Raw genomic sequence first — 247,183 nt, forward strand, 5'->3', positions numbered from 1 at the left:
AATTCATTTTATAATAAGAGCACTGGGATGCACTTTATTAATCATTCTGTCTAACAACCTGCACTCCACAGTTTCGGTTTGATTTGATTCAATCCTGTCTTTCTGCAAAATATATGGCTGAGTGGGTCGGATAATGTATGGCTTAATTTAGAGTTGTATGGGTTTGAATTACCATTTTCATAATGTGCTGTGCATTAATGTGTTGCATCATTTATACAGAAAAATGTGCAAGGTTTCAAACCTCTCCAGGAGGCAAAAGTCACCTAAAGGGAACGCGGAGTGACAGAAAAAAGGCCTTTTCAAGCCCAGCTGGGGCTGGGAGGACACCGGTGGGTGTCGGGCATGGGGACAGCAGGGTTGGGGCCGTGCCGGTGGCTCCTTTCCCCGTGGCACAGCAGCACCTTTTCCAGCTCACCCCGAGCTGCCGGGGACCTCCAGCACTTGACTCGCCGGTGACCCCGGTGCCGGCGCTCGCCGCAGTCGCGCCCGCCGTCACTCACCCCGCGCTGCGAGGAAAAAGCTCTGATTATCCAAATACAGTCATTAAAGGGGAAATGTGTTTTTAGGACTGTCAGAGTGATTAATGAGGGTTAGCAATCCTTGCAAATGCACTTGTTTAGTCTAACTGGCAGCCTCTCCTCTCCTATTGATTTATCGTGGCAGTTGCCGGGGCCGCGGTGTGTGTGGAGGGAGCGGGGCCGTGCCGGGGCTGCCGGAGCAGGGAGCACTGCGAGGGGCCCGGCCGAGCGGCACGGCACGGCACGGCACGCTCCGCTGTGCCGGAGGCAGCCGAACAAAGGCAACATTATACCTTGTGCCGGGAAGGAATGAGTCGGACGCACACGCCGAGCCGCTCCGCGGGCCTTATAAATATCCCCGTCTGTAAAGCCCGAAGCCCAGCTGACCACAGCCCGCCCAATAAATACGTGAATGAAAGAGCCAGGCCCTATTTTTGCTTGCTGTTTTCCTTCCTCTCCTGCACACAAACCCCCCGGTGTCTTTTAGGTGATGCAGAGGTGGCTGCCCACAGACGTACAAGGCGTTTCAGAGTCCAGAGCGTCGTCGAGGGCCAGAGCAGCGCCCGCCAAGGGGTCAGGTCGGGATGCAGAGGCACAGCCCGGAGCAGAGCCACGGTGGGTGGATGAGAAGTTTATGGGCTGCATAAAGCGGCTTTTCTTTCCACGTGAGCACTGGTGGAAGCCCCGGAGAATATGGGCTCTGTGTTCGTCCTCACAGCCAGAGTGGTCTGGATGTCTCCTGTCCCCCTGCCAGCGTCCCTGCACCCAGCCCGGGATCGGGGGTTTGCCCGGGGAGACACTTTGTGCTGCGTGAGCTGAGAGCCAACCCAGAGGGACAGACCCGTGCTCGGAGATGGCAGCGGAGTCCCTGCACTGGAGCTGTGCTGGAGCCCCACGGGAAGGGAGCAGCTGGAGCAGCCGGCGGCGGTGGCACGGAGTGGATGGGGCAGCACCGGCACACAGAGCTGCCCCCCTGGTCAGCACCGTGAGCCCGGCACTGCCCTGGCCTGTGGTTTGCCCAAGCAGTGGGGCAGCACAAGTGACGAGAGGCCTTGGAGGAGGCGAGTGGAAAGGAGCAAAGATCTCGAGGTGTTCAGGGAGCCCCCCAAGCCAGAAGAGCGTGGGCAAGCGCCTGGGACACTGTGGTGGCCAGGAATGCCACGGGTGGGAGTGGACTTTCCTCTGGCTCTGGATAATGACTGAAGAACTGCTGCTGCCACTGCCCTGGCTGTGAATCAGTGCATGGAGCAAACCCTCCAGCGGCACCAGCACCAGCTTCCAGCAGCAATACACCGACATCTTCCTCACCTGAGCAGGACACCCGACCGTGGCTGGTCACTGGAAAGTACACAGCAGGACCCGTGGCCATGGCTCCCCTCTCCTGCAGTGTCTGAGCAGTGTGACAATCCAACACGGGCACGGGGCAGGCGACAAACACCCCAGTCCTGAGGCTGAGCCCCGTGTGGGGCCATGGCTGTTCCCTGCAGAGCACAGCCCTCCCTGCACAGATTGACACCGGTGTCTGTGAGTGATCCTGCTCGTTCCTGCAGTTCCTGGTTAATAGTTATCCCTCTGTTTATTATCCTGGTGAATAACTGGAGAGTGGTAATTCCATGCATGCAAACATTTCTTCGACTGAACCTCGCTGGAGAGCGCTGGGGGAGGTGCTCAGCTGACAGCTCCATGTGCAGAGAGTGTTCCTGGAGCCCGAGTCACAATAACAAACAGATTTACACAGACCGTGGTGCTTCGTAAAGGTGTTTATGGAAACCTCACAGAGCGGCTTTGCCGTGGCTTCATCCCACCTTCCAGCAGGAGACGGATGACCCCTCCAGTGTGGCAAAACCCAGAAGCATACAAAGGACATGCAGCACCCCGGGCATCTGGTGGCTTTGGGGGCTTTATAGACCCCTCCTGCAGTGGAGCAGAGAACCAAAATGGCCTTTTTTTTGTCCCCCACATCTACAAAGGGTGGCTCCCCGGCGACACCTGGGGCTGTGCTGGTGCCCACCACAGCAGCTCCTGGATCTCCACCGGTGCCTCCATGAGAGAGGGAGATGCTTCTGCACCAAAGAAAAAGGACTGGAAGGAGCCTGGTGTCCTGGTACCACCTCTCCGTGACCAGCTCCTGCAGAAGGAGTGGCTGGGGGGCTCCAAGAGTGAAGGACGGGAGAGAGATGGGGACTGACTGATGTTCTGGATCTTTCTTGCTGAACCCTCACCGTCTTCTCTGCACTTCTGCTCTGCTGGGGAGGGAGGAGAGGGAGAGTAAAGCACCCAAAAGATTTGCTGTGTGTTTCTCTCCTGGATGAGAAGGATGGGGCTGCTCATCACCCCCACCAGGAGCCCCGGTCCCCTGGGCAGAGCTCCCTTAAAAGTGACTCCTTGTTTCTGCTGGAGCAGGGGTTTTGTTCCTCTTCCCTTCACAGACTTGGTAACAACCGGCAGGCTGGAACGGGATGGTGGCCAGGTCCTCCTCCGAGGTGGGAAGAGCTGTGTTCTGTGGAAAATGGAAAAGGAGTCGAAAGCCCTTCATTCCCTTTGGGGTTCCTGCAGTCTCTCGGGCTCTGGTTGAGTTTTGTACTGGGAACAGCTGGGATGGGGCTGGTTGGGTGCACGCCGTGTCCCCTCCTCTGGCTGCAGAAATGTGCTCTGTCCCCATTGCTGCCTTGATAATTCCCAAACTTTTCCGGGTTTTCTGCTCCAGTGTGGCACAGGCATAGGAATCCTGCAGCACTGGTGGAGCCGGCGCCTGCAGCCCCCGGGCTGGCTCTGGACCCCTGTGGGCCAAGGAACCAGGGTCAAAAAGCCAGGAGGAGCCCTGGGGCAGGCTCAGGGGGCTCCTCCCCAGGGAGCACCCCCAGGGAGCACCAGGCTCTGGCAGCCAGTGTCCAGCCACCCACTTTAGGGGTGCCCCGGTGCGTGGCAGACCCCAAGCCCTCCTGGCCACGGGGGAACCTTTTGGGGCACTGGGGGTCTATTGTGCAGGTTTGGGGTCTGGCTCTGGGCTGTTGGGGAGCGAGAGGGGTGTTTTCTCTGTGCCAGGGGTGCCGCTGGCATCCCGGGGTGCCCCTGCTCATCCCTCTGCCCGTGCCCTTCTCCCGCCGCCCGGGAGCGGCCCTTTCATCTCCCGGGTGGGTACAAATGGAGCTGTCAGCTGCGATCAGCCCCACGATATGACAGGTTGCGGGGCCGGGGCCCCTCGAACAGAGCAGCCTTGTCTGTCAGAGCCGCCTGACACTCCCCATAATGGCCAGATGGATGAGACTCTGAAAGTAGGGCCCCGGCGCGTTTTCAACTCTATTTTGGGTGAAAACACTTCTTGAAAGATCTTGAAAGGAGCTGGCAGTTTAGTAGTTCAAATGATTAATGAGCACTGGCTCTGCCGGGTGGATTTCTCGCGCCGTGCCAGCAGCTGGGCTGCTCCAGCGGGCCAAGACACGCCACGCTCCCCCCGCGCCCCCCGGGCCCCCCCCGAGCCCCCCCTGGTTTTCCCGGAAATGACACCAACGCGACAGGCCCTGCATATGGAAAAAGTTAAATATAAATTACTGCTGAAAGAGGCCTCGCTGAGCGGAGTTAGTTAAAGATGTTTATGGATTCAGAAACACGGGCCTGCATATGTATTTAGGGATGACAAATGTGATTCAATAAGTCAGGAATTTCTCCGTGGGCTGAGGCAGGACCCGCGCGGCGCGGGCGCTGCTCTGGGCTCTCCGGCTCAGCGCCATAAATCCTGCAGACAGGCTCCTTGTTCCTTCCCGGGCAGCTCAGGATTGATTTTCATTTTTTCCCCCCCGGATCAGACCGAGTCGCTGCATCTCCTGCACTTGGGACACGACAGCTCTGCTCTGTGCCTGGACCCTCCATGGGTGTCCCCCAGGGCGGCTCTGGAGGACTTGGGAAAACTCACTGGATGCTCTGTGTGGGTCACTGGGGACTGTGCCATCCATGCCACCACCAGTGCCAGGCACATCCCTGTCCCCGAGCTCTCCTGTCCCCGAGCTCTCCCGTCCCCCTGCAGAGCCACAGACCCTTCAGGACTGTCAGTGGATGATTAATGACCAACAACTCCAGATTGCTGATTTGGGTGTTTGACCCAGTGTTCAGTGAGTTCAACCCTAATTCTGCAGCACCTTCCCGTGGGTACCTGGGGAGGGGTCTCATGGAGCCTGGGGGGCACCCACGTGTCCCCCACCCAAACTGCCCTGTGTTCCCACTGCTCTTTGGTGTCTCGCTTGGGGTGCACAACAAACTGGAGCAAGACACCCCTAAACTAAACTCCAGCTGCTGGGTTGGGGGCCAGGCAGGGATGCCAAGCCCATGGCAGGGATGCTGGATCCAGGGATGCTCGACTTGATGTGACCATCAAACCTGCAGTGATGGGCAGTGCAGGAACCACCCCCTCGGCTCCCCCCATCCCACACCTCCTCACAGGGAAGGGCCTTTCAGGGGGTCAGCACCCGGCCAGGCCTTGGACCCACAGCCACATTCCTTTGTCCTGATTTTATTCGTTAGCAGCGTTTGGCCTGGACACGGAGACAGCTAATGAGGGACGGAGTTTATTGCAGTTTGATTTTTCTGTTAAAACAATACAATAAAATAAATGCACTTGGAAATCTGGTCTGTGTTTGTACATAGGAGATTTATGGCTCTGGAGGCTTCCAGAGAGGCGCAGCCTTTCATTCCCTTCCTTATTGGAACAGATCATGTTGCAGAGTTTAAAGGGCTCTGGAGTTGTGATTTATTTGAAGGGAGAAATGAGGGAAATCCAACTATCTGTTCCCTGGCTCAGATCATCCAGTAACTCCTGGCCAAGGGGACGGATCTGCACCTCCTCCATGGATTTTTTTATTTTTTTCCCTCCTGTTGCTTACATTATCCCACTCTAAATATATCACCGAGCCAGGGCTGAGTCCTGACCTGGGCTTCAGCACCTCGCCGAGGCTTCCCCAGCCCTTCCCGGAATCCCACAAATAAATTTCCCTCCTGGAGCCCTGTCCGAGCTCCTCTGCTGACAGGACAGGACCTGCACGGGGCCGGCCCTGCCTTGATCCAGAGCAGAGTCCAAGGCAGGGATCTTGGGTTTATCTCTGGGATCAGGTGATAACTCCGTGTCACTGGTCCCTGCTTCCTCCCAGGGGAGCCCTTTCCCCTCCCTCGCTGCTCTCCCGGGCAGAGGAGAGCACTGCAGCTTGGATCCAGGTGGGGATTTGTGCCTGGAAGCCTTTTCCATGAATCCCCTAACCCGTCAGCCCCTGCCTTGTTTCTCTGACTCAGCAGGATGATGCTGCAGTTCCCACAGCCGAGTGGGACCAGGATCCAGGCCGGGGCTGCTGCAGCCACTTCACTCCCATTCTCACAGAGGAAAAGTGTGTTTTTCCCTTCTCTGAGGTTTCCTGCTCCCCGGGGATGAAGCACCTGGGTGGCTGTTGTGGGGACAACCCGTGCTGCCCTGGTGCACCCCAGCCCATCCCAGTCATACCGGTGGCTGCCACCAGCAGGAGCAAGGTAAGATCGTTCCCTGAGCCCACACCAGCCTTTTTTTTGAAGCATTTGGTGCTTGCAGGCCAGAGCTCCCTGTGTTCTGGTGCAACTCCCGCTTCTCCTCGGTGCCAGGTACCTCTAGGACACTTGGAAAAGACCAGTTGGGGTCCCACCATCACTGTCCACCCCTTGCTGTGCTGTGTTGGGATGCCCGTGGGAGGAGAATTCCTTTCTCTGTCGTGACCATCTCACCGTGGAACAGGGAAGGATGGACTGAGATTTCCAGCCCGGGGGGGACCTGACTCTGAGGGCTGCTCTCCTCCTCCTGTCCCAGCATCATCCCAGCTCCATCCCAGCTCCTCCAGCCCATGTTTTTGGCAGGGTATTCTCTCCCCTCTGCACACAGACGGTCTCTGTTTGCCATTAGCCTCCCCCTCTCTGCCCTCGGAGCTGATCCCAGCGCTAATTCTCACGCATGTTTCGGGTAAATCTACTTTCTTCCCCGGGATGAATTGTGGTTTCCAAGTGCCATTAATCATTTCCCTTTAGAAAACAGCGTCGGGGGGCTGGAAACACATTGCTCCTTTATTTACTGGGGGATGACCTGGCAGGCTGGCACAGGGCCACGGGGCCGGCGCCTGCGGGACAACGTGGGGTGTGGAGTGAAGCCTCGGGGTGAGCTCCCCTCTGCTGTGCCAGGAGTTGGCTCCCACCAGGGTCACCTCCCTGAGGACAAACCCCCCGGCCCTGAGGCTTGGGGGTGAGCAGGAGCCAGTGGAGCAAGAGGATGGTGATGGAGAGGAAAACCTGGCAAAATGCCACGATTTCAACCCTTTCCCAAGCACCTCTTCCCAGAGGGGTCATTCCCTGGGAGATTTTTTGCCCCCTGGTCGAGGGCAGGAATGTCTCCCTGCTCTCTGCCTGCCCCACGCGCCCCTTGCAATGCCTGGGACGTGGAATCAGGACCCTCAGCTCATCGCCTGTGGAGGGTTCAGGTGGGTCCTGAGGCAGAGGATCCCCCTCGTGCCCCGCTGGTGGTGAGGAAGGGGCACGGCCAGCACATGTGAGCTGTTCCCTCCTCGCCAGGTCGGACTGTCAGGGGATGATTAATGGCCAACGCCACAGAACTCCCTGGATTGCCAAGTGCTGCATTGTTAGTGCTGACACGGAACGAGCCCGGACAGACTTGAACACAATCCTGACCCGCAATCGGCAAATAACGTTGGATGGACGGAATTTGTGAAGTGGTTCCCCCACACAGCCCCTCTCCCACCCCCTTCCCTCCCAGAGCTGGGGCAGAGTGGGAAGGGGCCTGGCCAAGTGCTCTGCACCCTCCAGCTCCAGCTCCTTCCAGGGATTTCCCTTCCCGGGCTCCACTGCTCCTTTGGGTTTCAGCGAGGAAGGAGAAGCTGGGATGGGGATGGAGATGGTTTGGGATGGGATAGGGAAGGGGATGGGGATGAGATGGGATGGGAAAGGAGATGGAGACAGGGGCGTGGGGTTGGGGATGGGATGGTGATAGGGATGGGGATGGGATGGAAATCATGAGGTCAGGAGTGGGGATGAGGATGGGATGGAAACGGAGATGAACAGGAGCGGGGATGGGGTGGCACTGGCGAGGCAGAGCTTTCCACCCCACGGCTCCGGCTGTGCACGGAGGTAACCTTAAACGCCAAGGAGGAACGGCGGGGACAGAGTTTTTCCAGCCCTATTCCCAGCTGTCAGGCAGTGATTAATGGCCAACAGCCTCGGAATTGCCTTTATTGCCAGCCCGGCATTGTTACTCGTGACAGCTAATGAGGGCGGACAGACTTTACACAGCGCTTTGCGCCGGCCCCGACGGGGCGGCCCCGCGGGGTCCGGAGCCCGAGCCGGGCGGGGGGACCCTCCTCACAGCTCAGCAGGGCCCGAACCTGGCATGTCCCGCCCCCCATATCCCATCCCGGGTCCATCCCCCGCAGCCCTGGGACTGTGGGCACCCAGAGACCCTCAAACTCCGCAGAACACCCCACACCCCCAGGGATACTTTTACAGGGATGGGGCAGGGATGAAGAAGTTTTTGAGTACCGGAGAGAAATGGGTGCAATAAACCATTTATTCCTACATAAAAAGCCCGTGCTGTTAAAATCCCGGGCCCTGAGGCACAGACACAACTGAATGTTCCTGGCCCCGGGTCCAGCAGTAATGATTTTTTTTTGGCCTTTATTTTTTTTTTTTTTTAGGATTATTACAAATAATATTTACCTTTGTGCTGGTTCACATCTTGATGCTGTTAAACACATGGCCGCAGCTGGTTTCCCGTTCAGGGGAGTGATACAGCTCTGGTATTATGAAGCAAAACCTCTCCTGCAAGCCAGAACACCCCACATTTAAAAATCTATTACTTTTCAATATTCCATGGATGTGTTTTGCTCCAGCTCACAGCAATTTCCTAGTTTACCCTTATTAAACCGAGAGGGGCTGAGTGGAGGCTCGTGATTTATGAAACACATACTAGATTCATTAAAACCTTTAAAGATTTAATACATTTTATCAAGGCCTTAAATCTGGGCAAACGCCTTTAAAAAAACACCAGCTACGGGGTGTTTTTCATCCCCAGCGCCCCTTTCGCGCTTGTTTAAGAGCCGTAAAATTCAGATTGACAAATTCCATCCCTTATCCCTAAACAGGCGCTGAACCCTCCACTGTATAACCCCAGAGATCCACCAAGCTCGAAGATCAAATTATTCCTCCTTTATTGGTGTTTTTTACACGTCTTTTTTTTTTTTTTTTTTTTTTTTAATACCGGAGAACAACCAGTATTTTTTTTTTTAACAGTTACACGTTTTGAATTTGAACAATTTGGGAAAAAAAAATTATAGTTTGAACAGCAGTTTCTTCTTTGCTCTCCATTGGAGCTGGATCTGGGGGTGCAGGGAGTGTAGAGTTTTGGGGGTGCGAGGAGTGTGGAGTTTTGGGGGTGCTGGTGGTGCGGAGTTTTAGGGGCGTGGGGGGTTTGGGCAATACGGAATTTTGGGGCGTGCGAGGGGCGGTCCCGACGCGCGGGCGGGGGTGGGTCTCGAACCCGCGGCCTCCGGCTCTTGCTCCGCCGCTCCTCCATCGCCCCCTGGCGGCGACACCGCGGGCGGCGGCGGCACCGGCTGTCGCGCGGTGATGACGCAACTGGCGCGCCGCCGGTGCCGGTGCCGGGCATGGCCCAGCTCGGCGCCATCGCCGCGCTCGCCCTCGGGGTCGCGGCCGCCGCGCTGCTCTCGGCCGTGCACAAGATCGACGAGGGGCACATCGGCGTCTACTACCGGTGAGGCGGCCCCCCCTCCCCGCTCCGCCCCGCCGCGCGCCGGGAGAACCGGGTTTCTCCCGCTCACGCCTCTCTCTCTCTCTCTCTGCTCCCTCCTCCCGTCTCGTTCTCTCGCAGCGGCGGCGCGTTGCTGACCTCCACCAGCGGGCCCGGCTTCCACCTCATGCTGCCCTTCATCACGTCCTACAAGTCAGTGCAGGTGCTGCTGGGTCCGGGGGAGCCCCGGGGGTCGGGCGGGGCCGGGCGGTGCCCGGTACCGGGGGGAGGCGGCTCTCGGGGCGGCCCCGCTGAGCCCCGAGCGAGGGGCCGAGCGCCGCGGGTCCAGCTCTGTCTCGGGAGGCTCCCCCGGGGGAGACCCGTGGACAGCGGGATTTGCGCCGGGAAAATCCCTCCCTTTAAGCCTCTTTTCCTTCAATCCCCCCCCTCCAGACCACGCTGCAGACGGACGAGGTGAAAAATGTCCCGTGTGGCACCAGGTGAGATGTTCAGCTCTTCCTCCATCCTGGCTGGAAACTCTGGGTCCTTCCCCTTTTCCGCACTGGTTACTCCAGGGCTTTAAGATTGTTCTCAGGGGCTGGATTTCCCCCCCACAGCCACCAAACTGGGAGTACTGGGAGGCTCTGTAAGGTCGATGAGCCCACCCAAGGCCATGTCTGTGTCACCGTCCCTGGGGGAGTTTTGGGGTGGTGCTGGGGGGGTGTTGGGTTGCTGAGCAGGCTGGGGTGGGCTCTGAGGGGTGTTGGGGTGCTGAGCGGGGCTGGGGTGTGTTCTGGGGGGTGTCGGGGTGCTGAGCAGGGCTGGGGTGGGCTCTGAGGGGTGTCGGGGTGTAGAGCAGGCTGGGGTGGGCTCTGGGGGGTGTTGGGGTGCTGAGCAGGGCTGGGGTGGGTTCTGAGGGGTGTCGGGGTGCTGAGCAGGGCTGGGGTGGGCTCTGGGGGGTGTCGGGGTGCTGAGCAGGCTGAGTGTCCCACACTCAGCCCACTGGAGGGGATTTCTCCCCCCTTGAAGCCACTCAGCCCCCAGTAAGTGTCATCCCCCCTTTCTCTCCCTTGGCAGCGGGGGAGTGATGATTTATTTCGACAGGATCGAGGTGGTGAATTTCCTCATCCAGAGCGCGGGTGAGTCCCGAGTTCTGCACCCCCTGACACGCCCTGGGGGGGTTGTGCTGCACTGAGAGGAGGTCAGGAGGTCGTGGTTGGGTTTGGTTTGGAGCCAGGCTGTACCACAGGCGTGCCCCGGGCACCTTGAGCTCCCGGGTGTCACCCCTGGCTTGGCTGTCCTGGGAATGTCGTGTGTTGGTTATTTCTTACTTTTATTACCTGTGTTATCCCGCCCCCCCCGAGCTTTGGGCAGCACTAGAAGTGATGGGAGTAACCCATCAGGCGTGCTGGGGGGAGCAAAGGCTCCTCTGGAGCCCAGGAAGAACAACCTGTACGGCCTTTTTCCCAAATCCTTTGATTTTTAACGTGCTGGTGGTGTGCTGGAAGTGCCTGGCTCAGTGGGGGCTGCTGGGATCTCTGTTCCATGGCATGTGCAGGACACTGTTCCCAGTGTGCAGGGGTCACACAGGGAGGGCTGGGGGTGGTTCAAACCCTTCTGTTCACAAGGGCAGGGGATGGATATTGGTGAAGGTGTCACAAAATAAACCAACGTGCCCTGACCAGAGGGGGTGTGTGGGAGGGTGTCCCTCATTTCACACCTGCTCTGGGACTGGGCCCCAGGGTTTTCCCTGAGGGTGCTCAGCCTCCTTCCCTTCCTTCCCCCGGGGTGTCTCCTCTCCCAGTGTACGACATCGTGAAGAACTACACAGCTGACTATGACAAGGCTCTCATCTTCAACAAGATCCACCACGAGCTGAACCAGTTCTGCAGTGTCCACACGCTGCAGGAGGTGTACATCGAGCTGTTTGGTGAGCTGCCCCCGGCCTTTCCCGTGGGACTGCTGGTTCCAGGGGTTCTTCCACGGGCTGTTGGTGCAGAACCCCCAACTGATGAGCTTTTATCCATTAATCCCGTGTTTGCTCTGTTTGGAATCAGGGTTGTTAAGCAGCTGCCATCGTTTATCCCTGTTATCTTTTGGAGCTGAGTGCTTCAATATGTTGTAACAATAAACTCCAGCCCCAGCCCTGCCAGTAGCAGAGGGCTTTAGGGAAGGGAGTGGGAATTCTGTGGCATTCTCTGGGTGTGTAGCAGCTGTGATGGGTTGAATCAGTCACAGGATTTGCTAATCCAAATGGAAAAGCCAGTCTGTGGCTCTTTGCTGTTACAGAAAGTCTGAGCAAGCACTTCCTGGCCTGAGGGTTTGATGAGCTTTGGGTCATGCCCGTGGCTGCAGTGCCCATAAACCAGGAGCGTTGGCAGGGGCCTGCTGACCTTCCCAACGGGAAATCCGGCAGCACAGGGAGACACATGGCAGGAGAGGCTGAGGAAGAGTTGTGGTTTCTTGCTAGAACTAGTCCAGTGGCTGCCAGTGCTGAGTGTTTTCTTTCTGGCTCTGGACTGACAGGAAATCCAGCCTTTCAGCACTGGCAGTGCTGCCTGCGGGCACTGAGCTGCTGGGAACGCTTTGGGAGCCCAAGGGGACGGGATTTGTGCCCGAGAGAACACGGGGTGTTTGCAAACTCCTGTTCTCTGTTCAGACTGGGCTCTCCAAGGAGCCTGGCTTCCCACTTCCTGCACAAGCTGCAGACCTGGGGCTGGGATCCCCCCAGTTCCTGCTGGGCGGGTTCCTGGCCCGTGGAGGCTCCAGATGTCGGCAGCTGCTGACGACAACTGCTTGAAATGGGCTCAAAGCACCCGGTCTGCACAGGAGGAACTTGTACAAACTCCCCTGTAGCTCTTGGTCCGGGCTGGCTGGGTCTGGCTCAGGGCTCTGCACTGGGGCACAGCCCCTCTCGGGCGGCCTCTCATCATCCTCTGCCCCCACAGCTGCCAGCAGGTGCAGGGAACTGATAACAGCTGCTTCCAAAACTCCTGGCTGGACTTCATTAGGAGCCCGAGTTCCAGATAGGAAACTGGGACCAAAGCAAACAATCCAGGAGTGTGATGTGATCCCTTCTCAAGGCTGTTGCAGATTTCTTCCCTTTGCACTTCCCAGCAGGCCCCAACTGGAAGCTCTGCCCTCCTTGGAGCTTTCATCAGAGCAGGGTTTTGGGTTGTGTTTCCTTTTGAAATCCTCAGCTCTGCTGGAGTTCTGGGACTCCTTGAGCCAAAGAGACATTACTGATGATTTTTGCAGCCTGTTAAAGTAACTGATGCAGCCATTTCCCATTCCTGCCTTTCCATTTGCCTTGTGTCATGCTGGCACAGGTGCAAGCTGAAATCAGTCAGGATTTAGCTGGACCATGTTACTTCAGGATCCAGTTGGGAAGATCAGTGGGGGAGGGGGTTAGAGTACAGATTCTTTACCATAAAGATGCCACTTCTGGCTCAGGGAGATTCCAAACTGCAGGTTATGGGAACTGGAGAGTTTCCTTTCATGCCTGCAATGTTCCTGTGGTCTTTCCCAAGTGTTGGTGCTGGTGTTGGAGATACTGGGAGAGCTGGGAACCTGCCTCAGGGTCAGCCCAGCACTTCTACATCCAACTTACATTTGTAGTTTCCAGGAATAAGAAACGTGAGCCATCCCAGCTCACTCTGGGTGCTAACAGCAAACTGCCTTGGGGGTGTTTCATTACCTTTTCTTTTTTTCCTCCTTTAGATCAGATTGATGAAAACCTTAAACTGGCCTTGCAGCAAGACCTAACCACGATGGCCCCTGGATTAATTATACAGGTAATCAGGATTTGACTGAGATATCAAAGGTGCAGCTCCTGAGGTGGGGTAAGGGCTAAAAGGAAACAGGAAACTGAAACTTTTTAAAAAAGTGCTTTACAGCACAGATTTCATTTCACTCCAGTGGGAGCAGTGTCCTTCCAATCCCCCACACAGCTTCTAGTGTTGCTCTGGGTGCTGGTTTGCCCAGGTTACCACCTCCTGTCACATCAGGAGATCCCCCAGCCCCGTTTCTGTGTGGGTTTGGGGCCTGGTGACAGTTTGTGCAGCTCTGTGTGGCAGAACACACCCACAGTGTGTGTGTCCCCCCCCCTTGTCCCCCACAGCCCCGGGGGCCGCTCGGCTTTTGGTTGCTGGCTGCTTGCCCGAGTTTTCCTCGCTCTCTCTCTGCAGGCAGTTCGAGTTACAAAGCCAAACATCCCTGAAACAATCCGGAGGAATTACGAGCTCATGTAAGTGCCTCGGACTCTGCACCTCTGTGTTCCCAAAAGGAGCCAGTCGGGCAGATCAGCGGTGCCCTCGGCCTCGTGCCACCCGTGGGGAGGGGCTGGAGAGGTGCAGTGGGGCTGGAGAGGTGCAGTGCTGAGCACTGCAGGGGCTGGCAGGTCCCTGCTGGGGGAGGAGGGCTTTCTCCAGCTGGAACCCTTGAGCCCAGGAATGATTTGCCCCTGGGCTCCTTCCCCCTGGCACTGGCCCCGTGTGGTGGGTGAGGGGCAGGTGGATGGATTTCACCACTAATCCTCTTGTTTGACTGGGATGGAGAAACTGTTGATTCAACAGGCTGAAGACTTGCAAAGCTTTGAAATAACTTTCTTTAATAGCACTTGACAGTGCTGATCCCTTTTCAATGCCCTGAGCCAGCTGCCTCCTCCTGCCCTTGGTCATTCAGGCATGCCTGTGTTCCCTGAGCCCGCTGCCAACAGCATGTGTAGGGCAGAATGAGACCCCTCTCATCCATTCTGCTTCCCTAGCATTTCATGTGACCTTTTGGGACTGTGGTAAGTCCTGTGTGGTATGGTCATGGTAGGAGAGTCCCAAATCAGCCTGTGTGTTCTGTTGCCATAAATACAGCAGGACGTGTTGAGAGGCTTGTTCTCAATTCCAGTGTCTGTTCCCTGACTGTGAGCAGGAACAGGGTATTTTATTTATGATCACACTTTTCAAACTCATTCACGTGAGTAAAACCAGTAAGATAGAAAAGGATTTAGTGTGTAAAATGCACCCCTGGAAGGGTTCAGAACACATGTGGATGCAGCACTTGGGGACATGGTTCAGTGGTGGACATGGACACAGTGGTGAACATGGAAGGAAGGGTGAGCCAGCTGGGGCTGTGGGGGGAATCCCCACACCAGTGAGCTCATGTTTTTAACTGGTTTCTCCTGCTCACCAGGGAGAGTGAGAAGACGAAGCTGCTGATTGCGGCGCAGAAGCAGAAGGTGGTGGAGAAGGAGGCAGAGACAGAGAGGAAGAAAGCCCTCATCGGTCTGTGTGGCTGGGCTGGGAGGCTGGGACACGGGGCTGGCTGTGGGGGCAGGCAGCAAAGGGTCCCCAGACTCCAGAGGGGGATGCACCTTGTTCAATTTGGGGTCATCTCTGACCTGAAACTCTCCCAGAGAGACTCAGGACTTTGCACGTGGGTTCCAGCTTTGCCTTCTGAGGGCTGGAAATTCTTCCCAGTATTTATTTCCACCTGAAGTGGGTGATGATTGAGGACTTTCCCGGGTGAGGCTGCTTCTGACATTCAGTAGATGGTGTGATGACAGTGTGGGTGTGTTCCTGTTTTCATTTCAGAGGCAGAAAAGATTGCACAAGTTGCTGAAATAACTTATGGACAGAAAGTGATGGAAAAGGAAACGGAGAAGCGAATTTCGGAGATTGAAGGTGAGGGGGGGCTGAGCTTCCCAGGCAGTAAATCCTGAAGCAGCTTGCCAAGGAACCAAGGAGTTCTTGAAGTCTGTATTGACTGTGTTCTTCAATCCAGGCTGACATTCACAGGGGCGAAGTTTCTGAGCAGAGGCAGGAATAGGAACGTTTCTCTGCAGACTGTGCTTCTTGAAACTCCCTCTCTCAGGTGCTCTTTCTAGGAGGTTGTGCTCTTAGGTTAAGGAGATGTTCCCCACCCACCTCATACAATGCAGAGCAGGACAGACAACTCCTTTTGGTCAAAAGAGAGGAAGCTGTGAGCCAAACCATCCAGTTGTTTACATGATTTTTTAAGTGTAGCAGCTCTCCCTGCTAGGGGAGGTAAAAAAATGGTTTATCCAGCTGTGCAGCTCCCAAATCCAGACTGGCCTGTTGCATTTGTGTGGCTCCATGTCCTAGGAGGAATGTGAAGAGATGAGCAGGACTACACTAACCTTAGCCTGGACGTGGTGGCCTGGTATCCCATCAGTCATGGGTAGGTGTGAAGTCAGAGGGGAAAAGGAGTGCAGTACAGAAAGGGGAAGTGTTCCTTTCCTTAAATGGCTCTGCTAGGAGTCAGGAATTTCGGTATCCCACAGGTTCAGAGCCTTTGAGCAGTTGTTGATACAGCAGAGGAAAGCTCTGCAGCAATCTGTCTGAGGGGCAGAGCCTGTAAAGGTTAAAATCCCCTGCTCTGCGTGCCAGAACCTTCATCTCCGCATCCCACACCAAATCCCATCTGGGAATCGCATCCACAGGCACAGACCTCATCTGCAGAGAGTCTGCTGGGCTGTTCCAGGCTGTTCCTGGAGTCCTGGGCAAAGGCTGTGGGTAAATCCCACGTCTGCAGGGGAACAGTTGCTGCGTTTCAGCACGAGAGTCAGTCCTGGCTCGAGAAGAAAGAGCGAGCTGGGCCCACGTGATGGGGATAATCAAACCCTGCTGTCTGTGAAATGCTTTGAGCTCTGCAGTTGAGATGCAATTTACTCACTTAATGCTCTCGTCCTGCAGCCATTTAGCTGGAAACTGAGCTCCCATTTTGTTCCCTCTTCCCCTCGTTGTATCCCGTGCAGTTCAGATGTGGCACTGGCCACTTTATCTTAAAGGTTTCCAGCTGCAAACGGTGCTAACGTGGCTGGAAATAAAAAATCTGACTCAGAGCTTGTGTTTGCTTCCAGATGCTGCATTTCTTGCACGGGAGAAGGCGAGGGCTGATGCTGAGTGCTACACTGCCATGAAGGTGGCTGAGGCCAACAAGGTACTGTGGTTTCCTCTGTGGTGCCTCAGCATCAGGCTGCAGGGGAATACTCAGCACTAGAGCAGTCAGTGATTATTGTCTTAAGCCAAGAAACAAAACAAAGCCATCTCCTCTCAGCAAAGTTTCCACCTGACTGAAGCATTTAGATCCTTATTTGCAAGTTCGTTTTCTTCTCTGGACAGATAAATATGTCAGGATGTCTGAAATCTCTGCTCTGCCAGATGCTAAGGGGGCCTGGCTATCTCTGTAGATGGAATATCAGTTTCAGTTGTGATGAGAAATGTGGATTATTCCAGTCTCAAGCTGGCAGGCAGTTGGAGCAGGGAGATCTCTGGGGTGACAGGCAGGGGTAGAGTAAATCACAGTTCAGGGAAAGAACAAATGGAGCTGGTCTCAGACACCCTGGCAGAGCCTTGGTACTGCAAAAGAAAAAAAAAAAAAAAAAAACAACAGAACAAAAACCCCAACCTGGAAACAGGAAAATTACATGGATACAACTGCCAGGTGTGTTCCTGCCTACAACAAGTTCCCAGGATGTGCCAGCAGGAAGCATTTCTGTGAGGAGGACAGAGGGCTGGGGTGTTTGTGCACAAGTTTTGCCCCAGTTGTTCCATCCTCTGTGTTATAGTGTCGTTATCCTGGAAAAAAGTGAGCTCTGCTCACCCAAACACTCTTCCTGGAAAACAGCCAGGGATATTTTCCTTCCCAGTGGCTCACATTGCAAGGGTTGCAGTGAGGGATGTGCTCTCGGGCATCTCCATCACATCTGGGTTGAACATTTCCCCAGCTGCTCCCATCACTTCACTTTTCAATTTGCCATTTAGTCACTGGGATTTAGAGCTTCGCTCAGCCCTGCTGGCAGAGAACCTTCCCAGGGCACTGTGTTTGCCCTGTGGAGGGGCTGGGCACTCCTGGTAGGGCTGTGGAAAGGAGGTGCCTCGTGGTCTCCTGGCAGGAGTTTTCTTTTGCCCAAATCCGGGCTGTTGTGACCCGTTTTCTCTCCGTGCAGCTCAAGTTGACTCCCGAGTACTTGCAGCTGATGAAGTACAAGGCAATTGCAGCCAACAGCAAGATCTATTTTGGCAAAGATATTCCCAATATGTTCATGGACTCTGCAGGGAGCCAGACCAAATCTGCAGAGGGACTGGCAGAAGGAATCCAAGACGAGGATGGGACAGGAATCAGCGAGGACACAAAACTGCTTCATGGTGTCAACTGAGAAGAAAGATTTCTATTCGTTTTATATCAAAAAAAAACCCCCGTGAACTGGGAAGTTCCTTTTTGTTTTCCCCCTTTCCCGTGCTGAAAGAGATGAATCAGACTTAATCCTTTCGATCTTTTGTATGACAATTAGACACAAGGACTTTGGTAATTATGGGGTGGGTTTTCAGGTAACCTCTAAGCAGCCAACTCTAGGTGTGTCCTGTAGCTGCACCTCCCCTGCTCTTGGTCACAGCCAGGAGTCTGGAGAGGCTGAATGGGAACTTAATTTGAGATTGAAGTGATTCGTAGCAGTTGGAGGTAAAGCAATGCTGAGGTTTTGGAGGGAGGGGAATCGCTGCTGCGACTTGTTGTTTGTTTGTTTGTTTGTTTGTTTTTCTTATTGGAAATTCCAAGCACTCTGTTTCAACCCCCTTTCCAAACAAGGTGCTAGATCTGTACACTACACGTGGCTGCTCGAGGCCTGGGCAGTGGCAGGTTCTGCTGAGCCCACGTTCATCACAAGGGACAGAAGCTCAGCTGGAATCCTGCAGGTTCCCAGTGTTTTTTTGGGGGGGATCGAAGCCTTAGACCGCACGTCACGCAGGCAGTGACCCAAAGTCCTCGTTTTCTGCATCCTAACACTGCTTTGTTTTCCATTTGTCGTGTTTTTTGTAGCAGTTGGGCTGCTGGGTGAGGGTGTGGGCACAGGGGCAGTGTCCTGGAGGGCAGAGCTGGATGTGATTTTTCGGTGAAACCAGGCTGCAGGCATGGAAATTGTCACAGTCACAGTCAGAAAAACCAGGGAGGAAGGAATTTTTGTCTCAGGGAGCCTGACTTTGCAGAAAGCCTTGTAGGGGAGGAGCCGCTGGAGTGACCAGACGGTCGTTAACAGCTCATTATCTGCTCTGCAAGAGCAACTGGATCTCGGTGTTTTCAGAGTCTGACTAGAAAAAGGGCATTCGGGTGAGCTGAGATAAGCAGAACTGAGCTCCTGTGGGTTTGGGTCTGAATAGACCTTGTGGAAGGAAGATTTCATAGTAGCCAAGGGCACAAACTGTCATCCTGAAAGCTCCCAGGGCAGAGAGAAGCAGCTCTTGTCTGAACTGCCCGAAGTTGAATTCCCCTCTTTCTCTCAGAACAGTGCTAGAATGCACCTTCCACTTCAGAGAACCGAGGAATTCCTCACATCCCAGATGCGAGGAGGGAACAAGAGTTTTGTTTTCCACGTGCAAATTTCGAAGTTCAGGCCTAGAGAGAACATTTTTTTTTCTCTCCCTAATCCATCTGCACTTGGCAGCAGAGCCTGGTGGTTGATTGCTGATATGATTTGAGGCCAATATCCTCATCTGAGATGATGCCAGTGCTCATCAGAGACCAGCCTGTTGCGTTCACAGGCCGGTGCCCCAAATTCCTGCTCCCCAGCACCCCTGGCCTCACCCTTCAGTGTTTAAATCTGCAGCAGTCTGTGTAACAAGGCATCACACTAACAGAGTTCTGATGGATCTCAGCTGCTGGCTCCAGGGCTTTTACAGCAGTTCTCCCTTCCCTGTTGGGAGAGTGACTCTTGATACTTGAAAATGCAAAGTAGAAGCTGAGCGTTTCTGCTGGAGAATAGTCCCATATTCTTTGTATTTCTTGGAAAATAGGACCTAAGGGAAGTCCCATCTCCAGACCTACATCAGACCCACAGCACTCAAACAATTGCATCCCCAGGGGGGCTGCAGTATTCCTCACTCATAACTAGGTCTGTGCAGGGAGATTATAAACAGGGAATAGCAGAAACTTAGCAATGGGAAGGTAGTACCTGATCCCTTGAGGATGACTTTGTTTGGGATTGTTCTATGTTCATGCTTGAGGTTTCCATCAGCAACTAAAACCTCCTTTTACACAAGTATTTTTCACTAATGAAAGGACCCAACTAAGCCAAAGTGGTATTATAGTCATTTTTTAACGTATGACTTCACAGCAAGACAATAGTTTGGAATAAAGAGCTCTTAATGATTCTTTTAATTAAAACCATGACTGCTAAAGTATTAATGTAATTTAGTTAAATTGTGCTAAGAGTAAAAAATCAAAAGCAAAGTTGAGTGTATCAGTCTTGACAAGCCAAAATCCATTGTTGCATCTTCATTCACTCTTTGTAAAATGTCCTGAATTTTCCAGAGTGGATCTGTCATTCCATGTAAACCTTTATTCCCTCTGTCTCCTTAAAGGGGCATTTTGTCCTGTTTCCGTGATCTTGAGGTGAAGATCTGAATTTTAAACCCACTCCCTCACAAAGGAAACAGAGGTTTGTGGCACTGCTGCTACCTGGGAATGGCTACGGGAGGAGCATGGGAGTGCTCTTTGATCTTCTTATGTACTGAATTCAAAGCCTTTTTATTTTGGTATTTGCTATGACAATAAAATGGCCTTCGATTTTACTATCTTCAGTTTTCACACCAGGGTTTGTGGAGGAGCTTTAACGTGATGTGTAGGTGTATCTGCAGGGGGAGATTTTCCAGAGGAACATCGAGGCTGCCGGTGCTCTGGTGGGAGTGGGGAGCTGGGGGGTGCTGGGGGTCCATGCTGGTTCTCCCTCTCCAGGGAGGAGGAGGAAAGTGGAAGAAGGGGCAGAGGTGTCTGTGTCCAAGGAATCCCACAAGTGTCTGTCAGCCCCTGCTTTGCTAATGGAGCAGCAAACGCCTCGGATTTGGTAAAGTTTGCAGAAAATCCTTGTCATGTTTTGCTGGACAAAGGGCAGGAACCTTCTGGGTGTTTTTGCCCAGCTGTGTAAACACTGAATCTGCGGAGGGACAGTGGAGTTCTGCACATTAAGACAAATATTTGAGTTAATGGTTTCCAGCTGGCAGGCTCCCATTCCTTCCCTCTAAACCCGAGTTGCTGCGGGTAAAGCTGGGCATTGTCCCGGCGCCGCGGCCACTCCAGCTGCTCTGGGGCTCTGTGGCCCTGCTCCAAGTGCTCCCCAACACTCCCCACCCCTAAACTGGGCCTGCATGATAAGCCCTGTCACCTGCCCTTGTTTTTGGGGCTTTTTTCCTCCCGAAATAATTGAAATTCACTCCCTGGTGCTGCAGCTCTTCATGCAGGGGGAAGAACCCAGTTCTTTGGGGTGGACACAGAGGGTGGTGGGGCAGTGGAACCCAGGGTTTGGTCACGGCCCCGAGGTTGCCAGAGCTCAGGGAGCGTTTGGACAACGCTCTGAGGGACAGGGTGGGATTGTTGGGTGTCTGTGCAGGGCCAGGGGTTGGATCCATGACCCCTGGGGGTCCCTCCCAACTCACAGCCCCTCGCAGGGCATGAGGCCTGGGCAGGGACAGGTGGGGTGGGTGGCAGCGCTCGCTGCCGCCCCCATGGCGCGGGTATGGCTTGGATTTGTCACCGATTTTTGCCAAACCCAGTGAAAGGGGAGCGGGGGAGCCCCGACCGCCCCATCCCCGGTGTCCCCCCCGACCCGCGGGGGCCGCCATGGCGACCGCGACCTTCCCAACATGGCGCGGCGGGGCACTCCCATTGGCCGGCGTTGCGCGGTGGGGCGCTCCCATTGGCCGGCGTTGCGCGGTGGGGCGCTCCCATTGGCCGCGGTGCCTGGGCGGGGCGAAGGTGTGGCGGAAGTGGGCGCGGGGCGGGCGGGGATGTGGAGAGCGGGCATGGCCGCCGGGGACGGGCTGGGCCCGGCGCTCCGCGCCGTCACCGAGCAGCTGCAGCAGGCGGCGGCGCGGCGGCCGCAGGTGAGGGGACACCGGGGACACGGGGGGGACACCGCGGGGGGCCGCTGCCGCGGCGGCACGGCCTCCGTCACCGTAGGGACGGGCCCGCGCCATGGGGACAGGTCATGGGTCGTCGCCGTGGGGACGGAGCCGGACCGCCACCGGGAGGGGTCCTGGCGTGGGGACAGGGCCCGTGTCACCGCGGGGACATTCCCCAGTGCCATGGGGACAGGGCCCTGGTCGCCGTGGTGACATTCCCCCAGTGCCACAGGGACAGGTCCCACCGTAAGAACATTCCCCCACTGTCACAGGGACAGGTCTCACCACGGAGATGGGCACCTGAGCCCCCCAGCAAAGAAGACAGCACCCCACTATCACAACAGGCCTCCCTCCTGCTTGATCCACCCACACACACACATAGGGACAAACCTCCCGCCACCCCCCACCTCTCCTAGGGGTGTGTGGGGTGCCCTGAGCTGGGGGGGTTCCGGGCTGGGGGGTGCCCCGGTGTCCCCCCCTGAGCCCCGGTGGTCCCGCAGGGGCTCCCGGCCGTGCAGCCGCGGCTCGTGGCCGTCAGCAAGACGAAGCCGGCAGAGATGGTGATGGAGGCGTACGGGCACGGGCAGCGCAGCTTCGGGGAGAACTACGTGAGTTTGGGGGGGGCCACGGGGCTGGGAAAGGGACCACAGGGCTGGGAAAGGCCCTCGTGTTGAGGGCACAGAATCCCAGAATCATTGGGGTTGGAAAAGCCCTCCCAGAGCATCAAGTCCACCCTGTGCCCCATCCCCACCTTGTCCTCCAGCCCAGAGCACTGAGTGCCACGTCCAGTCCTTCCTGGGACACCTCCAAGGGTGAACACCTCCACCACCTCCCTGGGCAGCCCCTTCCAATGTTTAACAACCCTTTCCATGAAGAAATTCCTCCTGATGTCTCAGGGCAGCCCAGTTTGGGAGGCTTTGTGGGAGGGGGGCCAGGCTTGGTGACAGCGTCACCCCCTGGTCTCGTGTTTTTGGGGTCCTGTTGGTGCCAGGGACACACACCCCACAGACACTGATCTTACGTGTGCCGTGGGTTTAACGGGATTCTCCTGCATTCTCCCAGGTTCAGGAGTTGCTGGAAAAGGCATCAGACTCAAGAGTAAGTACTCAGTCCCCTTCATATTTTCTTCCTTGTATAGCTGTGTCCTGAGAGCTGTTCAGCCAAAGTCCTGGTTTTTGTTAGGAATTTCACTGGATCCTTGCCTTTGCAGATAAATGGTGGGTTATTCTTAGCTCTCTGCCCCGTTCCCCCTCCTGCCTTGCTGGCTCCAGAGGAGTCTGAGAATACGTGTGCCTTAGTCATGATTTGTCTGAACACTGCTGTGCCTTTTGTGCTTTCTGTAGGAGAGGCACAGTCCTTGTTTAAAAGAAATGTTAACACTCAGTTTGGGGAAAATATAATTTTATGACTGTTGCAAAAGAGCTCTGCCTTCCTCATTCCCATGGACAGCATTCCCTGCAGCCACAGCCCCTTCCCTCTCCAGGCTGTGCAGCAACCTCAGCACAACCACGAGTTGAGTCAACAAATGAAGAAATTGGGTGTCTGGTGTTTGTTTGTGGGCAAACTAAGCCCGAAGTGCTGCGTGGGGGAAGAGGGAATTGTCATTCCAACCTCACTGTTCTCTCTGCTTTCAGATTCTGTCGTCTTGTCCAGACATCAAGTGGCATTTTATTGGCCACCTGCAGAAAAACAATGTCAACAAGCTGATTGGTAAATCCTGCTTGATTCTGTGTGGGCTACAGTCTCTCAGTGTTCAGATATGTCAGGGGAGGTTTAGGCTGGATATTGGGAAAAGGTTCTCCCCAGAGAGGGGGAACTCCCCAACACCTGTTGTAGGGACAAACACTCCTGTGCCAGCAGAATTGCCTCAGCCTTTGTTTCCTCCCCAGCTGTCCCAAACCTGTTCATGTTGGAAACAGTGGATTCTGTGAAGCTGGCAGACAGAGTCAACAGCTCGTGGCAGAAAAAAGGGACATCCCAGAAGCTGAAGGTCATGGTGCAAGTTAACACGAGTGGGGAGGACAGTAAGTGGCCCTTTCTGATGATGTGCAGCACTTTCTGACTCCTGCTCAGAGAACCTGAGCGGGATGGGCTGGTTTGTGCTCTCAGAGTGTTTCTCTGGCAGGGCTGGGCACAGATCTCCCTGTTTTTTCCAGGTAAACATGGCCTTCCCCCTGGAGACACCACGGCTGCCGTGGAGCACGTGATCAACAAGTGCCCCAGCCTGGAATTTGTGGGGCTGATGACGATCGGCAGCATCGGGCACGACCTCAGCAAGGGCCCAAATCCTGACTTCCAGGTAAGATTTTCTAGGAGAAAATGTCACTGTGGGCTGGTCTCCTGTTACAGTTTGTCTGTCCCAGTGAAACCAGTCTGAGTCAGGTTATAAGATTGTAGAAACACCACGCTCAGAGCAGTGCAGAGCCCTCAGTACCAGTGTCAGTGCAGGTGGGAGGCTCCTTTCTGCAGAGCATTTCTCCCATCCCTCCTCTGAAGCTGCAGCCAGGATGTTGGCAGGGCTGCCTGTGCAGCAGTTGCTGTCCTGGAGCCTGTGGCCCAGGTGAGGTTTCAGTCAGCCTCCTCTGTGTTGTCAATAAATCTGGGAAGTCTCCAGGTGTTGTTACACCGCTTCAGTGGGAAATGTGGGAATTGCATTTCCTGTGTGAAGGAGACTTCAGAGACAGGCAGGAGTCGTGGTCTGTGGCACCCTGGAAGGGAGCTGGCGTGGCTGTCAGGTGTGTGAGCCTCTCCTCTTCCCCTCTCCCTGCAGATGCTGCTGTCCCTGCGGCAGGAGGTGTGTGAGAAGCTGAATCTCCCCGTGGAGAAGGTGGAGCTGAGCATGGGCATGTCCACGGACTTCCAGCATGCAGTGAGTGTGTTCCTCCTGCCGCCCTTTCCGTGGGGAGCAGGGGGACCTGCACCCCAAATTCCACCCAAACAGGCCTCTTGCATGGAGATCCCAACAGTGCTGTTCCATGAAAAACAGCTCTGCTGGTCCTGGGGTAGATTCCTGGGATCAAACCAACCCCTGGGTGGCGAGTGTGGGGGAAACTGTCCTTCTGTGACATGGTGAGAACTGAGGCTGGTCACAGGGGTGGTGGCACCCCTGCCCTGACCTCCTCCTCTCTGTCTCTTCCAGGTAGAGGTTGGATCCACAAACGTCAGGATTGGGAGCACTATCTTTGGAGAGCGGGATTATTCCAACAAAGCCGTCGGGGGCAAGGCCCCCGCTGGAAGTAAAGGCCAAACGGAGGCTGTGACAGTGCAGGGGCAGTAGGTGGAAAACAAAACCCCTCCAGAGGAGAGACCTCGCTGCTGGGAGACCTCACTATGCATTTTACCTCCCTCCATGTCGGCACCTGACCCTGGTGGTGAGGGGGAATTCCTCGGAGCAGAGGCCAGAAACGCCTCATAACCATCGTGATTTTAGAGCACCCCTAGAAACTGGAAATCTTTATAACCAACAGATGATAAGGAAGTTGGTGGCTGAAAGTGGCTGTGGTGTCTTGGCTCCTCAGGGTCATCCAGGACAGAGACCTTGGGGTGACTGGGTTGGGCAAACAAGTGTTTGTCAGGCTGGAGCTGCTGCCCAGTGAGGTGGGTGTGACCTGCAGCAGTGCCGGTGATTGTTGTCACTGAGGACTAAATTCTTCATTAAACAAGCTGTGATCTTGCCAGAAACCCATCAGTGTTTCCCCAAATAGGAGTTTTGGACGTGGGATGGTTATGTGGGAGCTGGGATAGGGCCTTGCTGTGACACTGGAGAGACCATGGCCATGGAAACAGGGCGAGTGCCAGGCACAGGGGGCTGTGAGGAGCTCAGCTGCCACCGGGAGTTCATGGGGTGATGTTTTGGCTGCACATCACAAGTGTGGGAGTGTCTTTTGGGCTCAATTCCGTTATTTTCAGGCTGACATTCACTTTTCCCATGGCTCCATGTCTGCCCAGATCTGGAATGCTTTCCCCCTTCCCTTCCTTTCCCCTCCTCTGTTGTTGGGAATTATTTTCATCCTGCCTAGTAGTTTTGACGCTGTTTCTTTGGTCAGAAGGGGACTTTTTCTGCCAGGTCCCTGCTCTGCCACCAGCTTGCTGTTGCTTTCCAAGGTGAGTCCCACCTCCTCTACACCTGTGAGAGGATAACATGCTTGGCTCAGGACAGCAGGGAGGTTTTCTTGGGAAAAGTACTTCAGAAAGGGAAGTATTATTGTCCCACTGCATTCTAGGTTCCTGAAAAAAATTCCTTTGGCCACTGAGAGAGCTGTGTCTTAACATCCTAAGTGCTGGTCCAGCCTTCCCTGCTCCTGGAAGAGGGAAGTGGGACTGGCACTGCAGTAACTTTCCTTCAGGTGTGAGCAGAAGCTCCTGTTGTCCTGTGCTGTTTGGCCAGTCTCACAACCTGTGTTGCAGCTGATTTTTGGGCTTTTGTGGCTGCTAAGAGGAGGAGGCCTCGGCTGCCAGCAGAAACATCCTCCCCAGGCTTTGCTCTGTGTGTGTGTGGTTAAATCTCGCTGTTGGTTTCACTCTCTAAACGCTGAATGTAAATGAAGAGTCACCTCCAACACCACCCTGTTGTAGCTCTGTGGTTTAGAAGCAACGTGGGGTCGGAGCCGCCCTCCCTGCGCTGCACCATGTGTGGTTTCATAGTCCAGTAATAAAAAGTGATGAGTTTTAATACCATCTGTGCCAACTCCAAAGCTATTAAAGATGTTATTTTTATGTTCCAGCGTGGTGAATAAATGGTCTGAGCCGGTCTTGGAGCTGTTTCCCCAGCCTGGAGCTGCTCTAGGAGCTGGGAGGAGGGTGGTTGAAAGGCAGCTGAGACAGAGCTGGCAAAGAAAGTGAAGTGATTTTTGATCTGAGGGGTCAAAACCGAGCTGGTCGGTGCCTCGAGCTGTCCCCGGAGCAGCCTCTGGGTGGCGGTGCTGTCGCGGTCACGCGGCCGGGACAGGTCAACGACGGGTCCCAAAATCACCTTGTTCCCACCTGATGGCCGGAGTGAGGTCCTTCCTCTTCCTCCTCCTCTCTCCTCCCGGAATTTCAGCACCGTGCCCTCACCGGGACCCTCGTGCTGGCAAATTCCTGCACAGGAAAAGCCTCTGGGGTATTTTACACCTGTTCTGTCTGAACCCCAGTCCAACGTGCAGGGGCTGCAGAGCCAGCCCAGCCCTGGCCCCGGTGGTTGGAGCCCGGGGGGGTTTGTTCACCCCTCACTGGTGGCCTTTCCCCACTGGCTGTGGCTCCAACACGGGCTGCACTGCCACAGTTTGTTTGGGCACAGGGCAGGGGTGGGCTTACACTGGGAATTCTCTTCTGGTGTGGCTCACCTCCCCTCTGGCTTTTCCTCTCTCAGGCATTTCGTGTATCTCATTTCCTGAGCTGGGACTGGGCTTTAGCCAAGCTTAAAGAAGTGGTGAATGGTTTAAACTGGGAGATGAGTGCACTGGGGTGGCTGTGGGGGAGAACAAGCCTTGTCCTGATGTCTTTGCCATGGAACTCTGGCTCGTCACTGTGGTATTTTAGGAGCAGACTGGCTCAGGAAAGTGTGTGGTCTTCTGGATTGCTGCTCAGCCTGCACCCTGCCTGCTGAAACCTTCAGCTCTGCTGGTGGCCTCCTGCACGAGGCTGTGGCACAACAGGGCCTCTTGGCGGCCCTGGGGCTGCTCCCTGCCACGGGACACCTCTCCCCTGCACTCAGGCTGGTCTGGCCCCTGCTCCTGTGGGGAGCAGGCTGGGTGCAGGGCTGGAAGAGCCGGTGCTGGGCTGTGACAAGGCACTGGAGAGGAGGGACAGCAGCAAGAGCATCTGCTTCTTCCCCTGCAGCTGCTTCTCTCACCCGTGAAGCTTCCAACTGACTTTTTCCTTCATGCCCGAGAGCTTTGCTGTGCTCCCCACATGTCCGAGCCTCCCCAGAGCCGGAGCAGCCCACGGGCACCTCCCGTTCCTCCTCGAGGAGCCCACCCGGAGCCCGAGGCAGGAGGGTGCGGAGCTGCGGGGTCGGTGACACCAAACACCTGCCCAGGGGAGCGGGCACAGACCACCCACTCCCTCCACGGAGGTCAGCCCGCAGATGGGAGCTGTTGGTCACTGGAGTGGAGCCAGCGGGCTGGAGATGAAAGGCTCCCCGGCCTCTTAATGAACCGCGCGGAGCCTCGGCCCCCACGGCCCGGCTCTATTTACATCCAGCAGAGCCCCCGGCAGGGCTGGGGCGGCAGCAGAGCTCAGGCCTCCCGTGCTCAGCACTGTCACTGTCAATATTTGCCTTGGAGGGACACGTCCAGCAGACAGGGGGGACTCCTCCTCCCCCGTGACTTCCAGCGGCCGGCGGCGCAGGCGCCGTCCCCTCTGGAGCGAAGGCATGGCCCCGGGATTCCCAGCACTCCCCTGAGGTGACCCTTGTGTCCACGCTGGGGTTTGGTCCCTCCAAGAGGGAAAACAAACCCGTGGATGATGCCGGGCAGAGTGATTTGCTGCTGCCTCTCCTTCCCTGGCTCCTGGGGGCTGCACTGGCCCCCCCATGGCCATCCTCATCCTCGGGGAAGCGCCGGTGGTGGAGCAGCAGAGGTCAGGAGCTGTGGGTCAGTGCCCTGCTGCTCCCGGGGGCTGTGGGCAGGTGGGAGTCTGGGGTGGCCGGGAGCAGTTCGGATCCGGGTCCAGGCGGATCCCGACGCAGCCCTTCAAAGTGGAAAGTGTGTTTATTTCTGGGATATCGGCTTTCCGGCAGGAAGGACGGCCACTGCCAAGGTTTTTATTGGATCCCAGTGAAAGGAATTAAGAGAGTCTCATGCTTGTTGTCTTTCCCTGGGCCTGCAGTACTTAAGGAGGCTTTTTACCTTTGAGTGGGAGCGAGGGACACGGGGATTTGGCATCTGGCACCGGCACGTCTGTGGTGATGGGGTTTCAAACGGGAGGCTTTGTCTCCTGGGCCAGAGGCATCAGGAGGGGTCGGGGCTGGGAAAGCACAGAGAGGGGCTTGGAAGCAGTTGAAAGAACCCAAACTCCATCAGGCTCGAAGCATGTGGGAAGTGTTGCTTGAGCTCCTCTCCTCGTAGCGAGGCTGGGGCCAGGTATTCCACACGTCCTAGTTTGGACAAGGTTCTCACTGTTCTTGCAGGGAATTTTAGTGGAGGTTGAGATTCTGAAGAAGGAGGGAAGCCCACTCTTGCTGAAAGCAGGGGGCACCTCTCACCGTTCGGGGGTTTGGGAGGGTTCCATGCTGTGCAGGAGGGTTCCATCCTGCTCGCAGGATCCCGGAGCGGATACTGGACACAAGTGGTTTCCTGTTGCTCTTCCAGCTTCAGCTGCAGGATCTGGGACCAGCATCCTGCAGCCCTGAGCGCGGGAGGGGGATTTCTGCGGGGAAAATTCTGCTCAGTGGAAAAAACGGAAAATAAAACCCATGAAGATGGAAAAAATGTGGGACACCTGATGGTCTTTTTTTATTAACAGTGTGACGCCGGTCTCCAGGGCTCTGAGGTTCTACACCTGACCCCCCGGGGCAGGGAGGGGGGGTCTGTAGAGGGTCTTACCCCCCACAGAAGAGCCCTTGGAGTCACAGTCCTTGTCCCTGCCTGGCTGGAGGCAGTGGATGCCTGGGCTGGGAGCTCTGCGGGCACCGGGCTGCTTGTGGTGCCAACCAAGAGCTCGTGTGGAACAGCCTGGAGTGTGAGCTGAGGGGAATCCCTGCTTCCCGACATCCACCAGCACAGCGAGCGGTATTTATTTGGAGAGAGGAGTAAATTTCTTTTCCCCTCCAGGAACGATTGATCCTGGAGAGAAACCGCATTCCCAGCACCATCTTGCCGTCCTTCCATGACCCTCTCCCTCCGCTCCCTGGCACGGGGTCCCGCACACTTCACTGCCGGCTTTTGATCCCTTTCGATTTGGCTCTGCAGTGAGCCGTGGCCTCGGAGAAGCCGAGCCCCGGGGGGACCAGAGGGCTGGGGGCAGGCAAGAGGCAGCGGGGACGTGGGAGAGGGGGGAGCGGGAAGGAAAATATTGAACTCAGTGTGAAAAGCAGTGAAGCAAACAGGGAACTTAAGGGGGAAGAGTGTTAAACGCGGAGCGGAGGCCAGGAGGGGATGGAGCAGTGTGACCACGGGGTGAACTGTGTGAGTTCGTGCAGGGGCTTCCTGCGCGCCGCGGGGTCCCGGGGTCCTGCAGGCAGAGAGAGCCCCCCGTGCGCAGGAGATCTGGCGGGGCCACGTGCGTGTCACCACCCTGGACGCGGCACCCTGTGCTCGCCACAGCCGGGATGCGCTCGCTGACCCGCGCAGGGCTCCAGCCGCCCCCGCCGCTGCCCGGGGCTCCAGCTCAGGCCCGGAGCGGGGGCAGCCGGAGCCCTCCAGGGGAGGTGCGGGTCCGTCGCTCCCGGACGGGGGTTCCATCCCCAGCCCGCGGGGGTCCCGCTCCGCTCCGTGCGGGTCCCCCCCGCTCCCGCACGGCCCGGGGGGGCCGAGCCGCTGCCCTCGGCGGGGCCGGGGCGGGCCGGGGCGGGCCGGGGGAGGTGCCAGGGCCGGCGGCGGAGCGCGGCGAGCGGCGGAGGCGGTGCCGCCGGAGCCGCCCCGGGGAGCGGGGCGGCGGCGGGCGCGGAGCCGGAGCCCGTTGCCGCGGCCCGGGGCCGGGGCCATGCGGGCGGCGGCGCTGGTGCTGCTGGCGGCGGCGCTGAGCGGCCCCGGGGCCGGGGCGCGGAGCTGCCCCGCGCTCAGCCTGGGCTGCAAGTGCTCGGCCGAGCGGGCCAAGGCGGGCGGCGGCCCCGGAGCGCCCCGGAGGAGGGTGGTCTGCAGCGGCGGGGGGCTCCCCGCTCCGCCCGAGCCGCGACTGCTGCCCGACGGCACCGTCACGCTGTGAGTACCGCGAGCGGGACCGCCCCGGGCATCCCCCCCTGCCCCGCGGCATCTCCCCCGGGCATCGCCCCCGCATCCACACGGGCATCTCCCTCTGGCCCCGCACTGCCCCGCACTGCCCCGGCCGGGCGCTGCTGCCCCGGGGCGCCCCGAGAGGGACGGGAGCCCACGCGTGGGTCGCGCTGAGCCCGCTCCGTGCTCCGCTCCGTGCGGGGGGGACCCCACATCGCCCCCGGCTCGGGGAGGTGCTGGCGGGACACGGGAGCCGGGGGGTGAAGCCCCGCGGGGTCCGGGAGCGCAATGAAGTTCCTTTTTTCTCTCGATAAGCGCCTCTGCACCAGCGAAAGCGTCGCTCGGTGCTGCGTAACGTGGTTTAAATCGCGTTAAAAGGAGTGTCGCGGCTCTGGACCCCGCTGTCCCCGCGGCGCGGGGCTGGTGTGGACGTGAGCTGGAAATCCAGGAAACGGGCTCCTTCTCCCGCTTCCCTCCGCGGCGTTTCTGAGTGCTGGGGAGGATGTTTTTGTTTGAAAGTGACTGTTCTCGCTGGAAATATTTACTGAGAAGCGACAAGGAGCGGTTAATGGGTTTGGAGTTTGTGCAAAGGGTCTAAAGCTGCTGCTCGGTCCCTAAAGGCTCCTCTTCCTCAGGCCCCCCTTGCCGGGGGTTGGGGTTCAGCCGGTGCTGGCAGCCGTGCGCTGCTCGCTGCAGGGTTTATTTATAACTCCGGAGGAGATGTTTGAATTAAAATCTGGATGGGAGGCTGGGCTGGCAGTGCTGCAGCTGAGGGGAACGTCGCCTTCACCCAGGGTGTCATCCAGTCAGGGTGGGCAGCCCACACCAGTGTGCCCGTGGTCGTGGCTCCCACTTTCCGCTCCTCGGGTGGGTTTGGTTGGACAGTGCTGAGGGTTGGGGGATGCCGAGCTCCTGGTGCCGTCCGTCCCCACATGCTGGAACCAGCTGGGTCGTGTTGCTGTTGCTCTGGTTCCCTGGGTGTCAATCATTGCCCGAGGTCCTCTCTTCAGGGTGATGGTGGCAGCAAAGGGACCCCGCTGGCACCACCGTCCCCGCGTGGAATGTGCCTGTGGAACACACCGGTGCTGCAGGGTGGGGCCACAAGCAGGGGTTGAGTGTGACAGTCCCATCAAAAGCATGAAGTCATACTGGAGTAACAGCACCGATGGGTGACCCCGGCACCCCTTGGTGGGGGACGCTGGGTGGCTGTGGGCAGGTGACAGCTGTGGGCAGGTGACAGCTGGGCTCTCCATCACATCCTGAGCTTTGCTCTTCGTGGCTTTGCTCCTACAGCCTTTCCTTGTGCCTCAGCCCCTTGCAAACACCTGTGGGGACGTTTAGGCCCTTGTCAGTTTGTGTTTGGGAAAGGCAACCCGTCCCATGCCTGCTCCAGTGCCCTCTCCAGCTGTTCCCAGCAGGGCAGAGGGTTTGTGCCACCTGTGCTGGGCCGGCTCCCTCAGAGGGGCCGGGATGACGGTGCAGAAGCATTTAGGGCATTACACGATCCCACTAAAACGTGACATGAAACCTACAGGCGTAGGCAGAAACCTACAAATATGCGGTGACCCTGGCTCTGCTCTCGCGCAGTAAACATGATTTATTCCAAACCCTTTCCAGATGGAACAATCAAAACCAGAGGCTCCGACTTTGGGAGCGTCTCCTGGAGCCACTGGGGTGCGGGCAGGGAGCAGAGGGGCCCGGGCACGTGGCAAGGGCTGCACGTGCCTTGGGGACACCCTGCTGGGGACAGCCAAATCTCAACTCCTGCGGGGGAGCCGGGTCTGGGCAGGGCTCCTACACGTGCCCTGGGGTGCTGGGTCCCAGCTGTGCCCTGGGGGGCTCAGGCCCTCTCCGTCCCCCGGCATGCTCAGCATCGCTGTTGGCCCAGCTGCAGGAAGTGTGGGGCGTGTTTGGGGCAGTAATGCTTCAAAGCAGAGCCGTGTTCCAGTCCTCATCCAGTCCAGCCTGAAGGCAGGAGTGCCTGAGTGCACGGGGAGGCTCTTCCCAGCAGCCACCAGCGGAGGAGGGATCTGGCCCGGCCACGGCTCCGTCTGTCTGGGCAGTGGCCGGGGACAGGCGGACGGCCAGAGGAGGTCGGGTGGCTGGAGGAGGTCTGTCGCCCTGTGGGTCCCTCCTTCGGCTTTTTCCCACACTCTCGCTTTACTTCTTTATTTATCTTTAATTATTAGGCCTGTGCTGAGGAATCTTGTTCTGCCTCCTCGGCAGCTGCTGCGCATTTACCCCCCCTGTGCCTGAGAAACACTCGCTGGCATCGCAGCAGGGACAGGGGACAAAGGATGAGGGGACAAAGTGCACCCTGGGGACCTGCAGACACCACTGGGCTCGGCCTCAGTCCCAGTGCCCCAGACACATGTTGGTGTCCGATTGGGAACATCTTCCAAGCAGAGCTGTGTCTCCTTCCTCTTCCTTTGGCTCCTCGCAGGGATCCCCAGGAGCCAGCATGGGGACACATGTGGGGTCTGGTGAGCGGGGTGATGCTCACGAACCCCTCTGCAGCCCCAGCAGACGTTACACACACAGCGTGTGCTCTCTGACACCCGCCCTGGTTTACACCCAGAGTTTCATTCCTGCCCCCAGCTCCCTGCAGGGAGGAAGGAGGAGCACCAGCCTCGGTGTCACCCTGTTCTGACGTGGCCCTGAGGAGCTCACCCGGCTGTTTTGGCAGGGCTGGCACCGACGCAGCCTGGGGCAATCCCCCAGCCCCACATCCTCCTCCTGTTGGGGCCGGGGGATTTGGGACCTCTCTGGGCCACCCCTCCGGCGTGGCTGTGGCTGTGAGGTGCCGGGGCACTGCAGACGTGGATTAACAAGGCTTTAATCCCCCCCAGCTGACCCCTGTGCTAATCGGCCGGTGGAAAAAGCGCCGTACCCCTAACGAGAGCTGGAGAGCCGTGGCCAGCCCCGCTGTCACACGGGCGGGAGCCCAAACCTCTTCCAGATGTGGAATCCCAGCACAGGCCTCATTTATGTGCACAGCTTGATTGCACTGAAATTACAGATTGTCTGCAGGGAATAGAGGGCTTTGACTTATGACCAATTTCCAGTTCTACTTGAACTCCCCGCTCCAAGGCCGCTCCGTCCTGGGCCCTGCAGATGGTTGCTTTCTGAAACCTTCCTCAGCTTTTTATTTGTTGTTTACTGGGCTGCAGCTCCATCAGGTTTGGGTTTTCCAGGGGCTAAGGGTCGTGGTGCCGCCCCGTGCGTCGGAGCATCCCAGCCCACGCCGGCTCTGGAGGCTTCACCCTTTCTCCGGGGCTTATTTTTCCTGTGCTAACAAAAGCTGAGGCTTGGAACAATAATTTTCACCATCCAAAATAGCCCGGCGTGACGTGAGGCTGGAGGCAACGCCCGGGCATGGGCGGGGCAGGGAACAGCCCCTGAGCACCCAAACAAGGTGGGGACAGGGGTCCCAGCCAGGGCTGGGGGGTCTCCAGTCACACTGGGCTGGGAACTGTGGGGTCCCCTCTGGGATCCTGCAGGGTCTCCCCTGGGATGCAAGGTCCCTCCCTGGAGCTGTGGGGCCCCTCTTGGGATGTTGTGGGGTCCCCCTGGGAACTGTGGGGTCCCTCTGGGATGCTGTGGGGTCCCTCTGGGATGCTGTGGGGTCCACCCTTGGGGTGCTGCAGGGTCCCTCTGGGTTGCTGCCCGTCCTCCCCTGGGATGCTGCCGCCCCCAGAGCCCTCCCTGCTGCCAGAGCCTTCAGCACCTCTCACCAGCCCCGGGGCCCCTCTTTTCTCTTCCCCAAATCCCTCTGCAGAGCAGCGAGCCGTGCTGGGGGCGCAGCCTGCGCCGTATCTGCTGCCGGCATATGCTTTGAATTAATGCACTTGGAGAGCAGAGCCGGGCCGGGTCCCCACCCCCACCGCGGCCCCCCCAGGAACCTCCGCGCCGCTGCCTTCCCTGCCCGGGCTGGGGAGCCACCGTCTCCCCGCGTCCTTTTTTGGTTGGGTCCAGAGGAAGTTTATTGTTTCAGCAGCCCAGTTTCTGGAGCTGTTATTTATCCAAGTGGATTCCAGCACGCTTGAAAAAACAATCTTGTTTTTTTCGCTTTTGGCTCCTCTTTTTGAGATTTAAAAAAAAAAAAAAAAAAAAAAAGAGAAGAAGAAGAAGAAGAAGAAGGGGTCTGTATCCTCCTGCCGGCAGCCTCGTGGGCTCCAAGCCCCCACAGCCCCGGCACGGGGGGGGATTGGAGCGTGGATGCTGCACCCCTTCCAGGGCCGGATCCCCCAGGATGGGAGGATGCTCCTCGGGGCTCTCCCCGCCGTCCCCACCACGCATCCCCCATCGTTTCCGTTTGACTCCACGCTCTGGTCCTTAATCCCTGCATTGTCCGGAGGGACTTTTCCAGCCGCCGCTCAATTAGCCAATTATTGTCCCCGTGGCGGGGCTGTCCCTGATGGGAGCCCCCCGCCCGCCCACGCTCCCCGGGGCCGGAGGGTCTCAGGGCACTGGGCAGGATGAAGGCGCCGTTTCGGGCGGGAGAGGCGTGGGGGTGGTCGGGCACTGAGGGCTGGGGGGGTCCCCAGCCCTTCCCACCCGGCACATCGCTCCAAGCCCGGGCTGGGCGTTCCTCTTGCTGAGCTGAGGGGTCCCATCCCCTCTCCCCCTCAGGTGATCCCTCCTCCCCGGGGCAGCTCTTGTGGTTTGAAATCCAGCTGGGGGTCTGGTTTCGTCCCTGCGTGCCAAGGGCTGGGTCCCTGTGTGGGGTCCCCAGTGAGGCTCGGGGGCTGCTGGCCCGTGACCCCTGTGTGTTGGGTCAGGGTGGCCCGGCAGACACACTGATCCTGTAGTATTTTGGGGTTTCTCAGGTAATCTCATGTGAGGGGACGGTGGTGAGGGCCTGCACAGGGCTCAGCTGCCTGTGGACACGGGGAAAGCGGAAAGTCCCGTGGAGCCTGATGAGAACTTCCTGGGAAAAAAAATACAAAACCAAAACACAACAACAACAACAAAAAAATGAACAGAAAACAATTGGGAACATAATATCCATGAAAATAGAGAAAACAAAACAAACCCGTGTTGGAGGATGTGGGCTGTAACAGGGGAGCATGAACCAGCTGGCTTCTGTGGGACAGGGAAGAGAAGAGCCAGGATCCCTACCTGGGAAGGGTTTTACCAGGAAAGAAAAGTTTGGGGCAAACTGTTGCTGTCAGCGCAGCTTTTTGTGTCAACAGCTCGTTTTGGGCAAGGATCTCTTCTCTTTTGGAGCTCAGGGTGTCTGTCCCACACCATGCCGGCTCTGGAGGGACTCCAGGGGTGGCTTTGCCAAGGTGGTCCCCAGGGGTGGCTGATCCCGTTGGATCGCGGGAGCTTTGCCTTTTAAGGCGGGAGATGTGGAATGGCAGAGGCACAGATGGTCCCAGGGGCCCAAGAACAGAGAGAGGGTCCCCGGGGCTCAGCCTGGGGCTGCACTCCCAGTGGGGTGCAGCTCCCTGGTGCTCCGGCCCTCTCGGCTCTGCCCACCACACTGGGGCATGGCCATGGCTGTGTCCCCCTGCACAGCCGTGCTTTGGGTTGTGAAATCTCCTGCTGCTGGAATGAAAACCTCCTGGAGCCACTGGGGCCTTGAGCAACAGCCCCCGCCGACACCGTGACAGGGAATTGGGGCACCCTGAGGGGCTGCTGTGGCCCAGAGCTGGGGCTTTACTGGGAGTGGTGGTGCTCTGGAAACATCCCTGCTGCCCCCTGCTCTGGGAAGGGTCCTGGGCTGAGCCGGCACCGTGGTCGCTGCTGGGGCGAGCCGAGCCCCGGCAAAGAGGGGTCCTGGCAGGGAGGAAAGGGTCAGACATGGCCCCAGCCCCGGCAGCTCCGGCCGCCGGTGTGTGGAAGCAATTTGCGGCCGTCGGGGCTGCCGGACGCTTCCGCTCCCCGCCGGCCGGGGCGAGGGTCCCGCGGACGCGCCGGTGCTCGGTGGCGGCTCCTCATTAGCACAGGATGCGGGGGCCGCGCTGCGGGACCCCGGCCCTTCCCTCCCAGCCAGCCCGGGGGGGTGGCATCCCCCTCCCGAGCCGGGTCTGGTCCTGCCCGTGAGCCGAGCGTGGCCGCGCGTCCGGGCGGGACGGGCTGGCAGCACACACAGCCCCCATTCAGCCCGGCCGCCGGGCCCGCCGTGTGTAAACAGCCCCGGCCCGGCCCTCAATGAGCCCTTTTTTCCCCGCGCCTCCCCCCGGCCGAGGCTCCCCGGTGCCCTCCCGGCCCCGGCCGCCGCCTGCCCCGGCTCTGCCGCCGGGTCACATTTGCCGGCGCTGGCGTCGCCGGTGCCCACGCGGCCGCCCGGGAGGCACCGCCGGCCCCCGAGAGCCGCGTCTGGCTCTGCTAATTGCAGCTTTAATGAGGTCCTGGCTTAATCGTCGGGTGCCGGTGCCCTCCGTCCGCTCCCGTCTCCCCACAAGGGCCCCTTCGGCCAGCAAAGCTGTTTATTTTGGAATAGAATCTCCGGGCTGGGAGGCTCCCGGGGTGGCCGCAGTGCTGTGACCTGCAGGAGCTGGGGGGTCCCCTCCTGGCTGCAGGTCCTCGGGGTGCCCTGGGTGCTGGGGTGGGGGGTCATCGCCCACCCGTGCAGCTCCCAGGTGATGCCCCAAGAGCTGGTACAGGGACCACGTGGTGTCCCATGGCATGAGGACCATGCAGAGCATCCCATGGTCCCACCTGGCCGTTCAAGCCTGTCCCTGAGAGTTCACCTCGTTCCAGTGGCACAGCTGGGGCTGGGGCTTCTCACAAGGGGGTCTGGCTGTTCCCACTCCCCTCCAGCCCCCAGGTCACCAGGGCATGGCTGGGGGTCCACAGCGGGTCAGGTAACGAGGCTGCCTCTCTCCCTTTGCTCTTCCCACAGGCTGCTGAGCAACAACAAGATCACGGTGCTGGAGAACGGCTCTTTCTTCGGGCTGCGGGCTCTGGAGAAGCTGTGAGTGCCCGGCGGGCAGGAGGGTGGGGGGCAGGCAGGGCTTCCATGGGGTGAGGACGGAGTGGGTGCCGGCATCACCACCCACATCCCACTCCTGGTGTCATTCCTGGGAGCTGCAGCGGGACTGGCACCCCGGGGCACGGAATTTGTCGCTGGCACCCACGGGCATCCCAGGGACCCCGGGAGCTGTGGTGGGGCTGGAGGCACTGGGGGGGCCGCGCTCCGTGAGGGCCGGTATGAAAAGCGACATTGTCCCCCCGAACAAAGTCAACTTTCTTATCTCTCCATGAAAGGCATCTCTATGGAGGGAGCTGCGAGGAGGGGAGATTTATGGCCCCCATATGGGTTTGATCTGTAGGTATGCAGGCGCGGGGACCGGCACTGAGGGCGTTTTGTTCCCCGCCAAGGTCTCGCGCATTCCGGCGCCCCGCGGGCTCCCGTGGAAATCCCCACGGGACTGGTTTTGGGGTGAGCGGGAAGCAGTCACCTTGGGGGCACCATCCCACATGGCCAAGTCCTCCCCAACGTGAGTCCAGGCCTGGGGTCAGTTCCTGCCCCTGGACTGAGCTCTCATTAATGCTGAGGAGCAGTGAGGCTGCTCCTGGGGAGGACTCTGGCTCTGCAGCCCCCAGGGTGTCCAGGATCCCCACAAAGGTCTCTGTGCCCTGGGAGAGCAGCCGCCCCAGGTCACCTGCTGCTCACCACGGGGTCAGAGGGGTCCAGGGAGGGTGGGCAGCACTCCCCCACCCCGGGCTGGCCGCATCTCCCTGTGCAGCTCCTGATTGCCCTCGACAGGAGCCGTAATTGTTTTCATCAGGTTGGTTTGGGGCCACAGCACAGACGTGCCCCGTGGAGAGTCCGGCTGCTGTGGTGGGGACACAGTGGGGGCTCCAGGACCCCTTGCTTCTCATCTTGGGGCTCGCAGGGCCCCTGCTCACCCTGGCTGCCCATCATGGGCGCTTCAGAGTTCCATCATGATGGGGAGAACCGATTCCCGGGGTCTCAGCGGTGCCCCCATGGACCACTGCCCCTCCAGGCTTGGCATCTCCGGTGATTTGTAGCGGCGTAATGAGATTAATGAGTCTGAGCGGGGCCGGTATGTGGCGGCGGCCTCATTAGCACAGCCCCGCTTGGGAATGGCCCAGGGGGGCTGCGAGGGGGCTCGGCGGGTGACAGAAGGGACAGGGATGCACTCTGTCCCTTCATCTGCCCCTGTCTGAGCTGGGCTGAGGCGGGTGCCCAGGTCTCCCTCGGTGTGTGCAAGTGGGTGTTTGCAGGGCAGGTGTTTGCAGTGTGCCTGTTGTTGGTGCAGCGGGTGGTGGCGGTACAGGTGAGTGGAGCTGTTCCTTCAGCACCAGCGCTCACCTGTGCACACCTGCCTGCACACCTGCCTGCACTGCTGGCCATGGGAGCTGCCGGGACATGCGTTTGCTGCTCGGGAAGGCTGGGGATGGCAGGCATGTGCAGAGCCGTTGCATCAGCCGAGTGGGGCCGGGATGACGCCGGCTGTGTTTCCTCTCCCTGCAGGGCCCCTCATGTCTCTCTGGCTGGACTCCCACCCCCCTGCACTCTGGCTCTGCTGGAAGGGGTTGCACTGCTCCTCATCCCAGGCACTGGCTCCTGGCCCTGCAATGGGGCTGTGGTTGATGGGGTGTCCCCAGAGCCGCAGGCAGAGCAGTGGGAGACCCAGTGCCGAGCTCCCTGGAGACTGCTATAAATAAACACAGATCCATATGGATCCCATTTCCTCTCCCAGCCAGTGCTGGTGCTCGGCAGGAGTTGCCTCGGGTCCCAGGGACTGGATGGAGCAGCTGATGCCACCAGTGCTGCCAGCCCTTCTGGCAGCCTGACCAGCCCCTGATTAGATACATGCCTGCAATCAGGCTAATCACCCAAATGAGCTTCCCAAGGGCCACAGAGCTTGTCCAGGGCTCTGCTCTTATCCCAGACACGGGAGATAACCCACCAGGATACGGCTGTTCTGGAAGCATTGTGGGGCCAATGCCAGCAGCCAATGCCAACATGCAGAGCACGTGATGCTCCTTGGTGCACTCGGAGTGTGCCGAGGGGCTGGCATCCCCCTGGGAGCAGCAAGGAGCCTCGTGCCTTCCTTGCACCCTTCAGAGATAACGAGAGGGAAATGGGATGGAAAACTGCTAATGAGGCCCTTGTAGGGTGTTTGCAGTGCCTGGGGAGGCTGAGGAAGAAGATGAGGGCTGGGAGTGGATCAGGTGCACTCGTGCCCTTGGTCCCCCTGCGTTGTGTCTCCTGGGGACAGGGCTCCCCGTGTCACACCCCGAGGTCTGTGCCTGTCTCCCCACAGGGACCTGAAGAACAACCTGATCAGCACAGTCCAGCCGGGCGCCTTCCTCGGCCTCCCCGAGCTGAAGCGGCTGTAAGTGCCAGCACAACCCCCCGAGAGCACGTGGGGCTGGCCCTGGGGACAGTGGGGACAGCGGGGTGTCCCCAGCCCTGATGGTCCCTCCGCTTACCTTGCAGGGATCTCTCCAACAACCGCATTGGCTGCTTGAGCGCCAGTGTCTTCCAGGGGCTCCCCAACCTCCTCCGGCTGTAAGTAGCTCCCTGGGGACATCCTGGCCAGCCCTCCCCCCTGGCTCCTGAGAGGGGGGCAGTGTGAGGGCACAGTGAGGGGGCAGGATGTGTCCCCTCTCCCAGCAGGTCCCCGCTCCCCTCCATGCCACCTTTCTCTCCTGTCCCGCAGGAACATGTCCGGGAACATCTTCTCCAGCCTCCCGCCCGGCGTCTTCGACGAGCTCCCCTCCCTGAAAGTCGTGTGAGTTTGTGCTCCAGGATTTTGGCACCGGGGGGACGGGGGGGGGGATCCCTGCCGAGGGTCTCGGGGTTGGTGTGTGACCCTGTGAACGCCGTCCCTCGCAGGGACTTCGCCACCGAGTACCTGACGTGCGACTGCAACCTGCGCTGGGTGCTGCCCTGGGCCCGCGACCGCTCGGCGCAGATCTCGGAGCGGACGGCGTGCGCGTTCCCCCGGCAGCTGCGGGGCGTGGCCCTGCGCGGGGCGCGGGACGGGCAGCTCCGCTGCGGTGAGCCCGGGGCCGGGGCGGGGGCGGCGGCGGCGGCGGCGGCGCGGGCTCACCTGTGTCCCCCGCAGCGGGCGCCCCGGAGCTGCACACCCACCACCTCATCCCGTCGCTGCGCCAGGTGGTTTTCCAGGGCGACCGGCTGCCCTTCCAGTGCACGGCCACGTACCTGGACAACAGCACCCAGATCCGGTGGTTCCACAACCGCGAGCCCGTGGAGGAGGACGAGCGGACGGGCGTCATCGTGGAGGAGAGTCTCATCCATGACTGCACCTTCATCACCAGGTCAGGGGTGGGGACCGGGATGGGAATGGGGATGGGAACGAGATGGGGACAGGGATGGAGATGAGATGGGGATGGCAATGCAGACCACATGGAGATGGGGATGGGGATGGACACTCGTGGCCGCAGGACTTGCAGGTTTGCAGGTACTGAGTGCCACGGGAGGGCTGCCAAGCGTGGGCACCTCCTGTGCTTCATGGCGTGTGTCCCCGAGCCCCCAGGCCTGGGGGACCACTGCTGCAGGCTCGCCGTGGGGCAGCCCCGCCGTGCCAGCCCATCCCCTCTGCCCTCAGCGAGCTCATCCTCTCCAACATCCACGTCTCCGCCAACGGCGAGTGGGAATGCGCTGTCTCCACCTCCCAGGGCAACGTCAGCAAGAAGGTGGAGATCGTGGTGCTGGAGACCTCCGCGTCCTACTGCCCTGCCGAGCGGGTCACCAACAACCGCGGGGACTTCAGGTGGGGACACACGTGGTCTGTGGTCTGTGCCACGTGGAGCAGGGGCGGACGGGGGGCTCGCCTCGCCTCCCCTCGCCCCGCCGCAGGTGACCGGGCGTCTGGTAGCGATTAGCGGCCGTGGGGAGCGCGCGCGCTTCTGAAGGGCTTCCCGTGCCGGCGGCGCAGCCTGGCTCCAGCAGCAGAGGTGTTGGAATTTCTCTGGCACGAGACGAAAGGCTCCGGGCGCCCGCCGTAACCCCGGCGGGGCCCTTACGGAATATAAATTACTGGCACAGTCAATGTGGCTTAAATTAGCGGTGCCCCCCGCCCCTGCTGCCTCCCCCCTGCGCTGCCAGGGCCGAGCAGGATACGGGCTTGGAGGGGGTGGGGGATTTTTGGGGAGTATCACCCTCAGCCCCCCCCGGAGCCCAGGAGAGGTGGGGGCTTGGTGGAGGGTGTCGGGGGCTGCGGTGCTCGCGAGTGGCACTGGGCAGGGGGTGCACGGGGGGGGGGATGCTGGTGGCGGGTGCCCCACGGTCACCGTGTGTGGGTGCCCGCAGGTGGCCCCGCACCCTGGCGGGTATCACGGCCTACCAGCCCTGCCTGCAGCACCCGTTTGCCGCGGGGCCGGCGGGCGCGGGCGCGGCGGGCGAGAAGCAGGCGTGGCGGCGCTGCGACCGCGCCGGGCGCTGGGAGGACGGCGACTACTCCCACTGCCTCTACACCAACGACATCACTCGAGTGCTCTACACCTTCGTGCTGGTGAGTGGGGGTGCCAGGGGGCTTGGCCGGGGCTGGGGGGGCCAGGCACAGCCGGTGACTGTGCCCTCACCGTGGCTGTGCTGTGCCACAGATGCCCATCAACGCCTCCAATGCCCTGACCCTGGCACACCAGCTCCGCGTCTACACGGCCGAGGCAGCCAACTTCTCGGACATGGTTGATGTCCTTTACGTGGCCCAGATGATAGAGAAGTTTATTGGCTACGTGGACCAGATCAAGCAGGTAACGAGTGGTGCAGCTGTCCCCTGCTTGCCCCAGCGCTGCCCCGTGGTTTTGGGGTGGAAAAGCATGAACTGGGGTGTTTCCCCGAGGGACGGCGGCAGATCTTTGCAGAGCCACTCACTGTCCCTGCAGCTGACGGACGTGATCGTGGAGATGGCCAGCAACATCATGCTGGTGGACGACCACATCCTGTGGATGTCGCAGAAGGAGGAGAAGGCCTGCACCAGCATCGTCCGCTCTCTGGAGAGGATCGCAGCTCACACGCTGGGCAGCAACTCCCAGCACATGGCGGTGGTGAGGGGGGGCTGGAGAGGGAGGAGGAAAAATTGGAGGGCTGCTGTCGGGTCTCTGCCTGTGCCAGGGGTCTCTCTGGCCGTGCCAGGGGTCTCTCTGGCCATGCCAGGACTGATGACCCCCCCCATGGCTCTGTGCCCGGCAGAACTCCCGCAACATCGCCTTCGAGGCGTACGTGGTGAAGCCCGAGAGCTACGTGGGGCTGAGCTGTGTGGCGTTCCAGCGGCGGGACGGGGCTGCACCGGGACGTGTCCCCCCGGCCGAGCGGGGGGCCGAGCCCGTGCCCGACCAGCAGCTCAGGCTGCGCTGCACCACGGGGCGCCCCAACGTCTCCCTGACCAGCTTCCACATCAAGGTATGGTTATGCCAGGGGCCAGGGGGGGCCAGGGGTTGGCCCCTGCTCACCGGCGACCCTGCGCCCGCAGAACAGCATCGCCCTGGCCTCCATCCAGCTGCCCCCCAGCCTGTTTGCCAGCCCGGTCTCGGCCACGCCGGGGACTGACTGCAAGCTCCAGCTGCTGGTGTTCCGCAACGGGAAACTCTTCTGCAGCACCGGGAACTCCTCCCGGCTGGCTGATGATGGCAAACGCCGCAGCGTGGCCACCCCGGTCATCTACGCAGGGACCTGTAAGGGCGGCATGGGGGGGGGCTTGGGCTGCCCTGGGGGTGCTTTTCTTGGGGGATGGAGCTCCGTGGGCTTCTTGGGGTGTTGGTGGGGTGTTCCTGCAGCGCAGAGCCATCCTTGAGGTTCTCGTGGAGAGGTGGGATGTGGGGGGGGTGTTCCCCACATCCAACCCCTTTTTGGGTGCAGGTGGAGGGGTGTCACTTGTCCTGCTGACCGGGTTTCTCTGTTGCTGCAGACGGCTGCGGAGTGGGAAACCTGTCGGAGCCGGTGGCCGTGTCCCTGCGGCACCCCGGGGAGGGCGCGGACCCCGTGGCCGCGTACTGGAACTTCGAGGTGCTGGGGGGCATGGGGGGCTGGAGCGCCGAGGGGTGCCAGCTGGCTGCCCGTGAGCCCAACGTCACCTCCCTGCACTGCCGGCACCTCAGCAACGTGGCCGTGCTCATGGTGGGTGTGGGCGAGCGGTGGGGCCGGGAGCCTTGCCGGGGTGGGGGGATGTGGAGCCTGAGGGCTGCAGCGGGGGATCTGGGGGGGGACAGGGGGCAGGGATGGTGGCGTGGGGTGTGATGGGCTGTGCTGTGCCGTGCAGGAGCTGAGCGGGTTCCCCAGAGAGGCACAAGGTGCCGTGGAGGTGCTGCACCCGGCCATGTACACCTGCACAGCCGTGCTGCTGCTCTGCCTCTTCACCACCATCATCACCTACATCGTCCACCACGGGTGAGGGAGCGCCTTGGTGCCCGGGGAGGTGGCTGGGGGGCTGTGCAGGGGTGGGTGTCTCCCTGGCAGCTGGAGGGGCTCCCCAATGGCCAGAAGGAAAGTGCATGGGGATAGTCATCCAGAGAATGAGGCCCTTTAGGACATGGGCTCTCAGGAGATGACCCTCCAGGAACGTGCTGCCTGCCAAGTGGCACTGCCCGAGGAGCCTGAGTCCTGGTCCTTTGCCTGTGTACACATGTGTGCCTACACAGCTTCTCCACCAGCCATGCTCTGGCCAGGGACAGGCTGTTGGCCTGGGCCTCTGGATGCAGGGTCTGTGCCAGCAGGAGCTGTGGCTCTCCCAGGGCTGGGCAGGAGCTCACAGGTACCTGCTGTGCCTCTCGCTCTTCCAGCACCATCCTCATCCCGCGGAAGGGCTGGCACATGCTGCTCAACCTCTGCTTCCACATCGCCATGACGGCCGCCGTCTTCGCGGGAGGCATCACCCTCACCGGGTACCGGATCGTGTGCCAGGCGGTGGGTACCGGGCCGAGGGACGGGCGGAGCCCAGCGCTGTGGGCTTCTGCAGGGTGGTGACGGGGGGGGACACAGCCATGTCAGCAGCACCCCCTCCCCAACCGTGGCCTCTCCCACAGGTCGGCATCATCTTGCACTATTCCTCCCTCTCCACCCTGCTCTGGATGGCGGTGAAAGCCCGAGTGCTCTACAAGGAGGTGACCTGGAAGGCACCACGGCAGCCGGATGGGGACGTGTCCCAGGCAGCCCCCAGACCCATGCTGAGGTGCAGACCTCCCTCCCCCTCGCCCCGGCCTGGGGGGAGCTGCGGGAGCACCTCCTGCCCCACGCCCAGGGGCTGGGGCTGGACTTGTTCTGTTGGGCAAGCCCATCCCATGCTCTCCTGAGGGCTGCAGGGCTGCAGTGACACCGTTCCTCCCTGTGCAGGTTCTACCTGATCGCCGGCGGGATCCCCCTCATCATCTGCGGGATCACGGCAGCCGTCAACATCCACAACTACCACGACAACAACCCCTAGTAAGTGTTCCCTCTCGACATTCCTTCCTCCCCACATGGGTGGCCTCCCTCCGCTGGGGCAGGGAACTGGGAATCTGGGCAAGATGGGGAAAGGCCAGTGAGGTTTTTCCCAAGAGTTATCCATGTATTGGGGAAAAATCAGCCAGGCAATCAGCATGGCCCTGCAGAGCCCGTGCCATCAGGGCAGGGCTGCTGAGCACCTCCACGCCACGACCCCTCAGAGCCCCTCTTGTCCCGCACAGCTGCTGGCTGGTGTGGCGGCCCAGCCTGGGAGCTTTCTACGTCCCTGTGGCTTTCATCCTGCTCGTCACCTGGATTTACTTCCTCTGTGCCGGGCTCAGCCTCCAGTGCCGACCCTTACGCCGAAAAGACATCCCGGAGCCACTGGAGCCACCGCCACGGCTGGGGGGCACCGGTGACCTCCTGACAGACTCTGGGTCCATCTCGGTGACACTGAACTCGGGGCCACCCTGCCCCGAGGGGGACGGCGTCTACTCCCTGCGGGTGCAGTTCTGGGCACTGGTGACCACCCATGCCTTGTATGTGGCGCTGTGGACGTTCGGTGCCATGGCCGTGTCCCAGCGCTGGTACCTGAACATTGTCTTCAGCTGCCTCTACGGCGTCACCGCCGTGGCACTGGGGCTCTTCATCTTCGTCCATCACTGCCTGCGGCGCCGGGACGTGCTCAGCTCCTGGTTCTCCTGCTGCCCGTCGTACCGGAACGCGCTGCCCATGCAGGCCTACGTGCACCCCGGGCTGGGGCCGGAGGACGGCTCGCAGGTCTTCATCGGCTGCGACCCGGAGGCAGCTCGTTCCGGCGCCTCCTCCTCCTCCTCGCCCAGCAGCGCCGGCTCGGCCGGGGGCCGCTGCAAGCTCACCAACCTGCAGGTCGCCCAGAGCCAGGCGGACGCCCGCCCGGCCGCCTGCCTGGAGCCGGATGCCGCTGACGGGAAGCCCACGAGGCACGCCAGCAACCTCCACGGCCGCAGGAGCCACCGGGGCAGAACTAAGCCGTGCCGGGACGGGAAGCACCACCGCTTGAAAATGCTGCGGGGCCCCTCGGAGCACCCGTCCAGCGAGAGCGGGAGCCTCCACAACAGCCACTCCGAGAGCTACCCCAGCGGCAGGACCAGCCCGGCCAGTGGCGGCCGCGCGGGGCCGCGGGGACCCCAGGACGGGGAGGCGGCCGCCAGCCCCTCGGAGGGCAGCGACGGCGGGCGGCGGGCGCCCGACTTTGCCGAGGGTCGCCGGAGGAGCGCCAGCCGGGACAGCCTGCGGCCGGGCGGCGCCGCCGAGAGGGAGGCGAAGCGCCGCTCCTACCCCCTGAACGTGGGCAGCCACAACGGCGGCCTCAAGGGCAGCAAGTACGACATCAACCTGGCCAGCGCCGACGGCGTGGCCGGCATGAAGACCGGCCTCTGGAAGAGCGAGACCACCGTGTGAAGGCGGGGAAGGACCCACGGCCACGGTGATCTCCTCCGGGAGCTGCGGCCGGAGCTGCTCTGTGGGAATCACCACGTGCACTAGCAGGGATGGGCGGCACAGCCGGGGGGCTCTGGTGACCCCGGGTGACCCCACCTGTCCCCCCCACCCCGAGGAGGCTCCGAGCTTCCCACGGTGGTGCCGGGTGGGGGCTCCAGGCAATCCTTGCAGGAATTGCGACTGTGCTTTAATCACTCCGGCGTGTCGCTTGAGACTGATCCTAAATGCTATTTTATATTATACAGAGGAAATGTCTATTTTTCAAAGCTATATTATTGAATGTATATATATGTATAGACAGAGCCGTAAGTGGCGCGAGGGCCTCGCTCCCCACCCGCGTTCCCTGGGAAGGGGATGGGCACTGGGCCAGGGCCCGCTCGTGCCACGACTGCAATATTCCCGCTGAGGGACCACCCCAAGTGCCCTTCACGTCCAGACACCGCAGCCCCAGCCTGAGCAGGCGGCTGCTGGAGAGCAGCTGCTCCCTCTGGAGTGGTTTTATCCGGCGTTCAGCCCTGGTGGTTGCGCGGTGCCAAAGCCATACTGCAAAGCCAAGCACAAGGTAAGAGGAGCCTCAGCTCCAAGGTGAGGATCACCTCGATTGTCTGCACTGCTTTAATGCCAGACACTAAAGTCACAGCCAGGAAGGGCTCCCAGGCCCTCAGAGGCACAAGCCATGCAATGGGGTGGGCTGGTGGAGCCGGGACTGACCCTCTGTGCCAAAGCACCAAAGAACCAAGATGTGTGACAAACCCAGAGCAGGTCCATGTCCTTAATCCAGAAAATACTCATGTTTGCTCTTAGGAAGGCAGAGAAACCTTCCTGGGGAGCAGGGACCATTCCTGGGAATGCAGGATAACAATGCCAAGGAATTAGGGACCTTCCTCAGGCAGTTCCCACGATGCAGTCAAAGGGCTGGAACCTGGATAAGCACTTACTGTTTCCATTGAAAAACAAGTCCCCCCCTTTTTCCCAGCAGGCAGGTAAAACAGCCAGGCCACGGGGAGGGCTGCACCAATGCAGGACAGGAGTCTGGTGCCACCTCTGCCCTTTCCAGCCTCCCCTGCCTCAGCTTCCCTTGCGTGCAAATGAGTTTAATTACATAGCTACCTCCGAGGGGTCGTGGGGCCAGCGGGGGCCACGAGCCAGGGGAGGAAAAAGCACTTAGTGGGGCTTGGTCTCACCTCAGAACCCCTCAACCCACAGGGCTGGGGCACCCCTGGGCTTAACCTGCCGCTTCCCTGCCTGCCTTGGCTTCTCTGCCCAGCTTAGATGCTTAAATATTTCATTGTCCCTGGTATTTAACACAATTTAAACCCTTGCTGTGGCTCCTGCAGCCCCCCCAGCCTGGTTGATGCCCCGTGGTTCTATCGCTTTGCTGCACTGTGACAGTATTAGAGAAAAAGCTTTGTATTCTTAATTACACTTTGTTTTGTCTGTTTACAAGCGAATGACATATCAACAGAGCTTCCTGCAATATCCGGGGGGGGAGGGAAGGGAAATATGCCAAAGAAATGTCTTTAAAGGGGTCTTTTTGCATTTTTATATGAATAGAATGTTTCTAGCAGATATGTTTTGTTTAATATATTAAAGACTTGCCAATCTGCCAAGACCCACTGTTATTTCTCTCAGACTTCATGTTCAGTACAGCCCGGCCCCAGGGGTTTTTCTGACCCTCACAAACTCGTTCTGCTGAAGGATCAGAAGCGGAAGGTGAGGCTGCCCTGGAAAACCTGGCACCTGCACTTCCATTTATTTCTATCAGAAATGTTAACACGACCCAAAGCAGTCACTCTACAAAAAGCCCCATTTTGGTCCAGAACACAAAGGCCCCACAACCCCGTTTCCCAGGCGACTGTCCCGCAGCACAACCGCTCTGTCCCTGGCGGGTTTCACACTTTTGGTCCCAAAACTGTCTCTGGACCATCCTCTGGGCCACAGCCGCCTTCAGGACCAGGCCTTGGCCTTCCTGAAGGCCCGGATCTCCTCGGGGCTCCGCAGGTACTGCTCGATCTCGCTGTCAGAGATGGGCTCGTCACCAGTGACGGCCGGGTCGGGAGCGCTCGGAGCTGCCGAACGCAGCCTCTTCCTGGGATGGATGAGGCAGGGTGGGAGCAGAGGCCTCGGGAATTTCCCTGCCAAGGGACAGCCCTTCTCCTGTGCCACTGGAGGAGAGCTGGGAGAGCCCTGGCCCAGCGAGTCCTGGCCTGTGGAGTCCTGGCCTGGAGCATCCTTATTCAGGGAGTCCTGGCCTGGGGCGCCCTTTTCCAGGGAGTCCTGGCCTGGGGAGCCCTTTTCCAGGGAGTCCTGGCCTGGGGAGCCCTTTTCCAGGGAGTCCTGGCCTGGGGAGCCCTTTTCCAGGGAGTCCTGGCCTGGGGAGCCCTTATCCAGGGAGTGCTGGCCTGGAGTGCCCTCACCTGGTGATCCCTGGCCTGTGGAGCCCTGGCCTGAGGCCGCACCACACTGCTGCTCCTCCCCACCCTCCTGGCAGAAGGCGTTTTTCAGCAGGAACACCCGGTGCTGCAGCAGGTCCCCCACGTGCTTCACCACCGTCTTCTTGTCCAGGCGGAAGCCACGCAGCCAGGCGAGCTGGGAGGCCATTCCCAGCAGGATCTCCAGCAGTTCCTTCAGCCTCAGGTGGGCGGGGGGAGGCAGATCCACCCCTGCCACCCTGCAGAACCTTGCCAGGGGGCAGGAGAGGCGGGCGCGGGGCTGCAGCGACTGCCACGCCAGGAACGCCGCGGCCGTGACCACGGGCACGGGGTGCCGGCCCGTCACCAGCCACGTCTCGCTGGCCAGCTCCACAATCTCCATGGTCCGGGCCACCAGCTTCTCCTTGTCCTCCAGGAACGGGGCAGGGACGTCGGCCGAGGGCTGGAACAGCCGGAAGCTGCGGGAGCAGGGAAGCCTCGGTCACCCGGGAGATGTGGCTGCAGGGAGGCCCTCTGGGACAAACACACCCTGCCCCTGCCAGGGGCTGCTGCTCATGGACACCAGGAGGGGTTTCTTCATGGGAAGAATTGTTAAAACACTGGAATGGCCTGCCCAGGGAGGTGGTGGAGTCGCCATCCCTGGAGGTGTCCAAGGAAGGACTGGACGTGGCACTCAGTGCTCTGGGCTGGGGGACAAGGTGGGGATGGGGCACAGGTTGGACTCGATGACCCTGAAGGTCTTTTCCAACCTCAATGATTCCATGATTCTGGAACTCATGGTACATCCCTGAGCACCTCCCTGCCCTCTCCAAACCGAGGAGATGAGAAAATCCCAGCCCAGGCGTGACAAGGGAGGCACAAAAGCCACACCCCTGTGTCACACAGTTCACCCCACCTGTGCCCCCTGGAAGGGGCCCCGTTACCTGCTCAGGTGTGTCTTCACCAGGTCTGCCAGGCTCAGGGCGGGCACAGAGAGCCCCAGCTCCTTCTGCAGGCTCTGGAAGACGCCGGCAAACAGCTCCTGCTTGGCATAGAGGAGGGAGCAGATGGTGCCCATGGTCAGGGGCCAGTTGTGCTGGCGGCACGTCACGAACACGCAGCAGCCCCCCAGCAGCTCCTTCTTCTCCAGGCTGACCAGGTGGAAGGCAGGGAGCTGGAGGGCCCTCTGGAAGTAGGACACGGCCGTCTCCTCGAACACCGCCGGGAGCTGCAGGACTTTGCACAGGTCCTGGACCCGCCGGATCCCTGGGGGGAGACGCTGCCCTCAGAGGTGGGATCAGGCAGCTTCTCCTCAGGATTCCAGAGCAGGCAGAGCTCACCCAGCCCGGGCACAGGTGCCAGAGCAGCCGGGTTCCTGCACCTCCCCGTCCCTCAGTGCTGGCTGGGTGCAGCACCAGCTGCCTCATCCAGGCTTTGCCACCAGCTCCAAAGGGTCTCACCATTTTTTTAAAGCATTATAAACACGCTAAACAAACTGGAGCAGCAGCCAGGGAGGCTCGAGGGGTGGGGGAGAAACACTCTTACCTCGCTGCAGGCAGCGGCTCAGCTGCTCCTTCTGCCCAGTGCTCTGGGAATAGGCCACCTCTGGAAAACAGGGTTAAGTCAGACAGCCCTGCAGTGATCCCAGGGGGACAGTGTCGTTAGAATTTGGGGCGACCAGGACCCCACGGGGCTGGATTCCAACCATCAGAAGGGACAGAGCAGCTCAGGTGAGGGAGGGGTGGGATCCCCCCAGGGCTGGGGATTCTCCACACATGGACCCAGCCAACGGTCCACTGCACTTAAAGCTCTTCTAAGAGATTTAAACGAGATTTCGACAGTCTTTTTCATTAATAATAAGGAATCCACACCGTAAATCCCTTATAAGAGATTTAAACGCCCAGGAGCGGCTCATCAGCGGCTCCCAGCCCAAACCCCGGCAGGGAAATGCTGTGGGCGACGGAGGGAGGGGAGAGCGGCCAGTGCGACCCGGCACGGCCCCGCGGACACCGGGAGACCGCCGGGAGGGACGGGGGTGGGGGGGAGACACCGACACACAACCCAGGGAGCGGGTCAGCGGGGCCCCAGCGCGCTCCGCACCCCGCAGATGCTCCTCGTCGCTGTAGGTGGTGGTGAGCAGCCCCTCGGACAGGACGCAGCCGCAGGCGGCGCAGACCAGCTGCTGCTGCGCGTACAGCGCGTCCTCCACCAGCGCGGCCGAGCCGCACTCGGGGCAGCGGCCCCGCGCCGCCACGGCCGCCATGGCCGCCGCCGGACCGCGGCGGGGGGAGCGCCGCCAACAGCCAATGGCGGCGCGGCCCGACCGCAACCCACCAATAGCGGCGCCGCCCGCGGTCCGTCCCCCCCCGCCCGCCCGGCCGAGGCGCCGCGCGTTCCGGCGCCGCGCGTTCCGGCGCCGCGCGTTCCGGCGCCGCGCGTTCCGGCGCCGCGCGTTCCGGCGCCGCGCGTTCCGGCGCCGCGCGTTCCGGCGCCGCGCGTTCCGGCGCCGCGCGTTCCGGCGCCGCGCGTTCCGGCGCCGCGCGTTCCGGCGCCGCGCGTTCCGGCGCCGCGCGTTCCGGCGCCGCGCGTTCCGGCGCCGCGCGTTCCGGCGCCGCGCGTTCCGGCGCCGCCTCCTCCTGCTGTCCCGGGATGCTCGGGCAGACCATCCGCGCCTTCCCCGCTCAGGGCTGCGGGTTGAGGCTCTAAGCGGCCCCCCCGGGCAGCGGGAGGCTGATTTCCTCAATTCCCGCTCCTTCCAGCGCCGCCGCAATCCGGGGCCGTTGTTGCCGCCGGGGAGCGGGGACATCTCACGCGGTCATTTGGTTCTGCTCTGCAGGAACTCTCGGCCCTGTAGGTGCGGGCGAGCCCGTCCATCAGGTTTCCCCACCCTGTCTGCCAGGAGCTTCTTCCTGCACGGAACGAAACCTGCCCCGAAATACCTGGAGGATGAGCAGAGCCGGTCACAAGGGGAGGACGAGGCCCTTCTGAATCTGCTCTTTTCATAATGTGTTTATAATGCTTAAAGACAACAGCTGGGAACAGGTACCCGGAACGGTGGGTTTAAGGTGTTTTTTATTTTTAGTGTTCCATGAAAACCAAAAAAAGGTGTTTAAAAACAAAACAGTACCTGGGCTAAAAAGCAGAGAGTACAAACTGGGGGGGAAATACATTGAGATCCTTCAGTAATAATAAAACAATATATGTGATTCTTAAGGCCCTTAAAGGAAATAAAATGCCAGTCCCCGCACACCAAAGGAAGGTTTTAAGAAGTGTTATCAATAAAAACAAGGTCCAAGGCACAAACGGCTCTCCTTTGTGACCCAGATCAGAAAAGCCAAGGAATAAAAGTCTAAAGTCCAAATCTGTCAGTGAGGTACAGGATCCTCTTTTCCAGAGATCCACCGAGGCACAAGGAGGAAACAAATCAATCCTTCATCTTCCTCCCTCAAGAAGGCACAAGAAGCAGCAGCAGTTTCAGCAAGGCCAACCAGCACCACTCAGGATTAAACCACCCCCGCCTGCATTTGGGACCCTTCATTCACAGCAGAGGGTACAAGAGAAAAGAGAGAACCCCCCTTGTTGCAGACACTGCTCAAATAACACTAAAATGAGGAAAAAGAAGTACCTGAAGTCTTGGAAGACTCTTGAACTTAAGGCTTGTTTCAGGTCGAGCTCCCCCTAAGGGGCAGCTCTGCCAGAGAAGCTCCAGACTTTGGTAGTAGGTCAGTTTAGAGGAATAAAAATGTCATTAACAGCACTTTTTTGATTTTCCTAATAAATGTTTACATCTCCAGGCAAATATATTAAACTGCTCTTTGCTACAAAAATACAGTATTTGAGATCTCCAGTGGTTTCCAGTGGTTTCTGACAATTGTAGGCAGACTGCTCACAGGGTGAGAGTCCAGCCAGCTGTAAAGTGCTTTGCTGTAGAAAAAGTGAGTTAGAAACTCAGCCCTGAGCCAGGGGTGAGAGCCAATAACCCAACAACTTCCAAAGGTGGGAGTGTTTACTTCCACAGAATTAAGGTTGGAAAGCTTTAAGCTTTGGTCCTCATGAAGCTTTGGTCCTCTGCTCCCCACTCTGTATTCCAACTTCCTTCTAAGCCCTTTATAGACTCTCCCAGCCCTGGTAAATCCCAGAGGTGCAAAGAGGCATCTGATCTTTATTTTCTTTTTTTGATCTTTGACAAGAGCTCGCTTAAAAAAAAAATAAAAAGTCACATTTAGTTTTCAGAGGAGGAGGAGGAGGAGGAGGAGGAGGAGGAGGAGGAGGTTGTGGTGGCTGCTCAGCAGCACTGAGCTGCTCCTGCTGTGGGGTGGGGAGGAGAACAGCCCTGTCTCCACTGATTGTCCAGCAAAACCACCACCCCTCAGCTCCACAGGATTCCTCCCCCTCTGAGCAGCAAGGTACCTTTGGTCCAAATCCATTGTTGCCATTCCTATGGTAGAGATGTACCGTGAACATCAACGTCTCCTACACCAAAAAACCTGCAAAACTCCCCTTGGAGAACTCTTTGGAACAACATCCACTTGAACTGAGATTTGCTTCTTCCTTTCTAATCTTTTAACTTAGGTTCAACTTTCAGGGCATTAATTTCTTTTAAATTACAGCCCAGGTCTGAAGCTGGGACATCTTTGGACTTCTCCAGTGTAGTTAGTTATTATTTTAAAAACAATCAAATCTTCAAGCTCTACTGTACAAGGCTCCATATTGCACTACAACTTCAGATATGGAAAGAAGAGTAACTGATCTATCAGAGCTGCTACAAAACAAAACCATTAAAAAAACCAATCTTCCTAAAGGATCATCAGTGCCTTGCTGGGGAAGCAAAACACATCAAAAACCCTCCTCCCTTCCATCACTACCAGCCTTTGGATTAATGCCTGATCTTCCCAGACAATGGGAAGAAAACAAATAATAAATATGATAAGGTGACTCCATTACAAGAGCTGATGGAACTACTAATCAACCCGAGAGTTGCTCAAGGCAGAAACAGGAAAAAGGTCATTTTCCAGGGGCGGCACCACCGGCTCCACACCGGCTCCTCTGGTGGGAACTCAGCCTTTCTTCTCCAGCGTGCCCAGACCCTTCACATCTTCCCAGCTTTTTTGTTCCCAGACATGGAAACACGGAGGATGTTGGGGGTCTCCTCCATGACCCTGACGAGCAGGTTGTCGATGTAGTCCTCGAGCTCCCGCACCTGGACGTCCTTCCTGGTAATCGTGTCCTTCTGCTTCAGCACCAGCTGGATCAGCTCGTCGTGTGTCAGCTGGGCATAGGCGTAGGCAGGGTCTGAGGGCTCGTATTTCTTGGGGAGAGAAGGAAGGCAGGGTCAGTCCAGACACACGGGCATTCCAAACCAGCAAGAGAACACGCCCGGGACCGGCCTGGGGAACTCACAGCACCAGCAAAGGAGTTTACAAATGGCACTGGCAGAGCCACAGCTGCTCTGTGCTCCACACCTTCCAAAAAGCATCAAGCCCCTGCATAATGTCAGTTCTGTAACTCAACCCTGCTGCAGTTTATGCTGGAGGAATAAGGAATGTGATGGATGTGTGGCAGTTACAGCCATGCCCTGCTGACCACCATCGTTCACAGACGAGCACTGGGACAGCTGTTGCTTAAACAAACCTGAGACTGGGAAAGGCAAATTCAGCTTAAACAGCAAGAAACACCCCTCCAGGCCTTTGGTGTTTCCTCCTATTTCTCTGAAAAGTCTGTTTTTAATGCTCAAGCAACTTGGCAGGTACTGGGCAGCTCCTGCCAACTCCTCCAGCTCCCAGAACACTGCCCAGGCAGGGAATGTGAGCACAACAGGCTCCCATGGTGCCTCACACACGATTTAAGTGGAATCGAGAGCATCACAACAAGTTTTCAACTCGCTCAGAACAGCAGTGTGTCAGTTTGAATCACTTCATTCACATCCTCTCCCCTCACACCAGAAGGAGGCACTGCTGTTATTTCAGTTCTAACTTCTCATGTTCCCCAAAATACCCTCAGAGACAGTAACAGGGTCCAGGGTTTTCCCTGCTGACCCAGGAATGCTCCCAGCTGTTCAGATCAACTCTACTCTAGATCAATCTGCAAGAGAATAAATATTTAAAGACTGTCCCCACCTCTGGGGGCTGACCAAAGACAAGTTCACACCCAACACAGTCTAGTAACCAGAGTTCTTTTTCTGCCCAGGATACGAGATGTGAGCCCAGGCCAATTATCTGGAACACACAAATTCCTCAATCAAACCAAAGCTTAAGCAGTGAAAGTGCCACTTCCCTCCATACCTTCACACTCATTTCCAGCAGTTTTTCGTTCATGGTGCTGATGACATTCAGGTTTTTACTCTGAGACTTGTTTGCCATGGCATTCATTGGCTTCACAGGATGGAGTCTGCAACAGGAAAAAAGGGTTTCTGTTGTTTAGGCAGGACATGTAACACCAGCATGACACAGACCTCCTGACTCAAAACAAATACAGCAGGAAACGGGGGAAGATTCCTACCCTTCTCTGTCACCTGAGAGAAGAGGTTCAGCTTCAGCAGACAAGGCATTTCTAAGCTATAGGGATTTTGTAGGTATTCTCCAGTTCTCTATGATCTTTACTGACTTAAGGCATTGGAGACAAAGCAGGAGCAGCAGGAAGGGAAATACATCCCGAGTGTGTGTCATGGAAGAAAAGCCAGGATGGGCTACACGAGGAGGCAGAACACAGGGCAGCTTCTCTGATCTCAGGTATTTCAGCCTGACCTTCCTCACCAGAACATATCTGTGGTTCTTGCAACATAATCAAATACTTCCACTATCCTGGGACAAGCATGTTAGGCCTTTTCCAACCTGAGCTGGCACCACGAGCTGCCAAGAAGTGCTGTCGTTGTGTGCTTGAGCAAGATTTGTATCATCAGTTTTAACACAGGAAGCAAATTTTACTTCTATCTCAGCCAGTGCTGGCCCGGAGCTGTCCTGGACCCCAGGGAGGTGAAGCCCCCCATGGCTGACAGGTCAGGGGCACAGCAGGAGCTGCACCACTTGCTGTGATCACTCTGAGGAGCTCCATTCAGCCAGGAAATGAAGCATCGTGGTTTATCAGGGTGACCATTCTCCCGTGTCTGAAAAAGGGCCCAATTGCAGCCCATTTCCCCAATTGGATGAAATGACCCTATTCACCCACTGTACTTTCCCTAATGGTTTCCCTGAGAGCTCTGATGAGTGGCTGGTCCCCTCTGGGCACCCTCAGGAGCTGCACAGATCCTTCTGGAGCCAGCAACGACCCCACAGCACCCAGGCCCTGACAAATCCAGGCCCCAGAGGAAGTCAGGGCTGCCTGATGCCAAGTCACTGCAAAGAGCAGCAGCAGATCCAGCAGCTGGAGGGACAGGTCTGGAAGCAAAAGCCCAGCTCACACCTACACAGAGATACCTGCTGTGACCCCCACGTGGTCTCACCTGTGCTTGGGAGACACGGTTTCACCACCCCGCGGGGTTTGGTTAGGGAACGTTTCAGAGGGTGAAACCCGTGCCTGGAGAAGCTTCTTCTTGCCCGAATTTCCCGCTTTATCTGCGAAGCCCTCGGCTGTTGGCTTTTTCGGAGACTCTGCTCTACGACTTGGGGTGTCAGAGAGAAGGGAGTGAGAGGAAGAGGAGAGGTGGCAAGGACTCGAGAGGGAGGAAGAGGAAGCAGAAGGCTGAGAGAGGTCACGCTCTGCAGGCTCCTCAACACCCGCACTGGTTTCCAGCTCCTGTTTCTCAAAATGACTGCTGCACTCCCTGGAATGAGACGTCACACCTAAGCCTGAGTCAGCTCCCTGGACACTGACCCTGGGAGCACCCACTGCAGCAGGCAGCACGGGTGATCCGCCTGGTTTACAAGCACCAGGAACACCTCTTTCTCCTCCTTCTCCTCCCGGAGCAGCCAGGGTCGTGGGGGCTGCAGCTGAGCTCTCAGAGAGCATTCCATGCAAAGGTGCCAGACCTGGGGGCTGCTCTCCAGGCCCTGAAACACCTTCATCACCTGCAGTGAGCCCACGGCCCTCCTGGCAGTCCCCCAGCAGCTCATCATCGGAGCCTCCCTCCAGGATCACTGGCAAACTGGCCACTTTGGAGCCGCGGTCTCCAGGAACGGGAATGGCAGCCCTGAGACTCGTGAGACCGGCAGATAAATCGTCCTCACCTTCGTTTTTTAAAGGCCTATCACCTCCAGGTGTCACTGGAGGAGGGACAGTCTCAGAGGAGCCACTTTGGGGGAGGCACCCACGAGCAGCTGAGGCTTCACCAGCAGGTAACAGGAGCCCAGGTGTGGATTTTACACCATCACCTGAAGAAGGAGCATCACCCTTTAACTCAGCCTGGGAAACCAATGGGCCCTTCCTCAGTGCCACAGCCCTCCTTGGGGCTGGCTTTGGTGGGAAAAGGACCTCATTGCCATCCCTCTCTGCATCTGCTTCCCGAGGGGACACCGAGCAGGCTCCCAGGGCTGCTCTGACCTGGGGAAGTGAGTCGATTTTAGCCAGTGGAGCTGCCTGAGGCTCTAAGGGGGGTGCACACTCTGCCCATTGCTCTCCAGCACAGACCTCCTGCTCCTCCCCGGGCTCACTCCCAGCTCTGGTCACTGGCACGAGGCTGTAACCAGACTTGGAGAGAGATGCACAACCTGTGTCACCCCTTGTGCAGGGCTCAGCGTTTGCACCAGTGACCTCCACGGTGGGCTCGCTGTTCTGGAGGGGGCCTGTGCTGTCACTGCAGAGCTCTGCTGATGGGCAGTGCCCTGCTCCCAGCTCCCCACCAAACCCTGCCCGCCCCCCTGCTGCCCCTGGACCCAACCTGCCAGTGGAATCAGAGCACTGCTCTCCACCTTCCTGCCCACCCAAACCTCCATCACCTGCTGTAACACCCTGCAATCCACCCAGGACAAAGGACACGGATTTCCCACCACCCAGCTGAGAGCTTTCCAAAGAATCCTCAGGGTGAAGCTGGGGAGAATCCCAGTGCTGCTTCTGAGCCAGCCCAGGAGGGTCAGAAGGGGGATCAGACAAGGTGCCAAGAGGGTCTGGCACAGCTGTGACACCTCTAGTTACAGCCACATCTGCAGAGCCCCCTGAAGCATCGTGACTTGGGTGTCCTGCTGAGGAACAGTCCTCACCACGAGGGAGGTAGGAAGGGGAAGAACCAGCAACACTCTGGAAACCTGGCACACCTGCCTGCCCCCCATGCTTGGACACGAAGGGATTATTGTCATTGAAGTGACAACCAGAGGGGAGGGAAGGTGTGTGGGGGAGAGAGAGACCCCGGGGAGCCCCCACAGCAGAGCTCTCAGGACCCTGCCCCCAGTCAGCAGCAAAGGGATTATTACCCCTGGCAGAGACCTGCCCAGGAAGAGATGCTTTGGGAACAGAGGCTGGAAGACGATGGGATGAAGGGAAAGGGGCAATCCCATCGGGATCCAGGGCTGTGGATGCCCTGTCCCACTCGGGAGTAAAGGGGTTCTTGCCATTCCAAAGCTCTGCAGCAAAAGCAGGAGAAGTGAGAGAGGCAGAAGAACTAGTGATGTTTTCAGAGTCTGGTACTTGGACTTTCTGCCCCATTTTAGAAACAAAAGGATTATTGGCACTGCTGATACGGTGCACAGAAAGAAAAGCAGGGAGGGGGTCAGGTGCAAGAGTAGGAAGCGTGGCTTTGGGTTCCTCCTCTGGAGACAGGCCCAGTCTGCAAAAAGGGACAAAAAACTCGCATGTCACTTGCAGATGCAACACGAGGCAGGAATGGACAAGCTTTAGCACCAGCCTCCATCAGCTCCTGCCACTGGGGATGAATTATATTTGCAAGAGACCTCAGAGCCTGTCTGAGAGACTTTATATCCTTCACTGCATCTTTACAAAGGATTTTATGTCATTCATGTCAGAACTCTTCTGCTGCAGAGCTTGTTTTTGTTGCTTTAAGCACCATCTCTTTGCACCCCAAGCAGGTTAATTAGTACATAAAACACTTCGTAGGCAAGAAATTTAAACATGAGAAGCACTGAAAATGAGGAGTTAGGGATACACACAAACCACAGCCTTATTAGTAGGGCATACCTACAGATATATATAAAACCCCAGACACACACAGTTTATATATATCTGCATATGAAGGATAGAGGAGCAGAATTTCCGAAAAAGCCTTGGTGTACAAACCCACACAAAATCCCTTCGTGTTGCTGTGAATGATGCCAAAAGCAGAAGGGCTCCAAGATTAACCTTTGGAAGACCACAGCCAAGTAGAGAAGAGGAAAGCACAGATGTTAGAACAGGCCTTTCTGACCCCAGGGAGGTTCCAGTCACATAGCTCAGGCAGAGTTAGTTTTTGCAGGAGAGCCAGTGAGAAAAATCACCCCTGCAGTACCTACCCAGGTGCCTGCACTCAGAGAACCACTGCTCTGGCATCACTTACAAGGAGCATTCCTATATCCATCTTTTCTTTGTATCCACAAAGAGCCTGGGAGTTATTGGCCACCAAAGTGCCCAACGCCAGCGTAAATCCCACGGGTGCTCCAGAGCCCACACCACCACCCTGCCACCACCACTGCCCATCCCAATTCCCATCAGCAGCTGGGGCTCACCTGGGCTTCACTGTGGGCTTCACAGCTTTGGTCTTGGCTGGGGCAGCAGCTTTTTCGGGTTTCTGTTCCTCCTCACCAGGGCCGAGCGGCCGCTTGTTTGCAAAGGTGTCTTCTGTGCTCTGAGTGTCTCCTGATGGGTCCCCTCTGCCCAGCTCTGCTGGGGGTTCAAGACATTTGGCCTCCTCTTCACTGTTCTCTTCTGGAATTTTGTTCTCCTCGCTCTGCAGGGTCCTGTCAGGAATACTGTCAGCATCTCCCATCTTCCCCACTTCTTTCTTCCCAGTGACCAGGGAGAGCAGGGCAGACTTTTTGTGGTCTGGTTTTTTGGGCTCCCTCACAGCCTCGGTGCTCGGGGGAACGCTGGTGTCCAGGGGCTCCTCACTGCTCAGCAGTTTGTACGACGGCAGAGTCATGGATTTGAAGGTCTCCAAGGACGTGGGCCCAGAGAAAGCCTGACTAGGAGAGGTTCTTCCTGTCTCTTCAGGTGGTTTGCTGGACCTGGAGGACAGGTTCTCCTCTGAAGCAAAGAGCTGCTTCCTCCTGAAGTTGAGAGGAGAGGGAGAGGAGGCTGGAGCGTTGTCCTTCGTCGTGGTCTCTTCCATATAAACGTGACTGCCGTTGATACACAGGCTAGACTTGGAAACGGGATCGCTTTTGGATTTCAGGCCACTGAACAAAGAGAGCCCTTCCTTCTTGGTGTGGTTACTGGTGCCTTGGGTTAGCTGCCTGCTGTCCAAAAGGGCTGTCTTACGAGATTTAAACAGAGGAGAAGGAGCTGGCTTCTCTTCCAGGGCATTTCCAAGGGCTCCTGGAAAAAAAAAAAAAATCAAACAGGGAGAAATTCAAGACACAAGAAAAACTTTTCCTCTGGCACTTGCTACTGACAACCTCAGTGCCAGGAGGGGCTTTCCATGGATTTTTTCAGAAAGAAGAGTTTAACTAGTGCTGTGGAAAGCGTAAACAACCCTTTGGAGAAAGGCTTTGTGCTCACCAGTGCAGCGAGTGCCAATACTCACGTTCTGAGGTCGGAGAGGTCTCAGACTCCTCCTCATCCCACTGGGGCTGGAAGTCGCTGGGCCGAAGCCGAACCTTCTGGGTGACGGGCTGCTGCGTGGGCAGGACTGACATGGACTGGGACAGGGTCTTCTGCAGCCCAGGTTTGGAGAACAGCGCTTTGAACTTGGATTTCTTCTTTTCCTTCTCGACCGCCTCGTCCTCGCTGTCGGCGGGGGAGTGGCTCGTGCTGGGAACGATCGCCGACGCCGTGTCCGAGAGGCCGCTGCTCCTCTTGCCCTTGAGCTTGTCTTTGAGCTTCCCAAAGGGAGAGCGAGGCTTGTCCTTCATGGACAGGTCAAACATGCTGGCTGTCATGCTGCTCCTCATGAACTGGATGTCCACCTCGATCTCCCCCCTCTCCTTTTCCTTCTTCCCCGGTTTGGAGCGAAGCTTGTACCACCTGCAGCAACAAGGAGGCTTCTTCTACCAACCAGTTCCCAAGGCACGGGGAATTGAGAACACAGAGGTTGCTTATGTTTGAAAAATCAAATCAGCCTCCAGTGTAGGAAAAGAAAAGCCTTTAATCTTACGAGGACGTCACAGTCACAGCCCCAGGTGCCAAGGAAAACATTCCTTATCGTAAACAGAAAGTTATTAGTGAGGTTTGGTTTGAAACCCAGATCAGGAGGGGTTAAAAAGAAGGAGGAAAAACAGAAACACAACATGGAATTCCTGTATTTCAGCTCAGCCACTCTCCTCTGCCCTTTCATATCTCCTCCTGACACTCTCAGAGGCCACGGCTTTGAAGTGGGAGCCGAGGAGACGCAGCACCAAGAGCTGCACACGCGTCCCACGCCCTCATACCTTTCATTCCAGCTCCCTAATGCCTCTTAAGCCAAGGAACCTCTAATCAGCAGGAGAGAGCCAACCCCAGCCCTGCAGACCGCTGGGGATTTCCACCCACCTCCCCCAGCTCGTGACTGAGCAGGGAGCACCAGGAAGGACATCGCTCAGACAGAGCCACATCCCTTCCCAAAACCCGGCTCCAGAACATGGAGCTCCGTGTGGTGAGTGCTCAGGGCATCCCAAACCACAATCCCACCATCCATACGCCCTCAACCACCACTCAGTGACTCTCAAACCACATGTGGGCCAGGAAAGAGAATTATCAGTGCTGCACACCACTGTGGGTTTGTCTATTGCTGGAGCCGCAGAATTCCCAACTCCACAGAACCCACGGGAAAGGCTGCCTGGAAAACGCTGGTTTCTTGCTCCTCACCAGATGGAACAGGAAAATTACGGAAGGAAACAGAGCATGCAAATGTGCCTCACCATCAAATCTGCACTTCAGCTTCTGAAGGTGCACTGGAAGCAACAAGAAAGAGAACAGGAAAAGGCAATTTGCCCCAGAGAAAATTCAAAAGTAATGAGGATTACTGAAGGAGATGGATTCAGGAATCTGCTACACTTCAGAGGGATATACAGAAGAAATTCTTCCCTGTGAAGGTGGCGAGGCCCTGGCACAGGTTGCCCAGAGAAGCTGTGGATGCCCCATCCCTGGAAGGTCAGGTTGGATGGGGCTCGGAGCACTGTGGGCTACTGGAAGGTGTCCCTGCCCATGACCTTTAAGGTCCCTTCCAACCCAACACATTCTGTGATTCTATAATTCTAAATGAACCCTTGAGCTACAGTCTGGAGTTACAAGGTACCAAGGGAAGGGATTTTATCAGGAGACTGAGGCTTTGCCCAGCCCCTGAGGCTGCAGCCTGGGAATCACAGATCCTTTGCCTTTAATATGAGCCAGCACTGGGCACTTTTGTTCCAAACCCGTGGTTTCTAGGAGCATCCTGTGCTCGCAGGGCTTCGGTGCCACAATTGATCCCGTGTGCTCCCTGCCCGGGAGCAAACAACATGTTCAGCAAAGGCAGCTCAGACCCGACCAAACACAGCCCCACTGGAAGGAAATCACGGACTGACAACCCCCCGAACCACAAAAAAACCCTCATTAATGGCATTTATCACGTTTGTGAGCACCTGCAGAGCATTTATTCTCCAAATAAAGCCATCCCTTTGCAGCCACACATCGCCGTGGCAGCCAGGACAAAACAGGCTTCAAACAGGAAACTGAGGGCTGGAAACGACCGAAAATATCGGGAAATTTCCCCAGGAGCACCGAAGTCGTGTTTTCTTTCCTCCTCCCCCTCAATTTTCCTTTGCCCAGACAGACACAAAGGCACCCGCCGGGGGCCGAGGCGCTGGCCCCGGGCTCTGCTGACCGAGGGCACCGCAGTGTAAACACAGCAGTGCCTGACACAGCCTTAATGAACCCGCGGCCTAATTAAGCCTTGACAAGGGGTGGCAGCTCCTGGCCCTGCTCAGGTGAGCCAGAGGAGGAAGGTGACTCACCAGCCACATTACAAGGCTGCTGACTCCCAGTAAAACCCTCCCAGGCACCACCCCTGGATTTCACCGCCCCACTGTTTATGTTCAAAGAGTGTGACACAGAGCTGGAGCTGGGCATTAACGACCCCGGCTCGGTGTCCTGCTGACAGCAGCGAGGGCAGCCCATGGAACATGGAAATATCCACGCTGGCATGTGCTAAGTGTTTATTAGGGAAAATAAATAAAGAGCTGGGGGAGCCTGCGCTCGTTCCCCGCTGCAGGGAGGCGGCATTCCGAGGACACCAGGTTTCGGGAGCCAGCCTGGCTGCTCCCTGTGGACAGTGTCAGTACACACATGGAAATAGTGAAAAATCAAACCCAAGGACCAGGCAGGACTGCCTGGAAAAGCTCTGGCCACATTTCCCCGGGGCCCCGGGCCTCTTCCAGGAGCTATCAGGGGCTCACCCCCACTGGGGGAGACCCTGCCCCGAGGGGTCACCCCGTGGGCACTCATGGGGCTTGAGGGGTCCCTGTGGGGCACGTGTGTCCCCCAAGAGAACCCCAGTCCCCTAAGGGGCATAAGGGTTCCCCCCCAGACCCACAAATGCCTGTGGTGCACAAAGGTTTCCACGAGGAACAGGGACATCCCATGGGGAACCGGGGTTGACCCTTGAGGAGCAGAGAGGGCCCCCTCAACTTCCTCCCCAGACCCTGTGGGGCACAGAGTCCCCTCTTCACCCCTCTCCCCAGCTCCCATGGAACACAGAAACCCCTGCACCCCTCTTCCTGGCCCCTCCCCAGCCTCTCTAGGACACAGAGGGTCCCCCCATCCTTCTCCCCAGCCCCTGTGGTGCCCCCACCCCGTGCCACCCTCCGTCCCTTCCCAGCCCAGTCCCGTGTTACCCTGTCACACCTGGTGTGCCGCCCCTGTCCAGTGTCCCCTCTGTCCCCTGTCCTACATGGTGTGTCCCCTTGTTCCCAATCACACCTGGTGTGCCCCCCGTCCCTTGTCCCACCTGGTGTGTCCCCCCGTCCCACCTGGTGTCCCCCTCGTCCCACCTGGTGTCCCCCCCGTCCCACCTGGTGTTCCCCCCTGTCCCACCCGGAGTACCCCCTCTGTCCCACCCGGTGTCCCCCTGTCCCACCTGCTGTCCCCCCCTGTCCCACCTGCTGTCCCCCCCGTCCCACCTGCTGTCCCCCCCCGTCCCACCCGGTGTCCCCCCGTCCCACCCGGTGTCCCCCCGTCCCACACGGTGTCCCCCTGTCCCACCTGCTGTCCCCCTGTCCCACACGGTGTCCCCCGGTCCCACCTGCTGTCCCCCCCGTCCCACCTGGTGTGCCGCCGCCCTCCGTCGTCCCTCAGCGCCGCCAGATCCACCTCCGCCCGGCCCAGGAACTTGTCCGCGCCGGTGAGGGCGCGGTGCAGGACGGTGAGGCGGAGCGCGGGCCGCGGCGGCAGCTCGAACGTGGCCTCCTCCCGCCACAGCGGCTCCCCCCGGCACCGCTCGGCCACCGACGTGCGGAACTTGTCGCGGCCCAGCGCCATCACCGCGTACGCGTCGCTGCCGCCGCCGCCCGCCGCCTTGGAGCGCAGCCCCCGCGCCCGCAGCACCGTCACCCGCGCGTGGGTGGGCGCCCAGCCCGGGGCCGCCATGGCGGGAGCGGGGCCGGGACGGGAGCGCGATGGGAACGGGAAGGGGACCGGGACTGGGAGAGGGAGCGGAGCCGCCCGGTGCGCCCGCCCCGCCCCTCTCGCGAGAGCACGGGGTGGGCGGGGACTGGGAGGGGCGGGGCGTGAGTCATGCAGGTGTGCGCAGGTGTGTACAGGTGTGTACAGGTGTGTGCAGGTGTGCGCAGGTGTGTACAGGGGTGTGCAGGTGTGTACAGGGGTGTGCAGGTGTGCGCAGGTGTGTACAGGGGTGCGCAGGTGTGTACAGGTGTGTGCAGGTGTGCGCAGGTGTGTACAGGGGTGCGCAGGTGTGCGCAGGTGTGTACAGGGGTGCGCAGGTGTGCACAGGTGTCAGTACAGGGATGCAGGGATGTGCATATGTACAGGTGCGTGAGGTTACTGGTACGCTCAGGTATTTTTGTGTCCAGGTGTATGGATGTACAGGTGTGTGCAGGTGTGTGCAGGTGTGCGCAGGTGTGTACAGGGGTGTGCAGGTGTGCGCAGGGGTGTACAGGGGTGTGCAGGTGTACGCAGGTGTGTACAGGGGTGTACAGGGGTGCACAGCTGTGCGCAGGTGTGTACAGGGTTGCGCAGGTGTGCACAGGTGTGCGCAGGTGTGCGCAGGTGTCAGTACAGGGGTGCAGGGATGTGCATACGTACAGGTGTGTGAGGTTACTGGTGCACTCAGGTATTTTTGTGTCCAGGTGTATGGATGTACAGGTGTGTGCAGGTGTCGGTACAGGGATGCAGGGATGCATGTGACGTTGGAGGGATGCATGTGGCGTTGCAGGCATGTATGTGATGTTGCAGGTGCACTCAGGTATTTTCGTGTACAGGTGTGTGTAGGTGTGTACAGGTGTGTACAGCTGTCAGTACAGGGGTGCAGGGATGTGCATGCGTACAGGTGTGTGAGGTTACTGGTGCGCTCAGGTATTTTTGTGTCCAGGTGTATGGATGTACAGGTGTGTACAGGTGTGCACAGGTGTCAGTACAGGGATGCAGGGGTGTGCATACGTACAGGTGTGTGAGGTTACAGGTGTGCTCAGGTATTTTTGTGTCCAGGTGTATGGATGTACAGGTGTGTGTAGGTGTGCACAAGTGTCGGTACAGGGATGTGTGTATGTACAGGTGTGTGACATGTTAGAGGTGTGTTCAAGGATTTCCATGTACAGGTGCATGAATGTACAGGTGTGTACAGGTGTGTGTAGGTGTGCACAAGTGTCGGTACAGGGATGCAGGGATGTGCATATGTACAGGTGCGTGAGGTTACTGGTGCTCAGGTATTTTTGTGTCCAGGTGTATGGATGTACAGGTGTGTACAGGTGTGCACAGGTGTCGGTACAGGGATGTGTGTATGCACAGGTGTGTGACATGTTAGAGGTGTGTTCAAGGATTTCCATGTACAGGTGCATGAATGTACAGGTGTGTACAGGGGTTGTGCATGTACGTACAGGGGTGCATGAACGGGCATGTGTGTACGTACAGGTGTGTACAGGTGTGTGTGTACAGGTGTGTGTATACAGGTGTGTGTGTGGCTTTGTGCAGGGGCAGAGCTACACGTGTCTGCACAGGGCTGGGTGTGGATGTTTCAGGGGTGCAGAGGTGCCTGTGAGCACGGCCAGGTGCGTGTCCAGGAGTCCAGGTGAGGGGGGCTGTGGGGTACCAGCGCATGCAGGGGTGTGTGAGGCTGAGCGGGCCAACCTGTGCTGGCACCGGCTCCATCCCTTTACCTGCTTGCTCCGAAAAGTCAATCTCACAGGAGAAATGCCACTTCCAAAACCTGGGACTCATTTAATGCCCCCTTCCCACGCTCCCACAGCTCCCTTTGCTAACACGGAATAATGACAGGAGGGGTCCTGAGGGGCTGGGCACAGAGCTTTGCTCCCTCCTCCCGCCTCACCCCATCCCCTCTGCTCCCAGCAGCAGGGAAGGCTCTGCCATGGAGGGTCCAGGCAGGGGGACCCCGGGCTCAGAGCACTCCTCCTGCAGCCCCACAGCCCTTGGCAGGGCGGATCCTCCTCTTGCAGGCGAAGATCCTGCGGAGCTCCGTGCGGAAACGGTGGTGGAGCCAGGCGTAGAGGAAGGGGTTGCAGCAGGAGGAGCTCATGGCACACCAGTGGCACAGCAGCTGGATGAGCAGGAAGTGGCGCTTGTCGATGAGGTGGATGTCGATGTCCCGGAGGACGTTGAAGACGTGGATGGGGAGCCAGCAGACGCCGAAGGCCAACACCACCAGCACGATGAGGCGGAAGGTCTTCCTCTTCCTCAGGCGGTCGAACTCGGCCTGGCTCTGCGTGGGGTGCCCGGGCACCACCCGGTTCCGCAGCCTCACCGAGATGCACAGGTAGGAGAGGGACACGGCGGAGAGCGGCAGGATGTAGGTGAGGATCAGGGTGCTGTAGGCGTAGGCCAGGCGCTGCGTCTCCTTCTCCACCCAGAACTCCTCGCAGATGGTGAATCCCTCCTGCCGGAACTCCACGTGGTACGTGTGGGCCACGGCGGGGGCCACCAGCCCGCAGGACAGCAGCCAGATGCCCCCCACCACCGAGACGCAGCTGGTGACAGAGATGCGCCTCCTCAGGGGGTGCAGGGTGGCATAGTACCTGTGGGGAGACACACGGGGAGCCCGAGCCCTCGGGAGCCCCCCGAAGCATCCCCCTGCGGCCCAGGGTGCTCTGGGGTCTGCTGGGGAGCAGAACACCAGCACTCCTGGGGATGTTCTGAGCCCCCAAGAGCAGCACGGCTCCACCAGCACTCCAGGCTTCCTCTGCTGTTCCACCCAAACCTTCTTTTTTTATTATTTTTCTTTTTTTTTTTATTTTTTCCCCTTCCCCTCCTGGTCCTGCCCCGCTCCCCCCAAGGCAGAGGTGAACCAGCATAAGAGGCATTGCCTCTGTCCCCTCAGCATTTGGAACATCTCTGATGAGAGGAGATCTCTATGGAAACCCAAATTTTATTCACCCCCCAACCCAGCACACTTCATGTGGCACAAACACTCTCCACCCCAAGGGCCAGTACGCACGAGGTCTGGGCACAAATTTACCCAAAGTAGGAAAACCAGGGTGCAAACTCCAATGAGCCTTTGTGCCGGGAGCACGGATCGGGATTTCAGTAGTGACGGCTTCACACAGGGACACGGAACTGTGCAGCATCGTTTGCTAATGCCAAATGTCCCCCCTGCACATCCTTCCCCCAGACCGAGTCCTGGTGCTAAAGAAAAGGCTGCAAGGATACTCCCAGGGAATCCTCGGGGATTTTCCTTTTCCAGTTTTGAGTGTTTGTCAGTAAACACCCTGAGCTGAGGGAGCGACAACCTGAGGGGACCGGGGTGGGACAAAAACCCGCCGGCACTTACCTGTCAACTGCGATGGCCGTGAGCGTGAAGACAGAGACGTAGACGGTCATGGGCTGCATCAGGAAGACAAAGTAGCACAAAAACTTCCCAAAAACCCAGCCCTGGGGGTTGAAGGCGTAGGCCAGGGTGAAGGGCACGCACGTGGCGCACATCAGCATGTCGGAGAACGCCAGGTTCCCGATGAAGAAGTTGGTGACGTTGTGCATCTTCTTGCTCCTGCAGATGACGTAGAGGAGCAGGTAGTTGCCGAAGATGCCGACGAGGACGACCAGGGCGTAGCAGGGGATGATGAGGGGTTTGAAGGACTGGATGAGCTGCACCCCGGTGAACTGGGCGCTGGCGTTGGAGCGGTTCTGCAGGGCCAGCTCGTAGGTGGTGACGTTGGCCCCGTCCCCCTCCATGGCTGTGGCTGAGCCCCTCTGTGTGCAGGCAGGTGAGAAACCCCCCGTCTCAGCACTCCAAAATCTGACAGCTGCGGGGTTCAGGTGTCCACAGGGCACGTCCTGCTCCTCATCACAGCACAGGACCCTGCCTGGCACCCGGGGAGAGCAGCTTCACCCCATGGGCTCCTGGGGAGGGAAAAGGAAAACCGGACTCAGACAAGGAGCATTGCCACGAGGAGCCCTGCAGGAGGGATGCCAGCCCCGGGGTCACAGCAATCACAGATCAGGGAGGGAGAGGAAAAGGAGAAAAGCAGCAGGGCTGTGGGGAAGGACTTACCAAAATGTGGGCTCATCCACACCCCTTTAACCGAAGCGTCCGCAGCAATCCTGCCCCTGCCCCAGCCTGGCAGCACCGAGGGGCATCTGCCGGCCAGAGGGAAGGGGAAGCAGCAGCCGAGCCAGAAAACAGCTCCCCGTGTTTCTGGAAATGACAAAGGACGTCAATGGGTAAGTGAATAAAGGCGCTCTGTGACTCCTGCGCTGCCTCGTGCGCCTGCAGCCGCTCGCCCAGCCCCGAGCAGGTGAGCTGGGCTCTCCTGCAGCCCCGAGCCTGTGGGGCTGCTGGGACTCTCCACTGGGGTGTTTCACAGACCCCGCTGTGGTCCTGCCAAAAGCGAGGTCCAGGTTTTCATAGCATCAACCATGAAGGGGATGAGATGGGATAGGGGCGAGGAGGGAAGCCAGGGTCAAAAATGAGACCAGCCCTGGGAGACAGGTCCCTGCCACCCTGGGCTGCTTCCCACAGACAGCTGGGAGCACAGGCAGCACCTTTCCTCACCACCACCACTCACCTCCAGACCCCTGCCTAGTACAGCCCTCGTCCCCCAGCTGCTCCCACTCCCTCTGCCCCTCCTTCTCTCCTGCACTGAGTCATCTCATCACCCGCTGCTCTTCAACTCTCATTTCCTGGGCTATTTCCATAGATTATCTCCGGCTCTCTCCCAGCACAGGACTTGCCCCCCTGTTTATTTCTCTCTGTACCAGACATTGTTTCACCCTTAAGCCCTCACGTACCTGATCCACGAGGACTGAAGCTCACGTGGCAGATTTTGGAAGCCTCAGATGGAAAGCTGCCCCTGCCACACTTTCATTACATGTCCCAGCAGCCCCTCAAAAGCTCCACACTCCAAACTTGCATTGATTGGGTTTTCAAACCGACTCCCTCACACCCTGTCTGCCTCATCCCTGAGACACACTCAGAGGCAGACTCGGAATAAAGTCCCTCTGGTCAAGTGTTTGCTGCTGAATCGAAGTGACACAGCCAACCAGCCCTCTTCTTTGTTCTGCTCAGGGAGGGACTTTGCCAGGCAAGCATCAGCAGGGAAAAATTCCCCCATAAATAAATTACTGTGCGCAGGAGCCTCCCCCAAGACACATCCTCAGCCCCCATCTCAACTGGGGGAAGTTTGACTTACTTTAATTTATTGCAATTAAAACAATCACTGTGTTAACTATCATGGCATGGGTGTTGAAACAGTGGAAAATGTAAATATTTTAAAGGTATTCAGGGAAATGCTTCCTCCTGCCCTTTCTTTGCTTGGATTACAGGGGGCTCAACTGGACACCCGAGGACTTTATTGGAGTGCTCAAGTTTCACTATTTAACCCTCACGTGATTAACTGGGTGCTCGTGGGTGAGCTGATGGGGTGCTCATGCATCAAATAATTGGTCACTTATGCACAAAAGGGCATTCCTGCATTTATTAATTGGAATTTGCTGGTGCAAAAAAGGCAGGAGAGGCCGAGCTGTGCCTGGGGGAGCTGAGGGGACCAGCCCCAAGCAGGGGGAGGCACAAACAGCTGTGCCCGGGGTCTCACCCAGCTCATTTCAGGCTTTGGGGTGAGGCTGGGAACATCTGGAGGACAGTGGCTGCCATGTGCCACCCTCACAGTGGGGTGACATCCCTGCCCTGGGTGGGCACAGCACCAGCCCCACACCATGTGCCTGGGGGTCACATCCTGCACTGGGGGCTCAGTGGCTCCGTGGGCAGGGGTGCAGCCCCACCCGCTCAGTTGGTGCCTCTTTGGTCTCCATGGCATTGAGACTTGGCCATTAATTACCTGGCAGTTGCCATGGTTATGCCAAAGCCCTCCTGGAGATGCTGTCGGGCAGGATGGGGTGGACGTGCCGCTGCCAGGGGCTGTGGGAAGGGGGACCAGGGCATCCCCCCAAAGCACCCACCCTTCCTGCTGCTGGGGCTCCACCAGCTCCCACAGGGTCTCTGTGCTGTCCCACAGCCCAGGATCCAGCACAGGGCTCTCAGCTGGGTGGGGTGACAGCTCTGGCTCCCTCAGCTCTGGCATTTTCTATTACAGGTTGGGAAAAATCAAAACCCAGAGCCACGTGCTCCCTTCCCAGCCCATCCTCCTGCAGGTCCAGGGCTCCCCTTGAACTCAGCCTCCCTGTCAGCTAGTGGCAGGCATAGAATGGAGTTGGGCAATTTTCTCAATTAGGAGTTCTAATGACATTATTTCAGCAGCTGCATTTCCCTGCACTGCCATGAAGGACTCGGTCCTGTTGATCCCAACAGGCATGCCAGAGAGATTCCTCCTGGAACAAAAGGACCATTAGCTGGGAACTGGCAGGATAACTGGTGCCAGGGCCGTGCAGGGCATTGTGTCCTACCTGAGGAGGCAGAGCCACAGCACAGTGCAGCCTTCCTCCTCCAGACATGCTGGAGCTGAGAGAGTCCCCAAGCCCCCTGTCCTGGTAGCAGCCCACAGCTCCCCAGGGGCTACTCACTGGGACCTCTGCCCAGCCCAGCACCACAGAGGCACACGTGGAATAGGTTTTCCCAAGAGGAGACAGGGAGGGAGGGACAGGAGAGCAGGTGACACAGGAGCACCAGAGCACAGTCCAGACTGACTCCAGGGTATCTGCACTTCCTATTATTATCACAATAAAGGGGGGGGGAAGCATTTCTGCAAACATAGGAGGAATGGAGGGGGCCAGGAGAGGAGACAAGGAATGACACTCAAAGCCCAGACAGTTTGTGTCCCTCTGCAAGGATCTGTTGTGTTTGGCACAGGGCACTGGCAGCTCCTGGGAAGGGGTGTCCCCACCATCACACCAGCTTCACTCAGACCTCTCTGAGCTGCCCTTGTTCTGTGATTCTCCATCATCCTCCTCATCTCTCACATCTTCCTCCAAGAGCTCTTCCTCCTCAGCTTCAGAGCTGGCATCATCTTCCACTGGGGAGAGAAGAGGCAGGGCTGCAGCAGGGGTGGCCCTGACCCACCGAGGGGGGTGAAAAATCCCACCCCAGGGGTGGTGACACAGACACCCTCCCACCCCACAGCAGCAGAGCAGGGAAACTGGCACAGACCCCCTTGCCCAGCCCACAACTGCCAGCAAGCACCAGTTGCCCCCTGAGTAGCCCTCCCTGCAACCCTGGGGCAAAGCAGGGAGCACGAGCTGCCACAAAAGCTGCCGTGGGACCCCACAGCTCGGTGACACTCACGGGTGACTCGCTGCCCACTGAGATAGACTGGCCCAGCCCCGCACTGGAGCACGAAGGTGACGGGAGGGACCAGCTCCAGAGCTTTGAGGCTGATCTGCAAAGAGACAGAACTCAGAGACATTCCCCGCCCCGAGCCCAGCCCGAGGTGATGTTTTCATCCCAGAGGCAGGGGCTGCCCTTACCATGGGCAGCACCGAGCTCCGCAGCGCCGCGATGGGCACCGGCCTGTGCTCCCCGGAGGCGTTTTTGGAGTCCACAGCCACCACGTGCAGCTCGTCCCTGGCGTCAGCCCCCAGGCAGATCTGCGGGGCCGAGCAGAGAGCCCGTGGCAGGGATCTGCCGGCCGGGGCTGCGGCAGCTCCTCGGCAGGGCTCGGATCTCACCGTTCTCAGCAGCACCAGGTGCTCCAAGAAGTCATCGCCCTCCTTCACCACGCAGCTCCGGGCGCCCGTGCCCAGCTGGCAGCCTGGGGGACACGGCACGGTCTGGGCGTGCACAGGCTGCCCCCGCACAGAAACAAAGGGGAGGCTTTCCCAGGGAGACACTCCAAGGGAAAAGGGGAATCACACCCAGCCTGGCTCCCTGCAGAACACAGCCACTGTCCCCCCACTCGCTCCTGCCACCAGGTGCCCCCAGAGCACCCCGGGCTCACAGCTCCCTACCCCACAGCTCAGCCACGGGCCGCTCCTCCGACAGCAACCGGGAGAAGGGAAGAGAGGTGTCCATCCCCCACGGCAGATCTGACACCGGTGACCAGCTCCCGTGGGACAAACAGCAGAGAAAACAGAGAAAACAACACCCAGAGAGCAGCAAGAACCTGCCACGGCACCAGCTGCTGATAAAGGGAAGGGGGATCCCAGGGAGGTGAAAGCTGGGAATGCAGTGCAGGTGACACCAATGCACCCACCAACACCTCACACCCCCCAGCAGCACCTACAGCCCATCTGAGCCCCCTTTAGCTTGATTAGAGATGAGGCCACCAGTCCTGCCAGGGGGGACCTGCAGAACCCTGGGCCCCCATTCCCTGGGCCAGCTCCCCCTTGACTCTGCTGCTTGGGGAATCACTCACTGACACTGGGCTCTTGAGGGGGGTAAAGAACACCTCGTGGGCTGCTTTGGACTGTGTGGGAGGATGAGGCCATGGGGGCTGGGGGGTACAGAACCTGTTTGTGCTCGGGGACAGCTGCTGGGATCAGAAATGAGCCCCCTGAGAGCCACCAGAGCTACCAGACTGGGGTCTCAAGCTTTGAAATGGCTAGGCTTGCCACGAGCTGCTTTTATTCTCTTTATTTAGTGATTTCATCCTTGCAGGGTGTTAAAAGTAAAACACACTGGGGGAGGATCCCAGCAGGGCAGACCCTGTGGCACCCCGGTTCCCGTGCAGAAGCTGGGATTTCCCTGGCACCAGGAGGTGGCACTGGGCACCTCTGTCAGCTCTGCCTGCCCTTTCAGGGTGTGAGGACGTGTGGCAGGGCTGGGGGCTGGCATCATGACACGCCTAGAGCCTGGCTTTTCTCTGCCAGGCACAGCCCTGGGAAATGGGGATGCACCCCCTGAGCCTCAGGCAGCCCCCCAGGAGCACATGGAGCAGCACCCCTCTGCTTGGGATGGACTTGGAGGCATCACAGAGATTCACAGGTTTATTTCACACAGCAGGGGGGAGACAAACCAGGACAAAACCTGTACAGTCACTGTGACTTATTTACACCAACTCACATGGGGTGGGCAGGGCACATCTGTGCACGTGTGGGATGAGAATCCACCTCCCATCCCATCCCCGAGCAGCACAGACAGGGACACCTGCCCCAAAGGAGAGGGAGGAACTGGAGGAGACCTGACAAGGTCATAATTCCCTGGTTTGGGAAGTCCTTTGTGCTCAGAGCTCCCCTCGCTCCTCTGAGCCCTTCCTCTGCCTCAGGCATCGCTGCGGCTCCCGGATCGCACCCAGCCCTGGAATGCAGCAGCTAGGGCAGGGATGGAAATCCTTGGAAGGGCTTGTGCATGCAGGAGGCTCTCCTCCCTTCCAGATGGACTGTCTGAAGCTGGCTGAGCCCAGGGCAACTGGGCCGTTCGTCCTTCAAGAGAGCGGAGCTGCCAGTGTCCATATCCCACTGCCAGTGTCCACATCCCACTGCCAGTGTCCACATCCCACTGCCAGTGTCCACGTCCCAGTGCCAGTGTCCACATCCCACTGCCAGTGTCCACGTCCCAGTGCCAGTGTCCACGTCCCAGTGCCAGTGTCCACGTCCCACTGCCAGTGTCCACGTCTCACTACCAGTGTCCACGTCCCACTGCCAGCCATGCCAGAAACACAGGGTGGGAACTTGTCCCCTGTCCACACATCCCCAAGGCTGTGCTACCCCTGGGCAAGCGGCTCCAGAGCTTTTCCCCAGCTCCAGGTCTCCAGCACCAATGGCACAGAGGAGCCAGTGTTGTCCCGAAACCAGCAGCGTTCCCGAGGGAGATCCCCCTCCTCTCCAGGTCGGTGCATGCACCGGAGGGTCCTTCCAGCACTGTCACCCCCGGTGCTGCTTCTCCGTCCCCAGCCCTGCAAAAAGAGGGTGGGAGTGACACAGGGTCACCCCCCGGGCTCGGCTGGGGACAGGGACCCACGGCCACCACCCCAGCAGGCACGGAGGGGATCCAGGAGCAGCACGCACAAGGGACTGGCCGCGGGCTGCGCTCCCTGGGGAGGGCAGAGGAGAGGCCAGAGGGGTGATGGCCTGGCCGGGGGAAACACTCACTCTCCTCCCGGCTCTCGGCTGCTCCCTGTCAGACAGACAGACCCGCGGGTGTGTCTCTGCCGGCAAACCTGGAATAGAGCACAGCAGGTGAGAGCCCAGACCCTTCCCACTGCTCACCACCCCGTGCTCTCAGCACGGGTGAATCCCAGGGAACACCTCTGGCACCCCTCTCTGCACATCTCTGCGGGCAGGAATCTCTCCTGCCCTCAGGCATCAGGAGGGGTTTTGACCAGAGAAACACGGTTAAAATCCACAGTAACCACAATAACTCCAGTTTCATCACACTAATAAAAAACACCCTCAGGGTGGAAAAACCCCACCCTGTAATTTGGAGGTGTAAACCCATGTCAGGGTGCTGGCAGGGCAGAGCCACAGCAGGGGTGTTCCTGCCAGACCCCTGCCCTGAGCAGGCCACCAGCTCCGGGAGCCCACCTCTCACCGAGGGACAGAGGGGGATGAAATGAATTCCCTTCCCAGATTTACACTCTTGGAGGGCAAAGAGACCCACAGAGCCCAGGCTGGCGACAGCAGCCCTGGTGCCTCACTCTGGAGGGGGTCCCTGCATTTTCCTTCTTTAGCAGCAGAAAGTGGGAGCAGGGGCAGAAGGGAGAAATCCAAGGCTTTGGGACACATTCCTGCTCGGCTGGTTTGCTTCCCTGTTCACAACCAGCATTTCCTTTACCCAGAAACAGCAGACTCTGTCCTGGCAGGCTGGGGTGAGACTGGCTGGGACCCCAGTTTTGCAGCCCTGTGGAGGGGCCAGGGTTTTAGGGGGACATAAAGGGAGAGGGCAGTGGTTCCCAGTCCCACACCCCAGCACCTCTCCCATGCACTGTGGGGTCTGCCTGCCCCCCAGCTCCAGGGTCTGCCTGCCCTGCAGCTCTGCACTGCGCTGTCAGACCGTGGACCCTCCACTGACAGCCCTCCCAGTCACTCCCCAAAGGCTGGATGCCCTGAGCCCCCCCCCGAGCCGGTACCTACTCATCAAGCTGCGAGCACAGCGTGGTCTGGGTGCCCTGCAGTCGGGACTCGCCCAGCGGCCGCTGCCGGTGGCCACTGCCCTGGGCCAGGGGCGTCTCCTCTGTCCGGCTGCCGCTGCCCCGACCCTCCCCGTCCTCCCCGGGGCACCCAGGGGCCGCCTTGCTGTCCTCTGGGGGGCCCCCACGGGGGCTGAAGGCGCAGGGGCAGCGCTGCAGGTCCTGCTGGACGGCGTGGAGCCGGCGGTCGGCGCGGCGCGGGCAGCACAGCAGCTTGCGGAAGGCGCTCCTGAAGTCGGGGCTGCGGCAGTAGATGATGGGGTTGAAGGCTGAGTTGACGTAGCCCAGCCAGTTGAGGAAGAGGAAGAGCTGGTCCGGCACCAGCGGCCGGCAGAAGACCTTGATGATGTTGGCCACGAAGAAGGGCAGCCAGCAGAGCGTGAAGGTGCCCATGATGATGCCCAGGGTCTTGAGCGCCTTGTGCTCCTTGATGGCCAGCAGGCGGGACGGCCGCCTCCGCCGGCTGCTCCGGGACGTGGGGCTGGGGAGCTCCTGCAGGAACCTCACCTTGTCCTTGCCGATGAGCTGGACGTGCCGCGTGGCCACGGCGAAGACCCGGACGTAGACAAAGATCATGACGAGCAGGGGCACGTAGAAGGAGATGGTGGAGGAGATGATGGCGTAGGTCATGTTGGTGACGAAGTCGCAGCAGCGCGGGTCGTCGTAGCAGCGCGCCGCCTGCTCGTCCGCCCCGTCCCGCCACCAGTGGTTCATGATGGGCAGGAAGGAGATGAAGGCGGAGATGGCCCACACCAGGCACACCACGGCCCGCGCCCGGCCCTTGGTGACCAGCGCCTCGTACTGCAGCGGCGAGGTGATGGCGAGGTAGCGATCCACGGCGATGGCGCACAGCGTCTCGATGCTGGCCGTGACGCACAGCACGTCCAGCGACGTCCACAGCTCGCACACCGTCGCGCCGTAGGGCCAGTGGCCGCTCAGCAGGATGGTGGCCCCCGGCGGCACCACCAGCAGGCCCATGATGAGGTCGGCGCACGCCAGCGAGGTGATGAAGACGTTGGTCATGGTCTGCAGCCGCGGCGTCTTGGCGATGGCCACGATCACCAGCAAGTTGCCGGCCACGATGACCAGGACGGTGAGGCTGAGGGCGGCCCCCAGCACCCACTGCCGGCCCAGGCTGCCGGCCCCGCTGCAGTTGCCGGAGCCCCCCCAGGCGCTGCCGTTGCCCGCGGGGAGGGGGCTCATCTCCGCCGGGCTGGGGGCGCCGGCCCCGCGCCCCGCCGTGCGCTCCCCGCCGCGCTCCCGGCGCAGCCCTCGGGGCGGACCGGCGGGGCCGGGTCCCCTCCGCGCCGGAGGAGGAGCCTTTAAAGGCGCGGGGCGGCCCCGGGCTGCCCGCTCCGGACGGCGAGGGAAGAGGAGCGGGCGGCGGCACCGCCTCCCCCCCGGATGGGGTGTCCCAGCCCGTCCCGCTCCCCCCGGCATCCCCGCCGGGCGCCCTTCGCCGTGCGCTCCAGCCCCTCACTCTGCCTTCCCGTCCGTCTCCGTGCCCTCCAACCCCTCGCCGTGTCCCCAGTCCCACCCGTCTGTCCTTGTTCTCCGTGCACAGCAGTCCCTGGTCTTTTCTCTGTTCACCCTCACCCCTTTATGCCCCCCTCACCAGTGCTTTGATCCCTCTCCCCACATCTCATCTCCCATCCTGCTCCTCTTGTTCTCACCCCTCACTGTGCACCCCAGGGCTTTGCTGCTCCTGCTCCCCCTGTGACCCTCTCCCTGGTGGGGACAGTGACCCCCCTGTCCCCTCTGAACATCAGCAGAGGGATGGCAAGGTGACAACTCTGCTCCCAAAGACGATGCCCAGGGCCACAGTCACTGTTTCATTTACACATTTATTGCCAGAACCTCCTTCCCAGTGGATGGAGAAGACCTTCGTTGCTTCCCCTCCTGAATTTGGGTGGGTGCTGATGTCTGGAGACCCCCAAGACCCCCACCCACACTTCCTGCCTCACTTACACATGGTAGTGGGGAGACACCAAAAATCTGGAGGGTTCTGGGGGCCTCCAGAGCCCCACTGCTGTTCCCAGAGCTCCTGGGCTAACTCCAGAGCGGGTCATTTCTTTCCCTATCAGCTATTTATACAAATATTGAAACTTTCAAGACAGGCACTCTCCAAATGTGGCATTTTGAAGTTCCAGCCAGATGTGGGAATGTTGACAAAGAGGAAAAAAAATATGTGTAAAAATGATCCGGTTGGCATTTCTTCCCATTCATGAGCTCACAAAGCAGAGCCCTGGTTTTACGAGCTCAATCTTTACGAGGCTGTTTTGGTTTTTCAAAGCCCTCAGCTGAGGGCTCGATCCAGCCCTGCTCAGCTCCCAGCCCCAGCATTTGCTGCCGGCTGGGACCGAGCTGGGAATTGCTGTTCACAGGGAGGTTTGTCCTGGCTCCAGGATGGTGCACGGCACAGACACGGCGTGTGTGGGAGTGTCATCATCTGTCCAGCGTGGCTGCACACCTGATTCCAGCGTGGATCAGCCCACAGAGCTGGATTTGTGTCTGGAAAGTAAAGCAAGAACATCAGTGGGAATGTCCATGGATAAACGAGGGCTTTGGGCTTGGGTCCACGGAGCTGGCAGAGGACAGGCACCGAGCAGGATGCCCAGCTCTGCCACCACACTGCTGGCTGACCAGGGGCTGGTGGCTTCCCCTCCTTCCCTCCTCCTTCCATCCTCACCTCCACTCCCCAGGTAGCAGCAACAACCCAAAGTGTGCCCACCGGGCAGAGCTGGGCTGTGCTCCTGGGCACCACAGGGGCCGTGGGACTCATCCCTGGGGGTTTTACAGCAGGACTTCTTGCAGACAGCCCCTCATGGCACCTTCTGGCCATGTCCACCCCTCTGTGCCCTGCAGGGAGCTCCCGTGGACAGACACTGCCTGCAGTGGGACAGACAGACACGTGCTCCCGAGGGGCCAAGCAGGCATCCAACCCACCCTCCTGATGTCTTCTCTCTGGAATTCAAATCAGGTTTTTCCTCCCACTCCCAGGCAGGGGAGCTCAGCTCCCTCCCCGCTTCCCAAGGAGCAGACAGGGCTGAGGAGAGGAAGGGAGACTCCCAGGCCTTTCATCGCTGCAGGGGAAATAACGTGGCTCCGTATCTTTGTCCCAGTTTTACAGCTGGAAAAACTGAAGCACAGAGGTGCTGGGTCTTGCCCAGCCCTGACCCCCATCCCCACTGCTCCAGAGCCCTGACTCGAGCCCCTGCAGGGATGGAGACCCTGACTGCTCCCTCCAACCCAGAGCTGTCACCAGGGGAAGCATCCTCTCCCCCTTCCCATCCCTGCCACGGGCCAGAAGCACTGCCCTGGCCCTACCTGCACGGCCACTGGCAGCAGGGGAGGCAGAGCCAGCCCTGGCAAGACCCTGTAGGAAGTGCTGGCCAGAGGGTCAAGTGTTGTTTAGAAAACTCTGGGAAAGTTTGTTTATGCCACGGATCAGAGCGGCTCCTTTGGCTGTTGATACAGAATAAACAACGGGTATTTAAAGATACTTCTTTATACATGGAGAGTCAGGATGAATCGGGGAAGATCCCTGCTTGGGGGGAGATGGGATGCAGGGGACAGGCAGTACCCCCCTCCTTTCTCAGCAGCACATGGAGCTCCTGGTGCCCACGGATGTGTTTGGAGAGAGGAAACAGATGCCTGAGCTGGTCCCAGACACATCTGAGGGCACACAGGCTCTGCCTGACCACAGAGGCCGAGGGGTGAGAGCTCAAGTAGCAGCTATGGATAAAACAAAAGCTTTTTATAGCTGGGAACTTGCTCCCTCCCTGGCATGTGGCTGCATACTCAGAACAGGACAAGAGATAAACCCATCACACGGCGGAGTCACAGCGGTGTCACTGCTCGCTGCCATCGGCACACCGACAGTGGGGACACCAGCGTCCCCCTCTGCCCTCTGGTCCAGCTTCCTCAGCTCCCCACCAAAGCAGAGGGTCCTAAAGCAACCCCAGCACAGCAGGTGAAGGCACCAAAACTGCCCACTGAGCCCTCGGGGGTCTGTCTGTGCAGCCTTTCCCCGGAGTGTGGGTGCAGGCGGAGCAGGGAGGAGCAGGTCGAGCAGGGAGAGGCACAGCAGCACCCAGAGAGACACAGCTCAGCTTTGCAGCAGCACCAGACGGTTCCAGAGCCTCTCCTGAGCCAGGCTCCTGTTGCGCAGTGTTCCCTGTGCAATGGAGTTCCAAGCCAGAGCTGTGCTGGCACAAGTCTCCAGCCCAGAGCAAAGGGCAGGGGCAGTGGAGGGGTTCACCCCCACAGCCTGGAGAGTTGCAGGCACCGGCACCTCTGGGATGGCACCGCAGCCCTGCCACTCCATCAGCACTCATTCCCCGCTGGGTTCCCAAAAAGGTTTTCCCCAAAATCCACACAGCACCTTCCTCCTGGCACTCATGCCCCCCAAAAGGGCTCAGAGTACACCCTGCCCAGAGACCCCTGGCACCTCGTGATGCCACGTGGGGCTGACAAGACACCCCCTCTGCAGGAACCCCCCAGCTCACAGCCACCCAGGACACAGCCACACACCCACCATCACCTCCACCAGGACAAGCCACCAGCCCTGCAGGGCCACCAGGGTCCCACCACCCCCAACCTTTTATTCCTGCCTCCCTCATCCCTAAATGTTCCCTGGTGGAGGGGGCTGCACTACCTCCCTCTTGCCAAGAGGTGGGATGGGGCTCAAGGTTGCAGAGAAGACCCTACCTGGGATCCAGGGCCGTGGGGGACACTGGGGACAGCACAGGGGGCGGGTGAGGACTGTGTGATGCTCTTCCCTCTGCCTAAGCAGAGGAGCATCGTTTTACCCCAAATCCCCTCCCCAGGGAAGGAGCTCCAGGCTCTGTGGAACTGGCACGGGGGCCAGGCTGTGCTTTGGGAGCGGGTCCTGCTCTGGCTGTGTGTCCACATTGGTGGTGAGTCGGGGGCTCTCCCTCCTCACTGAGACTTTTCCGAATAGTTTCCATATCAAATCCACAAATCTTGCTTTGAAGTTGTTTGGGATTCTCTGTCATCACGTTTCCTTGTCAGCACATAAACACGCTGTGATGGAGCTTTAACCCCTGGGTACTGCCTGTCCCAGGAAGCCTGCAGGAAGCTCCACATAAACTCTGGTCCCCATATAAACTCTCCTCCTCCAGCAAAGGCGGGCACAGCTCTGGGAGCTGCAGCACCACGACAGCTTGGGCAGGAAGGGAAAAATCTCTGTGTCAGAACAATAAAAAAGAGCAAAAATGTGCTGTTTCACTGACTCTCAAGCAAGCTGCTGTTTTCAGAGTGTGGGTTACTCTGGGATAATCCCGGTGCCACTCCAGCACAGCCTCCCCACCAGCCCAAAGGGATGATCCCAGTGCCAGTCTAGCACTGCCCCCCCAGCCCGGGGTGAGCCCCGTGCCCCGGGGGGCTCCGAGCTCCCACGTCTCCGGGAGCATCTCGTCTCACACACTCACATCCTGTTTTCCAAGAGAAGCTCCTGGGACCGAGTGCCTCGGTGTGATGAGAGAGGCAGCGTGGACCCCGGGCACCCGGGAGGTCGGAGCTGCCGCCGGGGCTGAGGTCACTCCACTCCCTGTTTATCAGCCCGTTCCCACAGCGTTCTGCCCTGCGGACACACAGCCCGCGGGAAGGAGCCGTGGTGCCCGTCAAGGGCTGGGCAGGGCTGGTGGGATCTTCCTCGGGGCACCCCAGGGTGGATCTGGGGGGACAGATGGGGCTGGAGGGTCAGGAAACCTGGCATGGAGAATGCTGCTTCCCATCAGAGAGGAGGAGGCAGGGATCTCCCTCCAGGACCATCTCGGAGCAGCACTTGCCATCCCAGGGCTGCAGCTCTTTCTGAGGGCCACAGCAGCATTGTGAGAACGAGGGAAAGGGGCATCTGGATCCTGAAACCCAGCCAGTGTCAAAGGCTGCGCTAAGGCAATCCCAGGTCCTGCTCCTGCCCCCCAGATCCCTGCACAATTATGTTTTCAGATTAAAAAACAGATCATAATAAAGCTGTTTCCTTTCCCATGTTGCTGAGGGGAAAACCCACAGCAGCCCACGGCAGCAGCCAGAGCGGTGCCTGTGGGCAGATATTCCCAATTTCTGACACTTCTCTCACACCTCACAGCAGGGTTTCATTTCAGACGTGTCCCATCTCCCTCCAACCACAAGTACCCACAGGAGGGAGGGTCCCCGTGCTGCCATCAGGACCTGCAGAGGATTTACAGACATTTCCACAGCTCCTTCCCCGTCTGGGCTGGTTTTCCTGCAGCTATTGCTAAAGTAAGCCGGGGTGGGGGGAAGGAGGGAGAAGTTTGCAATAACAGGGGTACAGATTTCACAAAAAGTGTGGGAAGTGTCGTGAAAAAACATCAACAGCAGAAATAACCTCGGAGGGAGCTGGGCTTTCAGGCAGGGCTTTCTGAGGGATAGAGGAGCATCCCGGCGGTGGGATTCCCGGCCCTACCCCAAAGCAGGGTGGGAGATTGAGGGTTTGGGGAGAGGAGCTGCTTTGGGGGAAGCTGGCAGAGATGGGGAGGGATCGAGTGCCAAGAGCCCCACGTGGAGCCTCCTGCCAGCCCAGCCACGGCCACGGGACATCGGCCAAACTGCCACGTGCCGCCCGGCTGCCTTCCCTGCCACTCCTCTGCTCCCTTCCCTGCCCCAGGCACCCTCTGCCAAAGCTCCTGGCTGTGCCCCCACCACCCAACAGCAGCTATCCTTGCTTCCCAGCCCCCCTCGTCTCCTCCTGGGACTGATCCCAAGTCGTGTTTGCTTCCAGCTCGATGTTTGCAGGGAGGAAAAACAACAACAACAACAATGAGGAAGAAAAGGAGGACGAGGAGGAGGAGGAGGGGTTCAGATGCTTCCCCTCCAGCTCTGGCCACGGCTGCCATGGCGAATCCAGTGCCATGGTGGCTATTTTTAACCCATGTCAAGAGCAGGAACCAACCAGAGGTGCTGAGCACTCCCAGCAGTGCCAGCCCTGTCCCGTGCCCGGGGGACGGGCACACGAGGGGCCCTGGTGAGGGTTTCCTGCCGAGGGCTGGGGCCGGCGGAGATGCCCTTCCCAAAGGCAGGATGGGCTTGTTTATGGGGCAACTTTTATCTGCACAAACAGCCCTTGGGCGGGCAGCAGGGATGTGGGTTTGTCGGGGTTTGTCCTTATCGCCGGCCGCGATCCGAGGGGAATGTAAACACAGCTGGACGGGCTGGAAATGCCACAGCACAGGGACATCCTCACCGGGACGGGATCCACCATCACCCCGTCCTGCGTGGGGCTGCAGTGGGGTCCCCAAGCCTCCGTGGGAGGGATGGGTGCGGGGTGGGGCTGGGAATGCCACATGGACCATGGAGGAGGAGGTGATGGATGGGGTGAGATGAAAGCAGCCCCCGCTGCCCACTGGGTGGGAGTTTATCCTCCCCTCGGGATATTTTCTTCCTGTCTCAGCAAACCCTCCCGCAATCACAGCCCAGTCAGTGCTGGGGGAAGCGGGGCCGCTGATGGCAGGGCTGGGCAGGAGGTGCCCCCGGGGCTGCTCTCACGCCAGGGCTGGGGGCATTTCACGGCTTAAGAGACACATTTCCCTCCCCAGGAGGAGCGAGTCCCTCACCAAAACCCACTCCTGCTCAGCTATCAGTGGTTTATACCAGGTCAGCAGCAAAGACACTGCTGGTGGAGGGACGGACGCCTTGGAGAGGCACTTCTGCTCCCGATTTAGAAGGCAATAGGGCGATAACCTCGCGTCACATGAGGATGACAAAGGGCTTTCCAGCACTGGGAGCTGCCCGGGGAATGGGCAGATAAAATGCCCTGGAGAGGAACATACTGTAACCAGAAAGAGCCTGGTCCCCTGAAGGGGCATCTCCAGAAGGGTGTTTTGTGGGATTTGGAACTCCCTGGAGGGTTTCCCCTCACGCTGCTGCAACCAATCCCTGTCCACACCCTGACCAGGGGTCCCACAGGCACCGAGGGCAGGTGACCCCTGGAGCAGGGGCCCCCGCTCTGCCCCAGCCAGGATGTGCCCTTAAACCTTGACCTTTAACCCCCCCCGGCTCCTTGACCCTGTAATGGTCCGTTCTCCGGGAGGAGGAGGAAATGGCAGTGGCTGCCTCACTGGGTTGGGGGTCACTGCTGATGTCATTCTGTGGCCGGAAATGTTATTTTCCTGCCCCAGTGCCCACTAATCGATTCAGCAGCTGGCACAGGGTGAGGGCTGCCTGCCTGGCACTGCGGCCTGATGGGGGTCTCAGGGGTCCTGGGGGGCAGAAACACCCCTCTCCCTGCCCCAGACTGGCAGGAGATCACTGTCCGGGCCACTAAAGTGCTGCACTGTGGAAAGGGCTCAGAGCCCCCCTCAAGGACCCCCAGCACCCCAGGGCTGGCCCGTGGCTCCGCAGGGATGAGCTTGGCCCTGGGCCAGGGTCCGGAGCAGCGTGTGGCCGCCGAGCTCCACTTGTTGGAGCCGGGATGATGGTTTGGGCAGGACGGGGCTGGCTGTGTCCCACCTCCGCCTGGGCCGGGAGAGCAGCCCCGAGTCCCGACCGAGGGACGGGCACTGCCGCAGCCTCAGTGACCTCGCGGTGCTCCAGCGAGGGCGGAGCGCTGCTGGCATCCCTGCTGGCATCTGTGCTGGAATCCATCCTGGCTCCCGGCATCCCTGCCGTCAGCAGATGTCAGCACTGGACCGGTGTCCAGTGAGGGTCAGCAGAGCTCTGTGGCCACTGCCGGGGGAGCAGGGAAGGGCTGAAGGGTTTTTTTCCAGCGGGTACTCGTGGTGGTCCCAAGGATGCTCAGAAGGGCTTCGTGCCAGGGCTTCGTCCCAGGACGCCCCAGCCTCCCCCTGCCCAGCACGGGGGTCCCTCCCGGCTCACCCTGCCCCCCCCCCCCGCCGCCGCCCCCCGCCAGCTTCTCCTTAAATCTTTTATTTAATAAAATCTTAAGACAAACGCTATTTTTCCACCGCTCCATCCCATCGGAGCATCCCCGGGGACGCGGCGTGTGTGGCCCCCCCGGTCCCTGCCGCGTTTGTCCCCGGGCCCCCCGGGGGTGGCAGAGCCATTTGGGACGGGGTTTCTCCACCCGAGCCGGGCAGACATCTGTCCCCGCAGCGCTCCCGCAGGGACCACCCGGACCTCCCACGGCGGCTCCCCCCGCTCCGCTACACGAAGGGGCGGGGGCAGCGCTGCTGGGGGGTCCCGGCGTGGCGAGAGGGGCACGGAACGAGGCGGGGGATCCCCCAAAATAGGGGACAGAGGCGGTGGGTGCCTCGGGGGGAAGAGGGAACGGGGGGTGCCCCGCACAGACCCCGCCCACGGACCTCTTAAGCCACGCCCAGTGCCCCACCCACCGACAGGCCCCGCCTCTTCGCGTATCAAGCCACGCCTCCATTGAGTCAAACCGCGCCCCCGTTCGGGATAAACCACGCCCACTCACAGACCGCGCCCATATCGGGCTGAACCACGCCCACTCTCTCTGCCGTTCAGGTCAAATCCCGCCCCGTGCTCCGCCCCGTGCCCATATTTAGGCAAAGCCCCGCCTCCTCTGGTGCACGCCCCGCCCTCTTTTCCCGCGCGGCGGAAGGGGCGTGTCCCGGCGCGGAAGCGGCGGCGATCCCGGTGATCCCGGCGATCCCGGTCCCGGCGATCCCCATCCCGGCGGTCCCGGTGCCGTCATGTCGGGCCGCTGCTGCCAGGGGCAGACGCCCAGCCGGGACATCCCGGGCCCCGGCAAGTGCCTGGCGCTGCCCGACGGGGCCGCGCTGCCGCCCGGCGACTACAGCACCACGCCGGGGGGCACCGTGTTCGGGACCACGCCGGGCGGTGAGCGGGGCACGGGCACGGGGGCCGGGGGGCTCCTGATCCCCGGGAGGGGCTGGGGAGGCTCGCTTTGGCCAAGGGGGGGCTGCCCTTTTTGTGCCAGGAGAGGGAGGAAGGGGGAGCCCCTGCTTTGCCCCCGGGGCTCTGGGGAGCTTTGGGGGGCACTTATGGGATGGGGATATGAAAGGGGGGGGTCCCCACCTTGGTGGAGGGGGCTCTGCTTTGGGGAGGGATTTTCCCCGGGAATTCGGACACGGCTGTACCCGGAGGAGGAATGAGGGGTCCAGGGGGCTCCCACCTGCCAAGGGACGGGGCTGGGTACCACGGCTGTGCCCCCCAAGGAACAACCCCCGGCATCCCCCCGGGTTACTGATTAATTCTAATCTCTAATATTTGCTGTTTTCTCCGGCAGTCAGCAAACCTTGGGGGCCTTTTCCTTTATTTCTTATTCCCAGGTTGCTCCAAATCCTGAAAATGTGGCAGCTCCACTGCTGCAAACAGGCCATGGGCTGGTTCTCTCTCCTTGTTTGCTGCAAGTCCTGTGCAGCCCTAGAGCTGCCAGGAGTCGGGAATCTTCAGGGATTTGATCCTCAAATAAGAGGAATAAACAAGCTATATGAAGGGCTCCTCCATCAGAGGGGTTTTGTACCCTCTCTCCTGCTCGGGTGTTTATTTGGGGTAGTTTGGCCTCGAGAAAAGTGGCCGCAGCTCCAGGTGATGGCACCTGGCACAGGGGCAGTGTGGAGAATTCCAGCTGCCTCTGCTCCCGCCCAGCAGGGGTTTGGGATGACTTTTTTTCCCACACCTTTAAGAATTTCCCCCCCTGCATCCATGTCCAGATGGATTTGAGCAGCGGGAATGGTGAAGCTGCGCTCGGGAGGGGACAGAGGTTTTGTTGGTCCCTCGGACCCACCACGGGGTTCCAGGGGTTAAAATTCGGAGAGAAGGGGAAGTGGCACTGCTGACTCACACGGTGGGTTTTGTGTGTGCAGAAAAGCTGAGGTTTGGGGTTGTTTTGGCCAGTGTGTTCCCTCCTCCGAAAGCAGCGCCTGCAGGAATTGTGCTGGAGAAGGAGAGGCTCTCTGAGCCTCAGCCAAGAGCAGCAGAACAGAAAGGAGCAATTAACGGCGTGGAGTAACGAGGGCTGTCAGCTGTTTGTCCCCGGGGAGCTGGTGGGTGCCTGGAGCTGAGGTTGGGGTGTGCCCACCTGGCAGTGCCCACGGCACTCCCGTGACCCACCCAGGGCTGTCCCAACCTGTTTGGGGACACCGGGGCTGTCCCAGCCTGTTTGGGGACACCGTGTGCTGCCCGGCCCCGGGGCTGGGATTTGGGTGCTGGAGGGAGGGGATGATTCAGAGCTGCTGGAGGACATGGGGTGTGAGCCTTGGGCTCTGTGTCTGCCCTGTGTGCCCTGTGGGCACAGTGAGGCCCTCGGGGCTTCCAGGGAGCAGAGAGTCCCGTGGAGTGTGGCTTTCCTGCTAAATCCACCCTGACCTCCCTTACAGCAGCAGGGAACTCAGCTTTGGGGGTGTGAAGGAGCCTGTTTGTGGCTCTGTGACAGCCCAGAGTCCTTTTGCTTTTGGGAGCTCTGGGCACGTGGCTGTCAGAGGATGTGGAAGCCCTTGAGCTCCCGGTGCTGGTACATGAGCTGCAGTTCCAGGAATCCCTGTCTTAGTCCTGCTCCCCGAGCTTCCCAGGAATCTTAACGCCCCTCTCCCAGCCAGCTGCATGTTGGGTTGGATTTCCCCCCACACACACCTTGTGAAACAACTCAAATTCAAAACCCTGAGTGAGAAGTTGTTCAGTGTTTTGGGAACTCCCCCTGCAGAACTCCGCTGGAACACAACACCCGGACACGTTGGTTTATATATATTTATTTTATATTTATAGTGTTCAAAGCGAAGGGAGTTGACTGTTCCAGGACAGATGGTAACGGGAGCTGTTTGCCCACACATGTGTACTTTAGTTAACACTTTTGGGGAGGTCACAAGGACTAGTTCCTCTCCCTCTGGCTGGAACGGGAGCAGGGCAGGACAGACCTGATCCAGGGGGGTGTGCAGCCCTTGGAAAGCAAACGCTTTTCCAGCACTTCCTGGGTTAAGGCTGTGGGCTGTTTGGAGGGAGATCCCTTTTCTGCCTGTGGTTTTGGAGCTTTTTCCATGCAATTCCTTTACAAGGAACAGGCTGTTCCGTGTATTCCTAGAAATCCGTGCCCGGAGGCTCGCTGTGATGGGCTGGAGCTGGCTTGTCTTGCTGGGCAGGGAGAGCTGCCTGTGGGCTGGTTAACCCTTGGAGCATTAACAACTCTGTGTAAGCCTTGAGCAAGGTGTGTGTAAGTGCTGCCCTGCCAAGGGAGGTGTCTGTGCGGGCACAGCACGGCCACAGCCTGGCCCCTGGTGTGTCCAGGTGTGTCCACCTGCAGCTCTTGGCCCTGCTTCTGGCCATGGGTGGAAATTAAATTCGATTTTCTGTTTGCTCTGCGGGTTGTTGTGACCTTGGGCGAGGTGGAAGGGGCCGGATCTGTCGCCTCCAGCACCGGGCTGGGTTTGGAGCCTTGTGTTCCCTCTGGGCAGCAGCCTGGCAGCATTTGGGTGCTTGAACACTGTATCTGTAAGTAAAGGTGAAGGCTCAGGTGCTTTCTTGTGAGGCAACACAGCCTGAGCAGTGAGTGCTAAATCACAGCTATCACTTAAATATCTAACAACCCCAGAGTGGTTTGGGGTTGGAAAGGACCTTAAAGACCTTCCAGCTCCAATGCTGGGCAGGGACACCTGACCATGTTCTTGTTCCCCCCTCCAGGTACCAGGATCATCTACGACCGTAAGTTTTTGATGGAGTGCCGCAACTCCCCGGTGGCCAAAACACCCCCCTCCGACCTTCCCGACATTCCAGGCGTCACCAGCCCCAGCGTGGAGGAGCTGAAGCTCGAAAACCACCACGTGCAAAACTGTGAGGAGAAAGCGAGCGCAGGTGAGAGGGGGCAGCAGGGGCCCAGCAACCCGTGAGGGGCACGGCTGGTTCCTAGAAATTCCAGGGCTGGCACGGAGCCAGGGGGTTCCAATGAGCCGTGGTCAATGCTCCAGGGAATTCTTGGAAAACCGGAGTGGGCTCGACGCCATGGGGGTAACGAGGTTCTCGTGGCTGTGTGGCCCTGCTGTGGGCCCCAGCAACGTGACCTTTTCAGTTATTAAGTGTGATTTGCTGTAATTCCCGTTAATTCAGCGTTTGGGAAGCTGCTGCTGGATCAGGAGCCCTGTGAAGAGCAGAGGAGGCAGCTGTTGCTGCCTCTCCCTGTCCTGGGCCGTGCTGCAGCTGCTTGGGGCTTCAGGTTACAATTCACAGTAGGATTTACTCAGGGTTTTTAATATCAGCACGAGTTGTAAATTCTTCCTGCCCATTTCTGACCCCACTTTGTGACAGGGACACTTCACCGAGGCCCTGAAACAGCAACACGAGCCAGTGTTGCTCTTGAAGAACTGTTCTTAGAGTTATTTGAGGTTAGTTCTTGAAGCAACATGAAGCTACCAAGTGCAAGTACTTATCTTCTCTCTAAAAATAAAGTCCTGAAGGCTCCTGTTGGCTTCCATGTTCACTCCAAGCAGAATCTTTCCAGAGTTGCCTCATGCCTTCACACTCCTGTGACCTCAAGTGTCTCTCTGGACCCTCTGGCACCCTGAAATGCAGGCTGGGTGCTGGGTTGTGACTGTCCCAGAGAATCCCTGTGCCCAGGAACAGATCCTGGCTGCTCTGGCTGGCTCCTGCCAGGCTGTGGGAGCAGCTGGAGGGATAATGGTTGTGAAATGTGCCTGTGTGGGTTCGTACCAGTGATTGTCATCAACGTGGGTCTTTACATTCCCTGTTAGAAGGACATCCAGGGGTAGGGATAAATTATTTAAAGGGCATTTTTTCTGCCTCTGCTCTTTTGGGTCTGAGGAAGATCCCCCAGAGCTGACACCTTTACAAGAGCTTCACAAGATGGTTTTCACACCAGCCTCGATGCCTGAATGCAGATTTTTTAAGCCCAAACTGCTCCATTTCTGAAGCACAGCTGCCAGTCGCCCCTTCAGTACAATCCCTGGTATTCAGTGTGGAACTCAGAGGACTCATTTGTGGTTTTGTCCCCTCAGCAGGTGAGGAAGAGCAGTTTGACATGGACATCTAATGCACCTGCCTGGGGAGTGCTGATCCAGTGAAGCACCAGGACTTGTCTTGAGGATTCCCACCAGCCAGGCTTACAGCAGCCCACGCCTTGAGTGCCTTCCTGCTCCTGGGAAAGGCAGTTGATTCCCTTGGGAGAGCAGAGCGTGTCCTGTTCCAGGGGCCGGGTCTCAGAGTGCCAGAGGAGACACTCTCACCCCTTGGTTTTGGTTCCAGTTTTATGCTTTTGTTAATCATTTTAATACTGTAACAGTTACAGAAATGCTATATAAGGGAGAAATAAAAATCATGTGGAGTCTCCTGGTGTGGAGATGAATGCAATAAATGTGTCTTCTGTCCCTTATTCTGGCAAGAAACCACTGGCCTGAGGTGTTCCACAGCGGGTCTCTCTGGGCGGTGAGTGCTTGCCTGGGTTTGTCATCCCTGCTGAAACTCCAGTGCTGCTTCACCCTTGTTTCTCCTTTTTATCCTGTGGTAGGCAGGGGTCAGGGCTTTGAGAAAGAGGGTTTGGCTGGGGGAGGAGGTTAGAAACAAGTCTGGGTTTGAGAGGGGAATTTTCGTCTGAGAAAAGTTAATTTTTCCCGTGGGGAATGCTCAATTTGCATCCCCATCGACCAAATATCTGCGTTTTTAGCCTCGGGTTTAATAAATGTGGTCTGCAAGAGGTTCTAACACATTGCTGTGTGAATGCTGAGGGGGAGTGGAGGCACCTCAAAGGAGGACAATCCATATCAGGACACAGCCTGGACCTCAGACTTCCTGAACCACAATGAGTGTCTGTGCAGATCAGATTCTGTAGATAGCTTTTAAATATCTGCTAATGAGGCTCAGTGGTGACATTATGATATGCAAACCCTTAATAATGAGTAACAGAACAAAGCAATTGCTGCAGATAAACCCGCATTTCTCCAAGATAAGATTTAAGGGTTTCTCTGAAACCTTAATGGGAACAAATCCAAATTTATTGCCCTCTGGTGTGACTTTATCAGTCTTGCAACTCTGCACAGGTTTGGTTCTGATGAGGGTTTGGAGAGGAGTTGCTGCAAGAGCCAGGAGCCTTGTGGGGTCAGGATTTGGTATCGGTACAAAGGCCTGGATTTTGGGGTAAGTGTCAGGTATTGCAGGTAATGCTCTTAAATCCCATTCCCTCCCACCTGCAGGAGAGGTAACACGTGCTGGAAGTGTTAAGTGCTTTGTCCCTGCCCTGGAAGCTTTGCATTGGTATCTGAAGCTTATGCAGATCTGGGGGAGCATCAAAGCCCCAGGTGCCTGGGACAGCAATGCATAGCTGATAATTCGGAGGGAGGGAGGGCTCCCTGTGAAACACCTGGCCAGGTGTGACCAGGGCTCTGTCCGGGAGGGTCGGGGCTCCCGCTGGGTTCCCAGGCCAGGGCCCTGGGGCCACAGGCACTTGGGGGCAGTCGTGGGGGGCAGAGAGAGTCCTGACCAAAGCTGTGGATGGGATGAGGTGACGCGACACTTGTGGGCATCTGCTCCCTGCAATTTGTCCTGAGCCCGTTCCTTGAACTTTTCCACCCGTGGCGTGGGACCAAGTGGTCTCAGCACCCCATTGCTCCAGTCCTTCCCCCCCTCCCTCACACCCCCAGCCACTGCATCCCTCAGCTGGGCAGTTTTGGATCCATCTCCTGCCTGCCTTTGTGTTTGCAGCTCTCCAAGCTTTCCTGAGCCCTGCACGGAGCAGCTCAGCATTCCAGGGCAGTTCCTGCTCCACCAGGCTCTGTCCCTTGCCCAACACTTGCTCTCCCAGGCCGAGGAGCTGCTTTTCCTGCAGGCTGAGCCCTGGTGAGCACGGTGGGAGGCAGGGAGGGAGGGAAGGCAGCTGTGGGTGGCTGTGGCACAGCTGGGATGCTCTGGGGAGGTCCAGGGACAAGTGTTGGCTTTGTCATTGCATTTCCCATCCCGGCCCCTTTTTGTCGCAAGAGGGTAGAGCAGCACACCCGGTGTCCCTGCATCCTGCTCCACATCCGAGTCCTCCTCTGAGTCCTTGTGCCCTGCTCTGTGTCCCTGAGTCCTTCTCCATGTCCCTGTGTCCTGCTCTGTGTCCCAGTCATGGGACAAATACCACCTGCCCGCCCCAGCTCGTGCCTTAGTGCACCACTTGTACAAATATTACCCTGGGCCTGTGATAAGCCCCTTGACCTGTTTGTTTTTGCTCTTTCCTCGTGTGTCCAAAGCAATTCGTGCCTGCCATCCACCTGCCTGTGGCTGTCCCTCCAGACTGATCCCAGCCCGGCTCAGCTGCCCCACGCTCCCGTGCTCCCAGAGTGGTCACTGCTTGTATCCAAGTCTTGCCCTCCCAGAAAACCCCGGGCACCTTCCCTGCTGGAAAACCTTCCCTGCACGGGGAGGCTCTGTCCTTTACGTGTAAGACCAAGCCAGCCCTTCCCAGAGCAGAGACCTGCCAGCTCCCCCCTGGCCCTGGGATGCTGAAGGGTCTCAGGCAGCATCCCATGGCAGGGCTGGAGCTGTCCCCCCACTTTATTGTCTTGCGTGTCTGGGCTCCCTCTGTCCCCCCCAAGGCCCCCCCGCAGCCGATGTGGATTGGGGGAGGAGCAGGGCCACAGCTCTCCCTGCTCAGATCAGGTCCCTGCTCACAGCCCGAGCCTGGCAGAGCCCGGCTCGCCAGCAGATCCTCGCCTAAACCCGGCTTTATTGTCACCGCCCGCGCTTTGATGTTTTCCTTACAGCCCTGGAATCTCAGCCTTTATTTTTCCACCCCGCTCTTCCCAGGGAACGGCTGCTGCCTCCCCCTGTCCCGCCACAACTTTTGAACCCTCTGCTGGATTCCAAACAGGCGTGATGGAGGGGCAGAGATGGCAGAGATACAGCGGGGGCCGGGGGGGGTGGGCAGAGCGTCCCGGGCTGGGCGTGAGGGTGTGAATCCTCCCGTTTATGAGCAGGAGTGGCAAAACTGCGGATAAAGAGGCAAAATAATGTGATTTTATGTCACCCACAGCGCAGATGTGCAGGTTTCTGCATGGCTTTGCCTCCTGCCGGGGGTCAGCCCCGCGGCCCCGGCCCACCCTTGACAGCTCCTGCAAATGACCCTCTAATGACGGGATGGTCGCAGTGTGAAAGCTGTTGGAATATGTAAGCGGCCCCGGGGAGGGTCTGCTGGGGAGGGGGGACACACCAGACACGCTTTGTTTATCCGCCGGCTGGGATGTGGATTGGGGATAATCAGGCTGGGCTGGGATGTGGAGTCGGGGCTGCTGGTCCCAGGAGGGGCGGGATGGAGGTGGCCCCTGTCCCATCCTGCGCAGCCACCCGGGCCACCCGCCGCCAGCCCCGGCGCTTATGGTCCCTCCTGTCCCCTCGGCTGCGCAGGGGCCACCGTGGGTCCCCCCCGCGAGTGCCGTGTCCCCATCCACGGGGGCAGCCCTGAGCCTGGGGGACCCCAGCCCCACGGCCGGGGCTGCAGCCAAACCCCGGCACTGACCCTCGCTGCCCAGGAGGAGCATCCCCTGCCAGGACTGGGGTGCAGGGGGGACACGGTCACCCCAGGGTACTGCAGGCCCTGGGCGTTGCCTGGGGCTGGGGTTCTCCTGCTGTCACCGGGTTGGTGACCCAAAGGAGCACCTACACCGGCCACAAGGCTTAGAATTCACTGCCGTTAGAGAGCACAGCCCTTCCCTTATCTCCGAGGGGTAAATAAGGGTGGGAAATCCCTTTAGCCTCCCCTTCTCCACCTGCAGGTGCCTCCCTGCTTGCTCTTGAGCAACCTCCTGTCAGGGTGGGAGCAGCTTCGTCCTTATCTCACGTGAACTTTGGAGCTTTTGAGCATCTTTTGCACCGTTGGAGGGACCCCTTTGCTCTGGCAGTGTCGGGAACAGCCAGAGCCCACCTGCTCTGGTGTTACTGGTGAAGGAGCAAATGGACAGAGAGATGGAGGAACTGCACCCTCACAGACCACCAACAGCAAAAACGGGCTGTGAAAACCAGCTGAACCACCAGGCATTTTTAATATATATATATATATATAATTTATTGATGAGTTTCACAACTGTGACCCTTTCTCTACCACCCCATCCAGCAAGGGGCGAAAAGGCTTGAGCAGATCCATGGTCTCATGGAGGGAGCAGAGTGTGCCCTGGCAGGGAGTGATGCTACCATGCTCCAGTCCTGCACTTCAGCTCCTGCCTCTGCCCTTGGCTGCTCCAGTCACACCTCCAGCACCACAGCTCCTGGAAAAACACCATGTGGGGCACCAAGGTGCCACAGGGAGGTGGCTGGTGGCCTTTCCTGCGTGGAGCCTGGATCCAGCCATGAACCGTGGCCATGAAGCACCACTAACACCCTAGCACCCCACTCCTCCCCTGGCCCAGCCAGGGCTTTGCCGACCCACAGTCACACGGGCTCGAGACACCCCGGTCTGTACGATGGCCGTAGGTCGGGTGGTCAGTCCTTGGGGGCACTTCTGGGCAGAGATGTGCCCCTTCCCAGCGGGGGACGAGGTGGTCTCAGTTGCAGCCACACTCCTCGATGATCATGTCCTCGTGGTGGCGGACGACGATCTCGCCCTTCTCGTAGTAGAGCATGGAGAGGGGACTCATCCTGACCGGGGAGCAGGCGGGACACGGCACCTGGTTGGGCTTGTAGAGCTGCAGCAAACTCTGTGGGAGACACGGGAAGGGCAGAACATCCCCCCTGCCGTGGGTGGAGGGCTGGGAGTGTGGGGGGTGCGGGGGCAGCTCCTCTTACCTGTATGTACGCGTGGTTGGTGGGCTTGAAGGTCTCGTCCACGGGCGAGGGGCACAGCCCTTCGCACCGGTAGGCGTTGTACTTTTTGGGGTAGACGATCCAGCTGCCCCAGCCCGTCTGCTCAAAATCCACCATCATGTCCACCCGCCTGCACAGGGCCCTGCCCTCCTCCCGCGGCGGGGCCGCAGCAGCGTCGCTCGCTTTGATCCTTTGCTTCTCCATCCTGTTCCTGCGGTGCCGGCGCGTCCCCTCGCCCTGGGAGCCGCTGTCACGCATGATGTACTTGGAGGTCTCCGCTGTCCTGATGAGGCTGTGGTCTCCTGGAGACTTGTCTGTGGAGAAGACGAGCAGCAGGACTCTGTCTGCCACGTCCTGGGGCAGGGCTGGCTCCCCGTGGCCAGCGTCGCTCAGGGTGGGCGAGTGCACTGCACTGGTGGCCGGGACATCTGAGGTGCTCACCTCCCACCGCTCCTTTCCCGTGGGATTGTGGTGCCCGGGGACCACGGCTTGGTGCAGCCAGGACCGGAGCAGGTTGGTGACCTCGAAGACTTCCCAGGAGGCCTGGGTGGCAGAGGGGCTGCCGGCCACGGTGCCCAGGAAGAGCTGGTGGGCGCAGGTCCCGTGGCCCCGACACCTGCGCCGCTGGCTGTGGTAGATGTCCAGGGAGACGTTGTGGGAGTGGGAGAGCCCGGGCGGGCGGATGCGGAGCTGGGCCAGACTCACCTCCTGGCTGCTGGACAGGGAGGACATGTCGAAGGAGAGCGCCCAGCGGGAGCCGTTCTGCAGGGAGCCTGAAAGCCAAGGGCAAGGTGAGGGGACGTGGGGCCGGGGGTGCCAGCGCAGGGAGGGACGGTGCCCTCGCGTCCCTGCCGCGGGAGCCCGAGGGTCAGGGGAAAGCTGCTGGATCCTCCCCGAGAGCCAGCGAGAGCCCCGGGCAGGGCCGGTCCCGGGGACAGGGATAGTAGGGGTCCCTGGACAGGGATGCTTGGGGCCGGTGCAGGTCCCGGGGACTGTAACTGTGCCAGAACAGGGATGCCTGGGGATAGTGCCAGTCCCGGGAAGAGGAATGGTGCTGATCCCGGGGACAGGGTTGCCCGGGGACCGCATGGGACCCGGGGACAGTGCCGGTTCCAGGACAGGGATGCTCAGGGATGGTGAGGGTCCTGGGGACAGTGCCGGTCCCAGGACAGGGATGTCCGGGGCCGAGGCCCCACTCACCGTGCGGGGAGAGGCTGAGGGCGGCGGCGGCGGCGGCGCGGAGCGGGGCGGGAGGGGCGCGGAGCAGCTGCAGCATCAGCGGGGGACAGCGCGGCGGGGCGCGGGCCGGGGACGGGGTGGGGGCCCGGGTGGGTGCTCGGGGGGATGCTCCGGTCGGTGCCCCGGTGGGTGCCCGGGAGGATGCTCCGGTCGGTGCCCAGGTGGGTGCCCGGGGGGATGCGCAGCCCAGGTGGAGCAGGGCGAGGGCGCAGAGCGCCAGCGCGGGCGCGGAGCGGAGAGGGACCCGCATGTCTGCCCGGGCCACCCGCAGCCGCCCTATTTGTACAGCGGCCCCGAGCGCCGCCCCGGGCACCCCCCTCTCCGGCAGCCCCCTCCCCTCTTCTCCCCATCCCTCTTCCCAGCCCTCCGTCCCTATCTCCATTCTCCCTCCCCTCCACCCCCATCTCCGCGCTGACATCCCTCCCCGTTTCCAACTCCGCCGTCTCTCGTTCCTCTCTTTCTCCCTCTCTCCTTCCCACCCTTCCTTAACTGCCTCCAGTCTTATCCACCCGACTCATCCCTCCAGCCCTCCAGTTCTTCTCGTCCTGCCCGTTTCCCTCTCCATCCTCCCCTCCATCCCTCCTGGGCTCGTCCCCACCACCAGCTCCCTCCATCCCTCTCCTACCGTGGCTGGTGGGCGCGGGGACGGCACCGCCTGGGACCCCTGCGGACGAGTGACCCAGGCACATTCCCCGCCACCCATCAATCCTGTCCTGCTCCTTGGAGAAGGGACCGGGACCTGGGGTACCCGAGGACCGAAGCCTCTCCAGGGTGGGGGTCTCAGCGAGGGTCTCTCTTCGTCCCCGCCCGTCTCCCAGTGAGGCGACGCTCCTCCTTCCGTGGGAGAAACGTGCGGGGCACCGGGAAAACCTGGGACCCGCTGGCGGTTTCTTACCCCGCTGCCAGCCCCACACCTCCCTCTCAGGCTGTGGCCGGGTGACGTCACGACACTGCAAACGTGACGTCACGACAGAAGGGAAACGTGACGTCACGGCTCCATCTCCCCGCCGCGCCGTTCCCGGCGGCCGCCGCCAGGTGGCGCCGCCGCGCCGCGGTGGGGCCCACCCGGAGCCATCGCCCTTTGAAGCGCCGGGTCTCGCGAGAGCCGCGAGCGCGGGCGGTGGGCGAACATGGCGGCGGCGGCGGCTGAGGGCGCGGAGCCCCCTCCGGAGCCCCCCCCGGCCCCGGAGCCCCCGGCCCCGCCAGAACCGCCCGCCACCGACGCCGAGAGCGGGTATGACCCTTCCTGCGCGCGCCCGAGCGACCCCCGCACCCCCCGCACCGCGAGGGCTTTGATGGGGAAAAAGGGGGCGGGGGGGGGGGCTCGCTGCGTTACCATGGGAACGGGGATGGGGGTCCCGCACCGCCCCAGAGGGGTCCCGGGGGGGGCTCAAGCGACACCGGGAGGGCGGGGGGGAGCTGCACGTACCCCCCCATCCCACGCCGCGCCCCGGGTCCGGGCTGAGCCCCCCCTCCACCCCTCATTCCTGGGGGTCCCCGGGGGGGCCGCTCCTCTGACACGTCTGTGCCCTGGCAGCGGGGACACCGCCCTGGTCGATGTCACCACGGCCCTGGAGACCGAGTCTGCCAACGGCAAGGAGCCCCTGGTAGGTGCTATGGGCACGGGAGGTGGTGGGTGGTTCAGCTCTAAGGGAATTTACATCTCCCCAGCTTTGGGTCTAGAAAGGGTTATTATGGAAGTTAAATCCTCACTCGTGGAACGAGCTGAGTCTATGGAATAGCTCCAGCGCGGGCGCGGATCAGGGGGACGGATTTATTCCATTTAAAGGTAGCAGTGTGTGAGTCCCTGGCTCTGCTCTACCCAGGCAGTGTGTGATTCCCTGGATCTGCCCCTGGCAGTGTGTGAGTCCCTGGATCTGCTCTGCCTGGGCAGTGTGTGATTCCCTGGCTCTGCTCCCATTCCAGGACACGGCTGGGGATGGTGCCGAGGCCCTGGACGCCCAGGGGGGCTCGGGGGACGAGGAGAACGCGCGGCAGCTGGGCGAGATCGAGCTGCAGTGTGGGATCTGCACCAAGTGGTTCACAGCAGACACCTTCGGCATCGACACCACGTACGTGAGCCCTGGCAGCAGGAGGGGGGTGTTTTAGAGTGTGAGTTCCCAAGGACCAAGGCCCCGTCCGTACCCTTGGACACTTGGAAGCCAGCATGTTGTGTAAATAACTAAGACTTTGCCCATGATAAAAGCACCCCCACCAGATACCACTGAGCCTGTAAGGTGTTTCTGGGCTCAGGGAGAGAGAGAATAATTGGTTTCTAACCTGGAATAATTAATTTCTTAATCCAGCATAGTAAAGAATGATTGATTTTATTTCTTTTCTAAGAAAGACACTGAGGGGCTGGAGCCTGCCCAGGGAAGGGAACGGAGCTGGGGAAGGGGCTGGAGCACCAGGAGCAGCTGAGGAAGCTGGGGGGGCTCAGCCTGGAGAAAAGGAGGCTCAGGGGGGACCTTCTCGCTCTCTGCAACTCCCTGACAGGAAGGGGGAGCTCCCAGAGAACAAGGGACAGGATGAGAGGAAACGGCCTCAAGCTGTGCCAGGGGAGGGTCAAGTTGGACATCAGGAGGAATTTTTCCCTGGAAAGGGTGGTCAGGCCTTGGAAGGGGCTGCCCAGGGAGGTGGTGGAGTCCCCCTGCCTGGAGATGTCCAAGGAAGGACTGGACATGGCACTCAGTGCTCTGGGCTGGGGGACAAGGTGGGGATTGGGCACAGGGTGGACTCAGTGATGTCAGAGGTCTTTTCCAATCTCAGTAATTCTGGGATTCCTTTAATCTAATGCAGTAATTACAGTGTACCCAGCCCTGACAAACCTGCTCTTTCCCAGGTCCTGTCTGCCCTTCATGACCAACTACAGCTTCCACTGCAACGTGTGCCACCACAGTGGGAACACCTACTTCCTGAGGAAACAAGCGAGTGAGTCTGGGAGAAGCACGTTGAGGAGTGTTTTGTGCAAGATGATCCTGAAGGTTTGGTTTTGTCTGGGAGGGCTCTGCTGAGACCCTTGGAAAATGACCAGAAAATTCATAGCAGCAAATCTGAGGCTTTTTCTAAAGATGTTTTGCTGTTTTAATTGCTGAAGATGGTGTAAATGTGTTCAGTGGGGGCTGATCAGGATGAACTCGAGGGGGTTTGCTGTTCCTCGGGGTGATGCTGTGGGGTCGGTGGTTGCTGTGAACACAGGTGGGTGTCCTGATCTTCCCCACCAAGTGTAAGTGTATCCCTGGGGTGTTTTGTTTTCCAGATCTCAAGGAAATGTGCCTTAGTGCTCTGGCCAACCTCACGTGGCAGTCGAGGACGCAGGACGAGCACCCCAAGACGATGTTCTCCAAGGATAAGGTTTGGCTGTGACGGAACCGCCGTGGGTCCACGTCAGGGGTGGTGTCAGTGAGGAGGAGCTCAGAGAAATGTTCTCTGCTTTCACAGGATATTATCCCGTTCATTGATAAATACTGGGAGTGTATGACAACACGGCAGAGGCCTGGGAAAATGACCTGGCCCAATAACATTGTCAAAACCATGGTAAGAACTGGGCGTAAATCCCTGGAGGAATTGCCACGAACATTTTGGGTTTCTGACACTGGTGTGTGCTGAGGGCTGAGCTTGGAGCTGAAGGGTGAAGATGCTGACGTACCTCCACATATTAATAGTACACACTGGGATTTAAACACTTGTTAATTAATTTGTTACAATCTTACCCTGCGTGACTTGAACTGCTCTTTTTCAGTGCAAAGAAAGAGATGTGTTCCTGGTGAAAGAGCACCCAGACCCGGGCAGTAAAGACCCAGAGGAAGATTACCCCAAATTTGGGCTTCTAGACCAGGTATGTGATGAGAGAAGGGAGGAGTGGGGGATCCTTGTGGTACCTTCTGCTCAGTCAAGGGGCAAAGCTCTGCCACGAGTCCGTGTTGTGCCAGCGGTGGGTGGGAGCTCCAGCACCTGGGAGTGCCCTGCTTGAGCTCAGGGTGGCACCTTTGACCAACTGTTCAGCAGATTGTTTGATCTCTTGCAGGATCTTGCCAATATTGGCCCTGCCTATGACAACCAGAAACAGAGCAACGCTGTATCCACAAGTGGAAGCTTGAACGGCAAGTTCTTTACTCGGGAGGGTTTTGGATATTTGGGACTAAGCTGCATTTCCCAGTCCTCTGGGCATCTGTGCAGTTCAGCTGTCGTGTGAGCTGAGTTTATGCTTGTGCTCAGAACAGTCTCACTGTGCCTTTTTATAGAAGGATTAACTTCAGTTCTTGGGAAGGTTCAGCTGTTTCTTTACGGTGACCAGATAAATCGAGATGCTCACCAGAAAGCCCAGCTTGTCAGTTTGCTCTTAGAATGGTTTTAATTTACCTCCTTGTGTTTCCCTTTCTCTGAGAGTTGAAAGTAGCTGGGGAAGGGATAAATATATATTTTATTCCTTGTGCTCACTGCTTGTGTTTTACTGTTACTCCTTGAGGGTGACTCCTGTGCTGTCCCGTCCCGCCAAGGTTGCTCAGGGTGACCTTACTGCAGTGAAGTACCTGCTGATGAGGATATGTATCAATAATCTGCAGTAAACACAGCCCAGTAGTACAGGCAGGAGGTATTTGGGGCTTTTTAGAGCAGGTTACAGATACCTCAGGTGTGTTGTCTCCATGTCATGCACTGGTTGTTTCTTATTGAATTTCCGGGAGACTGACGAACATGTGGTGCCACTTCTGTTCTTGCAGGTGGAGCCTCTCTGGGAGGTGAATATTTACCTTTCAGCTTCTAAAACTTAAGTATTGCTGTTTGCAAAGCTTTTTTGCTTGATTCTCTTAGAAGCCAAAGTCAATTAAAAATGAAAGCGTGCCCTGATGTGATTGCAGTCAGGCTTTAATACAAACCAGCAATTCCACTCTTTAATCTTTAGCAATTAGAAGCTTTTATTGCCATATTCTGCCCTACTTGACTGTTTTAAACGTTTTATTTGTGTATTTTGCTCTTATGTTTATTTTTACTTTGTGTCAGTTGACTCGATGTTGTCATTTTCACTGTTAATGTCTAAATAATTCAGTCTGAAACATACAGTATGATGGTTTGGGCAAGTAAATATTTACCATCTGGAGATCCTGAATGTTTATCTGCACTGGATCAGGTGATGTGCAGCTGGATCAGGTCATGTTTGTGCAGAATATGGTATTCCCTGGGTGATTTGGATCCCTTACACCATAAGGGAATGCTGGTAATGGAAGAGCTGACTGGATTTTTAATTACCACACGAATGCAGTTCGTGAAGGTGTTTATCTACAGTACATGAAATTTCTGTAGTTTTCCTTGTGAATCAACACTGATCTCTTTGGAAATAGTGTGATGATAAAATGCACATATGATTTAATTCATTAAAACGTTGTGCTGATCTCAGTTTGATTAAATTTGACATGCAGCCTTTCCTGTACTACAGTCCTGTGAGTTCAAAATCAGTGCTGTAGTTCAGGCTGGCACACTGTTCAATCCCAGAACTGACTTTGGTGATACTGAAGAGAAACACCTCTTGTTTTTTGTTTTTCCTCCATGTAGGTGTATTTTATTTTATAGATAGAAATTGAACATTAAAGTGCTTCTTGCTGATTGGTGTCAGAGTGTTCCCCCAGCACAGGGTCACTGGGACAGTGGCTGTGCTGTGGGGTGGATTTCTGCTGCTTCTGCAGAAGTAGATTGGAACTGTGACTGGAATCTCCATGAAAGATTAATAATAATACCTCTGAAGTGGATCCCAGCGCTGCTGCCTGTAGCTCTTCTCATGACAGAAAAGATTCTTAATTCTGACCTCAAAAGCCCGGGTTGAGCTTGTTTTGCTGCTCAGTCTCCCTCAGCTTCCGCTCCAAATTTAGTCCCCTGTGGATTTCGCTGTGCTCGTTGGCACCCCGGGCTGGTTCACACTGACTGTGGGCAAAGGCTCCTGAGCCCTCATTTTGGTTTGGCTGCTTCTGCCCCTCTGTCCCTGGAGATTCCGGGCGCGCGGGCACTCCCCCAGCCCAGCTCCTTAACGTGCCCGCTCTGTGTGTGCAGGGGGAATGGCTGCTGGAGGCAGCGGGAAGGGCCGGGGAGCCAAACGCAAGCAGCAGGACGGAGGGACCACGGGGACAGCCAAGAAAACCCGGAGGTGAGAGGAGGGCACGGGTACTGAGGCGTTGGGCACCGGGCAGGGACGTCTGTGCTTGGGATGCCTTAAGCTGCCTCCCACCTGTGTCTGCCTCGGGTGGGTTCATGGGGAGTCACTCCAGAGCCCTGTGACGTTACTGATAACTCACAGGCCATAAATCATTTGCAGTGGGGGGGGGTGTGCTCAGTTTGTAGGTGAGTGTGTGCTCGTTTGGCACAGACACCACTGTGCAGCCCCTGAGCGCAGGGACAGCTCTGCAGGGGGGTGTCCTGGGGTGACCTGTGACGGCACCACAGCCACTGGGAGATGCCAGCCTGGAGTTTCTGTGTTTCAGTGACCCATTGTTCTCAGCTCAGCGCTTGCCCCCCCACGGGTACCCTCTGGAACACCCCTTCAACAAGGATGGGTACCGATACATCCTGGCCGAGCCTGACCCCCACGCGCCCGACCCGGAAAAGCTGGAGCTGGACTGCTGGGCAGGAAAACCGATTCCTGGGGACCTGTACAGAGCCTGCCTGTATGAACGAGTCCTCCTGGCACTGCATGACCGAGGTACAGAGCTCGTTAATCTGTGCAGGTTGTGTTTCCTTACAGGGACGTCTCAGTGACCTCTCGTTACCGGTCAGTGACGTTTCAGATGTAATTGCTCTCAGAGGTGCAGATGTCAGATCCACCTCTGCATCTTCATTTGCCTTCTGACATCTCCACACTTTGCAAATCCCAAATAACTGCTCGTGTCACCCCCTGCAGCTCCCCAGCTGAAGATCTCTGATGACAGGCTGACTGTTATTGGAGAGAAGGGCTATTCCATGGTGAGAGCCTCCCATGGCGTGCGGAAAGGAGCCTGGTACTTTGAGATCTCCATGGATGAGATGCCTCCAGACACAGCTGCCAGGCTAGGCTGGTCACAGCCCTTGGGTAAATAATGGTACCAAATACTTGAGATGCCCCTGCTACACTCCACGTGTTCACAACAAAGTGTTTGTTTCCGCAGGGAACCTCCAGGCCCCTCTGGGATATGACAAGTTCAGTTACTCCTGGCGCAGCAAAAAGGGAACCAAGTTTCACCAGTCGATAGGGAAACACTATTCATCTGGCTACGGACAGGGAGACGTCCTGGGATTTTACATCAGCCTTCCAGAGGACACTGAGACGGCCAAATCCCTGCCTGACACCTACAAAGACAAGGTGAGGGGCGAGTTCACTGTTGGATTGAGCGTTGGCAGGTGGATAAGTGGCAAACAGGTTGCTCTGGCATCACTCCTGCCCCTTTCCATGGATCCTTCCCATCCTGCCTCTGGGTACCTCCATGCTTCATAGGGGAGAGGTCCAAAATACTCCTGGATGGGATTGCCCACGTCTCCTTTTATCTTCCCCTTCTGGCTCTCAAATACTTGAGCTGTGGGAATCACTCCTCACAGGTACTCTGACACCAGGCACGCCTGTCCCTGAGCAGGGCAGGTGATGGGCAACAGGTTTTCGGGCTTGCTTCTGACATTGTTTGCTGCTATTTCAGGCTTTGATCAAATTCAAAAGCTACTTGTACTTTGAAGAGAAGGATTTTGTGGACAAGGCAGAGAAGAGCCTAAAGCAGGCACCTGGAAGCCAGGTGAGTTCTTGGGTGTCACTTCAGCACATCTGGTAAAGGGGAACTGGGGGTAATCCTGGGAGAGTTGCTGTGTTGTGACAGCCACCTTCAGTGGGAAAACCCTTCATTTTTCAGATCATATTCTTCAAGAATGGTGTCAGCCAAGGAGTTGCCTTTAAGGACATCTTTGAAGGGGTTTATTTTCCTGCCATTTCTTTGTACAAAGGCTGCACGGTAAGTGAGGTGTCTTTGAAGGAGAATGCCTGAATCTCTCAGTTTCAGTAATGCACAGAGTGGGAGTGCTCTGGGAGCGTGCCAGGTGAGGAGGAAAGATGGGAATTACTTTAGTGAAGTGACTCTGGAACAAAACTGCTGAAGGAACACCCTCCTTCCATGCCAGGGGTGCTTGTTCCTGTGGGCTTGCACAGGCTGGGGGTAGGCTCAGAAGCAGGAGGGGGATGAGGACTGAGGACTAAAGAAATGTTCCTGGTTTTTTTAGATCTAATGAAAATGTGTCTTCCCCAGGTTTCTATAAACTTTGGGCCATATTTCAAGTATCCACCCAGAGACATCACTTACCGCCCTGTAAGTAAACCTGAAGCTTTTTTACCCCCATCTGAGAGAACTCAGTGTTTAAACCAAAGGTGTTTAAAAGCAAAGGTGTTTAAAACAAAAGGTATTTTGGTGTGATTCGTACCACACCACAGTGTGTGTAAAAATATTTAAGGACAGCTAGCCCAATAAATAATTTAATTAAATTTTCATTAAATAGTGGATGCTGTCTTGTTCCTCCTGACAGACTGTAAGGCCCTGCTGTTGCCTGCGTTGGCCTCTTTATCAGTAAGAGAGTGGAATTGTTGTTTAAGGACACACTTGAAATTTTTTTTGCCCCACCAATGTTTCCAGGAGGGGAACAGCCCTGGAATGCTGCTGCCACTCCTTCCCAGGCCTGTACTCCATGTTTGGAGCTGACTGTGCTTCCCCCTGCAGATGAGTGACATGGGCTGGGGCGCTGTGGTGGAGCACACGCTGGCTGATGTCCTGTACCACGTGGAGACAGAGGTGGATGGGAGGAGGAGCCCCCCCTGGGAGCCATAAACCCCCCCCTGAGGATTTATCGCAGAGGAACGTCCATCCCTCAGTGAGCAGCCACGACCCACCAGGCTGAGGTGTTGTGTATGTGTTACCTGCTGCAGGTTCACACCCCTCCCCCTGCCAGAGTGTGAGGGGGGCAGGTCTGGGGTGTTTTCTGCTGTTTTGGGGCATCTCTTGGAGCCTCCAGTACCGTTACAGTGTCACTCCCAGGAGAAGGGGGTGCTGAGGTACCTCCTCCTGGGCTGTGACCGTGGGGTGTTCTGAGAACAGGGGGTAGCTGGACCTGCTGGGTGTAGGTACAGTGACACCTGTGCTCAGGTGTGTTTGGCTGACTGGGACCAACAGCTCCCAGCCAGGATGGCTCTGTTGGAACGAGACAGCTGCATGTAAGACTGAAATTTGGGCTTCTGTCCAAACTGTATTTTTTCTTTTCCCCACAAACTGGAAACCAGTTTAAAAATAAAGGTTTTAACTCTCTTTTTATTCTGTTTTTGTCTTGTAAATTGTTACAAGCGAGATTTAAACTCAAAGTAGCTACAGTTGGAGATCTCTCAAGCTGAAGATCTGCTCACAGGAGCTACACTGGGCCTGCTGCCAATGATCATCATTGCAGAGCTTTTGGATGAATAAATAATTTGACACTGTGTCTGTGTCTGTACAGGAAAAATAAATTAGAGCTGCTTTGGGTGGGGAGAGGGAATAAAATTGTTACTTAAGTGCTGTGTTTGAGTTTTGGGGGAGTAAAAGGTGAGGTTCAGTCAGGCCCATGTTTTGCCTCACTGAGGATGTATCTTCCCAGTCAGATGTCTGGGGCCTCCCTAATAATAGTGGTGTCCCAATAATTAGTGGTGTCCCAGGCCTGGGACACCACTAATTAAAGCTTTATTTATTTAGTGACAGTAATTAGGGAGGGTAGAGGTGCCTGGCTGGGCCAGCACGTGCTCAGTGAAGCAAACGTAGGACTTAAAAATTTTTGGTCCTGCACTTCCACAATGAGTTCCAATAAATAAACCTTCGTATTTATTGATTGAAACCCTGTATTAATTAGCGGTGTCTGCTGCTAAAGGCCTTGGCTGATCGAAGTGACTCCCATTTGCCCCTGAACAAAGCCCTGCCCCGGGTGGTGGGCGGGTCATGGTCAGCAGGACACGGGCTCGGGCCGGGCCAGGCGCTGCCGGAGGTGTTTGGCAAAGTCCACCTGTGTCTGGGACAGGACCTGGTTGATGATGGTCTTGGGCAGCCAGCCCTGGAGAGGAGCAGACAGAGCCTGTGAGCGGGACCTGCCTCCCCCACAGCCCCTGTTCTCCACCCTGCACCCTTCCCCGTACCTTGAGGTCGATACTGAGCAGCCAGGTCAGCCTGGTCCGGGAGGGGCTGCCGGGCAGCGGGCGCAGGACCATGCAGGTGGGACCGTTCTCAGCCCTGGCAGGGGGGAGGGACCGGGTCAGACCCAAAACCCAGACTTCGAGCCTCAAAAATACACTTTGTGATTGGGGGTTTCCTCAGCAGCTCCTGCTGCCCAGACAAACCCAGTGACTGAGCCCCTGCTAAAACCCTCCTGCCCCGTGGGAATCTCCCTCGCTGCACACCCCGTAAGGGGACCGAACAGGGGGTTACCTGACGAACCCCTCCTGCTCCGGCATCGCTCCGTACGTCGTGGACATGCCGGCCAGGACACAGGTGGAGCCGCGTCTCTTGGAGCACCGGACGCTCACGAAGTCCCGGGGCCCAATAATGTTCCCAGGGGTCGGGGCTGCCTTCTCGTGGGTGATCACCGTGTCCTTCCCAATCTTCTCCAGAATCTGCAGTTTGGAATTGAAACCTCAGTTTGAAGTGTTTAAGTGCCAGCATAGCTAAAAAGCTGCCTTTGGTTACCGGGTGCTCAAACACAGGGTCTGACAAAAACTTGGTGTTTACAGGGAGAAAAATTGCAAATATCTGCTCCACCCCAGGTGCAGAACATGAGTTTTCAGCTCCTGAAAGAGAAACACCTGTTTCTCTTACTGCTTCTCTGATTCCAGAGGAGCTGTGGGATAGCCAAACGCTTCCTTGTGCCTCGGGGCTGCTTCTCCTCCAGATCAGCCCAGAGTTACAGCAGAACTGGCTGCTCCTTGCAGGAAAGTGCATTTCCTGCAGAATTAGTCACAGAGAAGCTGCTCCAGACTCACCTTTGCTGCAGCAACAATACAGTTACTGCATAAAAACCCTCCACATCTGCAGCAGGCAAGGGACAAGATACAGTCACAAAGAACGGTTGAGAATTCCCTGTGCTCCTGCTGGGATGGGCCCTTCCAACGCCACACGGAGCGGGACCCGTGTGAACCCCGACTGTGACACACGTTTCCTACCTTGACTTCTTTGACGTTGGGGTTCCAGTCTCCCATCTGCTCCATGTTGTCCACCAGCTCTCCGTACACTGAGTCCAGGGGCTGGTCCACCACCACCTCCAGCCGGAACACCTTCCCCACGTCCGGCAGCACCTTGCTCAGCACTTTGTCTCCGTTTCCCTGGAGGGAGGACAGCAGGATTAACACCACAGCTGTTTGCAGGAGGAGTGTCAGTGCCACAAGGCAGAGCACCCACCACCACCGTCTCCGTCTTCCAGCCGTCCTGGTCCTCCAGGATTCTGAGGGATTTCTGCAGGGCTTCCTCTCCTTGTTTGATGTAAGACATTTCCATGTCACTGAAGGGCTTCTCCTCCAACCTCGAGCCTGCCGGGACCAGACAGAGGCAGGAGTGAGTGCAAGAACAGTGTAACATGCCAGATAAGCTTTATCTACACCAAATACCCTTTCCATGCCCAGGGACCGGGGAATTAAACCCAATTCCCACTCTGCTGCTGGTTCAGCAGAAGCACAGCCCGCCCACAAGCAGGTTTTCCCCCAGCCACTCCCTGGACCCCGATCCCTGACAGCCTCCCCCCAGCAGGAAGGGACAGACCCCCCTGAGGTGTCACTTACTGAGCAAGGAGCTCCTCCTGCGCACCTGGTGGATCCAGGAGCTGGGTCCTGGGCTGCGGCAGGCGAGTCTGCTCAGCTCCTGGCTGATGGCCACGGCGGCTTGTCTCCTCAGACCTGAGGGGGAGAGCACATCAGGGGCCTTTCCAGGGGCTTTTCCCCCCAGTTTGATCATACAACACGGAAAAGCCTCTGCTTGTCACCTTTACTGAGTCCCTACAGGCACAGGGAGCAGCCATCGTGCTGCCCTGGGAGAGCCTGTCCTAAGCAATCCCAGGCTTGGCTCCAGGTCCGAGCCACGCAGCAGTAAAAATACTGAGGAACATCAGGTGGATCAGGTGGCCCAGGAAAGAGCATAGAAACAGAGCATAAGGATAGAAAATCCTCACTGCCAGTGGGAGTGTGACTCAGAGCTGGCCACAGGGGCACGGGCTGTCCCCTCGGACCCCAGAGACAGCAAAAAGGGCAGCAGGGACAGTAAATCACAAACCCAGAAAGCAACACAGCATAGGGTGGGGTGAGGAGAGCACCCCTGAGCTCGTCCTCCTGCCCGAGAAGGAGTTTAGAAAGCAAAGGAGGGGAGGGTGAGGGGAGGGTCCTTTCTGCACCCCTTTCTCCCACGAACTCCAGTCTGACAGCGGGGACAGGACCCCACTGCCCCTCCCGCCCCAGGCAGCCCCTCACCGGTCATGTTGCGCAGGTGCCGGTAGGAGATGGCGGCGCAGAGCTTGGACGTGGCTGGGAGCATCTCCTGGGCTGTGGTGGTGGCTGTGCTCGGTGGCTGTGCTCAGTGGCTCTGCTCGGTGGCTCTGCTCGGTGGCTGTGCTCAGTGGCTCTGCTCGGTGGCTGTGCTTGGTGGCTGTGCTCGGTGGCTCTGCTCGGTGTCTGCGGCGAGCGCGGCTCTGCCCCGGCCCCGCCGCCGCGGCCTTAAGTACGTGGGCTGAAGGATTCTGCCCCGTCAGCCGCCAGATAAGAGCCGTCACTCAGGGCAGGGCCCCGCGGGCCAAGGCCACGCCGGGCTCCTCACGCAGCTGAGGGGTCAGCGCCGTGCTGGGACACGGAGCCGGCACAGGGGGGCACGGCCAGCCCCGTCCACGGCACAGCCATGGGGGCACAGCACCCCTGAGGGACAGCAGAGAGGCAGAGCTCCCATGCCCAGGGACAGACCCTGTGGCACAGGGGCCATCAGCTGAGGGTAAGGACAGGTGATAATTAATTCTGACAGGTGTCGGTGGGCAAACACGGAACCACAGAATCAGTAAGGTTGGAAAAGACCTACAAGGTCATCGAGGATGATTGTCATGGATGAATAACAATGGCTAATAACAACAATGGACAACACCATCTCGGGACAGAGCCATCCTGGAATAACCCAGCCAGGCTCAGCCCAACCTCAGCAAATGCTGCACACAAGAACCAGGACAGCCCATATAGAGCTGAATATTAAACACATTGAGCTGTTGAGCCTGGGCTGGGAGAAAGGGGCAGTCCCGTGCAGCCCCCCTACCCCTGAGCCTGGTTATCTGTCCCAGGGCTGGGAGTGGTGGGCAACAGCAGAGCAGCGATAACGCTCAAGGCTGAAATGACATTTCTGGGATGAGTTATGGCCCGGAGACCAGTGCTCCCAGGAACCCGTGAATCACAGCTGCTTCCTTTGACGTCAACCCCTGCACCCTCCTGCGGGGAGCCTGACCTTCCTCCCCACTGTTGCAACAACTTGGCCCAGGGGGAGGTCACCCCATTGCTGCACCAGCCCTGGGGAGCCCCTCACCTCCCCCTGCTTGTCCCCAGCCCCCCCCTAGATGATTTGGGTCCCACCTGCCATCCAGAATGTTCCTGCTGCTCCTCAGGATGCTCGTTTCCATCGTCCTCTGTCATGTGCAGAAAGCACCTCATGTTCACGTCAGCGATGTGTGACCAGACAAAGGTGCTGGAGGGACCAGGAGGAAGCCGGAGGCTGCACCGTCCCCTTCCCAAATGTTTACTGGGAACTCCTCACTGCAGCCACGGTCCCACAGCTGCGATTCCCAGGTCGTGCCGCAGCTCTCCCCGCTCTGGGCTTCACCCACCTGCTCCCACCTGCCTGCATGTGGAGTGAGGGAAATTCCAGAGGGTTTGAAATCCCTGAGCTGCTCCCAGGAACTCCCGGCCCAGAGCTCCAGCCAAAGGCACAGGGAGCACCCACGGGTCTGAGTGCCCAGGGAGACCAGAGACCCCCCATACTGTGCATTACCCACAGCCCCCCTGCCCTGACAGTGAGGGGGACACAGAACCAGGGACCAGAGACCCCCCAGCTGCGAACCACCCAGGACTGTTGTTATCCCAGACGGAGCAGCGGCTCCCGGCACGAGGCCTTGGCACAAGGACATGCAGTTGTTTGTGAGAAGAACCAAAACAGCCCGGGCAGAGCCACCCCTCTGGCTCTGGGCTGGGGGGGCTGGAGGGGCACAAGCCCCTCTGTGCCCCTTGGGAGGGGACATGAGGACAAGTCAGGCTGTGCCACAGCACACGAGGGAAATGCACCAGGTGACCCATCCCCAGGGCGCCACAAAGGGACTCCAAAGAGGATTCCAGAACCCTCATGGGGGTCTGGTGATCTGGGACACACCCAGGACCCTCACCAGCTCCTGATGTGGCCTCAGCATCTCCTCTGGATGTCCCTTGAGGTCCCCACACTGATGCATGCACCGAGCCTGCGAGGGAAAGGAACAGCAGCAGGGGGGCACTGAGGGTGGCCAGGAGGAGGAGCAGCAGTGCCACAGGCACCAGGGATGGGATTGGGGTCCCAGCACCTACCTTGGGCACCAGGAAGGGGTCTCTCCATCAGAACACAACTGGCCTGGTCGGCTGAGCCCACCGAGCTCCAGCAGCCGGGCAGGGCAAGGCTCTGGCCACAGCTCGGACCTGCCTGGACCCAGCCAGCCCCTCGGCTGAGCCCTGTTCTTCTGGGGACAGGGCTGGGGGCACGGGCAGCACGTGGTCATGTCCCGCGTGCCAGCAAGGGATGCCTGGGAAACCAGCACAGCCCCACCCCGGGATGGGCACCCAGCACCCCCCACCCACATCCCGCAGGGCAAGGAGGGGGGAGAACATGCTGGGGGAGGTAAAACACCCGAGAAAGCCCCCACAGCCCCCCCGAAACGCCCCTCAAGTCCCTCCACAAAGTCACCACGCAGCTCCGTTTGCAGCTTTTCGCTTAAGAAATGTACAACAGGGCTCGAGGTACAAATATTCACAAATGTACAAAATATACAAAACCGGATCAACGCTGACCAAAGGTGCCAGAGATTCACCAGGGGCTGAAGAGATGGGGGGCCCAGGAACCCTGAGGCTGCCTGGAGCTGCCTTGTGAGGATGGGGGGAGCCCCTCACACCCCCCTTCCCAACCACCTTCGAGAAAATTCCGCTCTCCCAGCCTGCTTCCCATCGCAGTGGCCGGAGCAGGGGAGGCCGTGCTTCTCCGGGGGGAGGCTCTGTCGGGGTGACCCCGTCCCTCCTGCTGCAGCATGGCCAGGGGGGCCGGGGTGTCCCCCCACTCCAAGGCTGCCCATGTTGCTATTTGGAGAGCACAGATAAACCACAGCCCCACTCCGATGCCCGCAGAGGTCACGCTCTGACCCGGCGATAAGATAATGGGCTCAAAAGCAGCAGAAACAGGTCTGTGCCCTGGCCCCCTCCCCTGGCAGTGGGGAGGGGAGCTGGTGGGAGGTGGTCCTGCAGTGGAAGCCCCCAGGAACAGGCTGGAGGGGTGGGGAGCTGGCAGGGTTGGGGCCAAGGCAGCTTCCACCCCTCTGCCCCCATCGCCCCCTGCCCACACACATCAGCCCGTGCCAGCGTCCCCCTCCCCTCCGTGAGCATCCCCGGAGCCCCCGGCCCTGGCACTGCTCCGGGATAACCCTGAGAGGGCACACGGGGGCTGGGGGCCCCCCGAGGGGTCAAGACGGTGCCGGTGCTGGTGCCTGGCAGGAGGATTTGGCCACAGGAGGGTGTGAGTTCACAGCAGCTGGGCTGGGGGCGTGGACAGAGGTGCCAATGGTGTAGTCGGCCGGCTGCAAAGAACAGTCAGATGGAAGGTGGGCAGTGAGCCAGGGTGGTCTTGGGGAGACCCCAGGACACCCCAGCCCCCCAAAACACGCCCCTGTCCCTTACGTGTCGCCGGAAGAGCCGCTGCAAAAGGCTGCGCCTGGGGGGCTCGGGCAGCCGCTGCCAGTCCAGGTCGGGGGAGCGGGTCCCGCTGGGCCCAAACACGTTGAGGTCCTTGAAACACTCGGTCTCGATCATCTGGGGGGGGCCAGGTCACCGCAGGGTTGGGCACTGGCAGCACCACAGCTGGGCGGGACCCCTCTGGTGCACCACGCCCCCAGTACCTCGTTCTGCCAGGGGATGGAGACGCTGCCCGTGGCGAATTTGGCGTAGAAATCACTGTCGGTTTTGTCCAAGTTGACGCCCTTCACCGTGGAGAACTGCTCGATGTCCAGCACGTCCTTGCAATAAACCGCCCGCGGCTGCAGGGCCCGGGGGCTGTCAGGGGGGCAGCGGGGGGAGCGGGGCTGTCCCTCCTCCATGGGTGCCCACCCCTGCCTGGCCCTTACGTCCGGCACGAAGGGGGGGGTCATGATTCCGGCCTCCAGCCGCTTGAAGTTGATGGTCCTGAAGAAGGGATGTTGCTTCACCTCGGCCGCCCTGCCGGCCCCGCAGCCCAGCCGCACCCCGGGGTCCTTGGCCAGGAGCTGGGGAGGGGAACGGGGGTGTCACAGCAGGGATGGGCCCGGCCTGGCCCCCACAGGGACTCCTGGGTCCCCAGCTCACCAACTTGCAGATGGCCTGAGCGTCCTCACTGAACTTGTCCGAGTAGAGCTCCTGCTCCTCCTGCACCCGCTTCTCCACCTCCTCCCGCTTCACCCGCTCCTTGCGGGCGCGGAAGGGCGACTGCCCCTCGATCATCTCGTACACCAGGCAGCCCAGGCCCCACCAGTCGGGGCTGAAGGTGTAGCGCTCGTTGCTGATCACCTCCGGGGCTGTGGGGCACAGCCCCCAGCTGTCAGCACCCGGGCACGGTGCCGCACAAGGACCCTGGTCCAGCCCACCAGTGCAGCCCTCACGCTCACCCATGTAGCCGACGGTGCCCACGCGGCCGTGGATGGTCTCACCCTCGGGGATCTTGACAGCCAGCCCCAGGTCAGAGATCCTGATATGGCCTGGGGCAGGGAGGGGGCTGAGGGCATTATCCCAGGGAAGGGTCACCTCACATCCCAGCACGTCCCCCCAGGGCACAGCCAGGCACCCCCTGGATCACACAGAGACCCATCCCCACGCCACGAGCATGGGCAGGGCCACACCCAGCAGCTCCCTCCTCACCATTGTCATCCAGCAGGATATTCTCTGGCTTCAGGTCCCTGTGGGGACAGAGGGGTGGCTCAGCCCCGTGCAGAGGGGTGGCTCAGCACCCGCTGCCCCATGCCTAGCTCACCTGTAGACGATGCCCTCCTGGTGCAGGTGCTGGAGCCCACAGCAGATCTCTGCTGCGTAGAAGGCCACGCGCTTGTCCTCAAAGCCGGGGTTCCCCATGTTGTAGATGTGGAACTTGAGGTCTCCCCCGTTCATGATGGTCAGCACCAGGCACAGAGCGTCCTTCGTCTCGTAGGCATAGGCCAGGCTCACCTGTGTGTCCACCTGGGCCGTCAGCACCAGCCCTGGCCCCCCCAGCCCCCCGGGAGGGTCCCACACGCACCACGAACCGGCTGTTGACCTTCTCCAGGATCTGCTTCTCGTTCAGGGCCATCGCCTCCCCTTTCCGCTTCTTGATCCGCTTCTTCTCCAGTTTCTTGCAGGCATACATCTTGCCCGTGGCCCGCACCTGGCAGGCACACACCTAGGGGGCCGGGGACAGCGATGGGATGAGCCCCCCCATCCCGTCCACCCCCCCAGCCCTCCCTGCTCCGTGGCCGTACCTCTCCGAACCCGCCCTTGCCCAGGATCCGGTACTGCCGGAAGGTGTCCTTGGTGACAGCCTGCCTGGAACGCACAGCCCCAGCCAGACACGTCAGCCCCGCGCCCTCCGGGGCCCCCAACACCCCTCAGAGCCCTCACCTCTCCAGGTACTTCCACTGCAGGAACCGGTCGAAGTACATGCTGGCCCGGTAGTCAGCAAAGGGGTCCCCGCTCAGGAACTGGTGCAGGGGGCTGTGAGTAGAGGGGGCTGTTGGTGCCACTGCAGCCCCCCCCGTCCCCCAGCCTTGGGCAGGGTGCTCACCGCAGGCAGCTGCTGAACAGGTCCTTGCAGGGGCTCTTCTGCAGGTCCTGCAGGTACTCACTGGCGTGGGGGTGGCCCACCTCGGGCAGGGAATCTGGGGACTGCCAAGGGGAGCAGAGGGATCACACCCACACCCTGGGGACATCGCTCCTGCACCCCACCCGTGATCCCATCATCTCATCCTGGTCACTTCCTGGTGGGGGAAAAGCCCTCCCAGGACTCACCTCCTGCCTGAGGAACCGCTGGATGATCTCTTCCCCCATCTCCTTCCGCTTCTCATCTGGGGAGAGTTCGTACTCCTCCTGGGACGCCCGAGGAGAAGAGGGTGCTGCAGACAGGGCACCAGGCACAGCTCTGGTGTGACCCTACTGAGCCTCCTCACCTCCCAAAATGAGGCAGGTCTGCCCTGGACATGGGGCGAGGGATCCCCCCCTGCTCCTGCCCTATGGGCACCACCCACAGCAGGCACACCTGGGACCACTCCTCAGCCACAGCCCTGGGGTCACACTGAACCCGCCACAGGGCTCAGCCCAACCCCAAACACCTCAGTGCAACCCGAGCATCCCGAGGGTCCCTCACCACGGCGTCCAGGAAGCGGATGCAGCTCAGGAGCTCCGGCCGCGTCTCACAGAACTGCCGGAAGAGCAGGCGGCCGATGGGCTGCCGCTGGCACAGGCTGCCGTAGTCCTGCTCTGCAGGGGAAGGCAGGAGCTGCCACGGGAGCTGCCCAGCACACGCCGCAGCCCCGGCTGTGCCAGGACCTGCGAGCTGGTTCTGCCGGCTCCCGGTGCCCTCCCGGCTCACCCAGGCCCTTCCGCAGCTCGTCGCACTGGCTGATGTGCGGGAACCGCAGGATCTCCCTCCACTTCTTGCTCCGGCCTTTCCTCTTGCCGCCGCCTCCTGCAGCCGGGAACGAGGGGCCAAGGTCGTGCTGGCAGAATGGGCATTGCTGCTCTGGGCCACCAGTGATGAGGGAAAAGGGGTGGCAGAGCCCCTGCCCGGTCCTGCAGAGTCACCTGGTTTGGGGGTTCCCTGATCCCACCGCTCCTGGCCCCCAAAACCCATCGCTCACACACCACACACTGCCAGCACTGCTTTGGGCACTTTTAAAGCCACATGGGAAAATAGACCCCCAGCCCCAGAGTGGGCTCTGACCCTTCAGGGACCCTGATTCTGAATAGCCGAGGGGATCCCCACCCAGTCCTGACTCCCAGGGCAGGGAGGGGATCCCCCTCGGCATCATCTGGCGCCAGGGGAGGCTGAGCCTGGCATGTGCAGGATTCCTCTGGCACAGTGTCGCTCCCTCCTGTAAACATCTGGCTTCCTTATTCCCCCATCCTCAGCGATGGGAGCTCTGCAGGGACACAGAGGGGGCAGAGGGGTGGCCCCCCACCAGCCACCACTCCCTCCTGGGCGGACGCTTGGTGCGTGAAGTCATCCCTGCAGGGACCTGACATCAGCACGGCCCGAGCTGGTGCCCGGCCAGCACCACCCGCCGCCGGCCCCGGTGACGCCGAGGCGAGCCCGCGGTGCTGGGCTCCAGGCAGAGCTTCCTGCCGTCATCGCCGGCTTCCTCCAGCAGGAATCGCCCCGCGCCAGCCAGCGGAGCGGCCTCGGGAGCGAGAGGGCCCTGGGCCCCCTGCTCACCCTGACACAGGGGCACAGGGTCCTGAGGAAGAGGAGCAGCCACTCCTCTCGGCCTGCGGTGCCCAGGCTGGAGCCCCCCGGGCTCCTGGCAAAGGGGTGATACCCAGGCAAGGACCTTCCACCTGCCCCAGGAGCCATCCTGGCACAGCAGGTCAGGCTGACCCAACCTCACAGGGATGCTGGGCGGGATGCTCCTGGGATGGACCTCACTGGACCCCCTGTGCCTTCCAGCACCTTCCACAACAGCCTGTGACCCCGAGCATGGGGATCCCCAGCCATGGCTGTGGGGTCTCAGCTTTTCACTGAGGAGGCTCCAATCCTCCTCACTGCTCCAATCCCCACCCAGCTGGGACCCAGTCCTTGTCCCAGCCCTGGTCTCACTCCACGTCACCTCTCACACCTCTCACACCGTCACACACCGACATTAACCCATTTGATGCCCATGACAGCAGAGCCACCCTCACTCCAAATTCTTCTTCTCCAGCACCAGCTCCGTTGAGGCCCTGGCTCATGCAGGAGCTGTCAAGCATCCCATGGGACAGGAGCAGCCCCGAGCAGGAGCATCACTGGGATTGCCTGCAGTTGCTTCAAGCTGCCAATGCCAAACCTCTCCCTCCCTGGTGAGAACAGTGGCACCGCTCCGGCCCCGGCACATGGGCCGTCCCTGCGGCACCCCCAGCACTGCCGGGAGCGACAGGATGGGGGTAAGGAGACCTTTGGGATACAGGGATGTACAGGACCAAACCCTGGCCCCCAACTGTCCCGCAGGGCAGCGCCGGCGGCTCCAGGGCCGTTCGCTTTTCGGTCAGGAAGGTTCAGTGACGAGGGCGCCGGCTTCCCAAAGGAAACCAAAAGCAAACAAAGGCTCCCTGGGAGCCCGTGCCAAGTCCCGCTCCGGAGGGGCGCGACGCCCGCAGCTCCTCGCCCCGGCGGCCGCAGGGCTCGCACCAGGACGGCACCGCCGGCACCTCCCGGTGAGGCCGAGTTCGTCCTGGCAGTGCCCGTTTGGCTCCGGCCTGCACCGAACCGTCCCGGCACCGGCAAAGTTCGGCTGGCGCGAGCCCCGTCCGTGCCAGGCTCGTCCCACCGGCACGGACACACGGACAGAGCGGCTCCCGGCCACCCCTGCGCACGCACCCCTGGGGGAACGGCACTAAATCGCCTTTTACGCTCCCTGCTCCCGTCCCCGGGTCTGCGGGCGGGCGGGACGGACGGACAGACACGTCCCAGCGCACCGGGCACAGCTCCGGGGCAGCCGGTCCCTCCGGGGGCTCGGTGATGCCACCCGGGACGAGCCCACCCGGCACCCGCCGTCCCGACCGAGGGGTCCCGGGGTGCCCGCGGAGGGGTGCGGGGGGGTGCCCCGGGCCGGGGGTGCCTGTTGGGAGGGGGTCGCGGGGAGGGCACCGGGGCGCAGCCTGGGAACGGGGAGCGGGACGGGGAGCAGGGACCAGGTGCCGGTACCTTCCCGTGCCTTGAGCAGGACGGTGTTGGCCACGATGTTCTCCAGCTCCATGGTGCAGGGGTCCCCGCACACCATGCCCGGCGCGGTCCGGGCGCCTCCCGCCGCCACCGGCCGCCTCCGGGGCTGCGTCACCGCCGTGACGTCACGGGCCGCCCCCGGCGTCACGGGATTATGTAAAGGGACAGCGGGAGCGACCCCGCGCCTCGGGGGTCCCCCGACACCCCAGTCGGGGGTCCGGCTGCACCAGCTCCTCGCACCGCCCACCTCGGGCTGGAGGCACCGAGCCAGAGACTACCGGCACCAGCGCAGCCTTTCTCCTCCTCCTCTTCTTCCCACCCTCCAGCAACGAGACCCCAGGGCGCTGGGAGGGGGAATCCCGACCTATCCAGGTCCCAAAAAACCACCCCCTCCCGCCGGGGATTTTCCAGCCGCAGGAGCCACCTCCAGCTCCATAAAGGCTTTTTTTTTTAGCATTTCCTTGTTTACACCTTTGCCACCTCCAAACCCACAACACCCACTCAAGCCCACCCCACAGGTGGGGACACGTTTCCCCCAAAGCGAGTGGGCCCTGGGCCAGCGAGGGGGAAGCAGTGCTGGCCACGTTGGCTGTTGGCTCTCCAGGACAGCTCTGCTCAGCCCCAGCAAGAGGAGCTGGGCTTGTCCTGCACAGAAACCGGCCACTTCGGAAGACAAAACCCCTGCTGTCCCCCCAGCACAGACTCTTCCCCCCAGAGAACTTCCCCACTGCCCAGGAAAGTGGTCTGAGCTTCCACAGGGATTGTCCCTGCCGAGGTTTGCCCTTCCCTGCCCACACACGGGAGGCTCCCGGGGCCTGGCAGCTGCCCAAAGCCAACCCCGACCCAACGTCACAGCCAAGGACTCTCCTACCTCTGGCAGAATCGGGGCACACTCGGGGCAAAGGACGTTCCAACCTGAGGCAGCTGCGCCGACTCCACCAGAGCACTGAGGTGAGGAGGGGCTGCTGCCCCTGGTGTGGCAGCTCTTCATCAGCAGGTAATTAGTGGGCTCAGCTGCAGGGGAGCAGCACAGCCTGGCTGGGGGGTGCTGGTAATCTTTGTTGGGGTACGGGGGGGTGCCCAGGTTCTTTTCCCCATCCCAGAGGGAAGGATCTTGCCTTTTCTTGGAGCAAGCCTGCTCCCCCTGCACAGCACCTGGCAGGGACATGAGTTGGCACAAGGGGTGCTCGTCTTGAGAGAGGGGGGACCAGAACACCAGGACCAGAACACTGGAAAACCAGTGATGCCAGGATCAAGGATTTATTTACACTTCAAGGAAAACTCTCGCCCAGAGTCACATGAGGAGGAAAAAGCAAACAAACCCAAAGAGCAGCGATTTGCCTCCCAAACACAAACGCTCGCTCCCAGCCGTTGTGCCAGACCTCATCTCCTTCTCTGCAAGGAGACTAAAGGCATGATTTGTGTACAGAAAATACAATCTGAAAATAAAGGCCGCCTTTCCAAGGAGCTCTGTCCCTGCACAGGCGGATCAGGAGCCCCGAAGGGGCAGCAGCTCTAGTACTCGTCCAGCGTGTCCGCCCGCGGCACCGACAGGCCCCGCTCCTTCAGCGCCTGCACCTTCAGCTTCTCTGACTCCTGCTTGGCCTGCAGCTCCACCCGCTGCTCCTCCAGGATCTCCTCAATGGACACCTGCTGCAGAGGTGTGTCGCTCTCCTTCTCCAGGTCCTGTGGGAGAAATGACCTGTTGAGCTCCGCACAGCACCCCGGACCGCAGGACACCTGTGCCCACACACCTTCCACAGGTGCCATCAAAGGGTGGAGGTGACAGAAAACAGAGGTGCTGGAGGCATCCCGAGGAGTGAGAACATGGGCAGGGACCCCCAGGCCAGCAGCCACTAATGACACCCTCCAGCAATGCCACACAGAAGCTGGAGCTTCCCTGCAGCTCCCCCACATTGCTCTTCAATCCTTCACGTCATCAGCTACAGGAGACACCTCTGCCCTCTGCACCCCAGGAGCATTTCTGTGATGGTTCAGTCTGAACTGGCCCTGGGAGGGGGCTTAAATTCCAGCCCCCCAGTAGGACAGCGACTGTATTTCTCAGCAGACAGACAGACCACAGATGCCCCCAGCTCAGTCCCAGGCTGCTGCACGAGCTGTTCACTTACAATTTCCCCCAGCAGAACCACGTTCTCGCCCCTCACGACAAAGATGCCCCGAGGGATGTCCCCATACTTCTTGCCCACGTGGATGCGCTCTACAGTCTGGTGCAACACCAAGTTTGCTACAGCGACGAGAGAGACACAAAACCATCCACATTTCGCTGTGATTTCCGGCTGCACCGAGTGTCCCGTCCCACCAGGCAGAGCCCCCCGGGCGGTGATGGTGCTCTCCCACCACTCGGTGGGTGCTCTGAGCCGCGCCCCCGAAGGCACCGACCATCTCCCCAGCTCTCTCCACCTCGGCAGGTCCCGCCCTCAGCTCCCACAGCCGTGCGGGCAGGGCGGGGAGAGAGCTCAGACCCCCGGGCTGAGCCCACCTGAGACCCTCGTGCCTTCGGCAGCGGAGAAGACGGCGGGCGTTGTTGGTGCTGCAGGTTCTTGGCAAGGAGCGAGCGATGGGCTGGAGCGCGAACATCACCCGGGCTATTTCTGCCCAAACAGCGATGCCAGAGCATCAGCGCTGGACACAATCACGGGGGAGAGCTCCCGGTTCTGGGAGAAGCACCAAGCGACACACAGGCGGGTGTTTGACCCGCAGCACGAACACGCTTTAAAAACGCACCGAGGAACCCTCTTCTTCCTCCTCCTCCTCCTCCCTGCCCGGGACCGGCCCCAGGGGATGCCCGCAGCCCCCCGCAGCCCCCAGCCCGGCCGTACCGAACTGGTCGATGCTGCGCAGGTACCCGATGAGCGTCCGCCCGTCCCGCAGCAGCACCAGGTGCTTCTCTGCGGGGGAAACGAGAGCGGGGCGTCGGTCCCGGCCCCGAGACAGCGCGGGGGGACCGGAGCCCACGGGGGGACCGGAGCCCACGAGGGGCGTCTCCCCGCGGGGAGAGGGGTCGGGGCAGCCCGCGGGGGGCAGGACCGCGGGCGCACTCACTGTCGATGTCCTGGATCAGACTGGCCGTGCCGGGCATGTAGTTCATGGTGGTGCCGCCGCCGCAGCGGAAGCGCCGCCATGCGCCGGTGCCGCCGCCACCGCCCCGGAACCGGGCGGGGCCCCGCGGGGCGCGGCCCCTTTTAAGCCGTGCGCGCGGGGCGGGCGCCGATTGGGCGGCGGCGGCGGGGCGCGGGCGCCGATTGGGCGCGGGGCGCGCGCGGGGCGCGGCCATTGGCGGCGGCCATGGAGCGCCGCGGGCGCGCGGCCGCGCCGGGCCCGCCCGGGTCCCCCCGCCCGCCGGAGGCCGCGCAGGTAACGGGGCCGGCGGGACGGGGCCGGCGGGACGGGGCGGGCAGGGCAGGGCAAGGCACAGCCCCGCGGGACGGGCGGCACCGACCCCAGCCCCGGCCCCTGCCCGGCGCTCCCGCGCCCCGCCGCTTTGGGGTTCCCGGGGCTCCGTTCGCCGGTCTCCGCCCCCCGGGCGCGTAACGGGGCGCAGATGCCCCATCCCGGGCGCGGGGAAGCGCTGCCGGCGGACCCGACTCACGGGGAGGTTTCTGGGGCACCTTTTTAGCGCAGCGGTCCCGGTAATGCCGCCATCCCGGGCCGGTTCGGCGAGCGGGAGAGCCCCGATCCCACGGCTGGGCATTCCCGGGTCCGATCCCACGGCTGGGCATTCCCGGGTCCGATCCCACAGCTGGGCATTCCCGGACCCGATCCCACGGCTGGGCATTCCCGGACCCGATCCCACGGCTGGGCATTCCCGGGTCCGAGCCCCTGGATGGGCATTCCCGGATCCCTTACTGGGCTTATCTCAGCGAGAGCTTTTTTGGGGCCACTGTGCAGATTCTGTGCGAAGGGAAAGGCTCTGCCCTCCCAGAGCGGGGTGAGCTCTCCAGACACGGCTGTGGTTTGGTTTGTCCTGTGGGACGTGCAGGTCTGGTCCAGCTCTTCCATAAATCCCGGCACACAGGTTGTGCAGTCTCTGCTGCCTGAAGCAGCTCGGGGGCAAAACGCTGCTTTGCCCAAAGCTACAGGGAGTCATCCCTGAGCTCCTGAAATCCTGTGCTTAGTCGTCCTCTCTGTGGTTGAGTGGAAGCTCACGTTCCACAGACACATTACTGGGATGGATCCAGGTAAATCCCGACACATCCAGGGTGTGCAGACCTTCCATACACAGGTTCTCAGACCCACATGAGCTGTGGGCTCAGGGAGCTGCACTCCTGCTCCTCAGGCCTGGGGCTGCTACAGCTCCTCTGTTTGCATTGTGTCTGTGTGAGAATGAGCAGGGAAATGGACTTTCCTGGAGTGTTTTCCACCCTCTGGTCAGTGATGCAGTGCTGGGGTTGAAGCTCCCAGGAGCTGCTCCCTGTGAGGGGCTGCACCCTGAGCTGACACGGTTAAGCTCAGTGTTAGATCTGGCACGGCCAGGTTAGACCAGGAGAACCTAAAACTGGGTGAGATCAGCCCGGGGCCGAAGGAACCCCTTGGTTAAACGCTGCAGGAAGGGCCAGTCCCAGTTCCCAGAGCCCCTCTGCCCATGTCCATGTCCCCTCACCTTTCCTCTGCTCTCCAGGCGATGGATTCTCCCTATGCCAACGGAGCCTACAGCCCCCCGTACCCACACTACCCCAGCCTGCCCCAGGCACGGGGGTTCTACTGCTCGGGGCCCCCCCGGACCCCCTACCCCCCGGAGCCCACGGGGCTGTACCGGCCTCCATCGCCTGCTCCCGCCTGGAGCTACGTGTCCCCGGAGTGTCCCGCCGAGGGCTCCGCGCTCCGGAGGCAGCAGGTCCCTGGCTACTCCCCACCACAGGTAAGGGACAGTCTCCAGCCCCGGGGGCGGCGTGTGCAGTTCGTGGGATGTTTTTGGGGGGCTGTGGTGGGGGATGTCCAACCGGAACCTCCCCTGGAACGGCTTGAGGCCGTTTCCTCTTGCCCTGTCTCCTGTTCCCTGGGAGCAGAGCCTGGTTCCACCCCCAGCTCCACCCTTCAGCTCCCAGGGCTGTGTGGAGGGAGCAGTGCTGGGAGTGACCCCGGTGGTAACACCTGTTCCCCCTCTCTTTGCAGACCCCGGGAATGCCGATCCCACAGTATCCATACGGAGACAGCAGTGCAGGGGTCACGGCCCAGGGGCCTGTGCCACAGCCCAGAGCCCCAGAGGACACGTGGGGCCCCCCCTCAGTGTATGGGGTGCAGCCACGTTACGCCTGGCCCACGGCCCCGGGGCACGGGAACCTGTATGTGTCTGACTCACACCCATCCTGGACCAACAGTGGGGCTCCTTCCCACCCTCCTGCCTGGGACTCACAGGTACAGGGACCTCTTTGCAGACAGGAGACCAAAATCCACAGTTATGGTTCTGTAAACTGCTGGAGGTACCAGACATCATGGGGTGGGTCTTGAAATGGGTCAGACCTCACCTGGCTTGTCCGAGAGCAGCAAAATCAGAAATTGTCCAGCAGGGAGCATGGGACTGACCTGTGGGACAGGTGTTCAGCTACAGGTGCTTGTTTTGGGCACAGCCATCCCCCGATGAGGAGGGGTTTAAGTAAAAATCAGAAGGAAAATGTCTGTTTATCTCGGCTTGGTCTGAGTTTGATCAGGAGCCAAGTGACTCTCCAGAGGTTTGATCCCCGGGGAGCAGCAGCCCTGAGGGGGGGATTTGGGGATAGGGGCTGCTGTTCCTTGGGAACAGCTCCAGAGTGTGTTGCCTGTGGAGAAGGATCTTCTGGTCTACCCAAACGGGACTGTGCTGAAATCTGTTCAGCATCTCCCCCGTCCCTGGGTGACGAGGGTTCAGGGGCTCACTCTGCTCCTGCAGACACGTGCCCCTTGCTGGGGTTCTGCTCCAGCAGTGCAGATCCCTGAGCCCAGTTTCCCCAGCCCTGCCCACACGTGGTGCAGGCTGAGAGCAGAGACCCCCCGGGTTTAAGGGAGATGCTCTTACGGGTGTTTTCTCCCTCCGACTGCAGGACTCTGCCTACGACAGACCCGAGCAGAGCCCGAGCCAGCACAGCTACTACTCCGAGGTGAACCAGCAGCCCTCGGGGCCGGTGGGGGAGCCCAGGCCAGCCCAGCCCCGGGTGCAGTACAGTGCCCAGCCCCAGCTGTACGACCTCGCCCCGCGCCGGCCCCCGAGCAGGGAGCCCGGAGCCAAACCTGCCGACCCGCCTCCTGCAAATCCCACAGCCATCCAGAGGATCCTCCACGTCATGGGGCAGGCTGAGCAGCTGGAGGAAGAGGTGGATGAGTTTGTAGGGAAAAAGACAGATAAATCCTACCGGCTCCTGGAGGAGATGTTGACCAAGCTGCTGCTGGAGCTGGATTCCATCGAGACTGGGGGCCAGGACAGTGTCCGGCAGGCCAGGAAAGAGACCGTCCACAGAATTCAGGCCATACTGGAAAAACTGGAAAGAAAGGGATTGTGAAAGCACATCAGCCACAACACACGGCCTGTTGTTGAGGTTCCAAAGAGTTTCAGTTCTCTTAAATCTCAGCTCTTTCTGCTACGCACTACTGACAATGGAAAATAGCAATAAGCCCTGAGTTAACAATCAAAACAAACCCACGAAAAAGCCACCCCAGAAGCCCAGCCCTGACAGACAACTTGGCAAAGGACAAATTGAGAGAGGTTTGAAGAAGCAAACGTCATTAATGAAGATGTTGAAGAGGACTGGGCTGAGGATGGAGCCCTGTGGGGCTGTGTACAGAATTCCCCGACCAGGCCCAATCTCTGGGTGCCTCCTGCAGCCACAGACAGTCTTTAAACACTTGCCAGATGTGCTGCAACATGCAGCCACCAACCAAGACTCAGGGCTTGTCCTCACTGCCTGTGTTTTCAGCTTCAGCTCCCTCACCATAAAGCCCGTGTGTCCTCGTGGGGGTTGTTTGGCTTTAGTGCACTCAAGGAGTGACACTGAAGTGCTGCAGGGGGGCACTGTGCTGGCACATCACGTCGGGCTGTTCCTCCTCTGAGGTGAGAAGCCAGTCTGGGGTGTCCCTGTGGACTTAGGAACACAGACTGGAAATCCCATTTCTGCCACTGGAAAGGAGAGGTGCAAGCAGAGGAATGATGTCAGAACAGATGCAGGGGTTTTGGAATTGATTTCCAGGTCACTTGGGTAAAAATCCTGTTTAATGTCCCTCTCATCCTGTGAGTTTCGTGTCCCACTGCACAGCGGGGAGGGAACAGCTCAGCCTGTTTCAGCCTCCTGGTTACAACGTGCTCAGTGACTCATTGCTGTGTGTGACACTTAATAAACCCTGACAAGTTTTAAATGTTATTTTGTAATTGAGACGTCTCAAAGTCTCTTTTTCTGTAAAGAGAAGTGGTGGGGAAGGTTTTGTAACTCAGACCAAAACTCCAGCCGGGCTGTCTGGGTGCCCAGGTCAGGGGTGAGTGGAACATCTGAGAGCACTGGTTGGGGGTGCCAGGGTGTCCCATCACCTCCCAGGCAGTGCAGATGCTCCAGGAGCCTCCAGCTGTGGCTCCAGGAGCTGTGGCCAAATTTTGGAAGGGGTTTTGGCACACCTGAGGCCGGGAGTGCCCTGACCATGCACTCTGAGGGGCTGACAGCCAACCAACATCCTGGAGGCACCCAGCAGATCCCACGTTCCCAGACGGAGCTGGGGGCATGGGACTGACCTTTGGAGCTCGTTGGATGTGTCTGTGATCACACGTGGTCAGCCTGCACACCCAGCTGTGTCTGGGGTGAGCTGGGAGGGAGCTGGGACAGGGAAAGACTCAGCTGCTGTTTCATCTTGTCCTGTCAGGAGGGAGCAGCCAGACTGAGCTATTCCATGCTTGCAGCCTGGTATCTGCCTGTGGCTGTGTTAATCATAGAATCATGGGATGGTTTGGGTTGGAAAGGACTTTAAAGCTCATTTAGTTGCAACCCCTCTGCTATGGGCAGGGACACCTTCCACTAGAGCAGGATGTCTCTGAGCCCTGTCCAGCCTGGCCTTGGACACTCCCAGGGATGGGGCAGCCACAGCTTCTCTGGACAGCCTGTGCCAGGGCCTCACCACTCTGACAGGGAAAAAATTTTTCATAATATTCAATCTAAACCTGCTCTCTCTGAGTTTGAAACCATTCCCCCATGTCCTGGGCAGCCAGCAGCCAGCAGCAGTCAGCCTAAAATCCCTGGAGCTGTCTGAAACCATTTTCTGTGTTTGTTTCAGTAGCACGAACCACATCAGGAACAACTCTGCATTGTTTATCACCTCCTGTCTGCTCCAATCCCCATTTCCCTCCTCTCGGTTGCCAGGGAGAGGAGGCAGGTAGATCCCAGCTGTGTGAGGAGGATTGTGGAGCAATCCTGGTGCCTCGCACTCAGCACTGCAATGCAGGGAGCCAGGAGAGAGGGACATGCTGTGCAGGTGGCTGCTGTGTCCCCAGAGCTCTGGGGACAGGACAAAGGTCCCTGTGCTGTGGTGACCTGCTAAGAACAGGGTGAGAAGAACTGCAGGTACGTGCGTGGCATCCAAACCAGGGAAAACCTGTGAGGAAGGAGGAAGTTGGTTTGGTGCTGAACCCATCCAGGTAACCTATTCCTGAACAATGTTTCCTGTTCCTGCCACCTTGGCAGAGGGTTATGTAAATCCCTAGTGAAAAGCACAGGAGGGAACGTTAAGTGGGCTGGAAGAGCAGGTTATCATTGCAAGGAATTTGAACAGCTCCGTGGGATGGCCCGGCTACGTGTGACCTTGGGGCGTCCCTGGGTGCGTTCTGTGTTACCCCACACCTGAGCTGAGCTGAGCAAAGGGATCAGGGCACACCTCCCTCACTCAGCCTGCAGGAAACTCCAGCTGCTGTAACCACATCCGTCCCCACTGCCTCCACCTCCTTCACACGGGACCAAAGTGGGTCATGGCTTGGGCAGATGATCCCAACAGAGTCAGTCTCTGCCCAGCAGCCTGGGCAGGAGCTGTGTCAGCACTGACTGGTGTGGGCCCTGCATGGCTGAGGTTTGCAGCCGTTTGCTCTCCATCTGCAGGGCTGGGCATTTTAGCACTCCTGGCCCTTCAGTTTTCCTCGCCAGCCTCTGCCGTGGTGGAAGTGAGCCCTGGGATGGGAGTTCCTGGCAACTGGTTTATCTTGCAGAATCCACCCACATCTCAAAGCCCAAATTAGAAAGTCTGTCTCTGTTTGTCATAGGGCCCATCTCTACAGAAACCAAACTTACTCTGGGGTTGCTCGTTTCTTCTCCAGCAGTGCCTGCCCTCAGCAGAGGGTTTCTCAATCGCCACCGAGGCCAAAGGGTCACAGAGGGACTGAAAAACAAACATTAAATCAGCGCCTCGTGGTTTCTGCTGCAGATCACCCCATGCTCCAGTGTTTGTCCCTGCCGCACGTGGGAGGCAGCTGGCACGAAGGCAGGAGGGGCTTCCCGGTGATGCCAGTACCCCTGGCCCCGCACCCGGCTCGGGGATGGAGTGACCCGCCCGGGATAAGGGCTGAGGCCGGACAGTCCCGGCCAGCGCTGGCACCGCCCGCGACGGCGCTTGGGCACGGACCCGCCGGGGTCACTGCCAGCGGGGGGGTCTGCAGGCAGGGAACAGGGGCAGGGAACAGGGGCAGGGAACAGGGGCAAGGGTCACGGGCAGGGACCACGGGCAAGAGCCGCAGGCAGGGATTGCAGGCAGCGATTGCGGGCAGGGATTGCGGGCAGTCCCCGCTCCGCCCCGGCGGTGACGGCAGCGGGGGGGGCCGCGGGCAGCACCGCCCCGGGCTGGGCGGTCGCCGGGGCCGGAGCCGAGGCTGCGCTGCCGCCCGGGCCGGGCCGCGCCGCCGCAGCAGCCGCCGGGGCAGCGGGGCCGGAGCCGCTCGGGGCCGGGCGGCGGGTCCGGGTCCCCCCGCAGGGCGCGATCCGCGGAGCCCCCGGGGGGCGGCGGGACCGGCGCTCCCCGCGCAGCAGCTCCGATGTCGGCGCAGGAGCCGCCCCGGCCGCCCCCGGCCGAGCCCCCGGAGCCCGAGCCCGGCGGGCGGTACGAGGCGGTGGTTCCGCACTGGTTCTACTGCAAGGTCACGGACTCGCGGGAGCGGTGGGTCCCCTTCAGCGCGCAGGACTCGGAGCGGCTGGAGGAGGCGCACGGCGCAGGTAAGGGGGGCGGGCAGAGCCCACCCGCCGCGGGTGGGGGTCCCACGGCGTCCCCAGTGTCCAGCTCCCGCCATACACCCACCCCTCGGATGGGGGTCCCATGGCACCCCCGGCCTCCAGCTCCCACCATCCATCCACCCCCCCAAGGGTGGGGGTCCCACGGCACCCCCAGCCTCCAGCTCCCACCACCACTGTCTGTCAGTCGCCCTTTGGTTTTACATCCCACGTCCCTGCTCTTAAATCGGTGTAAAGAACAGGCCTGGTGAGGTCGGTGGGGGAGCATCAGGTGTGTGCTCAGGGTAAACACTGTCTGGGTACCAGGGAAAAATTCCCTGGACACATCCCTGGCTTCCACCTGGGATGCCAGGTTTTCCTTCGGGGAAATTTAAATTGGAACTTTTTTTTGGCCACGTGCCTGGCTCCCAATAACCGAGCTGTTTGGATGCATCAAATGGTCTGACTGTGTTCAATTGATACTGCTCTAAATTATACATAATCACAGTGCAAAGCATCCTCTGGTGAGGCTGGGAGAGCGCTAGGAGGATGGCAGGAATTCTGCTGGGGGATTCCCCTCGTGGGGAAGCGTGGAGCTGTGCCTGCTCTGGGAGGAGCAGGGGCTGGGGGTCAGCTCTGAGCCCTGCACTGAGGCCCCTGTGTGCCAGATGTCAGCATCTGTGCCACCCGCTGCTGCCGCGGGCAAAGCTCCGATTGCCCAAGGTTTGGCTCCCGTCCTCCCTCGCCCAGGAAGTTTTGGATTAGAGGTCGTGCTGCCCGCCCCCAGTGCCACAGCCCAGCCTGGCACGGGGCACCGTGCCACCAGCCCAGCCTAGGGGCAGAGCCAAAAGGCAGGGAAATGCACAGGATTTGAGGTCCCTATTGGGGTCAGTGTGGAGTTCTCCGGGAGGGGAATGATTTAGAGACCCAGGTGCACCCCCACCATTACACAACGCACTTGTATAAATTCACTTGTACTCTAAGCAAGGCAGGAAGAGGCCATGTAAGCCTGGGCCCACACCAGAGACAAGGACAGTTAATGCCTTCATCTTACCTTCTGCCTCCAGGGGACGTTTGGCTTGGGGCATCTCTCCCAGGATGCCCCGATGCTGCTCTCGGGGCTTGGCCGTGGGCAGTGTTGGTGCTTGCTGCCATGGCTCAGACCTGCTCTGCTCCGGCCTCGTCCCTCTGGCACGTTTCAGCCTCCTGGGAGCGCGCTGCTCTGGCCTCTCATGGTTAATTCCAGGCCTCGGTTCCGCAGGGAAGGACCAGGAAGATGTGGTTGTCCCGACCTCGGGGGGCAGGTACGACGTGCACCTGAAGCAGCGGCAGCGCGTGGCCGTGTACTGGCAGGAGGAGGTGTCCGAAGTGCGTCGCTGCACCTGGTTTTACAAGGGAGACAAGGACAATAAGTATATTCCCTACTCGGAGTCCTTCAGCGAGGAACTGGAGGTAAACACACCTTTCCTGTTGGTTTCTATCCTGGCCTCTCCTTGTCACACACCGGCCCTGATGTCCCAAACCCCATATGGGGCCACTGGCGCCATAGTCAGGCCTGAGGACACGAACTCCAAAGAGGCTTTGGCACGGCCTCCCTGCAGCTGATTAATGGAACTGTGAGCACTGCTGTGGCCTCCCCGTCCCCTGCCCTCGTCCGGCTGTGGCTCATCCTCCTGCAACACCCTCAGCATCAGGCTCTGCTTTGGGAAGATGCATGTGTAGGGATAGAGAGTATACATAAAAACACACAGCACTGCAATAATCTCTATTCTGACGTGCCAAAAATACAGTTTTAAGCTGATGGGGAAGTCTGACGCTGCTGCTGTCAAAGGGGGGAGGTTCTTGGACACCCTCAGCAGGTGATCCTGGGATGACCCTGCTACTCCTCCAGCTGATTTCTCTGCCGCTTTCGCAAAGTGTTGATAAGATATCCCGAAAACTGGGTGGGGAATGTCTCAAGAGGTTGAACATTCATGGGAGGATTGCCAGCTGACTCACAGAGGGTGTTCTCTTCTGTAGGAAGCTTACATGATTGCCGTGACCCTGGATGAGTGGAAGAAGAAGCTGGAGTCCCCCAGCAGAGAAGTTATTATCCTGCACAACCCAAAGGTGAGCAGGGCCCGGTGATCTCTGTGCTGACCAGCGAGAACACCCCCTTGGGTCTCTGCAGGTCTTGCTTTGTGCTCTGGCTTTGTGCTGTTCCCTTCAACCATGTCTGCCGAGGAATGGGTTTGTCCCAGAGGCATTCCCCTCACCTGCCTGTGCACAGGAGAGGGCAGTGCCAGAAAAGTCTGGCATTTCCTTCGTGTTTCCTCTCAACACCTCTTTGTGCAGTGGGCTCGGCCCAGCACAGTCTGGTACCAGCCCGTGTCACCCGGCAGCTGCTGCAGCCAAGGCTCTCCCTGCTCCACCAGGGTCACTGACAGGCTCTTCTTGTTTCCCAGCTGATGGTGCACTACCATCCTGTCGCCAGCTCCGACGACTGGGTCTCCACTCCCACGGAACAAGGTCGACCCCGGACTGTGAAGAGAGGAGTGGAGAACATCGCTGTGGAGATCCCCAACGGTGAGCTCCCTCCTCCCTTCCACCCATCCAGAGCTATGGAGCGTTTTCCAACCAGTGCACTCAAAAAGACTGACAGAAGCTCCCGTGATCCTTTAAATGAAGTGCACGTCCAAACACTTGGTGCCCCGAATGGTTCCAACAACCTCCCCAGCACCAGTGAGCTGTGGCATCAGTGAACGCACAGAGGCAGTGAGAGGGGGGAAGGCAGTGAGCTTGCAACTCCTGCATGGAGACAGAGAGCTGTTGGGAGCTCTGCAGTGCCTGAAATTACCCCCGAGGTCTTGGCACCTGTGTTTGTACAGGAGGAGAGTTTGTTTCCCTGGTAAGGACACGGGGGTTTATCACTTACCTGCGTGCTGGTGACTTTCTGGGGCACGTGTTCTCCCCATCTCTGAAGCTGAGTGTCAGTTCTGTCCCCTCCCAGCTGCCCTGGGCTCCCAGTCAGGCCTCAGGACTTGTCCCCGTGGGGAGGATGGGCAGTTACTCCTGTCTAACCCCTGCATTATCCATGCATGCCTGTCCTCGGGAAGGCACGTATGCAAACTAACGTGAGTGGGAAGTAGAGAACAAGTCCTAACTCCACCTGGGGCCTACCTGGGAGGTGCAGCTCCATGGGGCCCAGTAGTTCATCAGAGTGGGCTGGGCATGGGGCAGCTGGACAGAGACCTCCTGGTCCTGCCCTTCCTTGTGCTGGATGTGCCCCACGGGTGGGGCTGAACTGCCAGGAGCATCCACTCCCCCCAGAGCGAGGGTGGTGACAGGAGGGGGATGAGCCCTTGCCCCTGTGCCCTGAGCTGCCCTTCCCTCCTCAGGAGAGCCCCTGCAGATCGACCACCTGGTGTTCGTGGTGCACGGGATCGGCCCAGCCTGCGACATCCGCTTCCGCAGCATCGTGCAGTGCGGTAGGTGTGGGCTGGGAGCCCGGCTCAGCTGAGCCAGGAAAAACCTCATCCTGGACGCTGGGAAACGCTGTCAGGGTGCATCACACCATCCTGACACGTTGGCAGGCTGCACGGTCACCCCTGCTGACTGGGGGGAGTGCGAATGGAACGTCCACTAACGCACCAAATCCCGCCTTCTGGAAAGGTTTGGGCAGCCACTGCTCGCCCGTGTTCTGCTGCTGCTCCAAATAGTGAGTTTCCCAAATCAGATACGGATTTTCCAAGTACCTGTCTAAACCTGCTAAACTAATTAGCAGCCTGCTCAATCCATTGCTGCGGGTTAATCTCGCTGGGTGAGGTCCCACAGGCAGCAGCATCCCATTCTCTGGAGTGATTTGGGACAGCAAATCCCTGTTCACTGTGAAGTGCTCAGTGCTGTAGGACAGGTGATCCCTGAACCTGCCTGGAAGCCCAACAAGATTTAACTTGTAGAAGTCACGGGAGCTGAGATGTTTCACAGCATTTCCTGTGAATGCTGGCTGTTCTTCTGTGTGGCCAGCTGATGAAACTATTTCAAGGCTGCTGAACGTTTGAAATGAGGGAAATCGGCCTTTCTGCCTCAGAACCGAGTCCTTACAAGTTCATCTCCTCCCTTATGATTCCTGCACAGGCATCTCCACAACAGAGTTATTTTTTATAAATTTCTAAAAGTACTTTATCCTGACTGCTGGGCTCTGCCCATGTGAAGGAGGTACAGATGGGACAGCAAAATCCAGTAAACACACGTGACAGGACATGAAGCCTCCCCTGATCTCTAGTTAAAGATTCAGGGACTTAGGGGAGCAGCAGCAGATTAAAGACCCTGGTGGGATTTCCCCGTAATGATCTTTTATCGTATTAAGTGGTGTTGGTGCCACGGGCTGGCCCTGGGGCGTGATGGATCTCCGTAAGGGTTCATCTCTTTTCCAGTGAATGACTTCAGGAACGTGTCCCTGAGCATGCTGCAGGCACACTTCAGGAAGGCCCAGGAGCAGCAGCAGGTCGGCCGGGTGGAGTTCCTGCCCGTGAACTGGCACAGCTCCCTCCACTCCACCGGCGTGGACGTGTAAGTGTCCCACAGCCCCCTCCTCCAGGGCTCGTGTCTGTGGGGATGGAAACGTGCACAGGTGGCCTCCTCTTCCCTGGAAACACCACTTTTTCTGTTGGAAAAGCGGAGGGAAAGCTGTGAGTGTTTAGGGGTGAGCAGGACACATGGGGACCCCCAGGTCCCCTCCCTACAGCCGTTCTGCAGCACACAGCAGGCGCCTGCTCCCATCAGCACTGAAGAGCAAAGGCTTCTGCCCCTCCCTGGAGGGACTGTGGACATCCACACCTTCTAAAGGCCTCTGGGAACCAAGTACCCAGTGTCTGCACTTGAGCACTGCTCTGCAGTGTCCCAGGAAGGGCAGAGAGCAGGCCAGGCTCCTGGGGAAGAAAGGACAGGCTCTTTGTTCTTGGAATGTAAGAGCACAGGCTGTGCTCTCCTTTTGGTCTCAGCATGTGCTGGGGGCCTGGATTACAACACACGTCCTTGGAGGCAGTGTCAATCCTGCTCTCAACTTACATTTTGCTTTAGAAGCCTGGTGGGGTTCCCTGGCATCCTCAGCTGCAACTCCCTCTCCCCTTTCCCCTGCAGTGACCTGGAGCGGATCACACTGCCCAGCATCAACCGCCTGCGTCACTTCATCAACGACACCATCCTGGACGTGTTCTTCTACAACAGCTCCACCTACTGCCAGACCATCGTGGACACAGTGGCCTCGGAGATGAACCGCCTGCACCAGCTGTTCATGCAGAGGAACCCTCTCTTCAAGGGGGGGGTCTCCATCGCGGGGCACAGCCTGGGTAAGGGGCTCACCCACAGGTGCCACGAGCATCCCCATGCCAGGGGAGCAGGGAGGGTAGAATCATACAATGCTTTGGGGGGAAATGACCTCAAGGATCTTCTCATTCCAACCTCCTTACCGTGAGCAGGGACACCTTCCACCAGCCCAGGTTGCTCCAAGCCCCGTCCATCCTGGCCTTGGACACTTCCAGGGATGAGGCAGCCACAGCTTCTCTGGGCAGCCTGTGCCAGGGCCTCCCCGCTGAGTAAAGAATTTCTTCCTGACGTCTAACCTAACCTGTCCTGTGTCAGTTTAAAGCCATTGCCCCTTGTCCTGAATGAAAAGTCCAGGGTGCTGCTCTTCCATCCCAGCAAGGAGCTGGCTCGGGCTCTTCCCCGCCGTGACTCTGATGCTCTGCCTGTGCCTGTTCCCAGGGTCGCTCATTCTGTTTGATCTCCTGACGAACCAGAAGGCTGACCCCGAGGAGGAGGAGCACAGGGCACAGGTACAGGCTGGGCTCTCCGGTGGTGCTTGGATCCAGGGGGTCACTGACCCCCCACTTCTGGGTTGCAGGGGGAAGGGGGAGACCCCCCAATGTACAGATTAGTGAGCAAAAAGTGTGATCCCGAATGGATCTGTTCACAGGGGTCCAGGACAACCTCAAGCAATGGGGGTATTAAGGAAGTAAAAGAAATTCTGAAGAAGCTGGAGCTGTCTGAGTATTGTGATGTTTTTGAGAAGGAGAAAATGGACAGGCAAGCACTGGTAAGGAGCTCCCCTGTTTTACTGGCTCTTGTGGCTCTTCCTTGCTTTTCTTCCCCATCATTCCACCACTGCACATCTGGTACTGAGTCACTCACACATGAAATGTATCTGAGGACAAACAAAATCCCAGAGAACAGACACCTCACCACACCTCTGCTCCTGGACTAACACCTGCCTTGCATATTTTCCAGTTCTTGTGCACAGAGAACAACCTTAAAGAAATGGGAATTCCCTTAGGACCAAGAATGAAGATACTCCATTACATCAGCTCCAAGGCAGACACACAGGTTTGTTTTCTGCACAGCTTATGCTCATCCCATCACATCCCATCCCTCTCACACAAGGACCCCTTTGTGTTGCTGCAGGATCAGAGCTCAGCAGCTCCCAGGCACAGCGAGGAGCACAGAGCTGAGCTGGGTTCCCCGTCACAGCACGACCCAGAGAGCACAGAGGATGTCAGGAGCTGCCAGTACAGGGACGTTGGCCTAGGACAGGTGACAGCTGAGCTCTGACTGCACCCATGAGGCCCTTGTAACAGCAGCACGGAGCTCATCTCAGGAACAAATCCGAACCTCCCTCTTTCCCAGGTCTCAGCAAACTACCCCCAGCTGAACTACAAGCCCACCATCTTCTTTGCCTTCGGGTCTCCCATCGGGATGTTCCTCACAGTGCGAGGAGTGAAGCGCATCGACCCCAACTACAGCCTGCCCACCTGCAAAGGCTTTTTCAACATCTTCCACCCCGTAGGTACAAGAACCAGAGCTGCCCTGCCTGAGGCACATGGAGCACGAGCCCTGCTCACTGTCCCTCTCCTCTGTGCAGTTTGACCCCGTTGCCTATCGGATCGAGCCCATGATCGTCCCAGACCTGGAGTTTGAGCCCATGCTGCTGCCCCACCACAAGGGCAGGAAGAGGATGCACCTCGGTAGGGCACAGGCAGCCCCTGTCCCCCGGCCCAGGGCTGCTGCAGCCTCCAGCCCCACACCCACCCCCCTCCTGCCTTGCAGAGCTGAAGGAAGGGCTGACACGCATGAGCGTGGACCTGAAGAACAACTTGCTGGGGTCGCTGAGGGTGGCCTGGCAGTCCTTCACCCGCGCCCCAGTGCCGGCCCTGGAGGCCAGGAGCACCGACGCCGAAGCAGAGGCAGAGGCTGGCACGGAGAAGCAGCCAGGTCAGTGCCAGGGGGTGCACTGGGCAGAGGGGAGGCAGGGATGCAGCCTTGGGAGCTGCCCGTGGAGCAGCATGTGCTCGGGCTCCCCACAGCCACGCTGCCCCTCGTCTGTGCCCAGCTGCCTTTGGGCTGTGGGTGCACCTGGCTCTCCCCAGATGCTGTGGCCTTCCCCTGTTAGTGCCTGATGAAGGGGTTTTCTGGGGGGTCTCAGCACACCACACTACTTATTAAGCCTGCTAAGCCTGTCCCCCTGCTCTGGCTGTCTCTTGCACTACTGTTTCCAGGCACTGAATTCAGCTGCCTGTATTGTCATGATTGCTGGTGCCCCATGGCTGAACCACGCTGCTCCTCATTCCTGCAGACACAAAGCCAGAGGAGCCCCCTGCAGCAGTGAAGGAAGAGGCCCCCCTCATTAACGTGGGGAGGCTGAACGGGGGGAACCGCATCGACTACGTGCTGCAGGAGAAGCCAATAGAGAGCTTCAACGAGTATCTGTTTGCACTCCAAGGGCATCTCTGCTACTGGTAAGGGTTTGTGATCATCAGAGCTTCAAACTCACGTGGGATGAAGCAGGATGGCATCACTCTCAAAGCCTGTGTAGTAAGAAAAGCCTTAACTGAGGGGACAAGACCTTCTCCTGCCTGAGACACACAGAGGGTGGGCAGGGACAGAGGAAGGAGACCAGTGTGGTTCTCCTTGCCTCGTGGGGCATCTGCAGACCACATCTACCCAAAACATCACACATGTCCTGACAGGGTGCAGGGAAGCATCCCCTTCTAAGCCCCATGTCCTTCTTCTCCAGGGAGTCAGAGGACACGGTTCTGCTGGTTCTGAAGGAGATCTACCAGACACAAGGCATCACACTGGATCAGCCTTTGCAAGGAAGCCAGTGACCAACCTGTGCTGTTCTGGCTGTAAGTCACCTTTGCCTAAACCCCTTCCTTGTTTCCTAGGACATCTCAGAGGAGATCTGGTTTGTCTGAGGGAACAATATCCCTTATCTAAGGCAGGGAACTTGTGTCAGATTTTTTCTTTGGCCTGTCAGCACCTCTGGCTTCTTTCCTGTTCCCTGCATATGACCACCACCAGGCCAAGAGGAGAGAACCAAGGAGGGTCCAGGAGACTGTGCTGGGTAGATTCTGGTTGCCTCACTTGCAGCTATTCCTGTGTCCTCCTTTTGCTTTCTTAGATCTAATTCCACTGAGTACTCACCAGGAAAGTCCAGATCTCTTCTCTGCCTTCCTCTCTCCTCTGCTGCCGTGTCCTGCATGCTGCTTCCCAAGTACTTGCTGCTACCTGGAGATAAGGATGGATTTTCCTCCATTTTGGGTAGGGGTGGTGGGGGGTAAAACTATCAAGGGAAAACACTTCTGCTCGAACACACACAGAACCCGCATGGTGACTCCCTGTGGCAACGTGTACTCTTAACCCTCCACCCTGTGAGCCCCTCACCAGCTCCTCCAGCACTGCAGCACACGAGCTGTCCAGGCTCAGAACCCACCGAGGGGCTGACCCTGCTCCTGGCTCAGTGAGGACACTCACAGCCCGGGACCTTGAGGAGCAAAAAGCCTTAACCACGCAGCCTGGAGGGAGCTGCAGCAGCCTTGGAGCGGGGGAGATTGCTGACTGCTCACACAGAGCACCCGGCACCAGGACTGCCAGGGCCCAGGCTGCTGCTGAGCCAGCAGGATCTGTTCACCAGCCCCCCTCATCTGCACTGCTGCTGCATGTTTGTGCACCCCTGGGCCGTGCCGGGTGCCCCATAAACCCCGTGGTGAGAGCAGCATGCTCGTGCTCCTGCCTGCTGTGCTGTGTTGGTAGTGACGTCCCACCACCCTCGCCCAGCCCACGCTGGCAAACCAGGGGCCTCCCCCCAGTGCTGACCACGCCAGTGCCCAGCTGTACCTGAGGAAAGCTCCACTTCCAGTCAGACTGCAGCCAGGCTGGGGACAGCAGCTGCTCCTGGGCAGTCTGGAGGCCTGGGCCAGCCCTCAGTGCCCTGCAGGGACACGGAGCAGCGCTGCCGGCCCGGGGGCTCTCAGGTGGCCACAGGGATCTCGCGCCCGCCACGCTCCAGTCGTTGTTTTTAGCTTTAAATGTACAAAATACAGCCAGCAAAGTCGGAGCCCAGATCCACAGGGTCTGGGCACGGCAGCAGTGACACCAGCTCTGCAGGCAGCTCAGTCTGCAGCTGCCTTGGAGCTCTGCTCCGAGGGGGACAGGGCCAGAGAGCCCCTGTGCTCCCTCCCTGGCCACCAAACCCCCCGGGCTGGCTCAGTGCCTGGGCTGGGGCTCCAGTGCTGTGTGAGGTGTTGCTGTGCAGCCTTTAGAAGAGCCAAACCACTTTCCCTCCCGCTGACTTTTGCCCTGCATGGGGTAAGGAGCCTTTTCCCCCAACAGCCTGTTGGTTTGTTTTTCCTCCACTGCCCGTTATTTGCACTACTGGAAGGGTTTTGTTTGCAGCCTCCATCTCTCCTCCCCTCCCAAGGAACAGAAGCTGTTCTTTACCTGACTGCAGGAACAGCCAAGCTGCTCAGCTGGCACCTGAACTACTGCTGGCTAAAGTCTCCTACGGGAGTAGGAAAAGGAACAGTCTTAACATGGGACACTAATGATCAGCTTTTTAAGTTATGCACTTTGTTAAAAAAAAAAAGTTAAATACATTTTAAATGTTATTTAATGTCTTTTCCAGTAAAAGCCAAAATAAATAAGTAGATGACTGTGGTACGTGCATGTCTGGGAGGAGAAGGAGGGGCTGGAGAATTTACCTGTGCAGTTTTAGGAGAAAGTAAAGCTATTTCTGTATTTCTGTTGAAGCTGCAGGGTCAGAGGGCCCAAATTGCAGCTGATGGGGCAGTGTGTCATTACTGACTCATCTGCCTCACTCTGCTACAGCCTCACCTGTGCTGTTTGCACACACAGACACTTGATCAAACCACACCTTGTCTGTGGAGGGAACCTTCCTTGTCTATGATGTGACAAACAACTGCTCACACAGTCCTGCCAGCTGCTCTGGATCTTGGTAGCACAGCCCTGCCTTGTCTGAGACAAACACATGCAGGGAAACAAGCACCTGGGCAGGGATGCTCTCAGACACCACTTCATTTTCTGCTGTCATCTCCTTACAACTGTACTAAAGCTGCAAGGAAAGAGGTACAAAATGAGCACCCACCAGCAACCCCTGCAGACACCAGAGGAAACAGCTTACACAGAGACAACCCAGGCCTTGAAGTAAAGCTTTAGTACCACAGCTCATTAAAAAAATTAAACTCCTTTATTTGGCAAATTAGAAAAAACTCAAGGCTGGCAGGTCCTGCACTTCATTTCCCAGGAGAAGGGCTGGGACAGCTCAGCTGGATTGCAGGGAGGTGACCAATGGTGCTTCCTGGACTGGACACTAGGACTCCCACCAGACTGGGCACACTGGATTGTCAGATTTTCCCAGTTCTTGCTTCAGGACCTTCATACCTGGACTGTCATCCTGCAAGGTGGCACCTCAAGTGCTCCCCTCGCTTCACAGGAGGCCTGAAGTGGAGGACACCTATAAAATTCCATTAAACGAAGCAACACAAGCCCCTGGGCAGGAGACTCACCAGCACTGCAGGGAACCCCTGCCTGGGGCTCATCCTCATCAGAACCACTGCTGAGCAGCCTCCCCAAAGCCCTGCCCTGCCCTGGCACCCAGGGATCAGCAGGACAGAGCCCATCACTGTATGTCCAGGTGGAAGCTGGGAGCTGGAGGCTTCTCCTCATGCACCGGCGGCACCGGTTTGGGCTTGGACAGAGACGGTTTGTGGCACATGGAGTCTGTCAGGGGAGGGTAGTACTGCCTGTAGCACAGGTATGCAAGCACCAAGCCCATCACGGAGCCAACCAACACATCTGTGGGCAAGACCAGAGGAGAGTTAACGACCCTTCACCCTCCCAAGCCTCTCTGCTGATGGAATTCTCCAGCAGCAGCTTTTCAGCTGGACCTGCAGCCTGACCCTCGGCTGTAAAACCAAGCTGGTATATATTTCAAACACACAGAGAAAGGCATCAGCGCCCTGCAGGAGGCACCAGAATTACCACCAGAGGAGCAAGCAAACCCCCAGGTTGCTGTTGTGGGCCCTGAACAGCCCTGTGGCACCGCAGCCCCACCCTGGTACGCGGGCAGGCACAGACCCACCTTGCCAGTGGTGTTTGTAGTCACAGGTGCGGGACACGGCGATGAGGGTGGCGAGGAAGAGCGGGAGGAGGAAGGCACAGAGGCGCAGGGCCCGGCCCCCCCGGCCTGGAGTGAAGCTGTGCAGCTTCCCCGCCAGGTAGAAGGCGGAGAAGGCGAGACCAGCGAAGGCGACTGGAAGAGAACGGAACAGCATCGGCTCAGAACAGCTCCGGGCTCTGCAGAGGGCCCTCAGTCAGACCCTCACCCTGTGGTGGAAGGGCTGCAAGGGGAGTCTCTCCTGCCCCTGTGAGCCAAGGCAAGCACCAGCTTGGGAGTGATGGATCACAGAAGCTGGTACCTGGGGTTACAGACAGCTTCTGACCACATTTCTCACCCCACTGCTTTGCCAGAGGGAAACCTGAGGCCCCCGACGAGGCCAATGAACGCAGCCAAAGCAAACCCAAGCTGCCCTCCCCACGGCTCCTGCTCTGCACTGCTCGCTGCCCAGGGCTGCAGCAGGAAGGGGACGTGGAGCACTCACAGGACGCGTGTCCGCTGGGGAAGCTCTTGCGTCCCTCGGTCACTCTGCGGGAGTCCCCCGTGCACACCAGCTCCGCGTTGGCTCGGCCGTCCGGGAAGCAGCGGTAGAAGAAGTCGGGCCGTGGCCTGGGGCAGAGACGTGAAGCACAAAGCACACACAGCCATTGGTGTGGGGCCCCCACGGAGCACCCACATCCCCACACCAATGCAATCCTGCCCGGCACAGGTCTGAACGAGCCCCTCTGAGCGATGGCCGGAGACAGCAGGTCCCCACCAGTGTTTGTTCTAATACTGAATTGTCTTTACAGCCAGAAGAACCCACATCCTTTCCAGCGTGTCACACTGAGCTCCTAGCCCTGCTCTGGCTATTGCAGCTCTGCCCCCAGTGCAGACCTGCCTCCCCTCCCCTCCCCATGTGGCACTGCTGGGAACCAGCCGGTCTCTCACCTCCCCACGATGAGCTTCAGGGCATTGGTAAAAAGTCCATTCAGGGCAAGGGCAAGGCTGGCAGCTGGGAGAGAGCAGAGGGGTCACGTCAGCATCATCCCCGTGCGAAAGGGCAGCTTTGAGGCACATTCAGGTGCGGGCAGGGCTCAACCTGGGAGCCCTCTGGGACGAGGAGGAGCTCACCAAGGCAGGCTTCCCGCGTGTCCTCGCGGTCGGCGCTCATGAACAGCCTCGCCAGCACGATGAGCAGCAAGGGAGACAGAAACGCAATGAACTGCACAAAACAAGAAGATTTTTAGATGCCAGTGAAACAGCTTTAAGCTCTCCCAGAACACCACAGCAGCTGCTCAAGAAGACTTCCCCTCCCCAAAGCCGAGCAGCAACCGTGCTCTCCAAGGGGCACTTCCATCAGAAGCACAAACCCATCCCAGCTGGATTTGCAGCAGGCCCCGATCAGCCCAGCATGTCCTCGAGTGCTCAGACAGCTCCTCTGGCTGGTTATTGGGGGTGTCCCCAGCCACAGCACCTCAGCTCTCCCCTCCCTGCCAGCCCCAGCATTAGCGCCCTGTCAGCAGCACCCTCGCTCTGTCAGCAAAACCACTGAGCTGCTGACTCAGTTATCACCATTCCCATCTCAGCCTGACTGCACCGGGGGATTTCACCCCGGGGCACCCACGGTGTGGCTGCCAGGCTGCCAAGGAGCTGCTCCCACTTGAGTTCTGGCATATGTTGTGCTTTATGCCACCAGTTCCAAATGCTACTCCGAGGTTTTGTCCTTAATATTCAGTGCCCACCTCTTGCAGAAAATCCCAAGTGCCATTTGCCAGGAAAAGCAGGAGCTTGTCCAACTCAGGAGCCACAGCCCCTGACCTCACACCTGCTCCAGAGGGAGCCAACCCCTCTGAAACGCTGCTGGTCTCCTGAAGTCCTACACGGGGTTATGTCAAACCCTTTTCACAGAGCCTGGAGCCCTCGGGAAAACATTTCACAATAAAATGATAATAAACTCTGCTAAAAATAGCTGCTTTCAAGGAAAATGTTCCCTGATAGCGAGAGCTATGCTATCTTTGTGCTCCTGGGAATTTGGACGTGGAACAAGATTACGAACAACAGTGCAAAGTCCACACTAGTTTATAAACTTCAAATCCCAAAGACAAGCCCGGATGGTAAAGCCTGAAAATATGATAAAAGTTACTGTAAGTCTTATCTAGTTTGTACTGATCTCACAGGATGGGCTGGAAGGTACCACTGGGGGCCATCCCGTCCAACCCCTCTGCTCGGGGTCCTCAGAGAATGTCACTCAGGACTGTGTCCAGGTGGATTTTGAGTGTCTCCAGGGAATGAGACTCCCCCTTCTCTGAGAAGCCTGTGCCAGTGCTCAGTCACCCACCCAGGAAAGTTCTTTCTTGTGTTCAGGTGGAAATTCCTGTGTTTCAGTTTGTGCCTCATCCTCCACAGAGCAGAGCCGGGCTCCATCCTCCCAACCCCTCCCTTCAGCTATTTATCCACATGGATACAATATCCTGCCCTTTCAGCAACCTGCACTAGGAGCTCCAGGTATTGCAGTATAAGCCTTCAGCCAGTAGCTTTGCTTTAACAGGAGAGCTTATAATTAGAGGAAAAACCAAAGTAAATGCAGGAAACACTGGCACGGGCTGCCCAGGGAAGCTGTGGATGCCCCATCCCTGGAACTGGTCACAGCCAGGTTGGGTGGGGCTTGGAGAAACCTCGTCTGGTGGAAGGGGGGCATCCCCCATGGGGGGGGGACACGACAAGATGATTTTTACGGCCCCTTCCAACCCCAAACACCCCATAAACTTACAAACATGAGGGCGGTGGGAACGTGGTCCACCTCAACGTAGGGGTTTTTATAGAGCCACATCTCCTCGGGCTGCACCACGCGCTGGAAGGGCGGCAGGAACTCCATGATCCTGGAACGAGACAAGGCAAATGAGCGCTGGGGTGGGCACGGGGGGGCGGCCGGGGCGGGGGTCCCGCACTCACCCGAAGGTGGCGAGGAGCAGGGCCCGCAGCGCGGTCTCGGCCGCCAGCTCCGCTCGCCGCATGGCCACTGCCCGCCCGACGAGCCACCGCCTCCGGGGCGGAGCGAGCGCAGCCTCCGCTCCCTTCCCGGAGGAGGAACCGCGGAGCCGGGAGTCCCGTTATCCAGCCACCCACCCACCCCACACCCCCCCGCCGCGAGACGGAACTGAGTCATCTCATCATTGGAACATTCAGAACGATTTATTGAAGTCAACCTCAAGCAAAAATTTTCAGATCAGTGGAATGTCATTAAAAACCTTTCCAAAGGAATCCTCACGGAAAAGCGAAAAAAAAAAAAAACCCAAACAAAACCCAAAAACAAACCCAACCCCAAACCAACCAACCAAACAAACAAAAAAAAAAAAAAAAAAACCACATCTGAATTCCAGAATATTTGTCAAATAAAATAAAAAAAAAAAGGCAACATCTCAGTAAATAGAATGTACAAAAATTATATGTTCTACCATCACACACAGTCAGTAAGAAGCTAAAATATTACAGGCAAGTCTCGATACGCTCTACCTAGAGGACAGGAGCTATCTATGTACAGGGAACCAGCTTTACAGGCTTCACACTATGCAAGAGGACAGAGGCCAACACAAACCCCCCAAAATATCGGATATCTCAAAGTCTATGCGGCAACATCAAGTCATGATACAGTAATGCCCCGTGGAATCGGACACTCCTCCTTAGTGTCAGGGCTGCGTCAGCGTCCAAAAACTCCTCCAGACCGACTTCGGTGAATATCGATGCTTTGCTAGTAAAGACTCGAGTGATTTCCTTAAAATAACATTTCACAGAATCTACAAAGTTTGTTACAGATAAACAAAGTCTACAGAAATAACAACTCTACAAAGGTCCATCTTACAGAGCACGTGGGGATGGAGGCGGATCCGCAGGGATCTGTGTTTGTGCAACATCACTCGCGTGGAGACAAACGGGTCGGGGTCCTCACAGCACCCCAAATGCAAATCCCCCCCACCCCCTGGCTCAAACGGGACGTGATCACCCCGGGGGCTGTGGCAACACCATTGGCTCGTTGGAAAAGTGACACAGACAGAGATACAGCTCCACCTGGGAACAGGGAACGTGGGGGGTCATCCAGTCTGTTTATGGCCCAACGTGAGTGAGAACTGCTCGGTGGGGGCCTCTGAGGGACCCCCACTCCGTTGGGATCTCCAGAGGGGACCCCACTCCGTTGGGATCTCCGGAGGGGACCCCAGGCAGTCGCCTGGCCCCCAGAGCTGGCGGTGGCATGGGGAGGGCACAGCCCCAGGGAAAAGGGAGTGGTGAATGGCTTTGGCAAATTAGTACATGTTTTCCCTTTTTGATTCACATTAATCACAGAAATCCCCTACACAAAGCACAGTTCCAGCTCCCCACCTCCCGCTCCGGAACGACGAGACCCCTCCCAGGGGAACAGGGACCTGAGCTGCTCACTCAGGAATACAGTATCACAGGGAACAGCTTTGCTTTTCTTCGTTTTTCCTCAGAACAACACTGGGAACACATCCAGCGTGTAGGAGTGTATTGTAAGTGCAAAATGTTTTTGCTACACAGAGAGAAATGGCGGGGAAAGCTGATGGGAACGGGAAGCAAAGGGACAGCATGGCTCCAAGGTCGCCGTCTCCCACGCAACACCTGGTGAACACACACCTCCGAGACAGCTTCCAAACCCTCCCGTTTGCCGTGGATCCACTGCACAGCGGGAGCAGGGAGGAACTTGGGGGGAAGTCAAGGACATTTTCAATGCAGTTATACAAAAAATTATGTATAAATAAAAAAAAAAAAAAAAAAAAGCTGTAAAAGGAACCGCAGAGCTTCAAGTACATTAAACCCTGAATTCATGAGGCAGAGGTTTCCATGTTAAAGTGACTTCTCCGTACCAGCATCAGACACCCCCATCCCACCCTCCCCCCCTCCCCGCCCACATAATTCTGTAAAGTTTCAATATATACAGATTTTATGCTCATCGATAATTATGTTTAGTAATTGTGTCTTTCCCATTCTATCCTGAAATTAAGATACAAGAAGTTGGGGTTTTTTTATAAGAAAGGCCAAAAATCCACATTCCAGCCCTATTACTCCATTTGAACAGATTCTCCAAGACCACGTGGTGACCAGAGAAGGTGATTTGCCCAAAAAATTGCCTTCCTGAGCTGCAAATGCCTTCAACAGTCTACAGATAGGACAAGTCTACACAATAATCCGACAGCTACAACAGCAAATCCCTGCACTGTGTGTTCAGGAGTGATGGAACCAGCCTCTGCACCACTGGAATCACAAAATCATGGAATTCTACCTTCTAGACTCATCTGGCCAAGGGCTGCAGGATGTCTGGTGCTGTGCTCAGGAGCAGCTGCAGAGGAAAAGCTCCAGTTAAGCACAGACTCCATCACCTGGGCAGAGCAGCTCAGGCACTGCCCAGGTGCCACAGCTGGAGGCAGGGGGTCACCAGAAGTGTGGGGCCCACCCCAAAAATTCAACACAAAACTATGGGAAAAGTGTGTCAGTGTGTTCCCATGAAGGAACAACCGACAGGCTGGAACAGCACGTTGCAGCTCTCCACCAAAATCACCAGTTCTGTGGATCTCCTCCAGGCCTCAGCATGAAGCGACCAAACTATCCAAGATTCCTTACTTTGGAGCCCACACAAATTAATTCAGCAGCTGCCTTTTCCTCTGCTGAAGCCACTTCATCAGAACAGCTGTGCAATCTTCTCCTTACAAAGGAACTGCACTGAGGAATAGCATTCTGGTTACTCAGTCTGCAAAGACGTGGTTAAAATATGCATTTTAACATCTGAGTCTGGCACTCAGAACAGCCCCTCCAGTCACCAAGATACTCTGAATTGGCATTTTCTCATCTCACAATGTTAAAGCCTTTTGAAAGATTCACCTTCAGTTCAGTGTTTTGTTCACAAACTGCACAACCTCACAAACCATCTCCTGTTTTCCCTTCCGAGTCCAAGCTCAGCTGTTGGCTGTTATTAATCATTTTTTTTTTGGTGGAAAAAAGAAGCATCTGTAAGAAGTTTGAACACAAAGCAAACCAAGACATCGAGTGGGGTGGCACAAGAGGAGCAGCAGCCTCAGTCACAGCATTTGACAAGTTTTAAGCCTTCTGTGGCCCTCCCATGTCCTGTGACTCTTGGTGCCCCAGCACAGCCCCACAGCACGGCCAAGCTGGGCACTGATGGTCCTGTTCAACACTCCCGAGGTGTCCTGGTGCTGCCACACCACTTCCTTCTGCTCAGCAAGTCACCATGGACACAGAACGAAGGGAGCAGGTTGGTGCCCTCACATGGCAGGGTGATATTAACAATATATCATATATATATATTATATATATTTTAGATATAATATATATATAATGTATCAGCTGATACCTGCAACATCAGAATGCTCTGACTTCCCAGGAGAAAAACCACTGAACTTAATCAAGCCTAATAAATCATATAAAGTGAACACCTTGGGCCCCACGAATGCTGTAGCAAGAGCCGTGTTTGGAATTTCTGAGAAGGTTAAACATCCTCAGCAAGGAGCTTAAAAAGAGACATTTCTCACACAAAATGCTCAGAAAAATAAAATCCTTTTTTGTAAAAAATACCAAAATCCAGCACTGCTTTCCAGCAGGGTTAGTGTCAGACCCTCACCAGAGCACAGCCCAGGGCATGAAGTGCTTTAGAGGTCCCAGCAGCTGCTGCCCCAGGGCTGCCCCAGACACCCACAGGTTCTGCCTCCCAAGGGTGTCAGAGCTGCACCCATGGCACAGCAGCTGCTCAGGGACTGTAGTGTATCCTGTCATTCTACAATTGCACACACACACAAAAAATAAAAAAACAACTTTCCCCCATACATAAATTTGAGGATGAGAAGGACACTGGGCAGAGGCAAGGCGTGTTCTAAGTCCCACATGGACTTTCTCAGCCCATTTCCTTGATCTGGGAATTCCCCGTGTTCCCGCAGGTTTGTGTAAGCAGTTTTCCAGAGGCAAGGTTCTTAATTCCAAGGCTGAATTCAGCCAGATGCCAGCAACACTTGATTATTTTCAATACTCACAAGCAAAGGCTGGCAGAGAACAGGTATTATCAGCACACAGGTCAGAAGCACTCGCTGCACTGGGGCAGGGGTGACACACAGTGCATGGTGAGATCATGGGCTGGGGGAAGAGGGTCACCAAAACTAACTCCAGCCTGGGGACACCAGTGCCCCATGGCTCCTTGCACAAACAAATGGAGGAAAATAGGTTTTCTAAAGAAAATCTGGAGCAGGAACCGACCTAAGCCACTTCCAAAGCCTCGCTGAAGGAGTCTGTCTCTCTGATTAACAGAGGAAATCCAAGAGAGAACCATCTCCTGAGGCTCCAGCTGGCTGCTGGGATACGGCCCATTACCCAGACACAAAATACCCTGTTCATCAAGGAAGTGCTGAGATGTTCCTCAGCTCCACTAACAATGAAGATTAAAGTTAGAAGATCCCTCTCAGCAAAAAAAAATGAAACCTAAACGTTCAACCAAAACCAACACGCACACGGGTCGGGTCCCTTCTGTGCCCAAGTCTTCCCTGAAGCCACGGGGAGCCTGAGAAGGCAGCACTGAAGAATCACACTCAGTACCTGCCACCAAACCAGTGCAGACGTGGCAGATGACAAACCCACCAGCAGGACTAACTTCAGCTCTGAGACTGGGAGCCTCTCCTGCCTGGGAATGGTTCCCAAACCGGGCGGGATAAAGAAAGAAACGACCACTGTGCAACTGAACTCTGAATTTTCACCTGTCTGCAAACACCCATCACAGCTCTGGAGCAAGGAACCACCACTTCTTCCCTCCTTAAACACTGCCAGGCCTCGTGTTACGAGCACTTCCAAGAAGTCACACACCTGATTTCTCACAGGAAAAGCTTCACAATAATATTCATAAGTTAATACGAGAGACAACCTACCTTCTCCAATGCCTTTACCAATAAGTACTGGAACAGAGGCATTTCAGAGTCACCTGGTCTGACACCCACACCTGTCTGTTTGGCATCTCAGCGTTACAGAGGGGGGAAACTTTGCTCTTTCCATAAACTAGACACAAAAGTTACATTGGCTTCTCTGTTTTGTTTTCAAAGACACGTTGACTGATCAAAGCCAGATCTTCAACACCCTTCCAAAATTAAATAAATAAATATGTTGCTATGCTTTGCTTTCTACACTCAAAGAACATTATTTTAAACAGAATATTCTTTTCACTGTCAAAAGGTCTACGGTTTTCTTCGAAGGCCAAGACGTTCCTGGTTTCCAACAGTAAGAGCTGCTGTAGCACATTCAAGGGTAAAAGAAAGACCAAACAATAAAAACCAAACACCACTGCCTGGTTCTGCTCGCTCAGGTCAATGGTCCCGTTCCAGCTCACACGCGACGGCTCCGAGGACAGACTGAGCGTGGCATCGCAGTCTCCCCGAGTTCGTCGCCTGCTGCCCCTCTTCTCCCCTCCCGCGTTTGTCTTTAACCAAATTCACTCCTTTGCCTCTTCCACAGCATTCTGTGCTTCCAATTTGCACTTGATCTTGCTCCAGTACTCGGGTGCCACAGGAGATTTGGGGTCGTGTGCGGAGCAGCAGAGGCGGCCGTCCAGCGCCGACGGCACCAGGGCTCCCTTCTCGTGATCCTTACAGAAGGAATGGGGGCAAAACTCACAGAAGGAAACAGCAGGATTGCTACAGACGTCGCACTGATGCCATGGACATTCCCACTTTCCTGGGGACGGGAGGAGAGAGAGACACGAAGCTGGAATTAGTGCATTTTGGGGACAACACCGGCCTTTAACCCTCACTCCATGTTGGAATTGCTCAGATGAATGCAAAGAAAAATCAGCTCTTAAGGTGGCTGCTACTTCTTCTCACTGACAAGAATCTGACTAGACACAGTTTGTTTTGCATTTTTTAGGCCTCTCTTGGCACAAAACATTGCTGCATGCATAACCAGAGCTTAAAACAGTAAGAACTACCCCCTCTGACACCAAGGCATCAAATGTCCTTGCAAGATGGAGTCTGTTTTGTACATTTTCCTGATTTATGAGTATCCCTCATTGCCCTGGACGCTGCCCTGCTCAGAGGGTACCTCCAAAGGAAGCTTTAGTTATGTTGGCTTTGTGAGTGTTTGAACTGTCATTTGATTTGTGCTTGGTGACCCTGGGACACCAAGATGATGCTTGTGTTCTAGTCAAAGTAAGAGGAGAAAACTGGATCCAAAAAAGAGATGCAACAAAGTATGACAAAGCCTCTGCCCATCAGTTCTATTTAGGAACAGTCACCTGCTGTACTGCTAAAAGTGAGTGGTCTTGCAAAAGCAAATATGTTGACTTTCATGCAAATAAACACTGAATTTCAGCTCAAACATTTGTCTTGCAGCAGGAAGGAAAAGAAGAATAGGAGCCACACAACTGCTCTTACCAAAAGGTGGTTGAGTCAGGTTAAGGCATAGGAGGTGGTACGCTTTGGGACAGTCCTTCTTATCACACATGACCAGCTCTCCCCCATCTCCACACTGGAAACAGTTGTCTTCATGCATCTGTTTCTGTTCCGTTTTTATTTTCCGTTTCTTCTGCTTTAACTTTGCATTCTTCACCTTCTCTTCATTTGCCGTTGCAAACGCTGTCTAACAAGGACAAAATCACAGCACATGGTCACTTATGCCACTTCACTGGCATTAAAACCTACTTTGGGTTATTATTTGCATGAATTCTGCTTAAATTAGATCCATTCAAAAAAGTCGTTAAGCTGTAAAAGCCAGAAGTGCCCATCCAGATGTTTCTGAATTAACAGTCTGGTAAATTAACAACTTCCCCCCAGACACAACAGCACTGCAGGGCACACTGTAAAATCCTTAGGGACTTCCAAGGGTGGAAAGTACTACAGAGGTTAAAGAGCTAAATAAATCAAACCCCTCTCTTTGCCCTAGGAAGTTTCCAGATTTGGGAGGAGAAGCTTCACTGTTCATCCAGGTACCTTCGGACGCACTCCCAGGAAGCCGCTGCAGTTCTCTGCTCCGCAGTGACACTCGGTCCTGCCGTTGCCCAGGCAATCCAGGTTGTAATTGAATGTTAACTCCATTCCTGCAATTCAGAGAAAACCAATTCACCCACACGGACACTGAGGAACAACAGGCCTGTGACAGTGACAATTTATCAGTGTTTGTAACCGTCAGACCCCTGCTAAAACTGGAGCCTAAATATTGTCTCCACTCCAACGAATGACAAAGTTCCTAAACACGCCACTGGTATTAAGTAACTTTAAAGAAAAAGAACATGATTCCAAGTGAGGAACTTGGCCATGGCAAGACAAAAGCAAACATGCCAAACAGTGCCATCCTTTTACCTGCAGGAATGTCACAAAGAGCAAACAGTCCAACTCTAATGTCACCATTCACTGTCCACTTCTGTGTTTCACAGTTTGGGTTACAACTATGGTTCATAAAACGGGAGTAGTTCCCCTTTGGGCCAGCATCTATTATTCGGTCCTTCAAGGAAAAAGACAAAGATGTGTTCAGTACTTACAAAGGAAACAAGGTTTCCTGCTGACCAGTGACAGTTTACGTGGAACAATAAATAATATTCACCTTGGTCACAGTTAACATATAAAAATTGGTGACGCTGTTCTCGTGGGCACGTTTGATCCGCAGCCGGCACTCCTCCTCGTCAATGAGCTCCCCAACATACTCATTCACAAACTCACCCTGCAGAGGGAAGGAGAACAAAAATAAGAAACCCATGCACCCTACTCATGAGAAAAGTATTTCCTATAAAAAACCCACTCTAATCATCACAAAAAGTGTTACACTTTAATGGTCTCATAGGCACAATTGGAATACGTGCACCAGGTACCTGCTGTCCAAGCAATAAATCTCCTCAGATTAAAAGGTAGCAGAGCCCAGCCCTGTTCCTGCACTACTGAAAAGACAGTCATCAGTTCTCTAAAATCCTTACAACTTTCCTGTTTTCCTTTAAAAAGGACAATGTGACAATATCAATGGACTCCTCAGGAACAGAAACTTACAATAATTATTTTCACTACATACTTCACTTTCATTTTCATGAAATACAGATTTAAAAAATCGTAAGTTTCATAAAATGAATGGCTAAAATTCACATTTAAAAGTAGCCCTACAAGCCAACAGGTGTTCTGAGGGAACTCAGAAGAGCTGGGACGTGACTGACACCGTGACACAAGGAGTCAATGTCGAGCCCTGGGTATCACCGTGCAGCCAGGCTAAAAGGTGAAAACACTCACAGTGCACTCGCTGGAGGTGCAGAACGCCATGTTTTCACCCAGACCCACCCTGAGATGGCTGTGACAGCCTCTGTGCTGGGTCACTGTACCTTTTTAATGCTCCTTTTGGTCCTGAGGCCCCAGCCGCGGCGCTCGGTTTTGATGATCTCGGCGTCGGGGTAGAGCCTCTTGGTGAAGCACTGGTTCTGGCAGCGCTCCCCGGCCGGGCACACCTGGGGGTGGCACTCGTACTGCAGCATCCTGTTCAGGCACTCTGACTCCAGCCCACACGGGTTCTCATCTGAGGGCTTGCAGTTACACCGGGGGATCTCCGACAGGTCGGCCACCTGGATCTGAACCTTCCCTATCACCTTGTTGGACTGGGGAACAAAGGAGGAGAAGAACAGAGGGTGAAAACAATGCACAAGGAACAAAGAGTCAACAACTGACATGAGAAGGCAAGAAAATAATGATTCCATCCTGTGTTTTAATGGCACTGTAAGACAGAACAAAGTATTGGTGAAAAGAACAGCAAAACGATCTGTGTGAATTTCTTTAAGCTTCAATTGTTGCAAGCACTGGTTTAAGTACATAACTCGGAATCATGGAATCATAGAATGGTTTGGGTTGGAAGGGACCTTAAAGTTCATCCCATTCCAACCTCCTGCCATGGGCAGGGACACCTTCCACTAGACCAGGCCCTGCCCAGCCTGGCCTTGGACACTGCCAGGAATGGGGCAGCCAAAACTTCTCTGGGCATACTTACTCATGCATAGGTCAACTTACTCATACATCGGTTAAAAACAGAAAAGAAAGAAGCCAACTCACTTTAATGTGTTTATAGGGCGGAGGTTTCCTTGAATTCCTTTCAATTTCCAATGCCTCTTTGCTTTCTCTTTGTGCTTTCAGCTCCTGGAAGCGCTTTGCTGCTTCTTCAAGTGCTGTGCAGGGAGTTCAGAACAGAGAGCAATTAGCCCCAGCTGCTGCTAATCAAACATGTACATGTATCTATTTAGATTTATTTTTTTTTTTAATGCTAGGAATAGAACTGTATTAACAAAAAGACAAGCTAAAAATGAGTTATTGCTCTTTATCATGAATCTATCGTCAGGTGCTTTCAGCAGGTACCGAGATACTGAACAATGATCCCATGCAGCAGAGCCCAAGCTCCATCTTAACATTTCCCAGTTTGTGGAAGAACTGAACTGGCCCACAACAACACACAATGAGTAGGCACTTAAAGAAACACATTTTTATCTGCAGTCAAGGGATCGACACAATGCTTGGATTTCACGTGAACACAGAACACTAGTCACATAATAATCCCATGCAGGTTAAGTGGTGATGGAGACACAAACACGTGGAATTTTTGTCATAAACCACTATAAACTTTGTTTGATTTTACCTTTCTTGAAGGTCTTGTTAATACTAGTTTGCCCCTCAGCAAAGCTTTTATCTCCTTCAACATAAGGGAAAACTCTGCCCTGGTGTACCCAATAGTAGTCATGTGAACCAAAGAAAAATACTGGGAAGTCCCCGATATCATGTTTGAGGCCCTGTATGTTGAGAGGCACAGACCTGGGATTGCAGATCTCTGCTGGCCACCACCTGCAGAGGAGGAGAAAAAAGAACAATATAAGTTCCCCGAACCAGAGCTTCCCACTTTCCCTAATGGGACTGAGAAGTAAAAGCCAGTTTTCCTTTCATAAGGAAATGAACTCCTTCCTCACGCAGCCACGGCTCCCTCTGGCAACACCTGGGAAGCTCCATGCAAAAACACAAGCAAAGTTCTTGCTCCAAATTTTGGAAAAGCATCCGTGGCCTGAGAGTGGGTTCCTAGGATGCCCTGTAAACACCTGCATTGCTGCAGGTGAGCAAAGCAAACACCAGCAAGGACTCCAAGCCAGCCCCTGGTGTTCTGTGCAGGGCAAAGGGAAGTGCAGTCCTGTGTCCATCCCTGCCTGGGTACAGCAGGAGAATTGCATTTCAAGGGTGACATCCATGTCTGACACATAGCAGATGAATTATTGTATTTCCAGTTCCTGTTCACGACAGCTGAGCTGCTTCATTTCCTGCAATTCCAGGGTACATCAAACCCCCCACAGCATTAAAACCCCCTTGGTGAACTTGCCTGTAATTCCCAAGCTTGACCCAAACGATCTGCTTGTACCGCAGCTTCTTCCCAGCTTTACAGTCATTGCAATTCCAGCATCCCTCAGGCATTTCTATGCTGAGACACTCGGGGTGGAAGGAAGCTGGGCAGGACTCACAGCACAACAGTTTGCCACCTTGAAACAAAGAAGCCCTGCTTGGTTTGTAGAAGTCAGGATTTGCTCCCCCGGTGCACAGCAATCGACACTCACTTTAAATCATCCGCTCTACACTCCCACTGCCCCACAGAAAAACGGCAAAAGAGAGGGATCGAGTCAAACTTAACAATGTTGGTTAAAAAAAGGACTGCAGTGCTTCATCTAAAGGTAAGTTGTGACTCTGAACTGCATCAGACACACAAAAAAGCAGCTGAGGATTTCAACATGAGGTGAGTTGGCAGGAGGAGCACCATCCCCGAGGGAAGCCCTGCAGCTGAGAGCAGTGCTGCCAGCTTTTATTCCTTTGCTGGTGGCCAAAACAACGACAACCCCCCCACGTTTTTAAGGAATCCTTTTTCAATCAACATTGTTCTGACCGAATCCCCAGCAATCATTAGTGAGTACCAACCCCACAGCCTATAGGTTGATCAATGCTTTTCTGCAGCAAGGACAGGAAAAAGAATTGTAATAAAAGTGTGTTTATTCCACAAGAAGAGGTTTACCAGGATGAGCCCAGTACATAAAGCACAATGAGACACACACGAGTTGCTCCCATCCCAAAATTCCTGGTGCACAGAGGGAACCTCAGTGTGGGGATTCACGTGAATTTCTGAGGTTTACACTTATTTGGGCAAAAGTTGTTTTGCCTGTCTCACATTTTGGCAGCTGTATTAGGTGTGGAGAGCCACAGCACATCTCTAAGCCACCCTCAGCAAAGTAACTCATACAATATGACTAGATACATTACATATATTATAATATTTTATATATGTAGGTATATAAATATATCTATATACATTTTTATAGAGAGATATATATTTAAAAACTAACAAGTTTTTGTGCCCCAGATGGAAAATCTGGCAGAGAGTTGAGAGTATTCAAAGCAATTTTCAATCACAATATCAAAAGAGGTGTGAATAGTCACTTTCAAACCTTTATCAGAAAATCTTGTCCACCTATAGACGTCCCAAAATATTGTTGCATTAATTGATCGTTGCATGTCACAATGAGCATTCCTTAAACAATCCAGTTGCATGACCAACACTGTATTTCCTCTGCTAAAACCAGTAAAATCCAGCCATAAGGAGTCTCCAGAGCTCCCCAAACCCACAATGAAATTTTTGAAGTATTTTTTTGCAAATGTAATTTCAGAGGAAGTACAGACAAATTACTGAAACATTATCCGAGATGGGAAAATGCCAAGAGATGCAAAAAATCAAACAAAATCAAACACAAAACTGTCAGTGCTGAGCAAGAAAAAACCCAACATTGCTCTCGGGATGCATTAGGCAGATATGGCTCAAGCTAAAGCACAGGGCTCAAAATAATTCTTGTTCTCAGGAATTACAGACTACTGGAAGCCATCGCTCTAGAAATGCTCAGAACAACCTGCCTTGGGCTGGGGAATGGGGCACTGGCTGTGAACACTCAGGGAATCAAATTTCTGAGGGGAATTTGGGTGGTGGAGGTGGGACACAAGGCCCAGGGACTAGAGGGGACACACACAGGTCAAACCTCGCTGCCTTCTCCCTCTGGATGGACACAGCACCCTCCCTTGTCCAGCCCCAAATGTCCTCTCTTCTCTCAGGCTCTGCACAAGACCCGAACCAGCACATCCCCCCTCTTCTTCCACACGTCAAATCAATTTAAGAAGTGGTTTTACATCATCCAGGGAAACACTGAACTGCAACAGTATCGAGATCCATTTGCCTCCTCTTCACATTGCTGTGCAAAAGCTCCCTGAAGCTGGAACAGGCCAGGCCACATACAGAGTGACTGAACCTCTTCCAGCGAGAATTTAGTGACAGCAATTATTTTAAGCCCTTTTGTAATTAAAAAAAAATGAATTAAAAAAAAAAAATTGCCAACATGAACACAGGCTCACAATAACCATGAGTGAAGGTCACTGAAAGCAGTCAGTGTGGGGACAAGCAGACATTTCTCCGTTGATTTAGAGAGAAAAAATAGAAAAAGTAAAAGTAAATTAAAGAGAAAGAAACTATTTTGGTTACCTTTCTCACATTTCTTTTTGGAAGCTGACGAAGGAGGAGGAATCATAGGTAATTTCATCAACTCAGCACGATTTGACTCATTCAGTAGGTAGTGGGACTTATAGGCATAGGAACTGAACAGGGGGTCTGAATGGTCCTGCACTACCAGCCCTATACGAAACAAACAGAAAGAGATGAGTTGCAATGAAACTACCCATGATTCCATGGAGGAAAAATCAAATAAACCCAATGACCACCTCTAATGCGTATGTGGGAACGAAAAAAGGATAAAATGAAGAAAACGGAAAGTCTGACAGAAAGTTTCTTTGCTAACAAAGAGGTTGTGTTGGAGAGACTCAGCTGGAAAGTCTTGTGCTGAACAAGCTGCTTCTAAGTTGAATTTCAGTTGTGCTTTAACCCCTCAGTTGTGCATCTATAGAAAAGCACAGGGAAGGCACCAGTTTGATCTGTGGGCTCCCCTCTCCCTCCCACATGGCAAAAGGAAGCTCCTCTGCAGAGCTGGGGGTGACGGTCACCGCAGCAGGATCGAGCTCGGAGCTGGGGCTGCAAACAGAACACTCAGACCTTGGGTAAGAGAACTCACCATCCCTCGCTACAAACCTACCCCTGAGATCTCGGCTGTGGAGGTGTTTTGCCTCTGTAGTTGTGCTGGAAAACGACGAGGGGGGGGGTCAGTGTTCTGCAAGGCACCAAGGGGGAAGCACAGAGGGAGGTTCTGTCCTAGCCCGTGGTGGTGAAGATTCCTGACCCTGCCCACCCAGGGCTGCTCCAGAGCAGTCCAGCACGGTGTTCCCTGCATGCCCCATTCCAAGCCAGGCCTGTGCATTTCTGTCCTTCTCCACCAAGAAGAGATTCTCCTGTTGCTCCAAAGAGCCCAGGTGAGAGCCCAGAGCTATGGAGCAGAAGCGTTGGGCCAGAAACTCACGGGAAGAGCAGAGCAACCGAGCCCCAAAGAAGCAGGAAAGATGAGCTACCAAGAGAGCCCCCGGTTCTTTCCCTGGGGGACACACAGGTGAGGGCTGTAAAGAAGCTCTTGGAACAGAGTGGCTAAAACAGTGCTGTAAGGAGAACAGTGTCAGCCCACCTGGACACACATCCTCAAGAGGATTCCTAAAACAAGGACGACCTACACATGCAATCATGAACTGCAACGTGCTTAATGGGGGGCACCACAAGAAGGTGGATAAGAAGTCTTAAAATATCTCATATTTCAGGTACTTCACCATAAGCAAGTTTCCATATTTTATAGATTGTCTCACATCTACATTCCTCACTTCAGTAACTGCACCTAAATACAAAGTCCCTGGTTCTGATAGCAACTAACACTAATTAAATACCCATTCTCACACAGAGATGCCCAAGGATTTCTAAAGCATTCAGTTCCCCGTTCCTTTCTGAGTAGGTGCTCAGTGCTCCTGCCCCAGGTGCTGTTCTCAGCACTCTGGCTCCTGATTCCAGCTTGGCCTAGTGGAAACAAACTGCACAAGAATGTTCTGGAAGAACAAGTAGAGAGTTGCTGTAAGACACAGAGGATTCAGGCAGTAGCAGTGGTTTGTAGCTGTTCAAGTTCTTATAACTAAGGCTCAAGGAATACACAGGACAGGGCTCAGGAGGGGAACCTCTAAGGAGGGTTTTCCAGGATATTTGGATCTTGGGTCAGCTTCAGGCACCTGGATTGGCAGCTCATAGGTTAACAAAGAACTCAAAGGAATGGATTTAGCTCCCTGGTATCATGAGATGTGTTTGATACCACAGCTGAATGGTGGTTTGAAAGTGGCAGAGAACAAAACACTGAGGATGAGACATCCCTAATCTGACATTCAAACCAGGAAGGTCCATAGAAAACTCTTATCTGACCAGCCTGACTCCAGACAACCGAGAGAAAAACATAAAACCAAAGGGCTGAAAATATTATGGAACTGCTCTACCTCCCACAGAAACTGTTTTTACTGATTCTCCTCTGGCTCTAGGAAAAAAAGCAAGTTCTTTCCACATAGTTTGGTTGGGTTTTTGGACATAACTATTGGTTAAACTAACAAAGTTGAAGGATGGGCATTCATTTTACTCAGAATTCCATCTGATGTGGAATGCCCCATAGCATCCCTGATGTGATTCACATCACACATATCCTGCCTAGGGGTGGCCCCAAAATGTTTAAGTAAGCCCACAAAAGGGGAAACACTGAAGCCTGTTGTGAACATCCTTTTACACATTCCAAACCTCACTGTTTCACTTTGAGCTTCTAGGTTTTCAAAGTATTTTATTTTAAATGCGATCCTTCATGATGGCTCCCAAATTACTTGGAAATAAGAAAAGGAAAAGAAAGGAGGTAGAAAGGAAATTATTCTGGCACCAGCTATCCTTTACCATTCAGAGATCTGTAACTACTATTCAGCCCTTGCAAAGTCAAGGCAAACTAAACCTCCACCTGAAAGAACACAAGTGAAAACAAGTGACTTCAGGATCACTTTCACCTCCTTATTAGTGACACTCAAAGCTGCTGAAGAGAACATCCAATATAAACTGCTGTGATTCTGTAGAAGGTACATATTAGCATTATTTCAACACCTAAGGATATCAGTAATTTTGAATTTTGAGACCAAAGCACCTGATGCACCAACATTTTTTTAAGCTGTTCTCTGGTGACTGAAGAGCAAGTGGGGGAAAAAAGGAAAAAAGTAAAAGGAAAAAAAAAAAAAAAAAAGAGAACTTTGGCATACAGGAAAGCCCAGCATGAAACCTGCTCATACAGTACTGCTAAAGGTTTTCTTTCAAAGTTCTCAAATGTGATGGCAGTTATAAATTAAAATGAATTTTTCTAGTTCATGAGTAAATCCTACCTTTTAGCTCTAAAATTTTAAACAGTTTTAAGTTTGTGAGTGTTGAAAGAATCCCCTTCTGCTTAATACAGAGATTAATAACCCAGCAGCCATTCTCAGTGTGCAATGGCTGGAATTGAGGAATTGGGATTCACTTTTCCCTACAGGCAAAACAAGTCAGCCCAAGTGCCTACCACTGCTTCTGACTTTCAAATGTTAGGGACAGCAAGTGGAATCTCATGAGAACTGTTGACCAAAATAAAATGAAATTAAACAAAATAAAAAATCCCAGGCAGCATTTAGCCCCAGTGAGCCCTAAGGGAGGAGTTCCTCGTGAAACACTTAAATTTTTATCACTGAACTGCACAAGTGACAACAGAACTATAAAGCAGGGAAAAACCGAGCATCTCACCTCTTGCACAAACGAAACAAAAGCCTACATTTACAGCTGATGAGGAGTGAGTCCTTTTGGAATGGTTACTACAGATGAGGATGTGGGATGACACAAACAAGCTCCCGGCGGCGATGCAGCCGTCTCCCGAGTGATAGGCCACGGGGCACCGCAAACACCTCGCCATGCGACCTGGGACAGAACACAGAGAGTCACCCGGGGCACGGAGCCACTGCAGCCCGGGAGCACCTCCAGGACCATGGAGTCCCACCCAGGACCAGGTCAGGACAGGGCAGAATTCCCCACAGGCAGAGACAAGGCTGGGTCTATTCCAGTACTGGGGTAAAAAGAAACAGTTACATCATTTGGTTTGTTTTTTTTTTTAAATAAGTTTCGCTATTAACTCTTAACTTTCACTTTAAAACTGTTAAGAAAAACTTTCATCATTCTAGAGTCCATTTGTTTTGTTTAAATATTTTGGCTCATTCCTGAAAGGATTTTTTTTCCTCGAAAAATAACTGTTCTAAGGGCCACTACAAACTGTCTCTAAAAACCAACATTCCTTGGCCTCGCACTACAAACCCTTGGCTTCCTTTAAACCCAGCAGCACCAGCTGACAAGAGTGTGGATCCAGGGACACTCCAAAGCAGTCTCGGGCTGCCAGCTGCTTCCCACCCAGAGAGATCTCAGTTAATGACCTCACTGAGGAGGAAACCCTCGTTCCTTGCTGTGTTAGTGTGGAATTGGATCGACTGTTATTATGGTGACACAGCTGAGCCTCCTCCCTGCTCGCAGCAGCTGCCCTCACCTTTGCTGGCTTTGTGCATGTCCTTGTCCATGGAGCAGGCAGTGCAGCAGTGCTGTGGGCACCGGAACCCCCGGGACTCGAACAGGGCTGTGGCAAACTTGCGGACACAGGACTCGTGGTAGAACTTCCCGCAGGTGCTGACGGAGCAGCGCTTCACATCCTTGCCAGGGAGCTTGCAGGAAAAGCACGTGTGTTCTCCTTGGAAAAGATGGAATAAGGGAGTACAACTATAATGGCCAACTCTTTGAGGTACTGTATTGTTAAAAAAATTCTGAAGCCAATGGAGTAACACTGGTGTGAGCAACACAGGCTCCTTCCCTCCCAACGGGCACACTGTGATCCACAGCAACTGGAGCTGCTGCTCACACTAAAGGCTCTTATTCCAAGTAAAACCCTAAGTGGTTTATAACTTTTTTCTTACGAGGTACTTGCTAAGCAGAAAACGAGAACCTGGCCTCAGAGGTTAAAAAAGTACTGGAATAACTCAAACTTACTCCCGAACCTTTGGAACACGTCACCCTGCTCTGACCAGTTCCTGAGCAAAGATGGAAATCCCTCCCAGTTTTCCGGGCACTGGAACACACTCACCGTTCTTACACTCGGCACAGATGAACTTCTCCTCGGGCACAGCCTTCAGGCCGAGGCACTCCAGGTGGAACACGCTGCAGCACTCGCCCTCGCAGGCCAGCAGCGACTCGCCGTAGCTCTCGCAGATCTGGAACAAGCAGAGAGCTCAGCAGGGAACGGGGTACCTGACACCCTGAAGTGCCAATGGCTGCCAGGTGTTAACAACAGGAACGGGCTGGAAATTGCTCCAGAGCTACGAGAAGTCTCTGGGCTGAGGACGATCCCAGCACTCCCCACACCTTGCCCTGGGAACAGGCACTACAGCATCCACCCACACTCCTTCATTTTCAAGAGCAGCAGGAACAAGCTGCTCTTGCTCTTATATCCTTTACTATTGACCAGGAAACTGGAGAGAAGATTCCAGGATTTTCTCGTGGAAAATCCTCGCTCTGCCCTATCCTGAATGACCACGTGAAATCTTCAAATGGAGCAGAAAATGGCATCTACTTTTTCTACAGATGCTGGTAGGTCTGGATTAGACACCACTTTCCAGCTTCTGAGCTTCCTGGCATGCAGGAGGGCTTAGGAATAATTTCGTGAACATTTCGTATGAATAATTTCCAGAGCATAAATCCTAAAATCCTGGATATTTTATCTGAGAGACATGGTTAGAAGATGCAGTTAAAACAAAGCAGTGTAACATAAAAACAGAAAAGGGGGATAGATATTTAGTATCCATCACTTCCCAGTACCACCAGTTACCTGACAAACAGTGTCTTTTTTACTTGTGCCAGTCCCTCTCCTGGATAAGCTGGAGTCCACTGACTGCACATCCGAGGCGTCGGCGTCGGCAGTGGCTGACGGGCTGTCCGAGCGCTTCCCAAAACTGCCCTACAAAGAGGGAAAGCCCACGGCACTCAAACCAGACACTTCCAAAGGACAACCACATTGGGAAAAATACTTCTGTCACTGTGGCTAAGAGGACCATTTGATACATCACTAGACACAGAAGTCCTGGAAAGGTGCTGAACTTCACTGGGGTGATACAAGTGCTGCCCTCTTGATACATCTCACCTGCACAAGCAAAACACCCCGAAGAGCTCTCTTACTTTTCCAGACCCCTCTAGGATTTATACCAGACACAGCAAATTCTCACAATTCCCAAAGAATCCCAAACCATGATCTAAACCAACGCTTTGCCAGGTAAAGGAGTAGGAAAACTTGCAAATAAAGACTGTATTTTTGTATCAACCCAAAGGAGGGGATTAGAAGGAAACAGACCTGGCTTTATGCTTTCAGACAACAAAAGACACAAAATCTGTAGAGACATATTCACATATTCAGGGTTAATTAACTGAAGAGCCTGTTATACACTGACAGCTTAATCAGGACCCTGTGAGAACAAACACATCTTTACCTGTAAATCATTGAGCCCCCTGGAATCGGAGTCAGACGTGTCCCTGTAGGCAGAGCTGGTCAGCTCCATGTCCGTGGAGGCACGACTCCTCTTCTTCAAGGGCTTACAGGAGTCTGAAATCTCGCTGGCACCTTAACACAACACACTGAAATTAGTTTTAATATATGTTCTCAACTTTTTGCTTAAAAATAACAAAGGAGTAAGAAAGATGAGAGCGTGGAATGCATTATTTGCCTTAATTTTCAGTTTGCAATTTTGTTACTAATTTAATTCTCCCTGAAAAGTTCATTAACTGAAAGCCACCTTAGGCAGAGCTTTTGACAAACTTCTGAACATGCTGACACAGTGGAGGAAGCTGCTAAATTGTCTCTAAAAGAGGATAAATCCTCAGGTGACTTCCTTTTCATCATCCATCTTCAACTTTGGCTAAGCAAAGACTTCTAAGAAATGTCCAGAAGGATTTGGGTGCTTACAGCACATGAACAGACACCATCCCTCCCCCAGCAACACACAAGTACCAGCAACAGAACCCCAAACACCCCCTCAACCAGAGAAGCTGAGCTCAGCACCCCAATGCTCAGCCCTACAGAGCATCAACAGTGCAGCTGACACAGAACAAAGCCTCTGCCCAAGGGCGATGAGCCACCAAGTTCATTTTTGCCTGCAACTCACCTTTCTGCAATCCCGTCTTCACTGCTGCCAGTGGGACCGTTTCAACCTGTTTGAATAGGAAAATCCACAGTTAAAACCGGAGGAACGTTTCTCCCTAGGAGCAAAAAGCAAACAGGTCAGTTCAAGGGGTTAGAATTCGGGGGGGTGGGAGCTGCCATCCCCTCCTCAGCCCGAGCCTCCGCGTCCCGCTGGATTCCCTCCTGCCTAGGCGGGTGCCCGGAGCCCCGGCAGCCACAGGTCACTGGCCAGGTCCTTTCGCTCTCTCCCTTTGGGCACGAGGGTGACAGGAACGCTGCATCCGTGTCCAGCAGGCAGGAGCGGGGCCTTGGGGCAGCCAAGCCTGGTGCTCTGTTCCCCCCCGGCTGTGTGAGCACACGTCCCCCTGCACGGCTGGCACCGGGGCAGCGCAGGGCCCTTCCACCAGCACTCCCTGGAGTTCCTGCAGCCCTTCCTCCCTGTCTAGAGCGCTGCACGGGCCCGGCCGGGTGCAGGGCTCTACACAGCTGGAACTCGAGGGCACAAACACTTGACACACAACTGTACAAGTTTACGATCTCGCAAAAGCACTTCCAGCCCTCGACCCTAGGGAGAAGGTTAGGAACTGTTCTGCCAACATACATGGAAGACGTGGGAATTTGGTGACTGGATAATAATTATAGAAGAAAGCTGTTGCCTAAGTCCTGTTTTTAAGGTTAAGAATTACAAGTTATTTCTTTGCAATGCGGTTACATATGCATGGAGAAACACATTTAGTAAATATTTAAGGATTATTCTATAATTTTTTTAAAAAATATTTTATTTTGTTGTACAATAGGTAAAAACATACAATAGAAGGATTTGTATAGGATACATTTTGTAATACAAATATAAAATCTAAACAATCACTTTTATTTCTCCACTAGTCACTGTAACAGTAGCATCAACATTTTGTTTTTCCCATTAATTGTACTCGTTCCAGTTATAATTTTATACCAAGTTGTTGCAGACTAATTGGGGAATCAGTTGCAAGAAAACTTGAGTTTGGGTAACAAATATTGTTGCATAATTGTAAGAAGTTAGTAAAATTATTTTCTTTTAAATATAACTTAATACATTCAAAGTTTTGCGCATTACAGTGCCCCTGGGTTTCACTTTAGTCAGATACTTCTCCTGAGAAAAGCACTTTAATTAATGTCCACAGACTGAGTTAGCCAGGTCAGAGAAGCACACGAAGCTACCTGGGATCCATGAAGTTCATCTTGTTGGTTCTTATACCTTTGTTAAATTAAGAAACATTTACAAACATAAAATAACTCCTTTGAAAGGGGGAGGCTGCAACCCCTCGTGCCAAGAAGCTCCAGGGACCACGTCAGGTGTCTCACACCCAACGTTTAAGTTGCTTTAAAGTTTCAGCAAGAAACTGTCTCGAGCTGGAGCACTCACTCCTTTGCTGCACACCAGTGCAGGAATGCTGAGGCATCGAAGGGAAAACAGCGGGGGAAAAAAAGCAGTTGGGTTCACTTTCAGTCTCTGAAGTGAAGGAAGTGCAAAACAAAGCGCAAGGGGCCAAGAATAAATTAAAGAGATAAAAACATTTTTCCCCTTCCCATATAAATCTTCATCCTGACTGTCCCTCTTTAAAAATTCTCACTGGGAGAAGCTAAACTACGAAACATTCATATAAAATTCTCAGCTTTCAGACAGAGAGCCCCTTGAAGAGGGAAATTCGACCATGTAAGGAGAAGAACCAACAACTTTGACAAACTTGTTAAAAAGTGTATTCAGGTTTTAATATTTCTGTCCATCCACTGCACTCTCCTACTCACTTCCATGCAGAATTTTTTATCATTTTCTTTTTTAAAGCAACAACATTTGTCTGTCTGATATCCAGATTAAAGGAATGCCCTGTACATGTTAGAGCTATTTCAGGAAGAAAGAGTATATCCAGATCTGTTTTGCTGATGTCTGCCAACATGAAAGTCTGACTATTCATCTATAAAATCATTCTTAAAGTCCATTTTCAGAAGTGGTCAGATTAATCACTCTAACTTCATTTGAAAAACAAAACCTCAACACAAACCAGCAGCTAAATCAAGAGCCAAAGGAAGGAACCTGGTGGAAATTCCATCCAAGAGAAATCACTGAAACAAACCCATTTTGCTCAGAACAGAAATCTCAAAGGAAACATGGCAGGTTCGTTAGGAGTCATCCATCATTGCGTTCCCACTTCCATAGCCTGACTGATACTGAGAAGATGCCAGTAGCAGAGTCACAGCAATGGCATTGACAGGGGGATTTCATGGAGGATAGTCCAAACCGAAACCCGATGGGGAAAAATGGAGAAAAATAAAAAGGCACCAATATAAGCCACAACATTTATGAATACAATATATTTTAACTCTCTACATGGAGGAAGCCAACCTGCTCCTTTTTGATCTTCTTCTTTGGCACAACTTCGGTGGATTTCTCAGACTCTGAGCGGGTTCGAATCGATCTTCTCTGTTGCTTCTTTTCTACAGAACCTGAAGAAGGTAAAAAAGGTTTCCATTACATGATTCCTTGTATTTCTGAGGTACAGCAAGTGTGCAACACCAAATCAACAGGTAAAGGAACGAAACCAAGACTCTGTCCTCTTTTGAATGTTTTATTTTTAAATTCAGTTCCAAGCTGTTGGCCAGCTGGTGCTGTGGCTGCAGACACACATTCTGATTCCAGAGACAGATCAGCTTCAGAAAACAGACACCAGTAACAGAGCGGGACAAAAAGCTGGAATCCAGCTTAGGGCAAACAGATTTCCACAACACACCTCTCAGGCACAGTCTTCACTTGGTTAATTTTGAACCAAGCAGTCCATCTTTGGTGTTTTGGGAAGGCAGCCACAACCAGCTCCTTCAATGAAAACAAACTAGAAATTTCAGAAGCAAAGCACAGCTTCAAGTTTTTCCCCAAAATGCCAGTTCTGTGCCCCCCTCTGTGGGGCAACAGCCTCTGTCACACAGGAACTACAGCCAGCCCCCCACTGCAACACCTGCAGCCACAACAGACCTCAACATTCACCTGAAGGCTTCGAGGCAAAGAAAAACTCAGTACAAACAGAAGCAGTGACCACGATATGTTATTGTCGTTAACAAACGTGAAAAATGAGTTTTTTAACACTTTACCATAGAGAACAAACTCAGATTAATGAAGATTACTGCGGTATGGAAGCAGGAGCTGCTGGGTTTTTGGCAGCTAACTTTTTGTGCTCCAGCACCTTCAGAAAGGACACATCAAGAACCACACACACGACACTCAGCACCCTGGGCAGCTGTTGGAACAAGCACACACCTGGAGCTGAGAGAAAACTGGCACCTGAGGATTTCCAGTGAGCTGTTGGGAAGCATTATTCTTGGGTTTATGTTTGGGGGGTGGGGGTTCTCCTAAAGAAGACACAGCTGTGAAATACTCTGTATTCTTCCAAGCAAAACTGGAAACTCTTGGGAGCAGGAGTCAGCTGTGCCAGAGCTGTTAGGAGCTGTAAACCTGCCTGGTCTTGTCAGGAGATAAAGTATCTAGAGAGCTAGGCAGGCTTGAACCAGACTAAAAGAAAGCCTTGCAAAAGGACTCCAGAGAAAAGAATGAAAATTGCTCTTGATGCATGGGTTGAGCATTTTTCTCATGGTTGCATGGCTCTGGAGTATGGCAGTAACTAAACTATCCAGTTGGAAAAGTTATTGTGTTACAATAATTGTATTTCTGAGGGGATAAGTTGTTTTTCTTCAAGGGAAAAAACTTTTCAAAGCATATTAACTAATTAATAATAGCAATTAGCTATTAATAATTTAGAAATTAATGACTCAGGTCAACACCCTTCCTGTTTGCCCACATGTAACTTCTGGTTCCAATGAGCCCTATCCCTTCAGGGACTCCCACAGCTGCAGTGGGTCTCCACACCAGAGCTGGGAAACATCCGGCACCTCAGTGTGTGGCCAAAATCCCCTGAAGCAGCTTCAGGTAAACTTGAGCAGGTGCAACCAAACACTTCACGTAACCAAGAAGGGATTTTCTGCCTTTGCCACCTCACTGCAGCAAAGGAATTAAGATCAAGCCCTGGACCCAAGAACTCCAGAACCAGCACATCTGATGCTGGCTGACAGCAACACTGACCAGTGCAATGGGCACTTTCTCCTCTTCCCGCTCTCCAAGGATCCAGTCATCAGTTCCACAATGCTCCTGTTTTGATCCAGAGTTTCAGGACAGATGTTGGACCAGCCCTCTGCCTTGCTGCAGATAAATCTAGTTCGGTGTCTGTGCAGGCCAGAGGCACTGGAGATGCTCAGGGCTGCTCTCCTGGCAGCAGATTTCAAGCAACAGAACCATCTTCCCAGCACTATGGAATTCTGTGCATCTAACTGAAGGTTATCAACAAGGACTCCCAGAGCCAGTCTGGGAAATACTTTACCACAAAGGGATTCTGAAGTTCCAGTGACCTCACATTTGAAAAAAAGGACTTGGCAGTCATGTTCCACGAGGGGGGACCAATAACTGGACTTTGGAAATGGCTTTGAGAGTGACTGTTGGGAGTGTGCACTGCAGGAAAGCTCAGGCACTTAACAGGGTGTTAGCAGGTGGAGTGTCACGTATCCAAAAATCCTAAGAAAATGAAAAAGGAGAGGCTCAGAATTCTCATCCTCTGTGTCTGAGGAGCCTTTGGGAAGGTGAAGCCTTTAGATGCCAAGAGAGAGAAGCAGAACAGTGATGGCCTCTCCTGCTGCAAGGCAATTCAAGTAGCCACAGCAACTATAGCTGGAAAGAACCACCGCTGTCAACAACAGCAGGGGAAACTCCAGTCACCCAGGAAATCTGGAGCACTCGGCCTGTGCAGCCCCAAACAGTCCACAAACCAGTGCCTGTCAAAGAGCCCTGCCTAAAAACTACACACAGACAGGACTGAAGGGTGTTTGCAGAGGACTCATGGACACAAACCACTGAGGTTTCTGACTCCAGATCTCATTTATTTCATGTTTGGAAAGGGAGGAATAACCAAACAGACGGATAGTTAAAGCAGAAGTGACACCTGGCAACATTATGAGATTCAAATAGCTCATTCCAGGCTTTCCTTTTCCAGGTCCAAGTTCCATTACTTGCTTCAGTGGTTCTTCTCCCTCGGAGCTGATACTTCAAAACTCAGTGCCTTACGATGGGGCCCCTGAGATGCCTTCAGAGGACAAGCACTGCCTCATTTGGCTGATGGAGTTAGTTGAAGCAGTTTTAAAAAAAATCCCTGTCCTTGAACAGGTCACGCAGGAACCCAACAACAAAGCCTAGGGAGCCCCATCCTGAATCAGCCATTCCCTACTGAACTGTGCCACTTCCCCAGTCTCTTCCTTTGATCCCAGCTCTTGTACTTTACATTTGGTGCCACGAGCCAAATGGCAATACCCTGCTAACACACATCCACTGTGTTGTCTTCTAAAACAGCTTGCCATCAGCTCTGCACAGGACATCCATCCTCGAGTGTGTTGACTCAGACTGTAAGTTGCAGACACAAAGTTCAGAGGCCAAACCACCAATCCCACCCCACAGCCGTGCCGTGTGTGCTGGGCTCACCGCCTGTGCCATTAGCCATGCCCGTTACAACTACTGTGTAAACAGAAAGACATTAATAATAATTTTTAAGTGAGGAGAAAATGCTGAATTTCAAGGCTGAGGGCTCAGGTTCAGACCAGCACTCCGCAGTTTCCCTACCTGCTGACCCAGAAGTTGTCTCAGGAGAGGATGCATTTTGCACTGCTGCTTTTTCACTCCTCTGAGCTGATGAAGAATTAAGTTTCTCTTGCCCTTTGACGCTTATTTCTGTTTTGTTACCAACTCCCTTGAAAAGAAAAAAAGGAAAAGGTTGTCTTCCCCTGTGTGTTGCTACCAAGTAATAGATCTGCCCTTGAATCTCAGAACAGAAACAATCAATGCTCTTCCAACCCAACACATACACAGGATAAATCTACTACGGAGTCACCTCCCTGCAGAACTTTCCACCCCTCTCAATCTCCCCTTACACACAAGGAAAAAAAAAATTCCAGTGACTTTTCTAAACATTACCTTCTCTATAGGGCTTAGGATGAAATAAACACTCTCCAGGTAGAGAGGCAGAAGAAGGAGGCAGAGAAATAGTCCTAAGCCTTTTCCTTACACTGACTGTGGGAAGCTGCTGTGCACCTGAAGGAAGCTCAGAGGCAGAACTCAATTTAAAAGTCTGTTACACAGAATGTAGTTATCACTTTTTAGTACATTATTAACAGTTTTGTCATCTTATCTGTTTCCCACAAAACCACTGATTTTAAGACTTCCAGAAAATTTCTGGATTATTTCAACTAGGAAGTTGGAGTGAAACAGCTTTAATAATTTCTGGGTGTTGCAAACAAAACTGTGACCATCTGTAAGGAGCTGCTCTGCCACCAGCAAAGCAGTTACTGCCAGAGCTGCACTGAAAGTGGGGTTCAGTGCACTGAAAGGTTCAGCTGTCACAGCTGTTAGATTTAATCTGTCCATTGAAAGGAAGATGGATGGTGAAAGCTTGGTGGACACAGTTCCAGCTCCCCAGTAAGGCAGGCTCAGGATAACTCAGGAACGAAAGAGGGTCACCGCACCAACCACGTACCTTGGTGGAATAAACAAACTGATCGATGAGTTTTCCATCCCCAGCAGCATTCTGAAGGGCAAAAACCTGTTCAATTTTAACAACCGGGGACATGTTACATTTTTGCAGATCCAGGTTGTGCATGGTTATTGAAGCTGGCAGGGATTTCCGAGCGGCAGCTGTTTTCCAAGCGATTTTCACGGGAGGTGCCTCCTCCTCCTCCACACTGGACTGTCTCCTCTGGCCCTGTCTCCGTGCCTCGGCGTTGGAAGGGGACGATCCTGCCACCACGTTGGCGTGTTCCGGCTGCGTGTTCAGCGCTGGCTTCGGCCGCCGGTTCTTCTTGGCCTCCGCTTTGGAGGCAGCAGTCTTTTTGGCCTTGGCCAAAGCCTCCTCTGGCTCTTGGTCTATGTAAATGAAGGTGTACTGTTCTATCCTCTCCTCCCGGGTCATCTTCAGTGCCTTCTCAGCATGGGCAATGCCAATGTCCCACTGAGCTCGCTCCCTCTGCGGCCTGGGCTTGCGGATCTTAAGGGACAAGGACAAGCAGTTGATTACACTGAAGACTTTTGCCACTACAGCACTTCAAACGCAATCCTGAGGGTCTTTACAACTGCCAGGCAGCAGATTGAAGTTTGCTCTCCATTTGCAGGGCATTTTTTGACAGATGGACACTGAATTCCCTGCTCAGAGTACAAGCAGACACTCAAGCTGGATCATAAGACCATCACAATTAAGTGTCTGCCCTGAGTTATGACCTCACTAAAGCCAGGCATGGGCAGCATTCAATCCATAATTCCATTATGAGACAGAATTTATCCTAACTTAGCCACTTTTTCAATCCTTATTTTTCCATAAACACTCTTTTCTTTCCACATCATAATTTTGATCAGCATAAATACTGACTGAAGCAGTTCATCCACACAGTAAGTAATTCCCATAGCTAACGCTTCCTTTCCAATACAACAATGGGAAAGGAACATATCTGCTAGTATTAGGGGTTGGAATAATGTCCTTAAAATGTATTTTCCAAAGAACAGGCTAATAATGAACACACAAGGCCCTGCTTCTATTTAAAATGCTAATATGGATGTAAGATTATCTCCAATGCTCCACGAGGAGCCAACAAAGCAGGTTCAGCTCTCAGCCTTTTCACATGAAAGTCATAAGAGTACGGAAACATTTCCATGATCTTTGTGAGAAACACTCCTGGCAGTGACAGGCAGCCAGTCCTTCCCAGGGTAAAGCACTGCAGAGTTCCAGAGCTGCAGATGACACAGGACTCCCCACAGCCAGTGCCCCCCATACCTTCTGCTTCTCGGAGTGGTTGCTGGCTTGCTTGGCAGCCTCGGCCAGTAACTGCTCGTACTGTTTGTGCCCCTGGTACTCCCGGACGCGCTTCTCGTGCACCCAGGCCCGCTCCGGCTGGTTGCTGAAGAACTGGACGTGGTATTCCCGGGCACCTGAAAGGGAAAACACCCGTCAGCACTTGTGTCAACACTGCTCTGCTTGTTCAGCTTGAGTTTTTCTCCCCCCCACAGCTCCACTCCTGCTGGCGGAAGTACCTGGCTGAAGTGCAGAAATCCAAGGGATCTGGATCCAGAACAGTTTAAGGTGGAAGATCAGCAAACCCTGCCCTCACTGAACACTCTCACACTGACTTGAGAAAAGCAGAAGCACCTGTGCACAAGCCCAGTGTGCAGAGGCTCCTCTGCAGAGGTGATTTACCAGATGCTAGTTCTGGGCATGTCAGGACTGACCTGCTCAGCACACACAGAACTAACCCCACAAGGGCAGTGCAAAGATACTTTTAACACAGGAACGGCTACAGACACAGGACACACTATAGCAGAGACCTCCCTCCCTTACCTCTTGTATTAATTTTGGTATGCACGTCAAGCTGGGGATCACATGACACCATGCAAGGCCACCACGGGTACGTCCCCACCTTGGACCAAACCAGATCGCCAACCTGGAACTTGATGTCATGGGGGGCTTGTGCTGGAAGGGACGGCAAGAGCTGCTGGACCTGCAAGGGAAACACCAGATTAATCCACAGGAGGGGACTCAGAGCACTCAGAGATGCACACAGCACCTACTGGGACCTGGTGTTGTTCTCTCAGGTATCCCTGGGGTTCGAAAATCCAACACAAGAGAAACATTTCTTAGACTCATGACAGAAAGGAGCTGCACACAGCTGGGATTTACACAACATAGTCACTGACAAACCAAGACACAAAAGAGCAGCCCCCACCACTACCCCAAAAACATTTCTGCTTCCTAAGTTGGTTAAGAATGTTGCTTTTGAGATAAAATGAAGCGATAAATCCAGTACAACGAGAGATGCATTAATGCAGCAATGATTAGTAAAAGTTTCAAAGAAACGGCAACTGATTTATCACACAATTTAAGGGATCAGTGGAATAAATAGTCCAAAAATAGTAACATTCTGTAAGTTCCCAAAGTGTTAATTGGTGTATGTACTAACCGGGGCTTCCTCCAGCACGGTTTCTTCTCTTGGTCTCTCTGAGGGCGTGCTAAGCCTCTCGTTTGGTCTCTAGGAAATGGGTAACAACAAAGAGAAAAAAGGAAAACAAACACAAACAAGGTAAGGGGACAGTAAAACAACACAAGGTAATAGTGAAACCAGGCAGAAAAAAAATCACTGAGAGAAAGGCAACCATGAACCCAGAAAACATGAACATGGCGATTCCTTGTGCCCAATTCAAAACACAGTAACATCACAATCAAAGAATACCTGCTTTCCCCTACACTATTTACATTACAATCACACCTGAATACAACAATGCTCTCCTGTAACAGGTGACAGAAGAACATACGCTCAGGGACAGCAAATCCAAATAACTCTCCACCTAAAATAATACACAGCTTCAAAAAAAACCCCTGGGAACTACATGTGAGGATATCCACAGTAACGGGGCGAGTCCCACATAAAACACCATTTACCCTAAAGATGACAAAAGTTACACAAAGATGCAGTCATGCAGTGGAAAGCAAACTGGTGGGAGGATGGACCTGAGATTGCCCCAGCCAACTCATACTGAAAACCACCAGCAGAAAACCCTGTTCCTGTCAGAGCACTCTGTGTCTGAGACAGGGGTGGGTACCACAAAACATTTATTGCAACACCACCTTTGGAAAGGGAAATGGAAGCCACAAGGAGAACAAAAGCAAGACCAAATGACACAAATGACTAGGAACTTGGAATCTGAGAGAAAAGGTTTAAGTTCAATCTGAGAAAGACAGCAGGCTGGAAAAGACAGAAGATTCTGTTCTTGTGGTGAGCAGGTAACAGTAGCCAAACAGAGGGACAGGCACAGCTGAAGCTTCAGGAAAGAATGGGATTTCCTGGTAACAGGGGGGACAAACTGGTAAAGCCAAACTGACAATCTGATGTGGGGTGACAGAGTCTGGAGGAGAGGCCAGAAAGCAAGTACAGCCCAAGCATGAGGGAGATGCCACTTGGGAAGTGCCTCCTGGCAGCAGCTGCCAGCGGGACACAGCAGCTCTTCCAGTCACCTCACAGGGGCTCCAACAGCATCTCCAAGAGCAAAAAAATCCTGTCCCAGTGCAGCCATGGATGGCTGAGATTTTAAGTGGACAGTCCATTCCAAGTTTGAATGATAATGTCTATTAAGACCTTACTGAGCCTCGTTAGTCAGCTCTGATACCCAAACGTGGTAGATGCTCAAAATCTTGACACATCACCAACCTGGTGTCTGGGAGAGTCCAATTCCCAGGAGCAAGGTGGAGCAGTTATAAACTTGTAAATACTCCTGGTGAGGGTGTGGATGTGAAACCAGCCCATCTTCCATTGAGGACATTACCACCACTATCACTCCATCAAGCATAGGACCCGCTCTACCAGATCAGAGCCCCGATCCCTGCAGGACAGGATCTCCTCCCAAACCTCTCAAAAGCAACAAGCACCGAAGGCTTTTTACAAGAAACTCAGCTAAGTTCTGTAAGAGCACAGCCCAGCCTGTGCTGGGCAATTTCTGTCCTGGCTGGATACAACAACTTCCCCATTCTGGGTACTCGCCAGCCTCTCTGCCACCCATTCCTTCAAACTGGGAGAGGCAGAAACCAGCACCACAGAGTGGGCAGGAACAAGCAAGAGAAAAGGAAACAGAAGTACAGAAGTAGCTTATGAAACGGAAAGAAAAAGAAGGAGAGATCAGGGAGGTAACTCGTGTCTTTGCTTCCTGGAATCTCAGTTAACACCACCTGATGTACATCTCCTGGATGTGGACAACATGGTATAAAACCTGACAGAAACAGGAACAGACAGCAATACTGAATCTTCCCAAGGTTTGCTGAGTCAGCTGGTACTTCTCATTCCCCTGCTGTTTTAGAATACTCATTTTTACTGGGTCTGCCTATGCTACACAGCTCTTGGTTTTGTACATCACAATATTTAGAATATCTTTCAAAGATTAATTAAATGTCACAGTGCTGAATACCCCTCAGTAACCTGACTTTCCACTGAATAATCCAGCACTATTTTGAGAGGCAATTTTAGGAACACGTGTGCTTTTGCCCCAAAGCTCCATCTTCAACACTGGTCAGAGCATAGCAAGCTCTAAACATGCTAAACCATTAAATAATATATAGAAAATAACATATAGCCTTTTCTAACATTTATTTTTCATATGCAGTCTTTTAACCACCACTGTGCTGTCCTACAAACACAGCTCCCGGCAGCCTCATCCCGAGGATCTGACGAGTAAGGAAAGCCTCGGGACTCAGCGTGTGCCCAGCCAGAACCAGGACAAACCCTGCCGGGCTCCAGCAGCACCACCAGGAGTACAGATGGCTGAAATTAGCATTCCACTTACATTTTGCTCCTCTGGTTCTAATTTTGGAATTTTGTGCGACTTGCGCTCTTCCGACCGGGAAGAGTCGTGCTTGCTACTTTTTTTCCTTTTCTCTTTCCTCCCCTCGTGCTTCGCCTTAGCGTACTCCCTCGCCTGCACTTCGTTCAACAGGTCCCCACACAGCGAGGACTCAAACAATTCCCTGCCGTTCTGGATAGTTTTGGTTATTTTGAGTTTGATCTCTGGTGAGCCAGTCTTCTTTGGAATCCCCACTTGTGGAGCCGAGGGGGGGGGTGGAGGCGGCGGCTGGGGAGGGGAAGGTTTCTCCAGAACCTCGTGCGGCCTCGCGTTCGAGTTCTCCATTTGGTAATACTCCGGGGGACTGAAGTTCCTGACTGTCCCAAAGCCGTTGGCCGAGCCATTGGGATACTGAGAGTACGTCTGGTATTTGGCTTGGGGCTCGTACATGCCGATGGCCGGGGGGTACCCGTTGGTGATGGGGGGCAGCTCCTCCGCCGTGGGGTACTGGAAGCTTTGCTGCAGCGCCGGCTCGTACGGCGTCCGGCCCCCATCCTCAGCAATGTCACTGCTGCCATCAAAGGCCTCCTCTTGGCGGATGTTGGCGGAGTCAATGAGTTGAGGTGGTTGCTGAATTGTGTTTCCCATGATCCCTTGCATGAAAGAGAAAGAGAAATCCATTGTTCTGCTCCAGCATCCTTAGCTTTCCCTTTTTCTCATAGGGCCTAGAGGCAGGGGAAGGGAAATAAGAAGTCAGTGTAAATTAAAAAACAATAATTAAGCAAATTAAACTGTTGAAGAAAAGAGGGATCTTGAGACCAGTGTCCCGCTCTCCATTCAGCAACCACCATGGATTTAGAAGACTGGTCTTACTGAGCTTTTAAAAGGGTTATTGACACATCTTTCATGTGACCACTTTCTTCTTTTCCAAGACATTTAATGAAATATCAGAAGCAGCTATGAGTGCTCAAAAACTGAGCCCAAGTGTTACAAAGTCAGAATGGTGCCAAAATCCCACCGCTCTCTACAGCCCTCCCAGTTCTGCACTAGGAAGGGTTATTTCAACATGAAGCAGCTGGACAGCACTTTCACCCTCCAGCACACAGGAGACACAGAGCTCTCCTGACACCACAGTCACTGCAAACTGCACAACTCAGAAACACCACCTCAAACAACACAGGAACCTCTTTTCCTCCTCCCTCTCCAATTCCTTGCTAAAATTCGAGGCATAAGCAGCCCTTAGGCCAGGAAGACCTGAGCCATGGGCTGCTCTGACAATGGCACAACGTAAGCAAGTGGGTCACTCCACCTCAGCTGCTGGAAAACCCCTTCGTGTCCTGCAGCAGCCTCAGATGAAGCTGCCCAACCTCTTCCCTCCTCAGAAAACCAGAGCAGAGTTTGCACTCACTGGCTCTCAGCAGCTACATGAGGAGGGTTATTCTCGTCTCCCTCCCACCTTATTTTAATACAAAGCACTATGTGGTTCTGAGCCTCAGCATCAACAGATCCCCAAACCCTGAGGTTACTCACGGAATGAGATTCCAGCTGAGCACTGGCATACACACCTTCAGAGTTCCAGTGCATACTGAAACACCAAAATCCGACTAAATCAAAGTCAGACTTCCAAAACTCAACTGCTGGCTCGGAGAAGGCGTTGGCATTCATCTAAAGCAGCTCAGTGTTCAACAAGAAGCAACACACAGTGACCTGACCTGCAGGTAAGAAACACCTGTTTGCTTCCCACAAGGTCAGTTCAGCCCTTCCAAAGCAAACACAGCCCCATGGTATTTGTTCTGCCTGTGTGGGCACACAGGAGGGTTACTGTGCCCTGTAGGTCTGGGTTTGAAACAGCATTAATGCGTCCCACAGACACTTCTTCTAACAGGGATCTCCACAAATCCCTGCCCACGTGGAATTCTCACCCTCCCAAAGCTACTCATCTCAACACCTTAGCTAAGAGCTTTCCATACACAGGGAGCTTCCCTCCTCAGAGACTGAAAAAAGCAACTGAAATTATAACAGGAACAAGAACCTGATCAGATTTGTGATGCATATTCTGGGGCCTGCACACTCAGATTAAATTGATGTTTACATTCATCTTCACTGTCCTGTGACACCAACTCGGGGCTCATTTGTCACTTCATTTGTAATTAAGATGCTCACACCAAAGCACAATAACCAATAACAGCACAAGGTTCTGCAGCAGAATTCACTCATAGCAGGAACTTTTAAACCTCGGGGCTGTGAAAGCATCCCTTCCTCCACAGCTCTGCAGAGCAGCCACCAAACCAACACAACTGTCACTGTCAGGGGACTTGGATCTTTGGGGCAGCACGTGGGATTGCACAGCAAGGTCAAAAACCCCAAACCACGCCCGTTCTGGGAAGAGGAAGTAGAACTGTTTGTACTATTTACCACCAAATTGTTACTTTGCATTTGCCAAACCAAAGAGCAAACAGCAGATTTCCCACCGGGCTTTATTTTTAACTAAACCCAGGTTCAATCTTTTCTCATTTCTGAATAGTTATTAAAAAATCTTGTCTTGAGAAGCTGTGACAGTGCTCCAGGCACATCCACGGCTGGCAGGGCAGAGTCCCAGCTGCCAGTGCAGCTCCCACAGGCTCTGGCTGCAGAGGTGGCTGTCAATGCACTTTGTTTTGATATGTGACAAAAGTGTGGATTGAACTTCAAAACACTCTACTTACATGGGATTTAGGCGCTACCAGTCAAAGAATATAGCTCTGATTTTCTCCTTTTTCACTCCTTCTGGAGCTCACCTGTGTCACTCAGCCTTGGGGCCAGTCTGTGCTGCACAGTTGGGACACCCAGGCCCGAATTTGTGCCTCAGTAACTCGCTGCAGGCTGAGAACCAGGCCCACAGCTCCACTGAAGTGCTCTCAGCAGCCCCAAAGCACCCGAGGCCACTCTCCTCCCACAGTTCTGACATCACCGAGAGCTCCTTCCTGCCCAGTCTCTCCCTGTCATCGCTGTTAACACACCCAGACTTTCCCACCCTCCTGCCTGCCCAAAACTCTGCTGCAGTGGATCAGTTCCCAGATGCTGCCCAGGGAAGTGGCATCTGGGCAGCATCAGTGAGAGGACAGGCCCTGGAGCCACCCAAATAACAGCACACAGGGAGGAATCCTGAGCTCACAGCACTCTCAACATCCAAACCTAAGGCAGGATTGCTTTGCATAATCCCTCCAAGCCTTAATGCAGAGAACACCCCACTGTCACTGAAGAGAGCTGTCCCTGCAGCAGAGCAACGGCACCCAAACCACAGGGGAATGGGATTTCCAGCTGATCTTGCACAAAGGTGTTCCAGAATAAATTCTTCTCACTACACCAGCGATTACTCTACTAACACACAGCATCAGCCCCCTGTGAGCTGTGCAATTTGGCTTCCAAACATGACCCACAACAGATCCTGGACTGATACAACACTGGAGCTCGACAGATAAACAGTTTCATCACTTCCAGGTTTACAGGAAATGGACACTTCACAGCAGCTGGAAACAACATGGAATCAACAACAAAACAACTTGAAATCAACACCTTCAAAGCTGCAACTGAATTTCATAATGAGAGAAAGAGTTTCCTCTCTAAAACTGCGTGTCCTTTCCCAGGGCTGACAGGGACACAAGACTGTTTACAAACAGTGAGACTACACAGGGACATTGCTTCAGTAAATATTTTCCTGTTGCCCACGTGAGTCACAACTCAAAGTATCAAAGGAAAAGGTAAATGAAATAAAACATATAAGCAGTACAGGATAGGGCAGGTCAGCCCAGCAGAGCTCTTCCTTAAGTGAACACTGCTGGTTTCAGTTCCCATTCTGAGCTTCTGAGCTCGACTGAGCAGAGTTTGAACAGTCAGTTCCACCTCCAACAGCGAGTGCTCAGTCACAGGAAGGTTTCACAGAGATTATGGATCCTCTGGGTCCACATTTTCACCAACAACTGCACTCACCTAAAGTAAGTTTTAGCACGAGAATTTTGCAACTTTGCTCTCAGAAAACAAACCTATAGTTCTCAAACCTTGCCCTCGTGCTGCAGGAGACTAAATAACAGATTGTCGAACAATTCCAGCCCCACATGACTGCAGCTTTTCTTCCTCCCAGAGAGGGAGTTCCGTGGGTTTGGCTGAGGCTGGCTGTGGCCACAACAAGGAGAGACACAGTAGCTACTGATAAAAGTCCAGTACAGACTTATTTTAAACCTTTTTTCACCCTTTTCTGTTGACAATGCCAACATGGGGTTACCCAGTCACAGGGAGGTGTTTTACAGATGGCAAATGTGTGCTGTGAGGCAGGACCTGGCCTGTCAGCTCCCTGAGGAGCTGGGAGCTCTGCTGTGAGTCAGCCCAGTGTGCTCAGAGCACTGTCACTGCCTCGTCACCCTGAGCTGGGCTTTCTATCAACAGGCTCAAAAGCAGAAGTTCCAAGATATCTTTATGTACAAATACCAACGCAGCTCCTCTCCACACAGACCCAAACCAGAGAGAGTCAAACCTCTGCTCACACCCTACCATCACTCCTTACCCTCCAGATGTTCACTGCCATTTTCTGTGCTGTTTCACTCCCAACACATCCAACCTGCACTGCTGCTGGTCCCCTCAAGCACCCAATCCATGCAGCAACTGCTCTCAGTGGCTGCTCACTGCTGCAGGTGTTTGACAGACAGACAAACAGAGCTGCCTGGCTGGACAAGCCAGGCTGGGCAGGTGTTTGAAGTGATGCAATCACTCCTGCCCTCTGAAAACCTTAAGCCTGCAGTTCACACACAGCCCTGCACCCCCCTTCTCCCCAGAGCTGAGCATTCCCAGCGCTTCCAGTCGCATCAAACACCACCCACAGGGACACTGTTATCACCTGGAACGGCATCCTGGGGTGTGGGAATTGTGTGAACTGCAGACAGAAACAAACAACTGTTCCTACTGATCCCTGGGCCCAGCCTGTGCCATCTGCTTTGTCCCACTCTGCTCTGCGTGTCCTTAGCAAATCCCACAGGCAAAGCTCTATTTACACACACTAACACAACGCCAAGTTTTCACTTGCACAGGATTCCTTAACAGGAAACCTGCAGCCTGTGGATTTCTCCTGACTCCAGCTGGACTGAGCTGTCCCTCCTGGCAGACAGTGGAGGTGAATCAGAGGCCTCTTGACAAACCTTAAAGCGTGAGGTGAGGCTGCTCCCCTGTGCACCTTTGTGAAGGCGGTTTGTGTTTGGTTTTTGAATGCCAGAAGAAACAGTCACGTCTGTAACTGGGTTTGATAAGGCCACTTTGAACAAGTTTCCCACAGTGCCACGGAAAGAAACAACTTGGCCAGCAGAGAAAAGGGGTTTGTCTGGAAAAGGAGCTTAGAGACTCGTCTGGTTTGAGAGCCGCGGGATTCAAAAGGGAAACGTGGAGCAAAATCTTTGGTTCTTCAGGGAAAGTCACAGGCTGAGACTGACATGAAACCACAAGGCAGATCTCTGGCAACACCAAACACTGTAATGTCGTGGCAGGCTGTCACATACCACAGCCAGGGCAAGAACTGCAACATGTCTCATGAGAACCACCTCAACCTCAGGCAAAGCTGCCCAACTGAAAAATGCAAAATAAATATGTTTGTATTAAAACAAAACATACAGCCTTTGACCATCATCCTCCACTCTTACCCTGCACCTTCATAAGGCAGACAATCAGGTTTTGGAGCTAAATCTTTTCAAGCAGCTCATTAAAACATTTAATAAAAAAATCTACCCACCAAAGCATTCACTGTTGCATCTCTACAAAAGGCCACTAAACAGTCATTAAAACAGGCTTCAATTTTTCCTTCCACTATGATTACTGGCTACTTCATGTTGTCCTCTGGGTTGGTTGGTGTATACACGACTACGTTATCGTTATTTTTTTTAACAACAAATTGCACCGAAACGAACGAGTGTATTGACACCCAAACAGAAAGCGGAGGGAGATCACAACAAAGTGCAGCACAACGCAACAGTACCGAAAAAAACCCCTAAACCCCAAAACCTCCCCAACATTCGAGCAACAACAACAAACCCGCGAACGGCAAACCCCTTTTTTCTGGGGGGTGGAGGGGGGTCACCGCTTGGGTAGAACGCCGAGTTTCTGCCCCGCAGCCGGCCGGGGCTCGGCCGCGGGGCCGGAGCGGGGAGAGCGGGGCCGGCCCGGGGGGGACGCGCGGGGGTCCCCGGCCCTGCCCGGGGCCGTGCCCGGCCCGGCGCCGCCGCCGCTCCCGCAGTAACATGGCGGCCGCGGCCCCTCCGCCCCGGGGCCGCCGCGGGCCCGCGCTCACCTTCAGTCACTTCCATTCTCACGGCCCCGCCGCGTCCGCCCGGCCCCGCGCAGACAAAAGGCGGCGGCGGGGGCGGCGCGGGGCCTCCGCCTCCTCCTCCTCCTCCTCCCGCCGCACCAGCGAAGGCCGCGGCGGAGCCCCGGCCTCGATTTCCGCGCCCCCGCCGCTGGCGCCGGGCTCCGCCCCGGGGGGGGAGGGAGAGAGGGAGGGCGGGAGAGAAGGAAGGCCGCCCGCCCCCAGCGCCCGGCGCGGCCGAGGGAGGCGCTGGCGGGGCCCGGCGGGTCGCGGCCGAGGGCGGGCGCTGGCGGCGGGGGGGACGTGGAGAGCGGCCGCTGCCGGTGCGGCCCCGCCGAGCGCCTCCGCCTCCGCCCGCCCCCCGCCGCCGCCGCACCGCGCCGCCGCGCCGCGCACGCGCCGCACGTGCCCCCCCATTGGCCGCCCCGAGCGGCTCCTGCCGCGGGGCACCACGGGAGATGTAGTTCGAGGGAGGGTCCGGGCTCCTCGGGACAGGAAACACAATTGGGGAGGGTCCCACAGGGGCCGCGGGGGTCATGAAGGGTCTCGAGTGTCTCGCTGATGGGGAGAGAGTGCGGGAGCTGCGCCTGGTTAGTCTGGAGAGGAGAAGGCTGAGAGGGGTTCCATGAATCCATACACGTATCCCATGAATGCATACATATCTCATCAATCCATACATGTATGTCATCAATCCATACACATATCCCACGAATCCATACACAAATCTTGAAAGAGATCGTTCCAGACTCTTTTTGGTGGAGTCCAGCCACAGGACGAGGAGCACTGGCCATGAACTGTAGCACAAGAAGTTCCAGCTCAACACAAGCTCCCCAAGAGATCGAGCACGGGCTGAGTGGTGATTCCCAAATGCTGGAGCTCACCCTGGGTGGCGATGGGCTGGGCTGGAGGGCAGTAATAAAGGGAATATAAAGAGCGGTTCTGCTCGCTGCTGCAGGGACCTCCCTGAAGGCCCGCGGGAGCATCCATGTGCCAGCCTCCACAGGAACAGGAGCGCTTCCCCTCATTCCCGGCCTTTCCAGGCTAAGCCCCCCGAGCACAGGGCACGGTCACGGCCCAGTTGCCATCGCCTCCCGCGCCCCCGTGACGTCACGCGCGACCACCCGCCCCACGATGGCGTCACGCACCCAACCCGTGACGTCACCGCCCGCCCGCGCACCGCCCCCGTCTTCGCGCAGCCAATCAGCGTCTTCTTTTGAGGGCGCCTCCGGGTCAGGCCCTGCCCCTGCCCCGCTCCCATTGGGAGGGCCTTGGGCAGGGCCGCATCACTGCCTCCTGATTGGCTGACGCCAGCGGAGGGGCGTGGCGCAGCGCGATGGCGTGACCTGCGTGGGGACCACAGAGAGTGGGGGGGCGACGGGCCAGAGCGGCGCGCGCGGGGCAAGACGGGACGGGCGGGGGGGTCCGGGAGGAGCGCGGCCGGCGGTGAGGGAGACCGGGACCGGGATCACCGGGATCGGGACCGGGATCACCGGGATCGGGACCGGGGAGGGGCAACGCGGCCCCATCCCGGCGTTCCCCTCGCTCCCGGCAGCGGGACGGGGATGGGTCCGGCCGGGCTCCGGCGCCCCCCGCCGCCCCCCGGCCGCTGCCGGGAGTGAGGGTCCCACCGCCCCCCGGTCCATCCAGCGCAGCCATGGCCTGCGGCTGTCACACCCTCCTGGCTGTGGCCAGGGTCAGGTAAGCCCCGCAGCCCCTCGCGGAGGAGTCTGGGCCCTGCGCTGGGCTTAGCCGCGCTAGGCTGGGGGTGAAGATTTGGTTTTGGTTTTTTTTGTTTCCAACTGGCACGTTTTATCCCGTTCCGTCGGTAAAAGGGCTCCCGGGAGGCACTGTGGGGCCCTGGGTTATTCTCCCGCAAGAGAAGGGTTGTTAGGACGGGACGAGTTCTCAGTATTTCACCCCTTGCTGAAGGATCAGTGTCTCGGCCACAAAATCAGTTTCACAAGTTGATCTGGCGCTGAAAATGTTGATTTGGGGGTGACGCCTCGGCCTCCCTGCACTGTTCTCACTGAAACACCTCTCCAGTTTCAGGGGTTCCCATCTCCTCACACCCTCCAGCCCTTCGTTCTCTCCAGCCCTCGCCCTCGTCCAGCTGGTGGATTTCCAGTTATCCTGGACTTCCAGAGACTCCCAAGCCCCTCCTCGGGCGCTCCGTGCCCGCCTGGGTGCTGCCCTGCCCCGCTCACCTGCTCACACCCTGCACACCTGCCCCTGCCCACGGCGGCAGCAGCAGCTCCGAGGGGAACCTCCGTCCCCCGGGAATCCCGCGAGCCAGGGAAGCAAACCCGGCAGCCAGGGAAGCAAACCCGCCCGAACGTCGGCAAAACAGCTCGTGGAGGCTGCCCCGGGGAAGAAGCCTCTGCGCCAGAGAGTCGTGGATGAGCTGAAGCACTACTACAACGGGTTCCACCTGCTCTGGATCGACACCAAGGTGGCTGCCAGGATGGTGTGGAGGCTGCTCCACGGGCAGGTGCTCACCAGGAGGGAGAGGCGGAGGGTAAGTGCCACAGCACCCAGTTAAAGTGGTGCAGTAAGAGGCTTAGACACTCCTTTGGACGCATTTTGTGTGTCTGGCTGAGTGATAATCTCAGGATAATCTCTGCTGTGCTCTTCTCTGGACAGCTGCTGAGAACCTGTGCAGATCTCTTCCGGCTGGTTCCCTTCCTGGTGTTTGTCATTGTGCCCTTCATGGAATTTCTGTTACCTGTGTTCTTGAAGCTCTTCCCTGAAATGCTGCCCTCGACGTTTGAGACAGAGTCAAAAAAGGTTTGTGTCCTGCCTGAGGCTGTGGGGTGTGTGCACAGCTCCTCAGAACATCTGTGCAGCTGCACGGAGCTGCTGTTCCCTGGAAGCGAGGATCAGCCTCACCCACATGTCCGGGTCAGACATTCCCAGCTTATTCCTGAGCTGAACAGCAGGGCTGGGAGGTAGTGCTGTAGGGATCAGCAGGAATGTGCACAGCAATTCCATTTCCTGCAGTAACCAAAGCCTGGTGCTTTCAGAACCGAAGTCTTATTTCATCTCTTTCCCAGAATCCCCTCCCACCTGTTTTCCAAATGGAATTTCTAATTATGCTTTATTTCCCGGAGTGAAGGAAGAAAAGCAGAGGAAGAAGCTAAATGCAAAGCTGGAGTTAGCAAAGTTCCTGCGGGAGACCATTGCAGAGATGGCCAAAAGGAACAAAGCAGACACAGGACAAGGGAAGCAGTTCTCCTCGTACCTGCACGAGGTAGGACAGGCTGTGCTGGGGATGGCAGCTGTGGGCAGAGAGCACAGGATTTGGCCTGGGGTTGTGGAGAGCTTTGGCAGCACAGGGCTGCCCTGGCAGGGGCTGTTACCTGGGTGCCTCCTGCAGGTAGCACCTGCTGACCCCGCTGTCAGAGCTGCACTCACAGGAATTCCTGTCCTGGAACAGTGGAAGTTTCACCCAGTGCCCACTCCAGAACACTTTCACTTTGACTTTTAGCTGTATCACCCTGTTTCCATCAGAGACAGGAATTCCAGTGTGAGAAGCGGGAAGAGGGAAGGGAAGGGAAGGGAAGGAAGAGGGTTCCCAAAGGGTGATCCTGCTGAGGTTTGGCTTTTGGCCCTTGGTTCAGATCCGTCACAGTGGCCACCAGCCCAGCACGCAGGAGATCGTCCGCTTCTCCAAGCTCTTCGAGGATGAGCTGACCCTGGAGCACCTGGAGAGGCCACAGCTGGTGGCTCTGTGCAAACTGCTGGAGCTGCAGCCCATCGGCACCAACAACCTGCTCCGCTTCCAGCTGCTGCTCCGGCTCAGGACCATCAAGGCAGATGATGAGGTGGGTCTGAAACAGCACAGAGGAGCTGCTGGGTGGAGTGTGTGCTCTCAGGCTCTGCCCTCTGAGCCACTGCTGGCTTCAGGTGTGTCCCTGCCCTCCCACCAACCTCTGGGGTGAAGTTTAATGGGAGTCAGATCATCCCCCTCAGAGATCCCAGAAGAAAACAGAATGAGAGTTCTTCTCCCTGCACCCCTGCAGCCTTTGGGAAACTGTAACAAAGGTGTCACTGCAGATATTGTCACTGTTTAAAACATTTCATTCTGGAGTCATGCTAACTTGTAAAAAAGGGTGGTTCCAATTCTGGAATGAATATTGTATGGGAGCAGCAGATTTTAAACAACTGAATTCATTAGGAGTTTATGTTACTGTATAAAGTGGCTGGATTTATTTAGCCTGGGGAGGGCCAAGGGTCCCCTTGTGGTTTTCAGCTGCATAATGGGGTTATTTAGAAAATGGAACCAGACTCACAGGTGCAGAATGGAGGGATAACAGGTAATGGCCATAAGCTGCAGCAAGGAGAACTCCAGTACGATAAGAAAAAGAATTAAGATCAGTGAGTGTGTAAACAGTAAAATGAGTCATCTGGAGGTCGTGAAATCCCCATCCCTAAAGAGGCTCAAAGCACAGATGGAAAATACTGAGCAATTCTGAGCAGGAGCTTGGACTGGGGACCCCCAGAAGTCCCTTCAGGTATGTGAGGGGCTTGGCTTACCCTGTGCATGGGTAGGAAGGTTCCTGTCCCTTGCAGATGATCGCCAAGGAAGGGGTCGGCGGGCTGAGCGTGCTGGAGCTGCAGAGCGCCTGCAGGGCCCGGGGGATGCGCTCCCTGGGCGTCTCCGAGGAGCAGCTGAGGGAGCAGCTCGGGCAGGTGAGTGTGCCCTGGCCTGGGCTGGTGGGACAGGGTTCCTCTGAGGGCAGATTCCAGGCAGTGGTCAGGTGCAGCAGGCACAGCTTCCCGAGAACTCGTGGACGAGTTTCAGATGGATCCTCACCTGCAGAGCTGAGCTCTTAAGGCACGAAATGTCCAGGTTATGTCATAGACTAAAGTGGAAACCAAGAAGCACCAAGGTAAAATGGGGGGAGTGAAATATGTTTTTAAGCTTCTAAAGCAGCAGCTAAGACTTCAGTAGAGATATTGCTGGTCTTTGTAAGCATCCAGACAGCTTAGAGACACTGCTGTGGGTGCTGTGTTTCAGGGAAGCTGCAGGTAATTCCAAGTGCTTGGCTGTTTGTCAACGGGGATGTTGGTACCTCCCAAGTGCTGGAAACTTCCTCTCTAGTGTCTATTCCATACAGTATTCCTAACCTTTCAGAACCATTTCTTCTCATTGTTGTTACCTAAAACTCTATTAGCCAAACTCCAGATTGCTTTAAGGACAAAGGGTGCTGCATAAATAAGTACTCACACAGAGCAATATGAAATAACTTTTCCTCCTGTTTCCCTCTGACAGTGGCTGGATTTGCATTTAAAGGAGAACGTTCCCCCTTCTCTGCTCCTGCTTTCCCGTGCCTTGTACTTAGTGGACATAAAGCCACAGTGTGTTTCCCAGAACAAGGTGAGTTGTTTAATAAAACTTCCAGGTTAATAGCTCAACCATTACCCATTATAGAAATGAAAGACTGTGACAGGAATCTTGTTCTTTGATCCTACAAGTGGACTGAAGTTAGGTCTCTCTGTTCTTCCCCAGACAGGTGAAGCTACTGGAGTGGTGACATCCGTGCTTGAAGGCCAGGAGACCCTCCTGGATCCTGCCCCTGTTGTACAGGGAAGGAAGGTTAGAAAACAGCAGTCTGCAGGCTGGAAAATGCATGTAGTGCTGAAATTGTTGGGATCTGAGTGTGAACAAACCTTTCCAAAGCTAGACAAAACCAATGTTTGACACCGTGGCGCAGAGCACAGTCTTGTTTTTCCCCCAGGAGCCTCACAGCTGCATGTTCTGTCTTAGGAGACAAGGGATCTGCTGTGACACAACTGGTCCCCTTGCTGGGAACAGCTGGTTACTCAGTGCCATGGTACTGGCTTCCAGCCAAGCACTCATGAGCTTCCAGTTTGGTTTAGACCTCAACCCAAGTACATTTAGCTCAGAGAAGATGGTTAAAGGGGACTTGTTTTCAACTCTCCTACTGAATTTGGGCTCAGTTGTCCAGGACAAGAGGAGCCAAAATATCTAGAGTAAGAAAGCCAGAGCATATGGTTCTCAGCATCAGGCTGCAGTGAGCTCCTTAGATTAGTCCCAGCTGATAAAAGCAGGAATTAGAGAATATCGTATCAACTGCCAGAAATATTTCCACATAGTTAAATTGTGCTGGGGAAACAATGGGAATGCCAACACAGCTTTCACAGAGTGAGCAGGGAACAGCCTTGCTCAGAAGGGAGAAAGGGCTCTACAGGGTCTAGCCCCTTCCAAGAGGGTTCTGTGACTTACAGCTGCTTTTTCCTTAAAGGGTGAAGAATTTGTGTCTCAGCCAACAGAGAAATTGCCAGTCTCAGAAGCGTCAGTGAAGCCTCCCCCACAAGAGGTGAACTTGTCAGAATCCTTATGTAAAAGTATTTCTGCAGTGATTACCTTCCTTCTGCCCATTTTCTTTCTGTGAACATTTCATTTCAATTCAGCTGCTCATGTGCACATCTGGGATGCTGCTTAGGGCAAGTTTGGGAGTCCAGATGGACTTTTTTATCTCCTTTAACCTGAAGAACTTTGCTCTTCATCAGCTGTTGCTCTGCAGAGCAGCTTCCCATGGTAAATGGGAAGACACCTGCAGAAAAGATTTTGCAGTTCAAGAAACATTTGCACTGCCTAAACTCTGTCCCTTTCTCTTGCCCCTAGACCAAAATGGAAGCGTCCCAGGGCAGCAAGGCCGGTGCCAACGGAGCCTAACCCGGAGCCAGCACTGGGAGGGAACAGCTTCCATCTCCACACCTCCTGCAGAGGGAACAGGGATTTCCCAGGAGGCTGCTCTACACAACCAGGCGTCAGTAGCCCTCAGGGGCCTCTCTATCTGTCCCAAGCTTATTAGCAACTAGGCCAGTGCTGTCTGGATGGCCCCAGCTTCTCTTTTGTACTGGATCCCTCTCCCTGCCACTTTTAACTTATGGTGTAAATATGTTGATAACGGTGCTGCTGTCTGTGCTGTTCCTGAGCAGGTGTTTGTGCTCCCAACCTTAGCAGAGGCAGCTTTTCATGTCAGAACAGCCTGGGCACAGAACAAGCTGGGCTGGGGGTCCAGCAAAGCCTATTCTGCAGTGTGAAATCCTCTGCAGGAACATCCACACACACACAGGGCCAGCAGCTTGTCCTGCATATCACAGCTCAGGCTCTTGGTCCTGGTTAGGGTGGTCTAACCAGCGACCAGCACAGAATACAATGTGTGGCCATTGTATTTCACCAGCACATTTGTACCGAGGAAGATAACTACAGGAAAGGAGGGAGCAGCACTCCTCGGTGCTGTGGTGGAGCTGAACTGCTCAGAAAGACTTCAGACCTTGCTGGACAGGAGCAGAGCAGTGACAGGAACAGCCTCCACCCGTGAGCATTTGCATTCCCTGGTGAGAGCAGTGCTGGTGCCACACACTGTGACAGAAGCAGACTTGCACTTTCAGGATCCCTCTGGGTCATGTGAGGGAGCAACCCAGGACCTGCACACATGTCCCAAGCCTGAAGGCTTGGTTAACCCTTCCCAGGCTCAGAACTACACACCAAGTGCTGTCAGACTCATACTTCACAAACCGGCTCCTCACGCGCTCCAGCAAGGACTGAGTTTTTGCCAGACTCTCAGAGGATACTGAAAAGCTGTTTTTAGCATTTGTTAGATTTTTTACTGTCCTATGTAAATGCTCGGAAATTACTCACATGGATTTTAAATATGAATATTTATACTTACTGTAAAATTAGATTTGGTGCTAAGTAGAATGAAATGTCTCTTCCAGAGGTCAGACAGCCTTTAGAACAACCCGACTCTGAAAAGCCAGTTCTCCAAGGCCAGGTGTGAACAGCACTTTAAACCTGTGACTTCAGGCTCCTCCTGTAACGCAGAACCAGCTGTCAGGTGTTCTGTGTCCTTAGCTCTGTACCTACAACCCCTCCTTGTTCATCCAGCCCGTCCGTGGCGCTGGATCTGTGTTTAATAAATGGGAACAATTGTTATTTCAATAAAATAACCCCCTTGCTGTGGAGTTACTGCTGCCTCTTAGCACGGGGGGGGATGGTGCTGGTTCCACTTGTCTGTTGAGCAGAAACCTCGTCTCCTTGATAATCTGTGAGTTGTTTGGACAGAACCATGGCCTGGCATCTGCAGGGCCCAGAAAGGCCTTTCACCCCACAGGGCTGTTTAGTGCAAGATTTCACTGGGATGAGAGAGTGGAAATAAAAACACAAGTCATTTCTGTGTTATGGCTAAAGCAAGTGGCTGGGGAGATGGAATGCCTGAGTTAAGGTGAGCAGGAGGGGCTGTGCAAGGGGAAATCTCCCTGTTTGAAGCACAGAAACTGCTCACAGAGCCAGCCTAGTTCACTGTGTGTCACACAGGGATGTCACAGGCAGGGGGAACATTGAGCTCTGCTCAGGTAAGCTGGGAGTAACTGGGGACAGGATTTCTTGAAGTGCAAAAGGGAAGAGGCAGGGAAATAAACTTGGATAAGCTGTTGCTGCAGGGATTGAGATGCCCCCAGACAAGCTGTGCACTCAGGAGCTCCGTTACCTTTGGGTCCCTGAAGCTGCCGTGACAGGGAGAAACCAAACCAGTGGTGTGTAGTTCCAGGAGAAGCAGAAGCTCAGGTGCCCTTTACCAGAGGGTCCCTGATGCAGAGCCAGGGCTGGAAACCTCCTCCAAGAGGGGTGTGGAGGGTGTTGGGCACCGGGAGCACGGATACCTCACATCTGAGGGGATTGATCCCAGTCCCACACCGGCTCCTACAAGCCACAATCCCATTACTATCGATGCTTTTCCAGCCCTGCCACACTGCCCCGACCCCGTTCAATACTCACCATCACCATTCCCAAGGGAGGCGTTTTCCCGGGACCGCGAGCAGTAATTCGGCTGCGCACGAGTCGCACCAGCCCAGCCGAGCCGGGGGCTGTGGAGCAGGGGCCGGGCTGTGCCTGGCAGCCCCCCCGACCAGCACAGCCCGTGTCCCGGCGGGCGTGGGGAGCTCCCCCGGCCAGCGCCGCTGAGCGCCGGCAGGTCGCAGCAGCGCCCGGTGCTCGCACGAAGAGCCCCGAGATGCGCTGCTGGGAACGCGCCCAGAGAGAACCGAAAGCCTTCAAAGCAGACGCAGAGAAACTCGGCCGCCAGCAGGCGAGCACCTGGGCATGGGCAGGAGGAGAGGCCCTTTCACAGCCTCAGTTACACCAAAACCAAAAGGTCTGGAAGCTGGGGCTCGCTCTTCCTTGGATTCCTCAGCTCCATGGACGAGCTCCTGGCTCCGTGTTCAGCCTGAAGTGATCACAGGTTGTGGCAAAGCCTCCCAGGGGAGCTGGGAATGAGAGCCCGGTGGAGCAAGATGAACCCAAAGCAGTCCCAGGCCACTTAACACACCCCTGAACAAATCCATTTTTCAGACCAAAAACCCCCCAGCTGCCCCCCTGGCCCTCTCAGGTTGTTACCACCACAGGGCTCTCCAGGGGGATGTGTCCGAGCCTTGGCTCTGCTTGGTGTGTTGGGACCCCCAGACCCTGCAGGCACACAAAGGGCAGAGGCAGCAGTTTTGCTCCATGACCCCCCGAGCTTGGGGAGGAAACGACCCCCGTGGAGCCCCATAAATCATGAGATTCTGTTCTGCAGCACTGGGCAAATGAAACGCTGCAGAGATCCAAGGCTGTGTGTGCTTTGGCGTGAGAAGAGCTTTTCCAGCCACGCTGGTGCCAAACACCTTCCAGTCTCCCCTCAGCCTGGAGAACTGGCTCCTCCACCCTTTATCCTTTCCCCGGGGCATCCCTGTGCTATCCCTGCTCCCGGCCCAGAGCCAGGTTTTGTGGCACTGTGTCAGTGCCATCCCACCAGTGCCAGGGCAGCGGCAAGTCGAGGATTTCTGCTGGATGCTGGTTGGGAACGTCTCCTGTGCCAGAGCCAGCCCCGGGCTTTGCGTCAGCCTCTTCCCCAGAAAGCTGCTGGGGAAAGATGCCCCGGTCAGCACTTTTGGAAGAGATTAATATTCAGAGGGAAAAGCAGTGATTTAGCACAGCCCAAGCACAACAAAGGCTGGGATTTACAGCTCCCGGATCCCAGCGCCGCATTCCTGCAGCACTTCTGCCTCTGCTACAAACGTGTAACAAAGGAGACGGAGCTTTATCCGGGCCTAAAGTAACGCGGGACAAGGGCCCCGGCACCAAACCCTGTGTGGAGCGGGATGGGGCGCAGACTGCAACGTCCCCAGGGGACACGTCCCACTACCTGTCCTGCTGCCCGTCCTGCTGCCCGTCCTGTGCAGGGCAGGGCCCACAATAGCAAGGGTTTGGGGGAGCCACGTGCCCCTCACGCTGCCTCTGCCGCAGCTGCGCACATCTGGCTCCGGCTCCGCTCAGCTGTGGGTGGCCGGGGCTGGAGCCCGACCCGGGGGTCCCGCTGACCCCACAGCTGGGTGGGACGGGGGGACTGGAGGGTGGCCAAGGGGGCTGGGGCAGCGATGGCCCCCAGGCTGAGCAGGAGGAGGGGGCAGTCCCCACACACCCGCTGAGCCCTGCTGCGGGACCCCATGCCAAGGTGGGATGGCACAGGAGGTTCCTGCCATCGCTGGCAGCGGGACAAGGCCCAGCTCAGCACTGGCAGGGAAGCCACGTCCTGGCCCGAGGCCAAGAGATTGTCCCGGCCCTGCACAGCCTGAGGGCTTTAAAAGGAGAGAAAGAGGAAGGCGAGGAGTGGAGGAGACAAAGGACCTGCTGCGAGAGCCAAACGCAGGGTGGGCCAAGTGCTCAGCAGCCACCAGTGCCCAACACCCCCCATCCGCTCAGGGGAGGGGGGCAGGTCCCACAGGCAGTGCCTCCGGATCCCCCATTGCTTTGGGGTCATTTCCCAAGGCACCCCATTCCACCCACCTCCTAAGGGGAGAGCCTGGTGCCTGGCAGTGCTGGAAGGGCTGCAGGCACCCACTGGGCAGGGACCCAGCAGTGCTGGGGGTGGCTTTGGTCCTGCAGGTCTTCCACAGCCCTGAGTGGGACCTGCAGGGTGCTGATGTCAGCTTTGGGGTACGTCCCTCTCCTGGATTGCCCGCATGGAGAAGATGCCTTACCGGGAAAGCAAAGAGGAGCTGATTCTCCCTGCTGGGATCCAGGCAGTCCTGTCCCATCAGCTTCCAGAGTTTCAGCTGGGTGCCAGCCAGTGCAGCACCCCAGGGACCATCCATGCCCGTGTCCCCACGTCCCCATGGGACATAGAGAACACCTGGCTGCACGTGCCCCTTCCCGAGCCCACAGTGAGCACCAGCAGTGCTGCTGCAGCCGCTCTGCTTATTATCATATTTAATTGCCCTCCTGGTAACCCCAGGAAATGAGCAGGAGACGGTGAGAGCAGCAGTTTGGGATGATGTAAACACGAGCTCCAGCTCTCCCCGTGCCTCGCCAAGCCAGTCCCGGAGAGAACAGTGATTTATGGAGCCCCCCAGCCCCGCTCCCCCCGCCTGGGCTGCGAGTTTAATCCCGGGCTGCAAATTCAACATAAATCACTTGATTAAAAGCTCTACTTAATTTAAAGTGGGGGGGGTGGGCAGGGTGCAGCTGATCGATTTAATTTACACCGGGAAATAGCAACAAGCAGACGCATTTAAAAAGGCCGGGGAGGCCAGGGATGCTGCAGCTGCTTCAGCTTAACCATTTAAGGGCTTGGGAGGGGCTGGCAGCCCCTCACCCCCACCCCCTCTTTGGTGAACCTCCCCCCCACACCCCTGCCTGGACCCTGCCCTCAGCAGTTTGTGGGGTGCAGGATGCTAAAACATTTGTAGGGGGAGTGTTGGAGCCCAGAAAAGCAGAATTCCTACAAAACCAGCCGCCATCCAGGCTGCTCCCTGAATGCCACCTTCCCAAACTGCTGCTTGGATGAGCTTGAGCACACAGAGCCCTGAGAGCCCCCTCCCCACCGCCCCCCCAGGGACGGGCAAAGTCGCGGTTAAAGTCTTTAATAATTACAAGAATTCCAGATTCATTACAGAAGAGTTTACAACAAATAATATTTCTCCATACAAAGGCAAAATAAACTTTTCAAGTAACAGCGGCCTGGCTCCGGCGTCCCCACGCCGGTGACGGGGAGGGAAGGGGTAAACGTGGCCCCTGCCCTGGTGAGGGGCTGCCCTGGCTGGGGAAATACCCCGTCCTTCCAGGCACTGGGACAGAGCTGGGGGGGCACAGAAGGGCAGAGCTGGGATGAGGCCACTCCCCGGGTGCTGGTAAGGCACTGGCTGGCACTGCCAGGGGAGTGGGGGCTGCGTGGGGTACACGTCCCCCGGCTGGGGCACAGTGTGACCTGCATCCCCTGTCCCTCCCCACAGGCAGCTGAGGGCCAGGCAGGGGCTGCAGCCCCTCCCCAGGGCACTGTCCCCACACACCAATATGGTGCCACGGGCACTGCCCAGCCCCAGCCCTGTTGGAGCCCCGGGAGGGAGCAGGGGGGACACGGGGGGGTCCAGGGCGAGGCCAGGCACGTAATGACAACGGATTCCCAAAAGGCATCGACACGTTATTATTATTGTTTAATGCAACCCCATATAAAACTGAAGCAGCAGCAGCAATTCTTATCGAGGGACCTAAACTGAAATAGGTTTAGAACATAATTTAAAAAAATAAAAACAGCAAAAGTAGCAAAATATATGAATTTTTTTTTTTTTTATAGCAACTGATATCTACCAGCCACTAGTACCTTCCTACCAAACTGGTATATCTCTGGTAACAACCCTTTTAAAAAGACATGTAAATATATATTCATATTTATACATATTTTTCGTTATGTACACGGGACTCTGGGTTCAGCACGGGTGGATGTGGCTGTCTCTGAGCAGTGCTGGGTGATCTGCCTGCTGACCAGCCCCGGAGCATCCCAGGCAGGGAGGGAGCCCCAGCCAGCCAGGATCCTGGCACACCGACGCTCCTGGTACATCAGGGCTCCTGGCACATGAGGGCTCTGGGCACACCAAGGCTCCCAGCACACCAAGGCTCCCTGGTTTCCACAGCCACAGGAACCTGGTGCTGCTCCCGGCTCAGCAAGCTCTCCAAGTCGCAGACCAGCCCTGGGCTCTCCATGCCCTGCCAGGATGTGCCATCCCGGGATGCCTGTCTGGCTCCCCAGCCAGGCACTGCCCCCAGTGGCAGGCGATTTCAGCTCAACCAAGTGGGAATATTCAAGCACGGAATTCATGGAAAAGAGGTTTTTTTAAAAAAAAAAAAGGGAGGAAACGCCATAAAAACACCGGAACAAACCCTTTAGGCTGCGGAGAGCTGACATGAGGCGGCAGGAGAAGCTGGCAGGAGGTGGGTGGTTTTGGTTACATGAGATGCTACAGGTGTCTCTGAACCCCTTCTGCAACAGCTCAGCACAGCCAGACTGTGCAGGCAGCGTCCACAGGCACGGCAGGGCAGGGTATGGCACAGTGTGGCACAGCACGGCACGGTCCCACCACCAGTGCCACCCTCAGTGTCGCTTCAGTCCACCGTTGGTGTGCTGGGGGGGGAACTTGGGAAGGCACGGCTCGTCCGGGAGGGGGTCGTGGGAAAAAACAGAGTCCTCTCCCGAGGAGCAGGTGGAGCTGCGGGTGTCCGGGAAGCCGGGGGAATACTGATCCAGCGGCATGGAGAGGTCCAGGTACTCCTGGGGGGGACAAACCCCGACCACGGGCTCAGGAGGGGACTGGGTAACCCCCAGGGAGCCTCCAGGGAGCACCTGCCCCACATGGGGTGGGTGCTGGTGGGGGCCCGTGGGTGCCACCTCTCCTACCTGGTTGGAGGTCATGGCCACGATCCTGTCCAGGTCTTCTACCAGCTGCTTGAAGGTGGGTCTCTGGGAAGGCACAGCGTGCCAGCAATCCCTCATCATCATGTACCTGTGAGAGCGAGGGCTGAGCATGGGGCGAGGGCTGGGGACCCCACCCATGAGAGTGGCACCCAGGAACAGACTCCTGCACCCAGGCTGGGACCCACGGCCAGGGAGGATGCTATCCCAGGATTTAGGGTAATCTCCTGTGGGGAAGGAAGGGAATCCCCCCAGCTGCCCTAGCAACCAAGGGGCTGTCTGGGGAGGAGGATGGACACGGCCTGGGCTAGTCCCTGTGCTGGGGTCACCCTGGGATTCCCTTCTGCCATGGGATAATGGAAGGAAATGCTGATTATTGCAAACAGATCGGGCTGATGGTTTTGCAGGGCTGGGAATTGCTGGGATTGTAGATCCAAACATCTGGCTGTCCCCCTCCATGCTCCAGCCTGTGCCCTGGGTCAGGCAGTGGCACCCAGAGACTTCCAACCCTGCCTCACCAGTCCCAGCTGGGCAGGGAGTGTTGGGGTGCCAGTGTCCTCCCTCTTGCCCGTCCCAGCGCTGCACTCACAGCTCGTTGGTGCAGTTGCTGGGCTTGTCCATCCTGTGACCTTCCTTCAGCAGCTTGAAAAGCTCCTCGACGGGCACACCGGGGTAGGGAGACCCGCCCAGCGTGAAGATCTCCCACAGCAGCACCCCGAAGGACCACCTGGGAACACAGGGTGGACACTGGGGCACCAGCTCTGGTGGGGGCTACACCCCACAGGGCCCCAGTCTGGGTACAGTTAGAGGCTGGTTTGCTGGGAGAGACAGGCACCCACAGTTTCAATTTGCTCTGCAGGACAGACGAGTCCCAGCACCAAATACAATCTGGATTTGAAATATTTGGTCGGCTGACACTAATTATAATTCCATTAAACTCAGATGAACCCCATCCGCGCACTTCCCCAGCGGGCACTACTCACACATCGCTCTGGTGGGTGTAGATTCGGTCAAAGAGGGCTTCGGGGGCCATCCACTTCACCGGCAGGCGACCCTGGGACACAAAACCCCCCATTGGCTCCGTGCCACCCAAGCATGGGCAGTCTGGGGCAGGGGGCAGCCCTGCACACCCATGGCATTCCCAGGGCCGTTTGGGGCACCCCCGGTACCCCCCCCCCAGCGGGACCCCCCTGGCCCAGCCCTCACATTCGTCGTCTTCTTGTAGTAATCGATGTGGTGGATGTCGCGGGCCAGCCCGAAGTCCGCGATCTTCATCACGTTGTCCTCCGTCACCAGCACGTTCCTGGCCGCCAGGTCCCTGTGGATGCACTGAGCGAGCGCGGGGCTGTCAGCGGGTCCCCGACACCCCCAGGCGGTTCCCCAGGATGGAGCGGGCAGGGAGGGGAGTGTGCAACCCCCCAGGCCCAGCTGCCAGGCTCCCCATCCCGCCACAGCCCCCCGGGAGCTTCTCACCTTCTTGGAGGCCAGGTACTCCATGCCCCGGGCCACCTGGTAGGCGCAGGAGACCAGGTCCTTGAAGGAGAGCTGTTCCTCGGGGACACGGGCGGGGTTGTAGCAGTACTCCATGCCCGGGGGCCGCCGGGCTTGCAGGTACTCCCGCAGGTTGCCCTTGCTGGCGTACTCCACGATCACATAGAGGGGTCCTGAGGGGATGGAGGGATGAGAGGCTGGAACACGCAGTGGGGGCTCATGACCCCACAGGTGCCAGGCCAGCCCCTCTCAGAGGATGGATGTGGCTGGAGGGGTGGCAGAGGGGACACCCCCATCCCGCTTGCACACCCTCACCGTCCTGCGTGCAGGCTCCCAGCAGGTTGATGATGTTCTTGTGCTTGCCAATCATCTTCATCATCTCCATCTCAGAGATGAGGTCGGACAAGTCCTTCTCTGTGGCGTCGGCTAAAGTGGATAGAGCAGTGGTCAGGGGGGGTCAGACAGGGTACCCCCCAGTTGCACACCCCCAGCACCAGCCAGGGCTCCAGCACCGTGCCAGAACCCCCACTTACACTTGAGCATCTTCACCGCCACCTTGGTCACCCGGTTGGGCTTGTCCTTGTCGAGGCCAATGGCTTCTGCCAGCACCACCTGCCCGAAGCACCCTTCTCCCAGGGGCTTGCCCAGGATCAGCCTGCCAGGAGGAGACCCCAGTGCGGGGGGAGCGGGTCGGTCTCCAGCAGTGGCACCACCACCCTCACCCAGCTCCCAGCCGGGGCAGGGCTGCACCTCACCTGTCCCGGGGCAGCTCCCAGCGCGGGTCCTCGGGGAGCTCGTACTCGGAGACGCCGGCCAGCATGGGGGTGCCGCTGGAGGAGAGCCGGGAGGGCCGCACCAGCATCACGCCCGAGTTCATGGAGGAGCTGGAGTCGGCCGACACCTGCAGTGGGACCGTGGGTTACCTTCACCTTCACGCAGCGCCCGCAGCCGGCTGCCCCCGCCGGGGGGGAGATGCTGATGGGAGCCTTTGCACCCGCCCCTGCCCCCAGCCCCCTGCCCGTGGGCAAGGGGCCGTCTGTCCTGCTCCCACCTGGGACCTGGACTGTGTATTTTTTAATTAATCTGCATCACAGTGAACCCAAAATGCACGGCCCAGGAGCTCCCCAGGCTCCTCAGTGTGTTTAATGACCCCGCTCTGCTCAAACCTTGAACAGTTGTAAATTCTCCTGGTTCTCCTCACAAGCCCTGCTGAGGGGGGAGGCGAAGGGGATGTGTGGCCTCCCTGTTTGCTGTGTTGCCATTGGAGGCACGGCCTGGGCAGTGCCCATCCCACGCCATGGATGGGCACAGGGCTGGAGAGGGCTGCACGTGCAGTGAGGTGAGATGGTCCCAAGTCTCCCTGTCCCTCCTCCCCCAGATCCCCCGGGAAAGGCTGGGCTCCGGGAGGGGCAGTAGGTACAAACAAACCCCCTCTCTACTTTCTGTTACCTGTCTGCGCAGGGGGATGCTCTTGGCCAGCTTGTGCACGGCCAGCTGGCTGTTGAAGTCTGTCTTCTTGGTGGTGCTCTTCAGCTTGTAGATGATGATGGTCACCACCATGCAGGAGATGAGGAAGGCCCCGATGCAGTAGATGATGATCTCCAGGTAGAAGGGGGATGTCATCATGGCTGGGGTGTCTTCAATAGCTGGTTCAGCGTGAACAGGGTGTTTGTTAAGCACCCACCAGCCCCCAGGCCCAGGAGCAGCACTGGGGGAGCCCCCGGCTCCTCCCCACGCTTGGTGGGGACCTCGGTGCAGCAGGGACTGTGGGTTGCCCACCCACCCTGGCGGGGAAGGCGTTGTGTGCACCCCCCAGCTCCTCATCCCCAAGGCCAAGCAATGCCTCCACTGCATCCACAGGTGCCAGGGGTGGGATGGGGCCAACTGGGACAGGCAAGAAGTCACCCCACAGGGATGTGCACTACAGGCACCTGCATGGACAGGTCCCTGTCCCTGCTGCTACACTCTGCCCACGCTCAGAGCTGCAGGTCCCTTGAGGTCTGGGCTTTCCCTGCACAGGGTGGGATGAAGGGGAGTGTCTGGCAGTGACCTGCTGTGGGACAGTGGGATGGCGGGGAGGAGGGATCTGCAGACCCTGCCTTGGTGGCTGAGGTGGTGTCAGAGCCATGAGCAGCTCAGAGCCTGCAGCCACGTGCCAGGGTTCGTGGTGAATCCGGCAGGGTGGGGGCTGCCACTGCACCCCCTGCAGCACCCCCAGCCTGACCCCCCCAAAGAGCAGAGCCTCAGAGAGAGGTGTAAGAGGGAGCTGAAGATTCCTGCCCCACCTCTGGGCACACCCGGCTGACAAAGCAGTGGTTGATAACGGGGAAAGTTTTTGGCTGGCAAGTGACCAGGCAGCACCACAAAAACTTTCCCGCTGCTGTTATCAGGCTTTGGTCCGTGCATTGATGCAGAGGAGCAGCATCAATGGGGATGGGGCAGCCGTCCCCATGGCACAAGCACACACAGCCCCGCACGGCCCCGCACCACAGGGCAAGGCCAGGCCCCTGCAGGCAGTGCTGCCAGTCCCCCAAACCCTGCTCAGTGCCCCCCTGTGCAGGCAGGGCTGGCCTGGCCCCGGGGGTGTGGGACTGTCCTGCCCCGGCGGAGCAGCCCCTGGTTAAAGTTCCCCGGGTATGCATTGCCTGGGCCAGGGAGAGAGCAGGGGGCAGACAACTGGGGTGGAGGTGGGCAGAGAGTGGGGGGGACACTGCCCTGTCCCGCTCCAGCTGCAGAGCAGCCCTGCAGCATCTGTGCTGACCCACTCTGGGGGGCAGGGGCCGGGAAGTGCTCTCTCCCGGACCGCAATGCATGCGTTGGAAAGGAGGGAGGAAAGGGAGAGGAAGAGGAGTATATACCTTCGAGAACTGTCAACCATGCAGAGTGATGGGAGATCCCAATAGAATTACCCGCCAAACATGTATACTCCCCAGCATCCTCAAATGAGACATTCCTTAAGTGAAGGACTTCCATTTCTTTGTCTGTCGTGTTAACACCAGCCGTCTGGAGGGAAAAATGGAAGCAAAAAACGGAGAAGCAAACCACATGAGATCTTCTGGGAAGGAGGCCAGAGAGGAGGGAGAGCCCAGTCTCATTTGCCAGACCCCCGGGGAGCAGACAGAGACCACTGCAGACCTGCTAGAGAGACCCTCGGGATGACCACTCATCCCGGTGGACCTACGGAGATGCTGGTTAAAACCCTTCACCAAACTGAGTGTCCTGCCCATCCGAACATGCTGGGGATGGGCTGCATGGAGAAATCAGCCCAGGCAGAGCCGGCCGGCTGGCTCGGTGACACGGGGACGAGGACGAGGATGAGGATGGGAGGGCAGAGGCAGGAGGATGGAGATGGGAGGGCAGAGATGGAAGGATGGAGGCAGTAAGGCAGAGATGGTAGGATGGAGACAGGAGGATGGAAATGGGAGGATGGAGACAGGAGAGCAGCACAGATGGGGGCACAGCACTGTGTGATCCCCAGCCAGGCAGACGGGGTGCCTGACCCACCAGGCACCTGAGCAGCACCAGTGTGTGCACGATAGGGTGGGAAGCACACAGGAGAGACACTGGGACACAGCAGACACCAGGACACAGCAGAGACACCAGGACACAGCAGAGACACCAGGACACACACACAGAGTACAAAGCCCAGCCGGCCCCACTGGGTATTTTTCCATGGTTGTTGCACCAGAAACACAGCAGAAACCAGAGAGCCCAGGGTGTTGTTTTCCACCGCCGGGGAGCGACGGTCCAAGGAAACACCCCGCCGGGCGTCCTTCCGATTACCTGTGGCCAGGGGCCTGGTGACAGTGAGCCACGCAGACTGGTTGGCCTCGCCAATATAATTGGAAACCTTACAAACATACTCCCCGCTCTCCGCCTCTGTCACATTATACAGGGTCAGCACCTCCGCATCAGAGCTATTAATCCCCGAGTGCTGGAACAGACCAACAACATGGAGTCACATGGATGTGCTCAGGAATGGCAGCACCGACAGCATCAATCAGCACAGGGGCTGCTCCCCCCGGTACCCGCGGCCAGCTGGGAGGGATGGGGCTGCACACAGGGAGCCACGGGAGGAACAGGGGACACAGACGGGCATGGGGGAGTGTTCCTGCTCCCCCCTGCTCCACAGGGGTCAAAGGCACAGCTGTGGATGGCTGCATGGAATCACAGAACGGTTTGGGTTGGAAGGGATCTTAAGAGGCCACCCAGTCTGACCCCCTGCCAGGGCAGGGACACCAGCCAGACCAGTAGCCGGTTTGCCCACTGAGCTGGGGGCAGAGGGAGCTGCTCTCACTGGGACGATCCAGGGCTCAGCTCCCAGCTCCAGTGCCGTGCTCTCTCCCCGGGGCAGCCCTCCCTGCCCTTCGCCCTGTGATGCTCTGGTGCACCCCAGCAGGCTGGTGACAGCTCTGGGGCTCCAGCTGCCCCAAGGCCAGCGGTCCCCAGCCCCAGGGGGTTCTTCTGGCCCATCCACGTGGCTGCCACTGCCCCGCTCCTGCCCTGGGGATGGGCGAGCCGGGGGCTGCAGCCGGGGCCACCCGGCGTGTGGCTTTACCTTCAGGATCTGCACGTAGGGCAGGTTGTCGGGGCCAATCTTGCTGCCGTTCACCTCGATGTGCTTCAGCCACTGGATGTGTGGCTGGGGGTCACTGTAGACCTTGCAGACAAACTCCACGTTGCTGCCGAGGGCCACGGTCTTGTTGGCAGGCAGCCCTGCCTGCAGGATGGGCCGGTGCGGGGAGCGCTCTGCGGGACCAGGACACGGGGCACCTTACAGCGGGGTCTGGGGTGCCCACCTGCCCACCCACGGGTGCACCCTGCAGCCCCCACGCCCAGGCTGTGGGCACTGGTACACCCGGCACAGCCATGGCATCCCCTCCCTGAGAGTCCCTGAGAGCAGCCAGGGACAGGGACAGGTGAAACCCCGCACGAGGACAGGGACATCGGCACCTATTCGGGGGGGGTCAGAGGTCAAACAAACCTACAGAGGGCCCCGGCCGTTAACAAAGCGGCTGCCACTGTGGTGAGTCAGCATTAACAAACCCCTTTGTTCACCTCGCTGACTGTTCCCTTCAGTTTGCTCAGTGTAATCAAATTAAATCACATTTTTAATGGTTCATTTACTGGCATTTAGAGCAGCTCCACATGTGGAACTGCTCAGACCAGCCTTCCCAGCTGGGAATTATGGCTAATAAGGCGATTAAAAAAGTTTCTGTCTGGTCTACGAAATCATTTTCACCACAATTAAAAATCCCCAGAACAGGATGAGGTGAACCTTCTGCCTGGATGGCTCGTGGACCTGCTGTGCCACAGAGGTGGGACGGCACAGGGATGGCGGGTGAGCCCCTTCCCTGTGAGCACTCCCATCCCTGCCTCTCCAGGGTGCAGCACCCATTCCTGCTCGGGAAGGTTTGGGGGGACGGGGACGCGGGTGAGCCCCCCAGCCCCGCGCTCCTCACCCACGACATCCAGCTGGTAGGTGTGGTTGATGCTCCCGTACTTGTTCTCCACGATGCAGGTGTAGTTGCCCTTATCAGACGGCACCACCGAGTCCATGATGATGCTCCAGGTCGCCTGGCGGACCTGGGGGCACGGGGAGGACAGAGCCAGTTACGTGCAGGGCACACGAGCCCCTGGTCCCGCTCACGTCGGAGCTGGCTCAGCCCCCACCCCCGGCATGGGCAGGACATAAATCTCCCTTTGAGGTCACCTTTCCCCTTCCCCACAGAAGGGCCGTAATTGCTCCCAGCTGTCCTGGGACAGCCTGGCCACGGAGCCAACTGCTCTGGGAAGCAGATGTTGGGAGGGGAGCATGATGGGTCCGCCCAGTGTGCGGGGACACCCCTCTACAGCAGCCCCGTGTGAGCAGGGAACAGACCGGCTTTGTTCCTCCGGGAAGAGCTGCTTCCCTGGCTGGCCCTGGGGCTCGAACCTGCACTGCTCCCCACGGCCAGTGGGCACCACGCTGGTCAGTGGGCGAGTGCAGTCTGTGTGTCCTCCGTGAGTGCTGCTGACCCAGTGCATCTCCTCTGGGATGGTCCCAGCAGCTCAGCCGGGCTGAGAACCTCCCAGGCCCCCTGGCCATGGGGCACCAGAGGCTCTCCAACAGCCAGCCCTGTCGCTGCCAGCTTCGGCTCTGGCTCCTCTTGGCAAAAGCTCCCTGAGCACTGCTCCGTGGGGCTGCATTCCGCCCTCCCAGCTGGAAACTGGCAGTTTGCACAGTCCTGCATTTCAGCCCCATTAGCTATCCGGGGCATGGGCTGCCATGGGCCAGGAGCTGCCATGCTGCCAGCAGCCTCTCTCCTCCCCACCCATGAGCCTCCATCCCATGGTGAGCCTGCATCCCTCCCCAGGACACACTGCATGGAGCTGGGAGCCGTGACGTGGCCGCATTCCTGCTGCTGTCCCTGGCACCTGGCAGGAGCCCTGCCGTGCAGGGCCACGGCCAGGGCTGCTTGTGCAACTCAGTGGCAATTGTGGCCACACAACCCCAGGCTGGCTCAGGGGTCTCACCCAGGGAGACACCCCCCAAGGGGTGCAAGCCTCAGGGCTGCAGCCCTATTCCTGAAAATTAAGAGAGATGGAAAAAGAGGATTCTGGTGCCTTGTAGGGTCACCCATGGGTCCCTGGACTACAGCTGCTGCAAGGGTCACCCCCTCCCTTGGGGAGGAGAGAAACTCAGGGGTCCCAGCATGCTGGTCACCCCCCCCAGGGCTCCTCTGCACCCCACTGCAGGACCAGAGCCGTGGGAAGGGGAGAACCAAGCCCTCCTCCCACCTGGGTGGCACCTGCAGCCTGGGCCCACTGTGGGTGCTGGGGAAGCAGCACTGAGCCCCCTCCCCAGCTCAGGGAGCCAATGTGACCCCTGAATGTGGGCTGGGGCACCCCTGGGCTGCTGGCACAGCTCCTGCCAACCACTGCTGGGCACAGAGAGGCTCCTCCACCCCGGGGTCCCTGGGGATGCCCAGACCCCTCTCCTCGGCAGGGGGATTAGGCAGAGGCAGCCAAGCCAGGCTGGTTCCCTCAGCACAAGCCCCCTCCCCCATGAGCTCCCTCCCCCAGGGCTGAGCTGGTGCAAACATGACCCAGAAGCAGGTCACTGCCGTAGGGCCACTCCGAAACAGGAATGTCAGAGGGGCCCATCTGCCCCCGCCGGGGTGGCGCAGGCAGGGGCTCGGTGCCTCTTAAGCTGCAGAGACCCTTCCCAGTCCTCCCCCTCCCTGAGAGCCCCCCAGCCCTCGAGGTGCACAGAGCCAGAGGCTGTTCCCCCCCAGCCCATTTCCCCCCAGTACCTTGTACCCCCCGATGCGGTGGTCGGGTTTGAACTCTTTGCCGTTCTTCAGCCAGCGCAACGTGGGGTTGGGTGTCCCGCTCGAGGGACACTTGAATTTCACCGTTTTGGCGGCAGGGACAGCGTGGAGCTTCTTCTCCATCTTCTCAGGATAGGTCCAGTATGGAGCGATGGCCTCTGGGGAGCAGAGCGGGGACTCAGCACAGCCAAACCCACCAGCCTCCAGTCCCGGGTGTAACCCCAAGGATGCCCAGGGCAGGGCTGAGCCAGGAATCCAGAGAGATGCCAGCAGTCAAGCCTGGGTCCAGTAGGGAGGGGAGCTCCAGGACATTGGGCATTATCCATGAGTCACAGCAGCCCTTTCCTTGCAGGGTGCATGCTCAGCTCACGTGGCTGCAGCAGCAGTGGCCCCAATGAAGCTGTGCTGGCCTGTCCCCTTGCTCTGCCCGGGCTGCTTCACCCACTGCACCCAGACCTGCACCCTCACCGTCGCTGGCCAAGCTGGTTCAGGCAGCCCCTGCCCATCCTTGCCTGCCTGTCTCCACCCCTGGGCAATGCTCACGTGTGCCCAGCCTCCCCTCGCCCTGGCACAGGGCAAACCCCGCACGTACGGTTTGGCTTGGTGTTATCTGCCTCCTTCTCCTCCGACGAGGAATCATCTTCGTCATCATCGTCCTCCGCAGAGGGCAGCGCGTCTGCAAGAGAAGAGATGGCCCCGCTGAACATCTGTGCACCCTTGTGAGAGGGGCTGGTGGGGACCAGAGCATGGTGGGTGGGTGGCAGGGAGCTGTGCCCAGTGGGGTGGCCAAGGCAGGGACTTGCAGATGCCCAGCAGGGGCGTGGGGATCCCAGGGGAACGTTCTGCACACCCCCAGCACAGCCAGGGCCAGCAGTGCCACCATCCCAGTGCCCACAGCCATGGGCACGGTGAAGCAATTTGCTGATAGAAGTGATTTCGGAGCTCCTCATCCCATGTCCACCAACCCCCCTGGGGCGGCAGCCGAGACCCCACAGGCACAGAAATGCCCCAGCCTCGGTGAACACCTCCCCAGCTCCAGCGTTCCTCCCTCTCCAGCCTCACACTCCATCAGCACCAACACAGGCTGCAGCTCCCACCCCGTGTGTGCCCCTCCTGGGGTGGCCCCGCAGCCCCCCAGTCCCGTGCAGACAAACACACGACGACCTCCAGCCACTTCTCCCCGCACTGCAGTGGCCAAGGAGCCACAGCACCGTGCTGGAAACTCCTCCAGGCACCCCCGAGTCGCAGGTCAGCCCCAAACTCACTGCGCGTGGCCGGTGGGGCGTGCAGGCCGTGCAGAGGCAGCCTGCTCCTCGCTCCACAGCCCGGCCCCCGCGGCTGCCCCTTCCCTGCGCAGCCAGGGCTGCTACAAACCTGAGACGTTCACGGAGAAGTAGGTGGTCTCACTCCCCGAGGGGCTGTTGGTCATGCAGGCATAGAGCCCCGAGTCCTCGGGCACCGCGTCCCTGACCTCTACCTCCTCCCCGGTGATGCGCGTCCGGTTGTTCTCGGCCAGCTGGACGCCGTCGCGCACCCAGTTGATGCTCTGGACGTCATCCCGCAGCCGGCAGCGCAGCTGGAGGAGGTCACCGGGGTGGGCAGAGTAGGACTCCACTTCGATTTTTGCTTTGGGCAGAGCTGGAGGAGTCAGGGGAGAGAAGAAGAGAAAAAAAAAAAAGAAGGAGAAAAGGAATAGAGACCAAAGGAAACCATGCTGCTGCTGCTGCTGCTGCTGCTGCTGCTGCAGCCGGGTTAATGAGGCAACATGCGCTGCTGGGATGCTCCTGCCGTGGCACCAGGGACCCCAGTACCCAGAGGACAGAGCCAGCGGCAGCAGCAGAGCAGAGGGGAGGCAGAGGCGGAGGCTGCAAGCACCCCAAGCAGCACCAAGTGCTTCACCCCACAGCAGCACCCACTTGGTGCCTGGGGAGTTCCAAAGCCCTCACCCCACTCGGCTCCTACGGAGCGTGACAGGGCAGAGCCTTCACAATGGGGGAGAAACAGGCAACTTGAGACAACTTAGGCAGTGCCGGCTGCTTGGGCAGGATCCAGCCTCTCCCAGGAGCATCCCACATCCCTGCTTGGCTCTGCCACCTTGCAGGGGTCCCGGGATCCCAACCACAAGCGGGCAGCCAGCAAAGCAGGCCAGGGTCCCCACGGCACCAGGACCCTCACCCCAGTTAGAGAGCGGCGGGGCAGGGCTGGAAGGGCAGGGACTGGGGGCTGCGGCAGGACAGCAAGGCAGGGAGTGAGGGGGGAAAGGTCAGCCCAGGGGAGCTCTGGCCAGACAGGTGCCGGCCACGGCGTTCCCATCCACAGCATTCCTGGGCAGGGGAGCTGCAGCTGCTCCCCGAGGCGACACTTGTGTGAGCAGCACAAAGATCCTTTCTCTCCGTTCCACTGCGATCTCATCTCTCCTGGCCCTGGTCTGTCCTGGCCTTGATGTGTCCTGGCCCTGGTCAGTCCTCGAGCGCCGGCCCTTGGTGTGCAAGCAGCTCTCCTGGTCCCAGGCTTGGGGCAGACGCTGGGTTTCAAACAACCTCTTCAAATTCCATGGCCCAAGGAAGGGCTCAGGCTGCTGCAGCTCTGCTGGGGCTCCCTACGATGACGTGGGTGATGCAGTGTGAGCATCACCCCAGACCAAGCCCCACGGGCTGGTGGGCACAGCTCCGGAGCCCGACTCCTCTGCTCTGTCTCCTCTCCGGTAACGTGTGTCCGGTTGTTCTCAGCCAGCTGGATGCCATCAGGACGCTGCAGGAGCAGCACAAATGGGCACATGGCACTGCTGTGGATGCTGCTCTCAGGGGCCAGAGATGGGGCCAGAAAATCCCAACAAATGCGGCAGAAACAGCCGGGAAGTGTTCAAGCTCCAGCTGATCCACGGCCTGAGGTCTGAGCCCCCCAGGACTTCTGGGTGCCCAACGAGCCAGACAAGCACAGCCTCTGCTCCCTCCTCTGCATGTGTGCCCTAAACAGCCACAGACCAGCTTGCTCTGGGCCGCTGGCTGCAGAGTGGCACAGGGTCTCTACTGGCACAAAATCCCCTGGAGCAGAGCTGAGGTGTGTGGGTGACGTGGGGCTGGGACCAGCAGCTCCTTCCCGCTCCTCCCTGCAGCCACCAGCTGCTCTGTACAGCCAAAAATGAAACCTCGGCTCTCCAAACTCCAATTTGCTGCACCATGACCTGCATTTTGCTTTCTGGCCACTTCTCTTTGCCTTGGACTGATGAGGAGCTTCATGGAGAAAACATCCCTGAGCGGCTTCAGAGTTTCTCCTCTTTCTTTTGCTCAGCACTTGAAGGAAAACAGTGGGATGGGGAAGAATTCCCTTTCCTCAGCTGCTGGAATACCAAAGCCAGGGCTCCAGATTCATCCATGAGAGGATACAAAGCGTTTTAATGTGGAAGGGGAAGACCAACAGGAGACCCTTCCCTGGTGGGGGAAGGGCCTTGCTTTGCAATGCTGTTTTTCCCTGATTTTCTCCCACAGGAGAGGCACTTCTCACAGTTCTGATTTGTGTTTCAAGTGATTAGTCACAGGCATCTCCCAAGGCTCACAAAGCAGCAGTGACATCCCGTCCTGTCCCTCTGAACACCCCAGGACTGGGTAACACCACGTCCTCCTGCCTGTCCCGACTCCCTCCTCACACAGAGCAAGGTCAGTGGGTGATAAACAGCCATGAAAACACAAACCACTACGAATCTGGTGCTGCAGCCATATCTGCCCTTATCTTGCTCCCAGCTCTGCCCCATGCACCCATGCACCGACAAACTTCTTCCCTATGGAACAGAAAAACCCTGCAGGGAAACCAGGGAGGTTGCTCCTGCCAGCCCCGAGCTCTGCCAGCACCCCTCAGCCGGACCTGCGGGAAGAGGTGGCTTGGAGGTGGAAAAGATCTTTGGAGGGGGAGAGATTTTGGGGTATCTCAGGGCTCGGGGAGGCAGTGTTCCAGGCTCAGGCGGGTCCCTTCCCATGGGCACGGCCTCACACAGGTCCCCTGGCACCCCACACAAGTGCCACCACTCCTTCAGGCCACTGGGCTGAGGAGCTCGGGCAGGGGCTGCCAGCATGTGGCCAGATCCCCTTCCAAACCCCTGTTCCCTCCCCCAGCCCCACCAAGCCAGGGGCTGGTTTGCATCACCAGCACAACTGAGAGGTGATGGATGGAGAGGGGAGGCAGAGGGCACGGCAGGCCCCTGCCCTTCGGTCACCCACGGCACATCTCTGGCACTCGGGATGAGGCGGAAAACGCGGCATGGTGGGAACGGCCTGGGAACGAATTCACAGGCTAATGAGCATGTCCAGGTTCGCTCAGCCTCCCGGCGGGAGCAGGGCTTGGACGGTGCTGCGGCCCTGGCAGGTAGACAGCACTGTGGCCACGGGACGGCAGGGATGGCACCGGGCAGCCTGGATGGCAGCAGGGACACCGGGGACACGGGAGCACCGGCGGCGTGAGCTGTGGTACTGGTGTGGCCTCCACTCTGGTTCCTGAGGGTGAGCCCGTTTGATCGCTGGACTCCATCGGCCCGAAGCGTCCCTGTCTCACGTTCTGCTTCTCTGTAACCTAAACCACGGCACCAGGTGCAGCCCCCGGCACAGCCCCACGGCAGAGCCCATCTCAGCTGGCTGCTCCCTCCAGGCGCCAGCCAGCCCCGCACGGGTGCTTCTCCAAAGGTTAATCAGCCAGACAAACGCTTGGCTCTCCTCCCCAGGGCTCGGGAAGGCTCCGAGTGATGCCGGCACCGCACAAAGGTCAGTGGGTGGGAGTCCCCACCCCAGCCAGGAGCTGTGGGGGTGCTCACGGCCCCGTTGAGCAAAGAGGGCAACAGCGAGGAGAGCAAACGAACAGCAGTGTCTTGGTCCCACAGGCAGAGCTCTGTCCCACCCCGCTACGGCAGGGACAGGAGGCCCCAAGGTGCCCAGCAAGGTGAGGGGCAGCTCTGGCTGCCAGTGCCTCCACGAGCCCCCGCAGCTGCCACGGCCGGGGCAGCCGCTGCAAGTTTATGACTTTATTCCACCTTTGAAATGGAACCGAGAGCGGAGCCGAGCCCGGCGAGCGTTGGCCAGATGGAGAGTGTCACCGAGTGCATATAACTGTCACCGGCTCCCCAGGGCTGGCCCCCGACAGGGACTGCGGGGATGGGGACGGCGGGGACAGGGACGGGGACCCGCGACAGCAGCCGCGGGGAGAGGAACCACACAGATTCACCGACCCCCCCTCCACTCTCCGTGCTGCCCGTGCACCCCCCGAGCAGCGGGAGCCACAGGCTGTGCGGCCACGGCGATGGTGACGGTGGCAATAAAGGGGCCAACAAAGCGGCGCGGGGACAATGCGGGCGGGGGGCGCGGGGCCGCGGGCGCCGGTTGCCCTGGAGACCCCAGCGGGGCTTTCCGAAGGTATTTCCTGAAGAAAAAGCACACACATGCCCGGCAGCCCCGCTAATCCCAACAGGAAGCGCTTACCGGGACTTGGGGATTGGCTTCTTTTTGATTTAAAAAGCTCCTCGCCCTGCCGTGTCCCCCCCAGCCCGGGCTGTGCTGGGGGCATGTCCCGAGAGGCAACATCCCAGCACTCCAGCTGCTCCCAGGGTCATGCATATCCCTGGATCTCCTGCTCCAGGGAAAGGTTGCAGCAGGGAGATGCCAACAGATGAGCATCAGGAGCTCAATCCACCCGTGGCTCTTCTTGGGGTGCTCAGGGTACCCCTTGGCTCCTCCTGTCCAAGCCAGCCCAGAAGGCCATGGGCTTCTCTGCACCCTCCAGTCCCTGGCTGCTTCCTCCACAGGGAGAGAGGGATTTATGTCCTGCTCCAGGCCCCCCTGCTCTCCCAGCCTGCACAGCAAATGAAGCAGCACTTAATTAACAGGCGTGTTGGGAGTTCGCAAAGCTGTCAGGATAAACCCACCCCTTTCCCCCCGGGACCCCCTGGCCATGCTCAGAGCTCTGCAGCAGCTCAGAGCCCTGGGAGCAGTAGCTTGGGGCACCAACACCCCCATCAGCTCTCCCCAGGCATAGGACGGATGAGGGTCGCAAGTGAACACCCCAATCCACACAGATTTTGGCTGGCTTTGTCTGGGCCCTGGCTCACCACCAGAGCTGAGTCTCTGTTCCTCTCCCTGCATCCCTCCTGCACAGCCCTAGGCAGTCACACACGGGGGGCTCAACAGCCCCCAGACCCACGGGGATCCCCCCGAACCCCCAGAGTGGCTCCGCTCCCCCTGGGGCAGCTCCACAGCCCAGGCTCCAGCACAGTGCGGCTGCTTTTCCCAAAGACTCATATTTCCTTTTTTCCTCCTCAATTAAGGGCTGGAGTGACACCATCCGAGTGGAAAGGCGGGAGGAGGGAACAATGTCGCCCGGCAGGCTGGGAGGGGACAGCAGCAGCCCGATGCCCTGGAGGACACGGTGATGCCCGGGGAGCTGGGACGGGGTGGCTGCAGCAACAGGGGTCTGGGGGGGCTGCTGGACCCCCCGAGCTCCGGGAACAGTCCTGGGCTGCTGCCATCAACAGCAGAAGTGCAGGAGGCTGCAGGCTTGGCAGGGAATCCTTGGGCTGCTTGTGGGGCTCCAGCAAGGAGTCAGCTGCTCCAAGGGATCCCCAGGACCCAAACTAGATCCCCTGGGGCTCCCCAGGGCACAGGGTGGGAGACACAGAGAGCTGCAAAAACAGGGAGGGGACGGGACAGCAGAGAAATGGGGAGGGGGTCAGAGCCGAGGGCCAGCAGTGCTCCTGGGGAGCAGCAGGGACGAGCCAAGGATCCTCGAGGTGCTGCCTGCTGGGGTCCCCCAAGCTGCCTGGGCTGAGCACGCTGCTCACCCTGACTTCTGGCTCCTGCAGGACCCAGAGAGAGACCCCCTGGACGAGCCAGGGACAACAAAGCCCCGGGATGCAGGGCCCCCGCCAGCCCTGCAGATGGGCAGGGGGAGGTTAAGCCTGTGGCCAGCTGGGCGGACGGCGGCCCGGGAAATGGGGCAGCCCCCCGGCCCCCGGGGAGGGGGCTGCAGCCAAACCCCCTGTGCTTTGGAGTGCAAATGCACTCCCTGGGAAAGTATCTGCTGCACCGGGGGGGGGGGTGGTGGTGCGCCATCGGGACTCAGTGTCCCCCAAAACCAGCTGCCCCCCCTGCCCCAGGACACGGCTCCCCACAAAAATCTCCTCGGCCGCTCGGCACCCCCGGCAGGGCTGAGGCAGACCCGAGCGAGGAGATGCCTGAGCAGCAGCCAGGACAATGGCAGACAAGGAGAGAGGGGAAAAAAACCCCTGGCAATTTTCTGCAGGTTTCTATTTAACCTGGAGACAAAGAGCAGCTTTGTGCGAGGGAGGGACGGAGGCTGCGCACGGAAATTTCTTGGCTTTTCCCCTTAACCAGGGGTTTTTCACCACCTCCAAATTTAGGTAACTATAAAATGCAGTAAGTGCCCATTAATATTTTATTTGCTCCAGATTTTTTGGTACTGGGAGGGAGCCCACGACAAGCAGAGCTCCCAAATCCCCTCCCATGCCACGAGGAGAGGGGAGCCAGGGCTGAAACCCCCCTCTGCGCGAGGCCAGGGCCGCTGGCCGGGCGCGGGGGATTACTCCTCCCTGAGAAGGGAGCTTAGCTGCCTCAGAACTGGGAGTAAACTGAAACCCTATAAACATGCAGAACAAAGTCCGGGAAAGCTGCTGCCTCTGCCACAGAGGGGACCGAGCGCGGCCGCCGCTGCCCCCGAGGCGATGGGGGGATACTGGGGAGCCACAGGGATGTGGGGGAAGGACGGAGAGCTCGGCCCCCGGGACACAACACCCCTCAGCACGGGAGCTGAGCCCCATCCACATCCCATGGAACCCCAAAACCCGTGGGGCCGAGTCGGAGCCTGTTCCTGCGAGGTGCTGGTGGCTCGGCCCCGGCTGCAGGTCCTGGCCCAGCACCGGCTCTTCCCATCCCACATGTCCTGCTGGGAACATTTTGTTCCCACCAGCCAGCCCCGGAGCCAAGGGACGGACTCTGCCCCAGCCGGGCTCCTGCTGTGGCACTAATTGGGCCGCCCTGGTGAGAACCATGTCGGGAAACGTTTCCAGAGGTTATTGTTAGCCCTGGCATGAGGCTGGCGAGGAACCAGCTCCCTCCTCTCCAACCTCTCCTCCTCCACTGTCACTGCCTGACGCTGCTCCCAAACCCTCCAGGGGCTGCAGGGCTCCTCAGGCACCCCAAAACCCACCTCTGCTCAATCAGCCCTGGGCATGAACTCCCCGACACCTTTCCCAGCGCCACAGCTGGGGTTGGGGCTGCCAGTGCTGCTCTACCAGCAGCACAGAGCCATCCTTACCCCAAACACCACCAGGAAACCTCTTCCAGGAAGAGCAATCTCCCGAGAAAAACATGTTTACCACTGTCAACCACATTGTTTACAGACGTGGGGAGGAGGCATGACAGTGGAAAAATCTCAGCAATGGTCCATGTGAGCGAAGCTTTGCCCAAGGCTCCTCTCTGGAGCTGCAGCTCCCCAGGACCACTCGGGCTGTCTCCTGTGGTGTCACCTCACAGGGTACTCCCTGCTCCGACCAGAGGCACCAACCCCGGCCCCACAGCATCACCCAGTCATCCCTCACCGAGGCTGGTGCAGCTGCAGCACAGACCACTCACCAGTGCCAGCTCTCACCCCAAACCCTGAGAGGACCCCAGGGCACCACGAGCCGCTGTGCCCATGCTGGCTGCACCAGCAATCTGCCTCTCAGGGTTCTGGTGGGAGAAAGGAGGAAGGGGGAGCGAGTCTTAAAAAGCAAAGCAGTGCCCACAGACCAGACATTCTTGGGTAATTAGAACCAAAAGGCAGCAAGTCGAAGTCCCGCGCGGCGCAGCCGGGTCTGGTTATTCTCTGCCTCACCAAGGGGAAGGCCAAGGCTCTGACACGCCAGAGCAGGGCTCTCTGCCGGGGCCCACTCTCCCCAGGGCCAGGCAACCCCCTCGGCCCATCCACTGTGCCTCGAGGTGCCCCTGTGCTCTGGACAGCTCCAGGCACTGCTATGCTGTGACATGGAGTGGCCCCGGGTAGGGACACAGCCCCCAGGGCTCTGTATCCTTCTCCAAACCAACAGGTCAGGGTTTGCCACAATTCTTCTCCAGCTTTAAAATGTCCCCAGGCACTGCTGGAGCCGCACACCCGCTTCTGTGCCCGCACAAACTGCCCTGAGGACAAGCACCATGTCCCCACGGGCACCAGCTCCCAGGCAGCCGGGTGGCACTGCAACTGGTACCGGGGACGTGCTGGTGCCCCCACGGCTGGACCACGTGCCAGCCTCTGCCCCTGCTGCAGGGAGACGGGCTCGTGTCTCATGAAGGACGAGGGAGCGGGGGCTCCCGGCGCATCGGTGTGTCCCTGTGTCCCTCTTACCTTGGTCTGGCAGGCTGGGGGCCGGCCGGGCAGCGGAGAGCGCGGCTGCGACCAGCACAGCCCAAAGGATGAGGCACCGCCAGGTAAACATCCCACTGCTGCAGCTACTGCTCGGCGACTGGGCTCCACGACTCCCACTCCATGGGGACCCCGGGCTGGCCCCGGGCGGGCGTGGGGAGGGTCTCCGCCAGACCGTCAGCCCCTCCGAGCTGTGAGGGAGGAAAGCAGAGTCAGGGTAGGGCGAGGGGCTCCCCCACATCCCCCCACATCCCGGCACGGCTGCGCGGTGGGACGCACTCGCCATCACAGGTGACACTCCTCCAGCATCCAGCCGGACAGCGGGATGTCCCTGGATCATGGGATGTCCCTGGATCATGAGATGTCCCCAGACCGCGGTGACAGGTCCCCACAGACCCCTCGGCAGCCTGACGTGACCCGGCACTGACTGGCAGGGTTATGTTTCCCTGCAGAAAAGCGTTGATGTGTCGAGAGCAGAAAGCGCTGGCGAGGCAGAATCGCAGGCAGCAGAATTTCCCAGAATGGAGGGAGGAACATTAATGCCGGTTAAAGAAAAGGAGATTCCTCCTCTCCTCTTCCTGCACTTCATCAGCTGTTGCTGATCCACAGCTTTGCTGTGGGAAATCCCATATCCAGACCAAAACCTGATGTTGCCCATGTCACTGTGCACCCCAACAAAGCAGATCCCGCTGCAAACCCCAACCTCCCCCATTCCCTATAGGATCTATAGGGCACACAGCAGCCACCCCCACGGAAAGGCCTTTCTGGAGCTGGAGGGTCAGCCAGCTGCGGCCAATCTCTTTCCACCAACAGCTGTTTTTGGAGTGACTGTTTGGGGAGAAATCCCCCTTCTTCCACAGCCAATTCTGCAACTCACTCTCATCCCTGCCAGCTCTCAGGCTGGGTTCTCCAGCCCACCCATTCCCTCGGGTCCCCATGCCCTTCCCAGGGAATGCTCTGTGCAGGGCAGCTTTGGAGGCGAGTGCTGGCACAGGGAGACACAGCAGAGCCTGATCCCGGTTCAGGGTGCCGCAGGGATGTGCCCTCCAGGGCCCTCATCCCTCCTTCCCTCTGACCGTCCCTCCTTCCCACCATGCCAGGATCACAGAGCTCTGCCAAGACACGTTCCACGGGGATGCTGGAGCCAGAGCCCGACCGCCCCCGGCCAACTGTTCCCAGCCGAGTGGATGGGAACAAGCCCCTGTGCTCCACCCCCGCGCCACATCTGCACCTCGGCAGCAGCCTGGGACGAGGTCCCGACACCCGCTGACGGTCCCGCCGGGCTCTGCCGAAGCGCTCGCGGCGAGACCCTGCCCAGCCCATTGCACAACCCGCCGCGGGGGAAGCGCAAGGACCGGGGTGTGGACAGGACGACACCATCCCCAAAGCCCTCCCCCCAGGCCCCTCCTGGGGTGCAGCAGTGCCCCCGGGCCCCACAGCCCGTGGCAAGCATCCCAAGCTCACCCAGTTCCCCTCTCGAGGGCCGCGCGCTGTGCTGTTCCCAACCTGCCACCTGAAGAGGAGATCCTTTTGCCATACGGCGTCAGGCTGAAGTGCACGCCGTTAAAACCAGTGAGTAATAATCGTAGTGAGTAATAAACCGCTACTCATCCTCCCCACGCACTCAGCCCGTGGAGCTCTGGCCGCCGCCTCTCCCGCTCCAGCGTGAGAGCGAGACCCTGTGCTGCCTGTGCCCGGAGCGCCGGCTTTTCCCAACGGATGGGCTGAGCAGCCACCAGCCCCAAAGGGCTCAGATCCCCCAAACAGCCTCCACACCCCAAGGAAACCCAGCCAGGGTGCAGGCCTGGGGGCTCTGGCTGCCTCCTCCCTGCCCAACTGCTCTGCCTGTAGCCAGCAGAGGAGTATTTGGGAGCCAAACTATTGACACAAGGAGTCAGACAGCAAAAAGGGCATCCAGCAAACACCGGCGTTATCTCCAACGCCAGCGCTCCCACAGGTGCCGGGCAGTGCTTGGAAACAGTTATTGAATGTTCAGGATTTATCAGGGTTTGGAAAGGGGGAGGTGGAATTCTTTGAGGAGGGGAAAAAAAAAAAAAAGTCCTTGGTATTTCTGGAAATTATTTTGTGTCTCTCAGTGGTTTTGTTTATCGACAGCACATGCTCCCCGGAACATGCCCTAATGCGGAGTGTCTGCGTGGGCCTCCCGAGCCGGCCCTGTGCCGAGGGGAGGGATGGAGGGAGGGAGGGATGGAGGGATGGAGGGGAGCCCAGTGCCTCCGGTTCCTGAAAAATGAGTCAGTGCTGGCTCGTGCACAGCAGAGCCCTTCTCCGATACACCTCAGAGCGGGCGCCTTCCAGCTGATTCAGGGCCTTGACAGCAGCACATTTCCATGGCGTAGGGATGGCTCGGCAGCGCAGAGCTGTCTGTGGCTAGAGGGTCACTGGGAGGGAGGGAGGGAAGGAAGGAGGGAAGGACAGAGGGAAGTGTGCCAGGACTCAGCGGGAGCACACTGATGATGGTTGGCTTCCCTGGGCAGTAAGGGAGGGGGCAGCAGCCACGGCTTTGCTGGAAGGCAGCAGGACCAGGACACATCCTGACCACGGGGAGCAATCCCAGCTTCCTGCCTGCTCTCCCCAGACAGGCTCAGCAGCACCTGAGGGAATCCCAGTGCTCAGAGATGCTGAAGGGGCAGCACAGACCCTTTCCTCCTTCCCAAGGGAGAAGGGGAGACTGGGAAGCCCCAAGACACCTGCCCTTGTGGCTCCTTGGTGCCCACTCGGGAAGGAGGTGAGGAAGTGGGGAGAGTGCTCCTACCTGTGCAAACATGGCTCTTCTCTGTGTTTATACAGCTTTTATATAAATCCCAACAGGAAACCATTTGCTTGGGAGGATGGCAGCTCGGGCAGGGTGGGTCTCTGGCTCCTGCTGGGCACCATCCCTGCTCCCCGTGGCCCCAGCACACTGCAATTTACTGCTCCGGGGTGGATTCAAACAACTAAAAATGGAAGCAGTAAGAGAGGAGCCAGGGCTAAATGCCTCTCAGAGACCTGCCTCCAAGACTGCAATTACTAGTGGCCATTACACCCACGGAGCTATTTCAGACACCCCTGTGCCCACCCGTGCACCCCCTGCACACGTTCCCCCATGCGCCAGGGAAGATGCTCTCACCCTGCCTTTGCACGCCGGTATGTCCACGAGGAGCCTCGTTTAACCTGTCCCCCTGCCGTCCTCAGGGACCCCAAGGGCTGCACTCTCACCCCTCGTGTCTCCCACGGCCCTGAGTCACAGGGCTGAGCTGTCCCAGGGACACGGCACAGACGGGACCTTCCCACTTGGACAGCAGCTGCACCCCATGGTTCTTAGCTGAGTGGTTCTGAGCAGGGAAGCCCCTTCCCGTCCCGTGGCTCATCCCTGGAATGCATCTGAGGTGCCAAACGCAGGAGCCAGTGCTGGAGCAGGGTGCCCAGCTGGGGCACGTGGGGCTCAGAGCCCCATGATTCTGTGACATCCACAGAGGAGCCTCAGTCTGATCCCTGTGTGCCCACAGTGCTGGATGTGAGGGGGGGTGGCTGCTGCCATGGGCTTGGTGAGGCTGGGGGGGCTCTGGTCCCTCGGCCTCTGCCTCCCCGTTGGAGCAGGGCAGGCCTGTGGCATCCACCACATCAGAGTGTCCGGGGTGCCTCAGTGCCAGCAGCCAGTGGGTAATGCAGAGCAGGCAGGAAAATCACAGGGAGAGGCCAAATCCAGCAGGGAGAAGAGTCTGAGCTCAGCTCCCAGGTCTGCACAGCGTCAGGAGCCTGCGCTGGGGGACTGTGCCCAGCCAGGGTCACCCGTCCCTCAAGGGGGGACGTGGTGACCCCCAGCAGACCACCCTGCTGGGCAGAGATGCCCTCCAGCTCCAAAACACAGAAAGGAGACTCGTTTTCCTCTGAGGCTCAACACAAGCAGCCCTCCAGGTGCCCTTGGGGAGGAAGGACATGCCAAAGGCACAGTCCGTGGGCGACAGGAGCGAAGCCTTTCCCTTGCCCAGTGCTCCGTGCCCCAGCCTGCAGCTCAGGTCAGGAACCAAGTATTTGCTGAAATAAAAAGCAAACACAACTGCAAATGGAACTGTAGGGAAAAACTATAATGCTTAAAGCAGACACACGCTTGGAAAAATAAATATCCAACTGTGCAGCATACAGAGCACATTAACCCTTCCCAGCTGGCCACCAGGACTTAGGGCTACTGGGGGCATCTCTGGCGCCAGCTGTGGGCATCTGGTGGTGGGAGACCCTGGCACACAAGGCAGGAAGGACAGGGAAAGGCCCAGCATCACCCACAGATCTCCATCAAACCAGCTCAGTTCTAGAAGCATCCTCACACTCAGGTGTGAAAATCGAGGGCTCGATTTTCAGATCTACAGAGCAACCATTGGTATCCCAAAGTCTCCACTGGGCTGGTCCCCCCGACTGCACTGGAAGCAGACTGGTCAAGGATGGTGACACTGGGACACGACCACAGCCTGCCACCCCCTGGAAGGGGCAGAGGCCCGTTATCCAGCCTGGGAGGGAGCTGGCTGGGGCTTTCACGACATTCTGCTCCTCCAGGGGAAGCCGCTGGGAGGGGAAGGACACAGATTTGCCTTCGTGCCCAGAAGCAGCAGGTCACAAAGGGGCAGAAAAGTCAGATTGCCGGGATGGGACGAGCTTCCAGCAGCCAGGGCCTGGGGGGCCAGAGTACCGGGAGGCACCAGCTGGGGTCGGAGGCAATACAGCTCCCGGTTCAGGTTACGGTTTTAGGTGGTAAATAAAGAGGGAGCTCCAGTTCACACCTGAAAGGGACCCGGGCCCCCTCCCGCCCGGCCGGGGCAGCAGCTCGCGCGTGGAAAAGCCCAGACGATGCTCCCGCCGGCTGCCCTCGCCCGGCACCGCTCCTGCCTGCACCCCGCCGGAGCGGGGGCGATTTATTTTAATCCTCTCGGAGCAACACAAGGAAAAGGCAGCAGTGCATGCCAGCCAGCACAGGGATTAAGGGAGGAAGTGCTCCTGAGAGGGGAAGATGGCTGCTAGCCAGAGCAGGGGGCTGCGGGGCCCACGCTCTTGCGGCGTCCCTGGGCTGCGCGGGGGGGCTGCCCCTGCGCCCCGCTCCGCTGTGCTGGCATCCAGCTGGTCGGCACCCGGAGAGCTCCAGCCGGAGCAAACCACCGCCTCCGCCTGCGCGCAATCCCAGTTTTCCCTGGCAGGGGCTCCGAGCCCGTCCGTTCACCCCCGCCAGCCGCTGGGTTCGCCGCGCTGTTCGCGTTTAAACATCGCCGGGAAGGGACCTGCCCCGGCCAGCCGGGACACGGGACACGGGGCAGCGACTCGGTGAGTCCGGGCGGAGAAGGAGCAGCGAGGTGGCCGCGGGGCTCCTCGGCGTCACCTGAACACGACGCGCTCCGCTGCGTCCCCGCACGAGGCCAGCGGCCACCTCCGCGGCTCCTGGCCCCAGAACCCACAAACACCACAACCAAAAACCCTCTGCAACCAAACCCTCCCGGTGCCGAGGGCCACCGCACCGGCCCAGCGGTCACCCGCCATCGCAGGTGTCGCCGCCGCCTCCCCGCATTCCCGGCGCCTTCGCCGCGGGCGGACGAGCGGCTCCCGGAGCCCGGCACGGCGCTGGGATGCGGCGGCTCCCAGAGCCCCACCAGCCTGGACACACAAAGGGAAACCCCAGCTCCGGGACGCCGTTATTCCAGCGCCTCCATCCCCGGTGACGGCTGAACGCCCCGGGATCCCAAATCCGAAACACAACTAAACCTAGCTCCTTCTCCATCTTTTTCTGGAAGCCGCGAGGCTCCCGCTCAGGAACTTTTCGTGAATACGAGACCAAGCAACGACTCGGAAACCGGCCTCTGACCCTCGCCGGGCTCCCCCGGCGCCGGGAGGGGTCTCAGGGCCGGGGCTGTGCGGGGGGGTCCAGCCTCGACTCGGCCGCTGGACGGGGTCGGACCCGCAGCTTTCCCGAACTGCCGCCCGCCGAGTGGCTGCACCCCGGGGGCGGCATCCCGGGGCCCCCGACCCCCGCCCCGCCCCGCTGTTCGCAAACCCCCAGGTCCCAAAAACCGGAGCCGCCCCGGCACGGGGGACAGGGCGAATCTGGGGGGGTTCGGCCGCGACGGAGCCCCGTCCCCCGATCGAGCCCCCCGCGCCCGCCCCGCGGAGCACAAAGCGACGCCCTGCAGTCCCGGTCCCGGTCCCGGTGCCCCCCCCCGGTGGCCGTTACTCACCGGAGCCCCGCGGGCGGCGGCGGCGGCGCGGTGCCGCCGCTCCCGGGAACAATGGAGGGGAGCCCCGGCCGGGGCGAGAGGCGCAGCCCCGCCGCCGCCGCGCTCACAGCGGCCGCCCCATGGCGGCCCCGGCCCGGCCCGGCCGGCGGAGGCGGCGGGAGGCGCTCCCGGAGCCGCTCCCGGACGCGCTCCCGAAGGCGCGGCCGCCCCGACGCTGCCGCTGCCCGCCCGCCGCGTCCCGCCGAGCGCCCGCCGCCGAACTGAGCCGCTCCCGCACCGCCCCGCCGACAGCCCGGGCTCCTCCTCCGCCTTCCTCCGCCCTCCTCCTCCTCCTCCTCCTCAGCGGCCTGATGGGGCTTGTAGTCGCCGGCTGCGCGCCCCCTCACCCGGGAGCCCCCGGCAGCCTCCCGGCAGTGGGGTCCTGGGCATCCCCCCGGAGTTTTGGGGGCGGCGGTGACCCCGAAGCCAGCGCGGGCTGCGTTCGCCGTGCCGCAGGGATGCTGGCCGGGATGCTCCCCTCGCCTCTGCGCCCTCGCCCAGTTGCTCTTGCCAGCACAGGGGAAGCCTCAGGCTCCGCGGGCACAGGCCAGGGTGAAGGGATCGCCTGACCCCCCCTGTTTTCCCTGTGCAGCACCCAGTCTGGAGGCAGTGGGATGCAGGCAGGGGGATACAGGCAGCAGGGTGGGCAGAGCCCTGGGCAGGGTGGGCAGAGCCCTGGGCAGCCTGGAGCCCCCTCTGAGAGCAAGGGCCAGGGCACCCACTGGCTGTGAGCAGATGTTTAAAGGGTCACCAGCCCCAAATCCCTCCCAGGAGCTACCACCAGTACAGTCCCTGCCCCTCCCAGCTGTTTTCACTGAGGTTTGGAGCAGGAACATGGCACCCATAACACAGAGCACCCCAGAACTCTCTACGTGCACCTCCTGCTCAGTCTGAGCTGGGATCATGCTCAGCCCCCCAGACCAAAAGGCAAGGTAGGATATTGCCACATCAGTGATCCCAGCCTGACTTCTGTACTCCCCAGTATGGGAACCCAGTCCACAGAGCCCACGTGGGCATTCAAACTCCCCCAAAGCTAGGCTGGCTCGGGGTAACACGGGTAGTGCAGGGCATTCAGCCTCTGTGCAGGAAGCACTATGGGAGAAGCCCTGAATCCAAGTCAGGGCATCCCAGGATGAAGACATTTCCAGGCAGCAGTGAAAGATCTGCCGAGGCAATGTGTGAGTGATTAAGCTATAAGAGGGAAGAGGACAGGCTGAATTAGCCCTGTCAGTCACTGGTGCTAGATTTGAACCAAATGCTGGGCATCCATCCCCAGGAGCAGCCTCCTCCTGCTTCAGGCAACTGTTCAGCTCCCCATGCCAAGACCCACAGAATATTTCCTTTTCAGGACGAGAGATTTGTGGACAGGGAGAAAGGGGAAAGGTAACATACCTGCTGATATGCTCTTCTCCAAGGAAGCTGAAGATGGGGAGCATTTCAACGATGGCAGAGCCAACCCCAGCCCCAAACAAGCACAACTCACCCCATACACATTTAGGTGCAGTTGTCCAACAGCCAGGAGCTTTGCACTGAAGGTGCCAAGGCTGCTGGGGAGCCCACACATGCTGGGCCAGGCTCTCCATGACTCCCACTGGGCTTCTGTCCCAGACTTTTCCATGCTGGCCCCAAAACAGACCTTGCAGGGCCACACCATAGCCCCTTGTGATGGACAGGCTCACACTTCTGCAGCTGCTGGTCCCTGGGGATGGTTTTCAATGTGACTGCATCAACTGGACACAAGTTCTTGGGCCTTTATCAATAAAGGTGCTTGGCAATGGCAGGAAATGGGAGCCTCTGCATCACGTCGGGGCTCAGCGCAGGAGTGACCACAAGCTGTCACCATCTGGTGGCATAAACGGAGCATGAGCAGGTCCTCCAGGATGGACAGGGAGGGGAATGCTCCCCTGGAGCTGCTGGGAGTCTGCAAGGGGCATAACTGGAACTAACAACCAGCAGAGCCCCCAGAGCAGGCAGGACCTCACTGCTGGCACTTGCAGGAATGAGCAGGGGCTGGGGCAGTTCCTTGGCATCACCAGGCCATGCTGGCCCCGAGCCCTTCTCTGGGACCAGGGGAGGAGGGGTGCTGGGCTCTTTCACACACAGGTTTGCATTGGTGATGCAATTTTGAGGCTTGTGAGGCCGGGCCTTGGAGGGTTTTGTCTTGGCTGAGGAGGAACAAAGGGATTTAGGGAGCAGCTTACCCGGGATGTGGCTCCCAGAGCCCACAGCTTGCACAGCCTCCTGCAAAGCCCCCCTTCCTCCCACAGCACAGGGCTGAGCACGGGCAGGGGCTGTACCTGCTGGCACACACCCACCCCCTGCCCTCCAAGAGGGACGTCCCCGCCCGGAGTCACACACACACACACACACATGTGCACACACGGATCCCCTCCGGCCCCACGTGTGCCTGCCTGCACACTCAGCGCTGCCAGACTGCCCTCCCCCGCGCGCCAGCACAGGGCTGTGGGGTGTCCTTCATCCTCCTCTTCCTCATCCACCGCCTCCGCACGCCGGCTCCCAGCTGTGGCATCGGAAGCAGCAAAACCCATCGCGGGCGAAGCTGACCCATCCCCGCAGCCGGGAGAGCAGCCTGTCCTCCCAGGATGGTTCCCCCACGTCTCCAGAGTGGTTCCAGTGGGAACCGGAGTGTGAAGAGGGGGCACAGAAAGGGCTGAGCCGGCGGAGGAGAGGCCCCGCACAATAGAGCAGCTCCCCCCTGACCTTGCCTTCCCCGTGAAAGATCTGCTGCTCTCCCCTCCTCCCCACTACAAAGGGGCTCCTTTCAGTCTCTAATTCTGCATTTAGAAAACAAAAGCAGATGCATCTAGTTTAGGTTTGGAGAGGGGGAGGCAAGAGCAAATGCTGAAGAACAAAGAGCTTTCCCTGACAGATCCGACTGACAAAGACTTTGTCAGCTCCATCTCTGCCTGAAAAGGCCGGAGCACATCAGGGTGCGGGGCTCCTGGCAGGCAGCTGCTGGGCTGGCGGCTCCCAGCCTGGCCAGGCAGAGCACAGGCAGAGCACACACGTGTGGGACGTGCCCCAGCCCCACGTGTGCACTCGTGCCCATGGGTACACAGCCTGGCCCCAGGGCCCAGGTGGGACACCCGTGCCCATCCCCAGGCAGGAGCCAACCCCGAGGGCAGGCTGTGCCCTCCATCCCGGTCCCCAGGGCACAGCTGTTGCCTTTCCCCACTCTCCCCTCCTGGCCAGGCTGCAGGGTTTGCTCTGCACCCTGCAGAGATTCCAGATCCATTGCCCAACCTTGGCAAACAGCTTCCTATCAGCTGGAATGTCTGAGTCACAGAGAGCAACTCGTGCCCCAGGGCTGGCTGCTGGGTGCATGGATGGGGTTTGCCGATGCCACCTTGGAGAGAAGTTGAGCCCCTTTCCTGAGCCATCATCCAGCCAAGACTTATTGATCCAAACTGGCTTTTTCCTTCCTCAGCTGCACCTCAACAGCATCATAATCTCATCCCCCCCCCCCCCCCCCCGCTTGGCTACTCCTCTGGGAAATGCATCCTTCAGGAGCCCCCACCTGCCAAACTGTCCAATCATCATCTCCCTCACAGGGAAGATCTGCTCCTGCACTGGGAGAGCTTGACTTCTGCCCCCAATTGATTTGCAGAGGGAAATTAATTATGTTTGTTTGACACTGCCCCTCTGGCACTGAGGCTTAGCTGCTGTATGAATGTCACACTGTTCCAGCCCAGCTTGTTCACAGGGCTGGGATGTTTAATAAGCTGTCCCAGGGGACCTCAGGCACTTCCCATCGGTTGCACTGATGCTCAACTCATCCTGAGGCTGCTCAGGCTCCATGGAAGTGCCCACATACCCAGGCAGGCTCAGAGACCCAGGGGTGGAGCAGTCCATCCCCTGTGAGGGGCAGAAGGCCCAGACTCTCTGGTGACCAGCTGCTGCTCAGCTGCCCTGGTGACATCAGGACACCCCCGTGGCTGCCCAGGACAGCCGCTGTCTCCAGAGGCAGGGCAGGGCCAGGGCACTGCCCGTCCTGTTCTCTTGGTTCTCCACCCTGAGAAAGTCTCCTGCTATCTTTGGATCAGCCCCAAAAGATCTACAGGGACAGATAAAGGCTCTCAAATCCATCAGAGCAGCAACAACCACATCCTCAGGCTGTTATCTCGCCTTCACAGGGAGAGGACACAGCAGATAACAAATGTCAGTTATTTACAGGATTTGCAGTGATACAGGCACAAGTCAAATCACTTGGGGGATCTCCTCGGGTGAGAGCACACTGCCTTACTGCATGTCTGCAGCAGCACCAGGGGCTGCTGCCACCCCTCTGCTTGCCAGGAACCAGGGACACAGGGACAGGTCCCTGGAGCTACGGGGATCCCTGCGAGTCTCCAGGTACAGGAGCAGCCTGGGCTGACACAGAGGTCCGTGGGGCCACTGGATTTGTCTCTTCCACTCCTGTGCGGGCTGGGGCCAAGGACAGTGCTGACAGCCCTTCTTCCCATGGCCTCTTTGCCATGGCATTTTGCCTTCTTGTTGCTGCAAAGGTTCTGCACTTGGGTCATCTGCCAGTGGCATTTTCTGCACACTGTCATTTGGGAGCCCAATGGCAGCTCCTTCCAGCCAGAGCAGGGCTGTCACTATGTGTCATTACCCACAGGCCATGATTCCTCCCCCACTAACTTGAGCTGTTTTTTCTTTCTTTCAAGAGCTACTTGGATATCTACAGGGAAAAAAGCCACAGCTGGGGACAAAACAACTGGGAAGAGGACTTTCCCCTGCAAGGCTATAAAGTGAAAGCAATGCCAAGCAAACTCTAACAGGTTCAGAGTCTGGAAGGAAGGACCCAAGCAATTGGGTCCTTGTGTGCTTCCCAGGGTCTGACGAGTGGATCCCATCCTCAGAGCTGCTCTGCAAAGCTCAGCATAAGGATGGGAGGCAGAGGGGCAGGGAGGGAGGAAGGCCAGAGCAGGATGGAGGGGTGGTTGTTGCTGCACAGCGACATTGCCTCCCCAGTCCTGGTCTACCTCATCCAGAGCCTCAGATCCCCTGGATTTGGAGGCCAGTCACTTGGTGCAGGGCTCTCCCCATTGTCGTTCACAGGAAGGAGGAGGTTTGGAAGTTTTTGCACCCTGAAGGACACAACACAGAGGGCAAGAGGAGCCCTGCATGGCCTGCAGCAGGGAATGGAAGGCAGAGAGCAGCTCCTGCCCAACAGACCCAGGGCCAGGACCTTGCTGCATCATGGAATCACTAAGTTGGAAAAGACCATCAAGATCACAGAGTCCCAGTGTCTGCAGCCCCTTCCAGAGGAGCTTCCTGGGCACATCTGGATACTTGAGTAGCCAGTTTTCCCTGGGCTCCCAGCACAGTCCCAGTCCCCTTTAATGCGGGGAGTTTTCTCCCAGTTCCCGGGCTGTTTCCTGTCTAGACAGCCCTGGAGAAGCCACTGTATTTATAGAGCAGGGCAGAGAGCTGTGCCCGCTTGCTCTGCCAAAGCCACACGAGCCTGATGCTGCTGGCGAGGCCGGACGAAGATGCCTCCCACACGCTGGAAACAGGAGGAGGAGGGGGAAGGCAAAGCAAACCACAGACAGACCCTAAACTCTCTCACCCCTCCAGATTGCAAACGGCTCCTCTCACCGTCCAGGATCACTGGGCTCCTCTTGCCCTTTTCCTGCTTCTCAAACAGCCAAATTTCTCCTGCATCCCCCCAGTCCCTGCAGCATCCCCGGGTGGGCAGGGGAAGGGACTTATTGCCAGGAGGGGAACAACTCCATAGGGCACTCCAGGTAGAGGTAACAGTCACCAGCTCCCCCAGGGTCTCATCCTGACCAACAGCACTAGGACACGTGATTGGTGTTTATATAGAGCGAGCAAGAGCTGCACAGGTGCACAAAAGCTTCTTAAATTAAACTAATTGATTAATTCCTTTGGGCTTAATCTGCTGGGGAGGAGCATCCTTTGGTACCTTTACCTGCCAATGTCTGACTTTATTTTCCCTTCTCTTTGCTGCTGGGTTGTGGTTGCCAAGGAGGCTTTAGAGCCTGTTCCAGCTGATGCTGGAGGACATGGAGCACAGCCTGGCTCGGAGGATGGCCCTGGCAGAGGCTCCTGGCTCACAGGGAGATGGTGCAGGGGGATCTGGTGCCCAAGGGGTGGGAGCTCCCGTTCCTGCTCTGAGCACATGACACTGAGGGGACCCAGAGATGGGACGTGTGAAGCCCCTTCAGCATTCCCAGTGTCTGCACTGCAGCCACAGGGGCTCTGTGCGCAGGGAATGAGAGGAACAGAAGCCGAACTGGGCTTCCAGGAAGCTTCCCCGTGATGGATTTATAGGCATGGTGCCCTTTTTACAGGAGTTCACGCTGAAAACAAGCTGCAGATGCTCTCCTTGGGGTCTCCAGCAACGAGCCCAGATTTACTGCTGCTGCCTCACAGCTGCGCTCTGGGCCGGGGGTCGGTGTCTGTGCCCACCCCTCGCAGTGCTGCAGCTACTGGGGAGGTGTCCCAGAGCTGAGCCCCAGCTGATCTCACTGCCTGGGGCAGCCCCATGTCTGTCACCCCTCTGGCAGCCGTGTCCCTGTGCTGGCAGTGTGACCCACTGCCACCGTGGAGCACAAGGGTGTCTCTGTGAGGAGCTGAGCGCTGTGTCCAGCCTGGGGGGCAAAGGTTTTCCTTGTTGTTCCTGAGAGACCTCAAGGTCAGGCATCCACAGGGAGAGTGTGCTGGGTGGCTGCAGGGTCGGATTTGGCCTGGGACGTGGGGTGGTGGCTTGGTGGTGCTGGCTTAGCTGTTGGACTTGATCTTAAAGGTATTTTCCAACCCAAATGATTCCCTGGTTCTATGAATTCCCCAGGGAGCTCGGTGGCTTCGGGAGCTCAGGGTTGGGCTTGAGCAGCCGTGGGGGAGGCAGGTGATGCTCCAGCCTCTCCGAATGCAAAGGGCCCTGTCACAGAGGCTGAGTGACACGAGGGGTGACCCTGCCATGGGGTGCCAGCCCGGCCACTGACCCGCTGCGGCCCCGCAGCTCTGCAGAGACGGTCACCGCCGGCTGTGCCCCCTCGGTACCAAAGGCAAATTCGTGATGAATAATCATGCAAATGCCTTCCCAGGAGCCTGGGGGGTGCCCATGCCACAGCTCACTCTGGCTGACAGCCGCTGGGCAAAACAATCCCTACCCTCCAGCTGGACAATTCCCAGCCTGGAGATGCAGCATTGCCCGCTCTCACCCCTCCCTGCCCGGCTCTGTCCCTCCTCGGCCCTAGGGCTCATCCTTTGCCCAGTCACAGAATTTTGGGTGGTCCTGGGACTGGGAGTTTGGGTGGTGCTGTGTGTGCATGGAGGCCAGTGCTTGGATGCTCTTCCCTGAAGCACCCGGGGACAAGATTCCTCCCAGCCTGGCACTTCCCATGCTCCCACCATGAGGTGAGCAGCTGCACCCCCTGGCAGGTGAAATTCTGAGCCTTTGCCAACTCCCAGAAATTCCCCAGAACTGCTGTTCTTTCTTGTGGCACCAGAGAAGCCATGGAAAGGGTCCCTGGACCATGCCAAGCACTAGGGTGGGGCTTGCAGAGTCCCCTGCGTGCCTGGTCAGAGCTCCAGCACCTCCAGCACGTCCAGCACGCTCCAGGATTGGAAGACCCAGAGGCTGGGACCAGGAGCATCCTGCCTGCCCTGCCTGTGCACACTGTTGGCAGTGCACTGGGCAAACTAAGGAGATTAGCACTGGGATTGGAGCCGGTGTGAAAAGTGACTCCCGTTTTGAATGGATAAAGCTGCTTTTCTCTCCTGTGCTCCGGGACCCGCAGAAGCAGATTCAAGGTTTAATCCTTTCCGCCTGATCCTGCTCGTTAGACATAATGTAATTAACGGGAGGGTGAGGAGCTGCAAAGCTGTTTGTGCTCCAGGGTCACGTCGGAGAACAACAGGGCACCAACTGCCGCCAGGGCAGGGCGGCCAGCGGAGGAATTCGGGGGGCCTGGTGCACGTGGAGCCTCCGTGCAGGGGGTACGTGGCACAGGGGACATGTGGCATGGGGGGAGGTACCCTGGTGCTGCCAGACGGGAGAAAGAGCCACCTGTGAGCCCAAAGGTGCTGTCCCCCACGTGCCATCCTGTTGGTGTACGGCTGCTAGGCTGGACCACCAAACCCCCCTGGGGCTGGGCTGGTCCTGGCACCAAGAGGCCCTTGGGGGGATGCAGTGACTGCTCCCCCCCAAAAAAACAAGGGGGAAAGGTCTGGAGTGGGCAGGGAGCCCCCAGGCTGTCCCCATCACACCGGCCCCTCCCCACCTGTCACCCTCCAGCTCCATGGCCCCGCTGGAATAAAAGGGCCCATTTATTTGAGTCATGCTAAATAACTCAGCACAGCCCCGCTGGCCTGGCTGAAGACACCCCTGGCTGTCCTCGGGAATGTCCCGGGGTGCCAGCTCCAAAGGCAGCTGTGGTGGGCCTTAGATCTTTATGGCCAGTAAAGGGGTCCGTGGCTAATTTATGCCCCTCCTATAATTTACAGCCTCTTTACAGCTGCTGTAAAATGACCTATAAATCACAGGCAACATCATAGGGCAGGGACAAAGCCCCAGCATCATCACCTGCCAGTTGTCCGAGCAGGCGGCGGGTGGAGCGGGGCTGAGCCCACGGCAGGTACATCCCTGCAGCAGCCAGGCCCTGGGAGCACTGGGCAGGGTTTGTCAGCTGCAGCTCACTCGGGACCCCGACTGTAGCACTTGGCATCGCCACTCCTTGTCCCCAGCTCTCGTCTGGCCAGGGCAGGGAGTCCCTGTCCTGTCCTCGAGTCCCTGTCCTCACCACTGCCTCCACCAGCCAGGGGACCCCTCTCAGCACGGGATCCCTGGGACGGCTGATGCAGTGTCAGGGGTCACCTGGGGCACTGTGGGGTTGGGTGGGACTGAAGGGAAGCTCGGTGGCTTCACACGGAGGTGCTGGCAGAGGCTGCTGCTCCCAGTGCCCTCAGGAAGGGCTGACTCAATCCGTGGTGGGGAGGAAGCACAAACCCCCGGAGCCGCGGCATCCGCGCTGGCAGGAGGTGGTTTGTGCTTGGGCTGGAGCGGAGCCTTTGGACTCGTTCTGCTGCTTCCCACAGGGCACAGCCAGGGCTTCTGTTGTGCAGATCCCCAGGCAGGATGAGGAGGGGGCTCAGCTGGTGGTGGGGGGGACTGGCACAGTCCCTGTCTTTGTGCCCGGGGGGGGCAGAGCAGGAACTGCTGTGGCACCCCCGTCCTGGCATCCAGCTCTTGCTAACACTGAACATTCCCGGGGTCAGTGCTCTGGGGTGCTGCCTTGCCCCTTGAGGGGATCCTGTAGGATGCAGAGGGGAGGGGAGCTGGGGCAGGGTGTTACCCACAGCTCTGCAGAGCTGGACTCGGCCGCTCCACCCCGCTGACAGTGGTTATTTAAACTCCTCCAACCCCACGTACACTCCAGGGCAAAGGGTCCATGGCCCTGGGGTGCAGCCACCGGGCTGGGGCCATGTCCTCAGCTTGCACCTGTGTCCCATTCCTAAAAACCAGGCTTGGCACTGGCCCTTCTCCTTGCCAGGGTTATAAATAGTGACCCTGCTCACTGTGTCTCTGTGTATATATATGTATATATTTATATGCACCAATTACAAACTAGGGCAGTGTGCAGGAAAACGCAGTGGGTATTTCAGGTGACAAACGTCCTAGAGGGACAAGTTTACATCTGGTGTGACAACCTGGAGGCACCTGGCTGCTGCCCAGTGGCACTGGACCCCAGGCTGTACAAAGATGCAGAGGGTGGCAGGGACCCGCTGTGCTGGTGGCTGAAGGAGTGCCCAGCGTGGGACCAGCGGAGGCACCAGGGAGGACTGGGGGCATGGAATTAGACCAGTGACAGCACTGCCAGCGAGGGCCCCAGTGCTGTGCAGGCCATGGAGCAGCTCAGGGATGTCCCACCCAGCACAGCACCCGGCTGGTGCCTGCCCTGCCCCGGATCCAGCGACAGCTCTGGCAGCAGTGCTGAAACCAGGGGCAGCTGGAAGAGGGGAGTGGTTTGGCTCTCCACTGCCAGACCACGGAAATATTAGGTGGGCAGGAGGGGACTGCCCAGGGACATGTCCGGTACTCTCCAGCCACACTGGGCTGTGGTCACATCCGGCTCGGTGGGATGCAGTAGGAGGAGAGGGCTGGGGCTGGGGCTGATGGAGTGAGGATACTGGGAGGCATCTGGGCCTGGACCACGGAGCACATTTCTGAAATGTTTTAGGTTATTCTGGTCAAAAAACAACAGACCAGAAAGTGAAATTTTATCTGCGAGAGAAAATGTGAGGTTTCAGTAAAAAAATGTGCAGATGTTCTGTCCTGTTTTGTTTTGACCCAAAGGCCAGACCAGTGTGGGAACATCCTGGTGCCTTCCTGCTGCTGCAGTGCCTGTGCAGAGCCCTCATCCTGCTGTCCTGGGAGTCACTGCCACAGGAACAACCTGTCAACCCTCAGCCATTCCCACTCAACTCAGGCACAGGCAGCAGCCCCTGATCTCCTCCAGTTTGGTTTTTTTTTTAATTTGGGTACTTTGCCTTTTCCTTCACTAGGACAAAGACTCTGGTGATGCCAAGCCTGTCCCTGCAGATGCTGCAGCTGCCTGGGCACCTGGGAAGCTGCCATTTGGCTCCAGACCCTGGCAGCTCCAGGGGAGGGAAGCAGCCAAACCCATTGCTGGCACAGCTGTCTGGACAGCGGCCTTGGAGCTGGGGCTGGATGTGCTGCAGGGTTGCCAGTGGACTGTGAGTCATGGAGGAGGTGATCCAGCCCTGCCACCCTCCCCATGGCACATGGTGGTGCCTCTGATGAGAGTCCTGGCATGGTCAGACCCACTGGGAGGAGCTGAGGGCTTGGGGCTGGGGCTTGGGATAAAACCCAGTTTGGCTGCTCCTGTGTCCCAGCCTTGTAGAGCTGGAACTGAGGCTGCACTGGGCCAAAATCTGACACAAGGGGCAGGGCAGCATCACATGATGCCACTTTCATTCCCACCAGTGCCCACAGCTGGACCCTCCAGGGGTTCTGTGGGCAGGATGGGGCCCTTCTGCCTTGGTTTGTCCTTGGGAGGAGGAAGTGTGCACAGGGCGTTCGTGCAGGGATGTACTTCCAGAGCAAAGCCCCTAATTACAAGGGCCACCCTGCACTGTAATTTAAGATGAACTCAACAGACACATCTAATTTGTGGCCAGGGACAGATTTAACCTGCAGGATGGGCTCCAGGAACCTGCCAGAGAGTTCTGGGCACGGCATCACTTGTGTGCAGAGCGGAGGCACAGCCTGGGAGGGTGGGGGTGGCACTGGCAGCGGGGGATCCACATGTGCTGCCCGGATTGCAGCCTCTGCTCGGGCACTACAGGTGTGGGCTGTGTCAGGAGAGGTCCTGCTGCTCTCCTTCCTCACCCCAGCCTGAAATAGAAAAGGGAAAGAGGGATATAAAGGGAAAATGATGTCACAAAAGTCACAGGAGGGACGGAGGGAAAATCAACAGGTGTGATACTGGAAGAGAAGCCACCCAGAGTTTTCTGAGCAGCCCTTGCCAGCAGTGCTCGCTGTGGAGCGGGGACCACTCTGCATCCCAGTGCTCCAGAGGCTGCTCACGTATTCCCACTGCCAGGCTGCTCTGTTTGGCCTTTCCTGATGAATTATTGAGCAGTGATGCCGTGTCACTGTGACACCCCCGTACCTGCCGCGTGTCTGGCAGGTGGGAGCTGATGAGCTGCCACGTCCTGATCTCTGGGCCAGAAGGTTGCAGGTTCCAACAGAAGAACCTGTTTTCCCTTCTCTGCTTTCTTTCACCAGCAGACAGCTGAAAATATTCTGTTTTCCCCAGAGCATGACCCACGCTTCTGGGAACTTGTCCATCTCCCAGGTGAAGCCGCCTGTGTTTGGCACAGCATTGGCAGAGCTGGTCGTGCCATGGCAGAGCAGGGATGTGTGGATCCATCCCAGGAAAGGGCTGGCATGGACCAGCATGCTCCACTGGTGTGGGGCTGCCTGGACTGCTCCAGGAGAGCTTCCATTCCCTGGGAGAAGGTGGGGGGTCCCACGGGACCCTGCAGCTCTGCGGCGCTGGCCGACAGCCCCGGACAGGATGGGATGTATCCAGCCAGGCTCACTAGACTGCTCCTAATGGGATCATCTCTGGCGAATGCACAGGGCACTTGGAGACAGTCATCATCCCCGTGCTTACCAACTCGTTAAATAGGAAAGGGGAAATTAAGAGTGAAGAGCAGAGTTTGTGGTGAGGAAGGAGCCCAGGGGAGGGGGGATGCTGCTCTGTCTCCGGGAGCGGCTGCAGCAGAAGCACAAACCTGGACTGTTTTCACTCCTGTGAGTGCAAACCAATGTATTATTTACAGGACACAAGTAAAGCATCCAGGAAAGCACTCCAAAGCAGTTCTCTCCTTAAATACAGGCAATTCTTTGAAAATACTTAAACTCTGTGGATTCACAGATTTGAAGATCAGGAGCACCATGAGGTCAGTGTTCCTGAGCCCAGCTGATGGGTCTCCTGCAGCCCCCCCAGCACCCAGAGATGGAGGCAGGACTGCTCCCTCTCCCTCTTCTGCTCATCATCCTCACTCTCACGAGCACATGCTGGTCCCCAGGCAACTCCCAAGTGCTCCTGGCTGCTGGCTCTGGCTGTGCCATCTATTTGTGGTTTGATTGAAGAGCTCTCCAGTGCCCAGCATTTGCTGCCCACGGAGGCACTTACTCACTGTAATCAGGGCGGCACTTCAGCTCCTTTTGATGAGCTGAACAGGCCGTGCTCCTCATGGCCTGGGCTCATCAGGCTGCGGGCAGCACCCTGCAGAGATGCAGCACCCTGCAGAGATGCAGCACCCTGCAGAGATGCAGCACCCTGCAGAGATGCTTCCCAGCACCCCACAAAGATGTCCTGGACACACTGATGCTGCTCCTGCTCCCACTGCCCTGTGGGAGGATACTGTTGGGTGCTGCAGCTCCCTGTCACGGGCAGGGAGGGATTTCTCAGCCCCCTGGCTTGGCTGGGATGTGGCTCTGAGCCCCCTCAGCCCCAGGATGCTGCAGAGCAGCCAGAGCCACTTCCATGAGCTGAACCCTGCAGATAACAGAGCAGTTGCTGGGCAGAGGACAGGCAATAATTTCAGCCCAAATATTGTACTTTAGAGCTACCATGGGGCTGGAGATAGCCCTGACTCCAAAAATCTGCGGGTTTACAGAACCTCCTCCCTGGGAGCTGGCAGCCCTCTGCATCCCCAGCCCTGCCAGTGGTAACCCACTCCGGCAGACCTCGGGAGGGCAGTGAAGGGGCTGGGGGCAGCCAGCAGCCACAGGTTTCTCCAAACCAGAAGTACTAAAAAGCAGGAAAGGTTTAAACCCTCCTCTCGGAACAAGCGCCGGCCTCCGGGTGCCGCTGAGACATGTTGCCTATAAATCAGGGTGATTAGTGGGTTTGTAAAGCCGGGGAGCATCGATCCAGGCAGGAGCTCTCAGCCAGGCAGCCGACCCACCGAGCAGGCTAATGGACACGGATGTGTTTGCAGGAACATCCGATGAGATTGTTGCCGTGGCTTTTTTTTTGCTTTTCCAGGGTTGTGAGATCAATTGCCCTGACCTGGTGTCCCCATCCCGGGGTCCTGGGCTGTCTGCTCCGGCCCCGCAGGGCTCTGCCCCACCAGTGCTGTGGAAGCTGATACTGGGAATATGATACAGAAATGGCCACCTCTCGCCAAGAAATGGGAAATTTAGTTCTTTTATAAATCACCTCCTGCCCGTGTGATGCGAGTCTTTCCCCCATCCCCCTTGGAAGCATCAATGGGGTCATTGTGGGGGGTGTGGATCCTCCCCCTGCCCCAGCACCGTGTTGGGAGCCACGGCTGAACTCTGCCAAAGCTGGGAGCGACGCTGGGACCCTTCGGTGAGCACCGAGTGCATTACCTCAGGAGCACTATTTCCTTTCCTGAGGCCTAATTAGGGTCTGGAATCAAAAGCATAACGACCCTATTTCCTCTCACTCAATGGAGCTGTAAGAAGTAGGAAAAGGAGCTTTTTGGTTAAAGCGCCCGGGTGAGTAATGACCAGAGCCCCATTGCTGCAGAGCTGTGGCAGCAGAGCCTGCAGAGCCTTGGCCCCAGAGCTTTTCAAACAAAGTTTTCATCCCAACTGTGTTCAGGCATCTCAATAAGATGCAGGGCTCCCAACAGGATCCAGGCTGCTGCTGTTTGGAGCTGGAAGGAAACAGGGAAATTCTCCGGAGCTCTGGATGGGAACGGCTGTGTGCTAATGGCGCGCTGGAAACCTGAGCCCACCCGACCAGGAATTTGCTGGCAATAGCATAAAACAAAGGCTCTGTCCTGGGAAGTCAAAATGCCGGCAGAATTATGGAGATGAATTCTTCGGCTTGTCTTCAAGAGAGACACTTCGCAGCGACCGGCCCGGTGGTTTATGCTAAGGCCATGCAAATGAGGTTGATAAATATGTAGTAGGACGGTAAGGCGACAAAAGGTGCCTGTGCAAGGCTGCGAGTGGCTCCGGCACATGACCCATCCCCGGGAGGGGGCTCATCCCGGCATCCGCAGCGCCCTGACACAGCCTCGGCTCTGCGGGATCCTCTCCTCCCCCCCGGGGGCAAAGGGCATCTCTCAGAGGTGCAGGAGGAGGGGACGTGAGCGCCTGCAGGGCTGCTCTGGGTTTGAGTGTTCCTTCTCCCTGAATCCCGGCCTCGCACCCCCGCTGCTGGAACCTCTGGGGTTTTGCTGCAGGTGATTTGTGCTGCCCAGAATTCCCTCCCGAGCTCCTCCTGCACAGCAAAATGTCCGTGAAAACCAGCGGGGGTGGAGGGGAAAATCCCAAACACCGGCTGGAAGCTGCCAGGGGATGCAGCAGCCTGCTCAGGACAGAGATGCCTCCCCGGTGTGGAGGGCTGGGGTGGAGAGGCCAACTGCTGCCACCAGCCAGGGACTTCTTGGCTGCACAGATCCGCGGGGAGCGATCGTGCGGCAGCGGCGGAGCTGTCGGGAGGGAACGCGCTGCCAGCTGAGCCCAGCACCGCCCGGCTGCCTTCTCTGTGCTTTCCAGTAATCTGTTAAAATAACTGGAATAAATCAATAGCTGCGTGCTTGATCTCCCCCTCCTGCCAAGGAGCCCTTCGGAAGCGCCGTGGGGAGGAAGGGCCGTGGGGAAGGGCTGGGGGAGCTGCTGGCAGGGCACTGCTGGGTGCCCCTGCTCCTGGCAAGCCCCGTGTCCCAGAGGGTTCCTGCGCTTCCCGCAGCCTGGGCAGCACCGCCTGTCCCCCTGTTAGCATTCCAGTTAGGCAGGGGCTTTTGTTCCCTTTGCCCGGCCTCGTTTCACCGGCTTTGTTTTTCTTGCAAAGCCGGAGTTGGTGATTTCTGCTGATTTCAGCTGCCGGGTAACAGAGTGTGTGTTTGTAACAGTGTGTGTGTTTGTAACAGTGTGTGTGTTTGTAACAGTGTGTGTGTTTGTAACAGTGTGCTTGTAACAGTGTGTGTGTTTGTAACAGTGTGTTTGTAACAGTGTGTGTGTTTGCATAAGTTATCACCGCCCGGCCTCGCACTCCGAGGGCTCGGGAAGGCTCCAGCTCAAAGTAGCCCCTGTTCCTACAGATGCCGGAGAAAACACGGCTCCCTCGCTGGAGAGTGACGGTGTTAGCAGGTTTTGAGGCTCAGAAATCAGAATTTCCCTGGAAATTGCCCATCTGGTGTGTGGCCCCTCTTCCCACAGGCCAGTGGTGGGATGGGGAGGTCCTGAGCTCCCCGGATGTGGTGAGTGTTGGTGCACAGGTGGCACCACGGCCTAATCCCAGCGTGGGGTTTCAGGACTCTCTGGTGATGCCAGAGCTTCCCACTGAGCACCCTGTGAGTCCTGCAGACATGGATTTGCTCATGATCCAGGGGATGAGGCTCTGGCAGCCACACGCATCCTGCCCACACCCCAAATTTGCTCCTTGATCCCCCCTCACCCTCCTCTTGCTCAGACATTTGTTTCAAAGGCCGTGGCCTGTGAGCAGCCCTGAGCCAGCCCCGCTCCCTCCCGCACCGGGTGTCATTTTCCCTGCGACACTTCCTCCCCATAATTCACGGCTGGATCCCGGGTTTTGACACTCCGATCACTCCAGATAGGAATTCTCCAGCATTATTATGCAGATGAGCTTATGAAAGCCTCGAGTGCTTCTTGTCTGTGCAGCGAGGGGAGTTAAAACAAAGCAGTGTTTATTCCTCGGATGTGGGGGGAATGCCAAGTGGCATCCCTGGGCTGAGCATCGTCTGCCCAGAACCAGAGACGGGGCATCCACCACCCCCGGGCTGCTGCAAGGGGGGAAACCGCCTTTTCTGTGCTGTTTTGGGGAGGAAAATGGCATTTCAGCGTGCCCTTTGAGTGTGGTTTAGTCGCAGACGAATTTAAGGCAACGGGGAGGAGTTTGAGCTCCAGCAGAGCCGGCCCTCGCCCCCCCAGGTGTCTGCAGGCAGGGAGGGGGGAGACGACACGAATTTAGTCTGGAGAGGTCTGCGGGAGATGGACGGTGCTGGAGGTGAACGTGCCTGTTTTCTCCTTGCCTCCAGGTCCCTGGCTTTGCATTTCCTTGGGACACCTCGAGTGTAAATAAAGGCGGTCTCTACTTCCCGCGGGCGCGGGGGCTGCAGCACATCAGCACCGCGCTGCCGGCAGCGAACGGCAGCGGGAGCCGCGCTGACAGATCCTGCCCGAAGACGGATGGGTCGGCTGGGCACTTCATTCAGGCGAGATGGAAGAAGTGAAGGATGTGTTAAATGGCAATAACCCCTCAATGAAGTATTTCTTCACGTCAGGCACCAGTAAATGATGGTGGTTGTACCCAGCCTTGATTATTTCATGTCTGCTTGCAGCCCTCCATTAGAAATCGTCTGCGCTCTCTAATTTCGCTCCCCTGCCCATATATTACCTGTGTGGTCAATGTTCTACACAAATGCCTTATAATGAAATTATAAGCAGGAGGAAATCACATTTTAATAGAAAGCCTATCGGGCAAACATGCCCTGCCAGAATCACATTACAGGGAGGATTCTTGGGGGGGTTGAGGGGGGAGCTCTTTTCTCATATTGGGCTGGAAAAAACCAAACAGCCACAGTTGCCCTTCCTTGAGTCCACAGCAACATGCTGGGAGCAGTAATGGAAGCTACTCCAGCTGCTGGTGGCACAGCACTCCTGTCGAGACAGTCCCACCAGTGGTTCAGCATCCCTGCCAGGATGGTCCCACTGGTGGCTCAGCATCCCTGCTGGGATGGTCCCACTGGTGGCTCAGCATCCCTGCCAGGATGGTCCCACTGGTGGTTCAGCATCCCAGCCTGGGCCGGGCGGGCAGGTGAAATTCCACTTTCGAGGGTTTTTGCTCTGTGCAGGCTCCAGATAATTTTCATGGAAAGTTTTGCTGCAACGCCACGTTCTCCTAGAGCCAACCTGGGTCTATTTTCCAATTTTCCATCAAAAAATTTGGCTGTTTTTCAACTAGAACAAGGCCCATTTCCAAGGAATATGGGCTAGGCTTTGGCCTGTTTTCCAACAAAAAGGGGATTTTTGCCTCAAAAACATGCCAAAATACTGTTTTTTCAAGGCTTTTTTTTCTGCACAAAAATTGCAGTTTCACTGAAATCGAAGGAAGAACGGAGTGAAAATCCTCATCCGAGGCTCTTTGAAAGAGGAGCTGCAGCGTGGGGGGCTCATCCTCCCCCACGGCACGGCCACCCTCCGCGCCGGCTCCGACCTGCTGCTCCAGAGCAGGGGCATGGGATGCCTTGGGAATGACCATGGGAATGGAGGAGAAGCATCCCCAGGCCCTGAGACACGGAATTTTTCTCAGCTCTGCCCTTGACCTTGCGCTCAGAGCGGGGCTGGTGGACACAGCTGAGCACACCCTGCCCGGCTCCCCCTCCACCCCGGCACCTCGCGCCGCCGCCAGCGTCAATAATTAGATCCTTCTCTGCTCCAACAGGAACTTTCTGAGCCCACGTAATCAAATCACCCCTCGAGGTGCAGGAGACGTCACGGCCGTTGCCATGGCCCTGGGCAGGGATGGAGGCTGGCAGGGAAGGAAAGGGGCAGAAGGGGACTGGGAGCACGGGCAGGGAGCTGCGTCCCAGCAGGGCCAGGGGTGGACAAGAACCACAGCAGAGATTGGAGTGATCCTATGGGAACACATGGGGCAGAGCAGGAGGCAAAGAGGGAGAGCAGGGGAATGACTGTATTTGCACAAAAAGTCAATGTTTTTTTACTCAGCAGTGTCAGAGGTGCAGCCGGTGTGTTCCCACATTGGGGAATGCATCCACTGGCACGGGCCACAGCACCTCCTCCTCTCAGGGTACCCTGGGCTGCCCATGGGGCCAGTCCCCATCACCATCCCATCCTTCCCTGCCTGGTATCCCCTTCCTCAGAGGATTCTCAAGGGGCTGTTGAGGGAACTGTGGAAAAATAACTAGGAAGGGGCATCCCACTGCACGGTGGGCACCACTGGGTGCACTTTTTCTGCAGTTCCAGGATCACTTGACTTCTCTCCAAGGGTCTGGCCTGGCCATGGCAGCAGACAGAGCATGGCTTGGTGAGCCCTTGCAGCCACTCCAAGAGGGTGGGAATGGGAATGGGAATGGGAATGGGAATGGGAATGGGAATCCCACTGGCAGCTGTCCCAGCTGGTCCCTCCAATTGTGGCGGCTTGGCCCCCAGGTCCTTGGGAGCACCACAAGCTTTGCCAGGCTGTGAGGAGCAGCTGACAGCAGAAGGATTTGTCTGGCAGCCGAGGCAGCCCTGTTAGGAACAGGCTGCAGCAGGAAGTGCTTGGCACGGGGCAGCCGCTCCGAATTATGGTGAAAACTACTGATAATAACAACCACCTGACCACACTGAGCTCCCTGCAGGACCCCTGGCAGGCTGACAGGCAGGGGCTTGTCCTGGACCCTGGCTGCTGGGGGTTCTGGGGTGAGGGTTTTGTGCTCCCCTGCAGCAGGGCTCAGCCCTGGGGAACGCAGCTGGATTGTCCCCGTGTACTCTGGGGTGTCACTGAGGTGGGACAGGGGACACTCAGTGCCTGGCCACCAGATCTCCCTGGCTAGTGCACCCCAGGGGAAGGCTGGGTTTGTCCCCCAGGCTCTCCAAGCACAGTCACCTCTGTCCCTGCTGGGGTCCCTCACTGTGGGGTCTGTGAGGGGGCAGCCTGCAGCCCGTGGGTATCCGTGTCTCTCGCAGCTCTGAAGCAGATTTATAGTGGAAGGCAGGAATTTGGCAGTTGAGGGCTCTGTAATGAGCACTAAGTGCTTTGCTCTTTCCTAACAAACTGTAAACGGCACAGGGCTGTGGGAGGGGGCTGTGGGAGGGGGGGGCTGCCCTGCACCAGGTACTGCTTGGGTGTGGGGCAGGGGGTGCTGCACAGGGGTTTGCCCAGCCTCACCAGCTCTCAGAAGAGTCTTGGGGGTGACAGAGATTTGGGGCTGTGGTTCCTTTTGCCCACTCTTATTTTGGCACCAGTACAGCCCTTTGCTGGTGGGTGTGATCCCACCATCCAGAGGGTGATTGACTGTACCCCTGCGAGGTCATGTCTGCTCCCCCTGTCCCAGAGGGCTGCCCCAGCCCAGCCCCAGCCCTTCACCACTGATCCCCCAGCGAGGCAAAGCCACTCTGTGACCTGCCATCCCCAGCCCTGTCCTTTGAGCAGTCTTGGATCAGTGGGGCAAGGAAAAGCTGCCCCAATCCGATCCTGGTTGCTCCCCCAGCAGCCCATATGTCTCTATTGATTTAATAAGAAAAATGTTTCTCCATTTGCTTTGATTCCTCTGAGGAGCCCAAAACAAGCTGGAGCAGCTCCCTTGGGGCCTGGAGCTCCCCTGCAATGCAGGAGTTGAAAGGGATTGAGGCCGTATCTGAGGGTAGTGGCTCCATTTTCCCAGTGAGGCATTTAAAGTGGGAAGGGCTTGGAGCAAGCCGAGGGCTCCCGCACTAATGGGAACCATCATCCGAGCTCCCTCCCCGCCACATAGGCGCTGTGAACAACTTACATCAGAAGTGAAATGATTGACTTGCATCTGCCAGACCTTGCATTCAGTGGAATAACTGTTTTCAGTCAGTTTGGCAAGTCTGGCAAACGTGCTCCTTGCTGCAGTTCCCGCGTGACCTTCCCTGCAGGCAGAACCCCTTGGGCGAGGCGGCTCTTTGTTCTGCTCACGGATGTTTCGGGGCGATGCCTCATCCCCCCGGGCTCTTTGCAGACTGGAAAAGGCTGGTAAAGGGGTGCAGGGTGTCCAGCAGACAGAGGGATCCAGCCCCATGAGGCAGGTGAGGACAAGGCTGGGGGCAGTGCTGATCAGACCCTGAAGCCCAAGGGGACCGGGGACTGCGGGGGGAACACGGGTGGGCAGGGATGCCCCCCAGCACTGCTGCCCCTGCACGAGGGACGTGGGGAGGGAGAGGCTGAGGGGGGAGAGCCGAAGCTCCCCTGGGTAGGAGAGCCCTGCCCCAGTGCCGCCTGTGTGTGGCCTTTACAGCCCGTGACCAATGGCCCCGCTCAGCCCGTGCCGGCACCGGCAGCCGCGGGCTTTCATCCCGGCCAGGAATGCCAATTAAACTTTGACTTTCTCGGTGTCGCTTACCCAAGAGCTCAACTCTAACCCCTTGCCTTTCATATCGAAAATCGAGCCTTGCCACGCCTGTTAACATCTGCACAGATGTTTGGGGAGGGAGAGGAGGGATCCAGCCCTGAAGTGACCTTGCCGGTGCCGCTCCTCTCCTCGCAGTCCCAGCAATGTTTGCCGCGCGTGCGGGCGAGCGCTGGATCCACCAGGCAGGAGGGGTAGCAGAGGTGCAGACACTGGCTTCCACATGCCATCCCATCCATTTTGGGTGGAACAGGGGTTCTGCCAAGATCTTGTGTTGTTTTAATGTGACCTTGAAGCAGAGCCCCCCCATAGCAGCACTGCCGGCTCTGCTGGACGAGGTGATGGTTACGGGGGTGTATTGCTGGGTTTCCATCGGGGAGGAGGAATTTCCAGGGGTGTCCACGTCCATGTGGAGTTCTGACTTTGCCTTGCACATGCCTTGGCTGATGGGTGCCAGGCAGCTGAAGGGCTGCCATGGGGACTCTCCTGGAATTCCTACATCCTTGCACCTCTCGTGCCTTAACAGAGCACATGTTGTGTGCACAAGTATAAGGCAGAAAGTTTCTGGCTGGATTTGCAGCCTGAGTTCAATCGGCCACCTGAGCCCCGTTCTCCCTGTTGGCAGCGGCCTCACCCTTTAATTAATCCTGTCCCTCTGCTGGCAGGGAGGACACACTCGCTGCTGTGTGAGTACAGGGCACGTGCTGCTCCCCACCCCACCCGGGCACCAGGGAGAGAGGGAAACAGGGTGTGAAGGGCCCGTGCCAAGGGATCCCCACTGCCCACATGCCTGGCCCCAGCCCCACCCCTGCTGGCTGCAGAACTTTCCATGACAAAGAAGGTTTTCAGGAGAACATCGAGGAGGAGAAGGAGGAGGAGGAGGAGGAGAAGTGAGAGGAAGGCTGGATGCTGCACAGGCAAGGGACCAGTGGCCATGACTTGCCCAGGACACCCACAGTTGTGCCACTGGCTCCAATCTCCCTCTCAGAAATACTGGGGGGAGTGGAGGAGCAGCAAGTGCTGCCCAGCTCAGGGGGCTGCAGACCCCAGTCACAGCCTTACCTGCTGTCCCACTAACGAGCCTCTGGCATGCCAGCAGCAATTATTTCAGCCATAAAAGTCTAAATTCAGTTCTTTTATTGACCTGGCCTGTAAGAGGATCCAGTGTGCAAACAGTGCAGAGCCTGTTTCCGCAGCCCTCGTGTCCCTCGAGCCTTTCCAAGCTACCCTCGCTCTCTCCGGGATCCCCCCGGGGTGTTGCAGCCAGGAACCCCCCCCGGGTGCTGCCTGGGGCTGGGGCAGCTCCAAGAGGTGCTTCCTGGCCCCTCCAAACGCTTTGCCTACAGCAGGGCAGGCGTGCCTCAGCCTTTGGAGCAGAGCTCTGGGTCTAAGCACAGGGAAGTGGCACTGGCTGGGTTTGCAGGTGGCTTTCTGGATCAGATCCTGTACCAGGCCTTCCAAAAATAGATCCTCTATTTTAATCTGTTCATTATTACTTCATGGTTTCCACTTGGTATTCCTATGTGTCATGCCCATATATCTTCCCCTCCCAAACTCTCCCACTCCAGATTGGCAGGATCCCAGTGGCAGGATGGTCCATCCCTGCTGCAGGGGCTCCTGAGAGCTGGGCTGGGACCGTGGGCTGGACCCTCACCAGCCCAGAGCCTGCCAGGGCAGCAGGGCTGGATGCCATTTAGAGGCTAAATTGGGCATTTTGTGGAGGTCCCTGCCTACTTTTCCTCCTCCTACAGGATGGTACCCAGGGGTGCTCTGGGAGCTGGATGAGGTGAGAGTGGGATGAGGAGGAGCTCAGTGCTGCCAGGAGAGTGGTCTGGGATGGTTATCCCCTCCTGCAGAGAGAAGCACGGCGGCTGCTGCCTGCATTGGAGGAGGCAGGAGCAGAGGTGCCCCCCTTCCTCCCCCCACAGCTGCCAGCATGGGCTTACGGCTCTTCTCAAGGTTTTATTAGTGCCTGGTGCAGACCCAGGCCTCCTGCCTTGGCCGAATTGTCAGGTTGCTCATAAACCAGAATGATTTAGAAATAACTAATGCTGAAACTATTCCATATCATAAAGGAACAAGGGCTCCTTCCCTGCCAGAAACGCTCCATGGTGACGGCGCTGCCGAGCCCCGGCGAGCCATAGGAAACATGGGACACTTAATTACACAGAAAGGCATCTCCTTCCCAGGCACCAGGGGGTCGGTGTGGAGGAACCCACAGTGGCACAGGCTTTGCTGGGTTGGTAGAGTGTTTACAAACACAGTGAGGGTGCACGGGCGTGCTGGGCTCACGGAGGTGCCTGGTCACAGTGGGGAGATCACAGAATCCCGGAATGGTTTGGGCAGGGAGGAACCTTAAAGCCCATCTTGTTCCATGGGCAGGGACACCTTCCACTAGACGAGGTTGCTCCAAGCCCCGTCCAACCTGGCCTTGAACACTTTCAGGGATGGGGCAGTCACAGCTTCCCTGGGACACCCGTGGTACTGGAAGGGGATCTAAGATCTCCCCGGAACCTTCTCTTCTCCAGGATGAACAATCCCAACTCCCAGCCTGTCTCCATAGCAGAGAACCAGGTCCCTCTGGAGCTGTCCCATCCAGGATCCCTTCTGCTCTGGCACAGAGCTGGAGGTGTCTCTAGCCTGGGTAAGCCCCTCACCGTTGGGCTCAACCCCATCCCTCTTCCCAATAACATACTGGTGCTGGGCTCTGCCCTTCCTGGGAGGGGCTCAGCACCCGGCCAGGATCTGGCTCATGGCGTGGATGCTGGTGCTCTGCTCATCTGCTGGGGCTGAGGGCGGGAGGAGGCTGCTGGGGCGAGGGATCGTGTTCTCCTCTCTGCGGTGCAGTATCTCCTTGAAGCGTGACAGCCGCGATTGCTTCCAGATGTGCGGCTCCTCGCCTCCAGCCGGCTGCGGGGGATGTGGTGAACTCCGCGATGGAAACCAAAACCCGGACCAGATGTACCGTGTCAGCCTCAGAAAGGCACACATCTGGCCCCGGCACACGGGCACCGGCGCTCCTGCAGCGCAGCCGAGCCGGGCTCACGGCGCTTCCCGCAGGATCCTCCGTGCCGTGGGTGCCAGGGGGAGCCGCGGCTTGTGCAGCCCCCGGGGCTGACAAGGAAATGTTCTGGGGGGCTCTGCAGCCTCCAAGTGGGTGCCCCAGGTCTGCTGACCCCTCCTGAGTCCCGTGGAAAGCAGGACCTCGAGGTGTGTCGTGGGGCAGGGTCTGGCTGGTACCGTGGTGTCCTTCCCACCCAGCCCCGCTGCCGCACCAGGGACGTGGGGAAGGACTCGTGATGTCACTGGTGATGTCAGGATGGACTGGGATTGGTGACATCATGGGATAAATCGGGATGGAGGAGGGACCTCTGCCTGTGGAGGCTCTTGGCAGGCAGCAGCAGGGGAGCCTGAGGACACGCTCAGCGCTCATCCAAGGGAAGATGTTCGGAGGTGGTGGGTGCCAGGAGCTCAGGGCTTGGCTCTGCAGTGGCACCACACTGTCCACCTGGGCTTTGCCTCCCCCTGAGAAGCTGCAGGAATATCCATCCGAGACAGAGCCCAGCTGCCATCCCAGGGGTCTCCCCTGCAGCCTGCACAGCCTACCCACTCTGGCTGGTGCTGTGACACCTTGGAACCCCACTTTTACCTCGGACTCCTCTTCTCCCCTCACATCCAGCACTCATAACAATTATCCCCATGTTCCTCCTTCACAGAGGACTCGAGAGAAGCAATTAATCTCGGTAACAGGCTTTGAAGAGCAGAAGTGCTGCCTAAGCACTGTGCTGTCTCTTTTGATGGGGTTAACCGTGCTGGAATATGAGCAAAGACATTTGGAGTAAATTAATAAAGAGTTTAATGACATCCAAGAGTTAGGGAGATGGAGCATTTGAAAGGGGTTTATGGCTTTATGGGGAAGGGAGAGCAATGCAAAGGGCATGTTTTCTGCATCAAGTCTGTTCTTCGGGCTTCAGTGCGACGAAGCCTTTGTGTTTTTTACCAGGGTGTGTCTGTCGCCCTGGGTCAGGCCACGCTCCCATGTCCCAGTGCCTGGTGCTCCCCTGGCAGCGCTGCCTGTGCAGCAGGGGTGCTGGGCAGCACAGAGTGCATGGTCAGCTTCCAACGCTCTGAAAGGGGAGGATTTGTGTTAATGCACTGCTTGGCACTGCTGCTCCGAGCGCTGCCAACGCCGGCTTTCCCAGAGCTGTGGTGGGAAGGTCAGGGCACCGCAGGGCAGTTATTTAAATCTCTCATTGTCCCCATAGGTGATGGGGAAGGATCATTAAAATGCAGCAGGTGCCACGGCCTGTTTTGCTCTGGGATCTCAGTGCTGGGAGAGCACTGCAGAGATAATGGGTTTTCCTGGTGGTGTATTTATGAGAGTGGAGATATGAGCACTTGGCCGAGCTCCCGGAGCGAGTGTCTGATGCCGCACACCCCGTAGATGGTGTTTTTCATGTTGTTTTTATATTTTTAGCCTGATTAATACCCTTGTGGTGGCTGGAGCATGGAGGCTGCTTTATGTTTTGCCAGTAGGTTCTGAAGCCAACATGATTTATGCCGTGGCTGGTGGAGCGGGAGACACCAACGCGCAGCAAAATGTTCTTCACCCGCTTTCCCAGCACCTTCCCAAACAGTTATCCCTGCCCATCAGCTGGGATCGGCCAGCCAGGGCGTTTCCTGGGATGTGATGCTATCCCTGTACCAAATTCCATGGCACAGTCACTCCAAAAAATGCCTTTTGCTTGTAATCCCCAAGGGTCCTGGAGCAGGGGCTGGGACTGAGTGGACAAATGGTCCTTCCCTGCAAAGGAGGGGCACCCAGGGTGCCCTCCCTCCCCTCAGTACCTACAGCTCTGCATGAGCACCCAGGGAGAGTCTGACACCCAGGTTCTGGGGGGGAAGAGCCCCCAGGGCACACCCCAGCTCTGGGGCTGCTCCAGATACCAGTACAAGCACTCCAGTGTTGGCAGCTCTTCTCTAGTCTTGGCACAGGGCAAAATCCATCTCATACTTAGGAATGCATATATAGGGAGTGACCAGATTAGCTTTTGAATGATGCTAATTAATTAGCTAGTTAATTAGCAATCAGGTCCCTCTGGGCTATAAAAGCTCTCAGTGAGTGTAACAGCCCAGCTCAAGGCTCTGAGAGCTGGAGGGGGGCTTTGCACATTTATTTCATCTCCTCTTTGTTTTTCTCTCTGCTGGGTGGGGATGTGGGAAGGTGAGGAGGGACTATAAGGTATTGATGTGATCCCAGTGAGTGGAAGAAAGAAATGCTGTCACGGTTATTTAGGGATGCTGCCTGCAGGGAAGACGGAATATTGCTTCCTGAAGAGCAGGACCAGCTCCCAACACTTCAGATTGCAAGGAATCAGCCCCGGGAGGAGATCCCAGGTGAGGAATCTGTGATGGCTCTGGTAGCTGGGGAGGAAGGTTTTCTGTGCCAGCTCAGCCATTCGTGGGAGACGCTCAAGGGCTGCATGTCCTCAGTGAGGTGTGACTGTGGTGAACTGGAGGAACTGGGGGACTGTGACTGGTGCTGCTGGTGCTCTGGAACACGGCTGTGACTGAGGCACGTGTGCCTGTGGATGGCACAGGAGGGTTTGGTGTGGCCACCCCTGTGATGCACACAAGGGTGTGTCACACACATCTTCTGAGGCGCTGGCAGGAGCAGCACGTGGCTTTCTGGGTCTTGTACCAGGAAAGGACGATCTGCAGGTTGTCTGAGGTGATCTCCCAGCAGGTGGTGAGGAAGAATGGGTGTGCTGGTGGCAGAAGCCCCCTGGAGCTGGGCTGGCAGGGCAGGCACCCCCCTCACATGTCAGGGACCCACAGAAACACGTTCCCTTGGTTTTGTGTGACTGTTGGCACCAGGACACAGTGATTAACAGTAATTAACCCTCTGCCCCTCGGCTGCCAGTGGCACACAGGCCTAGAGAACACATCACTTTTTCCAGTGGCCTCTGCCTGAATTCCTTCAGCCAGAGGAACTGGGATGTTTTCCAAAGCAACTGAGATGTCCACGGGCAGAGCCCTGCACCGTGCCCAGAGCCCTGTGACACTGCCAGCCCCCAGCTGCTGGCACCACACCCTCTGGAGCTGCCAGTGGGACACACAAGGCCACTTCCATGGGACAGATGCTCCTGCAAGACCTTGCAGTTGTCAGATAAAGTGTGTTGGTCAGCAAAAACCTGTCAGCTCGATCCCTAAAGCCATGCAGGGATACAGGAAAGGCACGCGGACGTCTCTCTGAACAGACAGATCTGTGCCTGCACGTGGACACAGGCATCTGTCAGAGTCCTGTCATCGTTTTCCCAGCGAACACATCTGTCTTCACTTGGGCTGGATCGCTACCATGTTCCACGTTCCTGCTGCCCTGGCTTTGGCAGCACATCCTTCCCACCTCCCAGCCCAGCCCTGGCTCTTGCACTGCCCTGAGAGGCTTCCCTGGGCTCTGGGACCCTGCTCTGCCACCCCGGTGCCTCTTCCCTGCTCCGAGGGGTTCTGCTGGCTTAACCCAAAGGGAGATCTGTGATGGGACACGGGCAGGCTCCTCTGAAACCTTCCCTCAGGCTTCAACACACGTCAGGGCAGTGGCTGGAGAACAGGGGCAGAACTGTGCAGCCAGAACACACCGTCCTGCCCTTTCTGTGGGGCTGACGTGCTGTCCCACAGATCCTCAGCTATTCCTTAATTCCAAGCTGTAACTACGCAATCAAGCTCTCCAGTGCAATAATTCCAAACCCTTTCTTGATTCCTGTATTAAATAAAGTACATTTACAGAGTATATGAATTCCAGATTCAGCCCAGGACTCCAGGGATGCATATTCCTGTCCTGGAACTTGTATATCCGGCCTGAGGATGAAAACCCCCTGAAGCCCTGAGCATAACAAGCATTTCTTGTATTTTTTTCTGTCTCCATCACATCGGGCATGTAGTGAATGCTCGGGCTGATAAACAGCATCTGGTTGGAGTCAGGTAAGGACCTCTCTGGGGAGTTGGTTCGTGGTCAGCTGCCAACCTTTCTCTCCCTCCTTAACGTGCTTTTTGCAGATGGATGAGAACTGCAGCCAGTCAGGGCTGTGGTTTCAGATAGCACCGGGGAAGGGGAGGGGGGAGAAGGTCGGGCTCAGGCTCAGTCCTGTCCTGCTGCCAGGGCTGTTGCCTAATGCACGGCACATGCAGCACAGAGCCCCCTCCCCTCCACACAGGGGGCCTTAAGGGACCTCCATGGGCTGAGCTGAGGATGTGAGGAGATCCCACAGCCTGTCTCCCCTTCTGTGGCTCGTGGTCCAGGAGGAAGATGCCCGGTGCCAGCCTGTCCTCCCAGGATCTCGAGGAGCAGCAAGGCCCTGAGCAGCCACAGCACTCGCTGTCCCTGTTGGTGCTGGGTCCCCTCACTGGTGCTTCCAAGGAACAGAGGAGTCATGTGCTGGTCCACTTGAGTTTTGTTGGAAACCTGGAAGTCCTGCAGGCACCTTGTGGGATGCCTCAGAGCCACTGCCCTGTTCTGGAGAACTGTCTGAATCCCTGCTTCTTACAAGCCCTTTTTTTTCTGCAGGAGGAGGAAGAAATTCTTGTACAAAAATGGAAACACGCCCTTTCTGCCAAGCTATTAATTCTGCTTCCTATGGAAACTGAGGGGTCCCTGCCTTTGCACTGTGATCCTGCACTGAACTTCCACGTTTATTTCTCTGCCCAGGTTTGGCAAAGCACCGAACTGGTGTTAGGTGTGAGCTGAGGTCCACCCCCGTGTGAGGGTGTGTCCAAAACACCTCCCAGCACCCCCAGGCACGTGCTCCGGCCAACGCCCCCGCGCTGGGTCTGTTCCTTACTATGAGACTTTCTTTCTTTGTCCTTGCCAAGTTATCATCTGCTTTAATTAATTTCGCACAGCGAGCCTGGGAGCTGCCGGTGGTTTCAAGCCTCTGGAATAGCCAGGGAAGCCAATTTAATCATCTCGAGCGAGCCAAAGTTACTTAAGTGATTTGTAATAAGTTCCAGGCTCTCCCACACCAAAGGGGTTTCAGCTGAGGACAGAAACTTCCTGAGCCTGTTCTGCAGGACGGGCTCTTCTTCTGCATCTGACCCACACTTGTGTGAGGACGTGGAGCAGCCCTGAACGAGAATCCATGGAATCACAGGGTGGTTTGGGCTGGAAAGGGCCTTCAAGGGTCACTTAGTCCAACCCCCTACCATGAGCAGGGACATCTTCAGCTTTGCCAGGGTGCTCAGAGCCCTGTGTGTTTTTGAAAGGCCACTGCACTGTCAGAAAGTTATGAGTGGAATTTCACCTTCAACCACAAATATAAAATATTAGCGAGCCTTAGTTTGGATTTGTCAGCCACACACTGACCAAGCCGACGTGGTTCTGTTTTTTCAGAAAACATAAAATCCAAGAAATCCCCCAGTGACTAAGCAGGCACTGTAAATTTGTTGTTGTAAAGCTGTGGGTAACATCTCCTCAGCCTAGAACAGATCAAATGTACGGGAGGGGAGTGGAAAAAAGACAGCTAGTGGGGAATGAAAACAAAGGGCTGTAACTTTAATTTATACTGCTGCTTTTTTTCACCATTTCCAAGGAAAACTCACTCCTGATATTGAAATTAGGTTTAACATTGTGACTTGTGTAACAAGATGGTGGATTTTAAGGTGTCTGGATTCTTGTCATCCGCTTAGGCAGGACGAGAGAAAGAAAGGGCTCAGCAGTTGTTGCTGTGGGGTTTGCATCCTCGGTGATGGGGCTGGTTTTGGGTGCAGAGGGTGCTGCTCCCCCTCTGCAGCCCATGAGCGCTGAGCAAACACAGCAGGTTCTCATTTGGGCTTGGTTTGGCTTGGCTTGGCTTTCCTCCCCTCCACCATCTGCCCCGCAGGGAGGGAGGGCCAGGAGGTTGTGTGGGACTCCCCACGTCCCCCAGCACCTGCTCGGGGCTGTCCCCCTCAGCAGCAGCTTTCGGCTGTGCGTGTTTGCACACTTGAAATCTGTGATCAAAACACTGTTTCCCTCTCTCTCTGCTCGCGGGGAATTTCGTGTGGGCGTGTAAATCTCTGTGTGCTGCTTCCCTTTGCAGGCTGGCAGGGCCATGCCCTGGTTCTACCGGCGTTGGGCTGCAGATGCTCCTGTGCCCTGATTCCTTCCCCACCCCGGAGACAGGAGCTGCTGCGGTGCATCCATGGATCCCAGGAGCCTCAGTGCCACCAGTGCCCCTTCAGCCCAGCCCAGCTGCTTCAGAGAGGCCATGCCAGGCGGGCTGAGCTCCCACACGTGCTGCCCTCACACTGCGACACGGCCGCGACATCCGGCACAGGCGAAACCGCCGCGGGACCAGATGCTGCTCCTGGGGCTCTGCTCCATCTCCCTGTCCCACTCCTGGGGTAGCTGCTCCTTGTGAGGGGCTGCAGGGATGAGATCCAGCACGGCTTTGGAATGCCTTTGCTAGAGGAAGCCCTCGGCTGGGCGAGGGAAGGACGTGGATGTGTTTGCCCATCCTTGTCGGCCGGGCTGAGGCTGCAGCGGCAGCACCAGAGGGGACTGGCAGACCTCAGAGAAGTGGTGGGGAGAGCTCCCACCCAGGGCTTTGGGATGCTGGCATGGAGAGGACCCCAGCTGCTGGCACTGGGGCCCTCAGCGATGCCCTGGAGGAGCCTGGTCCTGGTGCCCAGCGGTGCCTGCCCTCCCTGCCCACCACCCACAGCCACATTCCCGCTTTGCAGGGAAGGCTGGAAGGGAGTGTAAATTAAACCCACGCAAAAATCAACCTAATTACTGGGGAATAAAGATCCCATTATTCTCTCTGCCCCGGAGCAAGAAAAAGAAATTTCTCTCATTTCCTTCCTAAATTCAAATGAGAGTTTATGGGGAAGGTGTGCCTGGCACGGGAGCAAGAGCAACAGGAGCTGGCAGTGCACGATCCCCGTGGGGATCTCGGTGGCTGGTGGCACCGACCCCGGCTCCAGCACCCCGGCACCGTGCTGAGACTCGCCTGCAAGCCTTGGGAGGAGGAGGAAGGTGCTCCCAGGACAAAGCTCCTTTGCCTCCAGGGGGTTCCGTGATGATCCCCTCCTCGAGGATCTCAGCGAGCTGGCGCCTGTCTGATGATCAGGTTTGCACCAGTCTGGAGCCTGCACAGGGGGAGGTCCCACTCCAGTTCCCAAAAACACTGCCCTGTGCAATGGGGACAGAGCTGTCCCAGCTCCAGAGCTCCCTGTGACCCGATTTTATGGTGATGCTGGGAATTAAGTGCTGCTTTTCCCATGGAAGTGGAAGCTCCCAGTCTAAGCCAGCCCCGCCTGCACCCCTCACTTGCCAGCCCCTGGGACAGGCACACACCTGGGTTGACAATAACCATCAACTGGGCAAAACTGGTGCTTTGGGGAAGAAAAACAGCTGAAACCGCATTTTTCTGGCAGCTTGACAGTTGTGTCTCAAACAAGACATTTTAAATTTACACTGTGAGCCAAAAAAAGTTGTAATTTGAATATACAGCATGGCACATTCCTCCAAAATTGATCATAAAGTTCTGCTAAAACACAGGCACGGCCTGAGTAAAATAAATATTTTTGCTTCCAGAGAAGTGAAAGGTCTGGCCAGCGACTCAATTTATAATATTTTTAGCAGGTGATTCATCGAAGAGGGAAAAAAATACCCAGGGCAGCTGAATCCAGCAATGGCTCTTTGTCTC

At 57.3% G+C, this 247,183-nt stretch overlaps 20 protein-coding genes and 1 long non-coding RNA gene across 40 annotated transcripts; 8 read left to right on the forward strand and 13 right to left on the reverse strand.

The window, feature by feature from the left end:
- Positions 1-1,511: 1,511 nt before the first annotated feature.
- On the reverse strand, positions 1,512-20,673 carry LOC116799463. The gene is made up of 3 exons (XR_004361063.1): positions 20,580-20,673; positions 20,499-20,501; positions 1,512-1,525 (listed from the first exon to the last, which is right to left on the reverse strand). It is a non-coding gene; the product is annotated as an uncharacterized LOC116799463 (long non-coding RNA).
- Positions 9,164-19,864, forward strand: ERLIN2 (ER lipid raft associated 2). Its single transcript, XM_032712631.1, has 11 exons — positions 9,164-9,303; positions 9,421-9,502; positions 9,733-9,779; positions 10,357-10,418; positions 11,084-11,209; positions 13,000-13,073; positions 13,467-13,525; positions 14,464-14,555; positions 14,865-14,954; positions 16,154-16,233; positions 17,243-19,864. Exons 1-11 carry the CDS (start codon positions 9,197-9,199, stop codon positions 17,450-17,452), a joined length of 1,029 nt encoding a protein of 342 aa, XP_032568522.1. The 5' UTR covers positions 9,164-9,196; the 3' UTR covers positions 17,453-19,864.
- Positions 20,674-21,066: 393 nt separating the features above from the next.
- PLPBP (pyridoxal phosphate binding protein) lies at positions 21,067-25,906 on the forward strand. Its single transcript, XM_032712729.1, has 8 exons — positions 21,067-21,167; positions 21,686-21,793; positions 22,248-22,283; positions 22,820-22,895; positions 23,075-23,209; positions 23,342-23,484; positions 23,956-24,054; positions 24,325-25,906. Exons 1-8 carry the CDS (start codon positions 21,072-21,074, stop codon positions 24,460-24,462), a joined length of 831 nt encoding a protein of 276 aa, XP_032568620.1. The 5' UTR covers positions 21,067-21,071; the 3' UTR covers positions 24,463-25,906.
- Positions 25,907-29,810: 3,904 nt separating this feature from the next.
- Positions 29,811-47,500, forward strand: ADGRA2 (adhesion G protein-coupled receptor A2). Its single transcript, XM_032712743.1, has 19 exons — positions 29,811-30,028; positions 36,894-36,965; positions 39,289-39,360; positions 39,465-39,536; positions 39,688-39,759; positions 39,864-40,027; positions 40,096-40,309; positions 40,600-40,764; positions 41,304-41,505; positions 41,597-41,746; positions 41,879-42,040; positions 42,186-42,395; positions 42,466-42,667; positions 42,901-43,109; positions 43,252-43,379; positions 43,772-43,895; positions 44,015-44,160; positions 44,322-44,411; positions 44,654-47,500. Exons 1-19 carry the CDS (start codon positions 29,811-29,813, stop codon positions 45,852-45,854), a joined length of 3,873 nt encoding a protein of 1,290 aa, XP_032568634.1. The 3' UTR covers positions 45,855-47,500.
- An 88-nt stretch (positions 47,501-47,588) lies between these two features.
- BRF2 (BRF2 RNA polymerase III transcription initiation factor subunit) lies at positions 47,589-50,567 on the reverse strand. The gene is made up of 4 exons (XM_032712436.1): positions 50,405-50,567; positions 49,850-49,909; positions 49,249-49,570; positions 47,589-48,783 (listed from the first exon to the last, which is right to left on the reverse strand). The coding sequence occupies exons 1-4, from the start codon at positions 50,565-50,567 to the stop codon at positions 47,841-47,843; spliced, it is 1,488 nt and encodes a 495-aa protein (XP_032568327.1). The 3' UTR covers positions 47,589-47,840.
- A 791-nt stretch (positions 50,568-51,358) lies between these two features.
- RAB11FIP1 (RAB11 family interacting protein 1) lies at positions 51,359-63,922 on the reverse strand. Its single transcript, XM_032712754.1, has 6 exons — positions 63,600-63,922; positions 59,907-60,346; positions 58,891-59,698; positions 55,743-57,998; positions 54,586-54,691; positions 51,359-53,612 (listed from the first exon to the last, which is right to left on the reverse strand). The coding sequence occupies exons 1-6, from the start codon at positions 63,920-63,922 to the stop codon at positions 53,394-53,396; spliced, it is 4,152 nt and encodes a 1,383-aa protein (XP_032568645.1). The 3' UTR covers positions 51,359-53,393.
- Positions 63,923-65,771: 1,849 nt separating this feature from the next.
- LOC116799468 (prolactin-releasing peptide receptor-like) lies at positions 65,772-68,907 on the reverse strand. The gene is made up of 4 exons (XM_032712640.1): positions 68,750-68,907; positions 68,013-68,156; positions 67,293-67,861; positions 65,772-66,540 (listed from the first exon to the last, which is right to left on the reverse strand). The coding sequence occupies exons 3-4, from the start codon at positions 67,691-67,693 to the stop codon at positions 65,907-65,909; spliced, it is 1,035 nt and encodes a 344-aa protein (XP_032568531.1). The 5' UTR covers positions 67,694-67,861; positions 68,013-68,156; positions 68,750-68,907; the 3' UTR covers positions 65,772-65,906.
- A 1,903-nt stretch (positions 68,908-70,810) lies between these two features.
- LOC116799365 (nucleoplasmin-like) lies at positions 70,811-71,921 on the reverse strand. The gene is made up of 5 exons (XM_032712437.1): positions 71,858-71,921; positions 71,579-71,661; positions 71,378-71,497; positions 71,196-71,289; positions 70,811-70,926 (listed from the first exon to the last, which is right to left on the reverse strand). Exons 1-5 carry the CDS (start codon positions 71,919-71,921, stop codon positions 70,811-70,813), a joined length of 477 nt encoding a protein of 158 aa, XP_032568328.1.
- A 2,046-nt stretch (positions 71,922-73,967) lies between these two features.
- ADRB3 (adrenoceptor beta 3) lies at positions 73,968-76,179 on the reverse strand. Its single transcript, XM_032712438.1, has 2 exons — positions 74,921-76,179; positions 73,968-74,007 (listed from the first exon to the last, which is right to left on the reverse strand). The coding sequence occupies exons 1-2, from the start codon at positions 76,177-76,179 to the stop codon at positions 73,968-73,970; spliced, it is 1,299 nt and encodes a 432-aa protein (XP_032568329.1).
- An 8,371-nt stretch (positions 76,180-84,550) lies between these two features.
- Positions 84,551-89,263, forward strand: EIF4EBP1 (eukaryotic translation initiation factor 4E binding protein 1). 2 transcript variants are annotated; one of them, XM_032712593.1, is made up of 3 exons: positions 84,551-84,783; positions 87,580-87,750; positions 88,908-89,263. In XM_032712593.1, the coding sequence occupies exons 1-3, from the start codon at positions 84,636-84,638 to the stop codon at positions 88,940-88,942; spliced, it is 354 nt and encodes a 117-aa protein (XP_032568484.1). In that variant the 5' UTR covers positions 84,551-84,635; the 3' UTR covers positions 88,943-89,263. The 2 variants fall into 2 exon arrangements, with proteins under 2 accessions (XP_032568484.1, XP_032568485.1); XM_032712594.1 differs by having other exon boundaries at positions 84,554-84,783; positions 88,911-89,263.
- Positions 89,264-93,321: 4,058 nt separating this feature from the next.
- NODAL (nodal growth differentiation factor) lies at positions 93,322-95,821 on the reverse strand. Of its 2 annotated transcripts, none has more exons than XM_032712583.1 (3): positions 95,813-95,821; positions 93,661-94,451; positions 93,322-93,572 (listed from the first exon to the last, which is right to left on the reverse strand). In XM_032712583.1, the coding sequence occupies exons 2-3, from the start codon at positions 94,408-94,410 to the stop codon at positions 93,420-93,422; spliced, it is 903 nt and encodes a 300-aa protein (XP_032568474.1). In that variant the 5' UTR covers positions 94,411-94,451; positions 95,813-95,821; the 3' UTR covers positions 93,322-93,419. The 2 variants fall into 2 exon arrangements, with proteins under 2 accessions (XP_032568474.1, XP_032568473.1); XM_032712582.1 differs by lacking the exon at positions 95,813-95,821 and adding an exon at positions 94,879-95,167.
- A 211-nt stretch (positions 95,822-96,032) lies between these two features.
- Positions 96,033-104,219, forward strand: ASH2L (ASH2 like, histone lysine methyltransferase complex subunit). Of its 3 annotated transcripts, XM_032712578.1 has the most exons (17): positions 96,095-96,151; positions 96,455-96,524; positions 96,844-96,989; positions 97,760-97,848; positions 98,177-98,271; positions 98,359-98,454; positions 98,660-98,755; positions 98,945-99,020; positions 99,639-99,656; positions 100,960-101,053; positions 101,388-101,605; positions 101,804-101,971; positions 102,048-102,241; positions 102,570-102,662; positions 102,777-102,875; positions 103,167-103,226; positions 103,632-104,219. In XM_032712578.1, the coding sequence occupies exons 4-17, from the start codon at positions 97,776-97,778 to the stop codon at positions 103,737-103,739; spliced, it is 1,488 nt and encodes a 495-aa protein (XP_032568469.1). In that variant the 5' UTR covers positions 96,095-96,151; positions 96,455-96,524; positions 96,844-96,989; positions 97,760-97,775; the 3' UTR covers positions 103,740-104,219. The 3 variants fall into 3 exon arrangements, with proteins under 3 accessions (XP_032568470.1, XP_032568469.1, XP_032568471.1); XM_032712579.1 differs by lacking the exon at positions 99,639-99,656 and having other exon boundaries at positions 96,033-96,151; positions 103,632-103,786; XM_032712580.1 differs by lacking the exons at positions 96,095-96,151; positions 96,455-96,524; positions 103,632-104,219 and adding an exon at positions 103,302-103,563 and having other exon boundaries at positions 96,883-96,989; positions 103,167-103,270.
- Positions 104,197-107,643, reverse strand: STAR (steroidogenic acute regulatory protein). The gene is made up of 8 exons (XM_032712584.1): positions 107,547-107,643; positions 107,378-107,468; positions 106,697-106,810; positions 106,320-106,447; positions 106,085-106,243; positions 105,354-105,538; positions 105,065-105,158; positions 104,197-104,982 (listed from the first exon to the last, which is right to left on the reverse strand). The coding sequence occupies exons 2-8, from the start codon at positions 107,439-107,441 to the stop codon at positions 104,875-104,877; spliced, it is 852 nt and encodes a 283-aa protein (XP_032568475.1). The 5' UTR covers positions 107,442-107,468; positions 107,547-107,643; the 3' UTR covers positions 104,197-104,874.
- Positions 107,644-107,854: 211 nt separating this feature from the next.
- On the reverse strand, positions 107,855-116,172 carry LOC116799438 (G protein-coupled receptor kinase 5-like). Of its 4 annotated transcripts, XR_004361057.1 has the most exons (19): positions 116,058-116,172; positions 113,751-113,846; positions 113,526-113,638; positions 113,171-113,248; positions 112,947-113,047; positions 112,784-112,876; positions 112,645-112,708; positions 112,425-112,565; positions 112,164-112,354; positions 112,052-112,089; positions 111,802-111,891; positions 111,503-111,711; positions 111,286-111,423; positions 111,061-111,198; positions 110,843-110,974; positions 109,490-110,742; positions 109,315-109,386; positions 108,763-108,776; positions 107,855-108,623 (listed from the first exon to the last, which is right to left on the reverse strand). XR_004361057.1 is itself a non-coding variant. In XM_032712581.1 (16 exons), exons 1-16 carry the CDS (start codon positions 116,131-116,133, stop codon positions 110,629-110,631), a joined length of 1,812 nt encoding a protein of 603 aa, XP_032568472.1. In that variant the 5' UTR covers positions 116,134-116,172; the 3' UTR covers positions 109,205-110,628. The 4 variants fall into 4 exon arrangements, 1 of the variants encoding a protein (XP_032568472.1); XR_004361058.1 differs by having other exon boundaries at positions 107,855-108,776; positions 113,526-113,579; XR_004361056.1 differs by having other exon boundaries at positions 107,855-108,776.
- Positions 116,173-116,818: 646 nt separating this feature from the next.
- On the forward strand, positions 116,819-123,432 carry BAG4 (BAG cochaperone 4). 5 transcript variants are annotated; one of them, XM_032712587.1, is made up of 4 exons: positions 116,819-117,026; positions 120,715-120,954; positions 121,209-121,451; positions 122,114-123,432. In XM_032712587.1, exons 2-4 carry the CDS (start codon positions 120,718-120,720, stop codon positions 122,567-122,569), a joined length of 936 nt encoding a protein of 311 aa, XP_032568478.1. In that variant the 5' UTR covers positions 116,819-117,026; positions 120,715-120,717; the 3' UTR covers positions 122,570-123,432. The 5 variants fall into 5 exon arrangements, with proteins under 5 accessions (XP_032568478.1, XP_032568477.1, XP_032568479.1 ...); XM_032712586.1 differs by having other exon boundaries at positions 116,959-117,072; XM_032712588.1 differs by lacking the exon at positions 116,819-117,026 and adding an exon at positions 119,390-119,450.
- Positions 117,320-119,247, reverse strand: LSM1 (LSM1 homolog, mRNA degradation associated). Of its 2 annotated transcripts, XM_032712592.1 has the most exons (5): positions 119,139-119,246; positions 118,916-118,984; positions 118,576-118,687; positions 118,205-118,320; positions 117,320-117,761 (listed from the first exon to the last, which is right to left on the reverse strand). In XM_032712592.1, coding segments are annotated over exons 1-5 (345 nt in total). In that variant the 5' UTR covers positions 119,185-119,246; the 3' UTR covers positions 117,320-117,759. The 2 variants fall into 2 exon arrangements, with proteins under 2 accessions (XP_032568483.1, XP_032568482.1); XM_032712591.1 differs by lacking the exon at positions 118,576-118,687 and having other exon boundaries at positions 119,139-119,247.
- A 2,616-nt stretch (positions 123,433-126,048) lies between the features above and the next one.
- Positions 126,049-136,203, forward strand: DDHD2 (DDHD domain containing 2). Its single transcript, XM_032712577.1, has 17 exons — positions 126,049-126,241; positions 127,497-127,687; positions 128,255-128,344; positions 128,680-128,800; positions 129,613-129,702; positions 130,651-130,786; positions 131,357-131,565; positions 131,981-132,051; positions 132,192-132,311; positions 132,503-132,598; positions 132,677-132,805; positions 132,899-133,054; positions 133,134-133,236; positions 133,319-133,483; positions 133,845-134,007; positions 134,286-134,397; positions 134,673-136,203. Exons 1-16 carry the CDS (start codon positions 126,064-126,066, stop codon positions 134,374-134,376), a joined length of 2,109 nt encoding a protein of 702 aa, XP_032568468.1. The 5' UTR covers positions 126,049-126,063; the 3' UTR covers positions 134,377-134,397; positions 134,673-136,203.
- Positions 136,204-136,735: 532 nt separating this feature from the next.
- On the reverse strand, positions 136,736-140,708 carry PLPP5 (phospholipid phosphatase 5). The gene is made up of 7 exons (XM_032712590.1): positions 140,622-140,708; positions 140,440-140,548; positions 138,801-138,891; positions 138,618-138,681; positions 138,172-138,296; positions 137,652-137,822; positions 136,736-137,365 (listed from the first exon to the last, which is right to left on the reverse strand). The coding sequence occupies exons 1-7, from the start codon at positions 140,681-140,683 to the stop codon at positions 137,190-137,192; spliced, it is 798 nt and encodes a 265-aa protein (XP_032568481.1). The 5' UTR covers positions 140,684-140,708; the 3' UTR covers positions 136,736-137,189.
- Positions 140,709-140,842: 134 nt separating this feature from the next.
- NSD3 (nuclear receptor binding SET domain protein 3) lies at positions 140,843-177,934 on the reverse strand. Of its 3 annotated transcripts, XM_032712574.1 has the most exons (24): positions 177,666-177,934; positions 171,362-172,083; positions 168,991-169,059; positions 168,372-168,531; positions 167,811-167,965; positions 166,524-167,030; positions 165,614-165,740; positions 162,308-162,408; positions 159,908-159,953; positions 159,236-159,366; positions 158,581-158,709; positions 157,840-157,966; positions 157,252-157,449; positions 156,465-156,635; positions 153,234-153,383; positions 151,044-151,200; positions 150,318-150,520; positions 149,741-149,853; positions 149,023-149,292; positions 148,263-148,379; positions 148,022-148,163; positions 147,653-147,759; positions 147,098-147,302; positions 140,843-146,402 (listed from the first exon to the last, which is right to left on the reverse strand). In XM_032712574.1, the coding sequence occupies exons 2-24, from the start codon at positions 172,037-172,039 to the stop codon at positions 146,161-146,163; spliced, it is 4,305 nt and encodes a 1,434-aa protein (XP_032568465.1). In that variant the 5' UTR covers positions 172,040-172,083; positions 177,666-177,934; the 3' UTR covers positions 140,843-146,160. The 3 variants fall into 3 exon arrangements, with proteins under 3 accessions (XP_032568465.1, XP_032568466.1, XP_032568467.1); XM_032712575.1 differs by lacking the exon at positions 153,234-153,383; XM_032712576.1 differs by lacking the exons at positions 140,843-146,402; positions 147,098-147,302; positions 147,653-147,759; ... (1 more) ...; positions 148,263-148,379; positions 149,023-149,292 and having other exon boundaries at positions 149,747-149,853; positions 150,491-150,520; positions 177,666-177,933.
- Positions 177,935-179,094: 1,160 nt separating this feature from the next.
- LETM2 (leucine zipper and EF-hand containing transmembrane protein 2) lies at positions 179,095-185,675 on the forward strand. 2 transcript variants are annotated; one of them, XM_032712572.1, is made up of 10 exons: positions 179,095-179,378; positions 179,724-180,195; positions 180,321-180,464; positions 180,793-180,927; positions 181,298-181,501; positions 182,250-182,369; positions 182,953-183,057; positions 183,190-183,276; positions 183,947-184,021; positions 184,330-185,675. In XM_032712572.1, exons 1-10 carry the CDS (start codon positions 179,335-179,337, stop codon positions 184,378-184,380), a joined length of 1,437 nt encoding a protein of 478 aa, XP_032568463.1. In that variant the 5' UTR covers positions 179,095-179,334; the 3' UTR covers positions 184,381-185,675. The 2 variants fall into 2 exon arrangements, with proteins under 2 accessions (XP_032568463.1, XP_032568464.1); XM_032712573.1 differs by having other exon boundaries at positions 179,098-179,378; positions 185,430-185,675.
- A 3,917-nt stretch (positions 185,676-189,592) lies between these two features.
- Positions 189,593-215,930, reverse strand: FGFR1 (fibroblast growth factor receptor 1). 5 transcript variants are annotated; one of them, XM_032712570.1, is made up of 18 exons: positions 215,844-215,930; positions 209,611-209,819; positions 201,610-201,873; positions 200,828-200,911; positions 200,218-200,393; positions 198,385-198,508; positions 197,481-197,671; positions 195,781-195,925; positions 194,372-194,568; positions 193,678-193,823; positions 193,456-193,577; positions 193,238-193,348; positions 192,905-193,095; positions 192,638-192,760; positions 192,415-192,485; positions 192,021-192,158; positions 191,417-191,522; positions 189,593-191,290 (listed from the first exon to the last, which is right to left on the reverse strand). In XM_032712570.1, exons 2-18 carry the CDS (start codon positions 209,699-209,701, stop codon positions 191,114-191,116), a joined length of 2,457 nt encoding a protein of 818 aa, XP_032568461.1. In that variant the 5' UTR covers positions 209,702-209,819; positions 215,844-215,930; the 3' UTR covers positions 189,593-191,113. The 5 variants fall into 5 exon arrangements, with proteins under 5 accessions (XP_032568461.1, XP_032568460.1, XP_032568459.1 ...); XM_032712569.1 differs by having other exon boundaries at positions 193,232-193,348; XM_032712568.1 differs by having other exon boundaries at positions 194,366-194,568.
- Positions 215,931-247,183: the final 31,253 nt, after the last annotated feature.

The sequence above is a fragment of the Chiroxiphia lanceolata genome, chromosome 28 (assembly GCF_009829145.1).
Source record: "Chiroxiphia lanceolata isolate bChiLan1 chromosome 28, bChiLan1.pri, whole genome shotgun sequence".
Classification (NCBI taxonomy): domain Eukaryota; kingdom Metazoa; phylum Chordata; class Aves; order Passeriformes; family Pipridae; genus Chiroxiphia; species Chiroxiphia lanceolata.

Coding starts and splice junctions, on each gene's coding strand:
- LOC116799438 (XM_032712581.1), bottom strand. CDS start 116,133: ATGGTGTGCGGGGACCCCTGCACCATGGAGCTGGAGAACATCGTGGCC. Junction 113,847..116,057: donor CCTGCTCAAGGCACGGGAAG/GTACCGGCACCT, acceptor TCCCGGCTGCAG/GAGGCGGCGGCAAGAGGAAA. Junction 113,048..113,170: donor AGCGGTTCCTCAGGCAGGAG/GTGAGTCCTGGG, acceptor TCCCCTTGGCAG/TCCCCAGATTCCCTGCCCGA.
- FGFR1 (XM_032712567.1), bottom strand. CDS start 209,701: ATGTTTACCTGGCGGTGCCTCATCCTTTGGGCTGTGCTGGTCGCAGCC. Junction 193,096..193,231: donor CTGCACGCAGGACGGTGAGG/GTGTGCAAGCGG, acceptor CCATCCCCTCAG/GACCCCTCTATGTGATCGTG. Junction 192,761..192,904: donor AGTACCTGGCCTCCAAGAAG/GTGAGAAGCTCC, acceptor GCGCTCGCTCAG/TGCATCCACAGGGACCTGGC.
- ASH2L (XM_032712579.1), top strand. CDS start 96,048: ATGGCGGCGGCGGCGGCTGAGGGCGCGGAGCCCCCTCCGGAGCCCCCC. Junction 98,272..98,358: donor CGATGTTCTCCAAGGATAAG/GTTTGGCTGTGA, acceptor CTGCTTTCACAG/GATATTATCCCGTTCATTGA. Junction 99,021..100,959: donor CACAAGTGGAAGCTTGAACG/GCAAGTTCTTTA, acceptor CTGTGTGTGCAG/GGGGAATGGCTGCTGGAGGC.
- ADRB3 (XM_032712438.1), bottom strand. CDS start 76,179: ATGAGCCCCCTCCCCGCGGGCAACGGCAGCGCCTGGGGGGGCTCCGGC. Junction 74,008..74,920: donor CTGTGCTCGCAGCTTGATGA/GTAGGTACCGGC, acceptor GCTCTATTCCAG/GTTTGCCGGCAGAGACACAC.
- BAG4 (XM_032712585.1), top strand. CDS start 120,679: ATGTCCATGTCCCCTCACCTTTCCTCTGCTCTCCAGGCGATGGATTCT. Junction 120,955..121,208: donor CTGGCTACTCCCCACCACAG/GTAAGGGACAGT, acceptor CTCTCTTTGCAG/ACCCCGGGAATGCCGATCCC. Junction 121,452..122,113: donor CTCCTGCCTGGGACTCACAG/GTACAGGGACCT, acceptor CTCCGACTGCAG/GACTCTGCCTACGACAGACC.
- BRF2 (XM_032712436.1), bottom strand. CDS start 50,567: ATGGCGGCCGTGGCGGCGCGGGGCCGCTGCCCCGAGTGCGGCTCGGCC. Junction 49,910..50,404: donor CGACGAGGAGCATCTGCGGG/GTGCGGAGCGCG, acceptor CCTGTTTTCCAG/AGGTGGCCTATTCCCAGAGC. Junction 49,571..49,849: donor GAGCCGCTGCCTGCAGCGAG/GTAAGAGTGTTT, acceptor GTCTCCCCCCAG/GGATCCGGCGGGTCCAGGAC.
- DDHD2 (XM_032712577.1), top strand. CDS start 126,064: ATGTCGGCGCAGGAGCCGCCCCGGCCGCCCCCGGCCGAGCCCCCGGAG. Junction 128,345..128,679: donor TTATCCTGCACAACCCAAAG/GTGAGCAGGGCC, acceptor CTTGTTTCCCAG/CTGATGGTGCACTACCATCC. Junction 129,703..130,650: donor CCGCAGCATCGTGCAGTGCG/GTAGGTGTGGGC, acceptor TCTCTTTTCCAG/TGAATGACTTCAGGAACGTG.
- EIF4EBP1 (XM_032712593.1), top strand. CDS start 84,636: ATGTCGGGCCGCTGCTGCCAGGGGCAGACGCCCAGCCGGGACATCCCG. Junction 84,784..87,579: donor GTTCGGGACCACGCCGGGCG/GTGAGCGGGGCA, acceptor TCCCCCCTCCAG/GTACCAGGATCATCTACGAC. Junction 87,751..88,907: donor TGAGGAGAAAGCGAGCGCAG/GTGAGAGGGGGC, acceptor TTGTCCCCTCAG/CAGGTGAGGAAGAGCAGTTT.
- ADGRA2 (XM_032712743.1), top strand. CDS start 29,811: ATGCGGGCGGCGGCGCTGGTGCTGCTGGCGGCGGCGCTGAGCGGCCCC. Junction 39,760..39,863: donor CTCCCCTCCCTGAAAGTCGT/GTGAGTTTGTGC, acceptor CGTCCCTCGCAG/GGACTTCGCCACCGAGTACC. Junction 44,412..44,653: donor TACCACGACAACAACCCCTA/GTAAGTGTTCCC, acceptor TGTCCCGCACAG/CTGCTGGCTGGTGTGGCGGC.
- NODAL (XM_032712582.1), bottom strand. CDS start 95,167: ATGCGGGTCCCTCTCCGCTCCGCGCCCGCGCTGGCGCTCTGCGCCCTC. Junction 94,452..94,878: donor CCTCAGCCTCTCCCCGCACG/GTGAGTGGGGCC, acceptor CTTGGCTTTCAG/GCTCCCTGCAGAACGGCTCC. Junction 93,573..93,660: donor CCAACCACGCGTACATACAG/GTAAGAGGAGCT, acceptor TGTCTCCCACAG/AGTTTGCTGCAGCTCTACAA.
- LOC116799468 (XM_032712640.1), bottom strand. CDS start 67,693: ATGGAGGGGGACGGGGCCAACGTCACCACCTACGAGCTGGCCCTGCAG. Junction 66,541..67,292: donor ACGGCCATCGCAGTTGACAG/GTAAGTGCCGGC, acceptor GTCTCCCCACAG/GTACTATGCCACCCTGCACC.
- RAB11FIP1 (XM_032712754.1), bottom strand. CDS start 63,922: ATGGCGGCCCCGGGCTGGGCGCCCACCCACGCGCGGGTGACGGTGCTG. Junction 57,999..58,890: donor AAGCCCACAGTGAAGCCCAG/GTGAGCCCCAGC, acceptor CCCTTTTTGCAG/ACTGGGCCTGTCTCCAGAGG. Junction 54,692..55,742: donor ACCGTGTCTCCCAAGCACAG/GTGAGACCACGT, acceptor TTCCTGTTGCAG/ACTCCATCCTGTGAAGCCAA.
- STAR (XM_032712584.1), bottom strand. CDS start 107,441: ATGCTCCCAGCCACGTCCAAGCTCTGCGCCGCCATCTCCTACCGGCAC. Junction 106,811..107,377: donor GCACCTGCGCAACATGACCG/GTGAGGGGCTGC, acceptor TCTCCCCCTCAG/GTCTGAGGAGACAAGCCGCC. Junction 106,244..106,319: donor GGAAGACGGAGACGGTGGTG/GTGGGTGCTCTG, acceptor TCCTCCCTCCAG/GGAAACGGAGACAAAGTGCT.
- LETM2 (XM_032712572.1), top strand. CDS start 179,335: ATGGCCTGCGGCTGTCACACCCTCCTGGCTGTGGCCAGGGTCAG. Junction 180,196..180,320: donor CCAGGAGGGAGAGGCGGAGG/GTAAGTGCCACA, acceptor TTCTCTGGACAG/CTGCTGAGAACCTGTGCAGA. Junction 183,058..183,189: donor AGTGTGTTTCCCAGAACAAG/GTGAGTTGTTTA, acceptor GTTCTTCCCCAG/ACAGGTGAAGCTACTGGAGT.
- LSM1 (XM_032712591.1), bottom strand. CDS start 119,184: ATGAACTACATGCCCGGCACGGCCAGTCTGATCCAGGACATCGACA. Junction 118,985..119,138: donor TCTGATCCAGGACATCGACA/GTGAGTGCGCCC, acceptor TTTCCCCCGCAG/AGAAGCACCTGGTGCTGCTG. Junction 117,762..118,204: donor TGGTTCTGCTGGGGGAAATT/GTAAGTGAACAG, acceptor TTTCTCCCACAG/GACCTGGAGAAGGAGAGCGA.
- PLPP5 (XM_032712590.1), bottom strand. CDS start 140,683: ATGCGGCGAGCGGAGCTGGCGGCCGAGACCGCGCTGCGGGCCCTGCTC. Junction 138,682..138,800: donor CACGCGGGAAGCCTGCCTTG/GTGAGCTCCTCC, acceptor GCTCTCTCCCAG/CTGCCAGCCTTGCCCTTGCC. Junction 137,823..138,171: donor CCCCAGCGGACACGCGTCCT/GTGAGTGCTCCA, acceptor GTTCTCTTCCAG/TCGCCTTCGCTGGTCTCGCC.
- PLPBP (XM_032712729.1), top strand. CDS start 21,072: ATGTGGAGAGCGGGCATGGCCGCCGGGGACGGGCTGGGCCCGGCGCTC. Junction 21,168..21,685: donor CGGCGGCGCGGCGGCCGCAG/GTGAGGGGACAC, acceptor GTGGTCCCGCAG/GGGCTCCCGGCCGTGCAGCC. Junction 21,794..22,247: donor GCAGCTTCGGGGAGAACTAC/GTGAGTTTGGGG, acceptor GCATTCTCCCAG/GTTCAGGAGTTGCTGGAAAA.
- LOC116799365 (XM_032712437.1), bottom strand. CDS start 71,921: ATGGACACCTCTCTTCCCTTCTCCCGGTTGCTGTCGGAGGAGCGGCCC. Junction 71,498..71,578: donor ACCTGGTGCTGCTGAGAACG/GTGAGATCCGAG, acceptor TCGGCCCCGCAG/ATCTGCCTGGGGGCTGACGC. Junction 70,927..71,195: donor CAGTGGGCAGCGAGTCACCC/GTGAGTGTCACC, acceptor TTCTCTCCCCAG/TGGAAGATGATGCCAGCTCT.
- NSD3 (XM_032712574.1), bottom strand. CDS start 172,039: ATGGATTTCTCTTTCTCTTTCATGCAAGGGATCATGGGAAACACAATT. Junction 149,854..150,317: donor TAACAAGACCTTCAAGAAAG/GTAAAATCAAAC, acceptor CTCCCTGCACAG/CACTTGAAGAAGCAGCAAAG. Junction 149,293..149,740: donor CGCCCTATAAACACATTAAA/GTGAGTTGGCTT, acceptor TTTGTTCCCCAG/TCCAACAAGGTGATAGGGAA.
- ERLIN2 (XM_032712631.1), top strand. CDS start 9,197: ATGGCCCAGCTCGGCGCCATCGCCGCGCTCGCCCTCGGGGTCGCGGCC. Junction 14,556..14,864: donor GAGGAAGAAAGCCCTCATCG/GTCTGTGTGGCT, acceptor TTTTCATTTCAG/AGGCAGAAAAGATTGCACAA. Junction 14,955..16,153: donor GCGAATTTCGGAGATTGAAG/GTGAGGGGGGGC, acceptor GTTTGCTTCCAG/ATGCTGCATTTCTTGCACGG.